The sequence below is a fragment of the Phyllobates terribilis genome, unplaced genomic scaffold (assembly GCF_046119375.1).
Source record: "Phyllobates terribilis strain yellow unplaced genomic scaffold, ASM4611937v1 Scaffold_2__4_contigs__length_985480577, whole genome shotgun sequence".
Classification (NCBI taxonomy): Eukaryota; Metazoa; Chordata; class Amphibia; order Anura; family Dendrobatidae; genus Phyllobates; species Phyllobates terribilis.
Window position 1 is genome coordinate 553,745,878 of NW_027362762.1, and position 288,358 is coordinate 554,034,235.

Below are 288,358 nucleotides of genomic sequence, written 5' to 3' on the forward strand. Positions count from 1 at the left end.
GAAGCATTTTTAAACTTCAAAAGAATTCCGGGAACAATGGAAGAGTTCCGAAGCATTTTTAAATGTCAGCAGAATTCCGAGAACAATGGAAGAGTTCCGAAGCATTTTTAAACATCAGCAGAATTCTGGGAACAATGGAAGAATTCCGAAGCATTTTTAAACTTTAGCGGAATTCCGAGAACAATGGATGAGTTCGGAAGCATTTTTAAACGTCAGCAGAATTCCGGGAACAATGGAACAGTTCCGAAGAATTTTTAAACGTCAGTGGAATTCCTTGAACAATGAAAGAGATCAGAAGCATTTTTAAACTTCAAAAGAATTCCGGGAACAATGGAAGAGTTCCGAAGCATTTTTAAATGTCAGCAGAATTCCGAGAACAATGGAAGAGTTCCGAAGCATTTTTAAACATCAGCAGAATTCTGGGAACAATGGAAGAGTTCCGAAGCATTTTTAAACTTCAAAAGAATTCCAGGAACAATGGAAGAGTTCCAAAGCATTTTTAAACTTCAGAAGAATTCCAGGAACAATGGAAGATTTCCGGAGCATTTTTAAACTTCGGCGGATTTCCGAGAACAATGGAAGTGTTCCGAAGTATTTTTAAACGCCAGCGGAATTCCGAGAACAGTGGAAGAGTTCCGAAGGATTATTAAATGTCAGCAGAATTCTGCGAACAATGGAAGAGTTCCGAAGCATTTTTAAACTTTAGCGGAATTCCGAGAACAATGGATGAGTTCCGAAGCATTTTTAAACATCAGCAGAATTCCGGGAACAATGGAAGAGTTCCGAAGCATTTTTAAACTTCAGAAGAATTCCAGGAACAATGGAAGAGTTCCAAAGCATTTTGAAACTTCAGAAGAATTCCAGGAACAATGGAAGAGTTCCGAAGCATTTTTAAACTTCAGCGGATTTCCGAGAACAATGGAAGTGTTCCGAAGTATTTTTAAACGCCAGCGGGATTCCGAGAACTATGGAAGAGTTCCGAAGCATTTTTAAACGTTTGCAGAATTCCGAGAACAATGGAAGAGTTCCGTAGCATTTTTAAACTTCAGAAGAATTCCAGGAACAATGAAAGAGTTCCGAAGCATTTTTAAACGTCAGCAGAATTCCTTGAACAATGAAAGAGTTCGGAAGCATTTTTAAACGTCAGCAGAATTCCGGGAACAATGGAACAGTTCCGAAGAATTTTTAAACGTCAGTGGAATTCCTTGAACAATGAAAGAGATCAGAAGCATTTTTAAACATCAGCAGAATTCTGGGAACAATGGAAGAGTTCCGAAGCATTTTTAAACTTCAGCGGAATTCCGAGAACAATGGATGAGTTTCGAAGCATTTTTAAACATCAGCAGAATTCCGGGAACAATGGAAGAGTTCCGAAGCATTTTTAAACTTCAGAAGAATTCCAGGAACAATGGAAGAGTTCCAAAGCATTTTTAAACTTCAGAAGAATTCCAGGAACAATGGAAGAGTTCCGAAGCATTTTTAAACTTCGGCGGATTTCCGAGAACAATGGAAGTGTTCCGAAGTATTTTTAAACTCCAGCGGGATTCCGAGAACAATGGAAGAGTTCCGAAGCATTTTTAAACGTCTGCAGAATTCCGAGAACAATGGAAGAATTCCGAAGCATTTTTAAACGTCAGCGGAATTCCAAGAACAATGGAAGAGTTCAGAAGAATTTTTAAATGTCTGCGAATTTCGAGAACCATGGAAGAGTTCTGAAGGATTTTTAAACATCAGCGGAATTCCGTGAACATTGGAAGAGTTCCGAAGCATTTTTAAACTTCAGTGGAATTCTGAGAACAATGGAAGAGTTATGTAGCATTTTTAAACTTCAGAAGAATTCCAGTAACAATGGAAGAGTTTCAAAGCAATTTTAAACTTCAGCAGAATTCCGAGAACAATGGAAGAGTTCTGAAGCATTTTTAAACATCAGCAGAATTTCCAGAATAATGGAAGAGTTCCGAAGCATTTTTAAACGTCTGCAGAATTCCGAGAACAATGGAAGAGTTCCGAAGGATTTTTAAATGTCAGCAGAATTCCCAGAACAATGGAGAGTTCCAAAAGATTTTTAAACGTCAGCGGAATTCCGAGAACAATGGAAGAGTTCAGAAGCATTTTTAAACTCCGGCGGATTTCCGAGAACAATGGAAGTGTTCAGAAGCATTTTTAAACGTCTGCAGAATTCCGAGAACAATGGAAGAGTTCCGTAGCATTTTTAAACTTCAGAAGAATTCCAGGAACAATGGAAGAGTTCCGAAGCATTTTCAAACGTCAGCAGAATTCCTTGAACAATGAAAGAGTTCGGAAGCATTTTTAAACGTCAGCAGTATTCCGGGAACAATGGAACAGTTCCGAAGAATTTTTAAACGTCAGTGGAATTCCTTGAACAATGAAAGAGATCAGAAGCATTTTTAAACTTCAAAAGAATTCCGGGAACAATGGAAGAGTTCCGAAGCATTTTTAAATGTCAGCAGAATTCCGAGAACAATGGAAGAGTACCGAAGCATTTTTAAAACATCAGCAGAATTCTGGGAACAATGGAAGAGTTCCGAAGCATTTTTAAAATTTAGCGGAATTCCGAGAACAAGGGATGAGTTCCGAAGCATTTTTAAACATCAGCAGAATTCCGGGAACAATGGAAGAGTTCTGAAGCATTTTTAAATGTCAGCAGAATTCCGAGAACAATGGAAGAGTTCCGAAGCATTTTTAAACATCAGCAGAATTCTGGGAACAATGGAAGAGTTCCGAAGCATTTTTAAACTTCAGCGGAATTCCGAGAACAATGGATGAGTTTCGAAGCATTTTTAAACATCAGCAGAATTCCGGGAACAATGGAAGAGTTCCGAAGCATTTTTAGACTTCAGAAGAATTCCAGGAACAATGGAAGAGTTCCAAAGCATTTTTAAACTTCAGAAGAATTCCAGGAACAATGGAAGAGTTCCGAAGCATTTTTAAACTTCGGCGGATTTCCGAGAACAATGGAAGTGCTCCGAAGTATTTTTAAACTCCAGCGGGATTCCGAGAACAATGGAAGAGTTCCGAAGCATTTTTAAACGTCTGCAGAATTCCGAGAACAATGGAAGAATTCCGAAGAATTTTTAAACGTCAGCGGAATTCCAAGAACAATGGAAGAGTTCCGAAAAATTTTTAAATGTCAGCGAATTTCGAGAACCATGGAAGAGTTCTGAAGGATTTTTAAACATCAGCGGAATTCCGTGAACATTGGAAGAGTTCCGAAGCATTTTTAAACTTCAGTGGAATTCTGAGAACAATGGAAGAGTTATGTAGCATTTTTAAACTTCAGAAGAATTCCAGTAACAATGGAAGAGTTTCAAAGCAATTTTAAACTTCAGCAGAATTCCGAGAACAATGGAAGAGTTCTGAAGCATTATTAAACATCAGCAGAATTTCAAGAATAATGGAAGAGTTCCGAAGCATTTTTACACGTCTGCAGAATTCCGAGAACAATGGAAGAGTTCCGAAGGATTTTTAAATGTCAGCAGAATTCCCAGAACAATGGAAGAGTTCCGAAGGATTTTTAAACGTCAGCGGAATTCTGAGAACAATGGAAGAGCTCAGAAGCATTTTTAAACTCCGGCGGATTTCCGAGAACAATGGAAGTGTTCAGAAGCATTTTTAAACTTCAGCGTAATTCTGAGAACAATGGAAGGGTTCAGAAGCATTTTTAAACTTCAGCAGAATTCCGAAAACAATGCAAGAGTTGCAATGCATTTTTAAACGTCAGCAGAATTCCGAGAAAGATGGAAGAGTTCCGAAGAATTTTTAAACGTCAGTGGAATTCCTTGAACAATGAAAGAGATCAGAAGCATTTTTAAACTTCAAAAGAATTCCGGGAACAATGGAAGAGTTCCGAAGCATTTTTAAATGTCAGCAGAATTCCGAGAACAATGGAAGAGTTCCAAAGGATTTTTAAACGTTTGCAGAATTCCGAGAACAATGGAAGAGTTCCGTAGCATTTTTAAACTTCAGAAGAATTCCAGGAACAATGGAAGAGTTCCGAAGCATTTTTAAACGTCAGCAGAATTCCTTGAACAATGAAAGAGTTCGGAAGCATTTTTAAACGTCAGCAGAATTCCGGGAACAATGGAACAGTTCCGAAGAATTTTTAAACGTCAGTGGAATTCTTTGAACAATGAAAGAGATCAGAAGCATTTTTAAACTTCAAAAGAATTCCGGGAACAATGGAAGAGTTCCGAAGCATTTTTAAATGTCAGCAGAATTCCGAGAACAATGGAAGAGTTCCGAAGCATTTTTAAACATCAGCAGAATTCTGGGAACAATGGAAGAGTTCCGAAGCATTTTTAAACTTCAGCGGAATTCCGAGAACAATGGATGAGTTTCGAAGCATTTTTAAACATCAGCAGAATTCCGGGAACAATGGAAGAGTTCCGAAGCATTTTTAAACTTCAGAAGAATTCCAGGAACAATGGAAGAGTTCCAAAGCATTTTTAAACTTCAGAAGAATTCCAGGAACAATGGAAGAGTTCCGAAGCATTTTTAAACTTCGGCGGATTTCCGAGAACAATGGAAGTGTTCAGAAGTATTTTTAAACTCCAGCGGGATTCTGAGAACAATGGAAGAGTTCCGAAGCATTTTTAAACGTCAGCAGAATTCCGGGAACAATGGAACAGTTCCAAAGAATTTTTAAACGTCAGTGGAATTCCTTGAACAATGAAAGATATCAGAAGCATTTTTAAACTTCAAAAGAATTCCGGGAACAATGGAAGAGCTCCGAAGCATTTTTAAACTTCAGCAGAATTCCCAGAACAATGGAAGAGTACCGAAGCATTTTAAAACGTCAGCAGAATTCCCAGAGCAATGGAAGAATTCCGAAGCATTGTTAAACTCCAGCGGAATTCCGAAAACAATGGAAGAGTTCCGAAGCATTTTTAAACTTCAGCGGAATTGCTAGAACAATGGAAGAGTTCCAAAGCATTTATAAACTTCTGCGGATTTCTGAGAACAATGGAAGAGTTCCAAAGCATTTTTAAACGTCAGCGGAATTCTGAGAGCAATGAAAGAGTTCCGAAGCATTTTTAAACTTCAGCGGATTTCGTAGCACAATGGAGAGTTCCGAAGCATTTTTAAACGTCAGCACAATTCCTTGAAAAATGAAAGAGTTCTGAAGCATTTTTAAACTTCAGTGGTATTCCGAGAACAATGAAAGAGTTCCGAAGCATTTTTAAACGTCAGCAGAATTTCTTGAACAATGAAAGAATTCCGTAGCATTTTTAAACTTCAGCAGAATTCCTTGAACAATGAGAGAGTTACGAAGCATTTTTAAACTTCAGTGGAATTCCGGGAACAACGGAAGAGTTCTGAAGCATTTTTAAACTTCAGAAGAATTCCGGGAACAATGGAGGAGTTCCGAAGCATTTTTAAACATCAGCAGAATTCTAAGAACAATGGAAGAGTTCTGAAGCATTTTTAAACTTCAGCGGAATTCCTAGAACAATGGAAGAGTTCCAAAGCATTTTTCAACTTCAACGGATTTACGAGAACAATGGAAGAGTTCCGAAGCATTTTTAAACGTCAGCAGATTTCCGAGAACAATGAAGGAGTTGAGAAGCATTATTAAACGTCAGCAGAATTCCTTGAACAATGAAAGAGTTCTGAAGCATTTTTAAGCTTCAGTGGAATTCCGGGAACAATGGAAGTGTTCCGAAGCATTTTTAAACTTCAGAAGAATTCCGGGAACAATGGAAGAGCAATGAAGCATTTTTAAACTTCAGCAGAATTCCCAGAGCAATGGAAGAATTCCGAAGTATTGTTAAACTTCAGCGGAATTCCGAAAACAATGGAAGAGTTCCGAAGCATTTTTAAACTTCAGCGGAATTGCTAGAACAATGGAAGAGTTCAAAAGCATTTTTAAACTTCTGCGGATTTCCGAGAACAATGGAAGAGTTCCGAAGTATTTTTAAACATCATCGGAATTCCGAGAACAATGAAAGAGTTCCGAAGCATTTTTAAATGTCAGCAGAATTCCCTGAACAATGAAAGAGTTCTGAAGCATTTTTAAACTTCAGTGGAATTCCGGGAACAATGGAAGAATTCCGAAGCATTTTTAAACTTCAGAAGAATTCTGGGAACAATGGAAGAGTTCCGAAGCATTTTTAAACTTCAGCAGAATTGGGAGAACAATGGAAGAATTCCGAAGCATTTTAAAACGTCAGCAGAATTCCCAGAGCGATGAAAGAGTCCCGAAGCATTTTTAAACTTCAGCAGAATTCCGGGAACAATGGAAGAGTTCCGAAGCATTTTTAAACTTCAGAAGAATTCCAGGAACAATGGAAGAGTTCCAAAGCATTTTTAAACTTCAGAAGAATTCCAGGAACAATGGAAGAGTTCCGAAGCATTTTTAAACTTCGGCGGATTTCCGAGAACAATGGAAGTGTTCCGAAGTATTTTTAAACTCCAGCGGGATTCCGAGAACAATGGAAGAGTTCCGAAGCATTTTTAAACGTCTGCAGAATTCCGAGAACAATGGAAGAATTCCGAAGCATTTTTAAACGTCAGCGGAATTCCAAGAGCAATGGAAGAGTTCCGAAGAATTTTTAAATGTCTGCGAATTTCGAGAACCATGGAAGAGTTCTGAAGGATTTTTAAACATCAGCGGAATTCCGTGAACATTGGAAGAGTTCCGAAGCATTTTTAAACTTCAGTGGAATTCTGAGAACAATGGAAGAGTTATGTAGCATTTTTAAACTTCAGAAGAATTCCAGTAACAATGGAAGAGTTTCAAAGCAATTTTAAACTTCAGCAGAATTCCGAGAACAATGGAAGAGTTCTGAAGCATTTTTAAACGTCTGCAGAATTCCGAGAACAATGGAAGAGTTCCGAAGGATTTTTAAATGTCAGCAGAATTCCCAGAACAATGGAGAGTTCCAAAAGATTTTTAAACGTCAGCGGAATTCCGAGAACAATGGAAGAGTACCGAAGCATTTTTAAACATCAGCAGAATTCTGGGAACAATGGAAGAGTTCCGAAGCATTTTTAAAATTTAGCGGAATTCCGAGAACAATGGATGAGTTCCGAAGCATTTTTAAACATCAGCAGAATTCTGGGAACAATGGAAGAGTTCCGAAGCATTTTTAAACTTCAGCGGAATTCTGAGAACAATGGATGAGTTTCGAAGCATTTTTAAAAATCAGCAGAATTCCGGGAACAATGGAAGAGTTCCGAAGCATTTTTAAACTTCAGAAGAATTCCAGGAACAATGGAAGAGTTCCAAAGCATTTTTAAACATCAGCAGAATTCTGGGAACAATGGAAGAGTTCCGAAGCATTTTTAAACTTCAGCGGAATTCCGAGAACAATGGATGAGTTTCGAAGCATTTTTAAACATCAGCAGAATTCCGGGAACAATGGAAGAGTTCCGAAGCATTTTTAAACTTCAGAAGAATTCCAGGAACAATGGAAGAGTTCCAAAGCATTTTTAAACTTCAGAAGAATTCCAGGAACAATGGAAGAGTTCCAAAGCATTTTTAAACATCAGCAGAATTCTGGGAACAATGGAAGAGTTCCGAAGCATTTTTAAACTTCAGAAGAATTCCAGGAACAATGGAAGAGTTCCAAAGCATTTTTAAACTTCAGAAGAATTCCAGGAACAATGGAAGAGTTCCGAAGCATTTTTAAACTTCAGCGGATTTCCGAGAACAATGGAAGTGCTCCGAAGTATTTTTAAACTCCAGCGGGATTCCGAGAACAATGGAAGAGTTCCGAAGCATTTTTAAACGTCTGCAGAATTCCGAGAACAATGGAAGAATTCCGAAGAATTTTTAAACGTCAGCGGAATTCCAAGAACAATGGAAGAGTTCCGAAGAATTTTTAAATGTCAGCGAATTTCGAGAACCATGGAAGAGTTCTGAAGGATTTTTAAATGTCAGCAGAATTCCAAGAACAATGGAAGAGTTCCAAAGGATTTTTAAACGTTTGCAGAATTCCGAGAACAATGGAAGAGTTCCGTAGCATTTTTAAACTTCAGAAGAATTCCAGGAACAATGGAAGAGTTCCGAAGCATTTTTAAACGTCAGCAGAATTCCTTGAACAATGAAAGAGTTCGGAAGCATTTTTAAACGTCAGCAGAATTCCGCGAACAATGGAACAGTTCCGAAGAATTTTTAAACGTCAGTGGAATTCCTTGAACAATGAAAGAGATCAGAAGCATTTTTAAACTTCAAAAGAATTCCGGGAACAATGGAAGAGTTCCGAAGCATTTTTAAATGTCAGCAGAATTCCGAGAACAATGGAAGAGTTCCGAAGCATTTTTAAACATCAGCAGAATTCTGGGAACAATGGAAGAGTTCCGAAGCATTTTTAAACTTCAGCGGAATTCCGAGAACAATGGATGAGTTTCGAAGCATTTTTAAACATCAGCAGAATTCCGGGAACAATGGAAGAGTTCCGAAGCATTTTTAAACTTCAGAAGAATTCCAGGAACAATGGAAGAGTTCCAAAGCATTTTTAAACTTCAGAAGAATTCCAGGAACAATGGAAGAGTTCCGAAGCATTTTTAAACTTCAGAAGAATTCCAGGAACAATGGAAGAGTTCCGAAGCATTTTTAAACTTCGGCGGATTTCCGAGAACAATGGAAGTGTTCAGAAGTATTTTTAAACTCCAGCGGGATTCCGAGAACAATGGAAGAATTCCGAAGCATTTTTAAACGTCAGCAGAATTCCGGGAACAATGGAACAGTTCCAAAGAATTTTTAAACGTCAGTGGAATTCCTTGAACAATGAAAGATATCAGAAGCATTTTTAAACTTCAAAAGAATTCCGGGAACAATGGAAGAGTTCTGAAGCATTTTTAAATGTCAGCAGAATTTCGAGAACAATGGAAGAGTTCCGAAGCATTTTTAAACATCAGCAGAATTCTGGGAACAATGGAAGAATTCCGAAGCATTTTTAAACTTTAGCGGAATTCCGAGAACAATGGATGAGTTCGGAAGCATTTTTAAACGTCAGCAGAATTCCGGGAACAATGGAACAGTTCCGAAGAATTTTTAAACGTAAGTGGAATTCCTTGAACAATGAAAGAGATCAGAAGCATTTTTAAACTTCAAAAGAATTCCGGGAACAATGGAAGAGTTCCGAAGCATTTTTAAATGTCAGCAGAATTCCGAGAACAATGGAAGAGTTCCGAAGCATTTTTAAACATCAGCAGAATTCTGGGAACAATGGAAGAGTTCCGAAGCATTTTTAAACTTCAGCGGAATTCCGAGAACAATGGATGAGTTTCGAAGCATTTTTAAACATCAGCAGAATTCCGGGAACAATGGAAGAGTTCCGAAGCATTTTTAAACTTCAGAAGAATTCCAGGAACAATGGAAGAGTTCCAAAGCATTTTTAAACTTCAGAAGAATTCCAGGAACAATGGAAGAGTTCCGAAGCATTTTTAAACTTCAGCGGATTTCCGAGAACAATGGAAGTGCTCCGAAGTATTTTTAAACTCCAGCGGGATTCCGAGAACAATGGAAGAGTTCCGAAGCATTTTTAAACGTCTGCAGAATTCCGAGAACAATGGAAGAATTCCGAAGAATTTTTAAACGTCAGCGGAATTCCAAGAACAATGGAAGAGTTCCGAAGAATTTTTAAATGTCAGCGAATTTCGAGAACCATGGAAGAGTTCTGAAGGATTTTTAAATGTCAGCAGAATTCCAAGAACAATGGAAGAGTTCCAAAGGATTTTTAAACGTTTGCAGAATTCCGAGAACAATGGAAGAGTTCCGTAGCATTTTTAAACTTCAGAAGAATTCCAGGAACAATGGAAGAGTTCCGAAGCATTTTTAAACGTCAGCAGAATTCCTTGAACAATGAAAGAGTTCGGAAGCATTTTTAAACGTCAGCAGAATTCCGCGAACAATGGAACAGTTCCGAAGAATTTTTAAACGTCAGTGGAATTCCTTGAACAATGAAAGAGATCAGAAGCATTTTTAAACTTCAAAAGAATTCCGGGAACAATGGAAGAGTTCCGAAGCATTTTTAAATGTCAGCAGAATTCCGAGAACAATGGAAGAGTTCCGAAGCATTTTTAAACATCAGCAGAATTCTGGGAACAATGGAAGAGTTCCGAAGCATTTTTAAACTTCAGCGGAATTCCGAGAACAATGGATGAGTTTCGAAGCATTTTTAAACATCAGCAGAATTCCGGGAACAATGGAAGAGTTCCGAAGCATTTTTAAACTTCAGAAGAATTCCAGGAACAATGGAAGAGTTCCAAAGCATTTTTAAACTTCAGAAGAATTCCAGGAACAATGGAAGAGTTCCGAAGCATTTTTAAACTTCAGAAGAATTCCAGGAACAATGGAAGAGTTCCGAAGCATTTTTAAACTTCGGCGGATTTCCGAGAACAATGGAAGTGTTCAGAAGTATTTTTAAACTCCAGCGGGATTCCGAGAACAATGGAAGAATTCCGAAGCATTTTTAAACGTCAGCAGAATTCCGGGAACAATGGAACAGTTCCAAAGAATTTTTAAACGTCAGTGGAATTCCTTGAACAATGAAAGATATCAGAAGCATTTTTAAACTTCAAAAGAATTCCGGGAACAATGGAAGAGTTCTGAAGCATTTTTAAATGTCAGCAGAATTTCGAGAACAATGGAAGAGTTCCGAAGCATTTTTAAACATCAGCAGAATTCTGGGAACAATGGAAGAATTCCGAAGCATTTTTAAACTTTAGCGGAATTCCGAGAACAATGGATGAGTTCGGAAGCATTTTTAAACGTCAGCAGAATTCCGGGAACAATGGAACAGTTCCGAAGAATTTTTAAACGTAAGTGGAATTCCTTGAACAATGAAAGAGATCAGAAGCATTTTTAAACTTCAAAAGAATTCCGGGAACAATGGAAGAGTTCCGAAGCATTTTTAAATGTCAGCAGAATTCCGAGAACAATGGAAGAGTTCCGAAGCATTTTTAAACATCAGCAGAATTCTGGGAACAATGGAAGAGTTCCGAAGCATTTTTAAACTTCAGCGGAATTCCGAGAACAATGGATGAGTTCCGAAGCATTTTTAAACATCAGCAGAATTCCGGGAACAATGGAAGAGTTCCGAAGCATTTTTAAACTTCAAAAGAATTCCAGGAACAATGGAAGAGTTCCAAAGCATTTTTAAACTTCAGAAGAATTCCAGGAACAATGGAAGATTTCCGGAGCATTTTTAAACTTCGGCGGATTTCCGAGAACAATGGAAGTGTTCCGAAGTATTTTTAAACGCCAGCGGAATTCCGAGAACAGTGGAAGAGTTCCGAAGGATTATTAAATGTCAGCAGAATTCTGGGAACAATGGAAGAGTTCCGAAGCATTTTTAAACTTTAGCGGAATTCCGAGAACAATGGATGAGTTCCGAAGCATTTTTAAACATCAGCAGAATTCCGGGAACAATGGAAGAGTTCCGAAGCATTTTTAAACTTCAGAAGAATTCCAGGAACAATGGAAGAGTTCCAAAGCATTTTTAAACTTCAGAAGAATTCCAGGAACAATGGAAGATTTCCGGAGCATTTTTAAACTTCGGCGGATTTCCGAGAACAATGGAAGTGCTCCGAAGTATTTTTAAACTCCAGCGGGATTCCGAGAACAATGGAAGAGTTCCGAAGCATTTTTAAACGTCTGCAGAATTCCGAGAACAATGGAAGAATTCCGAAGAATTTTTAAACGTCAGCGGAATTCCAAGAACAATGGAAGAGTTCCGAAGAATTTTTAAATGTCAGCGAATTTCGAGAACCATGGAAGAGTTCTGAAGGATTTTTAAACATCAGCGGAATTCCGTGAACATTGGAAGAGTTCCGAAGCATTTTTAAACTTCAGTGGAATTCTGAGAACAATGGAAGAGTTATGTAGCATTTTTAAACTTCAGAAGAATTCCAGTAACAATGGAAGAGTTTCAAAGCAATTTTAAACTTCAGCAGAATTCCGAGAACAATGGAAGAGTTCTGAAGCATTATTAAACATCAGCAGAATTTCAAGAATAATGGAAGAGTTCCGAAGCATTTTTAAACGTCTGCAGAATTCCGAGAACAATGGAAGAGTTCCGAAGGATTTTTAAATGTCAGCAGAATTCCCAGAACAATGGAAGAGTTCCGAAGGATTTTTAAACGTCAGCGGAATTCTGAGAACAATGGAAGAGCTCAGAAGCATTTTTAAACTCCGGCGGATTTCCGAGAACATTGGAAGTGTTCAGAAGCATTTTTAAACTTCAGCGTAATTCTGAGAACAATGGAAGGGTTCAGAAGCATTTTTAAACTTCAGCAGAATTCCGAAAACAATGCAAGAGTTGCAATGCATTTTTAAACGTCAGCAGAATTCCGAGAAAAATGGAAGAGTTCCGAAGAATTTTTAAACGTCAGTGGAATTCCTTGAACAATGAAAGAGATCAGAAGCATTTTTAAACTTCAAAAGAATTCCGGGAACAATGGAAGAGTTCCGAAGCATTTTTAAATGTCAGCAGAATTCCAAGAACAATGGAAGAGTTCCAAAGGATTTTTAAACGTTTGCAGAATTCCGAGAACAATGGAAGAGTTCCGTAGCATTTTTAAACTTCAGAAGAATTCCAGGAACAATGGAAGAGTTCCGAAGCATTTTTAAACGTCAGCAGAATTCCTTGAACAATGAAAGAGTTCGGAAGCATTTTTAAACGTCAGCAGAATTCCGGGAACAATGGAACAGTTCCGAAGAATTTTTAAACGTCAGTGGAATTCCTTGAACAATGAAAGAGATCAGAAGCATTTTTAAACTTCAAAAGAATTCCGGGAACAATGGAAGAGTTCCGAAGCATTTTTAAATGTCAGCAGAATTCCGAGAACAATGGAAGAGTTCCGAAGCATTTTTAAACATCAGCAGAATTCTGGGAACAATGGAAGAGTTCCGAAGCATTTTTAAACTTCAGCGGAATTCCGAGAACAATGGATGAGTTTCGAAGCATTTTTAAACATCAGCAGAATTCCGGGAACAATGGAAGAGTTCCGAAGCATTTTTAATCTTCAGAAGAATTCCAGGAACAATGGAAGAGTTCCAAAGCATTTTTAAACTTCAGAAGAATTCCAGGAACAATGGAAGAGTTCCGAAGCATTTTTAAACTTCAGAAGAATTCCAGGAACAATGGAAGAGTTCCGAAGCATTTTTAAACTTCGGCGGATTTCCGAGAACAATGGAAGTGTTCAGAAGTATTTTTAAACTCCAGCGGGATTCCGAGAACAATGGAAGAATTCCGAAGCATTTTTAAACGTCAGCAGAATTCCGGGAACAATGGAACAGTTCCAAAGAATTTTTAAACGTCAGTGGAATTCCTTGAACAATGAAAGATATCAGAAGCATTTTTAAACTTCAAAAGAATTCCGGGAACAATGGAAGAGTTCTGAAGCATTTTTAAATGTCAGCAGAATTTCGAGAACAATGGAAGAGTTCCGAAGCATTTTTAAACATCAGCAGAATTCTGGGAACAATGGAAGAATTCCGAAGCATTTTTAAACTTTAGCGGAATTCCGAGAACAATGGATGAGTTCGGAAGCATTTTTAAACGTCAGCAGAATTCCGGGAACAATGGAACAGTTCCGAAGAATTTTTAAACGTCAGTGGAATTCCTTGAACAATGAAAGAGATCAGAAGCATTTTTAAACTTCAAAAGAATTCCGGGAACAATGGAAGAGTTCCGAAGCATTTTTAAATGTCAGCAGAATTCCGAGAACAATGGAAGAGTTCCGAAGCATTTTTAAACATCAGCAGAATTCTGGGAACAATGGAAGAGTTCCGAAGCATTTTTAAACTTCAGCGGAATTCCGAGAACAATGGATGAGTTCCGAAGCATTTTTAAACATCAGCAAAATTCCGGGAACAATGGAAGAGTTCCGAAGCATTTTTAAACTTCAAAAGAATTCCAGGAACAATGGAAGAGTTCCAAAGCATTTTTAAACTTCAGAAGAATTCCAGGAACAATGGAAGATTTCCGGAGCATTTTTAAACTTCGGCGGATTTCCGAGAACAATGGAAGTGTTCCGAAGTATTTTTAAACGCCAGCGGAATTCCGAGAACAGTGGAAGAGTTCCGAAGGATTATTAAATGTCAGCAGAATTCTGGGAACAATGGAAGAGTTCCGAAGCATTTTTAAACTTCGGCGGATTTCCGAGAACAATGGAAGTGTTCAGAAGTATTTTTAAACTCCAGCGGGATTCCGAGAACAATGGAAGAATTCCGAAGCATTTTTAAACGTCAGCAGAATTCCGGGAACAATGGAACAGTTCCAAAGAATTTTTAAACGTCAGTGGAATTCCTTGAACAATGAAAGATATCAGAAGCATTTTTAAACTTCAAAAGAATTCCGGGAACAATGGAAGAGTTCTGAAGCATTTTTAAATGTCAGCAGAATTTCGAGAACAATGGAAGAGTTCCGAAGCATTTTTAAACATCAGCAGAATTCTGGGAACAATGGAAGAGTTCCGAAGCATTTTTAAACTTCAGCGGAATTCCGAGAACAATGGATGAGTTCCGAAGCATTTTTAAACATCAGCAGAATTCCGGGAACAATGGAAGAGTTCCGAAGCATTTTTAAACTTCAAAAGAATTCCAGGAACAATGGAAGAGTTCCAAAGCATTTTTAAACTTCAGAAGAATTCCAGGAACAATGGAAGATTTCCGGAGCATTTTTAAACTTCGGCGGATTTCCGAGAACAATGGAAGTGTTCCGAAGTATTTTTAAACGCCAGCGGAATTCCGAGAACAGTGGAAGAGTTCCGAAGGATTATTAAATGTCAGCAGAATTCTGGGAACAATGGAAGAGTTCCGAAGCATTTTTAAACTTTAGCGGAATTCCGAGAACAATGGATGAGTTCCGAAGCATTTTTAAACATCAGCAGAATTCCGGGAACAATGGAAGAGTTCCGAAGCATTTTTAAACTTCAGAAGAATTCCAGGAACAATGGAAGAGTTCCAAAGCATTTTTAAACTTCAGAAGAATTCCAGGAACAATGGAAGATTTCCGGAGCATTTTTAAACTTCGGCGGATTTCCGAGAACAATGGAAGTGCTCCGAAGTATTTTTAAACTCCAGCGGGATTCCGAGAACAATGGAAGAGTTCCGAAGCATTTTTAAACGTCTGCAGAATTCCGAGAACAATGGAAGAATTCCGAAGAATTTTTAAACGTCAGCGGAATTCCAAGAACAATGGAAGAGTTCCGAAGAATTTTTAAATGTCAGCGAATTTCGAGAACCATGGAAGAGTTCTGAAGGATTTTTAAACATCAGCGGAATTCCGTGAACATTGGAAGAGTTCCGAAGCATTTTTAAACTTCAGTGGAATTCTGAGAACAATGGAAGAGTTATGTAGCATTTTTAAACTTCAGAAGAATTCCAGTAACAATGGAAGAGTTTCAAAGCAATTTTAAACTTCAGCAGAATTCCGAGAACAATGGAAGAGTTCTGAAGCATTATTAAACATCAGCAGAATTTCAAGAATAATGGAAGAGTTCCGAAGCATTTTTAAACGTCTGCAGAATTCCGAGAACAATGGAAGAGTTCCGAAGGATTTTTAAATGTCAGCAGAATTCCCAGAACAATGGAAGAGTTCCGAAGGATTTTTAAACGTCAGCGGAATTCTGAGAACAATGGAAGAGCTCAGAAGCATTTTTAAACTCCGGCGGATTTCCGAGAACATTGGAAGTGTTCAGAAGCATTTTTAAACTTCAGCGTAATTCTGAGAACAATGGAAGGGTTCAGAAGCATTTTTAAACTTCAGCAGAATTCCGAAAACAATGCAAGAGTTGCAATGCATTTTTAAACGTCAGCAGAATTCCGAGAAAAATGGAAGAGTTCCGAAGAATTTTTAAACGTCAGTGGAATTCCTTGAACAATGAAAGAGATCAGAAGCATTTTTAAACTTCAAAAGAATTCCGGGAACAATGGAAGAGTTCCGAAGCATTTTTAAATGTCAGCAGAATTCCAAGAACAATGGAAGAGTTCCAAAGGATTTTTAAACGTTTGCAGAATTCCGAGAACAATGGAAGAGTTCCGTAGCATTTTTAAACTTCAGAAGAATTCCAGGAACAATGGAAGAGTTCCGAAGCATTTTTAAACGTCAGCAGAATTCCTTGAACAATGAAAGAGTTCGGAAGCATTTTTAAACGTCAGCAGAATTCCGGGAACAATGGAACAGTTCCGAAGAATTTTTAAACGTCAGTGGAATTCCTTGAACAATGAAAGAGATCAGAAGCATTTTTAAACTTCAAAAGAATTCCGGGAACAATGGAAGAGTTCCGAAGCATTTTTAAATGTCAGCAGAATTCCGAGAACAATGGAAGAGTTCCGAAGCATTTTTAAACATCAGCAGAATTCTGGGAACAATGGAAGAGTTCCGAAGCATTTTTAAACTTCAGCGGAATTCCGAGAACAATGGATGAGTTTCGAAGCATTTTTAAACATCAGCAGAATTCCGGGAACAATGGAAGAGTTCCGAAGCATTTTTAATCTTCAGAAGAATTCCAGGAACAATGGAAGAGTTCCAAAGCATTTTTAAACTTCAGAAGAATTCCAGGAACAATGGAAGAGTTCCGAAGCATTTTTAAACTTCAGAAGAATTCCAGGAACAATGGAAGAGTTCCGAAGCATTTTTAAACTTCGGCGGATTTCCGAGAACAATGGAAGTGTTCAGAAGTATTTTTAAACTCCAGCGGGATTCCGAGAACAATGGAAGAATTCCGAAGCATTTTTAAACGTCAGCAGAATTCCGGGAACAATGGAACAGTTCCAAAGAATTTTTAAACGTCAGTGGAATTCCTTGAACAATGAAAGATATCAGAAGCATTTTTAAACTTCAAAAGAATTCCGGGAACAATGGAAGAGTTCTGAAGCATTTTTAAATGTCAGCAGAATTTCGAGAACAATGGAAGAGTTCCGAAGCATTTTTAAACATCAGCAGAATTCTGGGAACAATGGAAGAATTCCGAAGCATTTTTAAACTTTAGCGGAATTCCGAGAACAATGGATGAGTTCGGAAGCATTTTTAAACGTCAGCAGAATTCCGGGAACAATGGAACAGTTCCGAAGAATTTTTAAACGTCAGTGGAATTCCTTGAACAATGAAAGAGATCAGAAGCATTTTTAAACTTCAAAAGAATTCCGGGAACAATGGAAGAGTTCCGAAGCATTTTTAAATGTCAGCAGAATTCCGAGAACAATGGAAGAGTTCCGAAGCATTTTTAAACATCAGCAGAATTCTGGGAACAATGGAAGAGTTCCGAAGCATTTTTAAACTTCAGCGGAATTCCGAGAACAATGGATGAGTTCCGAAGCATTTTTAAACATCAGCAAAATTCCGGGAACAATGGAAGAGTTCCGAAGCATTTTTAAACTTCAAAAGAATTCCAGGAACAATGGAAGAGTTCCAAAGCATTTTTAAACTTCAGAAGAATTCCAGGAACAATGGAAGATTTCCGGAGCATTTTTAAACTTCGGCGGATTTCCGAGAACAATGGAAGTGTTCCGAAGTATTTTTAAACGCCAGCGGAATTCCGAGAACAGTGGAAGAGTTCCGAAGGATTATTAAATGTCAGCAGAATTCTGGGAACAATGGAAGAGTTCCGAAGCATTTTTAAACTTCGGCGGATTTCCGAGAACAATGGAAGTGTTCAGAAGTATTTTTAAACTCCAGCGGGATTCCGAGAACAATGGAAGAATTCCGAAGCATTTTTAAACGTCAGCAGAATTCCGGGAACAATGGAACAGTTCCAAAGAATTTTTAAACGTCAGTGGAATTCCTTGAACAATGAAAGATATCAGAAGCATTTTTAAACTTCAAAAGAATTCCGGGAACAATGGAAGAGTTCTGAAGCATTTTTAAATGTCAGCAGAATTTCGAGAACAATGGAAGAGTTCCGAAGCATTTTTAAACATCAGAAGAATTCTGGGAACAATGGAAGAGTTCCGAAGCATTTTTAAACTTCAGCGGAATTCCGAGAACAATGGATGAGTTCCGAAGCATTTTTAAACATCAGCAGAATTCCGGGAACAATGGAAGAGTTCCGAAGCATTTTTAAACTTCAAAAGAATTCCAGGAACAATGGAAGAGTTCCAAAGCATTTTTAAACTTCAGAAGAATTCCAGGAACAATGGAAGATTTCCGGAGCATTTTTAAACTTCGGCGGATTTCCGAGAACAATGGAAGTGTTCCGAAGTATTTTTAAACGCCAGCGGAATTCCGAGAACAGTGGAAGAGTTCCGAAGGATTATTAAATGTCAGCAGAATTCTGGGAACAATGGAAGAGTTCCGAAGCATTTTTAAACTTTAGCGGAATTCCGAGAACAATGGATGAGTTCCGAAGCATTTTTAAACATCAGCAGAATTCCGGGAACAATGGAAGAGTTCCGAAGCATTTTTAAACTTCAGAGGAATTCCAGGAACAATGGAAGAGTTCCAAAGCATTTTTAAACTTCAGAAGAATTCCAGGAACAATGGAAGATTTCCGGAGCATTTTTAAACTTCGGCGGATTTCCGAGAACAATGGAAGTGCTCCGAAGTATTTTTAAACTCCAGCGGGATTCCGAGAACAATGGAAGAGTTCCGAAGCATTTTTAAACGTCTGCAGAATTCCGAGAACAATGGAAGAATTCCGAAGAATTTTTAAACGTCAGCGGAATTCCAAGAACAATGGAAGAGTTCCGAAGAATTTTTAAATGTCAGCGAATTTCGAGAACCATGGAAGAGTTCTGAAGGATTTTTAAACATCAGCGGAATTCCGTGAACATTGGAAGAGTTCCGAAGCATTTTTAAACTTCAGTGGAATTCTGAGAACAATGGAAGAGTTATGTAGCATTTTTAAACTTCAGAAGAATTCCAGTAACAATGGAAGAGTTTCAAAGCAATTTTAAACTTCAGCAGAATTCCGAGAACAATGGAAGAGTTCTGAAGCATTATTAAACATCAGCAGAATTTCAAGAATAATGGAAGAGTTCCGAAGCATTTTTAAACGTCTGCAGAATTCCGAGAACAATGGAAGAGTTCCGAAGGATTTTTAAATGTCAGCAGAATTCCCAGAACAATGGAAGAGTTCCGAAGGATTTTTAAACGTCAGCGGAATTCTGAGAACAATGGAAGAGCTCAGAAGCATTTTTAAACTCCGGCGGATTTCCGAGAACATTGGAAGTGTTCAGAAGCATTTTTAAACTTCAGCGTAATTCTGAGAACAATGGAAGGGTTCAGAAGCATTTTTAAACTTCAGCAGAATTCCGAAAACAATGCAAGAGTTGCAATGCATTTTTAAACGTCAGCAGAATTCCGAGAAAAATGGAAGAGTTCCGAAGAATTTTTAAACGTCAGTGAAATTCCTTGAACAATGAAAGAGATCAGAAGCATTTTTAAACTTCAAAAGAATTCCGGGAACAATGGAAGAGTTCCGAAGCATTTTTAAATGTCAGCAGAATTCCAAGAACAATGGAAGAGTTCCAAAGGATTTTTAAACGTTTGCAGAATTCCGAGAACAATGGAAGAGTTCCGTAGCATTTTTAAACTTCAGAAGAATTCCAGGAACAATGGAAGAGTTCCGAAGCATTTTTAAACGTCAGCAGAATTCCTTGAACAATGAAAGAGTTCGGAAGCATTTTTAAACGTCAGCAGAATTCCGGGAACAATGGAACAGTTCCGAAGAATTTTTAAACGTCAGTGGAATTCCTTGAACAATGAAAGAGATCAGAAGCATTTTTAAACTTCAAAAGAATTCCGGGAACAATGGAAGAGTTCCGAAGCATTTTTAAATGTCAGCAGAATTCCGAGAACAATGGAAGAGTTCCGAAGCATTTTTAAACTTCAGCGGAATTCCGAGAACAATGGATGAGTTTCGAAGCATTTTTAAACATCAGCAGAATTCCGGGAACAATGGAAGAGTTCCGAAGCATTTTTAATCTTCAGAAGAATTCCAGGAACAATGGAAGAGTTCCAAAGCATTTTTAAACTTCAGAAGAATTCCAGGAACAATGGAAGATTTCCGGAGCATTTTTAAACTTCGGCGGATTTCCGAGAACAATGGAAGTGCTCCGAAGTATTTTTAAACTCCAGCGGGATTCCGAGAACAATGGAAGAGTTCCGAAGCATTTTTAAACGTCTGCAGAATTCCGAGAACAATGGAAGAATTCCGAAGAATTTTTAAACGTCAGCGGAATTCCAAGAACAATGGAAGAGTTCCGAAGAATTTTTAAATGTCAGCGAATTTCGAGAACCATGGAAGAGTTCTGAAGGATTTTTAAACATCAGCGGAATTCCGTGAACATTGGAAGAGTTCCGAAGCATTTTTAAACTTCAGTGGAATTCTGAGAACAATGGAAGAGTTATGTAGCATTTTTAAACTTCAGAAGAATTCCAGTAACAATGGAAGAGTTTCAAAGCAATTTTAAACTTCAGCAGAATTCCGAGAACAATGGAAGAGTTCTGAAGCATTATTAAACATCAGCAGAATTTCAAGAATAATGGAAGAGTTCCGAAGCATTTTTAAACGTCTGCAGAATTCCGAGAACAATGGAAGAGTTCCGAAGGATTTTTAAATGTCAGCAGAATTCCCAGAACAATGGAAGAGTTCCGAAGGATTTTTAAACGTCAGCGGAATTCTGAGAACAATGGAAGAGCTCAGAAGCATTTTTAAACTCCGGCGGATTTCCGAGAACATTGGAAGTGTTCAGAAGCATTTTTAAACTTCAGCGTAATTCTGAGAACAATGGAAGGGTTCAGAAGCATTTTTAAACTTCAGCAGAATTCCGAAAACAATGCAAGAGTTGCAATGCATTTTTAAACGTCAGCAGAATTCCGAGAAAAATGGAAGAGTTCCGAAGAATTTTTAAACGTCAGTGGAATTCCTTGAACAATGAAAGAGATCAGAAGCATTTTTAAACTTCAAAAGAATTCCGGGAACAATGGAAGAGTTCCGAAGCATTTTTAAATGTCAGCAGAATTCCAAGAACAATGGAAGAGTTCCAAAGGATTTTTAAACGTTTGCAGAATTCCGAGAACAATGGAAGAGTTCCGTAGCATTTTTAAACTTCAGAAGAATTCCAGGAACAATGGAAGAGTTCCGAAGCATTTTTAAACGTCAGCAGAATTCCTTGAACAATGAAAGAGTTCGGAAGCATTTTTAAACGTCAGCAGAATTCCGGGAACAATGGAACAGTTCCGAAGAATTTTTAAACGTCAGTGGAATTCCTTGAACAATGAAAGAGATCAGAAGCATTTTTAAACTTCAAAAGAATTCCGGGAACAATGGAAGAGTTCCGAAGCATTTTTAAATGTCAGCAGAATTCCGAGAACAATGGAAGAGTTCCGAAGCATTTTTAAACATCAGCAGAATTCTGGGAACAATGGAAGAGTTCCGAAGCATTTTTAAACTTCAGCGGAATTCCGAGAACAATGGATGAGTTTCGAAGCATTTTTAAACATCAGCAGAATTCCGGGAACAATGGAAGAGTTCCGAAGCATTTTTAATCTTCAGAAGAATTCCAGGAACAATGGAAGAGTTCCAAAGCATTTTTAAACTTCAGAAGAATTCCAGGAACAATGGAAGAGTTCCGAAGCATTTTTAAACTTCAGAAGAATTCCAGGAACAATGGAAGAGTTCCGAAGCATTTTTAAACTTCGGCGGATTTCCGAGAACAATGGAAGTGTTCAGAAGTATTTTTAAACTCCAGCGGGATTCCGAGAACAATGGAAGAATTCCGAAGCATTTTTAAACGTCAGCAGAATTCCGGGAACAATGGAACAGTTCCAAAGAATTTTTAAACGTCAGTGGAATTCCTTGAACAATGAAAGATATCAGAAGCATTTTTAAACTTCAAAAGAATTCCGGGAACAATGGAAGAGTTCTGAAGCATTTTTAAATGTCAGCAGAATTTCGAGAACAATGGAAGAGTTCCGAAGCATTTTTAAACATCAGCAGAATTCTGGGAACAATGGAAGAATTCCGAAGCATTTTTAAACTTTAGCGGAATTCCGAGAACAATGGATGAGTTCGGAAGCATTTTTAAACGTCAGCAGAATTCCGGGAACAATGGAACAGTTCCGAAGAATTTTTAAACGTCAGTGGAATTCCTTGAACAATGAAAGAGATCAGAAGCATTTTTAAACTTCAAAAGAATTCCGGGAACAATGGAAGAGTTCCGAAGCATTTTTAAATGTCAGCAGAATTCCGAGAACAATGGAAGAGTTCCGAAGCATTTTTAAACATCAGCAGAATTCTGGGAACAATGGAAGAGTTCCGAAGCATTTTTAAACTTCAGCGGAATTCCGAGAACAATGGATGAGTTCCGAAGCATTTTTAAACATCAGCAAAATTCCGGGAACAATGGAAGAGTTCCGAAGCATTTTTAAACTTCAAAAGAATTCCAGGAACAATGGAAGAGTTCCAAAGCATTTTTAAACTTCAGAAGAATTCCAGGAACAATGGAAGATTTCCGGAGCATTTTTAAACTTCGGCGGATTTCCGAGAACAATGGAAGTGTTCCGAAGTATTTTTAAACGCCAGCGGAATTCCGAGAACAGTGGAAGAGTTCCGAAGGATTATTAAATGTCAGCAGAATTCTGGGAACAATGGAAGAGTTCCGAAGCATTTTTAAACTTCGGCGGATTTCCGAGAACAATGGAAGTGTTCAGAAGTATTTTTAAACTCCAGCGGGATTCCGAGAACAATGGAAGAATTCCGAAGCATTTTTAAACGTCAGCAGAATTCCGGGAACAATGGAACAGTTCCAAAGAATTTTTAAACGTCAGTGGAATTCCTTGAACAATGAAAGATATCAGAAGCATTTTTAAACTTCAAAAGAATTCCGGGAACAATGGAAGAGTTCTGAAGCATTTTTAAATGTCAGCAGAATTTCGAGAACAATGGAAGAGTTCCGAAGCATTTTTAAACATCAGCAGAATTCTGGGAACAATGGAAGAGTTCCGAAGCATTTTTAAACTTCAGCGGAATTCCGAGAACAATGGATGAGTTCCGAAGCATTTTTAAACATCAGCAGAATTCCGGGAACAATGGAAGAGTTCCGAAGCATTTTTAAACTTCAAAAGAATTCCAGGAACAATGGAAGAGTTCCAAAGCATTTTTAAACTTCAGAAGAATTCCAGGAACAATGGAAGATTTCCGGAGCATTTTTAAACTTCTGCGGATTTCCGAGAACAATGGAAGTGTTCCGAAGTATTTTTAAACGCCAGCGGAATTCCGAGAACAGTGGAAGAGTTCCGAAGGATTATTAAATGTCAGCAGAATTCTGGGAACAATGGAAGAGTTCCGAAGCATTTTTAAACTTTAGCGGAATTCCGAGAACAATGGATGAGTTCCGAAGCATTTTTAAACATCAGCAGAATTCCGGGAACAATGGAAGAGTTCCGAAGCATTTTTAAACTTCAGAGGAATTCCAGGAACAATGGAAGAGTTCCAAAGCATTTTTAAACTTCAGAAGAATTCCAGGAACAATGGAAGATTTCCGGAGCATTTTTAAACTTCGGCGGATTTCCGAGAACAATGGAAGTGCTCCGAAGTATTTTTAAACTCCAGCGGGATTCCGAGAACAATGGAAGAGTTCCGAAGCATTTTTAAACGTCTGCAGAATTCCGAGAACAATGGAAGAATTCCGAAGAATTTTTAAACGTCAGCGGAATTCCAAGAACAATGGAAGAGTTCCGAAGAATTTTTAAATGTCAGCGAATTTCGAGAACCATGGAAGAGTTCTGAAGGATTTTTAAACATCAGCGGAATTCCGTGAACATTGGAAGAGTTCCGAAGCATTTTTAAACTTCAGTGGAATTCTGAGAACAATGGAAGAGTTATGTAGCATTTTTAAACTTCAGAAGAATTCCAGTAACAATGGAAGAGTTTCAAAGCAATTTTAAACTTCAGCAGAATTCCGAGAACAATGGAAGAGTTCTGAAGCATTATTAAACATCAGCAGAATTTCAAGAATAATGGAAGAGTTCCGAAGCATTTTTAAACGTCTGCAGAATTCCGAGAACAATGGAAGAGTTCCGAAGGATTTTTAAATGTCAGCAGAATTCCCAGAACAATGGAAGAGTTCCGAAGGATTTTTAAACGTCAGCGGAATTCTGAGAACAATGGAAGAGCTCAGAAGCATTTTTAAACTCCGGCGGATTTCCGAGAACATTGGAAGTGTTCAGAAGCATTTTTAAACTTCAGCGTAATTCTGAGAACAATGGAAGGGTTCAGAAGCATTTTTAAACTTCAGCAGAATTCCGAAAACAATGCAAGAGTTGCAATGCATTTTTAAACGTCAGCAGAATTCCGAGAAAAATGGAAGAGTTCCGAAGAATTTTTAAACGTCAGTGAAATTCCTTGAACAATGAAAGAGATCAGAAGCATTTTTAAACTTCAAAAGAATTCCGGGAACAATGGAAGAGTTCCGAAGCATTTTTAAATGTCAGCAGAATTCCAAGAACAATGGAAGAGTTCCAAAGGATTTTTAAACGTTTGCAGAATTCCGAGAACAATGGAAGAGTTCCGTAGCATTTTTAAACTTCAGAAGAATTCCAGGAACAATGGAAGAGTTCCGAAGCATTTTTAAACGTCAGCAGAATTCCTTGAACAATGAAAGAGTTCGGAAGCATTTTTAAACGTCAGCAGAATTCCGGGAACAATGGAACAGTTCCGAAGAATTTTTAAACGTCAGTGGAATTCCTTGAACAATGAAAGAGATCAGAAGCATTTTTAAACTTCAAAAGAATTCCGGGAACAATGGAAGAGTTCCGAAGCATTTTTAAATGTCAGCAGAATTCCGAGAACAATGGAAGAGTTCCGAAGCATTTTTAAACTTCAGCGGAATTCCGAGAACAATGGATGAGTTTCGAAGCATTTTTAAACATCAGCAGAATTCCGGGAACAATGGAAGAGTTCCGAAGCATTTTTAATCTTCAGAAGAATTCCAGGAACAATGGAAGAGTTCCAAAGCATTTTTAAACTTCAGAAGAATTCCAGGAACAATGGAAGAGTTCCGAAGCATTTTTAAACTTCAGAAGAATTCCAGGAACAATGGAAGAGTTCCGAAGCATTTTTAAACTTCGGCGGATTTCCGAGAACAATGGAAGTGTTCAGAAGTATTTTTAAACTCCAGCGGGATTCCGAGAACAATGGAAGAATTCCGAAGCATTTTTAAACGTCAGCAGAATTCCGGGAACAATGGAACAGTTCCAAAGAATTTTTAAACGTCAGTGGAATTCCTTGAACAATGAAAGATATCAGAAGCATTTTTAAACTTCAAAAGAATTCCGGGAACAATGGAAGAGTTCTGAAGCATTTTTAAATGTCAGCAGAATTTCGAGAACAATGGAAGAGTTCCGAAGCATTTTTAAACATCAGCAGAATTCTGGGAACAATGGAAGAATTCCGAAGCATTTTTAAACATCAGCAGAATTCTGGGAACAATGGAAGAGTTCCGAAGCATTTTTAAACTTCAGCGGAATTCCGAGAACAATGGATGAGTTCCGAAGCATTTTTAAACATCAGCAGAATTCCGGGAACAATGGAAGAGTTCCGAAGCATTTTTAAACTTCAAAAGAATTCCAGGAACAATGGAAGAGTTCCAAAGCATTTTTAAACTTCAGAAGAATTCCAGGAACAATGGAAGATTTCCGGAGCATTTTTAAACTTCGGCGGATTTCCGAGAACAATGGAAGTGTTCCGAAGTATTTTTAAACGCCAGCGGAATTCCGAGAACAGTGGAAGAGTTCCGAAGGATTATTAAATGTCAGCAGAATTCTGGGAACAATGGAAGAGTTCCGAAGCATTTTTAAACTTTAGCGGAATTCCGAGAACAATGGATGAGTTCCGAAGCATTTTTAAACATCAGCAGAATTCCGGGAACAATGGAAGAGTTCCGAAGCATTTTTAAACTTCAGAAGAATTCCAGGAACAATGGAAGAGTTCCAAAGCATTTTTAAACTTCAGAAGAATTCCAGGAACAATGGAAGATTTCCGGAGCATTTTTAAACTTCGGCGGATTTCCGAGAACAATGGAAGTGCTCCGAAGTATTTTTAAACTCCAGCGGGATTCCGAGAACAATGGAAGAGTTCCGAAGCATTTTTAAACGTCTGCAGAATTCCGAGAACAATGGAAGAATTCCGAAGAATTTTTAAACGTCAGCGGAATTCCAAGAACAATGGAAGAGTTCCGAAGAATTTTTAAATGTCAGCGAATTTCGAGAACCATGGAAGAGTTCTGAAGGATTTTTAAACATCAGCGGAATTCCGTGAACATTGGAAGAGTTCCGAAGCATTTTTAAACTTCAGTGGAATTCTGAGAACAATGGAAGAGTTATGTAGCATTTTTAAACTTCAGAAGAATTCCAGTAACAATGGAAGAGTTTCAAAGCAATTTTAAACTTCAGCAGAATTCCGAGAACAATGGAAGAGTTCTGAAGCATTATTAAACATCAGCAGAATTTCAAGAATAATGGAAGAGTTCCGAAGCATTTTTAAACGTCTGCAGAATTCCGAGAACAATGGAAGAGTTCCGAAGGATTTTTAAATGTCAGCAGAATTCCCAGAACAATGGAAGAGTTCCGAAGGATTTTTAAACGTCAGCGGAATTCTGAGAACAATGGAAGAGCTCAGAAGCATTTTTAAACTCCGGCGGATTTCCGAGAACATTGGAAGTGTTCAGAAGCATTTTTAAACTTCAGCGTAATTCTGAGAACAATGGAAGGGTTCAGAAGCATTTTTAAACTTCAGCAGAATTCCGAAAACAATGCAAGAGTTGCAATGCATTTTTAAACGTCAGCAGAATTCCGAGAAAAATGGAAGAGTTCCGAAGAATTTTTAAACGTCAGTGGAATTCCTTGAACAATGAAAGAGATCAGAAGCATTTTTAAACTTCAAAAGAATTCCGGGAACAATGGAAGAGTTCCGAAGCATTTTTAAATGTCAGCAGAATTCCAAGAACAATGGAAGAGTTCCAAAGGATTTTTAAACGTTTGCAGAATTCCGAGAACAATGGAAGAGTTCCGTAGCATTTTTAAACTTCAGAAGAATTCCAGGAACAATGGAAGAGTTCCGAAGCATTTTTAAACGTCAGCAGAATTCCTTGAACAATGAAAGAGTTCGGAAGCATTTTTAAACGTCAGCAGAATTCCGGGAACAATGGAACAGTTCCGAAGAATTTTTAAACGTCAGTGGAATTCCTTGAACAATGAAAGAGATCAGAAGCATTTTTAAACTTCAAAAGAATTCCGGGAACAATGGAAGAGTTCCGAAGCATTTTTAAATGTCAGCAGAATTCCGAGAACAATGGAAGAGTTCCGAAGCATTTTTAAACATCAGCAGAATTCTGGGAACAATGGAAGAGTTCCGAAGCATTTTTAAACTTCAGCGGAATTCCGAGAACAATGGATGAGTTCCGAAGCATTTTTAAACATCAGCAGAATTCCGGGAACAATGGAAGAGTTCCGAAGCATTTTTAAACTTCAAAAGAATTCCAGGAACAATGGAAGAGTTCCAAAGCATTTTTAAACTTCAGAAGAATTCCAGGAACAATGGAAGATTTCCGGAGCATTTTTAAACTTCGGCGGATTTCCGAGAACAATGGAAGTGTTCCGAAGTATTTTTAAACGCCAGCGGAATTCCGAGAACAGTGGAAGAGTTCCGAAGGATTATTAAATGTCAGCAGAATTCTGGGAACAATGGAAGAGTTCCGAAGCATTTTTAAACTTTAGCGGAATTCCGAGAACAATGGATGAGTTCCGAAGCATTTTTAAACATCAGCAGAATTCCGGGAACAATGGAAGAGTTCCGAAGCATTTTTAAACTTCAGAGGAATTCCAGGAACAATGGAAGAGTTCCAAAGCATTTTTAAACTTCAGAAGAATTCCAGGAACAATGGAAGATTTCCGGAGCATTTTTAAACTTCGGCGGATTTCCGAGAACAATGGAAGTGCTCCGAAGTATTTTTAAACTCCAGCGGGATTCCGAGAACAATGGAAGAGTTCCGAAGCATTTTTAAACGTCTGCAGAATTCCGAGAACAATGGAAGAATTCCGAAGAATTTTTAAACGTCAGCGGAATTCCAAGAACAATGGAAGAGTTCCGAAGAATTTTTAAATGTCAGCGAATTTCGAGAACCATGGAAGAGTTCTGAAGGATTTTTAAACATCAGCGGAATTCCGTGAACATTGGAAGAGTTCCGAAGCATTTTTAAACTTCAGTGGAATTCTGAGAACAATGGAAGAGTTATGTAGCATTTTTAAACTTCAGAAGAATTCCAGTAACAATGGAAGAGTTTCAAAGCAATTTTAAACTTCAGCAGAATTCCGAGAACAATGGAAGAGTTCTGAAGCATTATTAAACATCAGCAGAATTTCAAGAATAATGGAAGAGTTCCGAAGCATTTTTAAACGTCTGCAGAATTCCGAGAACAATGGAAGAGTTCCGAAGGATTTTTAAATGTCAGCAGAATTCCCAGAACAATGGAAGAGTTCCGAAGGATTTTTAAACGTCAGCGGAATTCTGAGAACAATGGAAGAGCTCAGAAGCATTTTTAAACTCCGGCGGATTTCCGAGAACATTGGAAGTGTTCAGAAGCATTTTTAAACTTCAGCGTAATTCTGAGAACAATGGAAGGGTTCAGAAGCATTTTTAAACTTCAGCAGAATTCCGAAAACAATGCAAGAGTTGCAATGCATTTTTAAACGTCAGCAGAATTCCGAGAAAAATGGAAGAGTTCCGAAGAATTTTTAAACGTCAGTGGAATTCCTTGAACAATGAAAGAGATCAGAAGCATTTTTAAACTTCAAAAGAATTCCGGGAACAATGGAAGAGTTCCGAAGCATTTTTAAATGTCAGCAGAATTCCAAGAACAATGGAAGAGTTCCAAAGGATTTTTAAACGTTTGCAGAATTCCGAGAACAATGGAAGAGTTCCGTAGCATTTTTAAACTTCAGAAGAATTCCAGGAACAATGGAAGAGTTCCGAAGCATTTTTAAACGTCAGCAGAATTCCTTGAACAATGAAAGAGTTCGGAAGCATTTTTAAACGTCAGCAGAATTCCGGGAACAATGGAACAGTTCCGAAGAATTTTTAAACGTCAGTGGAATTCCTTGAACAATGAAAGAGATCAGAAGCATTTTTAAACTTCAAAAGAATTCCGGGAACAATGGAAGAGTTCCGAAGCATTTTTAAATGTCAGCAGAATTCCGAGAACAATGGAAGAGTTCCGAAGCATTTTTAAACATCAGCAGAATTCTGGGAACAATGGAAGAGTTCCGAAGCATTTTTAAACTTCAGCGGAATTCCGAGAACAATGGATGAGTTTCGAAGCATTTTTAAACATCAGCAGAATTCCGGGAACAATGGAAGAGTTCCGAAGCATTTTTAATCTTCAGAAGAATTCCAGGAACAATGGAAGAGTTCCAAAGCATTTTTAAACTTCAGAAGAATTCCAGGAACAATGGAAGAGTTCCGAAGCATTTTTAAACTTCAGAAGAATTCCAGGAACAATGGAAGAGTTCCGAAGCATTTTTAAACTTCGGCGGATTTCCGAGAACAATGGAAGTGTTCAGAAGTATTTTTAAACTCCAGCGGGATTCCGAGAACAATGGAAGAATTCCGAAGCATTTTTAAACGTCAGCAGAATTCCGGGAACAATGGAACAGTTCCAAAGAATTTTTAAACGTCAGTGGAATTCCTTGAACAATGAAAGATATCAGAAGCATTTTTAAACTTCAAAAGAATTCCGGGAACAATGGAAGAGTTCTGAAGCATTTTTAAATGTCAGCAGAATTTTGAGAACAATGGAAGAGTTCCGAAGCATTTTTAAACATCAGCAGAATTCTGGGAACAATGGAAGAATTCCGAAGCATTTTTAAACTTTAGCGGAATTCCGAGAACAATGGATGAGTTCGGAAGCATTTTTAAACGTCAGCAGAATTCCGGGAACAATGGAACAGTTCCGAAGAATTTTTAAACGTCAGTGGAATTCCTTGAACAATGAAAGAGATCAGAAGCATTTTTAAACTTCAAAAGAATTCCGGGAACAATGGAAGAGTTCCGAAGCATTTTTAAATGTCAGCAGAATTCCGAGAACAATGGAAGAGTTCCGAAGCATTTTTAAACATCAGCAGAATTCTGGGAACAATGGAAGAGTTCCGAAGCATTTTTAAACTTCAGCGGAATTCCGAGAACAATGGATGAGTTCCGAAGCATTTTTAAACATCAGCAGAATTCCGGGAACAATGGAAGAGTTCCGAAGCATTTTTAAACTTCAAAAGAATTCCAGGAACAATGGAAGAGTTCCAAAGCATTTTTAAACTTCAGAAGAATTCCAGGAACAATGGAAGATTTCCGGAGCATTTTTAAACTTCGGCGGATTTCCGAGAACAATGGAAGTGTTCCGAAGTATTTTTAAACGCCAGCGGAATTCCGAGAACAGTGGAAGTGTTCCGAAGTATTTTTAAACGCCAGCGGGATTCCGAGAACTATGGAAGAGTTCCGAAGCATTTTTAAACGTTTGCAGAATTCCGAGAACAATGGAAGAGTTCCGTAGCATTTTTAAACTTCAGAAGAATTCCAGGAACAATGAAAGAGTTCCGAAGCATTTTTAAACGTCAGCAGAATTCCTTGAACAATGAAAGAGTTCGGAAGCATTTTTAAACGTCAGCAGAATTCCGGGAACAATGGAACAGTTCCGAAGAATTTTTAAACGTCAGTGGAATTCCTTGAACAATGAAAGAGATCAGAAGCATTTTTAAACTTCAAAAGAATTCCGGGAACAATGGAAGAGTTCCGAAGCATTTTTAAATGTCAGCAGAATTCCGAGAACAATGGAAGAGTTCCGAAGCATTTTTAAACATCAGCAGAATTCTGGGAACAATGGAAGAGTTCCGAAGCATTTTTAAACTTCAGCGGAATTCCGAGAACAATGGATGAGTTCCAAAGCATTTTTAAACTTCAGAAGAATTCCAGGAACAATGGAAGAGTTCCGAAGCATTTTTAAACTTTGGCGGATTTCCGAGAACAATGGAAGAGTTCCGAAGCATTTTTAAACGTCTGCAGAATTCCGAGAACAATGGAAGAATTCCGAAGCATTTTTAAACGTCAGCGGAATTCCAAGAACAATGGAAGAGTTCCGAAGAATTTTTAAATGTCTGCGAATTTCGAGAACCATGGAAGAGTTCTGAAGGATTTTTAATCATCAGCGGAATTCCGTGAACATTGGAAGAGTTCCGAAGCATTTTTAAACTTCAGTGGAATTCTGAGAACAATGGAAGAGTTATGTAGCATTTTTAAACTTCAGAAGAATTCCAGGAACAATGGAAGAGTTCCAAAGCATTTTTAAACTTCAGAAGAATTCCAGGAACATTGGAATAGTTCCGAAGCATTTTTAAACTTCGGCGGATTTCCGATAACAATGGAAGTGTTCCGAAGTATTTTTAAACGCCAGCGTAATTCCGAGAACAGTGGAAGAGTTCTGAAGGATTATTAAATGTCAGCTGAATTCTGAGAACAATGGAAGAGTTCCGAAGCATTTTTAAACATCAGCGGAATTCCTTGAACAATGAAAGAGATCGGAAGCATTTTTAAACGTCAGCAGAATTTCGGGAACAATGGAAGAGTTCCGAAGCATTTTTAAACGTCTGCAGAATTCCGAGAACAATGGAAGAATTCCGAAGCATTTTTAAACGTCAGCGAAATTCCAAGAACAATGGAAGAGTTCCGAAGAATTTTTAAATGTCAGCGAATTTCGAGAACCATGGAAGAGTTCCGAAGGATTTTTAAACATCAGCGGAATTCCGTGAACATTTTAAGAGTTCCGAAGCATTTTTAAACTTCAGTGGAATTCTGAGAACAATGGAAGAGTTATGTAGCATTTTTAAACTTCAGAAGAATTCCAGTAACAATGGAAGAGTTTCAAAGCAATTTTAAACTTCAGCAGATTTCCGAGAACAATGGAAGAGTTCTGAAACATTTTTAAACATCAGCAGAATTTCCAGAATAATGGAAGAGTTCCGAAGCATTTTTAAACGTCTGCACAATTCCGAGAACAATGGAACAGTTCCGAAGGATTTTTAAATGTCAGCAGAATTCCCAGAACAATGGAAGAGTTCCGAAGGATTTTTAAACGTCAGCGGAATTCCGAGAAAAATGGAAGAGTTCAGAAGCATTTTTAAACTCCGGCGGATTTCCGAGAACAATGGAAGTGTTCAGAAGCATTTTTAAACTTCAGCGTAATTCTGAGAACAATGGAAGGGTTCAGAAGCATTTTTAAACTTCAGCAGAATTCCGAAAACAATGCAAGAGTTGCAATGCATTTTTAAACGTCAGCAGAATTCCGAGAAAAATGGAAGAGTTCCGAAGCATTTTTAAATGTCAGCAGAATTTCCAGAACAATGGAAGAGTTCCGAAGCATTTTTAAACTTCAGTGGAATTCTGAGAACAATGGAAGAGTTCCGTAGCATTTTTAAACTTCAGAAGAATTCCAGGAACAATGGAAGAGTTCCGAAGCATTTTCAAACGTCAGCAGAATTCCTTGAACAATGAAAGAGTTCGGAAGCATTTTTAAACGTCAGCAGTATTCCGGGAACAATGGAACAGTTCCGAAGAATTTTTAAACGTCAGTGGAATTCCTTGAACAATGAAAGAGATCAGAAGCATTTTTAAACTTCAAAAGAATTCCGGGAACAATGGAAGAGTTCCGAAACATTTTTAAATGTCAGCAGAATTCCGAGAACAATGGAAGAGTTCCGAAGCATTTTTAAACATCAGCAGAATTCTGGGAACAATGGAAGAGTTCCGAAGCATTTTTAAACTTTAGCGGAATTCCGAGAACAATGGATGAGTTCCGAAGCATTTTTAAACATCAGCAGAATTCCGGGAACAATGGAAGAGTTCCGAAGCATTTTTAAATGTCAGCGAATTTCGAGAACCATGGAAGAGTTCTGAAGGATTTTTAAACATCAGCGGAATTCCGTGAACATTGGAAGAGTTCCGAAGCATTTTTAAACTTCAGTGGAATTCTGAGAACAATGGAAGAGTTATGTAGCATTTTTAAACTTCAGAAGAATTCCAGTAACAATGGAAGAGTTTCAAAGCAATTTTAAACTTCAGCAGAATTCCGAGAACAATGGAAGAGTTCTGAAGCATTATTAAACATCAGCAGAATTTCAAGAATAATGGAAGAGTTCCGAAGCATTTTTAAACGTCTGCAGAATTCCGAGAACAATGGAAGAGTTCCGAAGGATTTTTAAATGTCAGCAGAATTCCCAGAACAATGGAAGAGTTCCGAAGGATTTTTAAACGTCAGCGGAATTCTGAGAACAATGGAAGAGCTCAGAAGCATTTTTAAACTCCGGCGGATTTCCGAGAACAATGGAAGTGTTCAGAAGCATTTTTAAACTTCAGCGTAATTCTGAGAACAATGGAAGGGTTCAGAAGCATTTTTAAACTTCAGCAGAATTCCGAAAACAATGCAAGAGTTGCAATGCATTTTTAAACGTCAGCAGAATTCCGAGAAAAATGGAAGAGTTCCGAAGAATTTTTAAACGTCAGTGGAATTCCTTGAACAATGAAAGAGATCAGAAGCATTTTTAAACTTCAAAAGAATTCCGGGAACAATGGAAGAGTTCCGAAGCATTTTTAAACTTCAGAAGAATTCCAGGAACAATGGAAGAGTTCCGAAGCATTTTTAAACGTCAGCAGAATTCCTTGAACAATGAAAGAGTTCGGAAGCATTTTTAAACGTCAGCAGAATTCCGGGAACAATGGAACAGTTCCGAAGAATTTTTAAACGTCAGTGGAATTCCTTGAACAATGAAAGAGATCAGAAGCATTTTTAAACTTCAGAAGAATTCCGGGAACAATGGAAGAGTTCCGAAGCATTTTTAAACTTCAGAAGAATTCCAGGAACAATGGAAGAGTTCCAAAGCATTTTTAAACTTCAGAAGAATTCCAGGAACAATGGAAGAGTTCCGAAGCATTTTTAAACTTCAGAAGAATTCCAGGAACAATGGAAGAGTTCCGAAGCATTTTTAAACTTCGGCGGATTTCCGAGAACAATGGAAGTGTTCAGAAGTATTTTTAAACTCCAGCGGGATTCCGAGAACAATGGAAGAGTTCCGAAGCATTTTTAAACGTCAGCAGAATTCCGGGAACAATGGAACAGTTCCAAAGAATTTTTAAACGTCAGTGGAATTCCTTGAACAATGAAAGATATCAGAAGCATTTTTAAACTTCAAAAGAATTCCGGGAACAATGGAAGAGTTCTGAAGCATTTTTAAATGTCAGCAGAATTTCGAGAACAATGGAAGAGTTCCGAAGCATTTTTAAACATCAGCAGAATTCTGGGAACAATGGAAGTGTTCCGAAGTATTTTTAAACGCCAGCGGAATTCCGAGAACAGTGGAAGACTTCCGAAGGATTATTAAATGTCAGCGGAATTCTGAGAACAATGGAAGAGTTCCAAAGCATTTTTAAACGTCAGCGGAATTCCTTGAACAATGAAAGAGATCGGAAGCATTTTTAAACGTCAGCAGAATTTCGGGAACAATGGAAGAGTTCCGAAGCAATTTTAAACGTCTGCAGAATTCCGAGAACAATGGAAGAATTCCGAAACATTTTTAAACGTCAGCGGAATTCCGAGAACAATGGAAGAGTTCCGAAGGATTTTTAAACATCAGCGGAATTCCGTGAACATTGGAAGAGTTCCGAAGCATTTTTAAACTTCAGTGGAATTCTGAGAACAATGGAAGAGTTATGTAGCATTTTTAAACATCAGCAGAATTTCCAGAATAATGGAAGAGTTCCGAAGCATTTTTAAACGTCTGCAGAATTCCGAGAACAATGGAAGAGTTCCGAAGAATTTTTAAACATCAGCAGAATTCCGAGAACAATGGAAGAGTTCCGAAGAATTTTTAAACATCAGCAGAATTCTGGGAACAAGGGAAGAGTTCCGAAGCATTTTTAAACTTCAGCGGAATTCCGAGAACAATGGTTGAGTTCCGAAGCATTTTTAAACATCAGCAGAATTCCGGGAACAATGGAAGAGTTCCAAAGCATTTTGAAACTTCAGAAGAATTCCAGGAACAATGGAAGAGTTCCGAAGCATTTTTAAACTTCAGCGGATTTCCGAGAACAATGGAAGTGTTCCGAAGTATTTTTAAACGCCAGCGGGATTCCGAGAACTATGGAAGAGTTCCGAAGCATTTTTAAACGTCAGCAGAATTCCTTGAACAATGAAAGAGTTCGGAAGCATTTTTAAACGTCAGCAGAATTCCGGGAACAATGGAACAGTTCCGAAGAATTTTTAAACGTCAGTGGAATTCCTTGAACAATGAAAGAGATCAGAAGCATTTTTAAACTTCAAAAGAATTCCGGGAACAATGGAAGAGTTCCGAAGCATTTTTAAATGTCAGCAGAATTCCGAGAACAATGGAAGAGTTCCGAAGCATTTTTAAACATCAGCAGAATTCTGGGAACAATGGAAGAGTTCCGAAGCATTTTTAAACATCAGCGGAATTCCTTGAACAATGAAAGAGATCGGAAGCATTTTTAAACGTCAGCAGAATTTCGGGAACAATGGAAGAGTTCCGAAGCATTTTTAAACGTCTGCAGAATTCCGAGAACAATGGAAGAATTCCGAAGCATTTTTAAACGTCAGCGGAATTCCGAGAACAATGGAAGAGTTCCGAAGAATTTTTAAATGTCAGCGAATTTCGAGAACCATGGAAGAGTTCCGAAGGATTTTTAAACATCAGCGGAATTCCGTGAACATTTTAAGAGTTCCGAAGCATTTTTAAACTTCAGTGGAATTCTGAGAACAATGGAAGAGTTATGTAGCATTTTTAAACTTCAGAAGAATTCCAGTAACAATGGAAGAGTTTCAAAGCAATTTTAAACTTCAGAAGAATTCCAGGAACAATGGAAGAGTTCCGAAGCATTTTTAAACTTCGGCGGATTTCCGATAACAATGGAAGTGTTCCGAAGTATTTTTAAACGCCAGCGTAATTCCGAGAACAGTGGAAGAGTTCTGAAGGTTTATTAAATGTCAGCTGAATTCTGAGAACAATGGAAGAGTTCCGAAGCATTTTTAAACATCAGCGGAATTCCTTGAACAATGAAAGAGATCGGAAGCATTTTTAAACGTCAGCAGAATTTCGGGAACAATGGAAGAGTTCCGAAGCATTTTTAAACGTCTGCAGAATTCCGAGAACAATGGAAGAATTCCGAAGCATTTTTAAACGTCAGCGGAATTCCGAGAACAATGGAAGAGTTCCGAAGAATTTTTAAATGTCAGCGAATTTCGAGAACCATGGAAGAGTTCCGAAGGATTTTTAAACATCAGCGGAATTCCGTGAACATTTTAAGAGTTCCGAAGCATTTTTAAACTTCAGTGGAATTCTGAGAACAATGGAAGAGTTATGTAGCATTTTTAAACTTCAGAAGAATTCCAGTAACAATGGAAGAGTTTCAAAGCAATTTTAAACTTCAGCAGAATTCCGAGAACAATGGAAGAGTTCTGAAACATTTTTAAACATCAGCAGAATTTCCAGAATAATGGAAGAGTTCCGAAGCATTTTTAAACGTCTGCACAATTCCGAGAACAATGGAACAGTTCCGAAGGATTTTTAAATGTCAGCAGAATTCCCAGAACAATGGAAGAGTTCCGAAGGATTTTTAAACGTCAGCGGAATTCCGAGAAAAATGGAAGAGTTCAGAAGCATTTTTAAACTCCGGCGGATTTCCGAGAACAATGGAAGTGTTCAGAAGCATTTTTAAACTTCAGCGTAATTCTGAGAACAATGGAAGGGTTCAGAAGCATTTTTAAACTTCAGCAGAATTCCGAAAACAATGCAAGAGTTGCAATGCATTTTTAAACGTCAGCAGAATTCCGAGAAAAATGGAAGAGTTCCGAAGCATTTTTAAATGTCAGCAGAATTTCCAGAACAATGGAAGAGTTCCGAAGCATTTTTAAACTTCAGTGGAATTCTGAGAACAATGGAAGAGTTCCGTAGCATTTTTAAACTTCAGAAGAATTCCAGGAACAATGGAAGAGTTCCGAAGCATTTTCAAACGTCAGCAGAATTCCTTGAACAATGAAAGAGTTCGGAAGCATTTTTAAACGTCAGCAGTATTCCGGGAACAATGGAACAGTTCCGAAGAATTTTTAAACGTCAGTGGAATTCCTTGAACAATGAAAGAGATCAGAAGCATTTTTAAACTTCAAAAGAATTCCGGGAACAATGGAAGAGTTCCGAAGCATTTTTAAATGTCAGCAGAATTCCGAGATCAATGGAAGAGTTCCGAAGCATTTTTAAACATCAGCAGAATTCTGGGAACAATGGAAGAGTTCCGAAGCATTTTTAAACTTTAGCGGAATTCCGAGAACAATGGATGAGTTCCGAAGCATTTTTAAACATCAGCAGAATTCCGGGAACAATGGAAGAGTTCCGAAGCATTTTTAAATGTCAGCGTATTTCGAGAACCATGGAAGAGTTCTGAAGGATTTTTAAACATCAGCGGAATTCCGTGAACATTGGAAGAGTTCCGAAGCATTTTTAAACTTCAGTGGAATTCTGAGAACAATGGAAGAGTTATGTAGCATTTTTAAACTTCAGAAGAATTCCAGTAACAATGGAAGAGTTTCAAAGCAATTTTAAACTTCAGCAGAATTCCGAGAACAATGGAAGAGTTCTGAAGCATTATTAAACATCAGCAGAATTTCAAGAATAATGGAAGAGTTCCGAAGCATTTTTAAACGTCTGCAGAATTCCGAGAACAATGGAAGAGTTCCGAAGGATTTTTAAATGTCAGCAGAATTCCCAGAACAATGGAAGAGTTCCGAAGGATTTTTAAACGTCAGCGGAATTCTGAGAACAATGGAAGAGCTCAGAAGCATTTTTAAACTCCGGCGGATTTCCGAGAACAATGGAAGTGTTCAGAAGCATTTTTAAACTTCAGCGTAATTCTGAGAACAATGGAAGGGTTCAGAAGCATTTTTAAACTTCAGCAGAATTCCGAAAACAATGCAAGAGTTGCAATGCATTTTTAAACGTAAGCAGAATTCCGAGAAAAATGGAAGAGTTCCGAAGAATTTTTAAACGTCAGTGGAATTCCTTGAACAATGAAAGAGATCAGAAGCATTTTTAAACTTCAAAAGAATTCCGGGAACAATGGAAGAGTTCCGAAGCATTTTTAAATGTCAGCAGAATTCCGAGAACAATGGAAGAGTTCCAAAGGATTTTTAAACGTTTGCAGAATTCCGAGAACAATGGAAGAGTTCCGTAGCATTTTTAAACTTCAGAAGAATTCCAGGAACAATGGAAGAGTTCCGAAGCATTTTTAAACGTCAGCAGAATTCCTTGAACAATGAAAGAGTTCGGAAGCATTTTTAAACGTCAGCAGAATTCCGGGAACAATGGAACAGTTCCGAAGAATTTTTAAACGTCAGTGGAATTCCTTGAACAATGAAAGAGATCAGAAGCATTTTTAAACTTCAAAAGAATTCCGGGAACAATGGAAGAGTTCCGAAGCATTTTTAAATGTCAGCAGAATTCCGAGAACAATGGAAGAGTTCCGAAGCATTTTTAAACATCAGCAGAATTCTGGGAACAATGGAAGAGTTCCGAAGCATTTTTAAACTTCAGCGGAATTCCGAGAACAATGGATGAGTTTCGAAGCATTTTTAAACATCAGCAGAATTCCGGGAACAATGGAAGAGTTCCGAAGCATTTTTAAACTTCAGAAGAATTCCAGGAACAATGGAAGAGTTCCAAAGCATTTTTAAACTTCAGAAGAATTCCAGGAACAATGGAAGAGTTCCGAAGCATTTTTAAACTTCAGAAGAATTCCAGGAACAATGGAAGAGTTCCGAAGCATTTTTAAACTTCGGCGGATTTCCGAGAACAATGGAAGTGTTCAGAAGTATTTTTAAACTCCAGCGGGATTCCGAGAACAATGGAAGAGTTCCGAAGGATTATTAAATGTCAGCGGAATTCTGAGAACAATGGAAGAGTTCCAAAGCATTTTTAAACGTCAGCGGAATTCCTTGAACAATGAAAGAGATCGGAAGCATTTTTAAACGTCAGCAGAATTTCGGGAACAATGGAAGAGTTCCGAAGCATTTTTAAACGTCTGCAGAATTCCGAGAACAATGGAAGAAATCCTAAACATTTTTAAACGTCAGCGGAATTCCGAGAACAATGGAAGAGTTCCGAAGAATTTTTAAATGTCAGCGAATTTCGAGAACCATGGAAGAGTTCCGAAGGATTTTTAAACATCAGCGGAATTCCGTGAACATTGGAAGAGTTCCGAAGCATTTTTAAACTTCAGTGGAATTCTGAGAACAATGGAAGAGTTATGTAGCATTTTTAAACATCAGCAGAATTTCCAGAATAATGGAAGAGTTCCGAAGCATTTTTAAACGTCTGCAGAATTCCGAGAACAATGGAAGAGTTCCGAAGAATTTTTAAACATCAGCAGAATTCCGAGAACAATGGAAGAGTTCCGAAGAATTTTTAAACATCAGCAGAATTCTGGGAACAAGGGAAGAGTTCCGAAGCATTTTTAAACTTCAGCGGAATTCCGAGAACAATGGTTGAGTTCCGAAGCATTTTTAAACATCAGCAGAATTCCGGGAACAATGGAAGAGTTCCAAAGCATTTTGAAACTTCAGAAGAATTCCAGGAACAATGGAAGAGTTCCGAAGCATTTTTAAACTTCAGCGGATTTCCGAGAACAATGGAAGTGTTCCGAAGTATTTTTAAACGCCAGCGGGATTCCGAGAACAATGGAAGAGTTCCGAAGCATTTTTAAACATTTGCAGAATTCCGAGAACAATGGAAGAGTTCCGTAGCATTTTTAAACTTCAGAAGAATTCCAGGAACAATGGAAGAGTTCCAAAGCATTTTGAAACTTCAGAAGAATTCCAGGAACAATGGAAGAGTTCCGAAGCATTTTTAAACTTCGGCGGAGTTCCGAGAACAATGGAAGTTTTCCGAAGTATTTTTAAACGCCAGCGGGATTCCGAGAACAATGGAAGAGTTCCGAAGAATTTTTAAACGTCAGCAGAATTCCGGGAACAATGGAACAGTTCCAAAGAATTTTTAAACGTCAGTGGAATTCCTTGAACAATGAAAGATATCAGAAGCATTTTTAAACTTCAAAAGAATTCCGGGAACAATGGAAGAGTTCTGAAGCATTTTTAAATGTCAGCAGAATTTCGAGAACAATGGAAGAGTTCCGAAGCATTTTTAAACATCAGCAGAATTCTGGGAACAATGGAAGTGTTCCGAAGTATTTTTAAACGCCAGCGGAATTCCGTGAACAGTGGAAGAGTTCCGAAGGATTATTAAATGTCAGCGGAATTCTGAGAACAATGGAAGAGTTCCAAAGCATTTTTAAACGTCAGCGGAATTCCTTGAACAATGAAAGAGATCGGAAGCATTTTTAAACGTCAGCAGAATTTCGGGAACAATGGAAGAGTTCCGAAGCATTTTTAAACGTCTGCAGAATTCCGAGAACAATGGAAGAATTCCGAAACATTTTTAAACGTCAGCGGAATTCCGAGAACAATGGAAGAGTTCCGAAGAATTTTTAAATGTCAGCGAATTTCGAGAACCATGGAAGAGTTCCGAAGGATTTTTAAACATCAGCGGAATTCCGTGAACATTGGAAGAGTTCCGAAGCATTTTTAAACTTCAGTGGAATTCTGAGAACAATGGAAGAGTTATGTAGCATTTTTAAACATCAGCAGAATTTCCAGAATAATGGAAGAGTTCCGAAGCATTTTTAAACGTCTGCAGAATTCCGAGAACAATGGAAGAGTTCCGAAGAATTTTTAAACATCAGCAGAATTCCGAGAACAATGGAAGAGTTCCGAAGAATTTTTAAACATCAGCAGAATTCTGGGAACAAGGGAAGAGTTCCGAAGCATTTTTAAACTTCAGCGGAATTCCGAGAACAATGGTTGAGTTCCGAAGCATTTTTAAACATCAGCAGAATTCCGGGAACAATGGAAGAGTTCCAAAGCATTTTGAAACTTCAGAAGAATTCCAGGAACAATGGAAGAGTTCCGAAGCATTTTTAAACTTCAGCGGATTTCCGAGAACAATGGAAGTGTTCCGAAGTATTTTTAAACTTCAGTGGAATTCTGAGAACAATGGAAGAGTTCCGTAGCATTTTTAAACTTCAGAAGAATTCCAGGAACAATGGAAGAGTTCCGAAGCATTTTCAAACGTCAGCAGAATTCCTTGAACAATGAAAGAGTTCGGAAGCATTTTTAAACGTCAGCAGTATTCCCGGAACAATGGAACAGTTCCGAAGAATTTTTAAACGTCAGTGGAATTCCTTGAACAATGAAAGAGATCAGAAGCATTTTTAAACTTCAAAAGAATTCCGGGAACAATGGAAGTGTTCCGAAGTATTTTTAAACTCCAGCGGGATTCCGAGAACAATGGAAGAGTTCCGAAGCATTTTTAAACGTCAGCAGAATTCCGGGAACAATGGAACAGTTCCAAAGAATTTTTAAACGTCAGTGGAATTCCTTGAACAATGAAAGATATCAGAAGCATTTTTAAACTTCAAAAGAATTCCGGGAACAATGGAAGAGTTCTGAAGCATTTTTAAATGTCAGCAGAATTTCGAGAACAATGGAAGAGTTCCGAAGCATTTTTAAACATCAGCAGAATTCTGGGAACAATGGAAGAATTCCGAAGCATTTTTAAACTTAAGCGGAATTCCGAGAACAATGGATGAGTTCGGAAGCATTTTTAAACGTCAGCAGAATTCCGGGAACAATGGAACAGTTCCGAAGAATTTTTAAACGTCAGTGGAATTCCTTGAACAATGAAAGAGATCAGAAGCATTTTTAAACTTCAAAAGAATTCCGGGAACAATGGAAGAGTTCCGAAGCATTTTTAAATGTCAGCAGAATTCCGAGAACAATGGAAGAGTTCCGAAGCATTTTTAAACATCAGTAGAATTCTGGGAACAATGGAAGAGTTCCGAAGCATTTTTAAACTTCAGCGGAATTCCGAGAACAATGGATGAGTTCCGAAGCATTTTTAAACATCAGCAGAATTCCGGGAACAATGGAAGAGTTCCGAAGCATTTTTAAACTTCAAAAGAATTCCAGGAACAATGGAAGAGTACCAAAGCATTTTTAAACTTCAGAAGAATTCCAGGAACAATGGAAGATTTCCGGAGCATTTTTAAACTTCGGCGGATTTCCGAGAACAATGGAAGTGTTCCGAAGTATTTTTAAACGCCAGCGGAATTCCGAGAACAGTGGAAGAGTTCCGAAGGATTATTAAATGTCAGCGGAATTCTGAGAACAATGGAAGAGTTCCAAAGCATTTTTAAACGTCAGCGGAATTCCTTGAACAATGAAAGAGATCGGAAGCATTTTTAAACGTCAGCAGAATTTCGGGAACAATGGAAGAGTTCCGAAGCATTTTTAAACGTCTGCAGAATTCCGAGAACAATGGAAGAATTCCGAAACATTTTTAAACGTCAGCGGAATTCCGAGAACAATGAAAGAGTTCCGAAGAATTTTTAAATGTCAGCGAATTTCGAGAACCATGGAAGAGTTCCGAAGGATTTTTAAACATCAGCGGAATTCCGTGAACATTGGAAGAGTTCCGAAGCATTTTTAAACTTCAGTGGAATTCTGAGAACAATGGAAGAGTTATGTAGCATTTTTAAACATCAGCAGAATTTCCAGAATAATGGAAGAGTTCCGAAGCATTTTTAAACGTCTGCAGAATTCCGAGAACAATGGAAGAGTTCCGAAGAATTTTTAAACATCAGCAGAATTCCGAGAACAATGGAAGAGTTCCGAAGAATTTTTAAACATCAGCAGAATTCTGGGAACAATGGAAGAGTTCCGTAGCATTTTTAAACTTCAGAAGAATTCCAGGAACAATGGAAGAGTTCCAAAGCATTTTGAAACTTCAGAAGAATTCCAGGAACAATGGAAGAGTTCCGAAGCATTTTTAAACTTCGGCGGAGTTCCGAGAACAATGGAAGTTTTCCGAAATATTTTTAAACGCCAGCGGGATTCCGAGAACAATGGAAGAGTTCCGAAGAATTTTTAAATGTCAGCGAATTTCGAGAACCATGGAAGAGTTCCGAAGGATTTTTAAACATCAGTGGAATTCCGTGAACATTTTAAGAGTTCCGAAGCATTTTTAAACTTCAGTGGAATTCTGAGAACAATGGAAGAGTTATGTAGCATTTTTAAACTTCAGAAGAATTCCAGTAACAATGGAAGAGTTTCAAAGCAATTTTAAACTTCAGCAGAATTCCGAGAACAATGGAAGAGTTCTGAAACATTTTTAAACGCCAGCGGGATTCCGAGAACTATGGAAGAGTTCCGAAGCATTTTTAAACGTCAGCAGAATTCCGGGAACAATGGAAGAGTTCCAAAGCATTTTGAAACTTCAGAAGAATTCCAGGAACAATGGAAGAGTTCCGAAGCATTTTTAAACTTCAGCGGATTTCCGAGAACAATGGAAGTGTTCCGAAGTATTTTTAAACGCCAGCGGGATTCCGAGAACTATGGAAGAGTTCCGAAGCATTTTTAAACGTCAGCAGAATTCCTTGAACAATGAAAGAGTTCGGAAGCATTTTTAAACGTCAGCAGAATTCCGGGAACAATGGAACAGTTCCGAAGAATTTTTAAACGTCAGTGGAATTCCTTGAACAATGAAAGAGATCAGAAGCATTTTTAAACTTCAAAAGAATTCCGGGAACAATGGAAGAGTTCCGAAGCATTTTTAAATGTCAGCAGAATTCCGAGAACAATGGAAGAGTTCCGAAGCATTTTTAAACATCAGCAGAATTCTGGGAACAATGGAAGAGTTCCGAAGCATTTTTAAACATCAGCGGAATTCCTTGAACAATGAAAGAGATCGGAAGCATTTTTAAACGTCAGCAGAATTTCGGGAACAATGGAAGAGTTCCGAAGCATTTTTAAACGTCTGCAGAATTCCGAGAACAATGGAAGAATTCCGAAGCATTTTTAAACGTCAGCGGAATTCCGAGAACAATGGAAGAGTTCCGAAGAATTTTTAAATGTCAGCGAATTTCGAGAACCATGGAAGAGTTCCGAAGGATTTTTAAACATCAGCGGAATTCCGTGAACATTTTAAGAGTTCCGAAGCATTTTTAAACTTCAGTGGAATTCTGAGAACAATGGAAGAGTTATGTAGCATTTTTAAACTTCAGAAGAATTCCAGTAACAATGGAAGAGTTTCAAAGCAATTTTAAACTTCAGAAGAATTCCAGGAACAATGGAAGAGTTCCGAAGCATTTTTAAACTTCGGCGGATTTCCGATAACAATGGAAGTGTTCCGAAGTATTTTTAAACGCCAGCGTAATTCCGAGAACAGTGGAAGAGTTCTGAAGGATTATTAAATGTCAGCTGAATTCTGAGAACAATGGAAGAGTTCCGAAGCATTTTTAAACATCAGCGGAATTCCTTGAACAATGAAAGAGATCGGAAGCATTTTTAAACGTCAGCAGAATTTCGGGAACAATGGAAGAGTTCCGAAGCATTTTTAAACGTCTGCAGAATTCCGAGAACAATGGAAGAATTCCGAAGCATTTTTAAACGTCAGCGGAATTCCGAGAACAATGGAAGAGTTCCGAAGAATTTTTAAATGTCAGCGAATTTCGAGAACCATGGAAGAGTTCCGAAGGATTTTTAAACATCAGCGGAATTCCGTGAACATTTTAAGAGTTCCGAAGCATTTTTAAACTTCAGTGGAATTCTGAGAACAATGGAAGAGTTATGTAGCATTTTTAAACTTCAGAAGAATTCCAGTAACAATGGAAGAGTTTCAAAGCAATTTTAAACTTCAGCAGAATTCCGAGAACAATGGAAGAGTTCTGAAACATTTTTAAACATCAGCAGAATTTCCAGAATAATGGAAGAGTTCCGAAGCATTTTTAAACGTCTGCACAATTCCGAGAACAATGGAACAGTTCCGAAGGATTTTTAAATGTCAGCAGAATTCCCAGAACAATGGAAGAGTTCCGAAGGATTTTTAAACGTCAGCGGAATTCCGAGAAAAATGGAAGAGTTCAGAAGCATTTTTAAACTCCGGCGGATTTCCGAGAACAATGGAAGTGTTCAGAAGCATTTTTAAACTTCAGCGTAATTCTGAGAACAATGGAAGGGTTCAGAAGCATTTTTAAACTTCAGCAGAATTCCGAAAACAATGCAAGAGTTGCAATGCATTTTTAAACGTCAGCAGAATTCCGAGAAAAATGGAAGAGTTCCGAAGCATTTTTAAATGTCAGCAGAATTTCCAGAACAATGGAAGAGTTCCGAAGCATTTTTAAACTTCAGTGGAATTCTGAGAACAATGGAAGAGTTCCGTAGCATTTTTAAACTTCAGAAGAATTCCAGGAACAATGGAAGAGTTCCGAAGCATTTTCAAACGTCAGCAGAATTCCTTGAACAATGAAAGAGTTCGGAAGCATTTTTAAACGTCAGCAGTATTCCGGGAACAATGGAACAGTTCCGAAGAATTTTTAAACGTCAGTGGAATTCCTTGAACAATGAAAGAGATCAGAAGCATTTTTAAACTTCAAAAGAATTCCGGGAACAATGGAAGAGTTCCGAAGCATTTTTAAATGTCAGCAGAATTCCGAGATCAATGGAAGAGTTCCGAAGCATTTTTAAACTTTAGCGGAATTCCGAGAACAATGGATGAGTTCCGAAGCATTTTTAAACATCAGCAGAATTCCGGGAACAATGGAAGAGTTCCGAAGCATTTTTAAATGTCAGCGTATTTCGAGAACCATGGAAGAGTTCTGAAGGATTTTTAAACATCAGCGGAATTCCGTGAACATTGGAAGAGTTCCGAAGCATTTTTAAACTTCAGTGGAATTCTGAGAACAATGGAAGAGTTATGTAGCATTTTTAAACTTCAGAAGAATTCCAGTAACAATGGAAGAGTTTCAAAGCAATTTTAAACTTCAGCAGAATTCCGAGAACAATGGAAGAGTTCTGAAGCATTATTAAACATCAGCAGAATTTCAAGAATAATGGAAGAGTTCCGAAGCATTTTTAAACGTCTGCAGAATTCCGAGAACAATGGAAGAGTTCCGAAGGATTTTTAAATGTCAGCAGAATTCCCAGAACAATGGAAGAGTTCCGAAGGATTTTTAAACGTCAGCGGAATTCTGAGAACAATGGAAGAGCTCAGAAGCATTTTTAAACTCCGGCGGATTTCCGAGAACAATGGAAGTGTTCAGAAGCATTTTTAAACTTCAGCGTAATTCTGAGAACAATGGAAGGGTTCAGAAGCATTTTTAAACTTCAGCAGAATTCCGAAAACAATGCAAGAGTTGCAATGCATTTTTAAACGTAAGCAGAATTCCGAGAAAAATGGAAGAGTTCCGAAGAATTTTTAAACGTCAGTGGAATTCCTTGAACAATGAAAGAGATCAGAAGCATTTTTAAACTTCAAAAGAATTCCGGGAACAATGGAAGAGTTCCGAAGCATTTTTAAATGTCAGCAGAATTCCGAGAACAATGGAAGAGTTCCAAAGGATTTTTAAACGTTTGCAGAATTCCGAGAACAATGGAAGAGTTCCGTAGCATTTTTAAACTTCAGAAGAATTCCAGGAACAATGGAAGAGTTCCGAAGCATTTTTAAACGTCAGCAGAATTCCTTGAACAATGAAAGAGTTCGGAAGCATTTTTAAACGTCAGCAGAATTCCGGGAACAATGGAACAGTTCCGAAGAATTTTTAAACGTCAGTGGAATTCCTTGAACAATGAAAGAGATCAGAAGCATTTTTAAACTTCAAAAGAATTCCGGGAACAATGGAAGAGTTCCGAAGCATTTTTAAATGTCAGCAGAATTCCGAGAACAATGGAAGAGTTCCGAAGCATTTTTAAACATCAGCAGAATTCTGGGAACAATGGAAGAGTTCCGAAGCATTTTTAAACTTCAGCGGAATTCCGAGAACAATGGATGAGTTTCGAAGCATTTTTAAACATCAGCAGAATTCCGGGAACAATGGAAGAGTTCCGAAGCATTTTTAAACTTCAGAAGAATTCCAGGAACAATGGAAGAGTTCCAAAGCATTTTTAAACTTCAGAAGAATTCCAGGAACAATGGAAGAGTTCCGAAGCATTTTTAAACTTCAGAAGAATTCCAGGAACAATGGAAGAGTTCCGAAGCATTTTTAAACTTCGGCGGATTTCCGAGAACAATGGAAGTGTTCAGAAGTATTTTTAAACTCCAGCGGGATTCCGAGAACAATGGAAGAGTTCCGAAGGATTATTAAATGTCAGCGGAATTCTGAGAACAATGGAAGAGTTCCAAAGCATTTTTAAACGTCAGCGGAATTCCTTGAACAATGAAAGAGATCGGAAGCATTTTTAAACGTCAGCAGAATTTCGGGAACAATGGAAGAGTTCCGAAGCATTTTTAAACGTCTGCAGAATTCCGAGAACAATGGAAGAAATCCTAAACATTTTTAAACGTCAGCGTAATTCCGAGAACAATGGAAGAGTTCCGAAGAATTTTTAAATGTCAGCGAATTTCGAGAACCATGGAAGAGTTCCGAAGGATTTTTAAACATCAGCGGAATTCCGTGAACATTGGAAGAGTTCCGAAGCATTTTTAAACTTCAGTGGAATTCTGAGAACAATGGAAGAGTTATGTAGCATTTTTAAACATCAGCAGAATTTCCAGAATAATGGAAGAGTTCCGAAGCATTTTTAAACGTCTGCAGAATTCCGAGAACAATGGAAGAGTTCCGAAGAATTTTTAAACATCAGCAGAATTCCGAGAACAATGGAAGAGTTCCGAAGAATTTTTAAACATCAGCAGAATTCTGGGAACAAGGGAAGAGTTCCGAAGCATTTTTAAACTTCAGCGGAATTCCGAGAACAATGGTTGAGTTCCGAAGCATTTTTAAACATCAGCAGAATTCCGGGAACAATGGAAGAGTTCCAAAGCATTTTGAAACTTCAGAAGAATTCCAGGAACAATGGAAGAGTTCCGAAGCATTTTTAAACTTCAGCGGATTTCCGAGAACAATGGAAGTGTTCCGAAGTATTTTTAAACGCCAGCGGGATTCCGAGAACAATGGAAGAGTTCCGAAGCATTTTTAAACATTTGCAGAATTCCGAGAACAATGGAAGAGTTCCGTAGCATTTTTAAACTTCAGAAGAATTCCAGGAACAATGGAAGAGTTCCAAAGCATTTTGAAACTTCAGAAGAATTCCAGGAACAATGGAAGAGTTCCGAAGCATTTTTAAACTTCGGCGGAGTTCCGAGAACAATGGAAGTTTTCCGAAGTATTTTTAAACGCCAGCGGGATTCCGAGAACAATGGAAGAGTTCCGAAGAATTTTTAAACGTCAGCAGAATTCCGGGAACAATGGAACAGTTCCAAAGAATTTTTAAACGTCAGTGGAATTCCTTGAACAATGAAAGATATCAGAAGCATTTTTAAACTTCAAAAGAATTCCGGGAACAATGGAAGAGTTCTGAAGCATTTTTAAATGTCAGCAGAATTTCGAGAACAATGGAAGAGTTCCGAAGCATTTTTAAACATCAGCAGAATTCTGGGAACAATGGAAGTGTTCCGAAGTATTTTTAAACGCCAGCGGAATTCCGTGAACAGTGGAAGAGTTCCGAAGGATTATTAAATGTCAGCGGAATTCTGAGAACAATGGAAGAGTTCCAAAGCATTTTTAAACGTCAGCGGAATTCCTTGAACAATGAAAGAGATCGGAAGCATTTTTAAACGTCAGCAGAATTTCGGGAACAATGGAAGAGTTCCGAAGCATTTTTAAACGTCTGCAGAATTCCGAGAACAATGGAAGAATTCCGAAACATTTTTAAACGTCAGCGGAATTCCGAGAACAATGGAAGAGTTCCGAAGAATTTTTAAATGTCAGCGAATTTCGAGAACCATGGAAGAGTTCCGAAGGATTTTTAAACATCAGCGGAATTCCGTGAACATTGGAAGAGTTCCGAAGCATTTTTAAACTTCAGTGGAATTCTGAGAACAATGGAAGAGTTATGTAGCATTTTTAAACATCAGCAGAATTTCCAGAATAATGGAAGAGTTCCGAAGCATTTTTAAACGTCTGCAGAATTCCGAGAACAATGGAAGAGTTCCGAAGAATTTTTAAACATCAGCAGAATTCCGAGAACAATGGAAGAGTTCCGAAGAATTTTTAAACATCAGCAGAATTCTGGGAACAAGGGAAGAGTTCCGAAGCATTTTTAAACTTCAGCGGAATTCCGAGAACAATGGTTGAGTTCCGAAGCATTTTTAAACATCAGCAGAATTCCGGGAACAATGGAAGAGTTCCAAAGCATTTTGAAACTTCAGAAGAATTCCAGGAACAATGGAAGAGTTCCGAAGCATTTTTAAACTTCAGCGGATTTCCGAGAACAATGGAAGTGTTCCGAAGTATTTTTAAACTTCAGTGGAATTCTGAGAACAATGGAAGAGTTCCGTAGCATTTTTAAACTTCAGAAGAATTCCAGGAACAATGGAAGAGTTCCGAAGCATTTTCAAACGTCAGCAGAATTCCTTGAACAATGAAAGAGTTCGGAAGCATTTTTAAACGTCAGCAGTATTCCCGGAACAATGGAACAGTTCCGAAGAATTTTTAAACGTCAGTGGAATTCCTTGAACAATGAAAGAGATCAGAAGCATTTTTAAACTTCAAAAGAATTCCGGGAACAATGGAAGTGTTCCGAAGTATTTTTAAACTCCAGCGGGATTCCGAGAACAATGGAAGAGTTCCGAAGCATTTTTAAACGTCAGCAGAATTCCGGGAACAATGGAACAGTTCCAAAGAATTTTTAAACGTCAGTGGAATTCCTTGAACAATGAAAGATATCAGAAGCATTTTTAAACTTCAAAAGAATTCCGGGAACAATGGAAGAGTTCTGAAGCATTTTTAAATGTCAGCAGAATTTCGAGAACAATGGAAGAGTTCCGAAGCATTTTTAAACATCAGCAGAATTCTGGGAACAATGGAAGAATTCCGAAGCATTTTTAAACTTTAGCGGAATTCCGAGAACAATGGATGAGTTCGGAAGCATTTTTAAACGTCAGCAGAATTCCGGGAACAATGGAACAGTTCCGAAGAATTTTTAAACGTCAGTGGAATTCCTTGAACAATGAAAGAGATCAGAAGCATTTTTAAACTTCAAAAGAATTCCGGGAACAATGGAAGAGTTCCGAAGCATTTTTAAATGTCAGCAGAATTCCGAGAACAATGGAAGAGTTCCGAAGCATTTTTAAACATCAGTAGAATTCTGGGAACAATGGAAGAGTTCCGAAGCATTTTTAAACTTCAGCGGAATTCCGAGAACAATGGATGAGTTCCGAAGCATTTTTAAACATCAGCAGAATTCCGGGAACAATGGAAGAGTTCCGAAGCATTTTTAAACTTCAAAAGAATTCCAGGAACAATGGAAGAGTACCAAAGCATTTTTAAACTTCAGAAGAATTCCAGGAACAATGGAAGATTTCCGGAGCATTTTTAAACTTCGGCGGATTTCCGAGAACAATGGAAGTGTTCCGAAGTATTTTTAAACGCCAGCGGAATTCCGAGAACAGTGGAAGAGTTCCGAAGGATTATTAAATGTCAGCGGAATTCTGAGAACAATGGAAGAGTTCCAAAGCATTTTTAAACGTCAGCGGAATTCCTTGAACAATGAAAGAGATCGGAAGCATTTTTAAACGTCAGCAGAATTTCGGGAACAATGGAAGAGTTCCGAAGCATTTTTAAACGTCTGCAGAATTCCGAGAACAATGGAAGAATTCCGAAACATTTTTAAACGTCAGCGGAATTCCGAGAACAATGAAAGAGTTCCGAAGAATTTTTAAATGTCAGCGAATTTCGAGAACCATGGAAGAGTTCCGAAGGATTTTTAAACATCAGCGGAATTCCGTGAACATTGGAAGAGTTCCGAAGCATTTTTAAACTTCAGTGGAATTCTGAGAACAATGGAAGAGTTATGTAGCATTTTTAAACATCAGCAGAATTTCCAGAATAATGGAAGAGTTCCGAAGCATTTTTAAACGTCTGCAGAATTCCGAGAACAATGGAAGAGTTCCGAAGAATTTTTAAACATCAGCAGAATTCCGAGAACAATGGAAGAGTTCCGAAGAATTTTTAAACATCAGCAGAATTCTGGGAACAATGGAAGAGTTCCGTAGCATTTTTAAACTTCAGAAGAATTCCAGGAACAATGGAAGAGTTCCAAAGCATTTTGAAACTTCAGAAGAATTCCAGGAACAATGGAAGAGTTCCGAAGCATTTTTAAACTTCGGCGGAGTTCCGAGAACAATGGAAGTTTTCCGAAATATTTTTAAACGCCAGCGGGATTCCGAGAACAATGGAAGAGTTCCGAAGAATTTTTAAATGTCAGCGAATTTCGAGAACCATGGAAGAGTTCCGAAGGATTTTTAAACATCAGTGGAATTCCGTGAACATTTTAAGAGTTCCGAAGCATTTTTAAACTTCAGTGGAATTCTGAGAACAATGGAAGAGTTATGTAGCATTTTTAAACTTCAGAAGAATTCCAGTAACAATGGAAGAGTTTCAAAGCAATTTTAAACTTCAGCAGAATTCCGAGAACAATGGAAGAGTTCTGAAACATTTTTAAACATCAGCAGAATTTCCAGAATAATGGAAGAGTTCCGAAGCATTTTTAAACGTCTGCAGAATTCCGAGAACAATGGAACAGTTCCGAAGGATTTTTAAATGTCAGCAGAATTCCCAGAACAATGGAAGAGTTCCGAAGGATTTTTAAACGTCAGCGGAATTCCGAGAACAATGGAAGAGTTCAGAAGCATTTTTAAACTCCGGCAGATTTCCGAGAACAATGGAAGTGTTCAGAAGCATTTTTAAACTTCAGCGTAATTCTGAGAACAATGGAAGGGTTCAGAAGCATTTTTAAACTTCAGCAGAATTCCGAAAACAATGCAAGAGTTGCAATGCATTTTTAAACGTCAGCAGAATTCCGAGAAAAATGGAAGAGTTCCGAAGCATTTTTAAACTTCAGTGGAATTCTGAGAACAATGGAAGAGTTCCGTAGCATTTTTAAACTTCAGAAGAATTCCAGGAACAATGGAAGAGTTCCGAAGCATTTTCAAACGTCAGCAGAATTCCTTGAACAATGAAAGAGTTCGGAAGCATTTTTAAACGTCAGCAGTATTCCCGGAACAATGGAACAGTTCCGAAGAATTTTTAAACGTCAGTGGAATTCCTTGAACAATGAAAGAGATCAGAAGCATTTTTAAACTTCAAAAGAATTCCGGGAACAATGGAAGAGTTCCGAAGCATTTTTAAATGTCAGCAGAATTCCGAGAACAATGGAAGAGTTCCGAAGCATTTTTAAACATCAGCAGAATTCTGGGAACAATGGAAGAGTTCCGAAGCATTTTTAAACTTTAGCGGAATTCCGAGAACAATGGATGAGTTCCGAAGCATTTTTAAACATCAGCAGAATTCCGGGAACAATGGAAGAGTTCCAAAGCATTTTGAAACTTCAGAAGAATTCCAGGAACAATGGAAGAGTTCCGAAGCATTTTTAAACTTCAGCGGATTTCCGAGAACAATGGAAGTGTTCCGAAGTATTTTTAAACGCCAGCGGGATTCCGAGAACTATGGAAGAGTTCCGAAGCATTTTTAAACGTTTGCAGAATTCCGAGAACAATGGAAGAGTTCCGTAGCATTTTTAAACTTCAGAAGAATTCCAGGAACAATGGAAGAGTTCCGAAGCATTTTTAAACGTCAGCAGAATTCCTTGAACAATGAAAGAGTTCGGAAGCATTTTTAAACGTCAGCAGAATTCCGGGAACAATGGAACAGTTCCGAAGAATTTTTAAACGTCAGTGGAATTCCTTGAACAATGAAAGAGATCAGAAGCATTTTTAAACTTCAAAAGAATTCCGGGAACAATGGAAGAGTTCCGAAGCATTTTTAAACTTCAGAAGAATTCCAGGAACAATGGAAGAGTTCCAAAGCATTTTTAAACTTCAGAAGAATTCCAGGAACAATGGAAGAGTTCCGAAGCATTTTTAAACTTCGGCGGATTTCCGAGAACAATGGAAGTGTTCCGAAGTATTTTTAAACTCCAGCGGGATTCCGAGAACAATGGAAGAGTTCCGAAGCATTTTTAAACGTCTGCAGAATTCCGAGAACAATGGAAGAATTCCGAAGCATTTTTAAACGTCAGCGGAATTCCAAGAACAATGGAAGAGTTCCGAAGAATTTTTAAATGTCTGCGAATTTCGAGAACCATGGAAGAGTTCTGAAGGATTTTTAAACATCAGCGGAATTCCGTGAACACTGGAAGAGTTCCGAAGCATTTTTAAACTTCAGTGGAATTCTGAGAACAATGGAAGAGTTATGTAGCATTTTTAAACTTCAGAAGAATTCCAGTAACAATGGAAGAGTTTCAAAGTAATTTTAAACTTCAGCAGAATTCCGAGAACAATGGAAGAGTTCTGAAGCATTTTTAAACATCAGCAGAATTTCCAGAATAATGGAAGAGTTCCGAAGCATTTTTAAACGTCTGCAGAATTCCGAGAACAATGGAAGAGTTCCGAAGGATTTTTAAATGTCAGCAGAATTCCCAGAACAATGGAGAGTTCCAAAAGATTTTTAAACGTCAGCGGAATTCCGAGAACAATGGAAGAGTTCAGAAGCATTTTTAAACTCCGGCGGATTTCCGAGAACAATGGAAGTGTTCAGAATCATTTTTAAACATCAGCAGAATTCTGGGAACAATGGAAGAGTTCCGAAGCATTTTTAAACTTTAGCGGAATTCCGAGAAAAATGGATGAGTTCGGAAGCATTTTTAAACGTCAGCAGAATTCCGGGAACAATGGAACAGTTCCGAAGAATTTTTAAACGTCAGTGGAATTCCTTGAACAATGAAAGAGATCAGAAGCATTTTTAAACTTCAAAAGAATTCCGGGAACAATGGAAGAGTTCCGAAGCATTTTTAAATGTCAGCGGAATTCCGAGAACAATGGTTGAGCTCCGAAGCATTTTTAAACATCAGCAGAATTCCGGGAACAAAGGAAGAGTTCCGAAGCATTTTTAAACTTCAGAAGAATTCCAGGAACAATGGAAGAGTTCCAAAGCATTTTGAAACTTCAGAAGAATTCCAGGAACAATGGAAGAGTTCCGAAGCATTTTTAAACTTCAGCGGATTTTCGAGAACAACGGAAGTGTTCCGAAGTATTTTTAAACGCCAGCGGGATTCCGAGAACAATGGAAGAGTTCCGAAGCATTTTTAAACATTTGCAGAATTCCGAGAACAATGGAAGAGTTCCGTAGCATTTTTAAACTTCAGAAGAATTCCAGGAACAATGGAAGAGTTCCAAAGCATTTTGAAACTTCAGAAGAATTCCAGGAACAATGGAAGAGTTCCGAAGCATTTTTAAACTTCGGCGGAGTTCCGAGAACAATGGAAGAGTTCCGAAGAATTTTTAAATGTCAGCGAATTTCGAGAACCATGGAAGAGTTCCGAAGGATTTTTAAACATCAGTGGAATTCCGTGAACATTTTAAGAGTTCCGAAGCATTTTTAAACTTCAGTGGAATTCTGAGAACAATGGAAGAGTTATGTAGCATTTTTAAACTTCAGAAGAATTCCAGTAACAATGGAAGAGTTTCAAAGCAATTTTAAACTTCAGCAGAATTCCGAGAACAATGGAAGAGTTCTGAAACATTTTTAAACATCAGCAGAATTTCCAGAATAATGGAAGAGTTCCGAAGCATTTTTAAACGTCTGCAGAATTCCGAGAACAATGGAACAGTTCCGAAGGATTTTTAAATGTCAGCAGAATTCCCAGAACAATGGAAGAGTTCCAAAGGATTTTTAAACGTCAGCGGAATTCCGAGAACAATGGAAGAGTTCAGAAGCATTTTTAAACTCCGGCGGATTTCCGAGAACAATGGAAGTGTTCAGAAGCATTTTTAAACTTCAGCGTAATTCTGAGAACAATGAAAGGGTTCAGAAGAATTTTTAAACTTCAGCAGAATTCCGAAAACAATGCAAGAGTTGCAATGCATTTTTAAACGTCAGCAGAATTCCGAGAAAAATGGAAGAGTTCCGAAGCATTTTTAAATGTCAGCAGAATTTCGAGAACAATGGAAGAGTTCCGAAGCATTTTTAAACTTCAGTGGAATTCTGAGAACAATGGAAGAGTTCCGTAGCATTTTTAAACTTCAGAAGAATTCCAGGAACAATGGAAGAGTTCCGAAGCATTTTCAAATGTCAGCAGAATTCCTTGAACAATGAAAGAGTTCGGAAGCATTTTTAAACGTCAGCAGTATTCCGGGAACAATGGAACAGTTCCGAAGAATTTTTAAACGTCAGTGGAATTCCTTGAACAATGAAAGAGATCAGAAGCATTTTTAAACTTCAAAAGAATTCCGGGAACAATGGAAGAGTTCCAAAGCATTTTTAAATGTCAGCAGAATTCCGAGAACAATGGAAGAGTTCCGAAGCATTTTTAAACATCAGCAGAATTCTGGGAACAATGGAAGAGTTCCGAAGCATTTTTAAACTTTAGCGGAATTCCGAGAACAATGGATGAGTTCCGAAGCATTTTTAAACATCAGCAGAATTCCGGGAACAATGGAAGAGTTCCGAAGCATTTTTAAACTTCAGAAGAATTCCAGGAACAATGGAAGAGTTCCGAAGCATTTTTAAACGTCAGCAGAATTCCTTGAACAATGAAAGAGTTCGGAAGCATTTTTAAACGTCAGCAGAATTCCGGGAACAATGGAACAGTTCCGAAGAATTTTTAAACGTCAGTGGAATTCCTTGAACAATGAAAGAGATCAGAAGCATTTTTAAACTTCAAAAGAATTCCGGGAACAATGGAAGAGTTCCGAAGCATTTTTAAATGTCAGCAGAATTCCGAGAACAATGGAAGAGTTCCGAAGCATTTTTAAACATCAGCAGAATTCTGGGAACAATGGAAGAGTTCCGAAGCATTTTTAAACTTCAGCGGAATTCCGAGAACAATGGATGAGTTTCGAAGCATTTTTAAACATCAGCAGAATTCCGGGAACAATGGAAGAGTTCCGAAGCATTTTTAAACTTCAGAAGAATTCCAGGAACAATGGAAGAGTTCCAAAGCATTTTTAAACTTCAGAAGAATTCCAGGAACAATGGAAGAGTTCCGAAGCATTTTTAAACTTCGGCGGATTTCCGAGAACAATGGAAGTGTTCCGAAGTATTTTTAAACTCCAGCGGGATTCCGAGAACAATGGAAGAGTTCCGAAGCATTTTTAAACGTCTGCAGAATTCCGAGAACAATGAAAGAATTCCGAAGCATTTTTAAACGTCAGCGGAATTCCAAGAACAATGGAAGAGTTCCGAAGAATTTTTAAATGTCTGCGAATTTCGAGAACCATGGAGGAGTTCTGAAGGATTTTTAAACATCAGCGGAATTCCGTGAACATTTAAAGAGTTCCGAAGCATTTTTAAACTTCAGTGGAATTCTGAGAACAATGGAAGAGTTATGTAGCATTTTTAAACTTCAGAAGAATTCCAGTAACAATGGAAGAGTTTCAAAGCAATTTTAAACTTCAGCAGAATTCCGAGAACAATGGAAGAGTTCTGAAGCATTTTTAAACATCAGCAGAATTTCCAGAATAATGGAAGAGTTCCGAAGCATTTTTAAACGTCTGCAGAATTCCGAGAACAATGGAAGAGTTCCGAAGGATTTTTAAATGTCAGCAGAATTCCCAGAACAATGGAGAGTTCCAAAAGATTTTTAAACGTCAGCGGAATTCCGAGAACAATGGAAGAGTTCAGAAGCATTTTTAAACTCCGGCGGATTTCCAAGAACAATGGAAGTGTTCAGAAGCATTTTTAAACTTCAGCGTAATTCTGAGAACAATGGAAGGGTTCAGAAGCATTTTTAAACTTCAGCAGAATTCCGAAAACAATGCAAGAGGTGCAATGCATTTTTAAACGTCAGCAGAATTCCGAGAAAACTGGAAGAGTTCCGAAGAATTTTTAAATGTCAGCGAATTTCAAGAACCATGGAAGAGTTCCGAAGGATTTTTAAACATCAGTGGAATTCCGTGAACATTTTAAGAGTTCCGAAGCATTTTTAAACTTCAGTGGAATTCTGAGAACAATGGAAGAGTTATGTAGCATTTTTAAACTTCAGAAGAATTCCAGTAACAATGGAAGAGTTTCAAAGCAATTTTAAACTTCAGCAGAATTCCGAGAACAATGGAAGAGTTCTGAAACATTTTTAAACATCAGCAGAATTTCCAGAATAATGGAAGAGTTCCGAAGCATTTTTAAACGTCTGCAGAATTCCGAGAACAATGGAACAGTTCCGAAGGATTTTTAAATGTCAGCAGAATTCCCAGAACAATGGAAGAGTTCCGAAGGATTTTTAAACGTCAGCGGAATTCCGAGAACAATGGAAGAGTTCAGAAGCATTTTTAAACTCCAGCGGATTTCCGAGAACAATGGAAGTGTTCAGAAGCATTTTTAAACTTCAGCGTAATTCTGAGAACAATGGAAGGGTTCAGAAGCATTTTTAAACCTCAGCAGAATTCCGAAAACAATGCAAGAGTTGCAATGCATTTTTAAACGTCAGCAGAATTCCGAGAAAAATGGAAGAGTTCCGAAGCATTTTTAAATGTCAGCAGAATTTCGAGAACAATGGAAGAGTTCCGAAGCATTTTTAAACTTCAGTGGAATTCTGAGAACAATGGAAGAGTTCCGTAGCATTTTTAAACTTCAGAAGAATTCCAGGAACAATGGAAGAGTTCCGAAGCATTTTCAAACGTCAGCAGAATTCCATGAACAATGAAAGAGTTCGGAAGCATTTTTAAACGTCAGCAGTATTCCGGGAACAATGGAACAGTTCCGAAGAATTTTTAAACGTCAGTGGAATTCCTTGAACAATGAAAGACATCAGAAGCATTTTTAAACTTCAAAAGAATTCCGGGAACAATGGAAGAGTTCCGAAGCATTTTTAAATGTCAGCAGAATTCCGAGAACAATGGAAGAGTTCCGAAGCATTTTTAAACATCAGCAGAATTCTGGGAACAATGGAAGAGTTCCGAAGCATTTTTAAACTTTAGCGGAATTCCGAGAACAATGGATGAGTTCCGAAGCATTTTTAAACATCAGCAGAATTCCGGGAACAATGGAAGAGTTCCGAAGCATTTTGAAACTTCAGAAGAATTCCAGGAACAATGGAAGAGTTCCTAAGCATTTTTAAACTTCAGCGGATTTCCGAGAACAATGGAAGTGTTCCGAAGTATTTTTAAACGCCAGCGGGATTCCGAGAACTAGGGAAGAGTTCCGAAGCATTTTTAAACGTTTGCAGAATTCCTAGAACAATGGAAGAGTTCCGTAGCATTTTTAAACTTCAGAAGAATTCCAGGAACAATGGAAGAGTTCCGAAGCATTTTTAAACGTCAGCAGAATTCCTTGAACAATGAAAGAATTCCGAAGCATTTTTAAACGTCAGCGGAATTCCAAGAACAATGGAAGAGTTCCGAAGAATTTTTAAATGTCTGCGAATTTCGAGAACCATGGAAGAGTTCTGAAGGATTTTTAAACATCAGCGGAATTCCGTGAACATTGGAAGAGTTCCGAAGCATTTTTAAACTTCAGTGGAATTCTGAGAACAATGGAAGAGATATGTAGCATTTTTAAACTTCAGAAGAATTCCAGTAACAATGGAAGAGTTTCAAAGCAATTTTAAACTTCAGCAGAATTCCGAGAACAATGGAAGAGTTCTGAAGCATTTTTAAACATCAGCAGAATTTCCAGAATAATGGAAGAGTTCCGAAGCATTTTTAAACGTCTGCAGAATTCCGAGAACAATGGAAGAGTTCCGAAGGATTTTTAAAAGTCAGCAGAATTCCCAGAACAATGGAGAGTTCCAAAAGATTTTTAAACGTCAGCGGAATTCCGAGAACAATGGAAGAGTTCAGAAGCATTTTTAAACTCCAGCGGATTTCCGAGAACAATGGAAGTGTTCAGAAGCATTTTTAAACTTCAGCGTAATTCTGAGAACAATGGAAGGGTTCAGAAGCATTTTTAAACTTCAGCAGAATTCCGAAAACAACGCAGGAGTTGCAATGCATTTTTAAACGTCAGCAGAATTCCGAGAAAAATGGAAGAGTTCCGAAGCATTTTTAAATGTCAGCAGAATTTCGAGAACAATGGAAGAGTTCCAAAGCATTTTAAAACTTCAGTGGAATTCTGAGAACAATGGAAGAGTTCCGTAGCATTTTTAAACTTCAGAAGAATTCCAGGAACAATGGAAGAGTTCCGAAGCATTTTCAAACGTCAGCAGAATTCCTTGAACAATGAAAGAGTTCGGAAGCATTTTTAAACGTCAGCAGTATTCCGGGAACAATGGAACAATTCCGAAGAATTTTTAAACGTCAGTGGAATTCCTTGAACAATGAAAGAGATGAGAAGCATTTTTAAACTTCAAAAGAATTCCGGGAACAATGGAAGAGTTCCGAAGCATTTTTAAATGTCAGCAGAATTCAGAGAACAATGGAAGAGTACCGAAGCATTTTTAAACATCAGCAGAATTCTGGGAACAATGGAAGAGTTCCGAAGCATTTTTAAAATTTAGCGGAATTCCGAGAACAATGGATGAGTTCCGAAGCATTTTTAAACATCAGCAGAATTCCGGGAACAATGGAAGAGCTCTGAAGCATTTTTAAATTTCAGCAGAATTCCGAGAACAATGGAAGAGTTCCGAAGCATTTTTAAACATCAGCAGAATTCTGGGAACAATGGAAGAGTTCCGAAGCATTTTTAAACTTCAGCGGAATTCCGAGAACAATGGATGAGTTTCGAAGCATTTTTAAACATCAGCAGAATTCCGGGAACAATGGAAGAGTTCCGAAGCATTTTTAAACTTCAGAAGAATTCCAGGAACAATGGAAGAGTTCCAAAGCATTTTTAAACTTCAGAAGAATTCCAGGAACAATGGAAGAGTTCCGAAGCATTTTTAAACTTCGGCGGATTTCCGAGAACAATGGAAGTGCTCCGAAGTATTTTTAAACTCCAGCGGGATTCCGAGAACAATGGAAGAGTTCCGAAGCATTTTTAAACGTCTGCAGAATTCCGAGAACAATGGAAGAATTCCGAAGAATTTTTAAACGTCAGCGGAATTCCAAGAACAATGGAAGAGTTCCGAAGGATTTTTAAATGTCAGCAGAATTCCCAGAACAATGGAAGTGTTCAGAAGCATTTTTAAACTTCAGCGTAATTCTGAGAACAATGGAAGGGTTCAGAAGCATTTTTAAACTTCAGCAGAATTCCGAAAACAATGCAAGAGTTGCAATGCATTTTTAATCGTCAGCAGAATTCCGAGAAAAATGGAAGAGTTCCGAAGAATTTTTAAACGTCAGTGGAATTCCTTGAACAATGAAAGAGATCAGAAGCATTTTTAAACTTCAAAAGAATTCCGGGAACAATGGAAGAGTTCCGAAGCATTTTTAAATGTCAGCAGAATTCCGAGAACAATGGAAGAGTTCCAAAGGATTTTTAAATGTTTGCAGAATTCCGAGAACAATGGAAGAGTTCCGTAGCATTTTTAAACTTCAGAAGAATTCCAGGAACAATGGAAGAGTTCCGAAGCATTTTTAAACGTCAGCAGAATTCCTTGAACAATGAAAGAGTTCGGAAGCATTTTTAAACGTCAGCAGAATTCCGGGAACAATGGAACAGTTCCGAAGAATTTTTAAACGTCAGTGGAATTCCTTGAACAATGAAAGAGATCAGAAGTATTTTTAAACTTCAAAAGAATTCCGGGAACAATGGAAGAGTTCCGAAGCATTTTTAAATGTCAGCAGAATTCCGAGAACAATGGAAGAGTTCCGAAGCATTTTTAAACATCAGCAGAATTCTGGGAACAATGGAAGAGTTCCGAAGCATTTTTAAACTTCAGCGGAATTCCGAGAACAATGGATGAGTTTCGAAGCATTTTTAAACATCAGCAGAATTCCGGGAACAATGGAAGAGTTCCGAAGCATTTTTAAACTTCAGAAGAATTCCAGGAACAATGGAAGAGTTCCAAAGCATTTTTAAACTTCAGAAGAATTCCAGGAACAATGGAAGAGTTCCGAAGCATTTTTAAACTTCAGAAGAATTCCAGGAACAATGGAAGAGTTCCGAAGCATTTTTAAACTTCGGCGGATTTCCGAGAACAATGGAAGTGTTCAGAAGTATTTTTAAACTCCAGCGGGATTCCGAGAACAATGGAAGAGTTCCGAAGCATTTTTAAACGTCAGCAGAATTCCGGGAACAATGGAACAGTTCCAAAGAATTTTTAAACGTCAGTGGAATTCCTTGAACAATGAAAGATATCAGAAGCATTTTTAAACTTCAAAAGAATTCCGGGAACAATGGAAGAGTTCCGAAGCATTTTTAAATGTCAGCAGAATTCCGAGAACAATGGAAGAGTTCCGAAGCATTTTTAAACATCAGCAGAATTCTGGGAACAATGGAAGAGTTCCGAAGCATTTTTAAACTTCAGCGGAATTCCGAGAACAATGGATGAGTTTCGAAGCATTTTTAAACATCAGCAGAATTCCGGGAACAATGGAAGAGTTCCGAAGCATTTTTAAACTTCAGAAGAATTCCAGGAACAATGGAAGAGTTCCAAAGCATTTTTAAACTTCAGAAGAATTCCAGGAACAATGGAAGAGTTCCGAAGCATTTTTAAACTTCAGAAGAATTCTAGGAACAATGGAAGAGTTCCGAAGCATTTTTAAACTTCGGCGGATTTCCGAGAACAATGGAAGTGTTCAGAAGTATTTTTAAACTCCAGCGGGATTCCGAGAACAATGGAAGAGTTCCGAAGCATTTTTAAACGTCAGCAGAATTCCGGGAACAATGGAACAGTTCCAAAGAATTTTTAAACGTCAGTGGAATTCCTTGAACAATGAAAGATATCAGAAGCATTTTTAAACTTCAAAAGAATTCCGGGAACAATGGAAGAGTTCCGAAGCATTTTTAAATGTCAGCAGAATTTCGAGAACAATGGAAGAGTTCAGAAGCATTTTTAAACATCAGCAGAATTCTGGGAACAATGGAAGAATTCCGCAGCATTTTTAAACTTTAGCGGAATTCTGAGAACAATGGATGAGTTCGGAAGCATTTTTAAACGTCAGCAGAATTCCGGGAACAATGGAACAGTTCCGAAGAATTTTTAAACGTCAGTGGAATTCCTTGAACAATGAAAGAGATCAGAAGCATTTTTAAACTTCAAAAGAATTCCGGGAACAATGATAGAGTTCCGAAGCATTTTTAAATGTCAGCAGAATTCCGGGAACAATGGAAGAGTTCCGAAGCATTTTTAAACTTCAGCGGAATTCCGAGAACAATGGTTGAGTTCCGAAGCATTTTTAAACATCAGCAGAATTCCGGGAACAATGGAAGAGTTCCGAAGCATTTTTAAACTTCAAAAGAATTCCAGGAACAATGGAAGAGTTCCAAAGCATTTTTAAACTTCAGAAGAATTCCAGGAACAATGGAAGAGTTCCGGAGCATTTTTAAACTTCGGCGGATTTCCGAGAACAATGGAAGTGTTCCGAAGTATTTTTAAACGCCAGCGGAATTCCGAGAACAGTGGAAGAGTTCCGAAGGATTATTAAATGTCAGCGGAATTCTGAGAACAATGGAAGAGTTCCAAAGCATTTTTAAACGTCAGCGGAATTCCTTGAACAATGAAAGAGATCGGAAGCATTTTTAAACGTCAGCAGAATTTCGGGACCAATGGAAGTTCCGAAGCATTTTTAAACGTCTGCAGAATTCCGAGAACAATGGAAGAATTCCGAAGCATTTTTAAACGTCAGCGGAATTCCGAGAACAATGGAAGAGTTCCGAAGAATTTTTAAATGTCAGCGAATTTCGAGAACCATGGAAGAGTTCCGAAGGATTTTTAAACATCAGCGGAATTCCGTGAACATTGGAAGAGTTCCGAAGCATTTTTAAACTTCAGTGGAATTCTGAGAACAATGGAAGAGTTATGTAGCATTTTTGAACATCAGCAGAATTTCCAGAATAATGGAAGAGTTCCGAAGCATTTTTAAACGTCTGCAGAATTCCGAGAACAATGGAAGATTTCCGAAGGATTTTTAAATGTCAGCAGAATTCCCAGAACAATGGAAGAGTTCCGAAGGATTTTTAAACGTCAGCGGAATTCCGAGAACAATGGAAGAGTTCAGAAGCATTTTTAAACTCCGGCGGATTTCCGAGAACAATGGAAGTGTTCAGAAGCATTTTTAAACTTCAGCGTAATTCTGAGAACAATGGAAGGGTTCAGAAGCATTTTTAAACTTCAGCAGAATTCCGAAAACAATGCAAGAGTTGCAATGCATTTTTAAACGTCAGCAGAATTCCGAGAAAACTGGAAGAGTTCCGAAGAATTTTTAAATGTCAGCAGAATTTCGAGAACAATGGAAGAGTTCCGAAGCATTTTTAAACATCAGCAGAATTCTGGGAACAATGGAAGAGTTCCGAAGCATTTTTAAACTTTAGCAGAATTCCGAGAAAAATCGATGAGTTCGGAAGCATTTTTAAACGTCAGCAGAATTCCGGGAACAATGGAACAGTTCCGAAGAATTTTTAAACGTCAGTGGAATTCCTTGAACAATGAAAGAGATCAGAAGCATTTTTAAACTTCAAAAGAATTCCGGGAACAATGGAAGAGTTCCGAAGCATTTTTAAATGTCAGCAGAATTCCGAGAACAATGGTTGAGTTCCGAAGCATTTTTAAACATCAGCAGAATTCCAGGAACAATGGAAGAGTTCCGAAGCATTTTTAAACTTCGGCGGAGTTCCGAGAACAATGGAAATTTTCCGAAGTATTTTTAAACGCCAGCGGGATTCCGAGAACAATGGAAGAGTTCCAAAGCATTTTTAAACGTCTGCAGAATTCCGAGAACAATGGAAGAATTCCGTAGCATTGTTAAACTTCAGAAGAATTCCAGGAACAATGGAAGAGTTCCAAAGCATTTTTAAACTTCAGAAGAATTCCAGGAACAATGGAAGAGTTCCGAAGCATTTTTAAACTTCGGCGTAATTCTGAGAACAATGGAAGGGTTCAGAAGCATTTTTAAACTTCAGCAGAATTCCGAAAACAATGCAAGAGTTGCAATGCATTTTTAAACGTCAGCAGAATTCCGAGAAAAATGGAAGAGTTCCGAAGCATTTTTAAATGTCAGCAGAATTTCGAGAACAATGGAAGAGTTCCAAAGCATTTTTAAACTTCAGTGGAATTCTGAGAACAATGGAAGAGTTCCGTAGCATTTTTAAACTTCAGAAGAATTCCAGGAACAATGGAAGAGTTCCGAAGCATTTTCAAACGTCAGCAGAATTCCTTGAACAATGAAAGAGTTCGGAAGCATTTTTAAACGTCAGCAGTATTCCGGGAACAATGGAACAGTTCCGAAGAATTTTTAAACGTCAGTGGAATTCCTTGAACAATGAAAGAGATCAGAAGCATTTTTAAACTTCAAAAGAATTCCGGGAACAATGGAAGAGTTCCGAAGCATTTTTAAATGTCAGCAGAATTCCTAGAACAATGGAAGAGTACCGAAGCATTTTTAAACATCAGCAGAATTCTGGGAACAATGGAAGAGTTCCGAAGCATTTTTAAACTTTAGCGGAATTCCGAGAACAATGGATGAGTTCCGAAGCATTTTTAAACATCAGCAGAATTCCGGGAACAATGGAAGAGTTCTGAAGCATTTTTAAATGTCAGCAGAATTCTGAGAACAATGGAAGAGTTCCGAAGCATTTGTAAACATCAGCAGAATTCTGGGAACAATGGAAGAGTTCCGAAGCATTTTTAAACTTCAGCGGAATTCCGAGAACAATGGATGAGTTTCGAAGCATTTTTAAACATCAGCAGAATTCCGGGAACAATGGAAGAGTTCCGAAGCATTTTTAAACTTCAGAAGAATTCCAGGAACAATGGAAGAGTTCCAAAGCATTTTTAAACTTCAACGAATTCCAGGAACAATGGAAGAGTTCCAAAGCATTTTGAAACTTCAGAAGAATTCCAGGAACAATGGAAGAGTTCCAAAGCATTTTTAAACTTCAGCGGATTTCCGAGAACAATGGAAGTGTTCCGAAGTATTTTTAAACGCCAGCGGGATTTCGAGAACAATGGAAGTGTTCCGAAGTATTTTTAAACGCCAGCGGGATTTCGAGAACAATGGAAGAGTTCCGAAGCATTTTTAAACTTCAGCGGAATTCCGAGAACAATGGATGAGTTTCGAAGCATTTTTAAACATCAGCAGAATTCTGGGAACAATGGAAGAGTTCCGAAGCATTTTTAAACTTCAGAAGAATTCCAGGAACAATGGAAGAGTTCCAAAGCATTTTTAAACTTCAGAAGAATTCCAGGAACAATGTAAGAGTTCCGAAGCATTTTTAAACTTCGGCGGATTTCCGAGACCAATGGAAGTGTTCCGAAGTATTTTTAAACTCCAGCGGGATTCCGAGAACAATGGAAGAGTTCCGAAGCATTTTTAAACGTCTGCAGAATTCCGAGAACAATGGAAGAATTCCGAAGCATTTTTGAACGTCAGCGGAATTCCAAGAACAATGGAAGAGTTCGGAAGAATTTTTAAATGTCAGCGAATTCCGAGAACAATGGAAGAGTTCCGAAGCATTTTTAAACATTTGCAGAATTCCGAGAACAATGGAAGAGTTCCGTAGCATTTTTAAACTTCAGAAGAATTCCAGGAACAATGGAAGAGTTCCAAAGCATTTTGAAACTTCAGAAGAATTCCAGGAACAATGGAAGAGTTCCGAAGCATTTTTAAACTTCGGCGGAGTTCCGAGAACAAAGGAAGTTTTCCGAAGTATTTTTAAACGCCAGCGGGATTCCGAGAACAATGGAAGAGTTCCGAAGCATTTTTAAACGTCTGCAGAATTCCGAGAACAATGGAAGAGTTCCGTAGCATTGTTAAACTTCAGAAGAATTCCAGGAACAATGGAAGAGTTCCGAAGCATTTTTAAACGTCAGCAGAATTCCTTGAACAATGAAAGAGTTCGGAAGCATTTTTAAACGTCAGCAGAATTCCGGGAACAATGGAACAGTTCCGAATAATTTTTAAACCTCAGTGGAATTCCTTGAACAATGAAAGAGATCAGAAGCATTTTTAAACTTCAAAAGAATTCCGGGAACAATCGAAGAGTTCCGAAGCATTTTTAAATGTCAGCAGAATTCCGAGAACAATGGAAGAGTTCCGAAGCATTTTTAAACTTCAGAAGAATTCCAGGAACAATGGAAGAATTCCAAAGCATTTTTTAACTTCAGAAGAATTCCAGGAACAATGGAAGAGTTCCGAAGAATTTTTAAACTTCGGCGGATTTCCGAGAACAATGGAAGAGTTCCGAAGCATTTTTAAACGTCAGCGGAATTCCGAGAACAATGGAAGAGTTCCGAAGCATTTTTAAACATCAGCAGAATTCTGGGAACAATGGAAGAGTTCCGAAGCATTTTTAAACTTCAGAAGAATTCCAGGAACAATGGAAGAGTTCCAAAGCATTTTGAAACTTCAGAAGAATTCCAGGAACAATGGAAGAGTTCCTAAGCATTTTTAAACTTCAGCGGATTTCCGAGAACAATGGAAGTGTTCCGAAGTATTTTTAAACGCCAGCGGGATTCCGAGAACTAGGGAAGAGTTCCGAAGCATTTTTAAACGTTTGCAGAATTCCGAGAACAATGGAAGAGTTCCGTAGCATTTTTAAACTTCAGAAGAATTCCAGGAACAATGGAAGAGTTCCGAAGCATTTTTAAACGTCAGCAGAATTCCTTGAACAATGAAAGAATTCCGAAGCATTTTTAAACGTCAGCGGAATTCCAAGAACAATGGAAGAGTTCGGAAGAATTTTTAAATGTCTGCGAATTTCGAGAACCATGGAAGAGTTCTGAAGGATTTTTAAACATCAGCGGAATTCCGTGAACATTGGAAGAGTTCCGAAGCATTTTTAAACTTCAGTGGAATTCTGAGAACAATGGAAGAGTTATGTAGCATTTTTAAACTTCAGAAGAATTCCAGTAACAATGGAAGAGTTTCAAAGCAATTTTAAACTTCAGCAGAATTCCGAGAACAATGGAAGAGTTCTGAAGCATTTTTAAACATCAGCAGAATTTCCAGAATAATGGAAGAGTTCCGAAGCATTTTTAAACGTCTGCAGAATTCCGAGAACAATGGAAGAGTTCCGAAGGATTTTTAAATGTCAGCAGAATTCCCAGAACAATGGAGAGTTCCAAAAGATTTTTAAACGTCAGCGGAATTCCGAGAACAATGGAAGAGTTCAGAAGCATTTTTAAACTCCGGCGGATTTCCGAGAACAATGAAAGTGTTCAGAAGCATTTTTAAACTTCAGCGTAATTCTGAGAACAATGGAAGGGTTCAGAAGCATTTTTAAACTTCAGCAGAATTCCGAAAACAACGCAGGAGTTGCAATGCATTTTTAAACGTCAGCAGAATTCCGAGAAAAATGGAAGAGTTCCGAAGCATTTTTAAATGTCAGCAGAATTTCGAGAACAATGGAAGAGTTCCAAAGCATTTTTAAACTTCAGTGGAATTCTGAGAACAATGGAAGAGTTCCGTAGCATTTTTAAACTTCAGAAGAATTCCAGGAACAATGGAAGAGTTCCGAAGCATTTTCAAACGTCAGCAGAATTCCTTGAACAATGAAAGAGTTCGGAAGCATTTTTAAACGTCAGCAGTATTCCGGGAACAATGGAACAGTTCCGAAGAATTTTTAAACGTCAGTGGAATTCCTTGAACAATGAAAGAGATGAGAAGCATTTTTAAACTTCAAAAGAATTCCGGGAACAATGGAAGAGTTCCGAAGCATTTTTAAATATCAGCAGAATTCCGAGAACAATGGAAGAGTACCGAAGCATTTTTAAACATCAGCAGAATTCTGGGAACAATGGAAGAGTTCCGAAGCATTTTTAAACTTCAGCGGAATTCCGAGAACAATGGATGAGTTTCGAAGCATTTTTAAACATCAGCAGAATTCCGGGAACAATGGAAGAGTTCCGAAGCATTTTTAAACTTCAGAAGAATTCCAGGAACAATGGAAGAGTTCCAAAGCATTTTTAAACTTCAGAAGAATTCCAGGAACAATGGAAGAGTTCCGAAGCATTTTTAAACTTCGGCGGATTTCCGAGAACAATGGAAGTGCTCCGAAGTATTTTTAAACTCCAGCGGGATTCCGAGAACAATGGAAGAGTTCCGAACCATTTTTAAACGTCTGCAGAATTCCGAGAACAATGGAAGAATTCCGAAGAATTTTTAAACGTCAGCGGAATTCCAAGAACAATGGAAGAGTTCCGAAGAATTTTTAAATGTCAGCGAATTTCGAGAACCATGGAAGAGTTCTGAAGGATTTTTAAACATCAGCGGAATTCCGTGAACATTGGAAGAGTTTCGAAGCATTTTTAAACTTCAGTGGAATTCTGAGAACAATGGAAGAGTTATGTAGCATTTTTAAACTTCAGAAGAATTACAGTAACAATGGAAGAGTTTCAAAGCAATTTTAAACTTCAGCAGAATTCCGAGAACAATGGAAGAGTTCTGAAGCATTATTAAACATCAGCAGAATTTCAAGAATAATGGAAGAGTTCCGAAGCATTTTTAAACGTCTGCAGAATTCCGAGAACAATGGAAGAGTTCCGAAGGATTTTTAAATGTCAGCAGAATTCCCAGAACAATGGAAGAGTTCCGAAGGATTTTTAAACGTCAGCGGAATTCTGAGAACAATGGAAGAATTCCGAAGCATTTTTAAACGTCAGCGGAATTCCGAGAACAATGGAAGAGTTCCGAAGAATTTTTAAATGTCAGCGAATTTCGAGAACCATGGAAGAGTTCCGAAGGATTTTTAAACATCAGCGGAATTCCGTGAACATTGGAAGAGTTCCGAAGCATTTTTAAACTTCAGTGGAATTCTGAGAACAATGGAAGAGTTATGTAGCATTTTTGAACATCAGCAGAATTTCCAGAATAATGGAAGAGTTCCGAAGCATTTTTAAACGTCTGCAGAATTCCGAGAACAATGGAAGATTTCCGAAGGATTTTTAAATGTCAGCAGAATTCCCAGAACAATGGAAGAGTTCCGAAGGATTTTTAAACGTCAGCGGAATTCCGAGAACAATGGAAGAGTTCAGAAGCATTTTTAAACTCCGGCGGATTTCCGAGAACAATGGAAGTGTTCAGAAGCATTTTTAAACTTCAGCGTAATTCTGAGAACAATGGAAGGGTTCAGAAGCATTTTTAAACTTCAGCAGAATTCCGAAAACAATGCAAGAGTTGCAATGCATTTTTAAACGTCAGCAGAATTCCGAGAAAACTGGAAGAGTTCCGAAGAATTTTTAAATGTCAGCAGAATTTCGAGAACAATGGAAGAGTTCCGAAGCATTTTTAAACATCAGCAGAATTCTGGGAACAATGGAAGAGTTCCGAAGCATTTTTAAACTTTAGCAGAATTCCGAGAAAAATCGATGAGTTCGGAAGCATTTTTAAACGTCAGCAGAATTCCGGGAACAATGGAACAGTTCCGAAGAATTTTTAAACGTCAGTGGAATTCCTTGAACAATGAAAGAGATCAGAAGCATTTTTAAACTTCAAAAGAATTCCGGGAACAATGGAAGAGTTCCGAAGCATTTTTAAATGTCAGCAGAATTCCGAGAACAATGGTTGAGTTCCGAAGCATTTTTAAACATCAGCAGAATTCCAGGAACAATGGAAGAGTTCCGAAGCATTTTTAAACTTCGGCGGAGTTCCGAGAACAATGGAAATTTTCCGAAGTATTTTTAAACGCCAGCGGGATTCCGAGAACAATGGAAGAGTTCCGAAGCATTTTTAAACGTCTGCAGAATTCCGAGAACAATGGAAGAATTCCGTAGCATTGTTAAACTTCAGAAGAATTCCAGGAACAATGGAAGAGTTCCAAAGCATTTTTAAACTTCAGAAGAATTCCAGGAACAATGGAAGAGTTCCGAAGCATTTTTAAACTTCGGCGTAATTCTGAGAACAATGGAAGGGTTCAGAAGCATTTTTAAACTTCAGCAGAATTCCGAAAACAATGCAAGAGTTGCAATGCATTTTTAAACGTCAGCAGAATTCCGAGAAAAATGGAAGAGTTCCGAAGCATTTTTAAATGTCAGCAGAATTTCGAGAACAATGGAAGAGTTCCAAAGCATTTTTAAACTTCAGTGGAATTCTGAGAACAATGGAAGAGTTCCGTAGCATTTTTAAACTTCAGAAGAATTCCAGGAACAATGGAAGAGTTCCGAAGCATTTTCAAACGTCAGCAGAATTCCTTGAACAATGAAAGAGTTCGGAAGCATTTTTAAACGTCAGCAGTATTCCGGGAACAATGGAACAGTTCCGAAGAATTTTTAAACGTCAGTGGAATTCCTTGAACAATGAAAGAGATCAGAAGCATTTTTAAACTTCAAAAGAATTCCGGGAACAATGGAAGAGTTCCGAAGCATTTTTAAATGTCAGCAGAATTCCGAGAACAATGGAAGAGTACCGAAGCATTTTTAAACATCAGCAGAATTCTGGGAACAATGGAAGAGTTCCGAAGCATTTTTAAACTTTAGCGGAATTCCGAGAACAATGGATGAGTTCCGAAGCATTTTTAAACATCAGCAGAATTCCGGGAACAATGGAAGAGTTCTGAAGCATTTTTAAATGTCAGCAGAATTCTGAGAACAATGGAAGAGTTCCGAAGCATTTGTAAACATCAGCAGAATTCTGGGAACAATGGAAGAGTTCCGAAGCATTTTTAAACTTCAGCGGAATTCCGAGAACAATGGATGAGTTTCGAAGCATTTTTAAACATCAGCAGAATTCCGGGAACAATGGAAGAGTTCCGAAGCATTTTTAAACTTCAGAAGAATTCCAGGAACAATGGAAGAGTTCCAAAGCATTTTTAAACTTCAACGAATTCCAGGAACAATGGAAGAGTTCCAAAGCATTTTGAAACTTCAGAAGAATTCCAGGAACAATGGAAGAGTTCCAAAGCATTTTTAAACTTCAGCGGATTTCCGAGAACAATGGAAGTGTTCCGAAGTATTTTTAAACGCCAGCGGGATTTCGAGAACAATGGAAGTGTTCCGAAGTATTTTTAAACGCCAGCGGGATTTCGAGAACAATGGAAGAGTTCCGAAGCATTTTTAAACTTCAGCGGAATTCCGAGAACAATGGATGAGTTTCGAAGCATTTTTAAACATCAGCAGAATTCTGGGAACAATGGAAGAGTTCCGAAGCATTTTTAAACTTCAGAAGAATTCCAGGAACAATGGAAGAGTTCCAAAGCATTTTTAAACTTCAGAAGAATTCCAGGAACAATGTAAGAGTTCCGAAGCATTTTTAAACTTCGGCGGATTTCCGAGACCAATGGAAGTGTTCCGAAGTATTTTTAAACTCCAGCGGGATTCCGAGAACAATGGAAGAGTTCCGAAGCATTTTTAAACGTCTGCAGAATTCCGAGAACAATGGAAGAATTCCGAAGCATTTTTGAACGTCAGCGGAATTCCAAGAACAATGGAAGAGTTCGGAAGAATTTTTAAATGTCAGCGAATTCCGAGAACAATGGAAGAGTTCCGAAGCATTTTTAAACATTTGCAGAATTCCGAGAACAATGGAAGAGTTCCGTAGCATTTTTAAACTTCAGAAGAATTCCAGGAACAATGGAAGAGTTCCAAAGCATTTTGAAACTTCAGAAGAATTCCAGGAACAATGGAAGAGTTCCGAAGCATTTTTAAACTTCGGCGGAGTTCCGAGAACAAAGGAAGTTTTCCGAAGTATTTTTAAACGCCAGCGGGATTCCGAGAACAATGGAAGAGTTCCGAAGCATTTTTAAACGTCTGCAGAATTCCGAGAACAATGGAAGAGTTCCGTAGCATTGTTAAACTTCAGAAGAATTCCAGGAACAATGGAAGAGTTCCGAAGCATTTTTAAACGTCAGCAGAATTCCTTGAACAATGAAAGAGTTCGGAAGCATTTTTAAACGTCAGCAGAATTCCGGGAACAATGGAACAGTTCCGAATAATTTTTAAACCTCAGTGGAATTCCTTGAACAATGAAAGAGATCAGAAGCATTTTTAAACTTCAAAAGAATTCCGGGAACAATCGAAGAGTTCCGAAGCATTTTTAAATGTCAGCAGAATTCCGAGAACAATGGAAGAGTTCCGAAGCATTTTTAAACTTCAGAAGAATTCCAGGAACAATGGAAGAATTCCAAAGCATTTTTTAACTTCAGAAGAATTCCAGGAACAATGGAAGAGTTCCGAAGAATTTTTAAACTTCGGCGGATTTCCGAGAACAATGGAAGAGTTCCGAAGCATTTTTAAACGTCAGCGGAATTCCGAGAACAATGGAAGAGTTCCGAAGCATTTTTAAACATCAGCAGAATTCTGGGAACAATGGAAGAGTTCCGAAGCATTTTTAAACTTCAGAAGAATTCCAGGAACAATGGAAGAGTTCCAAAGCATTTTGAAACTTCAGAAGAATTCCAGGAACAATGGAAGAGTTCCTAAGCATTTTTAAACTTCAGCGGATTTCCGAGAACAATGGAAGTGTTCCGAAGTATTTTTAAACGCCAGCGGGATTCCGAGAACTAGGGAAGAGTTCCGAAGCATTTTTAAACGTTTGCAGAATTCCGAGAACAATGGAAGAGTTCCGTAGCATTTTTAAACTTCAGAAGAATTCCAGGAACAATGGAAGAGTTCCGAAGCATTTTTAAACGTCAGCAGAATTCCTTGAACAATGAAAGAATTCCGAAGCATTTTTAAACGTCAGCGGAATTCCAAGAACAATGGAAGAGTTCCGAAGAATTTTTAAATGTCTGCGAATTTCGAGAACCATGGAAGAGTTCTGAAGGATTTTTAAACATCAGCGGAATTCCGTGAACATTGGAAGAGTTCCGAAGCATTTTTAAACTTCAGTGGAATTCTGAGAACAATGGAAGAGTTATGTAGCATTTTTAAACTTCAGAAGAATTCCAGTAACAATGGAAGAGTTTCAAAGCAATTTTAAACTTCAGCAGAATTCCGAGAACAATGGAAGAGTTCTGAAGCATTTTTAAACATCAGCAGAATTTCCAGAATAATGGAAGAGTTCCGAAGCATTTTTAAACGTCTGCAGAATTCCGAGAACAATGGAAGAGTTCCGAAGGATTTTTAAATGTCAGCAGAATTCCCAGAACAATGGAGAGTTCCAAAAGATTTTTAAACGTCAGCGGAATTCCGAGAACAATGGAAGAGTTCAGAAGCATTTTTAAACTCCGGCGGATTTCCGAGAACAATGAAAGTGTTCAGAAGCATTTTTAAACTTCAGCGTAATTCTGAGAACAATGGAAGGGTTCAGAAGCATTTTTAAACTTCAGCAGAATTCCGAAAACAACGCAGGAGTTGCAATGCATTTTTAAACGTCAGCAGAATTCCGAGAAAAATGGAAGAGTTCCGAAGCATTTTTAAATGTCAGCAGAATTTCGAGAACAATGGAAGAGTTCCAAAGCATTTTTAAACTTCAGTGGAATTCTGAGAACAATGGAAGAGTTCCGTAGCATTTTTAAACTTCAGAAGAATTCCAGGAACAATGGAAGAGTTCCGAAGCATTTTCAAACGTCAGCAGAATTCCTTGAACAATGAAAGAGTTCGGAAGCATTTTTAAACGTCAGCAGTATTCCGGGAACAATGGAACAGTTCCGAAGAATTTTTAAACGTCAGTGGAATTCCTTGAACAATGAAAGAGATGAGAAGCATTTTTAAACTTCAAAAGAATTCCGGGAACAATGGAAGAGTTCCGAAGCATTTTTAAATATCAGCAGAATTCCGAGAACAATGGAAGAGTACCGAAGCATTTTTAAACATCAGCAGAATTCTGGGAACAATGGAAGAGTTCCGAAGCATTTTTAAACTTCAGCGGAATTCCGAGAACAATGGATGAGTTTCGAAGCATTTTTAAACATCAGCAGAATTCCGGGAACAATGGAAGAGTTCCGAAGCATTTTTAAACTTCAGAAGAATTCCAGGAACAATGGAAGAGTTCCAAAGCATTTTTAAACTTCAGAAGAATTCCAGGAACAATGGAAGAGTTCCGAAGCATTTTTAAACTTCGGCGGATTTCCGAGAACAATGGAAGTGCTTCGAAGTATTTTTAAACTCCAGCGGGATTCCGAGAACAATGGAAGAGTTCCGAACCATTTTTAAACGTCTGCAGAATTCCGAGAACAATGGAAGAATTCCGAAGAATTTTTAAACGTCAGCGGAATTCCAAGAACAATGGAAGAGTTCCGAAGAATTTTTAAATGTCAGCGAATTTCGAGAACCATGGAAGAGTTCTGAAGGATTTTTAAACATCAGCGGAATTCCGTGAACATTGGAAGAGTTTCGAAGCATTTTTAAACTTCAGTGGAATTCTGAGAACAATGGAAGAGTTATGTAGCATTTTTAAACTTCAGAAGAATTACAGTAACAATGGAAGAGTTTCAAAGCAATTTTAAACTTCAGCAGAATTCCGAGAACAATGGAAGAGTTCTGAAGCATTATTAAACATCAGCAGAATTTCAAGAATAATGGAAGAGTTCCGAAGCATTTTTAAACGTCTGCAGAATTCCGAGAACAATGGAAGAGTTCCGAAGGATTTTTAAATGTCAGCAGAATTCCCAGAACAATGGAAGAGTTCCGAAGGATTTTTAAACGTCAGCGGAATTCTGAGAACAATGGAAGAGCTCAGAAGCATTTTTAAGCTCCGGCGGATTTCCGAGAACAATGGAAGGGTTCAGAAGCATTTTTAAACTTCAGCAGAATTCCGAAAACAATGCAAGAGTTGCCATGCATTTTTAATCGTCAGCAGAATTCCGAGAAAAATGGAAGAGTTCCGAAGAATTTTTAAACGTCAGTGGAATTCCTTGAACAATGAAAGAGATCAGAAGCATTTTTAAACTTCAAAAGAATTCCGGGAACAATGGAAGAGTTCCGAAGCATTTTTAAATGTCAGCAGAATTCCGAGAACAATGGAAGAGTTCCAAAGGATTTTTAAACGTTTGCAGAATTCCGAGAACAATGGAAGAGTTCCGTAGCATTTTTAAACTTCAGAAGAATTCCAGGAACAATGGAAGAGTTCCGAAGCATTTTTAAACGTCAGCAGAATTCCTTGAACAATGAAAGAGTTCGGAAGCATTTTTAAACGTCAGCAGAATTCCGGGAACAATGGAACAGTTCCGAAGAATTTTTAAACGTCAGTGAAATTCCTTGAACAATGAAAGAGATCAGAAGTATTTTTAAACTTCAAAAGAATTCCGGGAACAATGGAAGAGTTCCGAAGCATTTTTAAATGTCAGCAGAATTCCGAGAACAATGGAAGAGTTCCGAAGCATTTTTAAACATCAGCAGAATTCTGGGAACAATGGAAGAGTTCCGAAGCATTTTTAAACTTCAGCGGAATTCCGAGAACAATGGATGAGTTCCGAAGCATTTTTAAACATCAGCAGAATTCCGGGAACAATGGAAGAGTTCCGAAGCATTTTTAAACTTCAGAAGAATTCCAGGAACAATGGAAGAGTTCCAAAGCATTTTTAAACTTCAGAAGAATTCCAGGAACAATGGAAGAGTTCCGAAGCATTTTTAAACTTCAGAAGAATTCCAGGAACAATGGAAGAGTTCCGAAGCATTTTTAAACTTCGGCGGATTTCCGAGAACAATGGAAGTGTTCAGAAGTATTTTTAAACTCCAGCGGGATTCCGAGAACAATGGAAGAGTTCCGAAGCATTTTTAAACGTCAGCAGAATTCCGGGAACAATGGAACAGTTCCAAAGAATTTTTAAACGTCAGTGGAATTCCTTGAACAATGAAAGATATCAGAAGCATTTTTAAACTTCAAAAGAATTCCGGGAACAATGGAAGAGTTCCGAAGCATTTTTAAATGTCAGCAGAATTTCGAGAACAATGGAAGAGTTCTGAAGCATTTTTAAACATCAGCAGAATTCTGGGAACAATGGAAGAATTCCGCAGCATTTTTAAACTTTAGCGGAATTCTGAGAACAATGGATGAGTTCGGAAGCATTTTTAAACGTCAGCAGAATTCCGGGAACAATGGAACAGTTCCGAAGAATTTTTAAACGTCAGTGGAATTCCTTGAACAATGAAAGAGATCAGAAGCATTTTTAAACTTCAAAAGAATTCCGGGAACAATGGAAGAGTTCCGAAGCATTTTTAAATGTCAGCAGATTTCCGAGAACAATGGAAGAGTTCCGAAGCATTTTTAAACATCAGCAGAATTCTGGGAACAATGGAAGAGTTCCGAAGCATTTTTAAACTTCAGCGGAATTCCGAGAACAATGGTTGAGTTCCGAAGCATTTTTAAACATCAGCAGAATTCCGGGAACAATGGAAGAGTTCCGAAGCATTTTTAAACTTCAAAAGAATTCCAGGAACAATGGAAGAGTTCCAAAGCATTTTTAAACTTCAGAAGAATTCCAGGAACAATGGAAGAGTTCCGGAGCATTTTTAAACTTCGGCGGATTTCCGAGAACAATGGAAGTGTTCCGAAGTATTTTTAAACGCCAGCGGAATTCCGAGAACAGTGGAAGAGTTACGAAGGATTATTAAATGTCAGCGGAATTCTGAGAACAATGGAAGAGTTCCAAAGCATTTTTAAACGTCAGCGGAATTCCTTGAACAATGAAAGAGATCGGAAGCATTTTTAAACGTCAGCAGAATTTCGGGACCAATGGAAGTTCCGAAGCATTTTTAAACGTCTGCAGAATTCCGAGAACAATGGAAGAATTCCGAAGCATTTTTAAACGTCAGCGGAATTCCGAGAACAATGGAAGAGTTCCGAAGAATTTTTAAATGTCAGCGAATTTCGAGAACCATGGAAGAGTTCCGAAGGATTTTTAAACATCAGCGGAATTCCGTGAACATTGGAAGAGTTCCGAAGCATTTTTAAACTTCAGTGGAATTCTGAGAACAATGGAAGAGTTATGTAGCATTTTTGAACATCAGCAGAATTTCCAGAATAATGGAAGAGTTCCGAAGCATTTTTAAACGTCTGCAGAATTCCGAGAACAATGGAAGATTTCCGAAGGATTTTTAAATGTCAGCAGAATTCCCAGAACAATGGAAGAGTTCCGAAGCATTTTTAAACTTTAGCGGAATTCCGAGAAAAATGGATGAGTTCGGAAGCATTTTTAAACGTCAGCAGAATTCCGGGAACAATGGAACAGTTCCGAAGAATTTTTAAACGTCAGTGGAATTCCTTGAACAATGAAAGAGATCAGAAGCATTTTTAAACTTCAAAAGAATTCCGGGAACAATGGAAGAGTTCCGAAGCATTTTTAAATGTCAGCAGAATTCCGAGAACAATGGAAGAGTTCCGAAGAATTTTTAAACATCAGCAGAATTCTGGGAACAAGGGAAGAGTTCCGAAGCATTTTTAAACTTCAGCGGAATTCCGAGAACAATGGTTGAGTTCCGAAGCATTTTTAAACATCAGCAGAATTCCAGGAACAATGGAAGAGTTCCGAAGCATTTTTAAACTTTGGCGGAGTTCCGAGAACAATGGAAGTTTTCCGAAGTATTTTTAAACGCCAGCGGGATTCCGAGAACAATGGAAGAGTTCCGAAGCATTTTTAAACATCTGCAGAATTCCGAGAACAATGGAAGAATTCCGTAGCATTGTTAAACTTCAGAAGAATTCCAGGAACAATGGAAGAGTTCCAAAGCATTTTTAAACTTCAGAAGAATTCCCGGAACAATGGAAGAGTTCCGAAGCATTTTTAAACTTCGGCGTAATTCTGAGAACAATGGAAGGGTTCAGAAGCATTTTTAAACTTCAGCAGAATTCCGAAAACAATGCAAGAGTTGCAATGCATTTTTAAACGTCAGCAGAATTCCGAGAAAAATGGAAGAGTTCCGAAGCATTTTTAAATGTCAGCAGAATTTCGAGAACAATGGAAGAGTTCCAAAGCATTTTTAAACTTCAGTGGAATTCTGAGAACAATGGAAGAGTTCCGTAGCATTTTTAAACTTCAGAAGAATTCCAGGAACAATGGAAGAGTTCCGAAGCATTTTCAAACGTCAGCAGAATTCCTTGAACAATGAAAGAGTTCGGAAGCATTTTTAAACGTCAGCAGTATTCCGGGAACAATGGAACAGTTCCGAAGAATTTTTAAACGTCAGTGGAATTCCTTGAACAATGAAAGAGATCAGAAGCATTTTTAAACTTCAAAAGAATTCCGGGAACAATGGAAGAGTTCCGAAGCATTTTTAAATGTCAGCAGAATTCCGAGAACAATGGAAGAGTACCGAAGCATTTTTAAACATCAGCAGAATTCTGGGAACAATGGAAGAGTTCCGAAGCATTTTTAAACTTTAGCGGAATTCCGAGAACAATGGATGAGTTCCGAAGCATTTTTAAACATCAGCAGAATTCCGGGAACAATGGAAGAGTTCTGAAGCATTTTTAAATGTCAGCAGAATTCTGAGAAGAATGGAAGAGCTCCGAAGCATTTTTAAACATCAGCAGAATTCTGGGAACAATGGAAGAGTTCCGAAGCATTTTTAAACTTCAGCGGAATTCCGCGAACAATGGATGAGTTTCGAAGCATTTTTAAACATCAGCAGAATTCCGGGAACAATGGAAGAGTTCCGAAGCATTTTTAAACTTCAGAAGAATTCCAGGAACAATGGAAGAGTTCCAAAGCATTTTTAAACTTCAACGAATTCCAGGAACAATGGAAGAGTTCCAAAGCATTTTGAAACTTCAGAAGAATTCCAGGAACAATGGAAGAGTTCCGAAGCATTTTTAAACTTCAGCGGATTTCCGAGAACAATGGAAGTGTTCCGAAGTATTTTTAAACGCCAGCGGGATTTCGAGAACAATGGAAGTGTTCCAAAGTATTTTTAAACGCCAGCGGGATTTCGAGAACAATGGAAGAGTTCCGAAGCATTTTTAAACATCAGCAGAATTCCGGGAACAATGGAAGAGTTCCGAAGGATTTTTAAACTTCAGAAGAATTCCAGGAACAATGGAAGAGTTCCAAAGCATTTTTAAACTTCAGAAGAATTCCAGGAACAATGTAAGAGTTCCGAAGCATTTTTAAACTTCGGCGGATTTCCGAGAACAATTGAAGTGTTCCGAAGTATTTTTAAACTCCAGCGGGATTCCGAGAACAATGGAAGAGTTCCGAAGCATTTTTAAACGTCTGCAGAATTCCGAGAACAATGGAAGAATTCCGAAGCATTTTTAAACGTCAGCGGAATTCCAAGAACAATGGAAGAGTTCGGAAGAATTTTTAAATGTCAGCGAATTCCGAGAACAATGGAAGAGTTCCGTAGCATTTTTAAACTTCAGAAGAATTCCAGGAACAATGGAAGAGTTCCAAAGCATTTTGAAACTTCAGAAGAATTCCAGGAACAATGGAAGATTTCCGAAGCATTTTTAAACTTCGGCGGAGTTCCGAGAACAATGGAAGTTTTCCGAAGTATTTTTAAACGCCAGCGGGATTCTGAGAACAATGGAAGAGTTCCGAAGCATTTTTAAACGTCTGCAGAATTCCGAGAACAATGGAAGAGTTCCGTAGCATTGTTAAACTTCAGAAGAATTCCAGGAACAATGGAAGAGTTCCGAAGCATTTTTAAACGTCAGCAGAATTCCTTGAACAATGGAAGAGTTCCGAAGCATTTTTAAACGTCAGCAGAATTCCTTGAACAATGAAAGAGTTCGGAAGCATTTTTAAACGTCAGCAGAATTCCGGGAACAATGGAACAGTTCCGAATAATTTTTAAACGTCAGTGGAATTCCTTGAACAATGAAAGAGATCAGAAGCATTTTTAAACTTCAAAAGAATTCCGGGAACAATCGAAGAGTTCCGAAGCATTTTTAAACTTCAGCGGAAATCCGAGAACAATGGATGAGTTTCGAAGCATTTTTAAACATCAGCAGAATTCCGGGAACAATGGAAGAGTTCCGAAGCATTTTTAAACTTCAGAAGAATTCCAGGAACAATGGAAGAGTTCCAAAGCATTTTTAAACTTCAGAAGAATTCCAGGAACAATGGAAGAGTTCCGAAGCATTTTTAAATGTCAGCAGAATTCCGAGAACAATGGAAGAGTTCCGAAGCATTTTTAAACATCAGCAGAATTCTGGGAACAATGGAAGAGTTCCGAAGCATTTTTAAACTTCAGCGGAATTCCGAGAACAATGGTTGAGTTCCGAAGCATTTTTAAACATCAGCAGAATTCCGGGAACAATGGAAGAGTTCCGAAGCATTTTTAAACTTCAAAAGAATTCCAGGAACAATGGAAGAGTTCCAAAGCATTTTTAAACTTCAGAAGAATTCCAGGAACAATGGAAGAGTTCCGGAGCATTTTTAAACTTCGGCGGATTTCCGAGAACAATGGAAGTGTTCCGAAGTATTTTTAAACGCCAGCGGAATTCCGAGAACAGTGGAAGAGTTCCGAAGGATTATTAAATGTCAGCGGAATTCTGAGAACAATGGAAGAGTTCCAAAGCATTTTTAAACGTCAGCGGAATTCCTTGAACAATGAAAGAGATCGGAAGCATTTTTAAACGTCAGCAGAATTTCGGGACCAATGGAAGTTCCGAAGCATTTTTAAACGTCTGCAGAATTCCGAGAACAATGGAAGAATTCCGAAGCATTTTTAAACGTCAGCGGAATTCCGAGAACAATGGAAGAGTTCCGAAGAATTTTTAAATGTCAGCGAATTTCGAGAACCATGGAAGAGTTCCGAAGGATTTTTAAACATCAGCGGAATTCCGTGAACAATGGAAGAGTTCCGAAGCATTTTTAAACTTCAGCGGAATTCCGAGAACAATGGATGAGTTTCGAAGCATTTTTAAACATCAGCAGAATTCCGGGAACAATGGAAGAGTTCCGAAGCATTTTTAAACTTCAGAAGAATTCCAGGAACAATGGAAGAGTTCCAAAGCATTTTTAAACTTCAACGAATTCCAGGAACAATGGAAGAGTTCCAAAGCATTTTGAAACTTCAGAAGAATTCCAGGAACAAGGGAAGAGTTCCGAAGCATTTTTAAACTTCAGCGGATTTCCGAGAACAATGGAAGTGTTCCGAAGTATTTTTAATCGCCAGCGGGATTTCGAGAACAATGGAAGTGTTCCGAAGTATTTTTAAACGCCAGCGGGATTTCGAGAACAATGGAAGAGTTCCGAAGCATTTTTAAACGTCTGCAGAATTCCGAGAACAATGGAAGAATTCCGAAGCATTTTTAAACGTCAGCGGAATTCCAAGAACAATGGAAGAGTTCGGAAGAATTTTTAAATGTCAGCGAATTCCGAGAACAATGGAAGAGTTCCGAAGCATTTTTAAACATTTGCAGAATTCCGAGAACAATGGAAGAGTTCCGTAGCATTTTTAAACTTCAGAAGAATTCCAGGAACAATGGAAGAGTTCCAAAGCATTTTGAAACTTCAGAAGAATTCCAGGAACAATGGAAGAGTTCCGAAGCATTTTTAAACTTCGGCGGAGTTCCGAGAACAATGGAAGTTTTCCGAAGTATTTTTAAACTCCAGCGGGATTCCGAGAAAAATGGAAGAGTTCCGAAGCATTTTTAAACGTCTGCAGAATTCCGAGAACAATGGAAGAATTCCGAAGCATTTTTAAACGTCAGCGGAATTCCAAGAACAATGGAAGAGTTCGGAAGAATTTTTAAATGTCAGCGAATTCCGAGAACAATGGAAGAGTTCCGAAGCATTTTTAAACATTTGCAGAATTCCGAGAACAATGAAAGAGTTCGGAAGCATTTTTAAACGTCAGCAGAATTCCGGGAACAATGGAACAGTTCCGAATAATTTTTAAACGTCAGTGGAATTCCTTGAACAATGAAAGAGATCAGAAGCATTTTTAAACTTCAAAAGAATTCCGGGAACAATCGAAGAGTTCCGAAGCATTTTTAAATGTCAGCAGAATTCCGAGAACAATGGAAGAGTTCCGAAGCATTTTTAAACGTCAGTGGAATTCCTTGAACAATGAAAGAGATCAGAAGCATTTTTAAACTTCAAAAGAATTCCGGGAACAATCGAAGAGTTCCGAAGCATTTTTAAATGTCAGCAGAATTCCGAGAACAATGGAAGAGTTCCGAAGCATTTTTAAACATCAGCAGAATTCTGGGAACAATGGAAGAGTTCCGAAGCATTTTTAAACTTCAGCGGAATTCCGAGAACAATGGATGAGTTCCGAAGCATTTTTAAACATCAGCAGAATTCCGGGAACAATGGAAGAGTTCCGAAGCATTTTTAAACTTCAGAAGAATTCCAGGAACAATGGAAGAATTCCAAAGCATTTTTTAACTTCAGAAGAATTCCAGGAACAATGGAAGAGTTCCGAAGCATTTTTTAACTTCAGAAGAATTCCAGGAACAATGGAAGAGTTCCGAAGCATTTTTAAACTTCGGCGGATTTCCGAGAACAATGGAAGAGTTCCGAAGCATTTTTAAACGTCAGCGGAATTCCTTGAACAATGAAAGAGATCGGAAGCATTTTTAAACGTCAGCAGAATTTCGGGAACAATGGAAGAGTTTCGAAGCATTTTTAAACATCTGCAGAATTCCGAGAACAATGGAAGAATTCCGAAGCATTTTTAAACGTCAGCGGAATTCCGAGAACAATGGAAGAGTTCCGAAGAATTTTTAAATGTCAGCGAATTTCGAGAACCATGGAAGAGTTCCGAAGCATTTTTAAACGTCTGCAGAATTCCGAGAACAATGGAAGAGTTCCGAAGGATTTTTAAATGTCAGCAGAATTCCCAGAACAATGGAAGAGTTCCGAAGGATTTTTAAACGTCAGCGGAATTCCGAGAACAATGGAAGAGTTCCGAAGCATTTTTAAACTTCAGCGGAATTCCGAGAACAATGGATGAGTTTCGAAGCATTTTTAAACATCAGCAGAATTCCGGGAACAATGGAAGAGTTCCGAAGCATTTTTAAACTTCAGAAGAATTCCAGGAACAATGGAAGAGTTCCAAAGCATTTTTAAACTTCAGAAGAATTCCAGGAACAATGTAAGAGTTCCGAAGCATTTTTAAACTTCGGCGGATTTCCGAGAACAATGGAAGTGTTCCGAAGTATTTTTAAACTCCAGCGGGATTCCGAGAACAATGGAAGAGTTCCGAAGCATTTTTAAACGTCTGCAGAATTCCGAGAACAATGGAAGAATTCCGAAGCATTTTTAAATGTCAGCGGAATTCCAAGAACAATGGAAGAGTTCGGAAGAATTTTTAAATGTCAGCGAATTTCGAGAACCATGGAAGAGTTCTGAAGGATTTTTAAACGTCTGCAGAATTCCGAGAACAATGGAAGAGTTCCGAAGGATTTTTAAATGTCAGCAGAATTCCCAGAACAATGGAAGAGTTCCGAAGGATTTTTAAACGTCAGCGGAATTCCGAGAACAATGGAAGAGTTCCGAAGCATTTTTAAACTTCAGCGGAATTCCGAGAACAATGGATGAGTTTCGAAGCATTTTTAAACGTCAGCAGAATTTCGGGAACAATGGAAGAGTTTCGAAGCATTTTTAAACATCTGCAGAATTCCGAGAACAATGGAAGAATTCCGAAGCATTTTTAAACGTCAGCGGAATTCCGAGAACAATGGAAGAGTTCCGAAGAATTTTTAAATGTCAGCGAATTTCGAGAACCATGGAAGAGTTCCGAAGCATTTTTAAACGTCTGCAGAATTCCGAGAACAATGGAAGAGTTCCGAAGGATTTTTAAATGTCAGCAGAATTCCCAGAACAATGGAAGAGTTCCGAAGGATTTTTAAACGTCAGCGGAATTCCGAGAACAATGGAAGAGTTCCAAAGCATTTTTAAACTTCAGCGGAATTCCGAGAACAATGGATGAGTTTCGAAGCATTTTTAAACATCAGCAGAATTCCGGGAACAATGGAAGAGTTCCGAAGCATTTTTAAACTTCAGAAGAATTCCAGGAACAATGGAAGAGTTCCAAAGCATTTTTAAACTTCAGAAGAATTCCAGGAACAATGTAAGAGTTCCGAAGCATTTTTAAACTTCGGCGGATTTCCGAGAACAATGGAAGTGTTCCGAAGTATTTTTAAACTCCAGCGGGATTCCGAGAACAATGGAAGAGTTCCGAAGCATTTTTAAACGTCTGCAGAATTCCGAGAACAATGGAAGAATTCCGAAGCATTTTTAAATGTCAGCGGAATTCCAAGAACAATGGAAGAGTTCGGAAGAATTTTTAAATGTCAGCGAATTTCGAGAACCATGGAAGAGTTCTGAAGGATTTTTAAACATCAGCGGAATTCCGTGAACATTGGAAGAGTTCCGAAGCATTTTTAAACTTCAACGGAGTTCCGAGAACAATGGAAGTTTTCCGAAGTATTTTTAAACGCCAGCGGGATTCCGAGAACAATGGAAGAGTTCCGAAGCATTTTTAAACGTCTGCAGAATTCCGAGAACAATGAAAGAGTTCGGAAGCATTTTTAAACGTCAGCAGAATTCCGGGAACAATGGAACAGTTCCGAATAATTTTTAAACGTCAGTGGAATTCCTTGAACAATGAAAGAGATCAGAAGCATTTTTAAACTTCAAAAGAATTCCGAGAACAATGGAAGAGTCCCGAAGGATTTTTAAATGTCAGCAGAATTCCGAGAACAATGGAAGAGTTCCGAAGCATTTTTAAACATCAGCAGAATTCTGGGAACAATGGAAGAGTTCCGTAGCATTTTTAAACTTCAGAAGAATTCCAGGAACAATGGAAGAGTTCCAAAGCATTTTGAAACTTCAGAAGAATTCCAGGAACAATGGAAGAGTTCCGAAGCATTTTTAAACTTCGGCGGAGTTCCGAGAACAATGGAAGTTTTCCGAAGTATTTTTAAACGCCAGCGGGATTCCGAGAACAATGGAAGAGTTCCGAAGCATTTTTAAACGTCTGCAGAATTCCGAGAACAATGGAAGAGTTCCGTAGCATTGTTAAACTTCAGAAGAATTCCAGGAACAATGGAAGAGTTCCGAAGCATTTTTAAACGTCAGCAGAATTCCTTGAACAATGAAAGAGTTCGGAAGCATTTTTAAACGTCAGCAGAATTCCGGGAACAATGGAACAGTTCCGAATAATTTTTAAACGTCAGTGGAATTCCTTGAACAATGAAAGAGATCAGAAGCATTTTTAAACTTCAAAAGAATTCCGGGAACAATCGAAGAGTTCCGAAGCATTTTTAAATGTCAGCAGAATTCCGAGAACAATGGAAGAGTTCCGAAGCATTTTTAAACATCAGCAGAATTCTGGGAACAATGGAAGAGTTCCGAAGCATTTTTAAACTTCAGCGGAATTCCGAGAACAATGGATGAGTTCCGAAGCATTTTTAAACATCAGCAGAATTCTGGGAACAATGGAAGAGTTCCGAAGCATTTTTAAACTTCAGAAGAATTCCAGGAACAATGGAAGAATTCCAAAGCATTTTTTAACTTCAGAAGAATTCCAGGAACAATGGAAGAGTTCCGAAGCATTTTTTAACTTCAGAAGAATTCCAGGAACAATGGAAGAGTTCCGAAGCATTTTTAAACTTCGGCGGATTTCCGAGAACAATGGAAGAGTTCCGAAGCATTTTTAAACGTCAGCGGAATTCCTTGAACAATGAAAGAGATCGGAAGCATTTTTAAACGTCAGCAGAATTTCGGGAACAATGGAAGAGTTTCGAAGCATTTTTAAACATCTGCAGAATTCCGAGAACAATGGAAGAATTCCGAAGCATTTTTAAACGTCAGCGGAATTCCGAGAACAATGGAAGAGTTCCGAAGAATTTTTAAATGTCAGCGAATTTCGAGAACCATGGAAGAGTTCCGAAGCATTTTTAAACGTCTGCAGAATTCCGAGAACAATGGAAGAGTTCCGAAGGATTTTTAAATGTCAGCAGAATTCCCAGAACAATGGAAGAGTTCCGAAGGATTTTTAAACGTCAGCGGAATTCCGAGAACAATGGAAGAGTTCCGAAGCATTTTTAAACTTCAGCGGAATTCCGAGAACAATGGATGAGTTTCGAAGCATTTTTAAACATCAGCAGAATTCCGGGAACAATGGAAGAGTTCCGAAGCATTTTTAAACTTCAGAAGAATTCCAGGAACAATGGAAGAGTTCCAAAGCATTTTTAAACTTCAGAAGAATTCCAGGAACAATGTAAGAGTTCCGAAGCATTTTTAAACTTCGGCGGATTTCCGAGAACAATGGAAGTATTCCGAAGTATTTTTAAACTCCAGCGGGATTCCGAGAACAATGGAAGAGTTCCGAAGCATTTTTAAACGTCTGCAGAATTCCGAGAACAATGGAAGAATTCCGAAGCATTTTTAAATGTCAGCGGAATTCCAAGAACAATGGAAGAGTTCGGAAGAATTTTTAAATGTCAGCGAATTTCGAGAACCATGGAAGAGTTCTGAAGGATTTTTAAACATCAGCGGAATTCCGTGAACATTGGAAGAGTTCCGAAGCATTTTTAAACTTCAACGGAGTTCCGAGAACAATGGAAGTTTTCCGAAGTATTTTTAAACGCCAGCGGGATTCCGAGAACAATGGAAGAGTTCCGAAGCATTTTTAAACGTCTGCAGAATTCCGAGAACAATGAAAGAGTTCGGAAGCATTTTTAAACGTCAGCAGAATTCCGGGAACAATGGAACAGTTCCGAATAATTTTTAAACGTCAGTGGAATTCCTTGAACAATGAAAGAGATCAGAAGCATTTTTAAACTTCAAAAGAATTCCGGGAACAATGGAAGAGTTCCGAAGGATTTTTAAATGTCAGCAGAATTCCGAGAACAATGGAAGAGTTCCGAAGCATTTTTAAACATCAGCAGAATTCTGGGAACAATGGAAGAGTTCCGTAGCATTTTTAAACTTCAGAAGAATTCCAGGAACAATGGAAGAGTTCCAAAGCATTTTGAAACTTCAGAAGAATTCCAGGAACAATGGAAGAGTTCCGAAGCATTTTTAAACTTCGGCGGAGTTCCGAGAACAATGGAAGTTTTCCGAAGTATTTTTAAACGCCAGCGGGATTCCGAGAACAATGGAAGAGTTCCGAAGCATTTTTAAACGTCTGCAGAATTCCGAGAACAATGGAAGAGTTCCGTAGCATTGTTAAACTTCAGAAGAATTCCAGGAACAATGGAAGAGTTCCGAAGCATTTTTAAACGTCAGCAGAATTCCTTGAACAATGAAAGAGTTCGGAAGCATTTTTAAACGTCAGCAGAATTCCGGGAACAATGGAACAGTTCAGAATAATTTTTAAACGTCAGTGGAATTCCTTGAACAATGAAAGAGATCAGAAGCATTTTTAAACTTCAAAAGAATTCCGGGAACAATCGAAGAGTTCCGAAGCATTTTTAAATGTCAGCAGAATTCCGAGAACAATGGAAGAGTTCCGAAGCATTTTTAAACATCAGCAGAATTCTGGGAACAATGGAAGAGTTCCGAAGCATTTTTAAACTTCAGCGGAATTCCGAGAACAATGGATGAGTTCCGAAGCATTTTTAAACATCAGCAGAATTCCGGGAACAATGGAAGAGTTCCGAAGCATTTTTAAACTTCAGAAGAATTCCAGGAACAATGGAAGAATTCCAAAGCATTTTTTAACTTCAGAAGAATTCCAGGAACAATGGAAGAGTTCCGAAGCATTTTTAAACTTCGGCGCATTTCCGAGAACAATGGAAGAGTTCCGAAGCATTTTTAAACGTCAGCGGAATTCCTTGAACAATGAAAGAGATCGGAAGCATTTTTAAACGTCTGCAGAATTCCGAGAACAATGGAAGAGTTCCGAAGGATTTTTAAATGTCAGCAGAATTCCCAGAACAATGGAAGAGTTCCGAAGGATTTTTAAACGTCAGCGGAATTCCGAGAACAATGGAAGAGTTCCGAAGCATTTTTAAACTTCAGCGGAATTCCGAGAACAATGGATGAGTTTCGAAGCATTTTTAAACATCAGCAGAATTCCGGGAACAATGGAAGAGTTCCGAAGCATTTTTAAACTTCAGAAGAATTCCAGGAACAATGGAAGAGTTCCGAAGCATTTTTAAACTTCGGCGGATTTCCGAGAACAATGGAAGTGTTCCGAAGTATTTTTAAACTCCAGCGGGATTCCGAGAACAATGGAAGAGTTCCGAAGCATTTTTAAACGTCTGCAGAATTCCGAGAACAATGGAAGAATTCCGAAGCATTTTTAAACGTCAGCGGAATTCCAAGAACAATGGAAGAGTTCGGAAGAATTTTTAAATGTCAGCGAATTTCGAGAACCATGGAAGAGTTCTGAAGGATTTTTAAACATCAGCGGAATTCCGTGAACATTGGAAGAGTTCCGAAGCATTTTTAAACTTCAGAAGATTTCCAGGAACAATGGAAGAGTTCCAAAGCATTTTGAAACTTCAGAAGAATTCCAGGAACAATGGAAGAGTTCCGAAGCATTTTTAAACTTCAGCGGATTTCCGAGAACAATGGAAGTGTTCCGAAGTATTTTTAAAACGCCAGCGGGATTCCGAGAACAATGGAAGAGTTCCGAAGCATTTTTAAACATTTGCAGAATTCCGAGAACAATGGAAGAGTTCCGTAGCATTTTTAAACTTCAGAAGAATTCCAGGAACAATGGAAGAGCTCCAAAGCATTTTGAAACTTCAGAAGAATTCCAGGAACAATGGAAGAGTTCCGAAGCATTTTTAAACTTCAACGGAGTTCCGAGAACAATGGAAGTTTTCTGAAGTATTTTTAAATGCCAGCGGGATTCCGAGAACAATGGAAGAGTTCCGAAGCATTTTTAAACGTCTGCAGAATTCCGAGAACAATGAAAGAGTTCGGAAGCATTTTTAAACGTCAGCAGAATTCCGGGAACAATGGAACAGTTCCGAATAATTTTTAAACGTCAGTGGAATTCCTTGAACAATGAAAGAGATCAGAAGCATTTTTAAACTTCAAAAGAATTCCGGGAACAATGGAAGAGTTCCGAAGCATTTTTAAATGTCAGCAGAATTCCGAGAACAATGGAAGAGTTCCGAAGCATTTTTAAACATCAGCAGAATTCTGGGAACAATGGAAGAGTTCCGAAGCATTTTTAAACTTCAGCGGAATTCTGAGAACAATGGATGAGTTCCGAAGCATTTTTAAACATCAGCAGAATTCCGGGAACAATGGAAGAGTTCCGAAGCATTTTTAAACTTCAGAAGAATTCCAGGAACAATGGAAGAATTCCAAAGCATTTTTTAACTTCAGAAGAATTCCAGGAACAATGGAAGAGTTCCGAAGCATTTTTAAACTTCGGCGGATTTCCGAGAACAATGGAAGAGTTCCGAAGCATTTTTAAACGTCAGCGGAATTCCTTGAACAATGAAAGAGATCGGAAGCATTTTTAAACGTCAGCAGAATTTCGGGAACAATGGAAGAGTTTCGAAGCATTTTTAAACATCTGCAGAATTCCGAGAACAATGGAAGAATTCCGAAGCATTTTTAAACGTCAGCGGAATTCCGAGAACAATGGAAGAGTTCCGAAGAATTTTTAAATGTCAGCGAATTACGAGAACCATGGAAGAGTTCCGAAGGATTTTTAAACATCAGCAGAATTCCGTGAACATTGGAAGAGTTCTGAAGCATATTTAAACATCAGCAGAATTTCCAGAATAATGGAAGAGTTCCGAAGCATTTTTAAACGTCTGCAGAATTCCGAGAACAATGGAAGAGTTCCGAAGGATTTTTAAATGTCAGCAGAATTCCCAGAACAATGGAAGAGTTCCGAAGGATTTTTAAACGTCAGCGGAATTCCGAGAACAATGGAAGAGTTCAGAAGCATTTTTAAACTCTGGCGGATTTCCGAGAACAATGGAAGTGTTCAGAAGCATTTTTAAACTTCAGCGTAATTCTGAGAACAATGGAAGAGTTCCGAAGCATTTTTAAACGTTTGCAGAATTCCGAGAAAAATGGAAGAGTTCCGAAGCATTTTTAAATGTCAGCAGAATTTCGAGAACAATGGAAGAGTGCCGAAGCATTTTTAAACGTCAGCAGTATTCCGGGAACAATGGAACAGTTCCGAAGAATTTTTAAACGTCAGTGGAATTCCTTGAACAATGAAAGAGATCAGAAGCATTTTTAAACTTCAAAAGAATTCCGGGAACAATGGAAGAGTTCCGAAACATTTTTAAATGTCAGCAGAATTCCGAGAACAATGGAAGAGTTCCGAAGCATTTTTAAACATCAGCAGAATTCTGGGAACAATGGAAGAGTTCCGAAACATTTTTAAACTTTAGCGGATTTCCGAGAACAATGGATGAGTTCGGAAGCATTTTTAAACTTCAGAAGAATTCCAGGAACAATGGAAGAGTTCCAAAGCATTTTTAAACTTCAGAAGAATTCCAGGAACAATGGAAGAGTTCCGAAGCATTTTTAAACTTCGGCGGATTTCCAATAACAATGGAAGTGTTCCGAAGTATTTTTAAACCCCAGCGTAATTCCGAGAACAGTGGAAGAGTTCCGAAGGATTATTAAATGTCAGCTGAATTCTGAGAACAATGGAAGAGTTCCGAAGCATTTTTAAACGTCAGCGGAATTCCTTGAACAATGAAAGAGATCGGAAGCATTTTTAAACGTCAGCAGAATTTGGGGAACAATGGAAGAGTTCCGAAGCATTTTTAAACGTCTGCAGAATTCCGAGAACAATAGAAGAATTCCGAAGCATTTTTAAATGTCAGCGGAATTCCAAGAACAATGGAAGAGTTCGGAAGAATTTTTAAATGTCAGCGAATTTCGAGAACCATGGAAGAGTTCTGAAGGATTTTTAAACATCAGCGGAATTCCGTGAACATTGGAAGAGTTCCGAAGCATTTTTAAACTTCAACGGAGTTCCGAGAACAATGGAAGTTTTCCGAAGTATTTTTAAACGCCAGCGGGATTCCGAGAACAATGGAAGAGTTCCGAAGCATTTTTAAACGTCTGCAGAATTCCGAGAACAATGAAAGAGTTCGGAAGCATTTTTAAACGTCAGCAGAATTCCGGGAACAATGGAACAGTTCCGAATAATTTTTAAACGTCAGTGGAATTCCTTGAACAATGAAAGAGATCAGAAGCATTTTTAAACTTCAAAAGAATTCCGGGAACAATGGAAGAGTTCCGAAGGATTTTTAAATGTCAGCAGAATTCCGAGAACAATGGAAGAGTTCCGAAGCATTTTTAAACATCAGCAGAATTCTGGGAACAATGGAAGAGTTCCGTAGCATTTTTAAACTTCAGAAGAATTCCAGGAACAATGGAAGAGTTCCAAAGCATTTTGAAACTTCAGAAGAATTCCAGGAACAATGGAAGAGTTCCGAAGCATTTTTAAACTTCGGCGGAGTTCCGAGAACAATGGAAGTTTTCCGAAGTATTTTTAAACGCCAGCGGGATTCCGAGAACAATGGAAGAGTTCCGAAGCATTTTTAAACGTCTGCAGAATTCCGAGAACAATGGAAGAGTTCCGTAGCATTGTTAAACTTCAGAAGAATTCCAGGAACAATGGAAGAGTTCCGAAGCATTTTTAAACGTCAGCAGAATTCCTTGAACAATGAAAGAGTTCGGAAGCATTTTTAAACGTCAGCAGAATTCCGGGAACAATGGAACAGTTCAGAATAATTTTTAAACGTCAGTGGAATTCCTTGAACAATGAAAGAGATCAGAAGCATTTTTAAACTTCAAAAGAATTCCGGGAACAATCGAAGAGTTCCGAAGCATTTTTAAATGTCAGCAGAATTCCGAGAACAATGGAAGAGTTCCGAAGCATTTTTAAACATCAGCAGAATTCTGGGAACAATGGAAGAGTTCCGAAGCATTTTTAAACTTCAGCGGAATTCCGAGAACAATGGATGAGTTCCGAAGCATTTTTAAACATCAGCAGAATTCCGGGAACAATGGAAGAGTTCCGAAGCATTTTTAAACTTCAGAAGAATTCCAGGAACAATGGAAGAATTCCAAAGCATTTTTTAACTTCAGAAGAATTCCAGGAACAATGGAAGAGTTCCGAAGCATTTTTAAACTTCGGCGCATTTCCGAGAACAATGGAAGAGTTCCGAAGCATTTTTAAACGTCAGCGGAATTCCTTGAACAATGAAAGAGATCGGAAGCATTTTTAAACGTCTGCAGAATTCCGAGAACAATGGAAGAGTTCCGAAGGATTTTTAAATGTCAGCAGAATTCCCAGAACAATGGAAGAGTTCCGAAGGATTTTTAAACGTCAGCGGAATTCCGAGAACAATGGAAGAGTTCCGAAGCATTTTTAAACTTCAGCGGAATTCCGAGAACAATGGATGAGTTTCGAAGCATTTTTAAACATCAGCAGAATTCCGGGAACAATGGAAGAGTTCCGAAGCATTTTTAAACTTCAGAAGAATTCCAGGAACAATGGAAGAGTTCCAAAGCATTTTTAAACTTCAGAAGAATTCCAGGAACAATGTTAGAGTTCCGAAGCATTTTTAAACTTCGGCGGATTTCCGAGAACAATGGAAGTGTTCCGAAGTATTTTTAAACTCCAGCGGGATTCCGAGAACAATGGAAGAGTTCCGAAGCATTTTTAAACGTCTGCAGAATTCCGAGAACAATGGAAGAATTCCGAAGCATTTTTAAACGTCAGCGGAATTCCAAGAACAATGGAAGAGTTCGGAAGAATTTTTAAATGTCAGCGAATTTCGAGAACCATGGAAGAGTTCTGAAGGATTTTTAAACATCAGCGGAATTCCGTGAACATTGGAAGAGTTCCGAAGCATTTTTAAACTTCAGAAGATTTCCAGGAACAATGGAAGAGTTCCAAAGCATTTTGAAACTTCAGAAGAATTCCAGGAACAATGGAAGAGTTCCGAAGCATTTTTAAACTTCAGCGGATTTCCGAGAACAATGGAAGTGTTCCGAAGTATTTTTAAAACGCCAGCGGGATTCCGAGAACAATGGAAGAGTTCCGAAGCATTTTTAAACATTTGCAGAATTCCGAGAACAATGGAAGAGTTCCGTAGCATTTTTAAACTTCAGAAGAATTCCAGGAACAATGGAAGAGCTCCAAAGCATTTTGAAACTTCAGAAGAATTCCAGGAACAATGGAAGAGTTCCGAAGCATTTTTAAACTTCAACGGAGTTCCGAGAACAATGGAAGTTTTCTGAAGTATTTTTAAATGCCAGCGGGATTCCGAGAACATTGGAAGAGTTCCGAAGCATTTTTAAACGTCTGCAGAATTCCGAGAACAATGAAAGAGTTCGGAAGCATTTTTAAACGTCAGCAGAATTCCGGGAACAATGGAACAGTTCCGAATAATTTTTAAACGTCAGTGGAATTCCTTGAACAATGAAAGAGATCAGAAGCATTTTTAAACTTCAAAAGAATTCCGGGAACAATGGAAGAGTTCCGAAGCATTTTTAAATGTCAGCAGAATTCCGAGAACAATGGAAGAGTTCCGAAGCATTTTTAAACATCAGCAGAATTCTGGGAACAATGGAAGAGTTCCGAAGCATTTTTAAACTTCAGCGGAATTCTGAGAACAATGGATGAGTTCCGAAGCATTTTTAAACATCAGCAGAATTCCAGGAACAATGGAAGAATTCCAAAGCATTTTTTAACTTCAGAAGAATTCCAGGAACAATGGAAGAGTTCCGAAGCATTTTTAAACTTCGGCGGATTTCCGAGAACAATGGAAGAGTTCCGAAGCATTTTTAAACGTCAGCGGAATTCCTTGAACAATGAAAGAGATCGGAAGCATTTTTAAACGTCAGCAGAATTTCGGGAACAATGGAAGAGTTTCGAAGCATTTTTAAACATCTGCAGAATTCCGAGAACAATGGAAGAATTCCGAAGCATTTTTAAACGTCAGCGGAATTCCGAGAACAATGGAAGAGTTCCGAAGAATTTTTAAATGTCAGCGAATTACGAGAACCATGGAAGAGTTCCGAAGGATTTTTAAACATCAGCAGAATTCCGTGAACATTGGAAGAGTTCTGAAGCATATTTAAACATCAGCAGAATTTCCAGAATAATGGAAGAGTTCCGAAGCATTTTTAAACGTCTGCAGAATTCCGAGAACAATGGAAGAGTTCCGAAGGATTTTTAAATGTCAGCAGAATTCCCAGAACAATGGAAGAGTTCCGAAGGATTTTTAAACGTCAGCGGAATTCCGAGAACAATGGAAGAGTTCAGAAGCATTTTTAAACTCTGGCGGATTTCCGAGAACAATGGAAGTGTTCAGAAGCATTTTTAAACTTCAGCGTAATTCTGAGAACAATGGAAGAGTTCCGAAGCATTTTTAAACGTTTGCAGAATTCCGAGAAAAATGGAAGAGTTCCGAAGCATTTTTAAATGTCAGCAGAATTTCGAGAACAATGGAAGAGTGCCGAAGCATTTTTAAACGTCAGCAGTATTCCGGGAACAATGGAACAGTTCCGAAGAATTTTTAAACGTCAGTGGAATTCCTTGAACAATGAAAGAGATCAGAAGCATTTTTAAACTTCAAAAGAATTCCGGGAACAATGGAAGAGTTCCGAAACATTTTTAAATGTCAGCAGAATTCCGAGAACAATGGAAGAGTTCCGAAGCATTTTTAAACATCAGCAGAATTCTGGGAACAATGGAAGAGTTCCGAAACATTTTTAAACTTTAGCGGATTTCCGAGAACAATGGATGAGTTCGGAAGCATTTTTAAACTTCAGAAGAATTCCAGGAACAATGGAAGAGTTCCAAAGCATTTTTAAACTTCAGAAGAATTCCAGGAACAATGGAAGAGTTCCGAAGCATTTTTAAACTTCGGCGGATTTCCAATAACAATGGAAGTGTTCCGAAGTATTTTTAAACCCCAGCGTAATTCCGAGAACAGTGGAAGAGTTCCGAAGGATTATTAAATGTCAGCTGAATTCTGAGAACAATGGAAGAGTTCCGAAGCATTTTTAAACGTCAGCGGAATTCCTTGAACAATGAAAGAGATCGGAAGCATTTTTAAACGTCAGCAGAATTTGGGGAACAATGGAAGAGTTCCGAAGCATTTTTAAACGTCTGCAGAATTCCGAGAACAATGGAAGAATTCCGAAGCATTTTTAAACGTCAGCGGAATTCCGAGAACAATGGAAGAGTTCCGAAGAATTTTTAAATGTCAGCGAATTTCGAGAACCATGGAAGAGTTCCGAAGGATTTTTAAACATCAGCGGAATTCCGTGAACATTTTAAGAGTTCCGAAGCATTTTTAAACTTCAGTGGAATTCTGAGAACAATGGAAGAGTTATGTAGCATTTTTAAACTTCAGCAGAATTTCCAGAATAATGGAAGAGTTCCGAAGCATTTTTAAACGTCTGCAAAATTCCGAGAACAATGGAAGATTTCCGAAGGATTTTTAAATGTCAGCAGAATTCCCAGAACAATGGAAGAGTTCCGAAGGATTTTTAAACGTCAGCAGAATTTCGGGAACAATGGAAGAGTTTCGAAGCATTTTTAAACATCTGCAGAATTCCGAGAACAATGGAAGAATTCCGAAGCATTTTTAAACGTCAGCAGAATTTCGAGAACAATGGAAGAGTGCCGAAGCATTTTTAAACTTCAGTGGAATTCTGAGAACAATGGAAGAGTTCCGTAGCATTTTTAAACTTCAGAAGAATTCCAGGAACAATGGAAGAGTTCCGAAGCATTTTCAAACGTCAGCAGAATTCCTTGAACAATGAAAGAGTTCGGAAGCATTTTTAAACGTCAGCAGTATTCCGGGAACAATGGAACAGTTCCGAAGAATTTTTAAACGTCAGTGGAATTCCTTGAACAATGAAAGAGATCAGAAGCATTTTTAAACTTCAAAAGAATTCCGGGAACAATGGAAGAGTTCCGAAACATTTTTAAATGTCAGCAGAATTCCGAGAACAATGGAAGAGTTCCGAAGCATTTTTAAACATCAGCAGAATTCTGGGAACAATGGAAGAGTTCCGAAACATTTTTAAACTTTAGCGGAATTCCGAGAACAATGGATGAGTTCAGAAGCATTTTTAAACGTCAGCAGAATTCCGGGAACAATGGAACAGTTCCGAAGAATTTTTAAACGTCAGTGGAATTCCTTGAACAATGAAAGAGAACAGAAGCATTTTTAAACTTCAAAAGAATTCCGGGAACAAAGGAAGAGTTCCGAAGCATTTTTAAATGTCAGCAGAATTCCGAGAACAATGGAAGAGTTCCGAAGCATTTTTAAACATCAGCAGAATTCTGGGAACAATGGAAGAGTTCCGAAGCATTTTTAAACTTTAGCGGAATTCCGAGAACAATGGATCAGTTCCGAAGCATTTTCAAACATCAGCAGAATTCCGGGAACAATGGAAGAGTTCCGAAGCATTTTTAAACTTCAGAAGAATTCCAGGAACAATGGAAGAGTTCCAAAGGATTTTTAAACTTCAGAAGAATTCCAGGAACAATGGAAGAGTTCCGAAGCATTTTTAAACTTCGGCGGATTTCCAATAACAATGGAAGTGTTCCGAAGTATTTTTAAACGCCAGCGTAATTCCGAGAACAGTGGAAGAGTTCCGAAGGATTATTAAATGTCAGCTGAATTCTGAGAACAATGGAAGAGTTCCGAAGCATTTTTAAACGTCAGCGGAATTCCTTGAACAATGAAAGAGATCGGAAGCATTTTTAAACGTCAGCAGAATTTCGGGAACAATGGAAGAGTTCCGAAGCATTTTTAAACGTCTGCAGAATTCCGAGAACAATGGAAGAATTCCGAAGCATTTTTAAACGTCAGCGGAATTCCGAGAACAATGGAAGAGTTCCGAAGAATTTTTAAATGTCAGCGAATTTCGAGAACCATGGAAGAGTTCCGAAGGATTTTTAAACATCAGCGGAATTCCGTGAACATTTTAAGAGTTCCGAAGCATTTTTAAACTTCAGTGGAATTCTGAGAACAATGGAAGAGTTATGTAGCATTTTTAAACTTCAGCAGAATTTCCAGAATAATGGAAGAGTTCCGAAGCATTTTTAAACGTCTGCAGAATTCCGAGAACAATGGAAGATTTCCGAAGGATTTTTAAATGTCAGCAGAATTCCCAGAACAATGGAAGAGTTCCGAAGGATTTTTAAACGTCAGCGGAATTCCGAGAACAATGGAAGAGTTCAGAAGCATTTTTAAACTCCGGCGGATTTCCGAGAACAATGGAAGTGTTCAGAAGCATTTTTAAACTTCAGCGTAATTCTGAGAACAATGGAAGGGTTCAGAAGCATTTTTAAACTTCAGCAGAATTCCGAAAACAATGCAAGAGTTGCAATGCATTTTTAAACGTCAGCAGAATTCCGAGAAAACTGGAAGAGTTCCGAAGAATTTTTAAATGTCAGCAGAATTTCGAGAACAATGGAAGAGTTCCGAAGCATTTTTAAACATCAGCAGAATTCTGGGAACAATGGAAGAGTTCCGAAGCATTTTTAAACTTTAGCGGAATTCCGAGAAAAATGGATGAGTTCGGAAGCATTTTTAAACGTCAGCAGAATTCCGGGAACAATGGAACAGTTCCGAAGAATTTTTAAACGTCAGTGGAATTCCTTGAACAATGAAAGAGATCAGAAGCATTTTTAAACTTCAAAAGAATTCCGGGAACAATGGAAGAGTTCCGAAGCATTTTTAAATGTCAGCAGAATTCCGAGAACAATGGAAGAGTTCCGAAGAATTTTTAAACATCAGCAGAATTCTGGGAACAAGGGAAGAGTTCCGAAGCATTTTTAAACTTCAGCGGAATTCCGAGAACAATGGTTGAGTTCCGAAGCATTTTTAAACATCAGCAGAATTCCAGGAACAATGGAAGAGTTCCGAAGCATTTTTAAACTTTGGCGGAGTTCCGAGAACAATGGAAGTTTTCCGAAGTATTTTTAAACGCCAGCGGGATTCCGAGAACAATGGAAGAGTTCCGAAGCATTTTTAAACGTCTGCAGAATTCCGAGAACAATGGAAGAATTCCGTAGCATTGTTAAACTTCAGAAGAATTCCAGGAACAATGGAAGAGTTCCAAAGCATTTTTAAACTTCAGAAGAATTCCAGGAACAATGGAAGAGTTCCGAAGCATTTTTAAACTTCGGCGTAATTCTGAGAACAATGGAAGGGTTCAGAAGCATTTTTAAACTTCAGCAGAATTCCGAAAACAATGCAAGAGTTGCAATGCATTTTTAAACGTCAGCAGAATTCCGAGAAAAATGGAAGAGTTCCGAAGCATTTTTAAATGTCAGCAGAATTTCGAGAACAATGGAAGAGTTCCAAAGCATTTTTAAACTTCAGTGGAATTCTGAGAACAATGGAAGAGTTCCGTAGCATTTTTAAACTTCAGAAGAATTCCAGGAACAATGGAAGAGTTCCGAAGCATTTTCAAACGTCAGCAGAATTCCTTGAACAATGAAAGAGTTCGGAAGCATTTTTAAACGTCAGCAGTATTCCGGGAACAATGGAACAGTTCCGAAGAATTTTTAAACGTCAGTGGAATTCCTTGAACAATGAAAGAGATCAGAAGCATTTTTAAACTTCAAAAGAATTCCGGGAACAATGGAAGAGTTCCGAAGCATTTTTAAATGTCAGCAGAATTCCGAGAACAATGGAAGAGTACCGAAGCATTTTTAAACATCAGCAGAATTCTGGGAACAATGGAAGAGTTCCGAAGCATTTTTAAACTTTAGCGGAATTCCGAGAACAATGGATGAGTTCCGAAGCATTTTTAAACATCAGCAGAATTCCGGGAACAATGGAAGAATTCCGTAGCATTGTTAAACTTCAGAAGAATTCCAGGAACAATGGAAGAGTTCCAAAGCATTTTTAAACTTCAGAAGAATTCCAGGAACAATGGAAGAGTTCCGAAGCATTTTTAAACTTCGGCGTAATTCTGAGAACAATGGAAGGGTTCAGAAGCATTTTTAAACTTCAGCAGAATTCCGAAAACAATGCAAGAGTTGCAATGCATTTTTAAACGTCAGCAGAATTCCGAGAAAAATGGAAGAGTTCCGAAGCATTTTTAAATGTCAGCAGAATTTCGAGAACAATGGAAGAGTTCCAAAGCATTTTTAAACTTCAGTGGAATTCTGAGAACAATGGAAGAGTTCCGTAGCATTTTTAAACTTCAGAAGAATTCCAGGAACAATGGAAGAGTTCCGAAGCATTTTCAAACGTCAGCAGAATTCCTTGAACAATGAAAGAGTTCGGAAGCATTTTTAAACGTCAGCAGTATTCCGGGAACAATGGAACAGTTCCGAAGAATTTTTAAACGTCAGTGGAATTCCTTGAACAATGAAAGAGATCAGAAGCATTTTTAAACTTCAAAAGAATTCCGGGAACAATGGAAGAGTTCCGAAGCATTTTTAAATGTCAGCAGAATTCCGAGAACAATGGAAGAGTACCGAAGCATTTTTAAACATCAGCAGAATTCTGGGAACAATGGAAGAGTTCCGAAGCATTTTTAAACTTTAGCGGAATTCCGAGAACAATGGATGAGTTCCGAAGCATTTTTAAACATCAGCAGAATTCCGGGAACAATGGAAGAGTTCTGAAGCATTTTTAAATGTCAGCAGAATTCTGAGAACAATGGAAGAGTTCCGAAGCATTTTTAAACATCAGCAGAATTCTGGGAACAATGGAAGAGTTCCGAAGCATTTTTAAACTTCAGCGGATTTCCGAGAACAATGGAAGTGTTCCGAAGTATTTTTAAACGCCAGCGGGATTTCGAGAACAATGGAAGTGTTCCGAAGTATTTTTAAACGCCAGCGGGATTTCGAGAACAATGGAAGAGTTCCGAAGCATTTTTAAACTTCAGCGGAATTCCGAGAACAATGGATGAGTTTCGAAGCATTTTTAAACATCAGCAGAATTCCGGGAACAATGGAAGAGTTCCGAAGCATTTTTAAACTTCAGAAGAATTCCAGGAACAATGGAAGAGTTCCAAAGCATTTTTAAACTTCAGAAGAATTCCAGGAACAATGTAAGAGTTCCGAAGCATTTTTAAACTTCAGCGGATTTCCGAGAACAATGGAAGAATTCCGAAGCATTTTTAAACGTCTGCAGAATTCCGAGAACAATGGAAGAATTCCGAAGCATTTTTAAACGTCAGCGGAATTCCAAGAACAATGGAAGAGTTTGGAAGAATTTTTAAATGTCAGCGAATTCCGAGAACAATGGAAGAGTTCCGAAGCATTTTTAAACATTTGCAGAATTCCGAGAACAATGGAAGAGTTCCGTAGCATTTTTAAACTTCAGAAGAATTCCAGGAACAATGGAAGAGTTCCAAAGCATTTTGAAACTTCAGAATAATTCCAGGAACAATGGAAGAGTTCCGAAGCATTTTTAAACTTCGGCGGAGTTCCGAGAACAATGGAAGTTTTCCGAAGTATTTTTAAACGCCAGCGGGATTCCGAGAACAATGGAAGAGTTCCGAAGCATTTTTAAACGTCTGCAGAATTCCGAGAACAATGGAAGAGTTCCGTAGCATTGTTAAACTTCAGAAGAATTCCAGGAACAATGGAAGAGTTCCGAAGCATTTTTAAACGTCAGCAGAATTCCTTGAACAATGAAAGAGTTCGGAAGCATTTTTAAACGTCAGCAGAATTCCGGGAACAATGGAACAGTTCCGAATTATTTTTAAACGTCAGTGGAATTCCTTGAACAATGAAAGAGATCAGAAGCATTTTTAAACTTCAAAAGAATTCCGGGAACAATCGAAGAGTTCCGAAGCATTTTTAAATGTCAGCAGAATTCCGAGAACAATGGAAGAGTTCCGTAGCATTGTTAAACTTCAGAAGAATTCCAGGAACAATGGAAGAGTTCCGAAGCATTTTTAAACGTCAGCAGAATTCCTTGAACAATGAAAGAGTTCGGAAGCATTTTTAAACGTCAGCAGAATTCCGGGAACAATGGAACAGTTCCGAATAATTTTTAAACGTCAGTGGAATTCCTTGAACAATGAAAGAGATCAGAAGCATTTTTAAACTTCAAAAGAATTCCGGGAACAATCGAAGAGTTCCGAAGCATTTTTAAATGTCAGCAGAATTCCGAGAACAATGGAAGAGTTCCGAAGCATTTTTAAACATCAGCAGAATTCTGGGAACAATGGAAGAGTTCCGAAGCATTTTTAAACTTCAGCGGAATTCCGAGAACAATGGATGAGTTCCGAAGCATTTTTAAACATCAGCAGAATTCCGGGAACAATGGAAGAGTTCCGAAGCATTTTTAAACTTCAGAAGAATTCCAGGAACAATGGAAGAATTCCAAAGCATTTTTTAACTTCAGAAGAATTCCAGGAACAATGGAAGAGTTCCGAAGCATTTTTTAACTTCAGAAGAATTCCAGGAACAATGGAAGAGTTCCGAAGCATTTTTAAACTTCGGCGGATTTCCGAGAACAATGGAAGAGTTCCGAAGCATTTTTAAACGTCAGCGGAATTCCTTGAACAATGAAAGAGATCGGAAGCATTTTTAAACGTCAGCAGAATTTCGGGAACAATGGAAGAGTTTCGAAGCATTTTTAAACATCTGCAGATTTCCGAGAACAATGGAAGAATTCCGAAGCATTTTTAAACGTCAGCGGAATTCCGAGAACAATGGAAGAGTTCCGAAGAATTTTTAAATGTCAGCGAATTTCGAGAACCATGGAAGAGTTCCGAAGCATTTTTAAACGTCTGCAGAATTCCGAGAACAATGGAAGAGTTCCGAAGGATTTTTAAATGTCAGCAGAATTCCCAGAACAATGGAAGAGTTCCGAAGGATTTTTAAACGTCAGCGGAATTCCGAGAACAATGGAAGAGTTCCGAAGCATTTTTAAACTTCAGCGGAATTCCGAGAACAATGGATGAGTTTCGAAGCATTTTTAAACATCAGCAGAATTCCGGGAACAATGGAAGAGTTCCGAAGCATTTTTAAACTTCAGAAGAATTCCAGGAACAATGGAAGAGTTCCAAAGCATTTTTAAACTTCAGAAGAATTCCAGGAACAATGTAAGAGTTCTGAAGCATTTTTAAACTTCGGCGGATTTCCGAGAACAATGGAAGTGTTCCGAAGTATTTTTAAACTCCAGCGGGATTCCGAGAACAATGGAAGTGTTCCGAAGCATTTTTAAACTTCAGAAGAATTCCAGGAACAATGGAAGAGTTCCAAAGCATTTTGAAACTTCAGAAGAATTCCAGGAACAATGGAAGAGTTCCGAAGCATTTTTAAACTTCAGCGGATTTCCGAGAACAATGGAAGTGTTCCGAAGTATTTTTAAACGCCAGCGGGATTCCGAGAACAATGGAAGAGTTCCGAAGCATTTTTAAACATTTGCAGAATTCCGAGAACAATGGAAGAGTTCTGTAGCATTTTTAAACTTCAGAAGAATTCCAGGAACAATGGAACAGTTCCGAATAATTTTTAAACGTCAGTGGAATTCCTTGAACAATGAAAGAGATCAGAAGCATTTTTAAACTTCAAAAGAATTCCGGGAACAATGGAAGAGTTCCGAAGCATTTTTAAATGTCAGCAGAATTCCGAGAACAATGGAAGAGTTCCGAAGCATTTTTAAACATCAGCAGAATTCTGGGAACAATGGAAGAGTTCCGTAGCATTTTTAAACTTCAGAAGAATTCCAGGAACAATGGAAGAGTTCCAAAGCATTTTGAAACTTCAGAAGAATTCCAGGAACAATGGAAGAGTTCCGAAGCATTTTTAAACTTCGGCGGAGTTTCGAGAACAATGGAAGTTTTCCGAAGTATTTTTAAACGCCAGCGGGATTCCGAGAACAATGGAAGAGTTCCGAAGCATTTTTAAACGTCTGCAGAATTCCGAGAACAATGGAAGAGTTCCGTAGCATTGTTAAACTTCAGAAGAATTCCAGGAACAATGGAAGAGTTCCGAAGCATTTTTAAACGTCAGCAGAATTCCTTGAACAATGAAAGAGTTCGGAAGCATTTTTAAACGTCAGCAGAATTCCGGGAACAATGGAACAGTTCCGAATAATTTTTAAACGTCAGTGGAATTCCTTGAACAATGAAAGAGATCAGAATCATTTTTAAACTTCAAAAGAATTCCGGGAACAATCGAAGAGTTCCGAAGCATTTTTAAATGTCAGCAGAATTCCGAGAACAATGGAAGAGTTCCGAAGCATTTTTAAACATCAGCAGAATTCTGGGAACAATGGAAGAGTTCCGAAGCATTTTTAAACTTCAGCGGAATTCCGAGAACAATGGATGAGTTCCGAAGCATTTTTAAACATCAGCAGAATTCCGGGAACAATGGAAGAGTTCCGAAGCATTTTTAAACTTCAGAAGAATTCCCGGAACAATGGAAGAATTCCAAAGCATTTTTTAACTTCAGAAGAATTCCAGGAACAATGGAAGAGTTCCGAAGCATTTTTAAACTTCGGCGGATTTCCAATAACAATGGAAGTGTTCCGAAGTATTTTTAAACGCCAGCGTAATTCCGAGAACAGTGGAAGAGTTCCGAAGGATTATTAAATGTCAGCTGAATTCTGAGAACAATGGAAGAGTTCCGAAGCATTTTTAAACGTCAGCGGAATTCCTTGAACAATGAAAGAGATCGGAAGCATTTTTAAACGTCAGCAGAATTTCGGGAACAATGGAAGAGTTCCGAAGCATTTTTAAACGTCTGCAGAATTCCGAGAACAATGGAAGAATTCCGAAGCATTTTTAAACGTCAGCGGAATTCCGAGAACAATGGAAGAGTTCCGAAGAATTTTTAAATGTCAGCGAATTTCGAGAACCATGGAAGAGTTCCGAAGGATTTTTAAACATCAGCGGAATTCCGTGAACATTTTAAGAGTTCCGAAGCATTTTTAAACTTCAGTGGAATTCTGAGAACAATGGAAGAGTTATGTAGCATTTTTAAACTTCAGCAGAATTTCCAGAATAATGGAAGAGTTCCGAAGCATTTTTAAACGTCTGCAGAATTCCGAGAACAATGGAAGATTTCCGAAGGATTTTTAAATGTCAGCAGAATTCCCAGAACAATGGAAGAGTTCCGAAGGATTTTTAAACGTCAGCGGAATTCCGAGAACAATGGAAGAGTTCAGAAGCATTTTTAAACTCCGGCGGATTTCCGAGAACAATGGAAGTGTTCAGAAGCATTTTTAAACTTCAGCGTAATTCTGAGAACAATGGAAGGGTTCAGAAGCATTTTTAAACTTCAGCAGAATTCCGAAAACAATGCAAGAGTTGCAATGCATTTTTAAACGTCAGCAGAATTCCGAGAAAACTGGAAGAGTTCCGAAGAATTTTTAAATGTCAGCAGAATTTCGAGAACAATGGAAGAGTTCCGAAGCATTTTTAAACATCAGCAGAATTCTGGGAACAATGGAAGAGTTCCGAAGCATTTTTAAACTTTAGCGGAATTCCGAGAAAAATGGATGAGTTCGGAAGCATTTTTAAACGTCAGCAGAATTCCGGGAACAATGGAACAGTTCCGAAGAATTTTTAAACGTCAGTGGAATTCCTTGAACAATGAAAGAGATCAGAAGCATTTTTAAACTTCAAAAGAATTCCGGGAACAATGGAAGAGTTCCGAAGCATTTTTAAATGTCAGCAGAATTCCGAGAACAATGGAAGAGTTCCGAAGAATTTTTAAACATCAGCAGAATTCTGGGAACAAGGGAAGAGTTCCGAAGCATTTTTAAACTTCAGCGGAATTCCGAGAACAATGGTTGAGTTCCGAAGCATTTTTAAACATCAGCAGAATTCCAGGAACAATGGAAGAGTTCCGAAGCATTTTTAAACTTTGGCGGAGTTCCGAGAACAATGGAAGTTTTCCGAAGTATTTTTAAACGCCAGCGGGATTCCGAGAACAATGGAAGAGTTCCGAAGCATTTTTAAACGTCTGCAGAATTCCGAGAACAATGGAAGAATTCCGTAGCATTGTTAAACTTCAGAAGAATTCCAGGAACAATGGAAGAGTTCCAAAGCATTTTTAAACTTCAGAAGAATTCCAGGAACAATGGAAGAGTTCCGAAGCATTTTTAAACTTCGGCGTAATTCTGAGAACAATGGAAGGGTTCAGAAGCATTTTTAAACTTCAGCAGAATTCCGAAAACAATGCAAGAGTTGCAATGCATTTTTAAACGTCAGCAGAATTCCGAGAAAAATGGAAGAGTTCCGAAGCATTTTTAAATGTCAGCAGAATTTCGAGAACAATGGAAGAGTTCCAAAGCATTTTTAAACTTCAGTGGAATTCTGAGAACAATGGAAGAGTTCCGTAGCATTTTTAAACTTCAGAAGAATTCCAGGAACAATGGAAGAGTTCCGAAGCATTTTCAAACGTCAGCAGAATTCCTTGAACAATGAAAGAGTTCGGAAGCATTTTTAAACGTCAGCAGTATTCCGGGAACAATGGAACAGTTCCGAAGAATTTTTAAACGTCAGTGGAATTCCTTGAACAATGAAAGAGATCAGAAGCATTTTTAAACTTCAAAAGAATTCCGGGAACAATGGAAGAGTTCCGAAGCATTTTTAAATGTCAGCAGAATTCCGAGAACAATGGAAGAGTACCGAAGCATTTTTAAACATCAGCAGAATTCTGGGAACAATGGAAGAGTTCCGAAGCATTTTTAAACTTTAGCGGAATTCCGAGAACAATGGATGAGTTCCGAAGCATTTTTAAACATCAGCAGAATTCCGGGAACAATGGAAGAATTCCGTAGCATTGTTAAACTTCAGAAGAATTCCAGGAACAATGGAAGAGTTCCAAAGCATTTTTAAACTTCAGAAGAATTCCAGGAACAATGGAAGAGTTCCGAAGCATTTTTAAACTTCGGCGTAATTCTGAGAACAATGGAAGGGTTCAGAAGCATTTTTAAACTTCAGCAGAATTCCGAAAACAATGCAAGAGTTGCAATGCATTTTTAAACGTCAGCAGAATTCCGAGAAAAATGGAAGAGTTCCGAAGCATTTTTAAATGTCAGCAGAATTTCGAGAACAATGGAAGAGTTCCAAAGCATTTTTAAACTTCAGTGGAATTCTGAGAACAATGGAAGAGTTCCGTAGCATTTTTAAACTTCAGAAGAATTCCAGGAACAATGGAAGAGTTCCGAAGCATTTTCAAACGTCAGCAGAATTCCTTGAACAATGAAAGAGTTCGGAAGCATTTTTAAACGTCAGCAGTATTCCGGGAACAATGGAACAGTTCCGAAGAATTTTTAAACGTCAGTGGAATTCCTTGAACAATGAAAGAGATCAGAAGCATTTTTAAACTTCAAAAGAATTCCGGGAACAATGGAAGAGTTCCGAAGCATTTTTAAATGTCAGCAGAATTCCGAGAACAATGGAAGAGTACCGAAGCATTTTTAAACATCAGCAGAATTCTGGGAACAATGGAAGAGTTCCGAAGCATTTTTAAACTTTAGCGGAATTCCGAGAACAATGGATGAGTTCCGAAGCATTTTTAAACATCAGCAGAATTCCGGGAACAATGGAAGAGTTCTGAAGCATTTTTAAATGTCAGCAGAATTCTGAGAACAATGGAAGAGTTCCGAAGCATTTTTAAACATCAGCAGAATTCTGGGAACAATGGAAGAGTTCCGAAGCATTTTTAAACTTCAGCGGATTTCCGAGAACAATGGAAGTGTTCCGAAGTATTTTTAAACGCCAGCGGGATTTCGAGAACAATGGAAGTGTTCCGAAGTATTTTTAAACGCCAGCGGGATTTCGAGAACAATGGAAGAGTTCCGAAGCATTTTTAAACTTCAGCGGAATTCCGAGAACAATGGATGAGTTTCGAAGCATTTTTAAACATCAGCAGAATTCCGGGAACAATGGAAGAGTTCCGAAGCATTTTTAAACTTCAGAAGAATTCCAGGAACAATGGAAGAGTTCCAAAGCATTTTTAAACTTCAGAAGAATTCCAGGAACAATGTAAGAGTTCCGAAGCATTTTTAAACTTCAGCGGATTTCCGAGAACAATGGAAGAATTCCGAAGCATTTTTAAACGTCTGCAGAATTCCGAGAACAATGGAAGAATTCCGAAGCATTTTTAAACGTCAGCGGAATTCCAAGAACAATGGAAGAGTTTGGAAGAATTTTTAAATGTCAGCGAATTCCGAGAACAATGGAAGAGTTCCGAAGCATTTTTAAACATTTGCAGAATTCCGAGAACAATGGAAGAGTTCCGTAGCATTTTTAAACTTCAGAAGAATTCCAGGAACAATGGAAGAGTTCCAAAGCATTTTGAAACTTCAGAATAATTCCAGGAACAATGGAAGAGTTCCGAAGCATTTTTAAACTTCGGCGGAGTTCCGAGAACAATGGAAGTTTTCCGAAGTATTTTTAAACGCCAGCGGGATTCCGAGAACAATGGAAGAGTTCCGAAGCATTTTTAAACGTCTGCAGAATTCCGAGAACAATGGAAGAGTTCCGTAGCATTGTTAAACTTCAGAAGAATTCCAGGAACAATGGAAGAGTTCCGAAGCATTTTTAAACGTCAGCAGAATTCCTTGAACAATGAAAGAGTTCGGAAGCATTTTTAAACGTCAGCAGAATTCCGGGAACAATGGAACAGTTCCGAATTATTTTTAAACGTCAGTGGAATTCCTTGAACAATGAAAGAGATCAGAAGCATTTTTAAACTTCAAAAGAATTCCGGGAACAATCGAAGAGTTCCGAAGCATTTTTAAATGTCAGCAGAATTCCGAGAACAATGGAAGAGTTCCGTAGCATTGTTAAACTTCAGAAGAATTCCAGGAACAATGGAAGAGTTCCGAAGCATTTTTAAACGTCAGCAGAATTCCTTGAACAATGAAAGAGTTCGGAAGCATTTTTAAACGTCAGCAGAATTCCGGGAACAATGGAACAGTTCCGAATAATTTTTAAACGTCAGTGGAATTCCTTGAACAATGAAAGAGATCAGAAGCATTTTTAAACTTCAAAAGAATTCCGGGAACAATCGAAGAGTTCCGAAGCATTTTTAAATGTCAGCAGAATTCCGAGAACAATGGAAGAGTTCCGAAGCATTTTTAAACATCAGCAGAATTCTGGGAACAATGGAAGAGTTCCGAAGCATTTTTAAACTTCAGCGGAATTCCGAGAACAATGGATGAGTTCCGAAGCATTTTTAAACATCAGCAGAATTCCGGGAACAATGGAAGAGTTCCGAAGCATTTTTAAACTTCAGAAGAATTCCAGGAACAATGGAAGAATTCCAAAGCATTTTTTAACTTCAGAAGAATTCCAGGAACAATGGAAGAGTTCCGAAGCATTTTTTAACTTCAGAAGAATTCCAGGAACAATGGAAGAGTTCCGAAGCATTTTTAAACTTCGGCGGATTTCCGAGAACAATGGAAGAGTTCCGAAGCATTTTTAAACGTCAGCGGAATTCCTTGAACAATGAAAGAGATCGGAAGCATTTTTAAACGTCAGCAGAATTTCGGGAACAATGGAAGAGTTTCGAAGCATTTTTAAACATCTGCAGATTTCCGAGAACAATGGAAGAATTCCGAAGCATTTTTAAACGTCAGCGGAATTCCGAGAACAATGGAAGAGTTCCGAAGAATTTTTAAATGTCAGCGAATTTCGAGAACCATGGAAGAGTTCCGAAGCATTTTTAAACGTCTGCAGAATTCCGAGAACAATGGAAGAGTTCCGAAGGATTTTTAAATGTCAGCAGAATTCCCAGAACAATGGAAGAGTTCCGAAGGATTTTTAAACGTCAGCGGAATTCCGAGAACAATGGAAGAGTTCCGAAGCATTTTTAAACTTCAGCGGAATTCCGAGAACAATGGATGAGTTTCGAAGCATTTTTAAACATCAGCAGAATTCCGGGAACAATGGAAGAGTTCCGAAGCATTTTTAAACTTCAGAAGAATTCCAGGAACAATGGAAGAGTTCCAAAGCATTTTTAAACTTCAGAAGAATTCCAGGAACAATGTAAGAGTTCTGAAGCATTTTTAAACTTCGGCGGATTTCCGAGAACAATGGAAGTGTTCCGAAGTATTTTTAAACTCCAGCGGGATTCCGAGAACAATGGAAGTGTTCCGAAGCATTTTTAAACTTCAGAAGAATTCCAGGAACAATGGAAGAGTTCCAAAGCATTTTGAAACTTCAGAAGAATTCCAGGAACAATGGAAGAGTTCCGAAGCATTTTTAAACTTCAGCGGATTTCCGAGAACAATGGAAGTGTTCCGAAGTATTTTTAAACGCCAGCGGGATTCCGAGAACAATGGAAGAGTTCCGAAGCATTTTTAAACATTTGCAGAATTCCGAGAACAATGGAAGAGTTCTGTAGCATTTTTAAACTTCAGAAGAATTCCAGGAACAATGGAACAGTTCCGAATAATTTTTAAACGTCAGTGGAATTCCTTGAACAATGAAAGAGATCAGAAGCATTTTTAAACTTCAAAAGAATTCCGGGAACAATGGAAGAGTTCCGAAGCATTTTTAAATGTCAGCAGAATTCCGAGAACAATGGAAGAGTTCCGAAGCATTTTTAAACATCAGCAGAATTCTGGGAACAATGGAAGAGTTCCGTAGCATTTTTAAACTTCAGAAGAATTCCAGGAACAATGGAAGAGTTCCAAAGCATTTTGAAACTTCAGAAGAATTCCAGGAACAATGGAAGAGTTCCGAAGCATTTTTAAACTTCGGCGGAGTTTCGAGAACAATGGAAGTTTTCCGAAGTATTTTTAAACGCCAGCGGGATTCCGAGAACAATGGAAGAGTTCCGAAGCATTTTTAAACGTCTGCAGAATTCCGAGAACAATGGAAGAGTTCCGTAGCATTGTTAAACTTCAGAAGAATTCCAGGAACAATGGAAGAGTTCCGAAGCATTTTTAAACGTCAGCAGAATTCCTTGAACAATGAAAGAGTTCGGAAGCATTTTTAAACGTCAGCAGAATTCCGGGAACAATGGAACAGTTCCGAATAATTTTTAAACGTCAGTGGAATTCCTTGAACAATGAAAGAGATCAGAATCATTTTTAAACTTCAAAAGAATTCCGGGAACAATCGAAGAGTTCCGAAGCATTTTTAAATGTCAGCAGAATTCCGAGAACAATGGAAGAGTTCCGAAGCATTTTTAAACATCAGCAGAATTCTGGGAACAATGGAAGAGTTCCGAAGCATTTTTAAACTTCAGCGGAATTCCGAGAACAATGGATGAGTTCCGAAGCATTTTTAAACATCAGCAGAATTCCGGGAACAATGGAAGAGTTCCGAAGCATTTTTAAACTTCAGAAGAATTCCAGGAACAATGGAAGAATTCCAAAGCATTTTTTAACTTCAGAAGAATTCCAGGAACAATGGAAGAGTTCCGAAGCATTTTTAAACTTCGGCGGATTTCCGAGAACAATGGAAGAGTTCCGAAGCATTTTTAAACGTCAGCGGAATTCCTTGAACAATGGAAGAGTTCCGAAGGATTTTTAAATGTCAGCAGAATTCCCAGAACAATGGAAGAGTTCCGAAGGATTTTTAAACGTCAGCGGAATTCCGAGAACAATGGAAGAGTTCCGAAGCATTTTTAAACTTCAGAAGAATTCCAGGAACAATGGAAGAGTTCCAAAGCATTTTGAAACTTCAGAAGAATTCCAGGAACAATGGAAGAGTTCCGAAGCATTTTTAAACTTCAGCGGATTTCCGAGAACAATGGAAGTGTTCCGAAGTATTTTTAAAACGCCAGCGGGATTCCGAGAACAATGGAAGAGTTCCGAAGCATTTTTAAACATTTGCAGAATTCCGAGAACAATGGAAGAGTTCCGTAGCATTTTTAAACTTCAGAAGAATTCCAGGAACAATGGAAGAGTTCCAAAGCATTTTGAAACTTCAGAAGAATTCCAGGAACAATGGAAGAGTTCCGAAGCATTTTTAAACTTCAACGGAGTTCCGAGAACAATGGAAGTTTTCCGAAGTATTTTTAAACGCCAGCGGGATTCCGAGAACAATGGAAGAGTTCCGAAGCATTTTTAAACGTCTGCAGAATTCCGAGAACAATGAAAGAGTTCGGAAGCATTTTTAAACGTCAGCAGAATTCCGGGAACAATGGAACAGTTCCGAATAATTTTTAAACGTCAGTGGAATTCCTTGAACAATGAAAGAGATCAGAAGCATTTTTAAACTTCAAAAGAATTCCGGGAACAATGGAAGAGTTCCGAAGCATTTTTAAATGTCAGCAGAATTCCGAGAACAATGGAAGAGTTCCGAAGCATTTTTAAACATCAGCAGAATTCTGGGAACAATGGAAGAGTTCCGAAGCATTTTTAAACTTCAGCGGAATTCTGAGAACAATGGATGAGTTCCGAAGCATTTTTAAACATCAGCAGAATTCCGGGAACAATGGAAGAGTTCCGAAGCATTTTTAAACTTCAGAAGAATTCCAGGAACAATGGAAGAATTCCAAAGCATTTTTTAACTTCAGAAGAATTCCAGGAACAATGGAAGAGTTCCGAAGCATTTTTAAACTTCGGCGGATTTCCGAGAACAATGGAAGAGTTCCGAAGCATTTTTAAACGTCAGCGGAATTCCTTGAACAATGAAAGAGATCGGAAGCATTTTTAAACGTCAGCAGAATTTCGGGAACAATGGAAGAGTTTCGAAGCATTTTTAAACATCTGCAGAATTCCGAGAACAATGGAAGTTTTCCGAAGTATTTTTAAACGCCAGCGGGATTCCGAGAACAATGGAAGAGTTCCGAAGCATTTTTAAACGTCTGCAGAATTCCGAGAACAATGGAAGAGTTCCGTAGCATTGTTAAACTTCAGAAGAATTCCAGGAACAATGGAAGAGTTCCGAAGCATTTTTAAACGTCAGCAGAATTCCTTGAACAATGAAAGAGTTCGAAAGCATTTTTAAACGTCAGCAGAATTCCGGGAACAATGGAACAGTTCCGAATAATTTTTAAACGTCAGTGGAATTCCTTGAACAATGAAAGAGATCAGAAGCATTTTTAAACTTCAAAAGAATTCCGGGAACAATCGAAGAGTTCCGAAGCATTTTTAAATGTCAGCAGAATTCCGGGAACAATGGAAGAGTTCCGAAGCATTTTTAAACTTCAGAAGAATTCCAGGAACAATGGAAGAATTCCAAAGCATTTTTTAACTTCAGAAGAATTCCAGGAACAATGGAAGAGTTCCGAAGCATTTTTTAACTTCAGAAGAATTCCAGGAACAATGGAAGAGTTCCGAAGCATTTTTAAACTTCGGCGGATTTCCGAGAACAATGGAAGAGTTCCGAAGCATTTTTAAACGTCAGCGGAATTCCTTGAACAATGAAAGAGATCGGAAGCATTTTTAAACGTCAGCAGAATTTCGGGAACAATGGAAGAGTTTCGAAGCATTTTTAAAAATCTGCAGATTTCCGAGAACAATGGAAGAATTCCGAAGCATTTTTAAACGTCAGCGGAATTCCGAGAACAATGGAAGAGTTCCGAAGAATTTTTAAATGTCAGCGAATTTCGAGAACCATGGAAGAGTTCCGAAGCATTTTTAAACGTCTGCAGAATTCCGAGAACAATGGAAGAGTTCCGAAGGATTTTTAAATGTCAGCAGAATTCCCAGAACAATGGAAGAGTTCCGAAGGATTTTTAAACGTCAGCGGAATTCCGAGAACAATGGAAGAGTTCCGAAGCATTTTTAAACTTCAGCGGAATTCCGAGAACAATGGATGAGTTTCGAAGCATTTTTAAACATCAGCAGAATTCCGGGAACAATGGAAGAGTTCCGAAGCATTTTTAAACTTCAGAAGAATTCCAGGAACAATGGAAGAGTTCCAAAGCATTTTTAAACTTCAGAAGAATTCCAGGAACAATGTAAGAGTTCTGAAGCATTTTTAAACTTCGGCGGATTTCCGAGAACAATGGAAGTGTTCCGAAGTATTTTTAAACTCCAGCGGGATTCCGAGAACAATGGAAGAGTTCCGAAGCATTTTTAAACTTCAGAAGAATTCCAGGAACAATGGAAGAGTTCCAAAGCATTTTGAAACTTCAGAAGAATTCCAGGAACAATGGAAGAGTTCCGAAGCATTTTTAAACTTCAGCGGATTTCCGAGAACAATGGAAGTGTTCCGAAGTATTTTTAAACGCCAGCGGGATTCCGAGAACAATGGAAGAGTTCCGAAGCATTTTTAAACATTTGCAGAATTCCGAGAACAATGGAAGAGTTCTGTAGCATTTTTAAACTTCAGAAGAATTCCAGGAACAATGGAACAGTTCCGAATAATTTTTAAACGTCAGTGGAATTCCTTGAACAATGAAAGAGATCAGAAGCATTTTTAAACTTCAAAAGAATTCCGGGAACAATGGAAGAGTTCCGAAGCATTTTTAAATGTCAGCAGAATTCCGAGAACAATGGAAGAGTTCCGAAGCATTTTTAAACATCAGCAGAATTCTGGGAACAATGGAAGAGTTCCGTAGCATTTTTAAACTTCAGAAGAATTCCAGGAACAATGGAAGAGTTCCAAAGCATTTTGAAACTTCAGAAGAATTCCAGGAACAATGGAAGAGTTCCGAAGCATTTTTAAACTTCGGCGGAGTTTCGAGAACAATGGAAGTTTTCCGAAGTATTTTTAAACGCCAGCGGGATTCCGAGAACAATGGAAGAGTTCCGAAGCATTTTTAAACGTCTGCAGAATTCCGAGAACAATGGAAGAGTTCCGTAGCATTGTTAAACTTCAGAAGAATTCCAGGAACAATGGAAGAGTTCCGAAGCATTTTTAAACGTCAGCAGAATTCCTTGAACAATGAAAGAGTTCGGAAGCATTTTTAAACGTCAGCAGAATTCCGGGAACAATGGAACAGTTCCGAATAATTTTTAAACGTCAGTGGAATTCCTTGAACAATGAAAGAGATCAGAATCATTTTTAAACTTCAAAAGAATTCCGGGAACAATCGAAGAGTTCCGAAGCATTTTTAAATGTCAGCAGAATTCCGAGAACAATGGAAGAGTTCCGAAGCATTTTTAAACATCAGCAGAATTCTGGGAACAATGGAAGAGTTCCGAAGCATTTTTAAACTTCAGCGGAATTCCGAGAACAATGGATGAGTTCCGAAGCATTTTTAAACATCAGCAGAATTCCGGGAACAATGGAAGAGTTCCGAAGCATTTTTAAACTTCAGAAGAATTCCAGGAACAATGGAAGAATTCCAAAGCATTTTTTAACTTCAGAAGAATTCCAGGAACAATGGAAGAGTTCCGAAGCATTTTTAAACTTCGGCGGATTTCCGAGAACAATGGAAGAGTTCCGAAGCATTTTTAAACGTCAGCGGAATTCCTTGAACAATGGAAGAGTTCCGAAGGATTTTTAAATGTCAGCAGAATTCCCAGAACAATGGAAGAGTTCCGAAGGATTTTTAAACGTCAGCGGAATTCCGAGAACAATGGAAGAGTTCCGAAGCATTTTTAAACTTCAGAAGAATTCCAGGAACAATGGAAGAGTTCCAAAGCATTTTGAAACTTCAGAAGAATTCCAGGAACAATGGAAGAGTTCCGAAGCATTTTTAAACGTCAGCGGAATTCCTTGAACAATGGAAGAGTTCCGAAGGATTTTTAAATGTCAGCAGAATTCCCAGAACAATGGAAGAGTTCCGAAGGATTTTTAAACGTCAGCGGAATTCCGAGAACAATGGAAGAGTTCCGAAGCATTTTTAAACTTCAGAAGAATTCCAGGAACAATGGAAGAGTTCCAAAGCATTTTGAAACTTCAGAAGAATTCCAGGAACAATGGAAGAGTTCCGAAGCATTTTTAAACTTCAACGGAGTTCCGAGAACAATGGAAGTTTTCCGAAGTATTTTTAAACGCCAGCGGGATTCCGAGAACAATGGAAGAGTTCCGAAGCATTTTTAAACGTCTGCAGAATTCCGAGAACAATGAAAGAGTTCGGAAGCATTTTTAAACGTCAGCAGAATTCCGGGAACAATGGAACAGTTCCGAATAATTTTTAAACGTCAGTGGAATTCCTTGAACAATGAAAGAGATCAGAAGCATTTTTAAACTTCAAAAGAATTCCGGGAACAATGGAAGAGTTCCGAAGCATTTTTAAATGTCAGCAGAATTCCGAGAACAATGGAAGAGTTCCGAAGCATTTTTAAACATCAGCAGAATTCTGGGAACAATGGAAGAGTTCCGAAGCATTTTTAAACTTCAGCGGAATTCTGAGAACAATGGATGAGTTCCGAAGCATTTTTAAACATCAGCAGAATTCCGGGAACAATGGAAGAGTTCCGAAGCATTTTTAAACTTCAGAAGAATTCCAGGAACAATGGAAGAATTCCAAAGCATTTTTTAACTTCAGAAGAATTCCAGGAACAATGGAAGAGTTCCGAAGCATTTTTAAACTTCGGCGGATTTCCGAGAACAATGGAAGAGTTCCGAAGCATTTTTAAACGTCAGCGGAATTCCTTGAACAATGAAAGAGATCGGAAGCATTTTTAAACGTCAGCAGAATTTCGGGAACAATGGAAGAGTTTCGAAGCATTTTTAAACATCTGCAGAATTCCGAGAACAATGGAAGTTTTCCGAAGTATTTTTAAACGCCAGCGGGATTCCGAGAACAATGGAAGAGTTCCGAAGCATTTTTAAACGTCTGCAGAATTCCGAGAACAATGGAAGAGTTCCGTAGCATTGTTAAACTTCAGAAGAATTCCAGGAACAATGGAAGAGTTCCGAAGCATTTTTAAACGTCAGCAGAATTCCTTGAACAATGAAAGAGTTCGAAAGCATTTTTAAACGTCAGCAGAATTCCGGGAACAATGGAACAGTTCCGAATAATTTTTAAACGTCAGTGGAATTCCTTGAACAATGAAAGAGATCAGAAGCATTTTTAAACTTCAAAAGAATTCCGGGAACAATCGAAGAGTTCCGAAGCATTTTTAAATGTCAGCAGAATTCCGGGAACAATGGAAGAGTTCCGAAGCATTTTTAAACTTCAGAAGAATTCCAGGAACAATGGAAGAATTCCAAAGCATTTTTTAACTTCAGAAGAATTCCAGGAACAATGGAAGAGTTCCGAAGCATTTTTTAACTTCAGAAGAATTCCAGGAACAATGGAAGAGTTCCGAAGCATTTTTAAACTTCGGCGGATTTCCGAGAACAATGGAAGAGTTCCGAAGCATTTTTAAACGTCAGCGGAATTCCTTGAACAATGAAAGAGATCGGAAGCATTTTTAAACGTCAGCAGAATTTCGGGAACAATGGAAGAGTTTCGAAGCATTTTTAAACATCTGCAGATTTCCGAGAACAATGGAAGAATTCCGAAGCATTTTTAAACGTCAGCGGAATTCCTTGAACAATGAAAGAGATCGGAAGCATTTTTAAACGTCTGCAGAATTCCGAGAACAATGGAAGAGTTCCGTAGCATTGTTAAACTTCAGAAGAATTCCAGGAACAATGGAAGAGTTCCGAAGCATTTTTAAACGTCAGCAGAATTCCTTGAACAATGAAAGAGTTCGGAAGCATTTTTAAACGTCAGCAGAATTCCGGGAACAATGGAACAGTTCCGAATAATTTTTAAACGTCAGTGGAATTCCTTGAACAATGAAAGAGATCAGAATCATTTTTAAACTTCAAAAGAATTCCGGGAACAATCGAAGAGTTCCGAAGCATTTTTAAATGTCAGCAGAATTCCGAGAACAATGGAAGAGTTCCGAAGCATTTTTAAACATCAGCAGAATTCTGGGAACAATGGAAGAGTTCCGAAGCATTTTTAAACTTCAGCGGAATTCCGAGAACAATGGATGAGTTCCGAAGCATTTTTAAACATCAGCAGAATTCCGGGAACAATGGAAGAGTTCCGAAGCATTTTTAAACTTCAGAAGAATTCCAGGAACAATGGAAGAATTCCAAAGCATTTTTTAACTTCAGAAGAATTCCAGGAACAATGGAAGAGTTCCGAAGCATTTTTAAACTTCGGCGGATTTCCGAGAACAATGGAAGAGTTCCGAAGCATTTTTAAACGTCAGCGGAATTCCTTGAACAATGGAAGAGTTCCGAAGGATTTTTAAATGTCAGCAGAATTCCCAGAACAATGGAAGAGTTCCGAAGGATTTTTAAACGTCAGCGGAATTCCGAGAACAATGGAAGAGTTCCGAAGCATTTTTAAACTTCAGAAGAATTCCAGGAACAATGGAAGAGTTCCAAAGCATTTTGAAACTTCAGAAGAATTCCAGGAACAATGGAAGAGTTCCGAAGCATTTTTAAACGTCAGCGGAATTCCTTGAACAATGGAAGAGTTCCGAAGGATTTTTAAATGTCAGCAGAATTCCCAGAACAATGGAAGAGTTCCGAAGGATTTTTAAACGTCAGCGGAATTCCGAGAACAATGGAAGAGTTCCGAAGCATTTTTAAACTTCAGAAGAATTCCAGGAACAATGGAAGAGTTCCAAAGCATTTTGAAACTTCAGAAGAATTCCAGGAACAATGGAAGAGTTCCGAAGCATTTTTAAACTTCAACGGAGTTCCGAGAACAATGGAAGTTTTCCGAAGTATTTTTAAACGCCAGCGGGATTCCGAGAACAATGGAAGAGTTCCGAAGCATTTTTAAACGTCTGCAGAATTCCGAGAACAATGAAAGAGTTCGGAAGCATTTTTAAACGTCAGCAGAATTCCGGGAACAATGGAACAGTTCCGAATAATTTTTAAACGTCAGTGGAATTCCTTGAACAATGAAAGAGATCAGAAGCATTTTTAAACTTCAAAAGAATTCCGGGAACAATGGAAGAGTTCCGAAGCATTTTTAAATGTCAGCAGAATTCCGAGAACAATGGAAGAGTTCCGAAGCATTTTTAAACATCAGCAGAATTCTGGGAACAATGGAAGAGTTCCGAAGCATTTTTAAACTTCAGCGGAATTCTGAGAACAATGGATGAGTTCCGAAGCATTTTTAAACATCAGCAGAATTCCGGGAACAATGGAAGAGTTCCGAAGCATTTTTAAACTTCAGAAGAATTCCAGGAACAATGGAAGAATTCCAAAGCATTTTTTAACTTCAGAAGAATTCCAGGAACAATGGAAGAGTTCCGAAGCATTTTTAAACTTCGGCGGATTTCCGAGAACAATGGAAGAGTTCCGAAGCATTTTTAAACGTCAGCGGAATTCCTTGAACAATGAAAGAGATCGGAAGCATTTTTAAACGTCAGCAGAATTTCGGGAACAATGGAAGAGTTTCGAAGCATTTTTAAACATCTGCAGAATTCCGAGAACAATGGAAGTTTTCCGAAGTATTTTTAAACGCCAGCGGGATTCCGAGAACAATGGAAGAGTTCCGAAGCATTTTTAAACGTCTGCAGAATTCCGAGAACAATGGAAGAGTTCCGTAGCATTGTTAAACTTCAGAAGAATTCCAGGAACAATGGAAGAGTTCCGAAGCATTTTTAAACGTCAGCAGAATTCCTTGAACAATGAAAGAGTTCGAAAGCATTTTTAAACGTCAGCAGAATTCCGGGAACAATGGAACAGTTCCGAATAATTTTTAAACGTCAGTGGAATTCCTTGAACAATGAAAGAGATCAGAAGCATTTTTAAACTTCAAAAGAATTCCGGGAACAATCGAAGAGTTCCGAAGCATTTTTAAATGTCAGCAGAATTCCGGGAACAATGGAAGAGTTCCGAAGCATTTTTAAACTTCAGAAGAATTCCAGGAACAATGGAAGAATTCCAAAGCATTTTTTAACTTCAGAAGAATTCCAGGAACAATGGAAGAGTTCCGAAGCATTTTTTAACTTCAGAAGAATTCCAGGAACAATGGAAGAGTTCCGAAGCATTTTTAAACTTCGGCGGATTTCCGAGAACAATGGAAGAGTTCCGAAGCATTTTTAAACGTCAGCGGAATTCCTTGAACAATGAAAGAGATCGGAAGCATTTTTAAACGTCAGCAGAATTTCGGGAACAATGGAAGAGTTTCGAAGCATTTTTAAACATCTGCAGATTTCCGAGAACAATGGAAGAATTCCGAAGCATTTTTAAACGTCAGCGGAATTCCGAGAACAATGGAAGAGTTCCGAAGAATTTTTAAATGTCAGCGAATTTCGAGAACCATGGAAGAGTTCCGAAGCATTTTTAAACGTCTGCAGAATTCCGAGAACAATGGAAGAGTTCCGAAGGATTTTTAAACGTCAGCGGAATTCCGAGAACAATGGAAGAGTTCCGAAGCATTTTTAAACTTCAGCGGAATTCCGAGAACAATGGATGAGTTTCGAAGCATTTTTAAACATCAGCAGAATTCCGGGAACAATGGAAGAGTTCCGAAGCATTTTTAAACTTCAGAAGAATTCCAGGAACAATGGAAGAGTTCCAAAGCATTTTTAAACTTCAGAAGAATTCCAGGAACAATGTAAGAGTTCCGAAGCATTTTTAAACTTCGGCGGATTTCCGAGAACAATGGAAGTGTTCCGAAGTATTTTTAAACTCCAGCGGGATTCCGAGAACAATGGAAGAGTTCCGAAGCATTTTTAAACTTCAGAAGAATTCCAGGAACAATGGAAGAGTTCCAAAGCATTTTGAAACTTCAGAAGAATTCCAGGAACAATGGAAGAGTTCCGAAGCATTTTTAAACTTCAGCGGATTTCCGAGAACAATGGAAGTGTTCCGAAGTATTTTTAAATGCCAGCGGGATTCCGAGAACAATGGAAGAGTTCCGAAGCATTTTTAAACATTTGCAGAATTCCGAGAACAATGGAAGAGTTCCGTAGCATTTTTAAACTTCAGAAGAATTCCAGGAACAATGGAAGAGTTCCAAAGCATTTTGAAACTTCAGAAGAATTCCAGGAACAATGGAAGAGTTCCGAAGCATTTTTAAACTTCAACGGAGTTCCGAGAACAATGGAAGTTTTCCGAAGTATTTTTAAACGCCAGCGGGATTCCGAGAACAATGGAAGAGTTCCGAAGCATTTTTAAACGTCTGCAGAATTCCGAGAACAATGAAAGAGTTCGGAAGCATTTTTAAACGTCAGCAGAATTCCGGGAACAATGGAACAGTTCCGAATAATTTTTAAACGTCAGTGGAATTCCTTGAACAATGAAAGAGATCAGAAGCATTTTTAAACTTCAAAAGAATTCCGGGAACAATGGAAGAGTTCCGAAGCATTTTTAAATGTCAGCAGAATTCCGAGAACAATGGAAGAGTTCCGAAGCATTTTTAAACATCAGCAGAATTCTGGGAACAATGGAAGAGTTCCGTAGCATTTTTAAACTTCAGAAGAATTCCAGGAACAATGGAAGAGTTCCAAAGCATTTTGAAACTTCAGAAGAATTCCAGGAACAATGGAAGAGTTCCGAAGCATTTTTAAACTTCAGCGGAATTCCGAGAACAATGGATGAGTTTCGAAGCATTTTTAAACATCAGCAGAATTCCGGGAACAATGGAAGAGTTCCGAAGCATTTTTAAACTTCAGAAGAATTCCAGGAACAATGGAAGAGTTCCAAAGCATTTTTAAACTTCAGAAGAATTCCAGGAACAATGTAAGAGTTCCGAAGCATTTTTAAACTTCGGCGGATTTCCGAGAATAATGGAAGTGTTCCGAAGTATTTTTAAACTCCAGCGGGATTCCGAGAACAATGGAAGAGTTCCGAAGCATTTTTAAACGTCTGCAGAATTCCGAGAACAATGGAAGAATTCCGAAGCATTTTTAAACGTCAGCGGAATTCCAAGAACAATGGAAGAGTTCGGAAGAATTTTTAAATGTCAGCGAATTTCGAGAACCATGGAAGAGTTCTGAAGGATTTTTAAACATCAGCGGAATTCCGTGAACATTGGAAGAGTTCCGAAGCATTTTTAAACTTCAGAAGAATTCCAGGAACAATGGAAGAGTTCCAAAGCATTTTGAAACTTCAGAAGAATTCCAGGAACAATGGAAGAGTTCCGAAGCATTTTTAAACTTCAGCGGATTTCCGAGAACAATGGAAGTGTTCCGAAGTATTTTTAAAACGCCAGCGGGATTCCGAGAACAATGGAAGAGTTCCGAAGCATTTTTAAACATTTGCAGAATTCCGAGAACAATGGAAGAGTTCCGAAGGATTTTTAAACGTCAGCGGAATTCCGAGAACAATGGAAGAGTTCCGAAGCATTTTTAAACTTCAGCGGAATTCCGAGAACAATGGATGAGTTTCGAAGCATTTTTAAACATCAGCAGAATTCCGGGAACAATGGAAGAGTTCCGAAGCATTTTTAAACTTCAGAAGAATTCCAGGAACAATGGAAGAGTTCCAAAGCATTTTTAAACTTCAGAAGAATTCCAGGAACAATGTAAGAGTTCCGAAGCATTTTTAAACTTCGGCGGATTTCCGAGAACAATGGAAGTGTTCCGAAGTATTTTTAAACTCCAGCGGGATTCCGAGAACAATGGAAGAGTTCCGAAGCATTTTTAAACTTCAGAAGAATTCCAGGAACAATGGAAGAGTTCCAAAGCATTTTGAAACTTCAGAAGAATTCCAGGAACAATGGAAGAGTTCCGAAGCATTTTTAAACTTCAGCGGATTTCCGAGAACAATGGAAGTGTTCCGAAGTATTTTTAAACGCCAGCGGGATTCCGAGAACAATGGAAGAGTTCCGAAGCATTTTTAAACATTTGCAGAATTCCGAGAACAATGGAAGAGTTCCGTAGCATTTTTAAACTTCAGAAGAATTCCAGGAACAATGGAAGAGTTCCAAAGCATTTTGAAACTTCAGAAGAATTCCAGGAACAATGGAAGAGTTCCGAAGCATTTTTAAACTTCAACGGAGTTCCGAGAACAATGGAAGTTTTCCGAAGTATTTTTAAACGCCAGCGGGATTCCGAGAACAATGGAAGAGTTCCGAAGCATTTTTAAACGTCTGCAGAATTCCGAGAACAATGAAAGAGTTCGGAAGCATTTTTAAACGTCAGCAGAATTCCGGGAACAATGGAACAGTTCCGAATAATTTTTAAACGTCAGTGGAATTCCTTGAACAATGAAAGAGATCAGAAGCATTTTTAAACTTCAAAAGAATTCCGGGAACAATGGAAGAGTTCCGAAGCATTTTTAAATGTCAGCAGAATTCCGAGAACAATGGAAGAGTTCCGAAGCATTTTTAAACATCAGCAGAATTCTGGGAACAATGGAAGAGTTCCGAAGCATTTTTAAACTTCAGCGGAATTCTGAGAACAATGGATGAGTTCCGAAGCATTTTTAAACATCAGCAGAATTCCGGGAACAATGGAAGAGTTCCGAAGCATTTTTAAACTTCAGAAGAATTCCAGGAACAATGGAAGAATTCCAAAGCATTTTTTAACTTCAGAAGAATTCCAGGAACAATGGAAGAGTTCCGAAGCATTTTTAAACTTCGGCGGATTTCCGAGAACAATGGAAGAGTTCCGAAGCATTTTTAAACGTCAGCGGAATTCCTTGAACAATGAAAGAGATCGGAAGCATTTTTAAACGTCAGCAGAATTTCGGGAACAATGGAAGAGTTTCGAAGCATTTTTAAACATCTGCAGAATTCCGAGAACAATGGAAGTTTTCCGAAGTATTTTTAAACGCCAGCGGGATTCCGAGAACAATGGAAGAGTTCCGAAGCATTTTTAAACGTCTGCAGAATTCCGAGAACAATGGAAGAGTTCCGTAGCATTGTTAAACTTCAGAAGAATTCCAGGAACAATGGAAGAGTTCCGAAGCATTTTTAAACGTCAGCAGAATTCCTTGAACAATGAAAGAGTTCGGAAGCATTTTTAAACGTCAGCAGAATTCCGGGAACAATGGAACAGTTCCGAATAATTTTTAAACGTCAGTGGAATTCCTTGAACAATGAAAGAGATCAGAAGCATTTTTAAACTTCAAAAGAATTCCGGGAACAATCGAAGAGTTCCGAAGCATTTTTAAATGTCAGCAGAATTCCGAGAACAATGGAAGAGTTCCGAAGCATTTTTAAACTTCAGCGGAATTCCGAGAACAATGGATGAGTTCCGAAGCATTTTTAAACTTCAGAAGAATTCCAGGAACAATGGAAGAATTCCAAAGCATTTTTTAACTTCAGAAGAATTCCAGGAACAATGGAAGAGTTCCGAAGCATTTTTTAACTTCAGAAGAATTCCAGGAACAATGGAAGAGTTCCGAAGCATTTTTAAACTTCGGCGGATTTCCGAGAACAATGGAAGAGTTCCGAAGCATTTTTAAACGTCAGCGGAATTCCTTGAACAATGAAAGAGATCGGAAGCATTTTTAAACGTCAGCAGAATTTCGGGAACAATGGAAGAGTTTCGAAGCATTTTTAAACATCTGCAGATTTCCGAGAACAATGGAAGAATTCCGAAGCATTTTTAAACGTCAGCGGAATTCCGAGAACAATGGAAGAGTTCCGAAGAATTTTTAAATGTCAGCGAATTTCGAGAACCATGGAAGAGTTCCGAAGCATTTTTAAACGTCTGCAGAATTCCGAGAACAATGGAAGAGTTCCGAAGGATTTTTAAACGTCAGCGGAATTCCGAGAACAATGGAAGAGTTCCGAAGCATTTTTAAACTTCAGCGGAATTCCGAGAACAATGGATGAGTTTCGAAGCATTTTTAAACATCAGCAGAATTCCGGGAACAATGGAAGAGTTCCGAAGCATTTTTAAACTTCAGAAGAATTCCAGGAACAATGGAAGAGTTCCAAAGCATTTTTAAACTTCAGAAGAATTCCAGGAACAATGTAAGAGTTCCGAAGCATTTTTAAACTTCGGCGGATTTCCGAGAACAATGGAAGTGTTCCGAAGTATTTTTAAACTCCAGCGGGATTCCGAGAACAATGGAAGAGTTCCGAAGCATTTTTAAACTTCAGAAGAATTCCAGGAACAATGGAAGAGTTCCAAAGCATTTTGAAACTTCAGAAGAATTCCAGGAACAATGGAAGAGTTCCGAAGCATTTTTAAACTTCAGCGGATTTCCGAGAACAATGGAAGTGTTCCGAAGTATTTTTAAACGCCAGCGGGATTCCGAGAACAATGGAAGAGTTCCGAAGCATTTTTAAACATTTGCAGAATTCCGAGAACAATGGAAGAGTTCCGTAGCATTTTTAAACTTCAGAAGAATTCCAGGAACAATGGAAGAGTTCCAAAGCATTTTGAAACTTCAGAAGAATTCCAGGAACAATGGAAGAGTTCCGAAGCATTTTTAAACTTCAACGGAGTTCCGAGAACAATGGAAGTTTTCCGAAGTATTTTTAAACGCCAGCGGGATTCCGAGAACAATGGAAGAGTTCCGAAGCATTTTTAAACGTCTGCAGAATTCCGAGAACAATGAAAGAGTTCGGAAGCATTTTTAAACGTCAGCAGAATTCCGGGAACAATGGAACAGTTCCGAATAATTTTTAAACGTCAGTGGAATTCCTTGAACAATGAAAGAGATCAGAAGCATTTTTAAACTTCAAAAGAATTCCGGGAACAATGGAAGAGTTCCGAAGCATTTTTAAATGTCAGCAGAATTCCGAGAACAATGGAAGAGTTCCGAAGCATTTTTAAACATCAGCAGAATTCTGGGAACAATGGAAGAGTTCCGTAGCATTTTTAAACTTCAGAAGAATTCCAGGAACAATGGAAGAGTTCCAAAGCATTTTGAAACTTCAGAAGAATTCCAGGAACAATGGAAGAGTTCCGAAGCATTTTTAAACTTCGGCGGATTTCCGAGAATAATGGAAGTGTTCCGAAGTATTTTTAAACTCCAGCGGGATTCCGAGAACAATGGAAGAGTTCCGAAGCATTTTTAAACGTCTGCAGAATTCCGAGAACAATGGAAGAATTCCGAAGCATTTTTAAACGTCAGCGGAATTCCAAGAACAATGGAAGAGTTCGGAAGAATTTTTAAATGTCAGCGAATTTCGAGAACCATGGAAGAGTTCTGAAGGATTTTTAAACATCAGCGGAATTCCGTGAACATTGGAAGAGTTCCGAAGCATTTTTAAACTTCAGAAGAATTCCAGGAACAATGGAAGAGTTCCAAAGCATTTTGAAACTTCAGAAGAATTCCAGGAACAATGGAAGAGTTCCGAAGCATTTTTAAACTTCAGCGGATTTCCGAGAACAATGGAAGTGTTCCGAAGTATTTTTAAAACGCCAGCGGGATTCCGAGAACAATGGAAGAGTTCCGAAGCATTTTTAAACATTTGCAGAATTCCGAGAACAATGGAAGAGTTCCGTAGCATTTTTAAACTTCAGAAGAATTCCAGGAACAATGGAAGAGTTCCAAAGCATTTTGAAACTTCAGAAGAATTCCAGGAACAATGGAAGAGTTCCGAAGCATTTTTAAACTTCAACGGAGTTCCGAGAACAATGGAAGTTTTCCAAAGTATTTTTAAACGCCAGCGGGATTCCGAGAACAATGGAAGAGTTCCGAAGCATTTTTAAACGTCTGCAGAATTCCGAGAACAATGAAAGAGTTCGGAAGCATTTTTAAACGTCAGCAGAATTCCGGGAACAATGGAACAGTTCCGAATAATTTTTAAACGTCAGTGGAATTCCTTGAACAATGAAAGAGATCAGAAGCATTTTTAAACTTCAAAAGAATTCCGGGAACAATGGAAGAGTTCCGAAGCATTTTTAAATGTCAGCAGAATTCCGAGAAAAATGGAAGAGTTCCGAAGCATTTTTAAACATCAGCAGAATTCTGGGAACAATGGAAGAGTTCCGAAGCATTTTTAAACTTCAGCGGAATTCTGAGAACAATGGATGAGTTCCGAAGCATTTTTAAACATCAGCAGAATTCCGGGAACAATGGAAGAGTTCCGAAGCATTTTTAAACTTCAGAAGAATTCCAGGAACAATGGAAGAATTCCAAAGCATTTTTTAACTTCAGAAGAATTCCAGGAACAATGGAAGAGTTCCGAAGCATTTTTAAACTTCGGCGGATTTCCGAGAACAATGGAAGAGTTCCGAAGCATTTTTAAACGTCAGCGGAATTCCTTGAACAATGAAAGAGATCGGAAGCATTTTTAAACGTCAGCAGAATTTCGGGAACAATGGAAGAGTTTCGAAGCATTTTTAAACATCTGCAGAATTCCGAGAACAATGGAAGTTTTCCGAAGTATTTTTAAACGCCAGCGGGATTCCGAGAACAATGGAAGAGTTCCGAAGCATTTTTAAACGTCAGCAGAATTCCTTGAACAATGAAAGAGTTCGGAAGCATTTTTAAACGTCAGCAGAATTCCGGGAACAATGGAACAGTTCCGAATAATTTTTAAACGTCAGTGGAATTCCTTGAACAATGAAAGAGATCAGAAGCATTTTTAAACTTCAAAAGAATTCCGGGAACAATCGAAGAGTTCCGAAGCATTTTTAAATGTCAGCAGAATTCCGAGAACAATGGAAGAGTTCCGAAGCATTTTTAAACATCAGCAGAATTCTGGGAACAATGGAAGAGTTCCGAAGCATTTTTAAACTTCAGCGGAATTCCGAGAACAATGGATGAGTTCCGAAGCATTTTTAAACATCAGCAGAATTCCGGGAACAATGGAAGAGTTCCGAAGCATTTTTAAACTTCAGAAGAATTCCAGGAACAATGGAAGAATTCCAAAGCATTTTTTAACTTCAGAAGAATTCCAGGAACAATGGAAGAGTTCCGAAGCATTTTTTAACTTCAGAAGAATTCCAGGAACAATGGAAGAGTTCCGAAGCATTTTTAAACTTCGGCGGATTTCCGAGAACAATGGAAGAGTTCCGAAGCATTTTTAAACGTCAGCGGAATTCCTTGAACAATGAAAGAGATCGGAAGCATTTTTAAACGTCAGCAGAATTTCGGGAACAATGGAAGAGTTTCGAAGCATTTTTAAACATCTGCAGATTTCCGAGAACAATGGAAGAATTCCGAAGCATTTTTAAACGTCAGCGGAATTCCGAGAACAATGGAAGAGTTCCGAAGAATTTTTAAATGTCAGCGAATTTCGAGAACCATGGAAGAGTTCCGAAGCATTTTTAAACGTCTGCAGAATTCCGAGAACAATGGAAGAGTTCCGAAGGATTTTTAAACTTCAGCGGAATTCCGAGAACAATGGATGAGTTTCGAAGCATTTTTAAACATCAGCAGAATTCCGGGAACAATGGAAGAGTTCCGAAGCATTTTTAAACTTCAGAAGAATTCCAGGAACAATGGAAGAGTTCCAAAGCATTTTTAAACTTCAGAAGAATTCCAGGAACAATGTAAGAGTTCCGAAGCATTTTTAAACTTCGGCGGATTTCCGAGAACAATGGAAGTGTTCCGAAGTATTTTTAAACTCCAGCGGGATTCCGAGAACAATGGAAGAGTTCCGAAGCATTTTTAAACTTCAGAAGAATTCCAGGAACAATGGAAGAGTTCCGAAGCATTTTTAAATGTCAGCAGAATTCCGAGAACAATGGAAGAGTTCCGAAGCATTTTTAAACATCAGCAGAATTCTGGGAACAATGGAAGAGTTCCGTAGCATTTTTAAACTTCAGAAGAATTCCAGGAACAATGGAAGAGTTCCAAAGCATTTTGAAACTTCAGAAGAATTCCAGGAACAATGGAAGAGTTCCGAAGCATTTTTAAACTTCGGCGGAGTTCCGAGAACAATGGAAGTTTTCCGAAGTATTTTTAAACGCCAGCGGGATTCCGAGAACAATGGAAGAGTTCCGAAGCATTTTTAAACGTCTGCAGAATTCCGAGAACAATGGAAGAGTTCCGTAGCATTGTTAAACTTCAGAAGAATTCCAGGAACAATGGAAGAGTTCCGAAGCATTTTTAAACGTCAGCAGAATTCCTTGAACAATGAAAGAGTTCGGAAGCATTTTTAAACGTCAGCAGAATTCCGGGAACAATGGAACAGTTCCGAATAATTTTTAAACGTCAGTGGAATTCCTTGAACAATGAAAGAGATCAGAAGCATTTTTAAACTTCAAAAGAATTCCGGGAACAATCGAAGAGTTCCGAAACATTTTTAAATGTCAGCAGAATTCCGAGAACAATGGAAGAGTTCCGAAGCATTTTTAAACATCAGCAGAATTCTGGGAACAATGGAAGAGTTCCGAAGCATTTTTAAACTTCAGCGGAATTCCGAGAACAATGGATGAGTTCCGAAGCATTTTTAAACATCAGCAGAATTCCGGGAACAATGGAAGAGTTCCGAAGCATTTTTAAACTTCAGAAGAATTCCAGGAACAATGGAAGAATTCCAAAGCATTTTTTAACTTCAGAAGAATTCCAGGAACAATGGAAGAGTTCCGAAGCATTTTTAAACTTCGGCGGATTTCCGAGAACACTTGAAGAGTTCCGAAGCATTTTTAAACGTCAGCGGAATTCCTTGAACAATGGAAGAGTTCCGAAGGATTTTTAAATGTCAGCAGAATTCCCAGAACAATGGAAGAGTTCCGAAGGATTTTTAAACGTCAGCGGAATTCCGAGAACAATGGAAGAGTTCCGAAGCATTTTTAAACTTCAGCGGAATTCCGAGAACAATGGATGAGTTTCGAAGCATTTTTAAACATCAGCAGAATTCCGGGAACAATGGAAGAGTTCCGAAGCATTTTTAAACTTCAGAAGAATTCCAGGAACAATGGAAGAGTTCCAAAGCATTTTTAAACTTCAGAAGAATTCCAGGAACAATGTAAGAGTTCCGAAGCATTTTTAAACTTCGGCGGATTTCCGAGAATAATGGAAGTGTTCCGAAGTATTTTTAAACTCCAGCGGGATTCCGAGAACAATGGAAGAGTTCCGAAGCATTTTTAAACGTCTGCAGGATTCCGAGAACAATGGAAGAATTCCGAAGCATTTTTAAACGTCAGCGGAATTCCAAGAACAATGGAAGAGTTCGGAAGAATTTTTAAATGTCAGCGAATTTCGAGAACCATGGAAGAGTTCTGAAGGATTTTTAAACATCAGCGGAATTCCGTGAACATTGGAAGAGTTCCGAAGCATTTCTAAACTTCAGAAGAATTCCAGGAACAATGGAAGAGTTCCAAAGCATTTTGAAACTTCAGAAGAATTCCAGGAACAATGGAAGAGTTCCGAAGCATTTTTAAACTTCAGCGGATTTCCGAGAACAATGGAAGTGTTCCGAAGTATTTTTAAAACGCCAGCGGGATTCCGAGAACAATGGAAGAGTTCCGAAGCATTTTTAAACATTTGCAGAATTCCGAGAACAATGGAAGAGTTCCGTAGCATTTTTAAACTTCAGAAGAATTCCAGGAACAATGGAAGAGTTCCAAAGCATTTTGAAACTTCAGAAGAATTCCAGGAACAATGGAAGAGTTCCGAAGCATTTTTAAACTTCAACGGAGTTCCGAGAACAATGGAAGTTTTCCGAAGTATTTTTAAACGCCAGCGGGATTCCGAGAACAATGAAAGAGTTCGGAAGCATTTTTAAACGTCAGCAGAATTCCGGGAACAATGGAACAGTTCCGAATAATTTTTAAACGTCAGTGGAATTCCTTGAACAATGTAAGAGATCAGAAGCATTTTTAAACTTCAAAAGAATTCCGGGAACAATGGAAGAGTTCCGAAGCATTTTTAAATGTCAGCAGAATTCCGAGAACAATGGAAGAGTTCCGAAGCATTTTTAAACATCAGCAGAATTCTGGGAACAATGGAAGAGTTCCGAAGCATTTTTAAACTTCAGCGGAATTCTGAGAACAATGGATGAGTTCCGAAGCATTTTTAAACATCAGCAGAATTCCGGGAACAATGGAAGAGTTCCGAAGCATTTTTAAACTTCAGAAGAATTCCAGGAACAATGGAAGAATTCCAAAGCATTTTTTAACTTCAGAAGAATTCCAGGAACAATGGAAGAGTTCCGAAGCATTTTTAAACTTCGGCGGATTTCCGAGAACAATGGAAGAGTTCCGAAGCATTTTTAAACGTCAGCGGAATTCCTTGAACAATGAAAGAGATCGGAAGCATTTTTAAACGTCAGCAGAATTTCGGGAACAATGGAAGAGTTTCGAAGCATTTTTAAACATCTGCAGATTTCCGAGAACAATGGAAGAATTCCGAAGCATTTTTAAACGTCAGCGGAATTCCGAGAACAATGGAAGAGTTCCGAAGAATTTTTAAATGTCAGCGAATTTCGAGAACCATGGAAGAGTTCCGAAGCATTTTTAAACGTCTGCAGAATTCCGAGAACAATGGAAGAGTTCCGAAGGATTTTTAAACGTCAGCGGAATTCCGAGAACAATGGAAGAGTTCCGAAGCATTTTTAAACTTCAGCGGAATTCCGAGAACAATGGATGAGTTTCGAAGCATTTTTAAACATCAGCAGAATTCCGGGAACAATGGAAGAGTTCCGAAGCATTTTTAAACTTCAGAAGAATTCCAGGAACAATGGAAGAGTTCCAAAGCATTTTTAAACTTCAGAAGAATTCCAGGAACAATGTAAGAGTTCCGAAGCATTTTTAAACTTCGGCGGATTTCCGAGAACAATGGAAGTGTTCCGAAGTATTTTTAAACTCCAGCGGGATTCCGAGAACAATGGAAGAGTTCCGAAGCATTTTTAAACTTCAGAAGAATTCCAGGAACAATGGAAGAGTTCCAAAGCATTTTGAAACTTCAGAAGAATTCCAGGAACAATGGAAGAGTTCCGAAGCATTTTTAAACTTCAGCGGATTTCCGAGAACAATGGAAGTGTTCCGAAGTATTTTTAAACGCCAGCGGGATTCCGAGAACAATGGAAGAGTTCCGAAGCATTTTTAAACATTTGCAGAATTCCGAGAACAATGGAAGAGTTCCGTAGCATTTTTAAACTTCAGAAGAATTCCAGGAACAATGGAAGAGTTCCAAAGCATTTTGAAACTTCAGAAGAATTCCAGGAACAACGGAAGAGTTCCGAAGCATTTTTAAACTTCAACGGAGTTCCGAGAACAATGGAAGTTTTCCGAAGTATTTTTAAACGCCAGCGGGATTCCGAGAACAATGGAAGAGTTCCGAAGCATTTTTAAACGTCTGCAGAATTCCGAGAACAATGAAAGAGTTCGGAAGCATTTTTAAACGTCAGCAGAATTCCGGGAACAATGGAACAGTTCCGAATAATTTTTAAACGTCAGTGGAATTCCTTGAACAATGAAAGAGATCAGAAGCATTTTTAAACTTCAAAAGAATTCCGGGAACAATGGAAGAGTTCCGAAGCATTTTTAAATGTCAGCAGAATTCCGAGAACAATGGAAGAGTTCCGAAGCATTTTTAAACATCAGCAGAATTCTGGGAACAATGGAAGAGTTCCGTAGCATTTTTAAACTTCAGAAGAATTCCAGGAACAATGGAAGAGTTCCAAAGCATTTTGAAACTTCAGAAGAATTCCAGGAACAATGGAAGAGTTCCGAAGCATTTTTAAACTTCGGCGGAGTTCCGAGAACAATGGAAGTTTTCCGAAGTATTTTTAAACGCCAGCGGGATTCCGAGAACAATGGAAGAGTTCCGAAGCATTTTTAAACGTCTGCATTTTTCCGAGAACAATGGAAGAGTTCCGTAGCATTGTTAAACTTCAGAAGAATTCCAGGAACAATGGAAGAGTTCCGAAGCATTTTTAAACGTCAGCAGAATTCCTTGAACAATGAAAGAGTTCGGAAGCATTTTTAAACGTCAGCAGAATTCCGGGAACAATGGAACAGTTCCGAATAATTTTTAAACGTCAGTGGAATTCCTTGAACAATGAAAGAGATCAGAAGCATTTTTAAACTTCAAAAGAATTCCGGGAACAATCGAAGAGTTCCGAAGCATTTTTAAATGTCAGCAGAATTCCGAGAACAATGGAAGAGTTCCGAAGCATTTTTAAACATCAGCAGAATTCTGGGAACAATGGAAGAGTTCCGAAGCATTTTTAAACTTCAGCGGAATTCCGAGAACAATGGATGAGTTCCGAAGCATTTTTAAACATCAGCAGAATTCCGGGAACAATGGAAGAGTTCCGAAGCATTTTTAAACTTCAGAAGAATTCCAGGAACAATGGAAGAATTCCAAAGCATTTTTTAACTTCAGAAGAATTCCAGGAACAATGGAAGAGTTCCGAAGCATTTTTAAACTTCGGCGGATTTCCGAGAACAATGGAAGAGTTCCGAAGCATTTTTAAACGTCAGCGGAATTCCTTGAACAATGGAAGAGTTCCGAAGGATTTTTAAATGTCAGCAGAATTCCCAGAACAATGGAAGAGTTCCGAAGGATTTTTAAACGTCAGCGGAATTCCGAGAACAATGGAAGAGTTCCGAAGCATTTTTAAACTTCAGCGGAATTCCGAGAACAATGGATGAGTTTCGAAGCATTTTTAAACTTCAGAAGAATTCCAGGAACAATCGAAGAGTTCCAAAGCATTTTTAAACTTCAGAAGAATTCCAGGAACAATGTAAGAGTTCCGAAGCATTTTTAAACTTCGGCGGATTTCCGAGAATAATGGAAGTGTTCCGAAGTATTTTTAAACTCCAGCGGGATTCCGAGAACAATGGAAGAGTTCCGAAGCATTTTTAAACGTCTGCAGAATTCCGAGAACAATGGAAGAATTCCGAAGCATTTTTAAACGTCAGCGGAATTCCAAGAACAATGGAAGAGTTCGGAAGAATTTTTAAATGTCAGCGAATTTCGAGAACCATGGAAGAGTTCTGAAGGATTTTTAAACATCAGCGGAATTCCGTGAACATTGGAAGAGTTCCGAAGCATTTTTAAACTTCAGAAGAATTCCAGGAACAATGGAAGAGTTCCAAAGCATTTTGAAACTTCAGAAGAATTCCAGGAACAATGGAAGAGTTCCGAAGCATTTTTAAACTTCAGCGGATTTCCGAGAACAATGGAAGTGTTCCGAAGTATTTTTAAAACGCCAGCGGGATTCCGAGAACAATGGAAGAGTTCCGAAGCATTTTTAAACATTTGCAGAATTCCGAGAACAATGGAAGAGTTCCGTAGCATTTTTAAACTTCAGAAGAATTCCAGGAACAATGGAAGAGTTCCAAAGCATTTTGAAACTTCAGAAGAATTCCAGGAACAATGGAAGAGTTCCGAAGCATTTTTAAACTTCAACGGAGTTCCGAGAACAATGGAAGTTTTCCGAAGTATTTTTAAACGCCAGCGGGATTCCGAGAACAATGAAAGAGTTCGGAAGCATTTTTAAACGTCAGCAGAATTCCGGGAACAATGGAACAGTTCCGAATAATTTTTAAACGTCAGTGGAATTCCTTGAACAATGAAAGAGATCAGAAGCATTTTTAAACTTCAAAAGAATTCCGGGAACAATGGAAGAGTTCCGAAGCATTTTTAAATGTCAGCAGAATTCCGAGAACAATGGAAGAGTTCCGAAGCATTTTTAAACATCAGCAGAATTCTGGGAACAATGGAAGAGTTCCGAAGCATTTTTAAACTTCAGCGGAATTCTGAGAACAATGGATGAGTTCCGAAGCATTTTTAAACATCAGCAGAATTCCGGGAACAATGGAAGAGTTCCGAAGCATTTTTAAACTTCAGAAGAATTCCAGGAACAATGGAAGAATTCCAAAGCATTTTTTAACTTCAGAAGAATTCCAGGAACAATGGAAGAGTTCCGAAGCATTTTTAAACTTCGGCGGATTTCCGAGAACAATGGAAGAGTTCCGAAGCATTTTTAAACGTCAGCGGAATTCCTTGAACAATGAAAGAGATCGGAAGCATTTTTAAACGTCAGCAGAATTTCGGGAACAATGGAAGAGTTTCGAAGCATTTTTAAACATCTGCAGAATTCCGAGAACAATGGAAGAATTCCGAAGCATTTTTAAACGTCAGCGGAATTCCGAGAACAATGGAAGAGTTCCGAAGAATTTTTAAATGTCAGCGAATTTCGAGAACCATGGAAGAGTTCCGAAGCATTTTTAAACGTCTGCAGAATTCCGAGAACAATGGAAGAGTTCCGAAGGATTTTTAAATGTCAGCAGAATTCCCAGAACAATGGAAGAGTTCCGAATGATTTTTAAACGTCAGCGGAATTCCGAGAACAATGGAAGAGTTCCGAAGCATTTTTAAACTTCAGCGGAATTCCGAGAACAATGGATGAGTTTCGAAGCATTTTTAAACATCAGCAGAATTCCGGGAACAATGGAAGAGTTCCGAAGCATTTTTAAACTTCAGAAGAATTCCAGGAACAATGGAAGAGTTCCAAAGCATTTTTAAACTTCAGAAGAATTCCAGGAACAATGTAAGAGTTCCGAAGCATTTTTAAACTTCGGCGGATTTCCGAGAACAATGGAAGTGTTCCGAAGTATTTTTAAACTCCAGCGGGATTCCGAGAACAATGGAAGAGTTCCGAAGCATTTTTAAACTTCAGAAGAATTCCAGGAACAATGGAAGAGTTCCAAAGCATTTTGAAACTTCAGAAGAATTCCAGGAACAATGGAAGAGTTCCGAAACATTTTTAAACTTCAGCGGATTTCCGAGAACAATGGAAGTGTTCCGAAGTATTTTTAAACGCCAGCGGGATTCCGAGAACAATGGAAGAGTTCCGAAGCATTTTTAAACATTTGCAGAATTCCGAGAACAATGGAAGAGTTCCGTAGCATTTTTAAACTTCAGAAGAATTCCAGGAACAATGGAAGAGTTCCAAAGCATTTTGAAACTTCAGAAGAATTCCAGGAACAATGGAAGAGTTCCGAAGCATTTTTAAACTTCAACGGAGTTCCGAGAACAATGGAAGTTTTCCGAAGTATTTTTAAACGCCAGCGGGATTCCGAGAACAATGGAAGAGTTCCGAAGCATTTTTAAACGTCTGCAGAATTCCGAGAACAATGAAAGAGTTCGGAAGCATTTTTAAACGTCAGCAGAATTCCGGGAACAATAGAACAGTTCCGAATAATTTTTAAACGTCAGTGGAATTCCTTGAACAATGAAAGAGATCAGAAGCATTTTTAAACTTCAAAAGAATTCCGGGAACAATGGAAGAGTTCCGAAGCATTTTTAAATGTCAGCAGAATTCCGAGAACAATGGAAGAGTTCCGAAGCATTTTTAAACATCAGCAGAATTCTGGGAACAATGGAAGAGTTCCGTAGCATTTTTAAACTTCAGAAGAATTCCAGGAACAATGGAAGAGTTCCAAAGCATTTTGAAACTTCAGAAGAATTCCAGGAACAATGGAAGAGTTCCGAAGCATTTTTAAACTTCGGCGGAGTTCCGAGAACAATGGAAGTTTTCCGAAGTATTTTTAAACGCCAGCGGGATTCCGAGAACAATGGAAGAGTTCCGAAGCATTTTTAAACGTCTGCAGAATTCCGAGAACAATGGAAGAGTTCCGTAGCATTGTTAAACTTCAGAAGAATTCCAGGAACAATGGAAGAGTTCCGAAGCATTTTTAAACATCAGCAGAATTCCTTGAACAATGAAAGAGTTCGGAAGCATTTTTAAACGTCAGCAGAATTCCGGGAACAATGGAACAGTTCCGAATAATTTTTAAACGTCAGTGGAATTCCTTGAACAATGAAAGAGATCAGAAGCATTTTTAAACTTCAAAAGAATTCCGGGAACAATCGAAGAGTTCCGAAGCATTTTTAAATGTCAGCAGAATTCCGAGAACAATGGAAGAGTTCCGAAGCATTTTTAAACATCGCAGAATTCTGGGAACAATGGAAGAGTTCCGAAGCATTTTTAAACTTCAGCGGAATTCCGAGAACAATGGATGAGTTCCGAAGCATTTTTAAACATCAGCAGAATTCCGGGAACAATGGAAGAGTTCCGAAGCATTTTTAAACTTCAGAAGAATTCCAGGAACAATGGAAGAATTCCAAAGCATTTTTTAACTTCAGAAGAATTCCAGGAACAATGGAAGAGTTCCGAAGCATTTTTAAACTTCGGCGGATTTCCGAGAACAATGGAAGAGTTCCGAAGCATTTTTAAACGTCAGCGGAATTCCTTGAACAATGGAAGAGTTCTGAAGGATTTTTAAATGTCAGCAGAATTCCCAGAACAATGGAAGAGTTCCGAAGGATTTTTAAACGTCAGCGGAATTCCGAGAACAATGGAAGAGTTCCGAAGCATTTTTAAACTTCAGCGGAATTCCGAGAACAATGGATGAGTTTCGAAGCATTTTTAAACATCAGCAGAATTCCGGGAACAATGGAAGAGTTCCGAAGCATTTTTAAACTTCAGAAGAATTCCAGGAACAATGGAAGAGTTCCAAAGCATTTTTAAACTTCAGAAGAATTCCAGGAACAATGTAAGAGTTCCGAAGCATTTTTAAACTTCGGCGGATTTCCGAGAATAATGGAAGTGTTCCGAAGTATTTTTAAACTCCAGCGGGATTCCGAGAACAATGGAAGAGTTCCGAAGCATTTTTAAACTTCTGCAGAATTCCGAGAACAATGGAAGAATTCCGAAGCATTTTTAAACGTCAGCGGAATTCCAAGAACAATGGAAGAGTTCGGAAGAATTTTTAAATGTCAGCGAATTTCGAGAACCATGGAAGAGTTCTGAAGGATTTTTAAACATCAGCGGAATTCCGTGAACATTGGAAGAGTTCCGAAGCATTTTTAAACTTCAGAAGAATTCCAGGAACAATGGAAGAGTTCCAAAGCATTTTGAAACTTCAGAAGAATTCCAGGAACAATGGAAGAGTTCCGAAGCATTTTTAAACTTCAGCGGATTTCCGAGAACAATGGAAGTGTTCCGAAGTATTTTTAAAACGCCAGCGGGATTCCGAGAACAATGGAAGAGTTCCGAAGCATTTTTAAACATTTGCAGAATTCCGAGAACAATGGAAGAGTTCCGTAGCATTTTTAAACTTCAGAAGAATTCCAGGAACAATGGAAGAGTTCCAAAGCATTTTGAAACTTCAGAAGAATTCCAGGAACAATGGAAGAGTTCCAAAGCATTTTTAAACTTCAACGGAGCTCCGAGAACAATGGAAGTTTTCCGAAGTATTTTTAAACGCCAGCGGGATTCCGAGAACAATGGAAGAGTTCCGAAGCATTTTTAAACGTCTGCAGAATTCCGACAACAATGAAAGAGTTCGGAAGCATTTTTAAACGTCAGCAGAATTCCGGGAACAATGGAACAGTTCCGAATAATTTTTAAACGTCAGTGGAATTCCTTGAACAATGAAAGAGATCAGAAGCATTTTTAAACTTCAAAAGAATTCCGGGAACAATGGAAGAGTTCCGAAGCATTTTTAAATGTCAGCAGAATTCCGAGAACAATGGAAGAGTTCCGAAGCATTTTTAAACATCAGCAGAATTCTGGGAACAATGGAAGAGTTCCGAAGCATTTTTAAACTTCAGCGGAATTCTGAGAACAATGGATGAGTTCCGAAGCATTTTTAAACATCAGCAGAATTCTGGGAACAATGGAAGAGTTCCGAAGCATTTTTAAACTTCAGAAGAATTCCAGGAACAATGGAAGAATTCCAAAGCATTTTTTAACTTCAGAAGAATTCCAGGAACAATGGAAGAGTTCCGAAGCATTTTTAAACTTCGGCGGATTTCCGAGAACAATGGAAGAGTTCCGAAGCATTTTTAAACGTCAGCGGAATTCCTTGAACAATGAAAGAGATCGGAAGCATTTTTAAACGTCAGCAGAATTTCGGGAACAATGGAAGAGTTTCGAAGCATTTTTAAACATCTGCAGAATTCCGAGAACAATGGAAGTTTTCCGAAGTATTTTTAAACGCCAGCGGGATTCCGAGAACAATGGAAGAGTTCCGAAGCATTTTTAAACGTCTGCAGAATTCCGAGAACAATGGAAGAGTTCCGTAGCATTGTTAAACTTCAGAAGAATTCCAGGAACAATGGAAGAGTTCCGAAGCATTTTTAAACGTCAGCAGAATTCCTTGAACAATGAAAGAGTTCGGAAGCATTTTTAAACGTCAGCAGAATTCCGGGAACAATGGAACAGTTCCGAATAATTTTTAAACGTCAGTGGAATTCCTTGAACAATGAAAGAGATCAGAAGCATTTTTAAACTTCAAAAGAATTCCGGGAACAATCGAAGAGTTCCGAAGCATTTTTAAATGTCAGCAGAATTCCGAGAACAATGGAAGAGTTCCGAAGCATTTTTAAACATCAGCAGAATTCTAGGAACAATGGAAGAGTTCCGAAGCATTTTTAAACTTCAGCGGAATTCCGAGAACAATGGATGAGTTCCGAAGCATTTTTAAACATCAGCAGAATTCCGGGAACAATGGAAGAGTTCCGAAGCATTTTTAAACTTCAGAAGAATTCCAGGAACAATGGAAGAATTCCAAAGCATTTTTTAACTTCAGAAGAATTCCAGGAACAATGGAAGAGTTCCGAAGCATTTTTTAACTTCAGAAGAATTCCAGGAACAATGGAAGAGTTCCGAAGCATTTTTAAACTTCGGCGGATTTCCGAGAACAATGGAAGAGTTCCGAAGCATTTTTAAACGTCAGCGGAATTCCTTGAACAATGAAAGAGATCGGAAGCATTTTTAAACGTCAGCAGAATTTCGGGAACAATGGAAGAGTTTCGAAGCATTTTTAAACATCTGCAGATTTCCGAGAACAATGGAAGAATTCCGAAGCATTTTTAAACGTCAGCGGAATTCCGAGAACAATGGAAGAGTTCCGAAGAATTTTTAAATGTCAGCGAATTTCGAGAACCATGGAAGAGTTCCGAAGCATTTTTAAACGTCTGCAGAATTCCGAGAACAATGGAAGAGTTCCGAAGGATTTTTAAACGTCAGCGGAATTCCGAGAACAATGGAAGAGTTCCGAAGCATTTTTAAACGTCTGCAGAATTCCGAGAACAATGGAAGAGTTCCGTAGCATTGTTAAACTTCAGAAGAATTCCAGGAACAATGGAAGAGTTCCGAAGCATTTTTAAACGTCAGCAGAATTCCTTGAACAATGAAAGAGTTCGGAAGCATTTTTAAACGTCAGCAGAATTCCGGGAACAATGGAACAGTTCCGAATAATTTTTAAACGCCAGTGGAATTCCTTGAACAATGAAAGAGATCAGAAGCATTTTTAAACTTCAAAAGAATTCCGGGAACAATCGAAGAGTTCCGAAGCATTTTTAAATGTCAGCAGAATTCCGAGAACAATGGAAGAGTTCCGAAGCATTTTTAAACATCAGCAGAATTCTGGGAACAATGGAAGAGTTCCGAAGCATTTTTAAACTTCAGCGGAATTCCGAGAACAATGGATGAGTTCCGAAGCATTTTTAAACATCAGCAGAATTCCGGGAACAATGGAAGAGTTCCGAAGCATTTTTAAACTTCAGAAGAATTCCAGGAACAATGGAAGAATTCCAAAGCATTTTTTAACTTCAGAAGAATTCCAGGAACAATGGAAGAGTTCCGAAGCATTTTTTAACTTCAGAAGAATTCCAGGAACAATGGAAGAGTTCCGAAGCATTTTTAAACTTCGGCGGATTTCCGAGAACAATGGAAGAGTTCCGAAGCATTTTTAAACGTCAGCGGAATTCCTTGAACAATGAAAGAGATCGGAAGCATTTTTAAACGTCAGCAGAATTTCGGGAACAATGGAAGAGTTTCGAAGCATTTTTAAACATCTGCAGATTTCCGAGAACAATGGAAGAATTCCGAAGCATTTTTAAACGTCAGCGGAATTCCGAGAACAATGGAAGAGTTCCGAAGAATTTTTAAATGTCAGCGAATTTCGAGAACCATGGAAGAGTTCCGAAGCATTTTTAAACGTCTGCAGAATTCCGAGAACAATGGAAGAGTTCCGAAGGATTTTTAAACGTCAGCGGAATTCCGAGAACAATGGAAGAGTTCCGAAGCATTTTTAAACGTCTGCAGAATTCCGAGAACAATGGAAGAGTTCCGTAGCATTGTTAAACTTCAGAAGAATTCCAGGAACAATGGAAGAGTTCCGAAGCATTTTTAAACGTCAGCAGAATTCCTTGAACAATGAAAGAGTTCGGAAGCATTTTTAAACATCAGCAGAATTCCGGGAACAATGGAACAGTTCCGAATAATTTTTAAACGTCAGTGGAATTCCTTGAACAATGAAAGAGATCAGAAGCATTTTTAAACTTCAAAAGAATTCCGGGAACAATCGAAGAGTTCCGAAGCATTTTTAAATGTCAGCAGAATTCCGAGAACAATGGAAGAGTTCCGAAGCATTTTTAAACATCAGCAGAATTCTGGGAACAATGGAAGAGTTCCGAAGCATTTTTAAACTTCAGCGGAATTCCGAGAACAATGGATGAGTTCCGAAGCATTTTTAAACATCAGCAGAATTCCGGGAACAATGGAAGAGTTCCGAAGCATTTTTAAACTTCAGAAGAATTCCAGGAACAATGGAAGAGTTCCGAAGCATTTTTAAACTTCGGCGGATTTCCGAGAACAATGGAAGAGTTCCGAAGCATTTTTAAACGTCAGCGGAATTCCTTGAACAATGGAAGAGTTCCGAAGGATTTTTAAATGTCAGCAGAATTCCCAGAACAATGGAAGAGTTCCGAAGGATTTTTAAACGTCAGCGGAATTCCGAGAACAATGGAAGAGTTCCGAAGCATTTTTAAACTTCGGCGGATTTCCGAGAACAATGGAAGAGTTCCGAAGCATTTTTAAACGTCAGCGGAATTCCTTGAACAATGAAAGAGATCGGAAGCATTTTTAAACGTCAGCAGAATTTCGGGAACAATGGAAGAGTTTCGAAGCATTTTTAAACATCTGCAGAATTCCGAGAACAATGGAAGTTTTCCGAAGTATTTTTAAACGCCAGCGGGATTCCGAGAACAATGGAAGAGTTCCGAAGCATTTTTAAACGTCTGCAGAATTCCGAGAACAATGGAAGAGTTCCGTAGCATTGTTAAACTTCAGAAGAATTCCAGGAACAATGGAAGAGTTCCGAAGCATTTTTAAACGTCAGCAGAATTCCTTGAACAATGAAAGAGTTCGGAAGCATTTTTAAACGTCAGCAGAATTCCGGGAACAATGGAACAGTTCCGAATAATTTTTAAACGTCAGTGGAATTCCTTGAACAATGAAAGAGATCAGAAGCATTTTTAAACTTCAAAAGAATTCCGGGAACAATCGAAGAGTTCCGAAGCATTTTTAAATGTCAGCAGAATTCCGAGAACAATGGAAGAGTTCCGAAGCATTTTTAAACATCAGCAGAATTCTGGGAACAATGGAAGAGTTCCGAAGCATTTTTAAACTTCAGCGGAATTCCGAGAACAATGGATGAGTTCCGAAGCATTTTTAAACATCAGCAGAATTCCGGGAACAATGGAAGAGTTCCGAAGCATTTTTAAACTTCAGAAGAATTCCAGGAACAATGGAAGAATTCCAAAGCATTTTTTAACTTCAGAAGAATTCCAGGAACAATGGAAGAGTTCCGAAGCATTTTTTAACTTCAGAAGAATTCCAGGAACAATGGAAGAGTTCCGAAGCATTTTTAAACGTCGGCGGATTTCCGAGAACAATGGAAGAGTTCCGAAGCATTTTTAAACGTCAGCGGAATTCCTTGAACAATGAAAGAGATCGGAAGCATTTTTAAACGTCAGCAGAATTTCGGGAACAATGGAAGAGTTTCGAAGCATTTTTAAACATCTGCAGATTTCCGAGAACAATGGAAGAATTCCGAAGCATTTTTAAACGTCAGCGGAATTCCGAGAACAATGGAAGAGTTCCGAAGAATTTTTAAATGTCAGCGAATTTCGAGAACCATGGAAGAGTTCCGAAGCATTTTTAAACGTCTGCAGAATTCCGAGAACAATGGAAGAGTTCCGAAGGATTTTTAAACGTCAGCGGAATTCCGAGAACAATGGAAGAGTTCCGAAGCATTTTTAAACGTCTGCAGAAATCCGAGAACAATGGAAGAGTTCCGTAGCATTGTTAAACTTCAGAAGAATTCCAGGAACAATGGAAGAGTTCCGAAGCATTTTTAAACGTCAGCAGAATTCCTTGAACAATGAAAGAGTTCGGAAGCATTTTTAAACGTCAGCAGAATTCCGGGAACAATGGAACAGTTCCGAATAATTTTTAAACGTCAGTGGAATTCCTTGAACAATGAAAGAGATCAGAAGCATTTTTAAACTTCAAAAGAATTCCGGGAACAATCGAAGAGTTCCGAAGCATTTTTAAATGTCAGCAGAATTCCGAGAACAATGGAAGAGTTCCGAAGCATTTTTAAACATCAGCAGAATTCTGGGAACAATGGAAGAGTTCCGAAGCATTTTTAAACTTCAGCGGAATTCCGAGAACAATGGATGAGTTCCGAAGCATTTTTAAACATCAGCAGAATTCCGGGAACAATGGAAGAGTTCCGAAGCATTTTTAAACTTCAGAAGAATTCCAGGAACAATGGAAGAATTCCAAAGCATTTTTTAACTTCAGAAGAATTCCAGGAACAATGGAAGAGTTCCGAAGCATTTTTAAACTTCGGCGGATTTCCGAGAACAATGGAAGAGTTCCGAAGCATTTTTAAACGTCAGCGGAATTCCTTGAACAATGGAAGAGTTCCGAAGGATTTTTAAATGTCAGCAGAATTCCCAGAACAATGGAAGAGTTCCGAAGGATTTTTAATCGTCAGCGGAATTCCGAGAACAATGGAAGAGTTCCGAAGCATTTTTAAACTTCAGCGGAATTCCGAGAACAATGGATGAGTTTCGAAGCATTTTTAAACATCAGCAGAATTCCGGGAACAATGGAAGAGTTCCGAAGCATTTTTAAACTTCAGAAGAATTCCAGGAACAATGGAAGAGTTCCAAAGCATTTTTAAACTTCAGAAGAATTCCAGGAACAATGTAAGAGTTCCGAAGCATTTTTAAACTTCGGCGGATTTCCGAGAATAATGGAAGTGTTCCGAAGTATTTTTAAACTCCAGCGGGATTCCGAGAACAATGGAAGAGTTCCGAAGCATTTTTAAACGTCTGCAGAATTCCGAGAACAATGGAAGAATTCCGAAGCATTTTTAAACGTCAGCGGAATTCCAAGAACAATGGAAGAGTTCGGAAGAATTTTTAAATGTCAGCGAATTTCGAGAACCATGGAAGAGTTCTGAAGGATTTTTAAACATCAGCGGAATTCCGTGAACATTGGAAGAGTTCCGAAGCATTTTTAAACTTCAGAAGAATTCCAGGAACAATGGAAGAGTTCCAAAGCATTTTGAAACTTCAGAAGAATTCCAGGAACAATGGAAGAGTTCCGAAGCATTTTTAAACTTCAGCGGATTTCCGAGAACAATGGAAGTGTTCCGAAGTATTTTTAAAACGCCAGCGGGATTCCGAGAACAATGGAAGAGTTCCGAAGCATTTTTAAACATTTGCAGAATTCCGAGAACAATGGAAGAGTTCCGTAGCATTTTTAAACTTCAGAAGAATTCCAGGAACAATGGAAGAGTTCCAAAGCATTTTGAAACTTCAGAAGAATTCCAGGAACAATGGAAGAGTTCCGAAGCATTTTTAAACTTCAACGGAGTTCCGAGAACAATGGAAGTTTTCCGAAGTATTTTTAAACGCCAGCGGGATTCCGAGAACAATGGAAGAGTTCCGAAGCATTTTTAAACGTCTGCAGAATTCCGAGAACAATGAAAGAGTTCGGAAGCATTTTTAAACGTCAGCAGAATTCCGGGAACAATGGAACAGTTCCGAATAATTTTTAAACGTCAGTGGAATTCCTTGAACAATGAAAGAGATCAGAAGCATTTTTAAACTTCAAAAGAATTCCGGGAACAATGGAAGAGTTCCGAAGCATTTTTAAATGTCAGCAGAATTCCGAGAACAATGGAAGAGTTCCGAAGCATTTTTAAACATCAGCAGAATTCTGGGAACAATGGAAGAGTTCCGAAGCATTTTTAAACTTCAGCGGAATTCTGAGAACAATGGATGAGTTCCGAAGCATTTTTAAACATCAGCAGAATTCCGGGAACAATGGAAGAGTTCCGAAGCATTTTTAAACTTCAGAAGAATTCCAGGAACAATGGAAGAATTCCAAAGCATTTTTTAACTTCAGAAGAATTCCAGGAACAATGGAAGAGTTCCGAAGCATTTTTAAACTTCGGCGGATTTCCGAGAACAATGGAAGAGTTCCGAAGCATTTTTAAACGTCAGCGGAATTCCTTGAACAATGAAAGAGATCGGAAGCATTTTTAAACGTCAGCAGAATTTCGGGAACAATGGAAGAGTTTCGAAGCATTTTTAAACATCTGCAGAATTCCGAGAACAATGGAAGAATTCCGAAGCATTTTTAAACGTCAGCGGAATTCCGAGAACAATGGAAGAGTTCCGAAGAATTTTTAAATGTCAGCGAATTTCGAGAACCATGGAAGAGTTCCGAAGCATTTTTAAACGTCTGCAGAATTCCGAGAACAATGGAAGAGTTCCGAAGGATTTTTAAATGTCAGCAGAATTCCCAGAACAATGGAAGAGTTCCGAATGATTTTTAAACGTCAGCGGAATTCCGAGAACAATGGAAGAGTTCCGAAGCATTTTTAAACTTCAGCGGAATTCCGAGAACAATGGATGAGTTTCGAAGCATTTTTAAACATCAGCAGAATTCCGGGAACAATGGAAGAGTTCCGAAGCATTTTTAAACTTCAGAAGAATTCCAGGAACAATGGAAGAGTTCCAAAGCATTTTTAAACTTCAGAAGAATTCCAGGAACAATGTAAGAGTTCCGAAGCATTTTTAAACTTCGGCGGATTTCCGAGAACAATGGAAGAATTCCGAAGCATTTTTAAACGTCAGCGGAATTCCAAGAACAATGGAAGAGTTCGGAAGAATTTTTAAATGTCAGCGAATTTCGAGAACCATGGAAGAGTTCTGAAGGATTTTTAAACATCAGCGGAATTCCGTGAACATTGGAAGAGTTCCGAAGCATTTTTAAACTTCAGAAGAATTCCAGGAACAATGGAAGAGTTCCAAAGCATTTTGAAACTTCAGAAGAATTCCAGGAACAATGGAAGAGTTCCGAAGCATTTTTAAACTTCAGCGGATTTCCGAGAACAATGGAAGTGTTCCGAAGTATTTTTAAACGCCAGCGGGATTCCGAGAACAATGGAAGAGTTCCGAAGCATTTTTAAACATTTGCAGAATTCCGAGAACAATGGAAGAGTTCCGTAGCATTTTTAAACTTCAGAAGAATTCCAGGAACAATGGAAGAGTTCCGAAGCATTTTTAAACTTCAGCGGATTTCCGAGAACAATGGAAGTGTTCCGAAGTATTTTTAAACGCCAGCGGGATTCCGAGAACAATGGAAGAGTTCCGAAGCATTTTTAAACATTTGCAGAATTCCGAGAACAATGGAAGAGTTCCGTAGCATTTTTAAACTTCAGAAGAATTCCAGGAACAATGGAAGAGTTCCAAAGCATTTTGAAACTTCAGAAGAATTCCAGGAACAATGGAAGAGTTCCGAAGCATTTTTAAACGTCAGCGGAATTCCGAGAACAATGGAAGAGTTCCGAAGAATTTTTAAATGTCAGCGAATTACGAGAACCATGGAAGAGTTCCGAAGGATTTTTAAACATCAGCAGAATTCCGTGAACATTGGAAGAGTTCTGAAGCATATTTAAACATCAGCAGAATTTCCAGAATAATGGAAGAGTTCCGAAGCATTTTTAAACGTCTGCAGAATTCCGAGAACAATGGAAGAGTTCCGAAGGATTTTTAAATGTCAGCAGAATTCCCAGAACAATGGAAGAGTTCCGAAGGATTTTTAAACGTCAGCGGAATTCCGAGAACAATGGAAGTGTTCAGAAGCATTTTTAAACTTCAGCGTAATTCTGAGAACAATGGAAGAGTTCCGAAGCATTTTTAAACATTTGCAGAATTCCGAGAAAAATGGAAGAGTTCCGAAGCATTTTTAAATGTCAGCAGAAATTCGAGAACAATGGAAGAGTGCCGAAGCATTTTTAAACTTCAGTGGAATTCTGAGAACAATGGAAGAGTTCCGTAGCATTTTTAAACTTCAGAAGAATTCCAGGAACAATGGAAGAGTTCCGAAGCATTTTCAAACGTCAGCAGAATTCCTTGAACAATGAAAGAGTTCGGAAGCATTTTTAAACGTCAGCAGTATTCCGGGAACAATGGAACAGTTCCGAAGAATTTTTAAACGTCAGTGGAATTCCTTGAACAATGAAAGAGATCAGAAGCATTTTTAAACTTCAAAAGAATTCCGGGAACAATGGAAGAGTTCCGAAGCATTTTTAAATGTCAGCAGAATTCCGAGAACAATGGAAGAGTTCCGAAGCATTTTTAAACATCAGCAGAATTCTGGGAACAATGGAAGAGTTCCGAAACATTTTTAAACTTTAGCGGAATTCCGAGAACAATGGATGAGTTCGGAAGCATTTTTAAACGTCAGCAGAATTCCGGGAACAATGGAACAGTTCCGAAGAATTTTTAAACGTCAGTGGAATTCCTTGAACAATGAAAGAGAACAGAAGCATTTTTAAACTTCAAAAGAATTCCGGGAACAATGGAAGAGTTCCGAAGCATTTTTAAATGTCAGCAGAATTCCGAGAACAATGGAAGAGTTCCGAAGCATTTTTAAACATCAGCAGAATTCTGGGAACAATGGAAGAGTTCCGAAGCATTTTTAAACTTCAGCGGAATTCCGAGAACAATGGATCAGTTCCGAAGCATTTTTAAACATCAGCAGAATTCCGGGAACAATGGAAGAGTTCCGAAGCATTTTTAAACTTCAGAAGAATTCCAGGAACAATGGAAGAGTTCCAAAGCATTTTTAAACTTCAGAAGAATTCCAGGAACAATGGAAGAGTTCCGAAGCATTTTTAAACTTCGGCGGATTTCCAATAACAATGGAAGTGTTCCGAAGTATTTTTAAACGCCAGCGTAATTCCGAGAACAGTGGAAGAGTTCCGAAGGATTATTAAATGTCAGCTGAATTCTGAGAACAATGGAAGAGTTCCGAAGCATTTTTAAACGTCAGCGGAATTCCTTGAACAATGAAAGAGATCGGAAGCATTTTTAAACGTCAGCAGAATTTCGGGAACAATGGAAGAGTTCCGAAGCATTTTTAAACGTCTGCAGAATTCCGAGAACAATGGAAGAATTCCGAAGCATTTTTAAACGTCAGCGGAATTCCGAGAACAATGGAAGAGTTCCGAAGAATTTTTAAATGTCAGCGAATTTCGAGAACCATGGAAGAGTTCCGAAGGATTTTTAAACATCAGCGGAATTCCGTGAACATTTTAAGAGTTCCGAAGCATTTTTAAACTTCAGTGGAATTCTGAGAACAATGGAAGAGTTATGTAGCATTTCTAAACTTCAGAAGAATTCCAGTAACAATGGAAGAGTTTCAAAGCAATTTTAAACTTCAGCAGAATTCCGAGAACAATGGAAGAGTTCTGAAGCATTTTTAAACATCAGCAGAATTTCCAGAATAATGGAAGAGTTCCGAAGCATTTTTAAACGTCTGCAGAATTCCGAGAACAATGGAACAGTTCAGAAGCATTTTTAAACTCCGGCGGATTTCCGAGAACGATGGAAGTGTTCAGAAGCATTTTTAAACTTCAGCGTAATTCTGAGAACAATGGAAGGGTTCAGAAGCATTTTTAAACTTCAGCAGAATTCCGAAAACAATGCAAGAGTTGCAATCCATTTTTAAACGTCAGCAGAATTCCGAGAAAAATGGAAGAGTTCCGAAGCATTTTTAAATGTCAGCAGAATTTCGAGAACAATGGAAGAGTTCCGAAGCATTTTTAAACTTCAGTGGAATTCTGAGAACAATGGAAGAGTTCCGTAGCATTTTTAAACTTCAGAAGAATTCCAGGAACAATGGAGGAGTTCCGAAGCATTTTCAAATGTCAGCAGAATTCCTTGAACAATGAAAGAGTTCCGAAGCATTTTTAAACGTCAGCAGTATTCCGGGAACAATGGAACAGTTCCGAAGAATTTTTAAACGTCAGTGGAATTCCTTGAACAATGAAAGAGATCAGAAGCATTTTTAAACTTCAAAAGAATTCCGGGAACAATGGAAGAGTTCCGAAGCATTTTTAAATGTCAGCAGAATCCCGAGAACAATGGAAGAGTTCCGAAGCATTTTTAAACATCAGCAGAATTCTGGGAACAATGGAAGAGTTCCGAAGCATTTTTAAACTTCAGAAGAATTCCAGGAACAATGGAAGAGTTCCAAAGCATTTTGAAACTTCAGAAGAATTACAGGAACAATGGAAGAGTTCCGAAGCATTTTTAAACTTCAGCGGATTTCCGAGAACAATGGAAGAGTTCCGAAGCATTTTTAAACTTCAGCGGAATTCCGAGAACAATGGATGAGTTTCGAAGCATTTTTAAACATCAGCAGAATTCCGGGAACAATGGAAGAGTTCCGAAGCATTTTTAAACTTCAGAAGAATTCCAGGAACAATGGAAGAGTTCCAAAGCATTTTTAAACTTCAGAAGAATTCCAGGAACAATGGAAGAGTTCCTAAGCATTTTTAAACTTCGGCCGATTTCCGAGAACAATGGAAGTGTTCCGAAGTATTTTTAAACTCCAGCAGGATTCCGAGAACAATGGAAGAGTTCCGAAGCATTTTTAAACGTCTGCAGAATTCCGAGAACAATGTAAGAATTCCGAAGAATTTTTAAACGTCAGCGGAATTCCAAGAACAATGGAAGAGTTCCGAAGAATTTTTAAATGTCAGCGAATTTCGAGAACCATGGAAGAGTTCTGAAGGATTTTTAAACATCAGCGGAATTCCGTGAACATTGGAAGAGTTCCGAAGCATTTTTAAACTTCAGTGGAATTCTGAGAACAATGGAAGAGTTATGTAGCATTTTTAAACTTCAGAAGAATTCCAGTAACAATGGAAGAGTTTCAAAGCAATTTTAAACTTCAGCAGAATTCCGAGAACAATGGAAGAGTTCCGAAGGATTTTTAAATGTCAGCAGAATTCCCAGAACAATGGAGAGTTCCAAAGGATTTTTAAACGTCAGCGGAATTCCGAGAACAATGGAAGAGTTCAGAAGCATTTTTAAACTTCGGCGGATTTCCGAGAACAATGGAAGTGTTCAGAAGCATTTTTAAACTTCAGCGTAATTCTGAGAACAATGGAAGGGTTCAGAAGCATTTTTAAACTTCAGCAGAATTCCGAAAACAACGCAGGAGTTGCAATGCATTTTTAAACGTCAGCAGAATTCCGAGAAAAATGGAAGAGTTCCGAAGCATTTTTAAATGTCAGCAGAATTTCGAGAACAATGGAAGAGTTCCAAAGCATTTTTAAACTTCAGTGGAATTCTGAGAACAATGGAAGAGTTCCGTAGCATTTTTAAACTTCAGAAGAATTCCAGGAACAATGGAAGAGTTCCGAAGCATTTTCAAACGTCATCAGAATTCCTTGAACAATGAAAGAGTTCGGAAGCATTTTTAAACGTCAGCAGTATTCCGGGAACAATGGAACAGTTCCGAAGAATTTTTAAACGTCAGTGGAATTCCTTGAACAATGAAAGAGTTCCGAAGCATTTTTAAACTTCAGAAGAATTCCAGGAACAATGGAAGAGTTCCAAAGCATTTTTAAACTTCAGAAGAATTCCAGGAACAATGGAAGAGTTCCTAAGCATTTTTAAACTTCGGCGGATTTCCGAGAACAATGGAAGTGTTCCGAAGTATTTTTAAACTCCAGCGGGATTCCGAGAACAATGGAAGAGTTCCGAAGCATTTTTAAACGTCTGCAGAATTCCGAGAACAATGGAAGAATTCCGAAGCATTTTTAAACGTCAGCGGAATTCCAAGAACAATGGAAGAGTTCGGAAGAATTTTTAAATGTCAGCGAATTTCGAGAACCATGGAAGAGTTCTGAAGGATTTTTAAACATCAGCGGAATTCCGTCAACATTGGAAGAGTTCCGAAGCATTTTTAAACTTCAGAAGAATTCCAGGAACAATGGAAGAGTTCCAAAGCATTTTGAAACTTCAGAAGAATTCCAGGAACAATGGAAGAGTTCCGAAGCATTTTTAAACTTCAGCTGATTTCCGAGAACAATAGAAGTGTTCCGAAGTATTTTTAAACGCCAGCGGGATTCCGAGAACAATGGAAGAGTTCCGAAGCATTTTTAAACGTCAGCAGAATTACTTGAACAATGAAAGAGTTCGGAAGCATTTTTAAACGTCAGCAGAATTCCGGGAACAATGGAACAGTTCCGAATAATTTTTAAACGTCAGTGGAATTCCTTGAACAATGAAAGAGATCAGAAGCATTTTTAAACTTCAAAAGAATTCCGGGAACAATGGAAGAGTTCCGAAGCATTTTTAAATGTCAGCAGAATTCCGAGAACAATGGAAGAGTTCCGAAGCATTTTTAAACTTCAGCGGAATTCCGAGAACAATGGATGAGTTCCGAAGCATTTTTAAACATCAGCAGAATTCCGGGAACAATGGAAGAGTTCCGAAGCATTTTTAAACTTCAGAAGAATTCCAGGAACAATGGAAGAATTCCAAAGCATTTTTTAACTTCAGAAGAATTCCAGGAACAATGGAAGAGTTCCGAAGCATTTTTAAACTTCGGCGGATTTCCGAGAACAATGGAAGAGTCCCGAAGCATTTTTAAACGTCAGCGGAATTCCTTGAACAATGAAAGAGATCGGAAGCATTTTTAAACGTCAGCAGAATTTCGGGAACAATGGAAGAGTTTCGAAGCATTTTTAAACATCTGCAGAATTCCGAGAACAATGGAAGAATTCCGAAGCATTTTTAAACGTCAGCGGAATTCCGAGAACAATGGAAGAGTTCCGAAGAATTTTTAAATGTCAGCGAATTTCGAGAACCATGGAAGAGTTCCGAAGGATTTTTAAACATCAGCAGAATTCCGTGAACATTGGAAGAGTTCTGAAGCATATTTAAACATCAGCAGAATTTCCAGAATAATGGAAGAGTTCCGAAGCATTTTTAAACGTCTGCAGAATTCCGAGAACAATGGAAGAGTTCCGAAGGATTTTTAAATGTCAGCAGAATTCCCAGAACAATGGAAGAGTTCCGAAGGATTTTTAAACGTCAGCGGAATTCCGAGAACAATGGAAGAGTTCAGAAGCATTTTTAAACTCTGGCGGATTTCCGAGAACAATGGAAGTGTTCAGAAGCATTTTTAAACTTCAGCGTAATTCTGAGAACAATGGAAGAGTTCCGAAGCATTTTTAAACGTTTGCAGAATTCCGAGAAAAATGGAAGAGTTCCGAAGAATTTTTAAATGTCAGCAGAATTTCGAGAACAATGGAAGAGTGCCGAAGCATTTTTAAACTTCAGTGGAATTCTGAGAACAATGGAAGAGTTCCGTAGCATTTTTAAACTTCAGAAGAATTCCAGGAACAATGGAAGAGTTCCGAAGCATTTTCAAACGTCAGCAGAATTCCTTGAACAATGAAAGAGTTCGGAAGCATTTTTAAACGTCAGCAGTATTCCGGGAACAATGGAACAGTTCCGAAGAATTTTTAAACGTCAGTGGAATTCCTTGAACAATGAAAGAGATCAGAAGCATTTTTAAACTTCAAAAGAATTCCGGGAACAATGGAAGAGTTCCGAAGCATTTTTAAATGTCAGCAGAATTCCGAGAACAATGGAAGAGTTCCGAAGCATTTTTAAACTTCGGCGGATTTCCGAGAACAATGGAAGTGTTCCGAAGTATTTTTAAACTCCAGCGGGATTCCGAGAACAATGGAAGAGTTCCGAAGCATTTTTAAACGTCTGCAGAATTCCGAGAACAATGGAAGAATTCCGAAGCATTTTTAAATGTCAGCAGAATTCCGAGAACAATGGAAGAGTTCCGAAGCATTTTTAAACTTCAGCGGAATTCCGAGAACAATGGATGAGTTCCGAAGCATTTTTAAACATCAGCAGAATTCCGGGAACAATGGAAGAGTTCCGAAGCATTTTTAAACTTCAGAAGAATTCCAGGAACAATGGAAGAATTCCAAAGCATTTTTTAACTTCAGAAGAATTCCAGGAACAATGGAAGAGTTCCGAAGCATTTTTAAACTTCGGCGGATTTCCGAGAACAATGGAAGAGTCCCGAAGCATTTTTAAACGTCAGCGGAATTCCTTGAACAATGAAAGAGATCGGAAGCATTTTTAAACGTCAGCAGAATTTCGGGAACAATGGAAGAGTTTCGAAGCATTTTTAAACATCTGCAGAATTCCGAGAACAATGGAAGAATTCCGAAGCATTTTTAAACGTCAGCGGAATTCCGAGAACAATGGAAGAGTTCCGAAGAATTTTTAAATGTCAGCGAATTTCGAGAACCATGGAAGAGTTCCGAAGGATTTTTAAACATCAGCAGAATTCCGTGAACATTGGAAGAGTTCTGAAGCATATTTAAACATCAGCAGAATTTCCAGAATAATGGAAGAGTTCCGAAGCATTTTTAAACGTCTGCAGAATTCCGAGAACAATGGAAGAGTTCCGAAGGATTTTTAAATGTCAGCAGAATTCCCAGAACAATGGAAGAGTTCCGAAGGATTTTTAAACGTCAGCGGAATTCCGAGAACAATGGAAGAGTTCAGAAGCATTTTTAAACTCTGGCGGATTTCCGAGAACAATGGAAGTGTTCAGAAGCATTTTTAAACTTCAGCGTAATTCTGAGAACAATGGAAGAGTTCCGAAGCATTTTTAAACGTTTGCAGAATTCCGAGAAAAATGGAAGAGTTCCGAAGCATTTTTAAATGTCAGCAGAATTTCGAGAACAATGGAAGAGTGCCGAAGCATTTTTAAACTTCAGAAGAATTCCAGGAACAATGGAAGAGTTCCGAAGCATTTTTAAACTTCGGCGGATTTCCAATAACAATGGAAGTGTTCCGAAGTATTTTTAAACGCCAGCGTAATTCCGAGAACAGTGGAAGGGTTCCGAAGGATTATTAAATGTCAGCTGAATTCTGAGAACAATGGAAGAGTTCCGAAGCATTTTTAAACGTCAGCGGAATTCCTTGAACAATGAAAGAGATCGGAAGCATTTTTAAACGTCAGCAGAATTTCGGGAACAATGGAAGAGTTCCGAAGCATTTTTAAACGTCTGCAGAATTCCGAGAACAATGGAAGAATTCCGAAGCATTTTTAAACGTCAGCGGAATTCCGAGAACAATGGAAGAGTTCCGAAGAATTTTTAAATGTCAGCGAATTTCGAGAACCATGGAAGAGTTCCGAAGGATTTTTAAACATCAGCAGAATTCCGTGAACATTGGAAGAGTTCTGAAGCATATTTAAACATCAGCAGAATTTCCAGAATAATGGAAGAGTTCCGAAGCATTTTTAAACGTCTGCAGAATTCCGAGAACAATGGAAGAGTTCCGAAGGATTTTTAAATGTCAGCAGAATTCCCAGAACAATGGAAGAGTTCCGAAGGATTTTTAAACGTCAGCGGAATTCCGAGAACAATGGAAGAGTTCAGAAGCATTTTTAAACTCTGGCGGATTTCCGAGAACAATGGAAGTGTTCAGAAGCATTTTTAAACTTCAGCGTAATTCTGAGAACAATGGAAGAGTTCCGAAGCATTTTTAAACGTTTGCAGAATTCCGAGAAAAATGGAAGAGTTCCGAAGCATTTTTAAATGTCAGCAGAATTTCGAGAACAATGGAAGAGTGCCGAAGCATTTTTAAACTTCAGTGGAATTCTGAGAACAATGGAAGAGTTCCGTAGCATTTTTAAACTTCAGAAGAATTCCAGGAACAATGGAAGAGTTCCGAAGCATTTTCAAACGTCAGCAGAATTCCTTGAACAATGAAAGAGTTCGGAAGCATTTTTAAACGTCAGCAGTATTCCGGGAATAATGGAACAGTTCCGAAGAATTTTTAAACGTCAGTGGAATTCCTTGAACAATGAAAGAGATCAGAAGCATTTTTAAACTTCAAAAGAATTCCGGGAACAATGGAAGAGTTCCGAAGCATTTTTAAATGTCAGCAGAATTCCGAGAACAATGGAAGAGTTCCGAAGCATTTTTAAACTTCGGCGGATTTCCGAGAACAATGGAAGTGTTCCGAAGTATTTTTAAACTCCAGCGGGATTCCGAGAACAATGGAAGAGTTCCGAAGCATTTTTAAACGTCTGCAGAATTCCGAGAACAATGGAAGAATTCCGAAGCATTTTTAAATGTCAGCAGAATTCCGAGAACAATGGAAGAGTTCCGAAGCATTTTTAAACTTCAGCGGAATTCCGAGAACAATGGATGAGTTCCGAAGCATTTTTAAACATCAGCAGAATTCCGGGAACAATGGAAGAGTTCCGAAGCATTTTTAAACTTCAGAAGAATTCCAGGAACAATGGAAGAATTCCAAAGCATTTTTTAACTTCAGAAGAATTCCAGGAACAATGGAAGAGTTCCGAAGCATTTTTAAACTTCGGCGGATTTCCGAGAACAATGGAAGAGTCCCGAAGCATTTTTAAACGTCAGCGGAATTCCTTGAACAATGAAAGAGATCGGAAGCATTTTTAAACGTCAGCAGAATTTCGGGAACAATGGAAGAGTTTCGAAGCATTTTTAAACATCTGCAGAATTCCGAGAACAATGGAAGAATTCCGAAGCATTTTTAAACGTCAGCGGAATTCCGAGAACAATGGAAGAGTTCCGAAGAATTTTTAAATGTCAGCGAATTTCGAGAACCATGGAAGAGTTCCGAAGGATTTTTAAACATCAGCAGAATTCCGTGAACATTGGAAGAGTTCTGAAGCATATTTAAACATCAGCAGAATTTCCAGAATAATGGAAGAGTTCCGAAGCATTTTTAAACGTCTGCAGAATTCCGAGAACAATGGAAGAGTTCCGAAGGATTTTTAAATGTCAGCAGAATTCCCAGAACAATGGAAGAGTTCCGAAGGATTTTTAAACGTCAGCGGAATTCCGAGAACAATGGAAGAGTTCAGAAGCATTTTTAAACTCTGGCGGATTTCCGAGAACAATGGAAGTGTTCAGAAGCATTTTTAAACTTCAGCGTAATTCTGAGAACAATGGAAGAGTTCCGAAGCATTTTTAAACGTTTGCAGAATTCCGAGAAAAATGGAAGAGTTCCGAAGCATTTTTAAATGTCAGCAGAATTTCGAGAACAATGGAAGAGTGCCGAAGCATTTTTAAATGTCAGCAGAATTCCGAGAACAATGGAAGAGTTCCGAAGCATTTTTAAATGTCAGCAGAATTCCGAGAACAATGGAAGAGTTCCGAAGCATTTTTAAACATCAGCAGAATTCTGGGAACAATGGAAGAGTTCCGAAACATTTTTAAACTTTAGCGGAATTCCGAGAACAATGGATGAGTTCGGAAGCATTTTTAAACGTCAGCAGAATTCCGGGAACAATGGAACAGTTCCGAAGAATTTTTAAACGTCAGTGGAATTCCTTGAACAATGAAAGAGAACAGAAGCATTTTTAAACTTCAAAAGAATTCCGGGAACAATGGAAGAGTTCCGAAGCATTTTTAAATGTCAGCAGAATTCCGAGAACAATGGAAGAGTTCCGAAGCATTTTTAAACATCAGCAGAATTCTGGGAACAATGGAAGAGTTCCGAAGCATTTTTAAACTTCAGCGGAATTCCGAGAACAATGGATCAGTTCCGAAGCATTTTTAAACATCAGCAGAATTCCGGGAACAATGGAAGAGTTCCGAAGCATTTTTAAACTTCAGAAGAATTCCAGGAACAATGGAAGAGTTCCAAAGCATTTTTAAACTTCAGAAGAATTCCAGGAACAATGGAAGAGTTCCGAAGCATTTTTAAACTTCGGCGGATTTCCAATAACAATGGAAGTGTTCCGAAGTATTTTTAAACGCCAGCGTAATTCCGAGAACAGTGGAAGAGTTCCGAAGGATTATTAAATGTCAGCTGAATTCTGAGAACAATGGAAGAGTTCCGAAGCATTTTTAAACGTCAGCGGAATTCCTTGAACAATGAAAGAGATCGGAAGCATTTTTAAACGTCAGCAGAATTTCGGGAACAATGGAAGAGTTCCGAAGCATTTTTAAACGTCTGCAGAATTCCGAGAACAATGGAAGAATTCCGAAGCATTTTTAAACGTCAGCGGAATTCCGAGAACAATGGAAGAGTTCCGAAGAATTTTTAAATGTCAGCGAATTTCGAGAACCATGGAAGAGTTCCGAAGGATTTTTAAACATCAGCGGAATTCCGTGAACATTTTAAGAGTTCCGAAGCATTTTTAAACTTCAGTGGAATTCTGAGAACAATGGAAGAGTTATGTAGCATTTTTAAACTTCAGAAGAATTCCAGTAACAATGGAAGAGTTTCAAAGCAATTTTAAACTTCAGCAGAATTCCGAGAACAATGGAAGAGTTCTGAAGCATTTTTAAACATCAGCAGAATTTCCAGAATAATGGAAGAGTTCCGAAGCATTTTTAAACGTCTGCAGAATTCCGAGAACAATGGAACAGTTCAGAAGCATTTTTAAACTCCGGCGGATTTCCGAGAACGATGGAAGTGTTCAGAAGCATTTTTAAACTTCAGCGTAATTCTGAGAACAATGGAAGGGTTCAGAAGCATTTTTAAACTTCAGCAGAATTCCGAAAACAATGCAAGAGTTGCAATGCATTTTTAAACGTCAGCAGAATTCCGAGAAAAATGGAAGAGTTCCGAAGCATTTTTAAATGTCAGCAGAATTTCGAGAACAATGGAAGAGTTCCGAAGCATTTTTAAACTTCAGTGGAATTCTGAGAACAATGGAAGAGTTCCGTAGCATTTTTAAACTTCAGAAGAATTCCAGGAACAATGGAAGAGTTCCGAAGCATTTTCAAATGTCAGCAGAATTCCTTGAACAATGAAAGAGTTCCGAAGCATTTTTAAACGTCAGCAGTATTCCGGGAACAATGGAACAGTTCCGAAGAATTTTTAAACGTCAGTGGAATTCCTTGAACAATGAAAGAGATCAGAAGCATTTTTAAACTTCAAAAGAATTCCGGGAACAATGGAAGAGTTCCGAAGCATTTTTAAATGTCAGCAGAATCCCGAGAACAATGGAAGAGTTCCGAAGCATTTTTAAACATCAGCAGAATTCTGGGAACAATGGAAGAGTTCCGAAGCATTTTTAAACTTCAGAAGAATTCCAGGAACAATGGAAGAGTTCCAAAGCATTTTGAAACTTCAGAAGAATTACAGGAACAATGGAAGAGTTCCGAAGCATTTTTAAACTTCAGCGGATTTCCGAGAACAATGGAAGAGTTCCGAAGCATTTTTAAACTTCAGCGGAATTCCGAGAACAATGGATGAGTTTCGAAGCATTTTTAAACATCAGCAGAATTCCGGGAACAATGGAAGAGTTCCGAAGCATTTTTAAACTTCAGAAGAATTCCAGGAACAATGGAAGAGTTCCAAAGCATTTTTAAACTTCAGAAGAATTCCAGGAACAATGGAAGAGTTCCTAAGCATTTTTAAACTTCGGCCGATTTCCGAGAACAATGGAAGTGTTCCGAAGTATTTTTAAACTCCAGCAGGATTCCGAGAACAATGGAAGAGTTCCGAAGCATTTTTAAACGTCTGCAGAATTCCGAGAACAATGTAAGAATTCCGAAGAATTTTTAAACGTCAGCGGAATTCCAAGAACAATGGAAGAGTTCCGAAGAATTTTTAAATGTCAGCGAATTTTGAGAACCATGGAAGAGTTCTGAAGGATTTTTAAACATCAGCGGATTTCCGTGAACATTGGAAGAGTTCCGAAGCATTTTTAAACTTCAGTGGAATTCTGAGAACAATGGAAGAGTTATGTAGCATTTTTAAACTTCAGAAGAATTCCAGTAACAATGGAAGAGTTTCAAAGCAATTTTAAACTTCAGCAGAATTCCGAGAACAATGGAAGAGTTCTGAAGCATTTTTAAACATCAGCAGAATTTCCAGAATAATGGAAGAGTTCCGAAGCATTTTTAAACGTCTGCAGAATTCCGAGAACAATGGAAGAGTTCCGAAGGATTTTTAAATGTCAGCAGAATTCCCAGAACAATGGAGAGTTCCAAAGGATTTTTAAACGTCAGCGGAATTCCGAGAACAATGGAAGAGTTCAGAAGCATTTTTAAACTTCGGCGGATTTCCGAGAACAATGGAAGTGTTCAGAAGCATTTTTAAACTTCAGCGTAATTCTGAGAACAATGGAAGGGTTCAGAAGCATTTTTAAACTTCAGCAGAATTCCGAAAACAACGCAGGAGTTGCAATGCATTTTTAAACGTCAGCAGAATTCCGAGAAAAATGGAAGAGTTCCGAAGCATTTTTAAATGTCAGCAGAATTTCGAGAACAATGGAAGAGTTCCAAAGCATTTTTAAACTTCAGTGGAATTCTGAGAACAATGGAAGAGTTCCGTAGCATTTTTAAACTTCAGAAGAATTCCAGGAACAATGGAAGAGTTCCGAAGCATTTTCAAACGTCATCAGAATTCCTTGAACAATGAAAGAGTTCGGAAGCATTTTTAAACGTCAGCAGTATTCCGGGAACAATGGAACAGTTCCGAAGAATTTTTAAACGTCAGTGGAATTCCTTGAACAATGAAAGAGATCAGAAGCATTTTTAAACTTCAAAAGAATTCCGGGAACAATGGAAGAGTTCCGAAGCATTTTTAAACATCAGCAGAATTCCGGGAACAATGGAAGAGTTCCGAAGCATTTTTAAACTTCAGAAGAATTCCAGGAACAATGGAAGAGTTCCAAAGCATTTTTAAACTTCAACGAATTCCAGGAACAATGGAAGAGTTCCAAAGCACTTTGAAACTTCAGAAGAATTCCAGGAACAATGGAAGAGTTCCGAAGCATTTTTAAACTTCAGCGGATTTCCGAGAACAATGGAAGTGTTCCGAAGTATTTTTAAACGCCAGCGGGATTTCGAGAACAATGGAAGTGTTCCGAAGTATTTTTAAACGCCAGCGGGATTTCAAGAACAATGGAAGAGTTCCGAAGCATTTTTAAACTTCAGCGGAATTCCGAGAACAATGGATGAGTTTCGAAGCATTTTTAAACATCAGCAGAATTCCGGGAACAAAGGAAGAGTTCCGAAGCATTTTTAAACTTCAGAAGAATTCCAGGAACAATGGAAGAGTTCCAAAGCATTTTTAAACTTCAGAAAAATTCCAGGAACAATGTAAGAGTTCCGAAGCATTTTTAAACTTCGGCGGATTTCCGAGAACAATGGAAGTGTTCCGAAGTATTTTTAAACTCCAGCGGGATTCCGAGAACAATGGAAGAGTTCCGAAGCATTTTTAAACGTCTGCAGAATTCCGAGAACAATGGAAGAATTCCGAAGCATTTTTAAACGTCAGCGGAATTCCAAGAACAATGGAAGAGTTCGGAAGAATTTTTAAATGTCAGCGAATTTCGAGAACCATGGAAGAGTTCTGAAGGATTTTTAAACATCAGCGGAATTCCGTCAACATTGGAAGAGTTCCGAAGCATTTTTAAACTTCAGAAGAATTCCAGGAACAATGGAAGAGTTCCAAAGCATTTTGAAACTTCAGAAGAATTCCAGGAACAATGGAAGAGTTCCGAAGCATTTTTAAACTTCAGCTGATTTCCGAGAAAAATGGAAGTGTTCCGAAGTATTTTTAAACGCCAGCGGGATTCCGAGAACAATGGAAGAGTTCCGAAGCATTTTTAAACATTTGCAGAATTCCGAGAACAATGGAAGAGTTCCGTAGCATTTTTAAACTTCAGAAGAATTCCAGGAACAATGGAAGAGTTCCAAAGCAATTTGAAACTTCAGAAGAATTCCAGGAACAATGGAAGAGTTCCGAAGCATTTTTAAACTTCGGCGGAGTTCCGAGAACAATGGAAGTTTTCCGAAGTATTTTTAAACGCCAGCGGGATTCCGAGAACAATGGAAGAGTTCCGAAGCATTTTTAAACGTCTGCAGAATTCCGAGAACAATGGAAGAGTTCCGTAGCATTGTTAAACTTCAGAAGAATTCCAGGAACAATGGAAGAGTTCCGAAGCATTTTTAAATGTCAGCAGAATTCCGAGAACAATGGAAGAGTTCCGAAGCATTTTTAAACTTCAGCGGAATTCCGAGAACAATGGATGAGTTCCGAAGCATTTTTAAACATCAGCAGAATTCCGGGAACAATGGAAGAGTTCCGAAGCATTTTTAAACTTCAGAAGAATTCCAGGAACAATGGAAGAATTCCAAAGCATTTTTTAACTTCAGAAGAATTCCAGGAACAATGGAAGAGTTCCGAAGCATTTTTAAACTTCGGCGGATTTCCGAGAACAATGGAAGAGTCCCGAAGCATTTTTAAACGTCAGCGGAATTCCTTGAACAATGAAAGAGATCGGAAGCATTTTTAAACGTCAGCAGAATTTCGGGAACAATGGAAGAGTTTCGAAGCATTTTTAAACATCTGCAGAATTCCGAGAACAATGGAAGAATTCCGAAGCATTTTTAAACGTCAGCGGAATTCCGAGAACAATGGAAGAGTTCCGAAGAATTTTTAAATGTCAGCGAATTTCGAGAACCATGGAAGAGTTCCGAAGGATTTTTAAACATCAGCAGAATTCCGTGAACATTGGAAGAGTTCTGAAGCATATTTAAACATCAGCAGAATTTCCAGAATAATGGAAGAGTTCCGAAGCATTTTTAAACGTCTGCAGAATTCCGAGAACAATGGAAGAGTTCCGAAGGATTTTTAAATGTCAGCAGAATTCCCAGAACAATGGAAGAGTTCCGAAGGATTTTTAAACGTCAGCGGAATTCCGAGAACAATGGAAGAGTTCAGAAGCATTTTTAAACTCTGGCGGATTTCCGAGAACAATGGAAGTGTTCAGAAGCATTTTTAAACTTCAGCGTAATTCTGAGAACAATGGAAGAGTTCCGAAGCATTTTTAAACGTTTGCAGAATTCCGAGAAAAATGGAAGAGTTCCGAAGCATTTTTAAATGTCAGCAGAATTTCGAGAACAATGGAAGAGTGCCGAAGCATTTTTAAATGTCAGCAGAATTCCGAGAACAATGGAAGAGTTCCGAAGCATTTTTAAATGTCAGCAGAATTCCGAGAACAATGGAAGAGTTCCGAAGCATTTTTAAACATCAGCAGAATTCTGGGAACAATGGAAGAGTTCCGAAACATTTTTAAACTTTAGCGGAATTCCGAGAACAATGGATGAGTTCGGAAGCATTTTTAAACGTCAGCAGAATTCCGGGAACAATGGAACAGTTCCGAAGAATTTTTAAACGTCAGTGGAATTCCTTGAACAATGAAAGAGAACAGAAGCATTTTTAAACTTCAAAAGAATTCCGGGAACAATGGAAGAGTTCCGAAGCATTTTTAAATGTCAGCAGAATTCCGAGAACAATGGAAGAGTTCCGAAGCATTTTTAAACATCAGCAGAATTCTGGGAACAATGGAAGAGTTCCGAAGCATTTTTAAACTTCAGCGGAATTCCGAGAACAATGGATCAGTTCCGAAGCATTTTTAAACATCAGCAGAATTCCGGGAACAATGGAAGAGTTCCGAAGCATTTTTAAACTTCAGAAGAATTCCAGGAACAATGGAAGAGTTCCAAAGCATTTTTAAACTTCAGAAGAATTCCAGGAACAATGGAAGAGTTCCGAAGCATTTTTAAACTTCGGCGGATTTCCAATAACAATGGAAGTGTTCCGAAGTATTTTTAAACGCCAGCGTAATTCCGAGAACAGTGGAAGAGTTCCGAAGGATTATTAAATGTCAGCTGAATTCTGAGAACAATGGAAGAGTTCCGAAGCATTTTTAAACGTCAGCGGAATTCCTTGAACAATGAAAGAGATCGGAAGCATTTTTAAACGTCAGCAGAATTTCGGGAACAATGGAAGAGTTCCGAAGCATTTTTAAACGTCTGCAGAATTCCGAGAACAATGGAAGAATTCCGAAGCATTTTTAAACGTCAGCGGAATTCCGAGAACAATGGAAGAGTTCCGAAGAATTTTTAAATGTCAGCGAATTTCGAGAACCATGGAAGAGTTCCGAAGGATTTTTAAACATCAGCGGAATTCCGTGAACATTTTAAGAGTTCCGAAGCATTTTTAAACTTCAGTGGAATTCTGAGAACAATGGAAGAGTTATGTAGCATTTTTAAACTTCAGAAGAATTCCAGTAACAATGGAAGAGTTTCAAAGCAATTTTAAACTTCAGCAGAATTCCGAGAACAATGGAAGAGTTCTGAAGCATTTTTAAACATCAGCAGAATTTCCAGAATAATGGAAGAGTTCCGAAGCATTTTTAAACGTCTGCAGAATTCCGAGAACAATGGAACAGTTCAGAAGCATTTTTAAACTCCGGCGGATTTCCGAGAACGATGGAAGTGTTCAGAAGCATTTTTAAACTTCAGCGTAATTCTGAGAACAATGGAAGGGTTCAGAAGCATTTTTAAACTTCAGCAGAATTCCGAAAACAATGCAAGAGTTGCAATGCATTTTTAAACGTCAGCAGAATTCCGAGAAAAATGGAAGAGTTCCGAAGCATTTTTAAATGTCAGCAGAATTTCGAGAACAATGGAAGAGTTCCGAAGCATTTTTAAACTTCAGTGGAATTCTGAGAACAATGGAAGAGTTCCGTAGCATTTTTAAACTTCAGAAGAATTCCAGGAACAATGGAAGAGTTCCGAAGCATTTTCAAATGTCAGCAGAATTCCTTGAACAATGAAAGAGTTCCGAAGCATTTTTAAACGTCAGCAGTATTCCGGGAACAATGGAACAGTTCCGAAGAATTTTTAAACGTCAGTGGAATTCCTTGAACAATGAAAGAGATCAGAAGCATTTTTAAACTTCAAAAGAATTCCGGGAACAATGGAAGAGTTCCGAAGCATTTTTAAATGTCAGCAGAATCCCGAGAACAATGGAAGAGTTCCGAAGCATTTTTAAACATCAGCAGAATTCTGGGAACAATGGAAGAGTTCCGAAGCATTTTTAAACTTCAGAAGAATTCCAGGAACAATGGAAGAGTTCCAAAGCATTTTGAAACTTCAGAAGAATTACAGGAACAATGGAAGAGTTCCGAAGCATTTTTAAACTTCAGCGGATTTCCGAGAACAATGGAAGAGTTCCGAAGCATTTTTAAACTTCAGCGGAATTCCGAGAACAATGGATGAGTTTCGAAGCATTTTTAAACATCAGCAGAATTCCGGGAACAATGGAAGAGTTCCGAAGCATTTTTAAACTTCAGAAGAATTCCAGGAACAATGGAAGAGTTCCAAAGCATTTTTAAACTTCAGAAGAATTCCAGGAACAATGGAAGAGTTCCTAAGCATTTTTAAACTTCGGCCGATTTCCGAGAACAATGGAAGTGTTCCGAAGTATTTTTAAACTCCAGCAGGATTCCGAGAACAATGGAAGAGTTCCGAAGCATTTTTAAACGTCTGCAGAATTCCGAGAACAATGTAAGAATTCCGAAGAATTTTTAAACGTCAGCGGAATTCCAAGAACAATGGAAGAGTTCCGAAGAATTTTTAAATGTCAGCGAATTTTGAGAACCATGGAAGAGTTCTGAAGGATTTTTAAACATCAGCGGATTTCCGTGAACATTGGAAGAGTTCCGAAGCATTTTTAAACTTCAGTGGAATTCTGAGAACAATGGAAGAGTTATGTAGCATTTTTAAACTTCAGAAGAATTCCAGTAACAATGGAAGAGTTTCAAAGCAATTTTAAACTTCAGCAGAATTCCGAGAACAATGGAAGAGTTCTGAAGCATTTTTAAACATCAGCAGAATTTCCAGAATAATGGAAGAGTTCCGAAGCATTTTTAAACGTCTGCAGAATTCCGAGAACAATGGAAGAGTTCCGAAGGATTTTTAAATGTCAGCAGAATTCCCAGAACAATGGAGAGTTCCAAAGGATTTTTAAACGTCAGCGGAATTCCGAGAACAATGGAAGAGTTCAGAAGCATTTTTAAACTTCGGCGGATTTCCGAGAACAATGGAAGTGTTCAGAAGCATTTTTAAACTTCAGCGTAATTCTGAGAACAATGGAAGGGTTCAGAAGCATTTTTAAACTTCAGCAGAATTCCGAAAACAACGCAGGAGTTGCAATGCATTTTTAAACGTCAGCAGAATTCCGAGAAAAATGGAAGAGTTCCGAAGCATTTTTAAATGTCAGCAGAATTTCGAGAACAATGGAAGAGTTCCAAAGCATTTTTAAACTTCAGTGGAATTCTGAGAACAATGGAAGAGTTCCGTAGCATTTTTAAACTTCAGAAGAATTCCAGGAACAATGGAAGAGTTCCGAAGCATTTTCAAACGTCATCAGAATTCCTTGAACAATGAAAGAGTTCGGAAGCATTTTTAAACGTCAGCAGTATTCCGGGAACAATGGAACAGTTCCGAAGAATTTTTAAACGTCAGTGGAATTCCTTGAACAATGAAAGAGATCAGAAGCATTTTTAAACTTCAAAAGAATTCCGGGAACAATGGAAGAGTTCCGAAGCATTTTTAAACATCAGCAGAATTCCGGGAACAATGGAAGAGTTCCGAAGCATTTTTAAACTTCAGAAGAATTCCAGGAACAATGGAAGAGTTCCAAAGCATTTTTAAACTTCAACGAATTCCAGGAACAATGGAAGAGTTCCAAAGCACTTTGAAACTTCAGAAGAATTCCAGGAACAATGGAAGAGTTCCGAAGCATTTTTAAACTTCAGCGGATTTCCGAGAACAATGGAAGTGTTCCGAAGTATTTTTAAACGCCAGCGGGATTTCGAGAACAATGGAAGTGTTCCGAAGTATTTTTAAACGCCAGCGGGATTTCAAGAACAATGGAAGAGTTCCGAAGCATTTTTAAACTTCAGCGGAATTCCGAGAACAATGGATGAGTTTCGAAGCATTTTTAAACATCAGCAGAATTCCGGGAACAATGGAAGAGTTCCGAAGCATTTTTAAACTTCAGAAGAATTCCAGGAACAATGGAAGAGTTCCAAAGCATTTTTAAACTTCAGAAAAATTCCAGGAACAATGTAAGAGTTCCGAAGCATTTTTAAACTTCGGCGGATTTCCGAGAACAATGGAAGTGTTCCGAAGTATTTTTAAACTCCAGCGGGATTCCGAGAACAATGGAAGAGTTCCGAAGCATTTTTAAACGTCTGCAGAATTCCGAGAACAATGGAAGAATTCCGAAGCATTTTTAAACGTCAGCGGAATTCCAAGAACAATGGAAGAGTTCGGAAGAATTTTTAAATGTCAGCGAATTTCGAGAACCATGGAAGAGTTCTGAAGGATTTTTAAACATCAGCGGAATTCCGTCAACATTGGAAGAGTTCCGAAGCATTTTTAAACTTCAGAAGAATTCCAGGAACAATGGAAGAGTTCCAAAGCATTTTGAAACTTCAGAAGAATTCCAGGAACAATGGAAGAGTTCCGAAGCATTTTTAAACTTCAGCTGATTTCCGAGAAAAATGGAAGTGTTCCGAAGTATTTTTAAACGCCAGCGGGATTCCGAGAACAATGGAAGAGTTCCGAAGCATTTTTAAACATTTGCAGAATTCCGAGAACAATGGAAGAGTTCCGAAGCATTTTTAAACTTCAGCGGAATTCCGAGAACAATGGATGAGTTCCGAAGCATTTTTAAACATCAGCAGAATTCCGGGAACAATGGAAGAGTTCCGAAGCATTTTTAAACTTCAGAAGAATTCCAGGAACAATGGAAGAATTCCAAAGCATTTTTTAACTTCAGAAGAATTCCAGGAACAATGGAAGAGTTCCGAAGCATTTTTAAACTTCGGCGGATTTCCGAGAACAATGGAAGAGTCCCGAAGCATTTTTAAACGTCAGCGGAATTCCTTGAACAATGAAAGAGATCGGAAGCATTTTTAAACGTCAGCAGAATTTCGGGAACAATGGAAGAGTTTCGAAGGATTTTTAAACATCTGCAGAATTCCGAGAACAATGGAAGAATTCCGAAGCATTTTTAAACGTCAGCGGAATTCCGAGAACAATGGAAGAGTTCCGAAGAATTTTTAAATGTCAGCGAATTTCGAGAACCATGGAAGAGTTCCGAAGGATTTTTAGACATCAGCAGAATTCCGTGAACATTGGAAGAGTTCTGAAGCATATTTAAACATCAGCAGAATTTCCAGAATAATGGAAGAGTTCCGAAGCATTTTTAAATGTCTGCAGAATTCCGAGAACAATGGAAGAGTTCCGAAGGATTTTTAAATGTCAGCAGAATTCCCAGAACAATGGAAGAGTTCCGAAGGATTTTTAAACGTCAGCGGAATTCCGAGAACAATGGAAGAGTTCAGAAGCATTTTTAAACTCTGGCGGATTTCCGAGAACAATGGAAGTGTTCAGAAGCATTTTTAAACTTCAGCGTAATTCTGAGAACAATGGAAGAGTTCCGAAGCATTTTTAAACGTTTGCAGAATTCCGAGAAAAATGGAAGAGTTCCGAAGCATTTTTAAATGTCAGCAGAATTTCGAGAACAATGGAAGAGTGCCGAAGCATTTTTAAACTTCAGTGGAATTCTGAGAACAATGGAAGAGTTCCGTAGCATTTTTAAACTTCAGAAGAATTCCAGGAACAATGGAAGAGTTCCGAAGCATTTTCAAACGTCAGCAGAATTCCTTGAACAATGAAAGAGTTCGGAAGCATTTTTAAACGTCAGCAGTATTCCGGGAACAATGGAACAGTTCCGAAGAATTTTTAAACGTCAGTGGAATTCCTTGAACAATGAAAGAGATCAGAAGCATTTTTAAACTTCAAAAGAATTCCGGGAACAATGGAAGAGTTCCGAAGCATTTTTAAATGTCAGCAGAATTCCGAGAACAATGGAAGAGTTCCGAAGCATTTTTAAACATCAGCAGAATTCTGGGAACAATGGAAGAGTTCCGAAACATTTTTAAACTTTAGCGGAATTCCGAGAACAATGGATGAGTTCGGAAGCATTTTTAAACGTCAGCAGAATTCCGGGAACAATGGAACAGTTCCGAAGAATTTTTAAACGTCAGTGGAATTCCTTGAACAATGAAAGAGAACAGAAGCATTTTTAAACTTCAAAAGAATTCCGGGAACAATGGAAGAGTTCCGAAGCATTTTTAAATGTCAGCAGAATTCCGAGAACAATGGAAGAGTTCCGAAGCATTTTTAAACATCAGCAGAATTCTGGGAACAATGGAAGAGTTCCGAAGCATTTTTAAACTTCAGCGGAATTCCGAGAACAATGGATCAGTTCCGAAGCATTTTTAAACATCGGCGGATTTCCAATAACAATGGAAGTGTTCCGAAGTATTTTTAAACGCCAGCGTAATTCCGAGAACAGTGGAAGAGTTCCGAAGGATTATTAAATGTCAGCTGAATTCTGAGAACAATGGAAGAGTTCCGAAGCATTTTTAAACGTCAGCGGAATTCCTTGAACAATGAAAGAGATCGGAAGCATTTTTAAACGTCAGCAGAATTTCGGGAACAATGGAAGAGTTCCGAAGCATTTTTAAACGTCTGCAGAATTCCGAGAACAATGGAAGAATTCCGAAGCATTTTTAAACGTCAGCGGAATTCCGAGAACAATGGAAGAGTTCCGAAGAATTTTTAAATGTCAGCGAATTTCGAGAACCATGGAAGAGTTCCGAAGGATTTTTAAACATCAGCGGAATTCCGTGAACATTTTAAGAGTTCCGAAGCATTTTTAAACTTCAGTGGAATTCTGAGAACAATGGAAGAGTTATGTAGCATTTTTAAACTTCAGAAGAATTCCAGTAACAATGGAAGAGTTTCAAAGCAATTTTAAACTTCAGCAGAATTCCGAGAACAATGGAAGAGTTCTGAAGCATTTTTAAACATCAGCAGAATTTCCAGAATAATGGAAGAGTTCCGAAGCATTTTTAAACGTCTGCAGAATTCCGAGAACAATGGAACAGTTCAGAAGCATTTTTAAACTCCGGCGGATTTCCGAGAACGATGGAAGTGTTCAGAAGCATTTTTAAACTTCAGCGTAATTCTGAGAACAATGGAAGGGTTCAGAAGCATTTTTAAACTTCAGCAGAATTCCGAAAACAATGCAAGAGTTGCAATGCATTTTTAAACGTCAGCAGAATTCCGAGAAAAATGGAAGAGTTCCGAAGCATTTTTAAATGTCAGCAGAATTTCGAGAACAATGGAAGAGTTCCGAAGCATTTTTAAACTTCAGTGGAATTCTGAGAACAATGGAAGAGTTCCGTAGCATTTTTAAACTTCAGAAGAATTCCAGGAACAATGGAAGAGTTCCGAAGCATTTTCAAATGTCAGCAGAATTCCTTGAACAATGAAAGAGTTCCGAAGCATTTTTAAACGTCAGCAGTATTCCGGGAACAATGGAACAGTTCCGAAGAATTTTTAAACGTCAGTGGAATTCCTTGAACAATGAAAGAGATCAGAAGCATTTTTAAACTTCAAAAGAATTCCGGGAACAATGGAAGAGTTCCGAAGCATTTTTAAATGTCAGCAGAATCCCGAGAACAATGGAAGAGTTCCGAAGCATTTTTAAACATCAGCAGAATTCTGGGAACAATGGAAGAGTTCCAAAGCATTTTGAAACTTCAGAAGAATTACAGGAACAATGGAAGAGTTCCGAAGCATTTTTAAACTTCAGCGGATTTCCGAGAACAATGGATGAGTTTCGAAGCATTTTTAAACATCAGCAGAATTCCGGGAACAATGAAAGAGTTCCGAAGCATTTTTAAACTTCAGAAGAATTCCAGGAACAATGGAAGAGTTCCAAAGCATTTTTAAACTTCAGAAGAATTCCAGGAACAATGGAAGAGTTCCTAAGCATTTTTAAACTTCGGCCGATTTCCGAGAACAATGGAAGTGTTCCGAAGTATTTTTAAACTCCAGCAGGATTCCGAGAACAATGGAAGAGTTCCGAAGCATTTTTAAACGTCTGCAGAATTCCGAGAACAATGTAAGAATTCCGAAGAATTTTTAAACGTCAGCGGAATTCCAAGAACAATGGAAGAGTTCCGAAGAATTTTTAAATGTCAGCGAATTTCGAGAACCATGGAAGAGTTCTGAAGGATTTTTAAACATCAGCGGATTTCCGTGAACATTGGAAGAGTTCCGAAGCATTTTTAAACTTCAGTGGAATTCTGAGAACAATGGAAGAGTTATGTAGCATTTTTAAACTTCAGAAGAATTCCAGTAACAATGGAAGAGTTTCAAAGCAATTTTAAACTTCAGCAGAATTCCGAGAACAATGGAAGAGTTCTGAAGCATTTTTAAACATCAGCAGAATTTCCAGAATAATGGAAGAGTTCCGAAGCATTTTTAAACGTCTGCAGAATTCCGAGAACAATGGAAGAGTTCCGAAGGATTTTTAAATGTCAGCAGAATTCCCAGAACAATGGAGAGTTCCAAAGGATTTTTAAACGTCAGCGGAATTCCGAGAACAATGGAAGAGTTCAGAAGCATTTTTAAACTTCGGCGGATTTCCGAGAACAATGGAAGTGTTCAGAAGCATTTTTAAACTTCAGCGTAATTCTGAGAACAATGGAAGGGTTCAGAAGCATTTTTAAACTTCAGCAGAATTCCGAAAACAACGCAGGAGTTGCAATGCATTTTTAAACGTCAGCAGAATTCCGAGAAAAATGGAAGAGTTCCGAAGCATTTTTAAATGTCAGCAGAATTTCGAGAACAATGGAAGAGTTCCAAAGCATTTTTAAACTTCAGTGGAATTCTGAGAACAATGGAAGAGTTCCGTAGCATTTTTAAACTTCAGAAGAATTCCAGGAACAATGGAAGAGTTCCGAAGCATTTTCAAACGTCATCAGAATTCCTTGAACAATGAAAGAGTTCGGAAGCATTTTTAAACGTCAGCAGTATTCCGGGAACAATGGAACAGTTCCGAAGAATTTTTAAACGTCAGTGGAATTCCTTGAACAATGAAAGAGATCAGAAGCATTTTTAAACTTCAAAAGAATTCCGGGAACAATGGAAGAGTTCCGAAGCATTTTTAAACATCAGCAGAATTCCGGGAACAATGGAAGAGTTCCGAAGCATTTTTAAACTTCAGAAGAATTCCAGGAACAATGGAAGAGTTCCAAAGCATTTTTAAACTTCAACGAATTCCAGGAACAATGGAAGAGTTCCAAAGCACTTTGAAACTTCAGAAGAATTCCAGGAACAATGGAAGAGTTCCGAAGCATTTTTAAACTTCAGCGGATTTCCGAGAACAATGGAAGTGTTCCGAAGTATTTTTAAACGCCAGCGGGATTTCGAGAACAATGGAAGTGTTCCGAAGTATTTTTAAACGCCAGCGGGATTTCAAGAACAATGGAAGAGTTCCGAAGCATTTTTAAACTTCAGCGGAATTCCGAGAACAATGGATGAGTTTCGAAGCATTTTTAAACATCAGCAGAATTCCGGGAACAATGGAAGAGTTCCGAAGCATTTTTAAACTTCAGAAGAATTCCAGGAACAATGGAAGAGTTCCAAAGCATTTTTAAACTTCAGAAAAATTCCAGGAACAATGTAAGAGTTCCGAAGCATTTTTAAACTTCGGCGGATTTCCGAGAACAATGGAAGTGTTCCGAAGTATTTTTAAACTCCAGCGGGATTCCGAGAACAATGGAAGAGTTCCGAAGCATTTTTAAACGTCTGCAGAATTCCGAGAACAATGGAAGAGTTCCGTAGCATTGTTAAACTTCAGAAGAATTCCAGGAACAATGGAAGAGTTCCGAAGCATTTTTAAATGTCAGCAGAATTCCGAGAACAATGGAAGAGTTCCGAAGCATTTTTAAACTTCAGCGGAATTCCGAGAACAATGGATGAGTTCCGAAGCATTTTTAAACATCAGCAGAATTCCGGGAACAATGGAAGAGTTCCGAAGCATTTTTAAACTTCAGAAGAATTCCAGGAACAATGGAAGAATTCCAAAGCATTTTTTAACTTCAGAAGAATTCCAGGAACAATGGAAGAGTTCCGAAGCATTTTTAAACTTCGGCGGATTTCCGAGAACAATGGAAGAGTCCCGAAGCATTTTTAAACGTCAGCGGAATTCCTTGAACAATGAAAGAGATCGGAAGCATTTTTAAACGTCAGCAGAATTTCGGGAACAATGGAAGAGTTTCGAAGGATTTTTAAACATCTGCAGAATTCCGAGAACAATGGAAGAATTCCGAAGCATTTTTAAACGTCAGCGGAATTCCGAGAACAATGGAAGAGTTCCGAAGAATTTTTAAATGTCAGCGAATTTCGAGAACCATGGAAGAGTTCCGAAGGATTTTTAAACATCAGCAGAATTCCGTGAACATTGGAAGAGTTCTGAAGCATATTTAAACATCAGCAGAATTTCCAGAATAATGGAAGAGTTCCGAAGCATTTTTAAATGTCTGCAGAATTCCGAGAACAATGGAAGAGTTCCGAAGGATTTTTAAATGTCAGCAGAATTCCCAGAACAATGGAAGAGTTCCGAAGGATTTTTAAACGTCAGCGGAATTCCGAGAACAATGGAAGAGTTCAGAAGCATTTTTAAACTCTGGCGGATTTCCGAGAACAATGGAAGTGTTCAGAAGCATTTTTAAACTTCAGCGTAATTCTGAGAACAATGGAAGAGTTCCGAAGCATTTTTAAACGTTTGCAGAATTCCGAGAAAAATGGAAGAGTTCCGAAGCATTTTTAAATGTCAGCAGAATTTCGAGAACAATGGAAGAGTGCCGAAGCATTTTTAAACTTCAGTGGAATTCTGAGAACAATGGAAGAGTTCCGTAGCATTTTTAAACTTCAGAAGAATTCCAGGAACAATGGAAGAGTTCCGAAGCATTTTCAAACGTCAGCAGAATTCCTTGAACAATGAAAGAGTTCGGAAGCATTTTTAAACGTCAGCAGTATTCCGGGAACAATGGAACAGTTCCGAAGAATTTTTAAACGTCAGTGGAATTCCTTGAACAATGAAAGAGATCAGAAGCATTTTTAAACTTCAAAAGAATTCCGGGAACAATGGAAGAGTTCCGAAGCATTTTTAAATGTCAGCAGAATTCCGAGAACAATGGAAGAGTTCCGAAGCATTTTTAAACATCAGCAGAATTCTGGGAACAATGGAAGAGTTCCGAAGCATATTTAAACTTTAGCGGAATTCCGAGAACAATGGATGAGTTCGGAAGCATTTTTAAACGTCAGCAGAATTCCGGGAACAATGGAACAGTTCCGAAGAATTTTTAAACGTCAGTGGAATTCCTTGAACAATGAAAGAGATCAGAAGCATTTTTAAACTTCAAAAGAATTCCGGGAACAATGGAAGAGTTCCGAAGCATTTTTAAATGTCAGCAGAATTCCGAGAACAATGGAAGAGTTCCGAAGCATTTTTAAACATCAGCAGAATTCTGGGAACAATGGAAGAGTTCCGAAGCATTTTTAAACGTCAGCGGAATTCCGAGAACAATGGATCAGTTCCGAAGCATTTTTAAACATCAGCAGAATTCCGGGAACAATGGAAGAGTTCCGAAGCATTTTTAAACATCAGCAGAATTCTGGGAACAATGGAAGAGTTCCAAAGCATTTTTAAACTTTAGCGGAATTCCGAGAACAATGGATGAGTTCCGAAGCATTTTTAAACGTCAGCAGAATTCCGAGAAAAATGGAAGAGTTCCGAAGCATTTTTAAATGTCAGCAGAATTTCGAGAACAATGGAAGAGTTCCAAAGCATTTTTAAACTTCAGTGGAATTCTGAGAACAATGGAAGAGTTCCGTAGCATTTTTAAACTTCAGAAGAATTCCAGGAACAATGGAAGAGTTCCGAAGCATTTTCAAACGTCATCAGAATTCCTTGAACAATGAAAGAGTTCGGAAGCATTTTTAAACGTCAGCAGTATTCCGGGAACAATGGAACAGTTCCGAAGAATTTTTAAACGTCAGTGGAATTCCTTGAACATTGAAAGAGATCAGAAGCATTTTTAAACTTCAAAAGAATTCCGGGAACAATGGAAGAGTTCCAAAGCATTTTTAAACATCAGCAGAATTCCGAGAACAATGGAAGAGTACCGAAGCATTTTTAAACATCAGCAGAATTCTGGGAACAATGGAAGAGTTCCGAAGCATTTTTAAACTTTAGCGGAATTCCGAGAACAATGGATGAGTTCCGAAGCATTTTTAAACATCAGCAGAATTCCGGGAACAATGGAAGAGTTCTGAAGCATTTTTAAATGTCAGCAGAATTCTGAGAACAATGGAAGAGTTCCGAAGCATTTTTAAACTTCAGAAAAATTCCAGGAACAATGTAAGAGTTCCGAAGCATTTTTAAACTTCGGCGGATTTCCGAGAACAATGGAAGTGTTCCGAAGTATTTTTAAACTCCAGCGGGATTCCGAGAACAATGGAAGAGTTCCGAAGCATTTTTAAACGTCTGCAGAATTCCGAGAACAATGGAAGAATTCCGAAGCATTTTTAAACGTCAGCGGAATTCCAAGAACAATGGAAGAGTTCGGAAGAATTTTTAAATGTCAGTGAATTTCGAGAACCATGGAAGAGTTCTGAAGGATTTTTAAACATCAGCGGAATTCCGTCAACATTGGAAGAGTTCCGAAGCATTTTTAAACTTCAGAAGAATTCCAGGAACAATGGAAGAGTTCCAAAGCATTTTGAAACTTCAGAAGAATTCCAGGAACAATGGAAGAGTTCCGAAGCATTTTTAAACTTCAGCGGATTTCCGAGAACAATGGAAGTGTTCCGAAGTATTTTTAAACGCCAGCGGGATTCCGAGAACAATGGAAGAGTTCCGAAGCATTTTTAAACTTCAGAAGAATTCCAGGAACAATGGAAGAGTTCCGAAGCATTTTTAAACTTCGGCGGAGTTCCGAGAACAATGGAAGTTTTCCGAAGTATTTTTAAACGCCAGCGGGATTCCGAGAACAATGGAAGAGTTCCGAAGCATTTTTAAACGTCTGCAGAATTCCGAGAACAATGGAAGAGTTCCGTAGCATTGTTAAACTTCAGAAGAATTCCAGGAACAATGGAAGAGTTCCGAAGCATTTTTAAACGTCAGCAGAATTCCGGGAACAATGGAACAGTTCCGAATAATTTTTAAACGTCAGTGGAATTCCTTGAACAATGAAAGAGATCAGAAGCATTTTTAAACTTCAAAAGAATTCCGGGAACAATGGAAGAGTTCCGAAGCATTTTTAAATGTCAGCAGAATTCCGAGAACAATGGAAGAGTTCCGAAGCATTTTTAAACATCAGCAGAATTCTGGGAACAATGGAAGAGTTCCGAAGCATTTTTAAACTTCAGCGGAATTCCGAGAACAATGGATGAGTTCCGAAGCATTTTTTAACTTCAGAAGAATTCCAGGAACAATGGAAGAGTTCCAAAGCATTTTTTAACTTCAGAAGAATTCCAGGAACAATGGAAGAGTTCCGAAGCATTTTTAAACTTCGGCGGATTTCCGAGAACAATGGAAGAGTTCCGAAGCATTTTTAAACGTCAGCGGAATTCCTTGAACAATGAAAGAGATCGGAAGCATTTTTAAACGTCAGCAGAATTTCGGGAACAAAGGAAGAGTTTCGAAGCATTTTTAAACATCTGCAGAATTCCGAGAACAATGGAAGAATTCCGAAGCATTTTTAAACGTCAGCGGAATTCCGAGAACAATGGAAGAGTTCCGAAGAATTTTTAAATGTCAGCGAATTTCGAGAACCATGGAAGAGTTCCGAAGGATTTTTAAACATCAGCAGAATTCCGTGAACATTGGAAGAGTTCTGAAGCATATTTAAACATCAGCAGAATTTCCAGAATAATGGAAGAGTTCAGAAGCATTTTTAAACGTCTGCAGAATTCCGAGAACAATGGAAGAGTTCCGAAGGATTTTTAAATGTCAGCAGAATTCCCAGAACAATGGAAGAGTTCCGAAGGATTTTTAAACGTCAGCGGAATTCCGAGAACAATGGAAGAGTTCAGAAGCATTTTTAAACTCTGGCGGATTTCCGAGAACAATGGAAGTGTTCAGAAGCATTTTTAAACTTCAGCGTAATTCTGAGAACAATGGAAGAGTTCCGAAGCATTTTTAAACGTTTGCAGAATTCCGAGAAAAATGGAAGAGTTCCGAAGCATTTTTAAATGTCAGCAGAATTTCGAGAACAATGGAAGAGTGCCGAAGCATTTTTAAACGTCTGCAGAATTCCGAGAACAATGGAAGAATTCCGAAGCATTTTTAAACGTCAGCGGAATTCCGAGAACAATGGAAGAGTTCCGAAGAATTTTTAAATGTCAGCGAATTTCGAGAACCATGGAAGAGTTCCGAAGGATTTTTAAACATCAGCGGAATTCCGTGAACATTTTAAGAGTGCCGAAGCATTTTTAAACTTCAGTGGAATTCTGAGAACAATGGAAGAGTTCCGTAGCATTTTTAAACTTCAGAAGAATTCCAGGAACAATGGAAGAGTTCCGAAGCATTTTCAAACGTCAGCAGAATTCCTTGAACAATGAAAGAGTTCGGAAGCATTTTTAAACGTCAGCAGTATTCCGGGAACAATGGAACAGTTCCGAAGAATTTTTAAACGTCAGTGGAATTCCTTGAACAATGAAAGAGATCAGAAGCATTTTTAAACTTCAAAAGAATTCCGGGAACAATGGAAGAGTTCCGAAGCATTTTTAAATGTCAGCAGAATTCCGAGAACAATGGAAGAGTTCCGAAGCATTTTTAAACATCAGCAGAATTCTGGGAACAATGGAAGAGTTCCGAAGCATTTTTAAACTTCAGCGGAATTCCGAGAACAATGGATCAGTTCCGAAGCATTTTTAAACATCAGCAGAATTCCGGGAACAATGGAAGAGTTCCGAAGCATTTTTAAACTTCAGAAGAATTCCAGGAACAATGGAAGAGTTCCAAAGCATTTTTAAACTTCAGAAGAATTCCAGGAACAATGGAAGAGTTCCGAAGCATTTTTAAACTTCGGCGGATTTCCAATAACAATGGAAGTGTTCCGAAGTATTTTTAAACGCCAGCGTAATTCCGAGAACAGTGGAAGAGTTCCGAAGGATTATTAAATGTCAGCTGAATTCTGAGAACAATGGAAGAGTTCCGAAGCATTTTTAAACGTCAGCGGAATTCCTTGAACAATGAAAGAGATCGGAAGCATTTTTAAACGTCAGCAGAATTTCGGGAACAATGGAAGAGTTCCGAAGCATTTTTAAACGTCTGCAGAATTCCGAGAACAATGGAAGAATTCCGAAGCATTTTTAAACGTCAGCGGAATTCCGAGAACAATGGAAGAGTTCCGAAGAATTTTTAAATGTCAGCGAATTTCGAGAACCATGGAAGAGTTCCGAAGGATTTTTAAACATCAGCGGAATTCCGTGAACATTTTAAGAGTTCCGAAGCATTTTTAAACTTCAGTGGAATTCTGAGAACAATGGAAGAGTTATGTAGCATTTTTAAACTTCAGAAGAATTCCAGTAACAATGGAAGAGTTTCAAAGCAATTTTAAACTTCAGCAGAATTCCGAGAACAATGGAAGAGTTCTGAAGCATTTTTAAACATCAGCAGAATTTCCAGAATAATGGAAGAGTTCCGAAGCATTTTTAAACGTCTGCAGAATTCCGAGAACAATGGAACAGTTCAGAAGCATTTTTAAACTCCGGCGGATTTCCGAGAGCAATGGAAGTGTTCAGAAGCATTTTTAAACTTCAGCGTAATTCTGAGAACAATGGAAGGGTTAAGAAGCATTTTTAAACTTCAGCAGAATTCCGAAAACAATGCAAGAGTTGCAATGCATTTTTAAACGTCAGCAGAATTCCGAGAAAAATGGTAGAGTTCCGAAGCATTTTTAAATGTCAGCAGAATTTCGAGAACAATGGAAGAGTTCCGAAGCATTTTTAAACTTTAGCGGAATTCCGAGAACAATGGATGAGTTCCGAAGCATTTTTAAACATCAGCAGAATTCCGGGAACAATGGAAGAGTTCCGAAGCATTTTTAAACTTCAGAAGAATTCCAGGAACAATGGAAGAGTTCCAAAGCATTTTGAAACTTCAGAAGAATTCCAGGAACAATGGAAGAGTTCCGAAGCATTTTTAAACTTCAGCGGATTTCCGAGAACAATGGAAGAGTTCCGAAGCATTTTTAAACTTCAGCGGAATTCCGAGAACAATGGATGAGTTTCGAAGCATTTTTAAACATCAGCAGAATTCCGGGAACAATGGAAGAGTTCCGAAGCATTTTTAAACTTCAGAAGAATTCCAGGAACAATGGAAGAGTTCCAAAGCATTTTTAAACTTCAGAAGAATTCCAGGAACAATGGAAGAGTTCCGAAGCATTTTTAAACTTTGGCGGATTTCCGAGAACAATGGAAGTGTTCCGAAGTATTTTTAAACTCCAGCGGGATTCCGAGAACAATGGAAGAGTTCCGAAGCATTTTTAAACGTCTGCAGAATTCCGAGAACAATGTAATAATTCCGAAGCATTTTTAAACGTCAGCGGAATTCCAAGAACAATGGAAGAGTTCCGAAGAATTTTTAAATGTCAGCGAATTTCGAGAACCATGGAAGAGTTCTGAAGGATTTTTAAACATCAGCGGAATTCCGTGAACATTGGAAGAGTTCCGAAGCATTTTTAAACTTCAGTGGAATTCTGAGAACAATGGAAGAGTTATGTAGCATTTTTAAACTTCAGAAGAATTCCAGTAACAATGGAAGAGTTTCAAAGCAATTTTAAACTTCAGCAGAATTCCGAGAACAATGGAAGAGTTCTGAAGCATTTTTAAACATCAGCAGAATTTCCAGAATAATGGAAGAGTTCCGAAGCATTTTTAAACGTCTGCAGAATTCCGAGAACAATGGAAGAGTTCCGAAGGATTTTTAAATGTCAGCAGAATTCCCAGAACAATGGAGAGTTCCAAAGGATTTTTAAACGTCAGCGGAATTCCGAGAACAATGGAAGAGTTCAGAAGCATTTTTAAACTTCGGCGGATTTCCGAGAACAATGGAAGTGTTCAGAAGCATTTTTAAACTTCAGCGTAATTCTGAGAACAATGGAAGGGTACAGAAGCATTTTTAAACTTCAGCAGAATTCCGAAAACAACGCAGGAGTTGCAATGCATTTTTAAACGTCAGCAGAATTCCGAGAAAAATGGAAGAGTTCCGAAGCATTTTTAAATGTCAGCAGAATTTCGAGAACAATGGAAGAGTTCCAAAGCATTTTTAAACTTCAGTGGAATTCTGAGAACAATGGAAGAGTTCCGTAGCATTTTTAAACTTCAGAAGAATTCCAGGAACAATGGAAGAGTTCCGAAGCATTTTCAAACGTCAGCAGAATTCCTTGAACAATGAAAGAGTTCGCAAGCATTTTTAAACGTCAGCAGTATTCCGGGAACAATGGAACAGTTCCGAAGAATTTTTAAACGTCAGTGGAATTCCTTGAACAATGAAAGAGATCAGAAGCATTTTTAAACTTCAAAAGAATTCCGGGAACAATGGAAGAGTTCCGAAGCATTTTTAAATGTCAGCAGAATTCCGAGAACAATGGAAGAGTACCAAAGCATTTTTAAACATCAGCAGAATTCTGGGAACAATGGAAGAGTTCCGAAGCATTTTTAAACTTCAGCGGAATTCCGAGAACAATGGATGAGTTCCGAAGCATTTTTAAACATCAGCAGAATTCCGGGAACAATGGAAGAGTTCTGAAGCATTTTTAAATGTCAGCAGAATTCTGAGAACAATGGAAGAGTTCCGAAGCATTTTTAAACATCAGCAGAATTCTGGGAACAATGGAAGAGTTCCGAAGCATTTTTAAACTTCAGCGGAATTCCGAGAACAATGGATGAGTTTCGAAGCATTTTTAAACATCAGCAGAATTCCGGGAACAATGGAAGAGTTCCGAAGCATTTTTAAACTTCAGAAGAATTCCAGGAACAATGGAAGAGTTCCAAAGCATTTTGAAACTTCAGAAGAATTCCAGGAACAATGGAAGAGTTCCGAAGCATTTTTAAACTTCAGCGGATTTCCGAGAACAATGGAAGTGTTCCGAAGTATTTTTAAACGCCAGCGGGATTTCGAGAACAATGGAAGTGTTCCGAAGTATTTTTAAATGCCAGCGGGATTTCGAGAACAATGGAAGAGTTCCGAAGCATTTTTAAACTTCAGCGGAATTCCGAGAACAATGGATGAGTTTCGAAGCATTTTTAAACATCAGCAGAATTCCGGGAACAATGGAAGAGTTCCGAAGCATTTTTAAACTTCAGAAGAATTCCAGGAACAATGGAAGAGTTCCAAAGCATTTTTAAACTTCAACGAATTCCAGGAACAATGGAAGAGTTCCAAAGCACTTTGAAACTTCAGAAGAATTCCAGGAACAATGGAAGAGTTCCGAAGCATTTTTAAACTTCAGCGGATTTCCGAGAACAATGGAAGTGTTCCGAAGTATTTTTAAACGCCAGCGGGATTTCGAGAACAATGGAAGTGTTCCGAAGTATTTTTAAACGCCAGCGGGATTTCAAGAACAATGGAAGAGTTCCGAAGCATTTTTAAACTTCAGCGGAATTCCGAGAACAATGGATGAGTTTCGAAGCATTTTTAAACATCAGCAGAATTCCGGGAACAATGGAAGAGTTCCGAAGCATTTTTAAACTTCAGAAGAATTCCAGGAACAATGGAAGAGTTCCAAAGCATTTTTAAACTTCAGAAAAATTCCAGGAACAATGTAAGAGTTCCGAAGCATTTTTAAACTTCGGCGGATTTCCGAGAACAATGGAAGTGTTCCGAAGTATTTTTAAACTCCAGCGGGATTCCGAGAACAATGGAAGAGTTCCGAAGCATTTTTAAACGTCTGCAGAATTCCGAGAACAATGGAAGAATTCCGAAGCATTTTTAAACGTCAGCGGAATTCCAAGAACAATGGAAGAGTTCGGAAGAATTTTTAAATGTCAGCGAATTTCGAGAACCATGGAAGAGTTCTGAAGGATTTTTAAACATCAGCGGAATTCCGTCAACATTGGAAGAGTTCCGAAGCATTTTTAAACTTCAGAAGAATTCCAGGAACAATGGAAGAGTTCCAAAGCATTTTGAAACTTCAGAAGAATTCCAGGAACAATGGAAGAGTTCCGAAGCATTTTTAAACTTCAGCTGATTTCCGAGAAAAATGGAAGTGTTCCGAAGTATTTTTAAACGCCAGCGGGATTCCGAGAACAATGGAAGAGTTCCGAAGCATTTTTAAACATTTGCAGAATTCCGAGAACAATGGAAGAGTTCCGTAGCATTTTTAAACTTCAGAAGAATTCCAGGAACAATGGAAGAGTTCCAAAGCATTTTGAAACTTCAGAAGAATTCCAGGAACAATGGAAGAGTTCCGAAGCATTTTTAAACTTCGGCGGAGTTCCGAGAACAATGGAAGTTTTCCGAAGTATTTTTAAACGCCAGCGGGATTCCGAGAACAATGGAAGAGTTCCGAAGCATTTTTAAACGTCTGCAGAATTCCGAGAACAATGGAAGAGTTCCGTAGCATTGTTAAACTTCAGAAGAATTCCAGGAACAATGGAAGAGTTCCGAAGCATTTTTAAATGTCAGCAGAATTCCGAGAACAATGGAAGAGTTCCGAAGCATTTTTAAACTTCAGCGGAATTCCGAGAACAATGGATGAGTTCCGAAGCATTTTTAAACATCAGCAGAATTCCGGGAACAATGGAAGAGTTCCGAAGCATTTTTAAACTTCAGAAGAATTCCAGGAACAATGGAAGAATTCCAAAGCATTTTTTAACTTCAGAAGAATTCCAGGAACAATGGAAGAGTTCCGAAGCATTTTTAAACTTCGGCGGATTTCCGAGAACAATGGAAGAGTCCCGAAGCATTTTTAAACGTCAGCGGAATTCCTTGAACAATGAAAGAGATCGGAAGCATTTTTAAACGTCAGCAGAATTTCGGGAACAATGGAAGAGTTTCGAAGGATTTTTAAACATCTGCAGAATTCCGAGAACAATGGAAGAATTCCGAAGCATTTTTAAACGTCAGCGGAATTCCGAGAACAATGGAAGAGTTCCGAAGAATTTTTAAATGTCAGCGAATTTCGAGAACCATGGAAGAGTTCCGAAGGATTTTTAAACATCAGCAGAATTCCGTGAACATTGGAAGAGTTCTGAAGCATATTTAAACATCAGCAGAATTTCCAGAATAATGGAAGAGTTCCGAAGCATTTTTAAATGTCTGCAGAATTCCGAGAACAATGGAAGAGTTCCGAAGGATTTTTAAATGTCAGCAGAATTCCCAGAACAATGGAAGAGTTCCGAAGGATTTTTAAACGTCAGCGGAATTCCGAGAACAATGGAAGAGTTCAGAAGCATTTTTAAACTCTGGCGGATTTCCGAGAACAATGGAAGTGTTCAGAAGCATTTTTAAACTTCAGCGTAATTCTGAGAACAATGGAAGAGTTCCGAAGCATTTTTAAACGTTTGCAGAATTCCGAGAAAAATGGAAGAGTTCCGAAGCATTTTTAAATGTCAGCAGAATTTCGAGAACAATGGAAGAGTGCCGAAGCATTTTTAAACTTCAGTGGAATTCTGAGAACAATGGAAGAGTTCCGTAGCATTTTTAAACTTCAGAAGAATTCCAGGAACAATGGAAGAGTTCCGAAGCATTTTCAAACGTCAGCAGAATTCCTTGAACAATGAAAGAGTTCGGAAGCATTTTTAAACGTCAGCAGTATTCCGGGAACAATGGAACAGTTCCGAAGAATTTTTAAACGTCAGTGGAATTCCTTGAACATTGAAAGAGATCAGAAGCATTTTTAAACTTCAAAAGAATTCCGGGAACAATGGAAGAGTTCCAAAGCATTTTTAAACATCAGCAGAATTCCGAGAACAATGGAAGAGTACCGAAGCATTTTTAAACATCAGCAGAATTCTGGGAACAATGGAAGAGTTCCGAAGCATTTTTAAACTTTAGCGGAATTCCGAGAACAATGGATGAGTTCCGAAGCATTTTTAAACATCAGCAGAATTCCGGGAACAATGGAAGAGTTCTGAAGCATTTTTAAATGTCAGCAGAATTCTGAGAACAATGGAAGAGTTCCGAAGCATTTTTAAACTTCAGAAAAATTCCAGGAACAATGTAAGAGTTCCGAAGCATTTTTAAACTTCGGCGGATTTCCGAGAACAATGGAAGTGTTCCGAAGTATTTTTAAACTCCAGCGGGATTCCGAGAACAATGGAAGAGTTCCGAAGCATTTTTAAACGTCTGCAGAATTCCGAGAACAATGGAAGAATTCCGAAGCATTTTTAAACGTCAGCGGAATTCCAAGAACAATGGAAGAGTTCGGAAGAATTTTTAAATGTCAGCGAATTTCGAGAACCATGGAAGAGTTCCGAAGCATTTTTAAACGTCTGCAGAATTCCGAGAACAATGGAAGAGTTCCGAAGGATTTTTAAATGTCAGCAGAATTCCCAGAACAATGGAAGAGTTCCGAAGGATTTTTAAACTTCAGAAGAATTCCAGGAACAATGGAAGAGTTCCAAAGCATTTTGAAACTTCAGAAGAATTCCAGGAACAATGGAAGAGTTCCGAAGCATTTTTAAACTTCAGCGGATTTCCGAGAACAATGGAAGTGTTCCGAAGTATTTTTAAACGCCAGCGGGATTCCGAGAACAATGGAAGAGTTCCGAAGCATTTTTAAACTTCAGAAGAATTCCAGGAACAATGGAAGAGTTCCGAAGCATTTTTAAACTTCGGCGGAGTTCCGAGAACAATGGAAGTTTTCCGAAGTATTTTTAAACGCCAGCGGGATTCCGAGAACAATGGATCAGTTCCGAAGCATTTTTAAACGTCAGCAGAATTCCGGGAACAATGGAACAGTTCCGAAGAATTTTTAAACGTCAGTGGAATTCCTTGAACAATGAAAGAGATCAGAAGCATTTTTAAACTTCAAAAGAATTCCGGGAACAATGGAAGAGTTCCGAAGCATTTTTAAATGTCAGCAGAATTCCGAGAACAATGGAAGAGTTCCGAAGCATTTTTAAACATCAGCAGAATTCTGGGAACAATGGAAGAGTTCCGAAGCATTTTTAAACTTCAGCGGAATTCCGAGAACAATGGATCAGTTCCGAAGCATTTTTAAACATCAGCAGAATTCCGGGAACAATGGAAGAGTTCCGAAGCATTTTTAAACTTCAGAAGAATTCCAGGAACAATGGAAGAGTTCCAAAGCATTTTTAAACTTCAGAAGAATTCCAGGAACAATGGAAGAGTTCCGAAGCATTTTTAAACTTCGGCGGATTTCCAATAACAATGGAAGTGTTCCGAAGTATTTTTAAACGCCAGCGTAATTCCGAGAACAGTGGAAGAGTTCCGAAGGATTATTAAATGTCAGCTGAATTCTGAGAACAATGGAAGAGTTCCGAAGCATTTTTAAACGTCAGCGGAATTCCTTGAACAATGAAAGAGATCGGAAGCATTTTTAAACGTCAGCAGAATTTCGGGAACAATGGAAGAGTTCCGAAGCATTTTTAAACGTCTGCAGAATTCCGAGAACAATGGAAGAATTCCGAAGCATTTTTAAACGTCAGCGGAATTCCGAGAACAATGGAAGAGTTCCGAAGAATTTTTAAATGTCAGCGAATTTCGAGAACCATGGAAGAGTTCCGAAGGATTTTTAAACATCAGCGGAATTCCGTGAACATTTTAAGAGTTCCGAAGCATTTTTAAACTTCAGTGGAATTCTGAGAACAATGGAAGAGTTATGTAGCATTTTTAAACTTCAGAAGAATTCCGGGAACAATGGAAGAGTTTCAAAGCAATTTTAAACTTCAGCAGAATTCCGAGAACAATGGAAGAATTCTGAAGCATTTTTAAACATCAGCAGAATTTCCAGAATAATGGAAGAGTTCCGAAGCATTTTTAAACGTCTGCAGAATTCCGAGAACAATGGAACAGTTCAGAAGCATTTTTAAACTCCGGCGGATTTCCGAGAGCAATGGAAGTGTTCAGAAGCATTTTTAAACTTCAGCGTAATTCTGAGAACAATGGAAGGGTTAAGAAGCATTTTTAAACTTCAGCAGAATTCCGAAAACAATGCAAGAGTTGCAATGCATTTTTAAACGTCAGCAGAATTCCGAGAAAAATGGTAGAGTTCCGAAGCATTTTTAAATGTCAGCAGAATTTCGAGAACAATGGAAGAGTTCCGAAGCATTTTTAAACTTTAGCGGAATTCCGAGAACAATGGATGAGTTCCGAAGCATTTTTAAACATCAGCAGAATTCCGGGAACAATGGAAGAGTTCCGAAGCATTTTTAAACTTCAGAAGAATTCCAGGAACAATGGAAGAGTTCCAAAGCATTTTGAAACTTCAGAAGAATTCCAGGAACAATGGAAGAGTTCCGAAGCATTTTTAAACTTCAGCGGATTTCCGAGAACAATGGAAGAGTTCCGAAGCATTTTTAAACTTCAGCGGAATTCCGAGAACAATGGATGAGTTTCGAAGCATTTTTAAACATCAGCAGAATTCCGGGAACAATGGAAGAGTTCCGAAGCATTTTTAAACTTCAGAAGAATTCCAGGAACAATGGAAGAGTTCCAAAGCATTTTTAAACTTCAGAAGAATTCCAGGAACAATGGAAGAGTTCCGAAGCATTTTTAAACTTTGGCGGATTTCCGAGAACAATGGAAGTGTTCCGAAGTATTTTTAAACTCCAGCGGGATTCCGAGAACAATGGAAGAGTTCCGAAGCATTTTTAAACGTCTGCAGAATTCCGAGAACAATGTAAGAATTCCGAAGCATTTTTAAACGTCAGCGGAATTCCAAGAACAATGGAAGAGTTCCGAAGAATTTTTAAATGTCAGCGAATTTCGAGAACCATGGAAGAGTTCTGAAGGATTTTTAAACATCAGCGGAATTCCGTGAACATTGGAAGAGTTCCGAAGCATTTTTAAACTTCAGTGGAATTCTGAGAACAATGGAAGAGTTATGTAGCATTTTTAAACTTCAGAAGAATTCCAGTAACAATGGAAGAGTTTCAAAGCAATTTTAAACTTCAGCAGAATTCCGAGAACAATGGAAGAGTTCTGAAGCATTTTTAAACATCAGCAGAATTTCCAGAATAATGGAAGAGTTCCGAAGCATTTTTAAACGTCTGCAGAATTCCGAGAACAATGGAAGAGTTCCGAAGGATTTTTAAATGTCAGCAGAATTCCCAGAACAATGGAGAGTTCCAAAGGATTTTTAAACGTCAGCGGAATTCCGAGAACAATGGAAGAGTTCAGAAGCATTTTTAAACTTCGGCGGATTTCCGAGAACAATGGAAGTGTTCAGAAGCATTTTTAAACTTCAGCGTAATTCTGAGAACAATGGAAGGGTACAGAAGCATTTTTAAACTTCAGCAGAATTCCGAAAACAACGCAGGAGTTGCAATGCATTTTTAAACGTCAGCAGAATTCCGAGAAAAATGGAAGAGTTCTGAAGCATTTTTAAATGTCAGCAGAATTCTGAGAACAATGGAAGAGTTCCGAAGCATTTTTAAACATCAGCAGAATTCTGGGAACAATGGAAGAGTTCCGAAGCATTTTTAAACTTCAGCGGAATTCCGAGAACAATGGATGAGTTCCGAAGCATTTTTAAACTTCAGCGGAATTCCGAGAACAATGGATGAGTTTCGAAGCATTTTTAAACATCAGCAGAATTCCGGGAACAATGGAAGAGTTCCGAAGCATTTTTAAACTTCAGAAGAATTCCAGGAACAATGGAAGAGTTCCAAAGCATTTTGAAACTTCAGAAGAATTCCAGGAACAATGGAAGAGTTCCGAAGCATTTTTAAACTTCAGCGGATTTCCGAGAACAATGGAAGTGTTCCGAAGTATTTTTAAACGCCAGCGGGATTTCGAGAACAATGGAAGTGTTCCGAAGTATTTTTAAATGCCAGCGGGATTTCGAGAACAATGGAAGAGTTCCGAAGCATTTTTAAACTTCAGCGGAATTCCGAGAACAATGGATGAGTTTCGAAGCATTTTTAAACATCAGCAGAATTCCGGGAACAATGGAAGAGTTCCGAAGCATTTTTAAACTTCAGAAGAATTCCAGGAACAATGGAAGAGTTCCAAAGCATTTTTAAACTTCAGAAAAATTCCAGGAACAATGTAAGAGTTCCGAAGCATTTTTAAACTTCGGCGGATTTCCGAGAACAATGGAAGTGTTCCGAAGTATTTTTAAACTCCAGCGGGATTCCGAGAACAATGGAAGAGTTCCGAAGCATTTTTAAACGTCTGCAGAATTCCGAGAACAATGGAAGAATTCCGAAGCATTTTTAAACGTCAGCGGAATTCCAAGAACAATGGAAGAGTTCGGAAGAATTTTTAAATGTCAGCGAATTTCGAGAACCATGGAAGAGTTCTGAAGGATTTTTAAACATCAGCGGAATTCCGTCAACATTGGAAGAGTTCCGAAGCATTTTTAAACTTCAGAAGAATTCCAGGAACAATGGAAGAGTTCCGAAGCATTTTTAAACTTCAGCGGATTTCCGAGAACAATGGAAGTGTTCCGAAGTATTTTTAAACGCCAGCGGGATTCCGAGAACAATGGAAGAGTTCCGAAGCATTTTTAAACATTTGCAGAATTCCGAGAACAATGGAAGAGTTCCGTAGCATTTTTAAACTTCAGAAGAATTCCAGGAACAATGGAAGAGTTCCAAAGCATTTTGAAACTTCAGAAGAATTCCAGGAACAATGGAAGAGTTCCGAAGCATTTTTAAACTTCGGCGGAGTTCCGAGAACAATGGAAGTTTTCCGAAGTATTTTTAAACGCCAGCGGGATTCCGAGAACAATGGAAGAGTTCCGAAGCATTTTTAAACGTCTGCAGAATTCCGAGAACAATGGAAGAGTTCCGTAGCATTGTTAAACTTCAGAAGAATTCCAGGAACAATGGAAGAGTTCCGAAGCATTTTTAAACGTCAGCAGAATTCCTTGAACAATGAAAGAGATCAGAAGCATTTTTAAACTTCAAAAGAATTCCGGGAACAATGGAAGAGTTCCGAAGCATTTTTAAACATCAGCAGAATTCCGGGAACAATGGAAGAGTTCCGAAGCATTTTTAAACTTCAGAAGAATTCCAGGAACAATGGAAGAGTTCCAAAGCATTTTTAAACTTCAACGAATTCCAGGAACAATGGAAGAGTTCCAAAGCACTTTGAAACTTCAGAAGAATTCCAGGAACAATGGAAGAGTTCCGAAGCATTTTTAAACTTCAGCGGATTTCCGAGAACAATGGAAGTGTTCCGAAGTATTTTTAAACGCCAGCGGGATTTCGAGAACAATGGAAGTGTTCCGAAGTATTTTTAAACGCCAGCGGGATTTCAAGAACAATGGAAGAGTTCCGAAGCATTTTTAAACTTCAGCGGAATTCCGAGAACAATGGATGAGTTTCGAAGCATTTTTAAACATCAGCAGAATTCCGGGAACAATGGAAGAGTTCCGAAGCATTTTTAAACTTCAGAAGAATTCCAGGAACAATGGAAGAGTTCCAAAGCATTTTTAAACTTCAGAAAAATTCCAGGAACAATGTAAGAGTTTCGAAGCATTTTTAAACTTCGGCGGATTTCCGAGAACAATGGAAGTGTTCCGAAGTATTTTTAAACTCCAGCGGGATTCCGAGAACAATGGAAGAGTTCCGAAGCATTTTTAAACGTCTGCAGAATTCCGAGAACAATGGAAGAATTCCGAAGCATTTTTAAACGTCAGCGGAATTCCAAGAACAATGGAAGAGTTCGGAAGAATTTTTAAATGTCAGCGAATTTCGAGAACCATGGAAGAGTTCTGAAGGATTTTTAAACATCAGCGGAATTCCGTCAATATTGGAAGAGTTCCGAAGCATTTTTAAACTTCAGAAGAATTCCAGGAACAATGGAAGAGTTCCAAAGCATTTTGAAACTTCAGAAGAATTCCAGGAACAATGGAAGAGTTCCGAAGCATTTTTAAACTTCAGCTGATTTCCGAGAACAATGGAAGTGTTCCGAAGTATTTTTAAACGCCAGCGGGATTCCGAGAACAATGGAAGAGTTCCGAAGCATTTTTAAACATTTGCAGAATTCCGAGAACAATGGAAGAGTTCCGTAGCATTTTTAAACTTCAGAAGAATTCCAGGAACAATGGAAGAGTTCCAAAGCATTTTGAAACTTCAGAAGAATTCCAGGAACAATGGAAGAGTTCCGAAGCATTTTTAAACTTCGGCGGAGTTCCGAGAACAATGGAAGTTTTCCGAAGTATTTTTAAACGCCAGCGGGATTCCGAGAACAATGGAAGAGTTCCGAAGCATTTTTAAACGTCTGCAGAATTCCGAGAACAATGGAAGAGTTCCGTAGCATTGTTAAACTTCAGAAGAATTCCAGGAACAATGGAAGAGTTCCGAAGCATTTTTAAATGTCAGCAGAATTCCGAGAACAATGGAAGAGTTCCGAAGCATTTTTAAACTTCAGCGGAATTCCGAGAACAATGGATGAGTTCCGAAGCATTTTTAAACATCAGCAGAATTCCGGGAACAATGGAAGAGTTCCGAAGCATTTTTAAACTTCAGAAGAATTCCAGGAACAATGGAAGAATTCCAAAGCATTTTTTAACTTCAGAAGAATTCCAGGAACAATGGAAGAGTTCCGAAGCATTTTTAAACTTCGGCGGATTTCCGAGAACAATGGAAGAGTCCCGAAGCATTTTTAAATGTCAGCGGAATTCCTTGAACAATGAAAGAGATCGGAAGCATTTTTAAACGTCAGCAGAATTTCGGGAACAATGGAAGAGTTTCGAAGCATTTTTAAACATCTGCAGAATTCCGAGAACAATGGAAGAATTCCGAAGCATTTTTAAACGTCAGCGGAATTCCGAGAACAATGGAAGAGTTCCGAAGAATTTTTAAATGTCAGCGAATTTCGAGAACCATGGAAGAGTTCCGAAGGATTTTTAAACATCAGCAGAATTCCGTGAACATTGGAAGAGTTCTGAAGCATATTTAAACATCAGCAGAATTTCCAGAATAATGGAAGAGTTCCGAAGCATTTTTAAATGTCTGCAGAATTCCGAGAACAATGGAAGAGTTCCGAAGGATTTTTAAATGTCAGCAGAATTCCCAGAACAATGGAAGAGTTCCGAAGGATTTTTAAACGTCAGCGGAATTCCGAGAACAATGGAAGAGTTCAGAAGCATTTTTAAACTCTGGCGGATTTCCGAGAACAATGGAAGTGTTCAGAATCATTTTTAAACTTCAGCGTAATTCTGAGAACAATGGAAGAGTTCCGAAGCATTTTTAAACGTTTGCAGAATTCCGAGAAAAATGGAAGAGTTCCGAAGCATTTTTAAATGTCAGCAGAATTTCGAGAACAATGGAAGAGTGCCGAAGCATTTTTAAACTTCAGTGGAATTCTGAGAACAATGGAAGAGTTCCGTAGCATTTTTAAACTTCAGAAGAATTCCAGGAACAATGGAAGAGTTCCGAAGCATTTTCAAACGTCAGCAGAATTCCTTGAACAATGAAAGAGTTCGGAAGCATTTTTAAACGTCAGCAGTATTCCGGGAACAATGGAACAGTTCCGAAGAATTTTTAAACGTCAGTGGAATTCCTTGAACAATGAAAGAGATCAGAAGCATTTTTAAACTTCAAAAGAATTCCGGGAACAATGGAAGAGTTCCGAAGCATTTTTAAATGTCAGCAGAATTCCGAGAACAATGGAAGAGTTCCGAAGCATTTTTAAACATCAGCAGAATTCTGGGAACAATGGAAGAGTTCCGAAGCATATTTAAACTTTAGCGGAATTCCGAGAACAATGGATGAGTTCGGAAGCATTTTTAAACGTCAGCAGAATTCCGGGAACAATGGAACAGTTCCGAAGAATTTTTAAACGTCAGTGGAATTCCTTGAACAATGAAAGAGATCAGAAGCATTTTTAAACTTCAAAAGAATTCCGGGAACAATGGAAGAGTTCCGAAGCATTTTTAAATGTCAGCAGAATTCCGAGAACAATGGAAGAGTTCCGAAGCATTTTTAAACATCAGCAGAATTCTGGGAACAATGGAAGAGTTCCGAAGCATTTTTAAACGTCAGCGGAATTCCGAGAACAATGGATCAGTTCCGAAGCATTTTTAAACATCAGCAGAATTCCGGGAACAATGGAAGAGTTCCGAAGCATTTTTAAACATCAGCAGAATTCTGGGAACAATGGAAGAGTTCCAAAGCATTTTTAAACTTTAGCGGAATTCCGAGAACAATGGATGAGTTCCGAAGCATTTTTAAACGTCAGCAGAATTCCGAGAAAAATGGAAGAGTTCCGAAGCATTTTTAAATGTCAGCAGAATTTCGAGAACAATGGAAGAGTTCCAAAGCATTTTTAAACTTCAGTGGAATTCTGAGAACAATGGAAGAGTTCCGAAGCATTTTCAAACGTCATCAGAATTCCTTGAACAATGAAAGAGTTCGGAAGCATTTTTAAACGTCAGCAGTATTCCGGGAACAATGGAACAGTTCCGAAGAATTTTTAAACGTCAGTGGAATTCCTTGAACATTGAAAGAGATCAGAAGCATTTTTAAACTTCAAAAGAATTCCGGGAACAATGGAAGAGTTCCAAAGCATTTTTAAACATCAGCAGAATTCCGAGAACAATGGAAGAGTACCGAAGCATTTTTAAACATCAGCAGAATTCTGGGAACAATGGAAGAGTTCCGAAGCATTTTTAAACTTTAGCGGAATTCCGAGAACAATGGATGAGTTCCGAAGCATTTTTAAACATCAGCAGAATTCCGGGAACAATGGAAGAGTTCTGAAGCATTTTTAAATGTCAGCAGAATTCTGAGAACAATGGAAGAGTTCCGAAGCATTTTTAAACTTCAGAAAAATTCCAGGAACAATGTAAGAGTTCCGAAGCATTTTTAAACTTCGGCGGATTTCCGAGAACAATGGAAGTGTTCCGAAGTATTTTTAAACTCCAGCGGGATTCCGAGAACAATGGAAGAGTTCCGAAGCATTTTTAAACGTCTGCAGAATTCCGAGAACAATGGAAGAATTCCGAAGCATTTTTAAACGTCAGCGGAATTCCAAGAACAATGGAAGAGTTCGGAAGAATTTTTAAATGTCAGCGAATTTCGAGAACCATGGAAGAGTTCTGAAGGATTTTTAAACATCAGCGGAATTCCGTCAACATTTGAAGAGTTCCGAAGCATTTTTAAACTTCAGAAGAATTCCAGGAACAATGGAAGAGTTCCAAAGCATTTTGAAACTTCAGAAGAATTCCAGGAACAATGGAAGAGTTCCGAAGCATTTTTAAACTTCAGCGGATTTCCGAGAACAATGGAAGTGTTCCGAAGTATTTTTAAACGCCAGCGGGATTCCGAGAACAATGGAAGAGTTCCGAAGCATTTTTAAACTTCAGAAGAATTCCAGGAACAATGGAAGAGTTCCGAAGCATTTTTAAACTTCGGCGGAGTTCCGAGAACAATGGAAGTTTTCCGAAGTATTTTTAAACGCCAGCGGGATTCCGAGAACAATGGAAGAGTTCCGAAGCATTTTTAAACGTCTGCAGAATTCCGAGAACAATGGAAGAGTTCCGTAGCATTGTTAAACTTCAGAAGAATTCCAGGAACAATGGAAGAGTTCCGAAGCATTTTTAAACGTCAGCAGAATTCCGGGAACAATGGAACAGTTCCGAATAATTTTTAAACGTCAGTGGAATTCCTTGAACAATGAAAGAGATCAGAAGCATTTTTAAACTTCAAAAGAATTCCGGGAACAATGGAAGAGTTCCGAAGCATTTTTAAATGTCAGCAGAATTCCGAGAACAATGGAAGAGTTCCGAAGCATTTTTAAACATCAGCAGAATTCTGGGAACAATGGAAGAGTTCCGAAGCATTTTTAAACTTCAGCGGAATTCCGAGAACAATGGATGAGTTCCGAAGCATTTTTTAACTTCAGAAGAATTCCAGGAACAATGGAAGAGTTCCAAAGCATTTTTTAACTTCAGAAGAATTCCAGGAACAATGGAAGAGTTCCGAAGCATTTTTAAACTTCGGCGGATTTCCGAGAACAATGGAAGAGTTCCGAAGCATTTTTAAACGTCAGCGGAATTCCTTGAACAATGAAAGAGATCGGAAGCATTTTTAAACGTCAGCAGAATTTCGGGAACAAAGGAAGAGTTTCGAAGCATTTTTAAACATCTGCAGAATTCCGAGAACAATGGAAGAATTCCGAAGCATTTTTAAACGTCAGCGGAATTCCGAGAACAATGGAAGAGTTCCGAAGAATTTTTAAATGTCAGCGAATTTCGAGAACCATGGAAGAGTTCCGAAGGATTTTTAAACATCAGCAGAATTCCGTGAACATTGGAAGAGTTCTGAAGCATATTTAAACATCAGCAGAATTTCCAGAATAATGGAAGAGTTCCGAAGCATTTTTAAACGTCTGCAGAATTCCGAGAACAATGGAAGAGTTCCGAAGGATTTTTAAATGTCAGCAGAATTCCCAGAACAATGGAAGAGTTCCGAAGGATTTTTAAACGTCAGCGGAATTCCGAGAACAATGGAAGAGTTCAGAAGCATTTTTAAACTCTGGCGGATTTCCGAGAACAATGGAAGTGTTCAGAAGCATTTTTAAACTTCAGCGTAATTCTGAGAACAATGGAAGAGTTCCGAAGCATTTTTAAACGTTTGCAGAATTCCGAGAAAAATGGAAGAGTTCCGAAGCATTTTTAAATGTCAGCAGAATTTCGAGAACAATGGAAGAGTGCCGAAGCATTTTTAAACGTCTGCAGAATTCCGAAAACAATGGAAGAATTCCGAAGCATTTTTAAACGTCAGCGGAATTCCGAGAACAATGGAAGAGTTCCGAAGAATTTTTAAATGTCAGCGAATTTCGAGAACCATGGAAGAGTTCCGAAGGATTTTTAAACATCAGCGGAATTCCGTGAACATTTTAAGAGTGCCGAAGCATTTTTAAACTTCAGTGGAATTCTGAGAACAATGGAAGAGTTCCGTAGCATTTTTAAACTTCAGAAGAATTCCAGGAACAATGGAAGAGTTCCGAAGCATTTTCAAACGTCAGCAGAATTCCTTGAACAATGAAAGAGTTCGGAAGCATTTTTAAACGTCAGCAGTATTCCGGGAACAATGGAACAGTTCCGAAGAATTTTTAAACGTCAGTGGAATTCCTTGAACAATGAAAGAGATCAGAAGCATTTTTAAACTTCAAAAGAATTCCGGGAACAATGGAAGAGTTCCGAAGCATTTTTAAATGTCAGCAGAATTCCGAGAACAATGGAAGAGTTCCGAAGCATTTTTAAACATCAGCAGAATTCTGGGAACAATGGAAGAGTTCCGAAGCATTTTTAAACTTCAGCGGAATTCCGAGAACAATGGATCAGTTCCGAAGCATTTTTAAACATCAGCAGAATTCCGGGAACAATGGAAGAGTTCCGAAGCATTTTTAAACTTCAGAAGAATTCCAGGAACAATGGAAGAGTTCCAAAGCATTTTTAAACTTCAGAAGAATTCCAGGAACAATGGAAGAGTTCCGAAGCATTTTTAAACTTCGGCGGATTTCCAATAACAATGGAAGTGTTCCGAAGTATTTTTAAACGCCAGCGTAATTCCGAGAACAGTGGAAGAGTTCCGAAGGATTATTAAATGTCAGCTGAATTCTGAGAACAATGGAAGAGTTCCGAAGCATTTTTAAACGTCAGCGGAATTCCTTGAACAATGAAAGAGATCGGAAGCATTTTTAAACGTCAGCAGAATTTCGGGAACAATGGAAGAGTTCCGAAGCATTTTTAAACGTCTGCAGAATTCCGAGAACAATGGAAGAATTCCGAAGCATTTTTAAACGTCAGCGGAATTCCGAGAACAATGGAAGAGTTCCGAAGAATTTTTAAATGTCAGCGAATTTCGAGAACCATGGAAGAGTTCCGAAGGATTTTTAAACATCAGCGGAATTCCGTGAACATTTTAAGAGTTCCGAAGCATTTTTAAACTTCAGTGGAATTCTGAGAACAATGGAAGAGTTATGTAGCATTTTTAAACTTCAGAAGAATTCCAGTAACAATGGAAGAGTTTCAAAGCAATTTTAAACTTCAGCAGAATTCCGAGAACAATGGAAGAGTTCTGAAGCATTTTTAAACATCAGCAGAATTTCCAGAATAATGGAAGAGTTCCGAAGCATTTTTAAACGTCTGCAGAATTCCGAGAACAATGGAACAGTTCAGAAGCATTTTTAAACTCCGGCGGATTTCCGAGAGCAATGGAAGTGTTCAGAAGCATTTTTAAACTTCAGCGTAATTCTGAGAACAATGGAAGGGTTAAGAAGCATTTTTAAACTTCAGCAGAATTCCGAAAACAATGCAAGAGTTGCAATGCATTTTTAAACGTCAGCAGAATTCCGAGAAAAATGGTAGAGTTCCGAAGCATTTTTAAATGTCAGCAGAATTTCGAGAACAATGGAAGAGTTCCGAAGCATTTTTAAACTTTAGCGGAATTCCGAGAACAATGGATGAGTTCCGAAGCATTTTTAAACATCAGCAGAATTCCGGGAACAATGGAAGAGTTCCGAAGCATTTTTAAACTTCAGAAGAATTCCAGGAACAATGGAAGAGTTCCAAAGCATTTTGAAACTTCAGAAGAATTCCAGGAACAATGGAAGAGTTCCGAAGCATTTTTAAACTTCAGCGGATTTCCGAGAACAATGGAAGAGTTCCGAAGCATTTTTAAACTTCAGCGGAATTCCGAGAACAATGGATGAGTTTCGAAGCATTTTTAAACATCAGCAGAATTCCGGGAACAATGGAAGAGTTCCGAAGCATTTTTAAACTTCAGAAGAATTCCAGGAACAATGGAAGAGTTCCAAAGCATTTTTAAACTTCAGAAGAATTCCAGGAACAATGGAAGAGTTCCGAAGCATTTTTAAACTTTGGCGGATTTCCGAGAACAATGGAAGTGTTCCGAAGTATTTTTAAACTCCAGCGGGATTCCGAGAACAATGGAAGAGTTCCGAAGCATTTTTAAACGTCTGCAGAATTCCGAGAACAATGTAAGAATTCCGAAGCATTTTTAAACGTCAGCGGAATTCCAAGAACAATGGAAGAGTTCCGAAGAATTTTTAAATGTCAGCGAATTTCGAGAACCATGGAAGAGTTCTGAAGGATTTTTAAACATCAGCGGAATTCCGTGAACATTGGAAGAGTTCCGAAGCATTTTTAAACTTCAGTGGAATTCTGAGAACAATGGAAGAGTTATGTAGCATTTTTAAACTTCAGAAGAATTCCAGTAACAATGGAAGAGTTTCAAAGCAATTTTAAACTTCAGCAGAATTCCGAGAACAATGGAAGAGTTCTGAAGCATTTTTAAACATCAGCAGAATTTCCAGAATAATGGAAGAGTTCCGAAGCATTTTTAAACGTCTGCAGAATTCCGAGAACAATGGAAGAGTTCCGAAGGATTTTTAAATGTCAGCAGAATTCCCAGAACAATGGAGAGTTCCAAAGGATTTTTAAACGTCAGCGGAATTCCGAGAACAATGGAAGAGTTCAGAAGCATTTTTAAACTTCGGCGGATTTCTGAGAACAATGGAAGTGTTCAGAAGCATTTTTAAACTTCAGCGTAATTCTGAGAACAATGGAAGGGTACAGAAGCATTTTTAAACTTCAGCAGAATTCCGAAAACAACGCAGGAGTTGCAATGCATTTTTAAACGTCAGCAGAATTCCGAGAAAAATGGAAGAGTTCCGAAGCATTTTTAAATGTCAGCAGAATTTCGAGAACAATGGAAGAGTTCCAAAGCATTTTTAAACTTCAGTGGAATTCTGAGAACAATGGAAGAGTTCCGTAGCATTTTTAAACTTCAGAAGAATTCCAGGAACAATGGAAGAGTTCCGAAGCATTTTCAAACGTCAGCAGAATTCCTTGAACAATGAAAGAGTTCGCAAGCATTTTTAAACGTCAGCAGTATTCCGGGAACAATGGAACAGTTCCGAAGAATTTTTAAACGTCAGTGGAATTCCTTGAACAATGAAAGAGATCAGAAGCATTTTTAAACTTCAAAAGAATTCCGGGAACAATGGAAGAGTTCCGAAGCATTTTTAAATGTCAGCAGAATTCCGAGAACAATGGAAGAGTACCAAAGCATTTTTAAACATCAGCAGAATTCTGGGAACAATGGAAGAGTTCCGAAGCATTTTTAAACTTCAGCGGAATTCCGAGAACAATGGATGAGTTCCGAAGCATTTTTAAACATCAGCAGAATTCCGGGAACAATGGAAGAGTTCTGAAGCATTTTTAAATGTCAGCAGAATTCTGAGAACAATGGAAGAGTTCCGAAGCATTTTTAAACATCAGCAGAATTCTGGGAACAATGGAAGAGTTCCGAAGCATTTTTAAACTTCAGCGGAATTCCGAGAACAATGGATGAGTTTCGAAGCATTTTTAAACATCAGCAGAATTCCGGGAACAATGGAAGAGTTCCGAAGCATTTTTAAACTTCAGAAGAATTCCAGGAACAATGGAAGAGTTCCAAAGCATTTTGAAACTTCAGAAGAATTCCAGGAACAATGGAAGAGTTCCGAAGCATTTTTAAACTTCAGCGGATTTCCGAGAACAATGGAAGTGTTCCGAAGTATTTTTAAACGCCAGCGGGATTTCGAGAACAATGGAAGTGTTCCGAAGTATTTTTAAATGCCAGCGGGATTTCGAGAACAATGGAAGAGTTCCGAAGCATTTTTAAACTTCAGCGGAATTCCGAGAACAATGGATGAGTTTCGAAGCATTTTTAAACATCAGCAGAATTCCGGGAACAATGGAAGAGTTCCGAAGCATTTTTAAACTTCAGAAGAATTCCAGGAACAATGGAAGAGTTCCAAAGCATTTTTAAACTTCAGAAAAATTCCAGGAACAATGTAAGAGTTCCGAAGCATTTTTAAACTTCGGCGGATTTCCGAGAACAATGGAAGTGTTCCGAAGTATTTTTAAACTCCAGCGGGATTCCGAGAACAATGGAAGAGTTCCGAAGCATTTTTAAACGTCTGCAGAATTCCGAGAACAATGGAAGAATTCCGAAGCATTTTTAAACGTCAGCGGAATTCCAAGAACAATGGAAGAGTTCGGAAGAATTTTTAAATGTCAGCGAATTTCGAGAACCATGGAAGAGTTCTGAAGGATTTTTAAACATCAGCGGAATTCCGTCAACATTGGAAGAGTTCCGAAGCATTTTTAAACTTCAGAAGAATTCCAGGAACAATGGAAGAGTTCCAAAGCATTTTGAAACTTCAGAAGAATTCCAGGAACAATGGAAGAGTTCCGAAGCATTTTTAAACTTCAGCGGATTTCCGAGAACAATGGAAGTGTTCCGAAGTATTTTTAAACGCCAGCGGGATTCCAAGAACAATGGAAGAGTTCCGAAGCATTTTTAAACATTTGCAGAATTCCGAGAACAATGGAAGAGTTCCGTAGCATTTTTAAACTTCAGAAGAATTCCAGGAACAATGGAAGAGTTCCAAAGCATTTTGAAACTTCAGAAGAATTCCAGGAACAATGGAAGAGTTCCGAAGCATTTTTAAACTTCGGCGGAGTTCCGAGAACAATGGAAGTTTTCCGAAGTATTTTTAAACGCCAGCGGGATTCCGAGAACAATGGAAGAGTTCCGAAGCATTTTTAAACGTCTGCAGAATTCCGAGAACAATGGAAGAGTTCCGTAGCATTGTTAAACTTCAGAAGAATTCCAGGAACAATGGAAGAGTTCCGAAGCATTTTTAAACGTCAGCAGAATTCCTTGAACAATGAAAGAGTTCGGAAGCATTTTTAAACGTCAGCAGAATTCCGGGAACAATGGAACAGTTCCGAATAATTTTTAAACGTCAGTGGAATTCCTTGAACAATGAAAGAGATCAGAAGCATTGTTAAACTTCAGAAGAATTCCAGGAACAATGTAAGAGTTCCGAAGCATTTTTAAACTTCGGCGGATTTCCGAGAACAATGGAAGTGTTCCGAAGTATTTTTAAACTCCAGCGGGATTCCGAGAACAATGGAAGAGTTCCGAAGCATTTTTAAACGTCTGCAGAATTCCGAGAACAATGGAAGAATTCCGAAGCATTTTTAAACGTCAGCGGAATTCCAAGAACAATGGAAGAGTTCGGAAGAATTTTTAAATGTCAGCGAATTTCGAGAACCATGGAAGAGTTCTGAAGGATTTTTAAACATCAGCGGAATTCCGTCAACATTGGAAGAGTTCCGAAGCATTTTTAAACTTCAGAAGAATTCCAGGAACAATGGAAGAGTTCCAAAGCATTTTGAAACTTCAGAAGAATTCCAGGAACAATGGAAGAGTTCCGAAGCATTTTTAAACGTCAGCAGAATTCCGGGAACAATGGAACAGTTCCGAATAATTTTTAAACGTCAGTGGAATTCCTTGAACAATGAAAGAGATCAGAAGCATTTTTAAACTTCAAAAGAATTCCGGGAACAATGGAAGAGTTCCGAAGCATTTTTAAATGTCAGCAGAATTCCGAGAACAATGGAAGAGTTCCGAAGCATTTTTAAACTTCAGCGGAATTCCGAGAACAATGGATGAGTTCCGAAGCATTTTTAAACATCAGCAGAATTCCGGGAACAATGGAAGAGTTCCGAAGCATTTTTAAACTTCAGAAGAATTCCAGGAACAATGGAAGAATTCCAAAGCATTTTTTAACTTCAGAAGAATTCCAGGAACAATGGAAGAGTTCCGAAGCATTTTTAAACTTCGGCGGATTTCCGAGAACAATGGAAGAGTCCCGAAGCATTTTTAAACGTCAGCGGAATTCCTTGAACAATGAAAGAGATCGGAAGCATTTTTAAACGTCAGCAGAATTTCGGGAACAATGGAAGAGTTTCGAAGCATTTTTAAACATCTGCAGAATTCCGAGAACAATGGAAGAATTCCGAAGCATTTTTAAACGTCAGCGGAATTCCGAGAACAATGGAAGAGTTCCGAAGAATTTTTAAATGTCAGCGAATTTCGAGAACCATGGAAGAGTTCCGAAGGATTTTTAAACATCAGCAGAATTCCGTGAACATTGGAAGAGTTCTGAAGCATATTTAAACATCAGCAGAATTTCCAGAATAATGGAAGAGTTCCGAAGCATTTTTAAACGTCTGCAGAATTCCGAGAACAATGGAAGAGTTCCGAAGGATTTTTAAATGTCAGCAGAATTCCCAGAACAATGGAAGAGTTCCGAAGGATTTTTAAACGTCAGCGGAATTCCGAGAACAATGGAAGAGTTCAGAAGCATTTTTAAACTCTGGCGGATTTCCGAGAACAATGGAAGTGTTCAGAAGCATTTTTAAACTTCAGCGTAATTCTGAGAACAATGGAAGAGTTCCGAAGCATTTTTAAACGTTTGCAGAATTCCGAGAAAAATGGAAGAGTTCCGAAGCATTTTTAAATGTCAGCAGAATTTCGAGAACAATGGAAGAGTGCCGAAGCATTTTTAAACTTCAGTGGAATTCTGAGAACAATGGAAGAGTTCCGTAGCATTTTTAAACTTCAGAAGAATTCCAGGAACAATGGAAGAGTTCCGAAGCATTTTCAAACGTCAGCAGAATTCCTTGAACAATGAAAGAGTTCGGAAGCATTTTTAAACGTCAGCAGTATTCCGGGAACAATGGAACAGTTCCGAAGAATTTTTAAACGTCAGTGGAATTCCTTGAACAATGAAAGAGATCAGAAGCATTTTTAAACTTCAAAAGAATTCCGGGAACAATGGAAGAGTTCCGAAGCATTTTTAAATGTCAGCAGAATTCCGAGAACAATGGAAGAGTTCCGAAGCATTTTTAAACATCAGCAGAATTCTGGGAACAATGGAAGAGTTCCGAAGCATTTTTAAACTTTAGCGGAATTCCGAGAACAATGGATGAGTTCGGAAGCATTTTTAAACGTCAGCAGAATTCCGGGAACAATGGAACAGTTCCGAAGAATTTTTAAACGTCAGTGGAATTCCTTGAACAATGAAAGAGATCAGAAGCATTTTTAAACTTCAAAAGAATTCCGGGAACAATGGAACAGTTCCGAAGAATTTTTAAACGTCAGTGGAATTCCTTGAACAATGAAAGAGATCGGAAGCATTTTTAAACGTCAGCAGAATTTCGGGAACAATGGAAGAGTTTCGAAGCATTTTTAAACATCTGCAGAATTCCGAGAACAATGGAAGAATTCCGAAGCATTTTTAAACGTCAGCGGAATTCCGAGAACAATGGAAGAGTTCCGAAGAATTTTTAAATGTCAGCGAATTTCGAGAACCATGGAAGAGTTCCGAAGGATTTTTAAACATCAGCAGAATTCCGTGAACATTGGAAGAGTTCTGAAGCATATTTAAACATCAGCAGAATTTCCAGAATAATGGAAGAGTTCCGAAGCATTTTTAAACGTCTGCAGAATTCCGAGAACAATGGAAGAGTTCCGAAGGATTTTTAAATGTCAGCAGAATTCCCAGAACAATGGAAGAGTTCCGAAGGATTTTTAAACGTCAGCGGAATTCCGAGAACAATGGAAGAGTTCAGAAGCATTTTTAAACTCTGGCGGATTTCCGAGAACAATGGAAGTGTTCAGAAGCATTTTTAAACTTCAGCGTAATTCTGAGAACAATGGAAGAGTTCCGAAGCATTTTTAAACGTTTGCAGAATTCCGAGAAAAATGGAAGAGTTCCGAAGCATTTTTAAATGTCAGCAGAATTTCGAGAACAATGGAAGAGTGCCGAAGCATTTTTAAACTTCAGTGGAATTCTGAGAACAATGGAAGAGTTCCGTAGCATTTTTAAACTTCAGAAGAATTCCAGGAACAATGGAAGAGTTCCGAAGCATTTTTAAACGTCAGCAGAATTCCTTGAACAATGAAAGAGTTCGGAAGCATTTTTAAACGTCAGCAGAATTCCGGGAACAATGGAACAGTTCCGAATAATTTTTAAACGTCAGTGGAATTCCTTGAACAATGAAAGAGATCAGAAGCATTTTTAAACTTCAAAAGAATTCCGGGAACAATGGAAGAGTTCCGAAGCATTTTTAAATGTCAGCAGAATTCCGAGAACAATGGAAGAGTTCCGAAGCATTTTTAAACTTCAGCGGAATTCCGAGAACAATGGAAGAGTTCCGAAGCATTTTTAAACTTCAGAAGAATTCCAGGAACAATGGAAGAATTCCAAAGCATTTTTTAACTTCAGAAGAATTCCAGGAACAATGGAAGAGTTCCGAAGCATTTTTAAACTTCGGCGGATTTCCGAGAACAATGGAAGAGTCCCGAAGCATTTTTAAACGTCAGCGGAATTCCTTGAACAATGAAAGAGATCGGAAGCATTTTTAAACGTCAGCAGAATTTCGGGAACAATGGAAGAGTTTCGAAGCATTTTTAAACATCTGCAGAATTCCGAGAACAATGGAAGAATTCCGAAGCATTTTTAAACGTCAGCGGAATTCCGAGAACAATGGAAGAGTTCCGAAGAATTTTTAAATGTCAGCGAATTTCGAGAACCATGGAAGAGTTCCGAAGGATTTTTAAACATCAGCAGAATTCCGTGAACATTGGAAGAGTTCTGAAGCATATTTAAACATCAGCAGAATTTCCAGAATAATGGAAGAGTTCCGAAGCATTTTTAAACGTCTGCAGAATTCCGAGAACAATGGAAGAGTTCCGAAGGATTTTTAAATGTCAGCAGAATTCCCAGAACAATGGAAGAGTTCCGAAGGATTTTTAAACGTCAGCGGAATTCCGAGAACAATGGAAGAGTTCAGAAGCATTTTTAAACTCTGGCGGATTTCCGAGAACAATGGAAGTGTTCAGAAGCATTTTTAAACTTCAGCGTAATTCTGAGAACAATGGAAGAGTTCCGAAGCATTTTTAAACGTTTGCAGAATTCCGAGAAAAATGGAAGAGTTCCGAAGCATTTTTAAATGTCAGCAGAATTTCGAGAACAATGGAAGAGTGCCGAAGCATTTTTAAACTTCAGTGGAATTCTGAGAACAATGGAAGAGTTCCGTAGCATTTTTAAACTTCAGAAGAATTCCAGGAACAATGGAAGAGTTCCGAAGCATTTTCAAACGTCAGCAGAATTCCTTGAACAATGAAAGAGTTCGGAAGCATTTTTAAACGTCAGCAGTATTCCGGGAACAATGGAACAGTTCCGAAGAATTTTTAAACGTCAGTGGAATTCCTTGAACAATGAAAGAGATCAGAAGCATTTTTAAACTTCAAAAGAATTCCGGGAACAATGGAAGAGTTCCGAAGCATTTTTAAATGTCAGCAGAATTCCGAGAACAATGGAAGAGTTCCGAAGCATTTTTAAACATCAGCAGAATTCTGGGAACAATGGAAGAGTTCCGAAGCATTTTTAAACTTTAGCGGAATTCCGAGAACAATGGATGAGTTCGGAAGCATTTTTAAACGTCAGCAGAATTCCGGGAACAATGGAACAGTTCCGAAGAATTTTTAAACGTCAGTGGAATTCCTTGAACAATGAAAGAGATCAGAAGCATTTTTAAACTTCAAAAGAATTCCGGGAACAATGGAAGAGTTCCGAAGCATTTTTAAATGTCAGCAGAATTCCGAGAACAATGGAAGAGTTCCGAAGCATTTTTAAACATCAGCAGAATTCTGGGAACAATGGAAGAGTTCCGAAGCATTTTTAAACGTCAGTGGAATTCCGAGAACAATGGATCAGTTCCGAAGCATTTTTAAACATCAGCAGAATTCCGGGAACAATGGAAGAGTTCCGAAGCATTTTTAAACATCAGCAGAATTCTGGGAACAATGGAAGAGTTCCGAAGCATTTTTAAACTTTAGCGGAATTCCGAGAACAATGGATGAGTTCCGAAGCATTTTTAAACGTCAGCAGAATTCCGAGAAAAATGGAAGAGTTCCGAAGCATTTTTAAATGTCAGCAGAATTTCGAGAACAATGGAAGAGTTCCAAAGCATTTTTAAACTTCAGTGGAATTCTGAGAACAATGGAAGAGTTCCGTAGCATTTTTAAACTTCAGAAGAATTCCAGGAACAATGGAAGAGTTCCGAAGCATTTTCAAACGTCATCAGAATTCCTTGAACAATGAAAGAGTTCGGAAGCATTTTTAAACGTCAGCAGTATTCCGGGAACAATGGAACAGTTCCGAAGAATTTTTAAACGTCAGTGGAATTCCTTGAACATTGAAAGAGATCAGAAGCATTTTTAAACTTCAAAAGAATTCCGGGAACAATGGAAGAGTTCCAAAGCATTTTTAAATGTCAGCAGAATTCCGAGAACAATGGAAGAGTACCGAAGAATTTTTAAACGTCAGCAGAATTCTGAGAACAATGGAAGAGTTCCGAAGCATTTTTAAACTTCAGAAAAATTCCAGGAACAATGTAAGAGTTCCGAAGCATTTTTAAACTTCGGCGGATTTCCGAGAACAATGGAAGTGTTCCGAAGTATTTTTAAACTCCAGCGGGATTCCGAGAACAATGGAAGAGTTCCGAAGCATTTTTAAACGTCTGCAGAATTCCGAGAACAATGGAAGAATTCCGAAGCATTTTTAAACGTCAGCGGAATTCCAAGAACAATGGAAGAGTTCGGAAGAATTTTTAAATGTCAGCGAATTTCGAGAACCATGGAAGAGTTCTGAAGGATTTTTAAACATCAGCGGAATTCCGTCAACATTGGAAGAGTTCCGAAGCATTTTTAAACTTCAGAAGAATTCCAGGAACAATGGAAGAGTTCCAAAGCATTTTGAAACTTCAGAAGAATTCCAGGAACAATGGAAGAGTTCCGAAGCATTTTTAAACTTCAGCGGATTTCCGAGAACAATGGAAGTGTTCCGAAGTATTTTTAAACGCCAGCGGGATTCCGAGAACAATGGAAGAGTTCCGAAGCATTTTTAAACTTCAGAAGAATTCCAGGAACAATGGAAGAGTTCCGAAGCATTTTTAAACTTCGGCGGAGTTCCGAGAACAATGGAAGTTTTCCGAAGTATTTTTAAACGCCAGCGGGATTCCGAGAACAATGGAAGAGTTCCGAAGCATTTTTAAACGTCTGCAGAATTCCGAGAACAATGGAAGAGTTCCGTAGCATTGTTAAACTTCAGAAGAATTCCAGGAACAATGGAAGAGTTCCGAAGCATTTTTAAACGTCAGCAGAATTCCGGGAACAATGGAACAGTTCCGAATAATTTTTAAACGTCAGTGGAATTCCTTGAACAATGAAAGAGATCAGAAGCATTTTTAAACTTCAAAAGAATTCCGGGAACAATGGAAGAGTTCCGAAGCATTTTTAAATGTCAGCAGAATTCCGAGAACAATGGAAGAGTTCCGAAGCATTTTTAAACATCAGCAGAATTCTGGGAACAATGGAAGAGTTCCGAAGCATTTTTAAACGACAGCGGAATTCCGAGAACAATGGATCAGTTCCGAAGCATTTTTAAACATCAGCAGAATTCCGGGAACAATGGAAGAGTTCCGAAGCATTTTTAAACTTCAGAAGAATTCCAGGAACAATGGAAGAGTTCCAAAGCATTTTGAAACTTCAGAAGAATTCCAGGAACAATGGAAGAGTTCTGAAGCATTTTTAAACTTCGGCGGAGTTCCGAGAACAATGGAAGTTTTCCGAAGTATTTTTAAACGCCAGCGGGATTCCGAGAACAATGGAAGAGTTCCGAAGCATTTTTAAACGTCTGCAGAATTCCGAGAACAATGGAAGAGTTCCGTAGCATTGTTAAACTTCAGAAGAATTCCAGGAACAATGGAAGAGTTCCAAAGCATTTTGAAACTTCAGAAGAATTCCAGGAACAATGGAAGAGTTCTGAAGCATTTTTAAACTTCGGCGGAGTTCCGAGAACAATGGAAGTTTTCCGAAGTATTTTTAAACGCCAGCGGGATTCCGAGAACAATGGAAGAGTTCCGAAGCATTTTTAAACGTCTGCAGAATTCCGAGAACAATGGAAGAGTTCCGTAGCATTGTTAAACTTCAGAAGAATTCCAGGAACAATGGAAGAGTTCCGAAGCATTTTTAAACGTCAGCAGAATTCCTTGAACAATGAAAGAGTTCGGAAGCATTTTTAAACGTCAGCAGAATTCCGGGAACAATGGAACAGTTCCGAATAATTTTTAAACGTCAGTGGAATTCCTTGAACAATGAAAGAGATCAGAAGCATTTTTAAACTTCAAAAGAATTCCGGGAACAATGGAAGAGTTCCGAAGCATTTTTAAATGTCAGCAGAATTCCGAGAACAATGGAAGAGTTCCGAAGCATTTTTAAACTTCAGCGGAATTCCGAGAACAATGGATGAGTTCCGAAGCATTTTTAAACATCAGCAGAATTCCGGGAACAATGGAAGAGTTCCGAAGCATTTTTAAACTTCAGAAGAATTCCAGGAACAATGGAAGAATTCCAAAGCATTTTTTAACTTCAGAAGAATTCCAGGAACAATGGAAGAGTTCCGAAGCATTTTTAAACTTCGGCGGATTTCCGAGAACAATGGAAGAGTCCCGAAGCATTTTTAAACGTCAGCGGAATTCCTTGAACAATGAAAGAGATCGGAAGCATTTTTAAACGTCAGCAGAATTTCGGGAACAATGGAAGAGTTTCGAAGCATTTTTAAACATCTGCAGAATTCCGAGAACAATGGAAGAATTCCGAAGCATTTTTAAACGTCAGCGGAATTCCGAGAACAATGGAAGAGTTCCGAAGAATTTTTAAATGTCAGCGAATTTCGAGAACCATGGAAGAGTTCCGAAGGATTTTTAAACATCAGCAGAATTCCGTGAACATTGGAAGAGTTCTGAAGCATATTTAAACATCAGCAGAATTTCCAGAATAATGGAAGAGTTCCGAAGCATTTTTAAACGTCTGCAGAATTCCGAGAACAATGGAAGAGTTCCGAAGGATTTTTAAATGTCAGCAGAATTCCCAGAACAATGGAAGAGTTCCGAAGGATTTTTAAACGTCAGCGGAATTCCGAGAACAATGGAAGAGTTCAGAAGCATTTTTAAACTCTGGCGGATTTCCGAGAACAATGGAAGTGTTCAGAAGCATTTTTAAACTTCAGCGTAATTCTGAGAACAATGGAAGAGTTCCGAAGCATTTTTAAACGTTTGCAGAATTCCGAGAAAAATGGAAGAGTTCCGAAGCATTTTTAAATGTCAGCAGAATTTCGAGAACAATGGAAGAGTGCCGAAGCATTTTTAAACTTCAGTGGAATTCTGAGAACAATGGAAGAGTTCCGTAGCATTTTTAAACTTCAGAAGAATTCCAGGAACAATGGAAGAGTTCCGAAGCATTTTCAAACGTCAGCAGAATTCCTTGAACAATGAAAGAGTTCGGAAGCATTTTTAAACGTCAGCAGTATTCCGGGAACAATGGAACAGTTCCGAAGAATTTTTAAACGTCAGTGGAATTCCTTGAACAATGAAAGAGATCAGAAGCATTTTTAAACTTCAAAAGAATTCCGGGAACAATGGAAGAGTTCCGAAGCATTTTTAAATGTCAGCAGAATTCCGAGAACAATGGAAGAGTTCCGAAGCATTTTTAAACATCAGCAGAATTCTGGGAACAATGGAAGAGTTCCGAAGCATTTTTAAACTTTAGCGGAATTCCGAGAACAATGGATGAGTTCGGAAGCATTTTTAAACGTCAGCAGAATTCCGGGAACAATGGAACAGTTCCGAAGAATTTTTAAACGTCAGTGGAATTCCTTGAACAATGAAAGAGATCAGAAGCATTTTTAAACTTCAAAAGAATTCCGGGAACAATGGAAGAGTTCCGAAGCATTTTTAAATGTCAGCAGAATTCCGAGAACAATGGAAGAGTTCCGAAGCATTTTTAAACATCAGCAGAATTCCGGGAACAATGGAAGAGTTCCGAAGCATTTTTAAACATCTGCAGAATTCCGAGAACAATGGAAGAATTCCGAAGCATTTTTAAACGTCAGCGGAATTCCGAGAACAATGGAAGAGTTCCGAAGAATTTTTAAATGTCAGCGAATTTCGAGAACCATGGAAGAGTTCCGAAGGATTGTTAAACATCAGCAGAATTCCGTGAACATTGGAAGAGTTCTGAAGCATATTTAAACATCAGCAGAATTTCCAGAATAATGGAAGAGTTCCGAAGCATTTTTAAACGTCTGCAGAATTCCGAGAACAATGGAAGAGTTCCGAAGGATTTTTAAATGTCAGCAGAATTCCCAGAACAATGGAAGAGTTCCGAAGGATTTTTAAACGTCAGCGGAATTCCGAGAACAATGGAAGAGTTCAGAAGCATTTTTAAACTCTGGCGGATTTCCGAGAACAATGGAAGTGTTCAGAAGCATTTTTAAACTTCAGCGTAATTCTGAGAACAATGGAAGAGTTCCGAAGCATTTTTAAACGTTTGCAGAATTCCGAGAAAAATGGAAGAGTTCCGAAGCATTTTTAAATGTCAGCAGAATTTCGAGAACAATGGAAGAGTGCCGAAGCATTTTTAAACTTCAGTGGAATTCTGAGAACAATGGAAGAGTTCCGTAGCATTTTTAAACTTCAGAAGAATTCCAGGAACAATGGAAGAGTTCCGAAGCATTTTCAAACGTCAGCAGAATTCCTTGAACAATGAAAGAGTTCGGAAGCATTTTTAAACGTCAGCAGTATTCCGGGAACAATGGAACAGTTCCGAAGAATTTTTAAACGTCAGTGGAATTCCTTGAACAATGAAAGAGATCAGAAGCATTTTTAAACTTCAAAAGAATTCCGGGAACAATGGAAGAGTTCCGAAGCATTTTTAAATGTCAGCAGAATTCCGAGAACAATGGAAGAGTTCCGAAGCATTTTTAAACATCAGCAGAATTCTGGGAACAATGGAAGAGTTCCGAAGCATTTTTAAACTTTAGCGGAATTCCGAGAACAATGGATGAGTTCGGAAGCATTTTTAAACGTCAGCAGAATTCCGGGAACAATGGAACAGTTCCGAAGAATTTTTAAACGTCAGTGGAATTCCTTGAACAATGAAAGAGATCAGAAGCATTTTTAAACTTCAAAAGAATTCCGGGAACAATGGAAGAGTTCCGAAGCATTTTTAAATGTCAGCAGAATTCCGAGAACAATGGAAGAGTTCCGAAGCATTTTTAAACATCAGCAGAATTCTGGGAACAATGGAAGAGTTCCGAAGCATTTTTAAACGTCAGCGGAATTCCGAGAACAATGGATCAGTTCCGAAGCATTTTTAAACATCAGCAGAATTCCGGGAACAATGGAAGAGTTCCGAAGCATTTTTAAACATCAGCAGAATTCTGGGAACAATGGAAGAGTTCCGAAGCATTTTTAAACTTTAGCGGAATTCCGAGAACAATGGATGAGTTCCGAAGCATTTTTAAACGTCAGCAGAATTCCGAGAAAAATGGAAGAGTTCCGAAGCATTTTTAAATGTCAGCAGAATTTCGAGAACAATGGAAGAGTTCCAAAGCATTTTTAAACTTCAGTGGAATTCTGAGAACAATGGAAGAGTTCCGTAGCATTTTTAAACTTCAGAAGAATTCCAGGAACAATGGAAGAGTTCCGAAGCATTTTCAAACGTCATCAGAATTCCTTGAACAATGAAAGAGTTCGGAAGCATTTTTAAACGTCAGCAGTATTCCGGGAACAATGGAACAGTTCCGAAGAATTTTTAAACGTCAGTGGAATTCCTTGAACATTGAAAGAGATCAGAAGCATTTTTAAACTTCAAAAGAATTCCGGGAACAATGGAAGAGTTCCAAAGCATTTTTAAATGTCAGCAGAATTCCGAGAACAATGGAAGAGTACCGAAGCATTTTTAAACATCAGCAGAATTCTGGGAACAATGGAAGAGTTCCGAAGCATTTTTAAACTTTAGCGGAATTCCGAGAACAATGGATGAGTTCCGAAGCATTTTTAAACATCAGCAGAATTCCGGGAACAATGGAAGAGTTCCAAAGCATTTTTAAATGTCAGCAGAATTCCGAGAACAATGGAAGAGTACCGAAGCATTTTTAAACATCAGCAGAATTCTGGGAACAATGGAAGAGTTCCGAAGCATTTTTAAACATCAGCAGAATTCCGGGAACAATGGAAGAGTTCTGAAGCATTTTTAAATGTCAGCAGAATTCTGAGAACAATGGAAGAGTTCCGAAGCATTTTTAAACTTCAGAAAAATTCCAGGAACAATGTAAGAGTTCCGAAGCATTTTTAAACTTCGGCGGATTTCCGAGAACAATGGAAGTGTTCCGAAGTATTTTTAAACTCCAGCGGGATTCCGAGAACAATGGAAGAGTTCCGAAGCATTTTTAAACGTCTGCAGAATTCCGAGAACAATGGAAGAATTCCGAAGCATTTTTAAACGTCAGCGGAATTCCAAGAACAATGGAAGAGTTCGGAAGAATTTTTAAATGTCAGCGAATTTCGAGAACCATGGAAGAGTTCTGAAGGATTTTTAAACATCAGCGGAATTCCGTCAACATTGGAAGAGTTCCGAAGCATTTTTAAACTTCAGAAGAATTCCAGGAACAATGGAAGAGTTCCAAAGCATTTTGAAACTTCAGAAGAATTCCAGGAACAATGGAAGAGTTCCGAAGCATTTTTAAACTTCAGCGGATTTCCGAGAACAATGGAAGTGTTCCGAAGTATTTTTAAACGCCAGCGGGATTCCGAGAACAATGGAAGAGTTCCGAAGCATTTTTAAACTTCAGAAGAATTCCAGGAACAATGGAAGAGTTCCGAAGCATTTTTAAACTTCGGCGGAGTTCCGAGAACAATGGAAGTTTTCCGAAGTATTTTTAAACGCCAGCGGGATTCCGAGAACAATGGAAGAGTTCCGAAGCATTTTTAAACGTCTGCAGAATTCCGAGAACAATGGAAGAGTTCCGTAGCATTGTTAAACTTCAGAAGAATTCCAGGAACAATGGAAGAGTTCCGAAGCATTTTTAAACGTCAGCAGAATTCCGGGAACAATGGAACAGTTCCGAATAATTTTTAAACGTCAGTGGAATTCCTTGAACAATGAAAGAGATCAGAAGCATTTTTAAACTTCAAAAGAATTCCGGGAACAATGGAAGAGTTCCGAAGCATTTTTAAATGTCAGCAGAATTCCGAGAACAATGGAAGAGTTCCGAAGCATTTTTAAACATCAGCAGAATTCTGGGAACAATGGAAGAGTTCCGAAGCATTTTTAAACGACAGCGGAATTCCGAGAACAATGGATCAGTTCCGAAGCATTTTTAAACATCAGCGGAATTCCGGGAACAATGGAAGAGTTCCGAAGCATTTTTAAACATCAGCAGAATTCTGGGAACAATGGAAGAGTTCCGAAGCATTTTTAAACTTTAGCGGAATTCCGAGAACAATGGATGAGTTCCGAAGCATTTTTAAACGTCAGCAGAATTCCGAGAAAAATGGAAGAGTTCCGAAGCATTTTTAAACTTCAGAAGAATTCCAGGAACAATGGAAGAGTTCCAAAGCATTTTGAAACTTCAGAAGAATTCCAGGAACAATGGAAGAGTTCCGAAGCATTTTTAAACGTCTGCAGAATTCCGAGAACAATGGAAGAATTCCGAAGCATTTTTAAACGTCAGCGGAATTCCAAGAACAATGGAAGAGTTCGGAAGAATTTTTAAATGTCAGCGAATTTCGAGAACCATGGAAGAGTTCTGAAGGATTTTTAAACATCAGCGGAATTCCGTCAACATTGGAAGAGTTCCGAAGCATTTTTAAACTTCAGAAGAATTCCAGGAACAATGGAAGAGTTCCAAAGCATTTTGAAACTTCAGAAGAATTCCAGGAACAATGGAAGAGTTCCGAAGCATTTTTAAACTTCAGCGGATTTCCGAGAACAATGGAAGTGTTCCGAAGTATTTTTAAACGCCAGCGGGATTCCGAGAACAATGGAAGAGTTCCGAAGCATTTTTAAACTTCAGAAGAATTCCAGGAACAATGGAAGAGTTCCGAAGCATTTTTAAACTTCGGCGGAGTTCCGAGAACAATGGAAGTTTTCCGAAGTATTTTTAAACGCCAGCGGGATTCCGAGAACAATGGAAGAGTTCCGAAGCATTTTTAAACGTCTGCAGAATTCCGAGAACAATGGAAGAGTTCCGTAGCATTGTTAAACTTAAGAAGAATTCCAGGAACAATGGAAGAGTTCCGAAGCATTTTTAAACGTCAGCAGAATTCCGGGAACAATGGAACAGTTCCGAATAATTTTTAAACGTCAGTGGAATTCCTTGAACAATGAAAGAGATCAGAAGCATTTTTAAACTTCAAAAGAATTCCGGGAACAATGGAAGAGTTCCGAAGCATTTTTAAATGTCAGCAGAATTCCGAGAACAATGGAAGAGTTCCGAAGCATTTTTAAACATCAGCAGAATTCTGGGAACAATGGAAGAGTTCCGAAGCATTTTTAAACGACAGCGGAATTCCGAGAACAATGGATCAGTTCCGAAGCATTTTTAAACATCAGCAGAATTCCGGGAACAATGGAAGAGTTCCGAAGCATTTTTAAACATCAGCAGAATTCTGGGAACAATGGAAGAGTTCCGAAGCATTTTTAAACTTTAGCGGAATTCCGAGAACAATGGATGAGTTCCGAAGCATTTTTAAACGTCAGCAGAATTCCGAGAAAAATGGAAGAGTTCCGAAGCATTTTTAAACTTCAGAAGAATTCCAGGAACAATGGAAGAGTTCCAAAGCATTTTGAAACTTCAGAAGAATTCCAGGAACAATGGAAGAGTTCCGAAGCATTTTTAAACTTCGGCGGAGTTCCGAGAACAATGGAAGTTTTCCGAAGTATTTTTAAACGCCAGCGGGATTCCGAGAACAATGGAAGAGTTCCGAAGCATTTTTAAACGTCTGCAGAATTCCGAGAACAATGGAAGAGTTCCGTAGCATTGTTAAACTTCAGAAGAATTCCAGGAACAATGGAAGAGTTCCGAAGCATTTTTAAACGTCAGCAGAATTCCTTGAACAATGAAAGAGTTCGGAAGCATTTTTAAACGTCAGCAGAATTCCGGGAACAATGGAACAGTTCCGAATAATTTTTAAACGTCAGTGGAATTCCTTGAACAATGAAAGAGATCAGAAGCATTTTTAAACTTCAAAAGAATTCCGGGAACAATGGAAGAGTTCCGAAGCATTTTTAAATGTCAGCAGAATTCCGAGAACAATGGAAGAGTTCCGAAGCATTTTTAAACTTCAGCGGAATTCCGAGAACAATGGATGAGTTCCGAAGCATTTTTAAACATCAGCAGAATTCCGGGAACAATGGAAGAGTTCCGAAGCATTTTTAAACTTCAGAAGAATTCCAGGAACAATGGAAGAATTCCAAAGCATTTTTTAACTTCAGAAGAATTCCAGGAACAATGGATGAGTTCCGAAGCATTTTTAAACTTCGGCGGATTTCCGAGAACAATGGAAGAGTCCCGAAGCATTTTTAAACGTCAGCGGAATTCCTTGAACAATGAAAGAGATCGGAAGCATTTTTAAACGTCAGCAGAATTTCGGGAACAATGGAAGAGTTTCGAAGCATTTTTAAACATCTGCAGAATTCCGAGAACAATGGAAGAATTCCGAAGCATTTTTAAACGTCAGCGGAATTCCGAGAACAATGGAAGAGTTCCGAAGAATTTTTAAATGTCAGCGAATTTCGAGAACCATGGAAGAGTTCCGAAGGATTTTTAAACATCAGCAGAATTCCGTGAACATTGGAAGAGTTCTGAAGCATATTTAAACATCAGCAGAATTTCCAGAATAATGGAAGAGTTCCGAAGCATTTTTAAACGTCTGCAGAATTCCGAGAACAATGGAAGAGTTCCGAAGGATTTTTAAATGTCAGCAGAATTCCCAGAACAATGGAAGAGTTCCGAAGGATTTTTAGACGTCAGCGGAATTCCGAGAACAATGGAAGAGTTCAGAAGCATTTTTAAACTCTGGCGGATTTCCGAGAACAATGGAAGTGTTCAGAAGCATTTTTAAACTTCAGCGTAATTCTGAGAACAATGGAAGAGTTCCGAAGCATTTTTAAACGTTTGCAGAATTCCGAGAAAAATGGAAGAGTTCCGAAGCATTTTTAAATGTCAGCAGAATTTCGAGAACAATGGAAGAGTGCCGAAGCATTTTTAAACTTCAGTGGAATTCTGAGAACAATGGAAGAGTTCCGTAGCATTTTTAAACTTCAGAAGAATTCCAGGAACAATGGAAGAGTTCCGAAGCATTTTCAAACGTCAGCAGAATTCCTTGAACAATGAAAGAGTTCGGAAGCATTTTTAAACGTCAGCAGTATTCCGGGAACAATGGAACAGTTCCGAAGAATTTTTAAACGTCAGTGGAATTCCTTGAACAATGAAAGAGATCAGAAGCATTTTTAAACTTCAAAAGAATTCCGGGAACAATGGAAGAGTTCCGAAGCATTTTTAAATGTCAGCAGAATTCCGAGAACAATGGAAGAGTTCCGAAGCATTTTTAAACATCAGCAGAATTCTGGGAACAATGGAAGAGTTCCGAAGCATTTTTAAACTTTAGCGGAATTCCGAGAACAATGGATGAGTTCGGAAGCATTTTTAAACGTCAGCAGAATTCCGGGAACAATGGAACAGTTCCGAAGAATTTTTAAACGTCAGTGGAATTCCTTGAACAATGAAAGAGATCAGAAGCATTTTTAAACTTCAAAAGAATTCCGGGAACAATGGAAGAGTTCCGAAGCATTTTTAAATGTCAGCAGAATTCCGAGAACAATGGAAGAGTTCCGAAGCATTTTTAAACATCAGCAGAATTCTGGGAACAATGGAAGAGTTCCGAAGCATTTTTAAACGTCAGCGGAATTCCGAGAACAATGGATCAGTTCCGAAGCATTTTTAAACATCAGCAGAATTCCGGGAACAATGGAAGAGTTCCGAAGCATTTTTAAACATCTGCAGAATTCCGAGAACAATGGAAGAATTCCGAAGCATTTTTAAACGTCAGCGGAATTCCGAGAACAATGGAAGAGTTCCGAAGAATTTTTAAATGTCAGCGAATTTCGAGAACCATGGAAGAGTTCCGAAGGATTTTTAAACATCAGCAGAATTCCGTGAACATTGGAAGAGTTCTGAAGCATATTTAAACATCAGCAGAATTTCCAGAATAATGGAAGAGTTCCGAAGCATTTTTAAACGTCTGCAGAATTCCGAGAACAATGGAAGAGTTCCGAAGGATTTTTAAATGTCAGCAGAATTCCCAGAACAATGGAAGAGTTCCGAAGGATTTTTAAACGTCAGCGGAATTCCGAGAACAATGGAAGAGTTCAGAAGCATTTTTAAACTCTGGCGGATTTCCGAGAACAATGGAAGTGTTCAGAAGCATTTTTAAACTTCAGCGTAATTCTGAGAACAATGGAAGAGTTCCGAAGCATTTTTAAACGTTTGCAGAATTCCGAGAAAAATGGAAGAGTTCCGAAGCATTTTTAAATGTCAGCAGAATTTCGAGAACAATGGAAGAGTGCCGAAGCATTTTTAAACTTCAGTGGAATTCTGAGAACAATGGAAGAGTTCCGTAGCATTTTTATACTTCAGAAGAATTCCAGGAACAATGGAAGAGTTCCGAAGCATTTTCAAACGTCAGCAGAATTCCTTGAACAATGAAAGAGTTCGGAAGCATTTTTAAACGTCAGCAGTATTCCGGGAACAATGGAACAGTTCCGAAGAATTTTTAAACGTCAGTGGAATTCCTTGAACAATGAAAGAGATCAGAAGCATTTTTAAACTTCAAAAGAATTCCGGGAACAATGGAAGAGTTCCGAAGCATTTTTAAATGTCAGCAGAATTCCGAGAACAATGGAAGAGTTCCGAAGCATTTTTAAACATCAGCAGAATTCTGGGAACAATGGAAGAGTTCCGAAGCATTTTTAAACTTTAGCGGAATTCCGAGAACAATGGATGAGTTCGGAAGCATTTTTAAACGTCAGCAGAATTCCGGGAACAATTTAACAGTTCCGAAGAATTTTTAAACGTCAGTGGAATTCCTTGAACAATGAAAGAGATCAGAAGCATTTTTAAACTTCAAAAGAATTCCGGGAACAATGGAAGAGTTCCGAAGCATTTTTAAATGTCAGCAGAATTCCGAGAACAATGGAAGAGTTCCGAAGCATTTTTAAACATCAGCAGAATTCTGGGAACAATGGAAGAGTTCCGAAGCATTTTTAAACGTCAGCGGAATTCCGAGAACAATGGATCAGTTCCGAAGCATTTTTAAACATCAGCAGAATTCCGGGAACAATGGAAGAGTTCCGAAGCATTTTTAAACATCAGCAGAATTCTGGGAACAATGGAAGAGTTCCGAAGCATTTTTAAACTTTAGCGGAATTCCGAGAACAATGGATGAGTTCCGAAGCATTTTTAAACGTCAGCAGAATTCCGAGAAAAATGGAAGAGTTCCGAAGCATTTTTAAATGTCAGCAGAATTTCGAGAACAATGGAAGAGTTCCAAAGCATTTTTAAACTTCAGTGGAATTCTGAGAACAATGGAAGAGTTCCGTAGCATTTTTAAACTTCAGAAGAATTCCAGGAACAATGGAAGAGTTCCGAAGCATTTTCAAACGTCATCAGAATTCCTTGAACAATGAAAGAGTTCGGAAGCATTTTTAAACGTCAGCAGTATTCCGGGAACAATGGAACAGTTCCGAAGAATTTTTAAACGTCAGTGGAATTCCTTGAACATTGAAAGAGATCAGAAGCATTTTTAAACTTCAAAAGAATTCCGGGAACAATGGAAGAGTTCCAAAGCATTTTTAAATGTCAGCAGAATTCCGAGAACAATGGAAGAGTACCGAAGCATTTTTAAACATCAGCAGAATTCTGGGAACAATGGAAGAGTTCCGAAGCATTTTTAAACTTTAGCGGAATTCCGAGAACAATGGATGAGTTCCGAAGCATTTTTAAACATCAGCAGAATTCCGGGAACAATGGAAGAGTTCTGAAGCATTTTTAAATGTCAGCAGAATTCTGAGAACAATGGAAGAGTTCCGAAGCATTTTTAAACTTCAGAAAAATTCCAGGAACAATGTAAGAGTTCCGAAGCATTTTTAAACTTCGGCGGATTTCCGAGAACAATGGAAGTGTTCCGAAGTATTTTTAAACTCCAGCGGGATTCCGAGAACAATGGAAGAGTTCCGAAGCATTTTTAAACGTCTGCAGAATTCCGAGAACAATGGAAGAATTCCGAAGCATTTTTAAACGTCAGCGGAATTCCAAGAACAATGGAAGAGTTCGGAAGAATTTTTAAATGTCAGCGAATTTCGAGAACCATGGAAGAGTTCTGAAGGATTTTTAAACATCAGCGGAATTCCGTCAACATTGGAAGAGTTCCGAAGCATTTTTAAACTTCAGAAGAATTCCAGGAACAATGGAAGAGTTCCAAAGCATTTTGAAACTTCAGAAGAATTCCAGGAACAATGGAAGAGTTCCGAAGCATTTTTAAACTTCAGCGGATTTCCGAGAACAATGGAAGTGTTCCGAAGTATTTTTAAACGCCAGCGGGATTCCGAGAACAATGGAAGAGTTCCGAAGCATTTTTAAACTTCAGAAGAATTCCAGGAACAATGGAAGAGTTCCGAAGCATTTTTAAACTTCGGCGGAGTTCCGAGAACAATGGAAGTTTTCCGAAGTATTTTTAAACGCCAGCGGGATTCCGAGAACAATGGAAGAGTTCCGAAGCATTTTTAAACGTCTGCAGAATTCCGAGAACAATGGAAGAGTTCCGTAGCATTGTTAAACTTCAGAAGAATTCCAGGAACAATGGAAGAGTTCCGAAGCATTTTTAAACGTCAGCAGAATTCCGGGAACAATGGAACAGTTCCGAATAATTTTTAAACGTCAGTGGAATTCCTTGAACAATGAAAGAGATCAGAAGCATTTTTAAACTTCAAAAGAATTCCGGGAACAATGGAAGAGTTCCGAAGCATTTTTAAATGTCAGCAGAATTCCGAGAACAATGGAAGAGTTCCGAAGCATTTTTAAACATCAGCAGAATTCTGGGAACAATGGAAGAGTTCCGAAGCATTTTTAAACTTCAGCGGAATTCCGAGAACAATGGATGAGTTCCGAAGCATTTTTTAACTTCAGAAGAATTCCAGGAACAATGGAAGAGTTCCAAAGCATTTTTTAACTTCAGAAGAATTCCAGGAACAATGGAAGAGTTCCGAAGCATTTTTAAACTTCGGCGGATTTCCGAGAACAATGGAAGAGTTCCGAAGCATTTTTAAACGTCAGCGGAATTCCTTGAACAATGAAAGAGATCGGAAGCATTTTTAAACGTCAGCAGAATTTCGGGAACAAAGGAAGAGTTTCGAAGCATTTTTAAACATCTGCAGAATTCCGAGAACAATGGAAGAATTCCGAAGCATTTTTAAACGTCAGCGGAATTCCGAGAACAATGGAAGAGTTCCGAAGAATTTTTAAATGTCAGCGAATTTCGAGAACCATGGAAGAGTTCCGAAGGATTTTTAAACATCAGCAGAATTCCGTGAACATTGGAAGAGTTCTGAAGCATATTTAAACATCAGCAGAATTTCCAGAATAATGGAAGAGTTCCGAAGCATTTTTAAACGTCTGCAGAATTCCGAGAACAATGGAAGAGTTCCGAAGGATTTTTAAATGTCAGCAGAATTCCCAGAACAATGGAAGAGTTCCGAAGGATTTTTAAACGTCAGCGGAATTCCGAGAACAATGGAAGAGTTCAGAAGCATTTTTAAACTCTGGCGGATTTCCGAGAACAATGGAAGTGTTCAGAAGCATTTTTAAACTTCAGCGTAATTCTGAGAACAATGGAAGAGTTCCGAAGCATTTTTAAACGTTTGCAGAATTCCGAGAAAAATGGAAGAGTTCCGAAGCATTTTTAAACGTTTGCAGAATTCCGAGAAAAATGGAAGAGTTCCGAAGCATTTTTAAATGTCAGCAGAATTTCGAGAACAATGGAAGAGTGCCGAAGCATTTTTAAACTTCAGTGGAATTCTGAGAACAATGGAAGAGTTCCGTAGCATTTTTAAACTTCAGAAGAATTCCAGGAACAATGGAAGAGTTCCGAAGCATTTTCAAACGTCAGCAGAATTCCTTGAACAATGAAAGAGTTCGGAAGCATTTTTAAACGTCAGCAGTATTCCGGGAACAATGGAACAGTTCCGAAGAATTTTTAAACGTCAGTGGAATTCCTTGAACAATGAAAGAGATCAGAAGCATTTTTAAACTTCAAAAGAATTCCGGGAACAATGGAAGAGTTCCGAAGCATTTTTAAATGTCAGCAGAATTCCGAGAACAATGGAAGAGTTCCGAAGCATTTTTAAACATCAGCAGAATTCTGGGAACAATGGAAGAGTTCCGAAGCATTTTTAAACTTCAGCGGAATTCCGAGAACAATGGATCAGTTCCGAAGCATTTTTAAACATCAGCAGAATTCCGGGAACAATGGAAGAGTTCCGAAGCATTTTTAAACTTCAGAAGAATTCCAGGAACAATGGAAGAGTTCCAAAGCATTTTTAAACTTCAGAAGAATTCCAGGAACAATGGAAGAGTTCCGAAGCATTTTTAAACTTCGGCGGATTTCCAATAACAATGGAAGTGTTCCGAAGTATTTTTAAACGCCAGCGTAATTCCGAGAACAGTGGAAGAGTTCCGAAGGATTATTAAATGTCAGCTGAATTCTGAGAACAATGGAAGAGTTCCGAAGCATTTTTAAACGTCAGCGGAATTCCTTGAACAATGAAAGAGATCGGAAGCATTTTTAAACGTCAGCAGAATTTCGGGAACAATGGAAGAGTTCCGAAGCATTTTTAAACGTCTGCAGAATTCCGAGAACAATGGAAGAATTCCGAAGCATTTTTAAACGTCAGCGGAATTCCGAGAACAATGGAAGAGTTCCGAAGAATTTTTAAATGTCAGCGAATTTCGATAACCATGGAAGTGTTCCGAAGGATTTTTAAACATCAGCGGAATTCCGTGAACATTTTAAGAGTTCCGAAGCATTTTTAAACTTCAGTGGAATTCTGAGAACAATGGAAGAGTTATGTAGCATTTTTAAACTTCAGAAGAATTCCAGTAACAATGGAAGAGTTTCAAAGCAATTTTAAACTTCAGCAGAATTCCGAGAACAATGGAAGAGTTCTGAAGCATTTTTAAACATCAGCAGAATTTCCAGAATAATGGAAGAGTTCCGAAGCATTTTTAAACGTCTGCAGAATTCCGAGAACAATGGAACAGTTCAGAAGCATTTTTAAACTCCGGCGGATTTCCGAGAGCAATGGAAGTGTTCAGAAGCATTTTTAAACTTCAGCGTAATTCTGAGAACAATGGAAGGGTTAAGAAGCATTTTTAAACTTCAGCAGAATTCCGAAAACAATGCAAGAGTTGCAATGCATTTTTAAACGTCAGCAGAATTCCGAGAAAAATGGAAGAGTTCCGAAGCATTTTTAAATGTCAGCAGAATTTCGAGAACAATGGAAGAGTTCCGAAGCATTTTTAAACTTTAGCGGAATTCCGAGAACAATGGATGAGTTCCGAAGCATTTTTAAACATCAGCAGAATTCCGGGAACAATGGAAGAGTTCCGAAGCATTTTTAAACTTCAGAAGAATTCCAGGAACAATGGAAGAGTTCCAAAGCATTTTGAAACTTCAGAAGAATTCCAGGAACAATGGAAGAGTTCCGAAGCATTTTTAAACTTCAGCGGATTTCCGAGAACAATGGAAGAGTTCCGAAGCATTTTTAAACTTCAGCGGAATTCCGAGAACAATGGATGAGTTTCGAAGCATTTTTAAACATCAGCAGAATTCCGGGAACAATGGAAGAGTTCCGAAGCATTTTTAAACTTCAGAAGAATTCCAGGAACAATGGAAGAGTTCCAAAGCATTTTTAAACTTCAGAAGAATTCCAGGAACAATGGAAGAGTTCCGAAGCATTTTTAAACTTTGGCGGATTTCCGAGAACAATGGAAGTGTTCCGAAGTATTTTTAAACTCCAGCGGGATTCCGAGAACAATGGAAGAGTTCCGAAGAATTTTTAAATGTCAGCGAATTTCGAGAACCATGGAAGAGTTCTGAAGGATTTTTAAACATCAGCGGAATTCCGTGAACATTGGAAGAGTTCCGAAGCATTTTTAAACTTCAGTGGAATTCTGAGAACAATGGAAGAGTTATGTAGCATTTTTAAACTTCAGAAGAATTCCAGTAACAATGGAAGAGTTTCAAAGCAATTTTAAACTTCAGCAGAATTCCGAGAACAATGGAAGAGTTCTGAAGCATTTTTAAACATCAGCAGAATTTCCAGAATAATGGAAGAGTTCCGAAGCATTTTTAAACGTCTGCAGAATTCCGAGAACAATGGAAGAGTTCCGAAGGATTTTTAAATGTCAGCAGAATTCCCAGAACAATGGAGAGTTCCAAAGGATTTTTAAACGTCAGCGGAATTCCGAGAACAATGGAAGAGTTCAGAAGCATTTTTAAACTTCGGCGGATTTCCGAGAACAATGGAAGTGTTCAGAAGCATTTTTAAACTTCAGCGTAATTCTGAGAACAATGGAAGGGTACAGAAGCATTTTTAAACTTCAGCAGAATTCCGAAAACAACGCAGGAGTTGCAATGCATTTTTAAACGTCAGCAGAATTCCGAGAAAAATGGAAGAGTTCCGAAGCATTTTTAAATGTCAGCAGAATTTCGAGAACAATGGAAGAGTTCCAAAGCATTTTTAAACTTCAGTGGAATTCTGAGAACAATGGAAGAGTTCCGTAGCATTTTTAAACTTCAGAAGAATTCCAGGAACAATGGAAGAGTTCCGAAGCATTTTCAAACGTCAGCATAATTCCTTGAACAATGAAAGAGTTCGCAAGCATTTTTAAACGTCAGCAGTATTCCGGGAACAATGGAACAGTTCCGAAGAATTTTTAAACGTCAGTGGAATTCCTTGAACAATGAAAGAGATCAGAAGCATTTTTAAACTTCAAAAGAATTCCGGGAACAATGGAAGAGTTCCGAAGCATTTTTAAATGTCAGCAGAATTCCGAGAACAATGGAAGAGTACCGAAGCATTTTTAAACATCAGCAGAATTCTGGGAACAATGGAAGAGTTCCGAAGCATTTTTAAACTTCAGCGGAATTCCGAGAACAATGGATGAGTTCCGAAGCATTTTTAAACATCAGCAGAATTCCGGGAACAATGGAAGAGTTCTGAAGCATTTTTAAATGTCAGCAGAATTCTGAGAACAATGGAAGAGTTCCGAAGCATTTTTAAACATCAGCAGAATTCTGGGAACAATGGAAGAGTTCCGAAGCATTTTTAAACTTCAGCGGAATTCCGAGAACAATGGATGAGTTTCGAAGCATTTTTAAACATCAGCAGAATTCCGGGAACAATGGAAGAGTTCCGAAGCATTTTTAAACTTCAGAAGAATTCCAGGAACAATGGAAGAGTTCCAAAGCATTTTGAAACTTCAGAAGAATTCCAGGAACAATGGAAGAGTTCCGAAGCATTTTTAAACTTCAGCGGATTTCCGAGAACAATGGAAGTGTTCCGAAGTATTTTTAAACGCCAGCGGGATTTCGAGAACAATGGAAGTGTTCCGAAGTATTTTTAAATGCCAGCGGGATTTCGAGAACAATGGAAGAGTTCCGAAGCATTTTTAAACTTCAGCGGAATTCCGAGAACAATGGATGAGTTTCGAAGCATTTTTAAACATCAGCAGAATTCCGGGAACAATGGAAGAGTTCCGAAGCATTTTTAAACTTCAGAAGAATTCCAGGAACAATGGAAGAGTTCCAAAGCATTTTTAAACTTCAGAAAAATTCCAGGAACAATGTAAGAGTTCCGAAGCATTTTTAAACTTCGGCGGATTTCCGAGAACAATGGAAGTGTTCCGAAGTATTTTTAAACTCCAGCGGGATTCCGAGAACAATGGAAGAGTTCCGAAGCATTTTTAAACGTCTGCAGAATTCCGAGAACAATGGAAGAATTCCGAAGCATTTTTAAACGTCAGCGGAATTCCAAGAACAATGGAAGAGTTCGGAAGAATTTTTAAATGTCAGCGAATTTCGAGAACCATGGAAGAGTTCTGAAGGATTTTTAAACATCAGCGGAATTCCGTCAACATTGGAAGAGTTCCGAAGCATTTTTAAACTTCAGAAGAATTCCAGGAACAATGGAAGAGTTCCAAAGCATTTTGAAACTTCAGAAGAATTCCAGGAACAATGGAAGAGTTCCGAAGCATTTTTAAACTTCAGCGGATTTCCGAGAACAATGGATGTGTTCCGAAGTATTTTTAAACGCCAGCGGGATTCCGAGAACAATGGAAGAGTTCCTAAGCATTTTTAAACATTTGCAGAATTCCGAGAACAATGGAAGAGTTCCGTAGCATTTTTAAACTTCAGAAGAATTCCAGGAACAATGGAAGAGTTCCAAAGCATTTTGAAACTTCAGAAGAATTCCAGGAACAATGGAAGAGTTCCGAAGCATTTTTAAACTTCGGCGGAGTTCCGAGAACAATGGAAGTTTTCCGAAGTATTTTTAAACGCCAGCGGGATTCCGAGAACAATGGAAGAGTTCCGAAGCATTTTTAAACGTCTGCAGAATTCCGAGAACAATGGAAGAGTTCCGTAGCATTGTTAAACTTCAGAAGAATTCCAGGAACAATGGAAGAGTTCCGAAGCATTTTTAAACGTCAGCAGAATTCCTTGAACAATGAAAGAGTTCGGAAGCATTTTTAAACGTCAGCAGAATTCCGGGAAAAATGGAACAGTTCCGAATAATTTTTAAACGTCAGTGGAATTCCTTGAACAATGAAAGAGATCAGAAGCATTGTTAAACTTCAGAAGAATTCCAGGAACAATGGAAGAGTTCCGAAGCATTTTTAAACGTCAGCAGAATTCCTTGAACAATGAAAGAGTTCGGAAGCATTTTTAAACGTCAGCAGAATTCCGGGAACAATGGAACAGTTCCGAATAATTTTTAAACGTCAGTGGAATTCCTTGAACAATGAAAGAGATCAGAAGCATTTTTAAACTTCAAAAGAATTCCGGGAACAATGGAAGAGTTCCGAAGCATTTTTAAATGTCAGCAGAATTCCGAGAACAATGGAAGAGTTCCGAAGCATTTTTAAACATCAGCAGAATTCTGGGAACAATGGAAGAATTCCAAAGCATTTTTTAACTTCAGAAGAATTCCAGGAACAATGGAAGAGTTCCGAAGCATTTTTAAATGTCAGCAGAATTCCGAGAACAATGGAAGAGTTCCGAAGCATTTTTAAACTTCAGAAGAATTCCAGGAACAATGGAAGAATTCCAAAGCATTTTTTAACTTCAGAAGAATTCCAGGAACAATGGAAGAGTTCCGAAGCATTTTTAAACTTCGGCGGATTTCCGAGAACAATGGAAGAATTCCGAAGCATTTTTAAACGTCAGCGGAATTCCGAGAACAATGGAAGAGTTCCGAAGAATTTTTAAATGTCAGCGAATTTCGAGAACCATGGAAGAGTTCCGAAGGATTTTTAAACATCAGCAGAATTCCGTGAACATTGGAAGAGTTCTGAAGCATATTTAAACATCAGCAGAATTTCCAGAATAATGGAAGAGTTCCGAAGCATTTTTAAACGTCTGCAGAATTCCGAGAAAAATGGAAGAGTTCCAAAGGATTTTTAAATGTCAGCAGAATTCCCAGAACAATGGAAGAGTTCAGAAGCATTTTTAAACTCTGGCGGATTTCCGAGAACAATGGAAGTGTTCAGAAGCATTTTTAAACTTCAGCGTAATTTTGAGAACAATGGAAGAGTTCCGAAGCATTTTTAAACGTTTGCAGAATTCCGAGAAAAATGGAAGAGTTCCGAAGCATTTTTAAATGTCAGCAGAATTTCGAGAACAATGGAAGAGTGCCGAAGCATTTTTAAACTTCAGTGGAATTCTGAGAACAATGGAAGAGTTCCGTAGCATTTTTAAACTTCAGAAGAATTCCAGGAACAATGGAAGAGTTCCGAAGCATTTTCAAACGTCAGCAGAATTCCTTGAACAATGAAAGAGTTCGGAAGCATTTTTAAACGTCAGCAGTATTCCGGGAACAATGGAACAGTTCCGAAGAATTTTTAAACGTCAGTGGAATTCCTTGAACAATGAAAGAGATCAGAAGCATTTTTAAACTTCAAAAGAATTCCGGGAACAATGGAAGAGTTCAGAAGCAATTTTAAATGTCAGCAGAATTCCGAGAACAATGGAAGAGTTCCGAAGCATTTTTAAACATCAGCAGAATTCTGGGAACAATGGAAGAGTTCCGAAGCATTTTTAAACTTTAGCGGAATTCCGAGAACAATGGATGAGTTCGGAAGCATTTTTAAACGTCAGCAGAATTCCGGGAACAATGGAACAGTTCCGAAGAATTTTTAAACGTCAGTGGAATTCCTTGAACAATGAAAGAGATCAGAAGCATTTTTAAACTTCAAAAGAATTCCGGGAACAATGGAAGAGTTCCGAAGCATTTTTAAATGTCAGCAGAATTCCGAGAACAATGGAAGAGTTCCGAAGCATTTTTAAACATCAGCAGAATTCTGGGAACAATGGAAGAGTTCCGAAGCATTTTTAAACTTCAGCGGAATTCCGAGAACAATGGATCAGTTCCGAAGCATTTTTAAACATCAGCAGAATTCCGGGAACAATGGAAGAGTTCCGAAGCATTTTTAAACTTTAGCGGAATTCCGAGAACAATGGATGAGTTCCGAAGCATTTTTAAACATCAGCAGAATTCCGGGAACAATGGAAGAGTTCTGAAGCATTTTTAAATGTCAGCAGAATTCTGAGAACAATGGAAGAGTTCCGAAGCATTTTTAAACATCAGCAGAATTCTGGGAACAATGGAAGAGTTCCGAAGCATTTTTAAACTTCAGCGGATTTCCGAGAACAATGGAAGTGTTCCGAAGTATTTTTAAACGCCAGCGGGATTTCGAGAACAATGGAAGTGTTCCGAAGTATTTTTAAACGCCAGCGGGATTTCGAGAACAATGGAAGAGTTCCGAAGCATTTTTAAACTTCAGCGGAATTCCGAGAACAATGGATGAGTTTCGAAGCATTTTTAAACATCAGCAGAATTCCGGGAACAATGGAAGAGTTCCGAAGCATTTTTAAACTTCAGAAGAATTCCAGGAACAATGGAAGAGTTCCGAAGCATTTTTAAACTTCAGAAAAATTCCAGGAACAATGTAAGAGTTCCGAAGCATTTTTAAACGTCAGCGGATTTCCGAGAACAATGGAAGTGTTCCGAAGTATTTTTAAACTCCAGCGGGATTCCGAGAACAATGGAAGAGTTCTGAAGCATTTTTAAACGTCTGCAGAATTCCGAGAACAATGGAAGAATTCCGAAGCATTTTTAAACGTCAGCGGAATTCCAAGAACAATGGAAGAGTTCGGAAGAATTTTTAAATGTCAGCGAATTTCGAGAACCATGGAAGAGTTCTGAAGGATTTTTAAACATCAGCGGAATTCCGTCAACATTGGAAGAGTTCCGAAGCATTTTTAAACTTCAGAAGAATTCCAGGAACAATGGAAGAGTTCCAAAGCATTTTGAAACTTCAGAAGAATTCCAGGAACAATGGAAGAGTTCCGAAGCATTTTTAAACTTCAGCGGATTTCCGAGAACAATGGAAGTGTTCCGAAGTATTTTTAAACGCCAGCGGGATTCCGAGAACAATGGAAGAGTTCCGAAGCATTTTTAAACTTCAGAAGAATTCCAGGAACAATGGAAGAGTTCCGAAGCATTTTTAAACTTCGGCGGAGTTCCGAGAACAATGGAAGTTTTCCGAAGTATTTTTAAACGCCAGCGGGATTCCGAGAACAATGGAAGAGTTCCGAAGCATTTTTAAACGTCTGCAGAATTCCGAGAACAATGGAAGAGTTCCGTAGCATTGTTAAACTTCAGAAGAATTCCAGGAACAATGGAAGAGTTCCGAAGCATTTTTAAACGTCAGCAGAATTCCGGGAACAATGGAACAGTTCCGAATAATTTTTAAACGTCAGTGGAATTCCTTGAACAATGAAAGAGATCAGAAGCATTTTTAAACTTCAAAAGAATTCCGGGAACAATGGAAGAGTTCCGAAGCATTTTTAAACATCAGCAGAATTCTGGGAACAATGGAAGAGTTCCGAAGCATTTTTAAACTTCAGCGGAATTCCGAGAACAATGGATGAGTTCCGAAGCATTTTTTAACTTCAGAAGAATTCCAGGAACAATGGAAGAGTTCCAAAGCATTTTTTAACTTCAGAAGAATTCCAGGAACAATGGAAGAGTTCCGAAGCATTTTTAAACTTCGGCGGATTTCCGAGAACAATGGAAGAGTTCCGAAGCATTTTTAAACGTCAGCGGAATTCCTTGAACAATGAAAGAGATCGGAAGCATTTTTAAACGTCAGCAGAATTTCGGGAACAAAGGAAGAGTTTCGAAGCATTTTTAAACATCTGCAGAATTCCGAGAACAATGGAAGAATTCCGAAGCATTTTTAAACGTCAGCGGAATTCCGAGAACAATGGAAGAGTTCCGAAGAATTTTTAAATGTCAGCGAATTTCGAGAACCATGGAAGAGTTCCGAAGGATTTTTAAACATCAGCAGAATTCCGTGAACATTGGAAGAGTTCTGAAGCATATTTAAACATCAGCAGAATTTCCAGAATAATGGAAGAGTTCCGAAGCATTTTTAAACGTCTGCAGAATTCCGAGAACAATGGAAGAGTTCCGAAGGATTTTTAAATGTCAGCAGAATTCCCAGAACAATGGAAGAGTTCCGAAGGATTTTTAAACGTCAGCGGAATTCCGAGAACAATGGAAGAGTTCAGAAGCATTTTTAAACTCTGGCGGATTTCCGAGAACAATGGAAGTGTTCAGAAGCATTTTTAAACTTCAGCGTAATTCTGAGAACAATGGAAGAGTTCCGAAGCATTTTTAAACGTTTGCAGAATTCCGAGAAAAATGGAAGAGTTCCGAAGCATTTTTAAATGTCAGCAGAATTTCGAGAACAATGGAAGAGTGCCGAAGCATTTTTAAACTTCAGTGGAATTCTGAGAACAATGGAAGAGTTCCGTAGCATTTTTAAACTTCAGAAGAATTCCAGGAACAATGGAAGAGTTCCGAAGCATTTTCAAACGTCAGCAGAATTCCTTGAACAATGAAAGAGTTCGGAAGCATTTTTAAACGTCAGCAGTATTCCGGGAACAATGGAACAGTTCCGAAGAATTTTTAAACGTCAGTGGAATTCCTTGAACAATGAAAGAGATCAGAAGCATTTTTAAACTTCAAAAGAATTCCGGGAACAATGGAAGAGTTCCGAAGCATTTTTAAATGTCAGCAGAATTCCGAGAACAATGGAAGAGTTCCGAAGCATTTTTAAACATCAGCAGAATTCTGGGAACAATGGAAGAGTTCCGAAGCATTTTTAAACTTCAGCGGAATTCCGAGAACAATGGATCAGTTCCGAAGCATTTTTAAACATCAGCAGAATTCCGGGAACAATGGAAGAGTTCCGAAGCATTTTTAAACTTCAGAAGAATTCCAGGAACAATGGAAGAGTTCCAAAGCATTTTTAAACTTCAGAAGAATTCCAGGAACAATGGAAGAGTTCCGAAGCATTTTTAAACTTCGGCGGATTTCCAATAACAATGGAAGTGTTCCGAAGTATTTTTAAACGCCAGCGTAATTCCGAGAACAGTGGAAGAGTTCCGAAGGATTATTAAATGTCAGCTGAATTCTGAGAACAATGGAAGAGTTCCGAAGCATTTTTAAACGTCAGCGGAATTCCTTGAACAATGAAAGAGATCGGAAGCATTTTTAAACGTCAGCAGAATTTCGGGAACAATGGAAGAGTTCCGAAGCATTTTTAAACGTCTGCAGAATTCCGAGAACAATGGAAGAATTCCGAAGCATTTTTAAACGTCAGCGGAATTCCGAGAACGATGGAAGAGTTCCGAAGAATTTTTAAATGTCAGCGAATTTCGAGAACCATGGAAGAGTTCCGAAGGATTTTTAAACATCAGCGAAATTCCGTGAACATTTTAAGAATGCCGAAGCATTTTTAAACTTCAGTGGAATTCTGAGAACAATGGAAGAGTTCCAAAGCATTTTTTAACTTCAGAAGAATTCCAGGAACAATGGAAGAGTTCCGAAGCATTTTTAAACTTCGGCGGATTTCCGAGAACAATGGAAGAGTTCCGAAGCATTTTTAAACGTCAGCGGAATTCCTTGAACAATGAAAGAGATCGGAAGCATTTTTAAACGTCAGCAGAATTTCGGGAACAAAGGAAGAGTTTCGAAGCATTTTTAAACATCTGCAGAATTCCGAGAACAATGGAAGAATTCCGAAGCATTTTTAAACGTCAGCGGAATTCCGAGAACAATGGAAGAGTTCCGAAGAATTTTTAAATGTCAGCGAATTTCGAGAACCATGGAAGAGTTCCGAAGGATTTTTAAACATCAGCAGAATTCCGTGAACATTGGAAGAGTTCTGAAGCATATTTAAACATCAGCAGAATTTCCAGAATAATGGAAGAGTTCCGAAGCATTTTTAAACGTCTGCAGAATTCCGAGAACAATGGAAGAGTTCCGAAGGATTTTTAAATGTCAGCAGAATTCCCAGAACAATGGAAGAGTTCCGAAGGATTTTTAAACGTCAGCGGAATTCCGAGAACAATGGAAGAGTTCAGAAGCATTTTTAAACTCTGGCGGATTTCCGAGAACAATGGAAGTGTTCAGAAGCATTTTTAAACTTCAGCGTAATTCTGAGAACAATGGAAGAGTTCCGAAGCATTTTTAAACGTTTGCAGAATTCCGAGAAAAATGGAAGAGTTCCGAAGCATTTTTAAATGTCAGCAGAATTTCGAGAACAATGGAAGAGTGCCGAAGCATTTTTAAACTTCAGTGGAATTCTGAGAACAATGGAAGAGTTCCGTAGCATTTTTAAACTTCAGAAGAATTCCAGGAACAATGGAAGAGTTCCGAAGCATTTTCAAACGTCAGCAGAATTCCTTGAACAATGAAAGAGTTCGGAAGCATTTTTAAACGTCAGCAGTATTCCGGGAACAATGGAACAGTTCCGAAGAATTTTTAAACGTCAGTGGAATTCCTTGAACAATGAAAGAGATCAGAAGCATTTTTAAACTTCAAAAGAATTCCGGGAACAATGGAAGAGTTCCGAAGCATTTTTAAATGTCAGCAGAATTCCGAGAACAATGGAAGAGTTCCGAAGCATTTTTAAACATCAGCAGAATTCTGGGAACAATGGAAGAGTTCCGAAGCATTTTTAAACTTCAGCGGAATTCCGAGAACAATGGATCAGTTCCGAAGCATTTTTAAACATCAGCAGAATTCCGGGAACAATGGAAGAGTTCCGAAGCATTTTTAAACTTCAGAAGAATTCCAGGAACAATGGAAGAGTTCCAAAGCATTTTTAAACTTCAGAAGAATTCCAGGAACAATGGAAGAGTTCCGAAGCATTTTTAAACTTCGGCGGATTTCCAATAACAATGGAAGTGTTCCGAAGTATTTTTAAACGCCAGCGTAATTCCGAGAACAGTGGAAGAGTTCCGAAGGATTATTAAATGTCAGCTGAATTCTGAGAACAATGGAAGAGTTCCGAAGCATTTTTAAACGTCAGCGGAATTCCTTGAACAATGAAAGAGATCGGAAGCATTTTTAAACGTCAGCAGAATTTCGGGAACAATGGAAGAGTTCCGAAGCATTTTTAAACGTCTGCAGAATTCCGAGAACAATGGAAGAATTCCGAAGCATTTTTAAACGTCAGCGGAATTCCGAGAACGATGGAAGAGTTCCGAAGAATTTTTAAATGTCAGCGAATTTCGAGAACCATGGAAGAGTTCCGAATGATTTTTAAACATCAGCGAAATTCCGTGAACATTTTAAGAGTGCCGAAGCATTTTTAAACTTCAGTGGAATTCTGAGAACAATGGAAGAGTTCCGTAGCATTTTTAAACTTCAGCAGAATTCCCAGAACAATGGAAGAGTTCCGAAGCATTTTTAAACTCTGGCGGATTTCCGAGAACAATGGAAGTGTTCAGAAGCATTTTTAAACTTCAGCGTAATTTTGAGAACAATGGAAGAGTTCCGAAGCATTTTTAAACGTTTGCAGAATTCCGAGAAAAATGGAAGAGTTCCGAAGCATTTTTAAATGTCAGCAGAATTTCGAGAACAATGGAAGAGTGCCGAAGCATTTTTAAACTTCAGTGGAATTCTGAGAACAATGGAAGAGTTCCGTAGCATTTTTAAACTTCAGAAGAATTCCAGGAACAATGGAAGAGTTCCGAAGCATTTTCAAACGTCAGCAGAATTCCTTGAACAATGAAAGAGTTCGGAAGCATTTTTAAACGTCAGCAGTATTCCGGGAACAATGGAACAGTTCCGAAGAATTTTTAAACGTCAGTGGAATTCCTTGAACAATGAAAGAGATCAGAAGCATTTTTAAACTTCAAAAGAATTCCGGGAACAATGGAAGAGTTCAGAAGCAATTTTAAATGTCAGCAGAATTCCGAGAACAATGGAAGAGTTCCGAAGCATTTTTAAACATCAGCAGAATTCTGGGAACAATGGAAGAGTTCCGAAGCATTTTTAAACTTTAGCGGAATTCCGAGAACAATGGATGAGTTCGGAAGCATTTTTAAACGTCAGCAGAATTCCGGGAACAATGGAACAGTTCCGAAGAATTTTTAAACGTCAGTGGAATTCCTTGAACAATGAAAGAGATCAGAAGCATTTTTAAACTTCAAAAGAATTCCGGGAACAATGGAAGAGTTCCGAAGCATTTTTAAATGTCAGCAGAATTCCGAGAACAATGGAAGAGTTCCGAAGCATTTTTAAACATCAGCAGAATTCTGGGAACAATGGAAGAGTTCCGAAGCATTTTTAAACTTCAGCGGAATTCCGAGAACAATGGATCAGTTCCGAAGCATTTTTAAACATCAGCAGAATTCCGGGAACAATGGAAGAGTTCCGAAGCATTTTTAAACTTTAGCGGAATTCCGAGAACAATGGATGAGTTCCGAAGCATTTTTAAACATCAGCAGAATTCCGGGAACAATGGAAGAGTTCTGAAGCATTTTTAAATGTCAGCAGAATTCTGAGAACAATGGAAGAGTTCCGAAGCATTTTTAAACATCAGCAGAATTCTGGGAACAATGGAAGAGTTCCGAAGCATTTTTAAACTTCAGCGGATTTCCGAGAACAATGGAAGTGTTCCGAAGTATTTTTAAACGCCAGCGGGATTTCGAGAACAATGGAAGTGTTCCGAAGTATTTTTAAACGCCAGCGGGATTTCGAGAACAATGGAAGAGTTCCGAAGCATTTTTAAACTTCAGCGGAATTCCGAGAACAATGGATGAGTTTCGAAGCATTTTTAAACATCAGCAGAATTCCGGGAACAATGGAAGAGTTCCGAAGCATTTTTAAACTTCAGAAGAATTCCAGGAACAATGGAAGAGTTCCGAAGCATTTTTAAACTTCAGAAAAATTCCAGGAACAATGTAAGAGTTCCGAAGCATTTTTAAACGTCAGCGGATTTCCGAGAACAATGGAAGTGTTCCGAAGTATTTTTAAACTCCAGCGGGATTCCGAGAACAATGGAAGAGTTCCGAAGCATTTTTAAACGTCTGCAGAATTCCGAGAACAATGGAAGAATTCCGAAGCATTTTTAAACGTCAGCGGAATTCCAAGAACAATGGAAGAGTTCGGAAGAATTTTTAAATGTCAGCGAATTTCGAGAACCATGGAAGAGTTCTGAAGGATTTTTAAACATCAGCGGAATTCCGTCAACATTGGAAGAGTTCCGAAGCATTTTTAAACTTCAGAAGAATTCCAGGAACAATGGAAGAGTTCCAAAGCATTTTGAAACTTCAGAAGAATTCCAGGAACAATGGAAGAGTTCCGAAGCATTTTTAAACTTCAGCGGATTTCCGAGAACAATGGAAGTGTTCCGAAGTATTTTTAAACGCCAGCGGGATTCCGAGAACAATGGAAGAGTTCCGAAGCATTTTTAAACTTCAGAAGAATTCCAGGAACAATGGAAGAGTTCCGAAGCATTTTTAAACTTCGGCGGAGTTCCGAGAACAATGGAAGTTTTCCGAAGTATTTTTAAACGCCAGCGGGATTCCGAGAACAATGGAAGAGTTCCGAAGCATTTTTAAACGTCTGCAGAATTCCGAGAACAATGGAAGAGTTCCGTAGCATTGTTAAACTTCAGAAGAATTCCAGGAACAATGGAAGAGTTCCGAAGCATTTTTAAACGTCAGCAGAATTCCGGGAACAATGGAACAGTTCCGAATAATTTTTAAACGTCAGTGGAATTCCTTGAACAATGAAAGAGATCAGAAGCATTTTTAAACTTCAAAAGAATTCCGGGAACAATGGAAGAGTTCCGAAGCATTTTTAAACATCAGCAGAATTCTGGGAACAATGGAAGAGTTCCGAAGCATTTTTAAACTTCAGCGGAATTCCGAGAACAATGGATGAGTTCCGAAGCATTTTTTAACTTCAGAAGAATTCCAGGAACAATGGAAGAGTTCCAAAGCATTTTTTAACTTCAGAAGAATTCCAGGAACAATGGAAGAGTTCCGAAGCATTTTTAAACTTCGGCGGATTTCCGAGAACAATGGAAGAGTTCCGAAGCATTTTTAAACGTCAGCGGAATTCCTTGAACAATGAAAGAGATCGGAAGCATTTTTAAACGTCAGCAGAATTTCGGGAACAAAGGAAGAGTTTCGAAGCATTTTTAAACATCTGCAGAATTCCGAGAACAATGGAAGAATTCCGAAGCATTTTTAAACGTCAGCGGAATTCCGAGAACAATGGAAGAGTTCCGAAGAATTTTTAAATGTCAGCGAATTTCGAGAACCATGGAAGAGTTCCGAAGGATTTTTAAACATCAGCAGAATTCCGTGAACATTGGAAGAGTTCTGAAGCATATTTAAACATCAGCAGAATTTCCAGAATAATGGAAGAGTTCCGAAGCATTTTTAAACGTCTGCAGAATTCCGAGAACAATGGAAGAGTTCCGAAGGATTTTTAAATGTCAGCAGAATTCCCAGAACAATGGAAGAGTTCCGAAGGATTTTTAAACGTCAGCGGAATTCCGAGAACAATGGAAGAGTTCAGAAGCATTTTTAAACTCTGGCGGATTTCCGAGAACAATGGAAGTGTTCAGAAGCATTTTTAAACTTCAGCGTAATTCTGAGAACAATGGAAGAGTTCCGAAGCATTTTTAAACGTTTGCAGAATTCCGAGAAAAATGGAAGAGTTCCGAAGCATTTTTAAATGTCAGCAGAATTTCGAGAACAATGGAAGAGTGCCGAAGCATTTTTAAACTTCAGTGGAATTCTGAGAACAATGGAAGAGTTCCGTAGCATTTTTAAACTTCAGAAGAATTCCAGGAACAATGAAAGAGTTCCGAAGCATTTTCAAACGTCAGCAGAATTCCTTGAACAATGAAAGAGTTCGGAAGCATTTTTAAACGTCAGCAGTATTCCGGGAACAATGGAACAGTTCCGAAGAATTTTTAAACGTCAGTGGAATTCCTTGAACAATGAAAGAGATCAGAAGCATTTTTAAACTTCAAAAGAATTCCGGGAACAATGGAAGAGTTCCGAAGCATTTTTAAATGTCAGCAGAATTCCGAGAACAATGGAAGAGTTCCGAAGCATTTTTAAACATCAGCAGAATTCTGGGAACAATGGAAGAGTTCCGAAGCATTTTTAAACTTCAGCGGAATTCCGAGAACAATGGATCAGTTCCGAAGCATTTTTAAACATCAGCAGAATTCCGGGAACAATGGAAGAGTTCCGAAGCATTTTTAAACTTCAGAAGAATTCCAGGAACAATGGAAGAGTTCCAAAGCATTTTTAAACTTCAGAAGAATTCCAGGAACAATGGAAGAGTTCCGAAGCATTTTTAAACTTCGGCGGATTTCCAATAACAATGGAAGTGTTCCGAAGTATTTTTAAACGCCAGCGTAATTCCGAGAACAGTGGAAGAGTTCCGAAGGATTATTAAATGTCAGCTGAATTCTGAGAACAATGGAAGAGTTCCGAAGCATTTTTAAACGTCAGCGGAATTCCTTGAACAATGAAAGAGATCGGAAGCATTTTTAAACGTCAGCAGAATTTCGGGAACAATGGAAGAGTTCCGAAGCATTTTTAAACGTCTGCAGAATTCCGAGAACAATGGAAGAATTCCGAAGCATTTTTAAACGTCAGCGGAATTCCGAGAACGATGGAAGAGTTCCGAAGAATTTTTAAATGTCAGCGAATTTCGAGAACCATGGAAGAGTTCCGAAGGATTTTTAAACATCAGCGAAATTCCGTGAACATTTTAAGAATGCCGAAGCATTTTTAAACTTCAGTGGAATTCTGAGAACAATGGAAGAGTTCCAAAGCATTTTTTAACTTCAGAAGAATTCCAGGAACAATGGAAGAGTTCCGAAGCATTTTTAAACTTCGGCGGATTTCCGAGAACAATGGAAGAGTTCCGAAGCATTTTTAAACGTCAGCGGAATTCCTTGAACAATGAAAGAGATCGGAAGCATTTTTAAACGTCAGCAGAATTTCGGGAACAAAGGAAGAGTTTCGAAGCATTTTTAAACATCTGCAGAATTCCGAGAACAATGGAAGAATTCCGAAGCATTTTTAAACGTCAGCGGAATTCCGAGAACAATGGAAGAGTTCCGAAGAATTTTTAAATGTCAGCGAATTTCGAGAACCATGGAAGAGTTCCGAAGGATTTTTAAACATCAGCAGAATTCCGTGAACATTGGAAGAGTTCTGAAGCATATTTAAACATCAGCAGAATTTCCAGAATAATGGAAGAGTTCCGAAGCATTTTTAAACGTCTGCAGAATTCCGAGAACAATGGAAGAGTTCCGAAGGATTTTTAAATGTCAGCAGAATTCCCAGAACAATGGAAGAGTTCCGAAGGATTTTTAAACGTCAGCGGAATTCCGAGAACAATGGAAGAGTTCAGAAGCATTTTTAAACTCTGGCGGATTTCCGAGAACAATGGAAGTGTTCAGAAGCATTTTTAAACTTCAGCGTAATTCTGAGAACAATGGAAGAGTTCCGAAGCATTTTTAAACGTTTGCAGAATTCCGAGAAAAATGGAAGAGTTCCGAAGCATTTTTAAATGTCAGCAGAATTTCGAGAACAATGGAAGAGTGCCGAAGCATTTTTAAACTTCAGTGGAATTCTGAGAACAATGGAAGAGTTCCGTAGCATTTTTAAACTTCAGAAGAATTCCAGGAACAATGGAAGAGTTCCGAAGCATTTTCAAACGTCAGCAGAATTCCTTGAACAATGAAAGAGTTCGGAAGCATTTTTAAACGTCAGCAGTATTCCGGGAACAATGGAACAGTTCCGAAGAATTTTTAAACGTCAGTGGAATTCCTTGAACAATGAAAGAGATCAGAAGCATTTTTAAACTTCAAAAGAATTCCGGGAACAATGGAAGAGTTCCGAAGCATTTTTAAATGTCAGCAGAATTCCGAGAACAATGGAAGAGTTCCGAAGCATTTTTAAACATCAGCAGAATTCTGGGAACAATGGAAGAGTTCCGAAGCATTTTTAAACTTCAGCGGAATTCCGAGAACAATGGATCAGTTCCGAAGCATTTTTAAACATCAGCAGAATTCCGGGAACAATGGAAGAGTTCCGAAGCATTTTTAAACTTCAGAAGAATTCCAGGAACAATGGAAGAGTTCCAAAGCATTTTTAAACTTCAGAAGAATTCCAGGAACAATGGAAGAGTTCCGAAGCATTTTTAAACTTCGGCGGATTTCCAATAACAATGGAAGTGTGCCGAAGCATTTTTAAACTTCAGTGGAATTCTGAGAACAATGGAAGAGTTCCGTAGCATTTTTAAACTTCAGAAGAATTCCAGGAACAATGGAAGAGTTCCGAAGCATTTTCAAACGTCAGCAGAATTCCTTGAACAATGAAAGAGTTCGGAAGCATTTTTAAACGTCAGCAGTATTCCGGGAACAATGGAACAGTTCCGAAGAATTTTTAAACGTCAGTGGAATTCCTTGAACAATGAAAGAGATCAGAAGCATTTTTAAACTTCAAAAGAATTCCGGGAACAATGGAAGAGTTCCGAAGCATTTTTAAATGTCAGCAGAATTCCGAGAACAATGGAAGAGTTCCGAAGCATTTTTAAACATCAGCAGAATTCTGGGAACAATGGAAGAGTTCCGAAGCATTTTTAAACTTCAGCGGAATTCCGAGAACAATGGATCAGTTCCGAAGCATTTTTAAACATCAGCAGAATTCCGGGAACAATGGAAGAGTTCCGAAGCATTTTTAAACTTCAGAAGAATTCCAGGAACAATGGAAGAGTTCCAAAGCATTTTTAAACTTCAGAAGAATTCCAGGAACAATGGAAGAGTTCCGAAGCATTTTTAAACGTCAGCGGAATTCCTTGAACAATGAAAGAGATCGGAAGCATTTTTAAACGTCAGCAGAATTTCGGGAACAATGGAAGAGTTCCGAAGCATTTTTAAACGTCTGCAGAATTCCGAGAACAATGGAAGAATTCCGAAGCATTTTTAAACGTCAGCGGAATTCCGAGAACAATGGAAGAGTTCCGAAGAATTTTTAAATGTCAGCGAATTTCGATAACCATGGAAGTGTTCCGAAGGATTTTTAAACATCAGCGGAATTCCGTGAACATTTTAAGAGTTCCGAAGCATTTTTAAACTTCAGTGGAATTCTGAGAACAATGGAAGAGTTATGTAGCATTTTTAAACTTCAGAAGAATTCCAGTAACAATGGAAGAGTTTCAAAGCAATTTTAAACTTCAGCAGAATTCCGAGAACAATGGAAGAGTTCTGAAGCATTTTTAAACATCAGCAGAATTTCCAGAATAATGGAAGAGTTCCGAAGCATTTTTAAACGTCTGCAGAATTCCGAGAACAATGGAACAGTTCAGAAGCATTTTTAAACTCCGGCGGATTTCCGAGAGCAATGGAAGTGTTCAGAAGCATTTTTAAACTTCAGCGTAATTCTGAGAACAATGGAAGGGTTAAGAAGCATTTTTAAACTTCAGCAGAATTCCGAAAACAATGCAAGAGTTGCAATGCATTTTTAAACGTCAGCAGAATTCCGAGAAAAATGGAAGAGTTCCGAAGCATTTTTAAATGTCAGCAGAATTTCGAGAACAATGGAAGAGTTCCGAAGCATTTTTAAACTTTAGCGGAATTCCGAGAACAATGGATGAGTTCCGAAGCATTTTTAAACATCAGCAGAATTCCGGGAACAATGGAAGAGTTCCGAAGCATTTTTAAACTTCAGAAGAATTCCAGGAACAATGGAAGAGTTCCAAAGCATTTTGAAACTTCAGAAGAATTCCAGGAACAATGGAAGAGTTCCGAAGCATTTTTAAACTTCAGCGGATTTCCGAGAACAATGGAAGAGTTCCGAAGCATTTTTAAACTTCAGCGGAATTCCGAGAACAATGGATGAGTTTCGAAGCATTTTTAAACATCAGCAGAATTCCGGGAACAATGGAAGAGTTCCGAAGCATTTTTAAACTTCAGAAGAATTCCAGGAACAATGGAAGAGTTCCAAAGCATTTTTAAACTTCAGAAGAATTCCAGGAACAATGGAAGAGTTCCGAAGCATTTTTAAACTTTGGCGGATTTCCGAGAACAATGGAAGTGTTCCGAAGTATTTTTAAACTCCAGCGGGATTCCGAGAACAATGGAAGAGTTCCGAAGCATTTTTAAACGTCTGCAGAATTCCGAGAACAATGTAAGAATTCCGAAGCATTTTTAAACGTCAGCGGAATTCCAAGAACAATGGAAGAGTTCCGAAGAATTTTTAAATGTCAGCGAATTTCGAGAACCATGGAAGAGTTCTGAAGGATTTTTAAACATCAGCGGAATTCCGTGAACATTGGAAGAGTTCCGAAGCATTTTTAAACTTCAGTGGAATTCTGAGAACAATGGAAGAGTTATGTAGCATTTTTAAACTTCAGAAGAATTCCAGTAACAATGGAAGAGTTTCAAAGCAATTTTAAACTTCAGCAGAATTCCGAGAACAATGGAAGAGTTCTGAAGCATTTTTAAACATCAGCAGAATTTCCAGAATAATGGAAGAGTTCCGAAGCATTTTTAAACGTCTGCAGAATTCCGAGAACAATGGAAGAGTTCCGAAGGATTTTTAAATGTCAGCAGAATTCCCAGAACAATGGAGAGTTCCAAAGGATTTTTAAACGTCAGCGGAATTCCGAGAACAATGGAAGAGTTCAGAAGCATTTTTAAACTTCGGCGGATTTCCGAGAACAATGGAAGTGTTCAGAAGCATTTTTAAACTTCAGCGTAATTCTGAGAACAATGGAAGGGTACAGAAGCATTTTTAAACTTCAGCAGAATTCCGAAAACAACGCAGGAGTTGCAATGCATTTTTAAACGTCAGCAGAATTCCGAGAAAAATGGAAGAGTTCCGAAGCATTTTTAAATGTCAGCAGAATTTCGAGAACAATGGAAGAGTTCCAAAGCATTTTTAAACTTCAGTGGAATTCTGAGAACAATGGAAGAGTTCCGTAGCATTTTTAAACTTCAGAAGAATTCCAGGAACAATGGAAGAGTTCCGAAGCATTTTCAAACGTCAGCAGAATTCCTTGAACAATGAAAGAGTTCGCAAGCATTTTTAAACGTCAGCAGTATTCCGGGAACAATGGAACAGTTCCGAAGAATTTTTAAACGTCAGTGGAATTCCTTGAACAATGAAAGAGATCAGAAGCATTTTTAAACTTCAAAAGAATTCCGGGAACAATGGAAGAGTTCCGAAGCATTTTTAAATGTCAGCAGAATTCCGAGAACAATGGAAGAGTACCGAAGCATTTTTAAACATCAGCAGAATTCTGGGAACAATGGAAGAGTTCCGAAGCATTTTTAAACTTCAGCGGAATTCCGAGAACAATGGATGAGTTCCGAAGCATTTTTAAACATCAGCAGAATTCCGGGAACAATGGAAGAGTTCTGAAGCATTTTTAAATGTCAGCAGAATTCTGAGAACAATGGAAGAGTTCCGAAGCATTTTTAAACATCAGCAGAATTCTGGGAACAATGGAAGAGTTCCGAAGCATTTTTAAACTTCAGCGGAATTCCGAGAACAATGGATGAGTTTCGAAGCATTTTTAAACATCAGCAGAATTCCGGGAACAATGGAAGAGTTCCGAAGCATTTTTAAACTTCAGAAGAATTCCAGGAACAATGGAAGAGTTCCAAAGCATTTTGAAACTTCAGAAGAATTCCAGGAACAATGGAAGAGTTCCGAAGCATTTTTAAACTTCAGCGGATTTCCGAGAACAATGGAAGTGTTCCGAAGTATTTTTAAACGCCAGCGGGATTTCGAGAACAATGGAAGTGTTCCGAAGTATTTTTAAACTCCAGCGGGATTCCGAGAACAATGGAAGAGTTCCGAAGCATTTTTAAACGTCTGCAGAATTCCGAGAACAATGGAAGAATTCCGAAGCATTTTTAAACGTCAGCGGAATTCCAAGAACAATGGAAGAGTTCGGAAGAATTTTTAAATGTCAGCGAATTTCGAGAACCATGGAAGAGTTCTGAAGGATTTTTAAACATCAGCGGAATTCCGTCAACATTGGAAGAGTTCCGAAGCATTTTTAAACTTCAGAAGAATTCCAGGAACAATGGAAGAGTTCCAAAGCATTTTGAAACTTCAGAAGAATTCCAGGAACAATGGAAGAGTTCCGAAGCATTTTTAAACTTCAGCGGATTTGCGAGAACAATGGAAGTGTTCCGAAGTATTTTTAAACGCCAGCGGGATTCCGAGAACAATGGAAGAGTTCCGAAGCATTTTTAAACATTTGCAGAATTCCGAGAACAATGGAAGAGTTCCGTAGCATTTTTAAACTTCAGAAGAATTCCAGGAACAATGGAAGAGTTCCAAAGCATTTTGAAACTTCAGAAGAATTCCAGGAACAATGGAAGAGTTCCGAAGCATTTTTAAACTTCAGCGGAGTTCCGAGAACAATGGAAGTTTTCCGAAGTATTTTTAAACGCCAGCGGGATTCCGAGAACAATGGAAGAGTTCCGAAGCATTTTTAACGTCTGCAGAATTCCGAGAACAATGGAAGAGTTCCGTAGCATTGTTAAACTTCAGAAGAATTCCAGGAACAATGGAAGAGTTCCGAAGCATTTTTAAACGTCAGCAGAATTCCTTGAACAATGAAAGAGTTCGGAAGCATTTTTAAACGTCAGCAGAATTCCGGGAACAATGGAACAGTTCCGAATAATTTTTAAACGTCAGTGGAATTCCTTGAACAATGAAAGAGATCAGAAGCATTGTTAAACTTCAGAAGAATTCCAGGAACAATGGAAGAGTTCCGAAGCATTTTTAAACGTCAGCAGAATTCCTTGAACAATGAAAGAGTTCGGAAGCATTTTTAAACGTCAGCAGAATTCCGGGAACAATGGAACAGTTCCGAATAATTTTTAAACGTCAGTGGAATTCCTTGAACAATGAAAGAGATCAGAAGCATTTTTAAACTTCAAAAGAATTCCGGGAACAATGGAAGAGTTCCGAAGCATTTTTAAATGTCAGCAGAATTCCGAGAACAATGGAAGAGTTCCGAAGCATTTTTAAACTTCAGAAGAATTCCAGGAACAATGGAAGAATTCCAAAGCATTTTTTAACTTCAGAAGAATTCCAGGAACAATGGAAGAGTTCCGAAGCATTTTTAAACTTCGGCGGATTTCCGAGAACAATGGAAGAATTCCGAAGCATTTTTAAATGTCAGCGGAATTCCGAGAACAATGGAAGAGTTCCGAAGAATTTTTAAATGTCAGCGAATTTCGAGAACCATGGAAGAGTTCCGAAGGATTTTTAAACATCAGCAGAATTCCGTGAACATTGGAAGAGTTCTGAAGCATATTTAAACATCAGCAGAATTTCCAGAATAATGGAAGAGTTCAGAAGCATTTTTAAACGTCTGCAGAATTCCGAGAAAAATGGAAGAGTTCCGAAGGATTTTTAAATGTCAGCAGAATTCCCAGAACAATGGAAGAGTTCAGAAGCATTTTTAAACTCTGGCGGATTTCCGAGAACAATGGAAGTGTTCAGAAGCATTTTTAAACTTCAGCGTAATTTTGAGAACAATGGAAGAGTTCCGAAGCATTTTTAAACGTTTGCAGAATTCCGAGAAAAATGGAAGAGTTCCGAAGCATTTTTAAATGTCAGCAGAATTTCGAGAACAATGGAAGAGTGCCGAAGCATTTTTAAACTTCAGTGGAATTCTGAGAACAATGGAAGAGTTCCGTAGCATTTTTAAACTTCAGAAGAATTCCAGGAACAATGGAAGAGTTCCGAAGCATTTTCAAACGTCAGCAGAATTCCTTGAACAATGAAAGAGTTCGGAAGCATTTTTAAACGTCAGCAGTATTCCGGGAACAATGGAACAGTTCCGAATAATTTTTAAACGTCAGTGGAATTCCTTGAACAATGAAAGAGATCAGAAGCATTTTTAAACTTCAAAAGAATTCCGGGAACAATGGAAGAGTTCCGAAGCATTTTTAAATGTCAGCAGAATTCCGAGAACAATGGAAGAGTTCCGAAGCATTTTAAAACATCAGCAGAATTCTGGGAACAATGGAAGAGTTCCGAAGCATTTTTAAACTTTAGCGGAATTCCGAGAACAATGGATGAGTTCGGAAGCATTTTTAAACGTCAGCAGAATTCCGGGAACAATGGAACAGTTCCGAAGAATTTTTAAACGTCAGTGGAATTCCTTGAACAATGAAAGAGATCAGAAGCATTTTTAAACTTCAAAAGAATTCCGGGAACAATGGAAGAGTTCCGAAGCATTTTTAAATGTCAGCAGAATTCCGAGAACAATGGAAGAGTTCCGAAGCATTTTTAAACATCAGCAGAATTCTGGGAACAATGGAAGAGTTCCGAAGCATTTTTAAACTTCAGCGGAATTCCGAGAACAATGGATCAGTTCCGAAGCATTTTTAAACATCAGCAGAATTCCGGGAACAATGGAAGAGTTCCGAAGCATTTTTAAACTTTAGCGGAATTCCGAGAACAATGGATGAGTTCCGAAGCATTTTTAAACATCAGCAGAATTCCGGGAACAATGGAAGAGTTCTGAAGCATTTTTAAATGTCAGCAGAATTCTGAGAACAATGGAAGAGTTCCGAAGCATTTTTAAACATCAGCAGAATTCTGGGAACAATGGAAGAGTTCCGAAGCATTTTTAAACTTCAGCGGATTTCCGAGAACAATGGAAGTGTTCCGAAGTATTTTTAAACGCCAGCGGGATTTCGAGAACAATGGAAGTGTTCCGAAGTATTTTTAAACGCCAGCGGGATTTCGAGAACAATGGAAGAGTTCCGAAGCATTTTTAAACTTCAGCGGAATTCCGAGAACAATGGATGAGTTTCGAAGCATTTTTAAACATCAGCAGAATTCCGGGAACAATGGAAGAGTTCCGAAGCATTTTTAAACTTCAGAAGAATTCCAGGAACAATGGAAGAGTTCCGAAGCATTTTTAAACTTCAGAAAAATTCCAGGAACAATGTAAGAGTTCCGAAGCATTTTTAAACTTCGGCGGATTTCCGAGAACAATGGAAGTGTTCCGAAGTATTTTTAAACTCCAGCGGGATTCCGAGAACAATGGAAGAGTTCCGAAGCATTTTTAAACGTCTGCAGAATTCCGAGAACAATGGAAGAATTCCGAAGCATTTTTAAACGTCAGCGGAATTCCAAGAACAATGGAAGAGTTCGGAAGAATTTTTAAATGTCAGCGAATTTCGAGAACCATGGAAGAGTTCTGAAGGATTTTTAAACATCAGCGGAATTCCGTCAACATTGGAAGAGTTCCGAAGCATTTTTAAACTTCAGAAGAATTCCAGGAACAATGGAAGAGTTCCAAAGCATTTTGAAACTTCAGAAGAATTCCAGGAACAATGGAAGAGTTCCGAAGCATTTTTAAACTTCAGCGGATTTGCGAGAACAATGGAAGTGTTCCGAAGTATTTTTAAACGCCAGCGGGATTCCGAGAACAATGGAAGAGTTCCGAAGCATTTTTAAACATTTGCAGAATTCCGAGAACAATGGAAGAGTTCCGTAGCATTTTTAAACTTCAGAAGAATTCCAGGAACAATGGAAGAGTTCCAAAGCATTTTGAAACTTCAGAAGAATTCCAGGAACAATGGAAGAGTTCCGAAGCATTTTTAAACTTCAGCGGAGTTCCGAGAACAATGGAAGTTTTCCGAAGTATTTTTAAACGCCAGCGGGATTCCGAGAACAATGGAAGAGTTCCGAAGCATTTTTAACGTCTGCAGAATTCCGAGAACAATGGAAGAGTTCCGTAGCATTGTTAAACTTCAGAAGAATTCCAGGAACAATGGAAGAGTTCCGAAGCATTTTTAAACGTCAGCAGAATTCCTTGAACAATGAAAGAGTTCGGAAGCATTTTTAAACGTCAGCAGAATTCCGGGAACAATGGAACAGTTCCGAATAATTTTTAAACGTCAGTGGAATTCCTTGAACAATGAAAGAGATCAGAAGCATTGTTAAACTTCAGAAGAATTCCAGGAACAATGGAAGAGTTCCGAAGCATTTTTAAACGTCAGCAGAATTCCTTGAACAATGAAAGAGTTCGGAAGCATTTTTAAACGTCAGCAGAATTCCGGGAACAATGGAACAGTTCCGAATAATTTTTAAACGTCAGTGGAATTCCTTGAACAATGAAAGAGATCAGAAGCATTTTTAAACTTCAAAAGAATTCCGGGAACAATGGAAGAGTTCCGAAGCATTTTTAAATGTCAGCAGAATTCCGAGAACAATGGAAGAGTTCCGAAGCATTTTTAAACTTCAGAAGAATTCCAGGAACAATGGAAGAATTCCAAAGCATTTTTTAACTTCAGAAGAATTCCAGGAACAATGGAAGAGTTCCGAAGCATTTTTAAACTTCGGCGGATTTCCGAGAACAATGGAAGAATTCCGAAGCATTTTTAAACGTCAGCGGAATTCCGAGAACAATGGAAGAGTTCCGAAGAATTTTTAAATGTCAGCGAATTTCGAGAACCATGGAAGAGTTCCGAAGGATTTTTAAACATCAGCAGAATTCCGTGAACATTGGAAGAGTTCTGAAGCATATTTAAACATCAGCAGAATTTCCAGAATAATGGAAGAGTTCAGAAGCATTTTTAAACGTCTGCAGAATTCCGAGAAAAATGGAAGAGTTCCGAAGGATTTTTAAATGTCAGCAGAATTCCCAGAACAATGGAAGAGTTCAGAAGCATTTTTAAACTCTGGCGGATTTCCGAGAACAATGGAAGTGTTCAGAAGCATTTTTAAACTTCAGCGTAATTTTGAGAACAATGGAAGAGTTCCGAAGCATTTTTAAACGTTTGCAGAATTCCGAGAAAAATGGAAGAGTTCCGAAGCATTTTTAAATGTCAGCAGAATTTCGAGAACAATGGAAGAGTGCCGAAGCATTTTTAAACTTCAGTGGAATTCTGAGAACAATGGAAGAGTTCCGTAGCATTTTTAAACTTCAGAAGAATTCCAGGAACAATGGAAGAGTTCCGAAGCATTTTCAAACGTCAGCAGAATTCCTTGAACAATGAAAGAGTTCGGAAGCATTTTTAAACGTCAGCAGTATTCCGGGAACAATGGAACAGTTCCGAATAATTTTTAAACGTCAGTGGAATTCCTTGAACAATGAAAGAGATCAGAAGCATTTTTAAACTTCAAAAGAATTCCGGGAACAATGGAAGAGTTCCGAAGCATTTTTAAATGTCAGCAGAATTCCGAGAACAATGGAAGAGTTCCGAAGCATTTTAAAACATCAGCAGAATTCTGGGAACAATGGAAGAGTTCCGAAGCATTTTTAAACTTTAGCGGAATTCCGAGAACAATGGATGAGTTCGGAAGCATTTTTAAACGTCAGCAGAATTCCGGGAACAATGGAACAGTTCCGAAGAATTTTTAAACGTCAGTGGAATTCCTTGAACAATGAAAGAGATCAGAAGCATTTTTAAACTTCAAAAGAATTCCGGGAACAATGGAAGAGTTCCGAAGCATTTTTAAATGTCAGCAGAATTCCGAGAACAATGGAAGAGTTCCGAAGCATTTTTAAACATCAGCAGAATTCTGGGAACAATGGAAGAGTTCCGAAGCATTTTTAAACTTCAGCGGAATTCCGAGAACAATGGATCAGTTCCGAAGCATTTTTAAACATCAGCAGAATTCCGGGAACAATGGAAGAGTTCCGAAGCATTTTTAAACTTTAGCGGAATTCCGAGAACAATGGATGAGTTCCGAAGCATTTTTAAACATCAGCAGAATTCCGGGAACAATGGAAGAGTTCTGAAGCATTTTTAAATGTCAGCAGAATTCTGAGAACAATGGAAGAGTTCCGAAGCATTTTTAAACATCAGCAGAATTCTGGGAACAATGGAAGAGTTCCGAAGCATTTTTAAACTTCAGCGGATTTCCGAGAACAATGGAAGTGTTCCGAAGTATTTTTAAACGCCAGCGGGATTTCGAGAACAATGGAAGTGTTCCGAAGTATTTTTAAACGCCAGCGGGATTTCGAGAACAATGGAAGAGTTCCGAAGCATTTTTAAACTTCAGCGGAATTCCGAGAACAATGGATGAGTTTCGAAGCATTTTTAAACATCAGCAGAATTCCGGGAACAATGGAAGAGTTCCGAAGCATTTTTAAACTTCAGAAGAATTCCAGGAACAATGGAAGAGTTCCGAAGCATTTTTAAACTTCAGAAAAATTCCAGGAACAATGTAAGAGTTCCGAAGCATTTTTAAACTTCGGCGGATTTCCGAGAACAATGGAAGTGTTCCGAAGTATTTTTAAACTCCAGCGGGATTCCGAGAACAATGGAAGAGTTCCGAAGCATTTTTAAACGTCTGCAGAATTCCGAGAACAATGGAAGAATTCCGAAGCATTTTTAAACGTCAGCGGAATTCCAAGAACAATGGAAGAGTTCGGAAGAATTTTTAAATGTCAGCGAATTTCGAGAACCATGGAAGAGTTCTGAAGGATTTTTAAACATCAGCGGAATTCCGTCAACATTGGAAGAGTTCCGAAGCATTTTTAAACTTCAGAAGAATTCCAGGAACAATGGAAGAGTTCCAAAGCATTTTGAAACTTCAGAAGAATTCCAGGAACAATGGAAGAGTTCCGAAGCATTTTTAAACTTCAGCGGATTTCCGAGAACAATGGAAGTGTTCCGAAGTATTTTTAAACGCCAGCGGGATTCCGAGAACAATGGAAGAGTTCCGAAGCATTTTTAAACTTCAGAAGAATTCCAGGAACAATGGAAGAGTTCCGAAGCATTTTTAAACTTCGGCGGAGTTCCGAGAACAATGGAAGTTTTCCGAAGTATTTTTAAACGCCAGCGGGATTCCGAGAACAATGGAAGAGTTCCGAAGCATTTTTAAACGTCTGCAGAATTCCGAGAACAATGGAAGAGTTCCGTAGCATTGTTAAACTTCAGAAGAATTCCAGGAACAATGGAAGAGTTCCGAAGCATTTTTAAACGTCAGCAGAATTCCGGGAACAATGGAACAGTTCCGAATAATTTTTAAACGTCAGTGGAATTCCTTGAACAATGAAAGAGATCAGAAGCATTTTTAAACTTCAAAAGAATTCCGGGAACAATGGAAGAGTTCCGAAGCATTTTTAAATGTCAGCAGAATTCCGAGAACAATGGAAGAGTTCCGAAGCATTTTTAAACATCAGCAGAATTCTGGGAACAATGGAAGAGTTCCGAAGCATTTTTAAACTTCAGCGGAATTCCGAGAACAATGGATGAGTTCCGAAGCATTTTTTAACTTCAGAAGAATTCCAGGAACAATGGAAGAGTTCCAAAGCATTTTTTAACTTCAGAAGAATTCCAGGAACAATGGAAGAGTTCCGAAGCATTTTTAAACTTCGGCGGATTTCCGAGAACAATGGAAGAGTTCCGAAGCATTTTTAAACGTCAGCGGAATTCCTTGAACAATGAAAGAGATCGGAAGCATTTTTAAACGTCAGCAGAATTTCGGGAACAAAGGAAGAGTTTCGAAGCATTTTTAAACATCTGCAGAATTCCGAGAACAATGGAAGAATTCCGAAGCATTTTTAAACGTCAGCGGAATTCCGAGAACAATGGAAGAGTTCCGAAGAATTTTTAAATGTCAGCGAATTTCGAGAACCATGGAAGAGTTCCGAAGGATTTTTAAACATCAGCAGAATTCCGTGAACATTGGAAGAGTTCTGAAGCATATTTAAACATCAGCAGAATTTCCAGAATAATGGAAGAGTTCCGAAGCATTTTTAAACGTCTGCAGAATTCCGAGAACAATGGAAGAGTTCCGAAGGATTTTTAAATGTCAGCAGAATTCCCAGAACAATGGAAGAGTTCCGAAGGATTTTTAAACGTCAGCGGAATTCCGAGAACAATGGAAGAGTTCAGAAGCATTTTTAAACTCTTGCGGATTTCCGAGAACAATGGAAGTGTTCAGAAGCATTTTTAAACTTCAGCGTAATTCTGAGAACAATGGAAGAGTTCCGAAGCATTTTTAAACGTTTGCAGAATTCCGAGAAAAATGGAAGAGTTCCGAAGCATTTTTAAATGTCAGCAGAATTTCGAGAACAATGGAACAGTGCCGAAGCATTTTTAAACTTCAGTGGAATTCTGAGAACAATGGAAGAGTTCCGTAGCATTTTTAAACTTCAGAAGAATTCCAGGAACAATGGAAGAGTTCCGAAGCATTTTCAAACGTCAGCAGAATTCCTTGAACAATGAAAGAGTTCGGAAGCATTTTTAAACGTCAGCAGTATTCCGGGAACAATGGAACAGTTCCGAAGAATTTTTAAACGTCAGTGGAATTCCTTGAACAATGAAAGAGATCAGAAGCATTTTTAAACTTCAAAAGAATTCCGGGAACAATGGAAGAGTTCCGAAGCATTTTTAAATGTCAGCAGAATTCCGAGAACAATGGAAGAGTTCCGAAGCATTTTTAAACATCAGCAGAATTCTGGGAACAATGGAAGAGTTCCGAAGCATTTTTAAACTTCAGCGGAATTCCGAGAACAATGGATCAGTTCCGAAGCATTTTTAAACATCAGCAGAATTCCGGGAACAATGGAAGAGTTCCGAAGCATTTTTAAACTTCAGAAGAATTCCAGGAACAATGGAAGAGTTCCAAAGCATTTTTAAACTTCAGAAGAATTCCAGGAACAATGGAAGAGTTCCGAAGCATTTTTAAACTTCGGCGGATTTCCAATAACAATGGAAGTGTTCCGAAGTATTTTTAAACGCCAGCGTAATTCCGAGAACAGTGGAAGAGTTCCGAAGGATTATTAAATGTCAGCTGAATTCTGAGAACAATGGAAGAGTTCCGAAGCATTTTTAAACGTCAGCGGAATTCCTTGAACAATGAAAGAGATCGGAAGCATTTTTAAACGTCAGCGGAATTCCGAGAACAATGGAAGAGTTCAGAAGCATTTTTAAACTCTGGCGGATTTCCGAGAACAATGGAAGTGTTCAGAAGCATTTTTAAACTTCAGCGTAATTCTGAGAACAATGGAAGAGTTCCGAAGCATTTTTAAACGTTTGCAGAATTCCGAGTAAAATGGAAGAGTTCCGAAGCATTTTTAAATGTCAGCAGAATTTCGAGAACAATGGAAGAGTGCCGAAGCATTTTTAAACTTCAGTGGAATTCTGAGAACAATGGAAGAGTTCCGTAGCATTTTTAAACTTCAGAAGAATTCCAGGAACAATGGAAGAGTTCCGAAGCATTTTCAAACGTCAGCAGAATTCCTTGAACAATGAAAGAGTTCGGAAGCATTTTTAAACGTCAGCAGTATTCCGGGAACAATGGAACAGTTCCGAAGAATTTTTAAACGTCAGTGGAATTCCTTGAACAATGAAAGAGATCAGAAGCATTTTTAAACTTCAAAAGAATTCCGGGAACAATGGAAGAGTTCCGAAGCATTTTTAAATGTCAGCAGAATTCCGAGAACAATGGAAGAGTTCCGAAGCATTTTTAAACATCAGCAGAATTCTGGGAACAATGGAAGAGTTCCGAAGCATTTTTAAACTTCAGCGGAATTCCGAGAACAATGGATCAGTTCCGAAGCATTTTTAAACATCAGCAGAATTCCGGGAACAATGGAAGAGTTCCGAAGCATTTTTAAACTTCAGAAGAATTCCAGGAAAAATGGAAGAGTTCCAAAGCATTTTTAAACTTCAGAAGAATTCCAGGAACAATGGAAGAGTTCCGAAGCATTTTTAAACTTCGGCGGATTTCCAATAACAATGGAAGTGTTCCGAAGTATTTTTAAACGCCAGCGTAATTCCGAGAACAGTGGAAGAGTTCCGAAGGATTATTAAATGTCAGCTGAATTCTGAGAACAATGGAAGAGTTCCGAAGCATTTTTAAACGTCAGCGGAATTCCTTGAACAATGAAAGAGATCGGAAGCATTTTTAAACGTCAGCAGAATTTCGGGAACAATGGAAGAGTTCCGAAGCATTTTTAAACGTCTGCAGAATTCCGAGAACAATGGAAGAATTCCGAAGCATTTTTAAACGTCAGCGGAATTCCGAGAACAATGGAAGAGTTCCGAAGAATTTTTAAATGTCAGCGAATTTCGAGAACCATGGAAGAGTTCCGAAGGATTTTTAAACATCAGCGGAATTCCGTGAACATTTTAAGAGTTCCGAAGCATTTTTAAACTTCAGTGGAATTCTGAGAACAATGGAAGAGTTATGTAGCATTTTTAAACTTCAGAAGAATTCCAGTAACAATGGAAGAGTTTCAAAGCAATTTTAAACTTCAGCAGAATTCCGAGAACAATGGAAGAGTTCTGAAGCATTTTTAAACATCAGCAGAATTTCCAGAATAATGGAAGAGTTCCGAAGCATTTTTAAACGTCTGCAGAATTCCGAGAACAATGGAACAGTTCAGAAGCATTTTTAAACTCCGGCGGATTTCCGAGAGCAATGGAAGTGTTCAGAAGCATTTTTAAACTTCAGCGTTATTCTGAGAACAATGGAAGGGTTCAGAAGCATTTTTAAACTTCAGCAGAATTCCGAAAACAATGCAAGAGTTGCAATGCATTTTTAAACGTCAGCAGAATTCCGAGAAAAATGGAAGAGTTCCGAAGCATTTTTAAATGTCAGCAGAATTTCGAGAACAATGGAAGAGTTCCGAAGCATTTTTAAACTTTAGCGGAATTCCGAGAACAATGGATGAGTTCCGAAGCATTTTTAAACATCAGCAGAATTCCGGGAACAATGGAAGAGTTCCGAAGCATTTTTAAACTTCAGAAGAATTCCAGGAACAATGGAAGAGTTCCAAAGCATTTTGAAACTTCAGAAGAATTCCAGGAACAATGGAAGAGTTCCGAAGCATTTTTAAACTTCAGCGGATTTCCGAGAACAATGGAAGAGTTCAGAAGCATTTTTAAACTTCAGCGGAATTCCGAGAACAATGGATGAGTTTCGAAGCATTTTTAAACATCAGCAGAATTCCGGGAACAATGGAAGAGTTCCGAAGCATTTTTAAACTTCAGAAGAATTCCAGGAACAATGGAAGAGTTCCAAAGCATTTTTAAACTTCAGAAGAATTCCAGGAACAATGGAAGAGTTCCGAAGCATTTTTAAACTTTGGCGGATTTCCGAGAACAATGGAAGTGTTCCGAAGTATTTTTAAACTCCAGCGGGATTCCGAGAACAATGGAAGAGTTCCGAAGCATTTTTAAACGTCTGCAGAATTCCGAGAACAATGTAAGAATTACGAAGCATTTTTAAACGTCAGCGGAATTCCAAGAACAATGGAAGAGTTCCGAAGAATTTTTAAATGTCAGCGAATTTCGAGAACCATAGAAGAGTTCTGAAGGATTTTTAAACATCAGCGGAATTCCGTGAACATTGGAAGAGTTCCGAAGCATTTTTAAACTTCAGTGGAATTCTGAGAACAATGGAAGAGTTATGTAGCATTTTTAAACTTCAGAAGAATTCCAGTAACAATGGAAGAGTTTCAAAGCAATTTTAAACTTCAGCAGAATTCCGAGAACAATGGAAGAGTTCTGAAGCATTTTTAAACATCAGCAGAATTTCCAGAATAATGGAAGAGTTCCGAAGCATTTTTAAACGTCTGCAGAATTCCGAGAACAATGGAAGAGTTCCGAAGGATTTTTAAATGTCAGCAGAATTCCCAGAACAATGGAGAGTTCCAAAGGATTTTTAAACGTCAGCGGAATTCCGAGAACAATGGAAGAGTTCAGAAGCATTTTTAAACTTCGGCGGATTTCCGAGAACAATGGAAGTGTTCAGAAGCATTTTTAAACTTCAGCGTAATTCTGAGAACAATGGAAGGGTACAGAAGCATTTTTAAACTTCAGCAGAATTCCGAAAACAACGCAGGAGTTGCAATGCATTTTTAAACGTCAGCAGAATTCCGAGAAAAATGGAAGAGTTCCGAAGCATTTTTAAATGTCAGCAGAATTTCGAGAACAATGGAAGAGTTCCAAAGCATTTTTAAACTTCAGTGGAATTCTGAGAACAATGGAAGAGTTCCGTAGCATTTTTAAACTTCAGAAGAATTCCAGGAACAATGGAAGAGTTCCGAAGCATTTTCAAACGTCAGCAGAATTCCTTGAACAATGAAAGAGTTCGCAAGCATTTTTAAACGTCAGCAGTATTCCGGGAACAATGGAACAGTTCCGAAGAATTTTTAAATGTCAGCAGAATTCCGAGAACAATGGAAGAGTACCGAAGCATTTTTAAACATCAGCAGAATTCTGGGAACAATGGAAGAGTTCCGAAGCATTTTTAAACTTCAGCGGAATTCCGAGAACAATGGATGAGTTCCGAAGCATTTTTAAACATCAGCAGAATTCCGGGAACAATGGAAGAGTTCTGAAGCATTTTTAAATGTCAGCAGAATTCTGAGAACAATGGAAGAGTTCCGAAGCATTTTTAAACATCAGCAGAATTCTGGGAACAATGGAAGAGTTCCGAAGCATTTTTAAACTTCAGCGGAATTCCGAGAACAATGGATGAGTTTCGAAGCATTTTTAAACATCAGCAGAATTCCGGGAACAATGGAAGAGTTCCGAAACATTTTTAAACTTCAGAAGAATTCCAGGAACAATGGAAGAGTTCCAAAGCATTTTGAAACTTCAGAAGAATTCCAGGAACAATGGAAGAGTTCCGAAGCATTTTTAAACTTCAGCGGATTTCCGAGAACAATGGAAGTGTTCCGAAGTATTTTTAAACGCCAGCGGGATTTCGAGAACAATGGAAGTGTTCCGAAGTATTTTTAAATGCCAGCGGGATTTCGAGAACAATGGAAGAGTTCCGAAGCATTTTTAAACTTCAGCGGAATTCCGAGAACAATGGATGAGTTTCGAAGCATTTTTAAACATCAGCAGAATTCCGGGAACAATGGAAGAGTTCCGAAGCATTTTTAAACTTCAGAAGAATTCCAGGAACAATGGAAGAGTTCCAAAGCATTTTTAAACTTCAGAAAAATTCCAGGAACAATGTAAGAGTTCCGAAGCATTTTTAAACTTCGGCGGATTTCCGAGAACAATGGAAGTGTTCCGAAGTATTTTTAAACTCCAGCGGGATTCCGAGAACAATGGAAGAGTTCCGAAGCATTTTTAAACGTCTGCAGAATTCCGAGAACAATGGAAGAATTCCGAAGCATTTTTAAACGTCAGCGGAATTCCAAGAACAATGGAAGAGTTCGGAAGAATTTTTAAATGTCAGCGAATTTCGAGAACCATGGAAGAGTTCTGAAGGATTTTTAAACATCAGCGGAATTCCGTCAACATTGGAAGAGTTCCGAAGCATTTTTAAACTTCAGAAGAATTCCAGGAACAATGGAAGAGTTCCAAAGCATTTTGAAACTTCAGAAGAATTCCAGGAACAATGGAAGAGTTCCGAAGCATTTTTAAACTTCAGCGGATTTCCGAGAACAATGGAAGTGTTCCGAAGTATTTTTAAACGCCAGCGGGATTCCGAGAACAATGGAAGAGTTCCGAAGCATTTTTAAACATTTGCAGAATTCCGAGAACAATGGAAGAGTTCCGTAGCATTTTTAAACTTCAGAAGAATTCCAGGAACAATGGAAGAGTTCCAAAGCATTTTGAAACTTCAGAAGAATTCCAGGAACAATGGAAGAGTTCCGAAGCATTTTTAAACTTCGGCGGAGTTCCGAGAACAATGGAAGTTTTCCGAAGTATTTTTAAACGCCAGCGGGATTCCGAGAACAATGGAAGAGTTCCGAAGCATTTTTAAACGTCTGCAGAATTCCGAGAACAATGGAAGAGTTCCGTAGCATTGTTAAACTTCAGAAGAATTCCAGGAACAATGGAAGAGTTCCGAAGCATTTTTAAACGTCAGCAGAATTCCTTGAACAATGAAAGAGTTCGGAAGCATTTTTAAACGTCAGCAGAATTCCGGGAACAATGGAACAGTTCCGAATAATTTTTAAACGTCAGTGGAATTCCTTGAACAATGAAAGAGATCAGAAGCATTGTTAAACTTCAGAAGAATTCCAGGAACAATGGAAGAGTTCCGAAGCATTTTTAAACGTCAGCAGAATTCCTTGAACAATGAAAGAGTTCGGAAGCATTTTTAAACGTCAGCAGAATTCCGGGAACAATGGAACAGTTCCGAATAATTTTTAAACGTCAGTGGAATTCCTTGAACAATGAAAGAGATCAGAAGCATTTTTAAACTTCAAAAGAATTCCGGGAACAATGGAAGAGTTCCGAAGCATTTTTAAATGTCAGCAGAATTCCGAGAACAATGGAAGAGTTCCGAAGCATTTTTAAACTTCAGAAGAATTCCAGGAACAATGGAAGAATTCCAAAGCATTTTTTAACTTCAGAAGAATTCCAGGAACAATGGAAGAGTTCCGAAGCATTTTTAAACTTCGGCGGATTTCCGAGAACAATGGAAGAATTCCGAAGCATTTTTAAACGTCAGCGGAATTCCGAGAACAATGGAAGAGTTCCGAAGAATTTTTAAATGTCAGCGAATTTCGAGAACCATGGAAGAGTTCCGAAGGATTTTTAAACATCAGCAGAATTCCGTGAACATTGGAAGAGTTCTGAAGCATATTTAAACATCAGCAGAATTTCCAGAATAATGGAAGAGTTCCGAAGCATTTTTAAACGTCTGCAGAATTCCGAGAAAAATGGAAGAGTTCCGAAGGATTTTTAAATGTCAGCAGAATTCCCAGAACAATGGAAGAGTTCAGAAGCATTTTTAAACTCTGGCGGATTTCCGAGAACAATGGAAGTGTTCAGAAGCATTTTTAAACTTCAGCGTAATTTTGAGAACAATGGAAGAGTTCCGAAGCATTTTTAAACGTTTGCAGAATTCCGAGAAAAATGGAAGAGTTCCGAAGCATTTTTAAATGTCAGCAGAATTTCGAGAACAATGGAAGAGTGCCGAAGCATTTTTAAACTTCAGTGGAATTCTGAGAACAATGGAAGAGTTCCGTAGCATTTTTAAACTTCAGAAGAATTCCAGGAACAATGGAAGAGTTCCGAAGCATTTTCAAACGTCAGCAGAATTCCGAGAACAATGGAAGAGTTCCGAAGCATTTTTAAACATCAGCAGAATTCTGGGAACAATGGAAGAGTTCCGAAGCATTTTTAAACTTTAGCGGAATTCCGAGAACAATGGATGAGTTCGGAAGCATTTTTAAACGTCAGCAGAATTCCGGGAACAATGGAACAGTTCCGAAGAATTTTTAAACGTCAGTGGAATTCCTTGAACAATGAAAGAGATCAGAAGCATTTTTAAACTTCAAAAGAATTCCGGGAACAATGGAAGAGTTCCGAAGCATTTTTAAATGTCAGCAGAATTCCGAGAACAATGGAAGAGTTCCGAAGCATTTTTAAACATCAGCAGAATTCTGGGAACAATGGAAGAGTTCCGAAGCATTTTTAAACTTCAGCGGAATTCCGAGAACAATGGATCAGTTCCGTAGCATTTTTAAACATCAGCAGAATTCCGGGAACAATGGAAGAGTTCCGAAGCATTTTTAAACTTCAGAAGAATTCCAGGAACAATGGAAGAGTTCCAAAGCATTTTTAAACTTCAGAAGAATTCCAGGAACAATGGAAGAGTTCCAAAGCATTTTTAAACTTCGGCGGATTTCCAATAACAATGGAAGTGTTCCGAAGTATTTTTAAACGCCAGCGTAATTCCGAGAACAGTGGAAGAGTTCCGAAGGATTATTAAATGTCAGCTGAATTCTGAGAACAATGGAAGAGTTCCGAAGCATTTTTAAACGTCAGCGGAATTCCTTGAACAATGAAAGAGATCGGAAGCATTTTTAAACGTCAGCAGAATTTCGGGTACAATGGAAGAGTTCCGAAGCATTTTTAAACGTCTGCAGAATTCCGAGAACAATGGAAGAATTCCGAAGCATTTTTAAACGTCAGCGGAATTCCGAGAACAATGGAAGAGTTCCGAAGAATTTTTAAATGTCAGCGAATTTCGAGAACCATGGAAGAGTTCCGAAGGATTTTTAAACATCAGCGGAATTCCGTGAACATTTTAAGAGTTCCGAAGCATTTTTAAACTTCAGTGGAATTCTGAGAACAATGGAAGAGTTATGTAGCATTTTTAAACTTCAGAAGAATTCCAGGAACAATGGAAGAGTTCCGAAGCATTTTCAAATGTCAGCAGAATTCCTTGAACAATGAAAGAGTTCCGAAGCATTTTTAAACGTCAGCAGTATTCCGGGAACAATGGAACAGTTCCGAAGAATTTTTAAACGTCAGTGGAATTCCTTGAACAATGAAAGAGATCAGATGCATTTTTAAACTTCAAAAGAATTCCGGGAACAATGGAAGAGTTCCGAAGCATTTTTAAATGTCAGCAGAATCCCGAGAACAATGGAAGAGTTCCGAAGCATTTTTAAACTTCAGAAGAATTCCAGGAACAATGGAAGAATTCCAAAGCATTTTTTAACTTCAGAAGAATTCCAGGAACAATGGAAGAGTTCCGAAGCATTTTTAAACTTCGGCGGATTTCCGAGAACAATGGAAGAATTCCGAAGCATTTTTAAACGTCAGCGGAATTCCGAGAACAATGGAAGAGTTCCGAAGAATTTTTAAATGTCAGCGAATTTCGAGAACCATGGAAGAGTTCCGAAGGATTTTTAAACATCAGCAGAATTCCGTGAACATTGGAAGAGTTCTGAAGCATATTTAAACATCAGCAGAATTTCCAGAATAATGGAAGAGTTCCGAAGCATTTTTAAACGTCTGCAGAATTCCGAGAAAAATGGAAGAGTTCTGAAGGATTTTTAAATGTCAGCAGAATTCCCAGAACAATGGAAGAGTTCAGAAGCATTTTTAAACTCTGGCGGATTTCCGAGAACAATGGAAGTGTTCAGAAGCATTTTTAAACTTCAGCGTAATTTTGAGAACAATGGAAGAGTTCCGAAGCATTTTTAAACGTTTGCAGAATTCCGAGAAAAATGGAAGAGTTCCGAAGCATTTTTAAATGTCAGCAGAATTTCGAGAACAATGGAAGAGTGCCGAAGCATTTTTAAACTTCAGTGGAATTCTGAGAACAATGGAAGAGTTCCGTAGCATTTTTAAACTTCAGAAGAATTCCAGGAACAATGGAAGAGTTCCGAAGCATTTTCAAACGTCAGCAGAATTCCTTGAACAATGAAAGAGTTCGGAAGCATTTTTAAACGTCAGCAGTATTCCGGGAACAATGGAACAGTTCCGAAGAATTTTTAAACGTCAGTGGAATTCCTTGAACAATGAAAGAGATCAGAAGCATTTTTAAACTTCAAAAGAATTCCGGGAACAATGGAAGAGTTCCGAAGCATTTTTAAATGTCAGCAGAATTCCGAGAACAATGGAAGAGTTCCGAAGCATTTTTAAACATCAGCAGAATTCTGGGAACAATGGAAGAGTTCCGAAGCATTTTTAAACTTTAGCGGAATTCCGAGAACAATGGATGAGTTCGGAAGCATTTTTAAACGTCAGCAGAAATCCGGGAACAATGGAACAGTTCCGAAGAATTTTTAAACGTCAGTGGAATTCCTTGAACAATGAAAGAGATCAGAAGCATTTTTAAACTTCAAAAGAATTCCGGGAACAATGGAAGAGTTCCGAAGCATTTTTAAATGTCAGCAGAATTCCGAGAACAATGGAAGAGTTCCGAAGCATTTTTAAACATCAGCAGAATTCTGGGAACAATGGAAGAGTTCCGAAGCATTTTTAAACTTCAGCGGAATTCCGAGAACAATGGATCAGTTCCGAAGCATTTTTAAACATCAGCAGAATTCCGGGAACAATGGAAGAGTTCCGAAGCATTTTTAAACTTCAGAAGAATTCCAGGAACAATGGAAGAGTTCCAAAGCATTTTTAAACTTCAGAAGAATTCCAGGAACAATGGAAGAGTTCCAAAGCATTTTTAAACTTCAGCGGATTTCCGAGAACAATGGAAGAGTTCCGAAGCATTTTTAAACTTCAGCGGGATTCCGAGAACAATGGAAGAGTTCCGAAGCATTTTTAAACGTCTGCAGAATTCCGAGAACAATGTAAGAATTCCAAAGCATTTTTAAACGTCAGCGGAATTCCAAGAACAATGGAAGAGTTCCGAAGAATTTTTAAATGTCAGCGAATTTCGAGAACCATGGAAGAGTTCTGAAGGATTTTTAAACATCAGCGGAATTCCGTGAACATTGGAAGAGTTCCGAAGCATTTTTAAACTTCAGTGGAATTCTGAGAACAATGGAAGAGTTATGTAGCATTTTTAAACTTCAGAAGAATTCCAGTAACAATGGAAGAGTTTCAAAGCATTTTTAAACGTCTGCAGAATTCCGAGAACAATGGAAGAGTTCCGAAGGATTTTTAAATGTCAGCAGAATTCCCAGAACAATGGAGAGTTCCAAAGGATTTTTAAACGTCAGCGGAATTCCGAGAACAATGGAAGAGTTCAGAAGCATTTTTAAACTTCGGCGGATTTCCGAGAACAATGGAAGTGTTCAGAAGCATTTTTAAACTTCAGCGTAATTCTTAGAACAATGGAAGGGTTCAGAAGCATTTTTAAACTTCAGCAGAATTCCGAAAACAACGCAGGAGTTGCAATGCATTTTTAAACGTCAGCAGAATTCCGAGAAAAATGGAAGAGTTCCGAAGCATTTTTAAATGTCAGCAGAATTTCGAGAACAATGGAAGAGTTCCAAAGCATTTTTAAACTTCAGTGGAATTCTGAGAACAATGGAAGAGTTCCGTAGCATTTTTAAACTTCAGAAGAATTCCAGGAACAATGGAAGAGTTCCGAAGAATTTTCAAACGTCAGCAGAATTCCTTGAACAATGAAAGAGTTCGGAAGCATTTTTAAACGTCAGCAGTATTCCGGGAACAATGGAACAGTTCCGAAGAATTTTTAAACGTCAGTGGAATTCCTTGAACAATGAAAGAGATCAGAAGCATTTTTAAATGTCAGCAGAATTCCGAGAACAATGGAAGAGCACCGAAGCATTTTTAAACATCAGCAGAATTCTGGGAACAATGGAAGAGTTCCGAAGCATTTTTAAACTTCAGCGGAATTCCGAGAACAATGGATGAGTTCCGAAGCATTTTTAAACATCAGCAGAATTCCGGGAACAATGGAAGAGTTCTGAAGCATTTTTAAATGTCAGCAGAATTCTGAGAACAATGGAAGAGTTCCGAAGCATTTTTAAACATCAGCAGAATTCTGGGAACAATGGAAGAGTTCCGAAGCATTTTTGAACTTCAGCGGAATTCCGAGAACAATGGATGAGTTTCGAAGCATTTTTAAACATCAGCAGAATTCCGGGAACAATGGAAGAGTTCCGAAGCATTTTTAAACTTCAGAAGAATTCCAGGAACAATGGAAGAGTTCCAAAGCATTTTGAAACTTCAGAAGAATTCCAGGAACAATGGAAGAGTTCCGAAGCATTTTTAAACTTCAGCGGATTTCCGAGAACAATGGAAGTGTTCCGAAGTATTTTTAAACGCCAGCGGGATTTCGAGAACAATGGAAGTGTTCTGAAGTATTTTTAAACGCCAGCGGGATTTCGAGAACAATGGAAGAGTTCCGAAGCATTTTTAAACTTCAGCGGAATTCCGAGAACAATGGATGAGTTTCGAAGCATTTTTAAACATCAGCAGAATTCCGGGAACAATGGAAGAGTTCCAAAGCATTTTTAAACTTCAGAAGAATTCCAGGAACAATGGAAGAGTTCCAAAGCAATTTTAAACTTCAGAAAAATTCCAGGAACAATGTAAGAGTTCCGAAGCATTTTTAAACTTCGGCGGATTTCCGAGAACAATGGAAGTGTTCCGAAGTATTTTTAAACTCCAGCGGGATTCCGAGAACAATGGAAGAGTTCCGAAGCATTTTTAAACATCAGCAGAATTCTGGGAACAATGGAAGAGTTCCGAAGCATTTTTAAACTTCAGCGGAATTCCGAGAACAATGGATCAGTTCCGTAGCATTTTTAAACATCAGCAGAATTCCGGGAACAATGGAAGAGTTCCGAAGCATTTTTAAACTTCAGAAGAATTCCAGGAACAATGGAAGAGTTCCAAAGCATTTTTAAACTTCAGAAGAATTCCAGGAACAATGGAAGAGTTCCAAAGCATTTTTAAACTTCGGCGGATTTCCAATAACAATGGAAGTGTTCCGAAGTATTTTTAAACGCCAGCGTAATTCCGAGAACAGTGGAAGAGTTCCGAAGGATTATTAAATGTCAGCTGAATTCTGAGAACAATGGAAGAGTTCCGAAGCATTTTTAAACGTCAGCGGAATTCCTTGAACAATGAAAGAGATCGGAAGCATTTTTAAACGTCAGCAGAATTTCGGGTACAATGGAAGAGTTCCGAAGCATTTTTAAACGTCTGCAGAATTCCGAGAACAATGGAAGAATTCCGAAGCATTTTTAAACGTCAGCGGAATTCCGAGAACAATGGAAGAGTTCCGAAGAATTTTTAAATGTCAGCGAATTTCGAGAACCATGGAAGAGTTCCGAAGGATTTTTAAACATCAGCGGAATTCCGTGAACATTTTAAGAGTTCCGAAGCATTTTTAAACTTCAGTGGAATTCTGAGAACAATGGAAGAGTTATGTAGCATTTTTAAACTTCAGAAGAATTCCAGGAACAATGGAAGAGTTCCGAAGCATTTTCAAATGTCAGCAGAATTCCTTGAACAATGAAAGAGTTCCGAAGCATTTTTAAACGTCAGCAGTATTCCGGGAACAATGGAACAGTTCCGAAGAATTTTTAAACGTCAGTGGAATTCCTTGAACAATGAAAGAGATCAGATGCATTTTTAAACTTCAAAAGAATTCCGGGAACAATGGAAGAGTTCCGAAGCATTTTTAAATGTCAGCAGAATCCCGAGAACAATGGAAGAGTTCCGAAGCATTTTTAAACTTCAGAAGAATTCCAGGAACAATGGAAGAATTCCAAAGCATTTTTTAACTTCAGAAGAATTCCAGGAACAATGGAAGAGTTCCGAAGCATTTTTAAACTTCGGCGGATTTCCGAGAACAATGGAAGAATTCCGAAGCATTTTTAAACGTCAGCGGAATTCCGAGAACAATGGAAGAGTTCCGAAGAATTTTTAAATGTCAGCGAATTTCGAGAACCATGGAAGAGTTCCGAAGGATTTTTAAACATCAGCAGAATTCCGTGAACATTGGAAGAGTTCTGAAGCATATTTAAACATCAGCAGAATTTCCAGAATAATGGAAGAGTTCCGAAGCATTTTTAAACGTCTGCAGAATTCCGAGAAAAATGGAAGAGTTCTGAAGGATTTTTAAATGTCAGCAGAATTCCCAGAACAATGGAAGAGTTCAGAAGCATTTTTAAACTCTGGCGGATTTCCGAGAACAATGGAAGTGTTCAGAAGCATTTTTAAACTTCAGCGTAATTTTGAGAACAATGGAAGAGTTCCGAAGCATTTTTAAACGTTTGCAGAATTCCGAGAAAAATGGAAGAGTTCCGAAGCATTTTTAAATGTCAGCAGAATTTCGAGAACAATGGAAGAGTGCCGAAGCATTTTTAAACTTCAGTGGAATTCTGAGAACAATGGAAGAGTTCCGTAGCATTTTTAAACTTCAGAAGAATTCCAGGAACAATGGAAGAGTTCCGAAGCATTTTCAAACGTCAGCAGAATTCCTTGAACAATGAAAGAGTTCGGAAGCATTTTTAAACGTCAGCAGTATTCCGGGAACAATGGAACAGTTCCGAAGAATTTTTAAACGTCAGTGGAATTCCTTGAACAATGAAAGAGATCAGAAGCATTTTTAAACTTCAAAAGAATTCCGGGAACAATGGAAGAGTTCCGAAGCATTTTTAAATGTCAGCAGAATTCCGAGAACAATGGAAGAGTTCCGAAGCATTTTTAAACATCAGCAGAATTCTGGGAACAATGGAAGAGTTCCGAAGCATTTTTAAACTTTAGCGGAATTCCGAGAACAATGGATGAGTTCGGAAGCATTTTTAAACGTCAGCAGAATTCCGGGAACAATGGAACAGTTCCGAAGAATTTTTAAACGTCAGTGGAATTCCTTGAACAATGAAAGAGATCAGAAGCATTTTTAAACTTCAAAAGAATTCCGGGAACAATGGAAGAGTTCCGAAGCATTTTTAAATGTCAGCAGAATTCCGAGAACAATGGAAGAGTTCCGAAGCATTTTTAAACATCAGCAGAATTCTGGGAACAATGGAAGAGTTCCGAAGCATTTTTAAACTTCAGCGGAATTCCGAGAACAATGGATCAGTTCCGAAGCATTTTTAAACATCAGCAGAATTCCGGGAACAATGGAAGAGTTCCGAAGCATTTTTAAACTTCAGAAGAATTCCAGGAACAATGGAAGAGTTCCAAAGCATTTTTAAACTTCAGAAGAATTCCAGGAACAATGGAAGAGTTCCAAAGCATTTTTAAACTTCGGCGGATTTCCAATAACAATGGAAGTGTTCCGAAGTATTTTTAAACGCCAGCGTAATTCCGAGAACAGTGGAAGAGTTCCAAAGGATTATTAAATGTCAGCTGAATTCTGAGAACAATGGAAGAGTTCCGAAGCATTTTTAAACGTCAGCGGAATTCCTTGAACAATGAAAGAGATCGGAAGCATTTTTAAACGTCAGCAGAATTTCGGGTACAATGGAAGAGTTCCGAAGCATTTTTAAACGTCTGCAGAATTCCGAGAACAATGGAAGAATTCCGAAGCATTTTTAAACGTCAGCGGAATTCCGAGAACAATGGAAGAGTTCCGAAGAATTTTTAAATGTCAGCGAATTTCGAGAACCATGGAAGAGTTCCGAAGGATTTTTAAACATCAGCGGAATTCCGTGAACATTTTAAGAGTTCCGAAGCATTTTTAAACTTCAGTGGAATTCTGAGAACAATGGAAGAGTTATGTAGCATTTTTAAACTTCAGAAGAATTCCAGGAACAATGGAAGAGTTCCGAAGCATTTTCAAATGTCAGCAGAATTCCTTGAACAATGAAAGAGTTCCGAAGCATTTTTAAACGTCAGCAGTATTCCGGGAACAATGGAACAGTTCCGAAGAATTTTTAAACGTCAGTGGAATTCCTTGAACAATGAAAGAGATCAGATGCATTTTTAAACTTCAAAAGAATTCCGGGAACAATGGAAGAGTTCCGAAGCATTTTTAAATGTCAGCAGAATCCCGAGAACAATGGAAGAGTTCCCAAGCATTTTTAAACATCAGCAGAATTCTGGGAACAATGGAAGAGTTCCGAAGCATTTTTAAACTTTAGCGGAATTCCGAGAACAATGGATGAGTTCCGAAGCATTTTTAAACATCCGCAGAATTCCGGGAACAATGGAAGAGTTCCGAAGCATTTTTAAACTTCAGAAGAATTCCAGGAACAATGTAAGAGTTCCAAAGCAATTTTAAACTTCAGAAAAATTCCAGGAACAATGTAAGAGTTCCGAAGCATTTTTAAACTTCGGCGGATTTCCGAGAACAATGGAAGTGTTCCGAAGTATTTTTAAACTCCAGCGGGATTCCGAGAACAATGGAAGAGTTCCGAAGCATTTTTAAACATCAGCAGAATTCTGGGAACAATGGAAGAGTTCCGAAGCATTTTTAAACTTCAGCGGAATTCCGAGAACAATGGATCAGTTCCGTAGCATTTTTAAACATCAGCAGAATTCCGGGAACAATGGAAGAGTTCCGAAGCATTTTTAAACTTCAGAAGAATTCCAGGAACAATGGAAGAGTTCCAAAGCATTTTTAAACTTCAGAAGAATTCCAGGAACAATGGAAGAGTTCCAAAGCATTTTTAAACTTCGGCGGATTTCCAATAACAATGGAAGTGTTCCGAAGTATTTTTAAACGCCAGCGTAATTCCGAGAACAGTGGAAGAGTTCCGAAGGATTATTAAATGTCAGCTGAATTCTGAGAACAATGGAAGAGTTCCGAAGCATTTTTAAACGTCAGCGGAATTCCTTGAACAATGAAAGAGATCGGAAGCATTTTTAAACGTCAGCAGAATTTCGGGTACAATGGAAGAGTTCCGAAGCATTTTTAAACGTCTGCAGAATTCCGAGAACAATGGAAGAATTCCGAAGCATTTTTAAACGTCAGCGGAATTCCGAGAACAATGGAAGAGTTCCGAAGAATTTTTAAATGTCAGCGAATTTCGAGAACCATGGAAGAGTTCCGAAGGATTTTTAAACATCAGCGGAATTCCGTGAACATTTTAAGAGTTCCGAAGCATTTTTAAACTTCAGTGGAATTCTGAGAACAATGGAAGAGTTATGTAGCATTTTTAAACTTCAGAAGAATTCCAGGAACAATGGAAGAGTTCCGAAGCATTTTCAAATGTCAGCAGAATTCCTTGAACAATGAAAGAGTTCCGAAGCATTTTTAAACGTCAGCAGTATTCCGGGAACAATGGAACAGTTCCGAAGAATTTTTAAACGTCAGTGGAATTCCTTGAACAATGAAAGAGATCAGATGCATTTTTAAACTTCAAAAGAATTCCGGGAACAATGGAAGAGTTCCGAAGCATTTTTAAATGTCAGCAGAATCCCGAGAACAATGGAAGAGTTCCGAAGCATTTTTAAACTTCAGAAGAATTCCAGGAACAATGGAAGAATTCCAAAGCATTTTTTAACTTCAGAAGAATTCCAGGAACAATGGAAGAGTTCCGAAGCATTTTTAAACTTCTGCGGATTTCCGAGAACAATGGAAGAATTCCGAAGCATTTTTAAACGTCAGCGGAATTCCGAGAACAATGGAAGAGTTCCGAAGAATTTTTAAATGTCAGCGAATTTCGAGAACCATGGAAGAGTTCCGAAGGATTTTTAAACATCAGCAGAATTCCGTGAACATTGGAAGAGTTCTGAAGCATATTTAAACATCAGCAGAATTTCCAGAATAATGGAAGAGTTCCGAAGCATTTTTAAACGTCTGCAGAATTCCGAGAAAAATGGAAGAGTTCTGAAGGATTTTTAAATGTCAGCAGAATTCCCAGAACAATGGAAGAGTTCAGAAGCATTTTTAAACTCTGGCGGATTTCCGAGAACAATGGAAGTGTTCAGAAGCATTTTTAAACTTCAGCGTAATTTTGAGAACAATGGAAGAGTTCCGAAGCATTTTTAAACGTTTGCAGAATTCCGAGAAAAATGGAAGAGTTCCGAAGCATTTTTAAATGTCAGCAGAATTTCGAGAACAATGGAAGAGTGCCGAAGCATTTTTAAACTTCAGTGGAATTCTGAGAACAATGGAAGAGTTCCGTAGCATTTTTAAACTTCAGAAGAATTCCAGGAACAATGGAAGAGTTCCGAAGCATTTTCAAACGTCAGCAGAATTCCTTGAACAATGAAAGAGTTCGGAAGCATTTTTAAACGTCAGCAGTATTCCGGGAACAATGGAACAGTTCCGAAGAATTTTTAAACGTCAGTGGAATTCCTTGAACAATGAAAGAGATCAGAAGCATTTTTAAACTTCAAAAGAATTCCGGGAACAATGGAAGAGTTCCGAAGCATTTTTAAATGTCAGCAGAATTCCGAGAACAATGGAAGAGTTCCGAAGCATTTTTAAACATCAGCAGAATTCTGGGAACAATGGAAGAGTTCCGAAGCATTTTTAAACTTTAGCGGAATTCCGAGAACAATGGATGAGTTCGGAAGCATTTTTAAACGTCAGCAGAATTCCGGGAACAATGGAACAGTTCCGAAGAATTTTTAAACGTCAGTGGAATTCCTTGAACAATGAAAGAGATCAGAAGCATTTTTAAACTTCAAAAGAATTCCGGGAACAATGGAAGAGTTCCGAAGCATTTTTAAATGTCAGCAGAATTCCGAGAACAATGGAAGAGTTCCGAAGCATTTTTAAACATCAGCAGAATTCTGGGAACAATGGAAGAGTTCCGAAGCATTTTTAAACTTCAGCAGAATTCCGAGAACAATGGATCAGTTCCGAAGCATTTTTAAACATCAGCAGAATTCCGGGAACAATGGAAGAGTTCCGAAGCATTTTTAAACTTCAGAAGAATTCCAGGAACAATGGAAGAGTTCCAAAGCATTTTTAAACTTCAGAAGAATTCCAGGAACAATGGAAGAGTTCCAAAGCATTTTTAAACTTCGGCGGATTTCCAATAACAATGGAAGTGTTCCGAAGTATTTTTAAACGCCAGCGTAATTCCGAGAACAGTGGAAGAGTTCCGAAGGATTATTAAATGTCAGCTGAATTCTGAGAACAATGGAAGAGTTCCGAAGCATTTTTAAACGTCAGCGGAATTCCTTGAACAATGAAAGAGATCGGAAGCATTTTTAAACGTCAGCAGAATTTCGGGTACAATGGAAGAGTTCCGAAGCATTTTTAAACGTCTGCAGAATTCCGAGAACAATGGAAGAATTCCGAAGCATTTTTAAACGTCAGCGGAATTCCGAGAACAATGGAAGAGTTCCGAAGAATTTTTAAATGTCAGCGAATTTCGAGAACCATGGAAGAGTTCCGAAGGATTTTTAAACATCAGCGGAATTCCGTGAACATTTTAAGAGTTCCGAAGCATTTTTAAACTTCAGTGGAATTCTGAGAACAATGGAAGAGTTATGTAGCATTTTTAAACTTCAGAAGAATTCCAGGAACAATGGAAGAGTTCCGAAGCATTTTCAAATGTCAGCAGAATTCCTTGAACAATGAAAGAGTTCCGAAGCATTTTTAAACGTCAGCAGTATTCCGGGAACAATGGAACAGTTCCGAAGAATTTTTAAACGTCAGTGGAATTCCTTGAACAATGAAAGAGATCAGATGCATTTTTAAACTTCAAAAGAATTCCGGGAACAATGGAAGAGTTCCGAAGCATTTTTAAATGTCAGCAGAATCCCGAGAACAATGGAAGAGTTCCCAAGCATTTTTAAACATCAGCAGAATTCTGGGAACAATGGAAGAGTTCCGAAGCATTTTTAAACTTTAGCGGAATTCCGAGAACAATGGATGAGTTCCGAAGCATTTTTAAACATCAGCAGAATTCCGGGAACAATGGAAGAGTTCCGAAGCATTTTTAAACTTCAGAAGAATTCCAGGAACAATGGAAGAGTTCCAAAGCATTTTGAAACTTCAGAAGAATTCCAGGAACAATGGAAGAGTTCCGAAGCATTTTTAAACTTCAGCGGATTTCCGAGAACAATGGAAGAGTTCCAAAGCATTTTTAAACTTCAGCGGAATTCCGAGAACAATGGATGAGTTTCGAAGCATTTTTAAACATCAGCAGAATTCCGGGAACAATGGAAGAGTTCCGAAGCATTTTTAAACTTCAGAAGAATTCCAGGAACAATGGAAGAGTTCCAAAGCATTTTTAAACTTCAGAAGAATTCCAGGAACAATGGAAGAGTTCCGAAGCATTTTTAAACTTCGGCGGATTTCCGAGAACAATGGAAGTGTTCCGAAGTATTTTTAAACTCCAGCGGGATTCCGAGAACAATGGAAGAGTTCCGAAGCATTTTTAAACGTCTGCAGAATTCCGAGAACAATGTAAGAATTCCAAAGCATTTTTAAACGTCAGCGGAATTCCAAGAACAATGGAAGAGTTCCGAAGAATTTTTAAATGTCAGCGAATTTTGAGAACCATGGAAGAGTTCTGAAGGATTTTTAAACATCAACGGAATTCCGTGAACATTGGAAGAGTTCCGAAGCATTTTTAAACTTCAGTGGAATTCTGAGAACAATGGAAGAGTTATGTAGCATTTTTAAACTTCAGAAGAATTCCAGTAACAATGGAAGAGTTTCAAAGCATTTTTAAACGTCTGCAGAATTCCGAGAACAATGGAAGAGTTCCGAAGGATTTTTAAATGTCAGCAGAATTCCCAGAACAATGGAGAGTTCCAAAGGATTTTTAAACGTCAGCGGAATTCCGAGAACAATGGAAGAGTTCAGAAGCATTTTTAAACTTCGGCGGATTTCCGAGAACAATGGAAGTGTTCAGAAGCATTTTTAAACTTCAGCGTAATTCTGAGAACAATGGAAGGGTTCAGAAGCATTTTTAAACTTCAGCAGAATTCCGAAAACAACGCAGGAGTTGCAATGCATTTTTAAACGTCAGCAGAATTCCGAGAAAAATGGAAGAGTTCCGAAGCATTTTTAAATGTCAGCAGAATTTCGAGAACAATGGAAGAGTTCCAAAGCATTTTTAAACTTCAGTGGAATTCTGAGAACAATGGAAGAGTTCCGTAGCATTTTTAAACTTCAGAAGAATTCCAGGAACAATGGAAGAGTTCCGAAGCATTTTCAAACGTCAGCAGAATTCCTTGAACAATGAAAGAGTTCGGAAGCATTTTTAAACGTCAGCAGTATTCCGGGAACAATGGAACAGTTCCGAAGAATTTTTAAACGTCAGTGGAATTCCTTGAACAATGAAAGAGATCAGAAGCATTTTTAAACTTCAAAAGAATTCCGGGAACAATGGAAGAGTTCCGAAGCATTTTTAAATGTCAGCAGAATTCCGAGAACAATGGAAGAGCACCGAAGCATTTTTAAACATCAGCAGAATTCTGGGAACAATGGAAGAGTTCCGAAGCATTTTTAAACTTCAGCGGAATTCCGAGAACAATGGATGAGTTCCGAAGCATTTTTAAACATCAGCAGAATTCCGGGAACAATGGAAGAGTTCTGTAAGCATTTTTAAATGTCAGCAGAATTCTGAGAACAATGGAAGAGTTCCGAAGCATTTTTAAACATCAGCAGAATTCTGGGAACAATGGAAGAGTTCCGAAGCATTTTTGAACTTCAGCGGAATTCCGAGAACAATGGATGAGTTTCGAAGCATTTTTAAACATCAGCAGAATTCCGGGAACAATGGAAGAGTTCCGAAGCATTTTTAAACTTCAGAAGAATTCCAGGAACAATGGAAGAGTTCCAAAGCATTTTGAAACTTCAGAAGAATTCCAGGAACAATGGAAGAGTTCCGAAGCATTTTTAAACTTCAGCGGATTTCCGAGAACAATGGAAGTGTTCCGAAGTATTTTTAAACGCCAGCGGGATTTCGAGAACAATGGAAGTGTTCTGAAGTATTTTTAAACGCCAGCGGGATTTCGAGAACAATGGAAGAGTTCCGAAGCATTTTTAAACTTCAGCGGAATTCCGAGAACAATGGATGAGTTTCGAAGCATTTTTAAACATCAGCAGAATTCCGGGAACAATGGAAGAGTTCCGAAGCATTTTTAAACTTCAGAAGAATTCCAGGAACAATGGAAGAGTTCCAAAGCAATTTTAAACTTCAGAAAAATTCCAGGAACAATGTAAGAGTTCCGAAGCATTTTTAAACTTCGGCGGATTTCCGAGAACAATGGAAGTGTTCCGAAGTATTTTTAAACTCCAGCGGGATTCCGAGAACAATGGAAGAGTTCCGAAGCATTTTTAAACGTCTGCAGAATTCCGAGAACAATGGAAGAATTCCGAAGCATTTTTAAACTTCAGCGGAATTCCAAGAACAATGGAAGAGTTCGGAAGAATTTTTAAATGTCAGCGAATTTCGAGAACCATGGAAGAGTTCTGAAGGATTTTTAAACATCAGCGGAATTCCGTCAACATTGGAAGAGTTCCGAAGCATTTTTAAACTTCAGAAGAATTCCAGGAACAATGGAAGAGTTCCAAAGCATTTTGAAACTTCAGAAGAATTCCAGGAACAATGGAAGAGTTCCGAAGCATTTTTAAACTTCAGCGGATTTCCGAGAACAATGGAAGTGTTCCGAAGTATTTTTAAACGCCAGCGGGATTCCGAGAACAATGGAAGAGTTCCGAAGCATTTTTAAACATTTGCAGAATTCCGAGAACAATGGAAGAGTTCCGTAGCATTTTTAAACTTCAGAAGAATTCCAGGAACAATGGAAGAGTTCCAAAGCATTTTGAAACTTCAGAAGAATTCCAGGAACAATGGAAGAGTTCCGTAGCATTTTTAAACTTCGGCGGAGTTCCGAGAACAATGGAAGTTTTCCGAAGTATTTTTAAACGCCAGCGGGATTCCGAGAACAATGGAAGAGTTCCGAAGCATTTTTAAACGTCTGCAGAATTCCGAGAACAATGGAAGAGTTCCGTAGCATTGTTAAACTTCAGAAGAATTCCAGGAACAATGGAAGAGTTCCGAAGCATTTTTAAACGTCAGCAGAATTCCTTGAACAATGAAAGAGTTCGGAAGCATTTTTAAACGTCAGCAGAATTCCGGGAACAATGGAACAGTTCCGAATAATTTTTAAACGTCAGTGGAATTCCTTGAACAATGAAAGAGATCAGAAGCATTTTTAAACTTCAAAAGAATTCCGGGAACAATGGAAGAGTTCCGAAGCATTTTTAAATGTCAGCAGAATTCCGAGAACAATGGAAGAGTTCCGAAGCATTTTTAAACATCAGCAGAATTCTGGGAACAATGGAAGAGTTCCGAAGCATTTTTAAACTTCAGCGGAATTCCGAGAACAATGGATGAGTTCCGAAGCATTTTTAAACATCAGCAGAATTCCGGGAACAATGGAAGAGTTCCGAAGCATTTTTAAACTTCAGAAGAATTCCAGGAACAATGGAAGAATTCCAAAGCATTTTTTAACTTCAGAAGAATTCCAGGAACAATGGAAGAGTTCCGAAGCATTTTTAAACTTCGGCGGATTTCCGAGAACAATGGAAGAGTTCCGAAGCATTTTTAAACGTCAGCGGAATTCCTTGAACAATGAAAGAGATCGGAAGCATTTTTAAACGTCAGCAGAATTTCGGGAACAAAGGAAGAGTTTCGAAGCATTTTTAAACATCTGCAGAATTCCGAGAACAATGGAAGAATTCCGAAGCATTTTTAAACGTCAGCGGAATTCCGAGAACAATGGAAGAGTTCCGAAGAATTTTTAAATGTCAGCGAATTTCGAGAACCATGGAAGAGTTCCGAAGGATTTTTAAACATCAGCAGAATTCCGTGAACATTGGAAGAGTTCTGAAGCATATTTAAACATCAGCAGAATTTCCAGATTAATGGAAGAGTTCCGAAGCATTTTTAAACGTCTGCAGAATTCCGAGAACAATGGAAGAGTTCCGAAGGATTTTTAAATGTCAGCAGAATTCCCAGAACAATGGAAGAGTTCAGAAGCATTTTTAAACTCTGGCGGATTTCCGAGAACAATGGAAGTGTTCAGAAGCATTTTTAAACTTCAGCGTAATTCTGAGAACAATGGAAGAGTTCCGAAGCATTTTTAAACGTTTGCAGAATTCCGAGAAAAATGGAAGAGTTCCGAAGCATTTTTAAATGTCAGCAGAATTTCGAGAACAATGGAAGAGTGCCGAAGCATTTTTAAACTTCAGTGGAATTCTGAGAACAATGGAAGAGTTCCGTAGCATTTTTAAACTTCAGAAGAATTCCAGGAACAATGGAAGAGTTCCGAAGTATTTTCAAACGTCAGCAGAATTCCTTGAACAATGAAAGAGTTCGGAAGCATTTTTAAACGTCAGCAGTATTCCGGGAACAATGGAACAGTTCCGAAGAATTTTTAAACGTCAGTGGAATTCCTTGAACAATGAAAGAGATCAGAAGCATTTTTAAACTTCAAAAGAATTCCGGGAACAATGGAAGAGTTCCGAAGCATTTTTAAATGTCAGCAGAATTCTGGGAACAATGGAAGAGTTCCGAAGCATTTTTAAACTTTAGCGGAATTCCGAGAACAATGGATGAGTTCCGAAGCATTTTTAAACATCAGCAGAATTCCGGGAACAATGGAAGAGTTCCGAAGCATTTTTAAACTTCAGAAGAATTCCAGGAACAATGGAAGAGTTCCAAAGCATTTTGAAACTTCAGAAGAATTCCAGGAACAATGGAAGAGTTCCGAAGCATTTTTAAACTTCAGCGGATTTCCGAGAACAATGGAAGAGTTCCGAAGCATTTTTAAACTTCAGCGGAATTCCGAGAACAATGGATGAGTTTCGAAGCATTTTTAAACATCAGCAGAATTCCGGGAACAATGGAAGAGTTCCGAAGCATTTTTAAACTTCAGAAGAATTCCAGGAACAATGGAAGAGTTCCAAAGCATTTTTAAACTTCAGAAGAATTCCAGGAACAATGGAAGAGTTCCGAAGCATTTTTAAACTTCGGCGGATTTCCGAGAACAATGGAAGTGTTCCGAAGTATTTTTAAACTCCAGCGGGATTCCGAGAACAATGGAAGAGTTCCGAAGCATTTTTAAACGTCTGCAGAATTCCGAGAACAATGTAAGAATTCCAAAGCATTTTTAAACGTCAGCGGAATTCCAAGAACAATGGAAGAGTTCCGAAGAATTTTTAAATGTCAGCGAATTTTGAGAACCATGGAAGAGTTCTGAAGGATTTTTAAACATCAACGGAATTCCGTGAACATTGGAAGAGTTCCGAAGCATTTTTAAACTTCAGTGGAATTCTGAGAACAATGGAAGAGTTATGTAGCATTTTTAAACTTCAGAAGAATTCCAGTAACAATGGAAGAGTTTCAAAGCATTTTTAAACGTCTGCAGAATTCCGAGAACAATGGAAGAGTTCCGAAGGATTTTTAAATGTCAGCAGAATTCCCAGAACAATGGAGAGTTCCAAAGGATTTTTAAACGTCAGCGGAATTCCGAGAACAATGGAAGAGTTCAGAAGCATTTTTAAACTTCGGCGGATTTCCGAGAACAATGGAAGTGTTCAGAAGCATTTTTAAACTTCAGCGTAATTCTGAGAACAATGGAAGGGTTCAGAAGCATTTTTAAACTTCAGCAGAATTCCGAAAACAACGCAGGAGTTGCAATGCATTTTTAAACGTCAGCAGAATTCCGAGAAAAATGGAAGAGTTCCGAAGCATTTTTAAATGTCAGCAGAATTTCGAGAACAATGGAAGAGTTCCAAAGCATTTTTAAACTTCAGTGGAATTCTGAGAACAATGGAAGAGTTCCGTAGCATTTTTAAACTTCAGAAGAATTCCAGGAACAATGGAAGAGTTCCGAAGCATTTTCAAACGTCAGCAGAATTCCTTGAACAATGAAAGAGTTCGGAAGCATTTTTAAACGTCAGCAGTATTCCGGGAACAATGGAACAGTTCCGAAGAATTTTTAAACGTCAGTGGAATTCCTTGAACAATGAAAGAGATCAGAAGCATTTTTAAACTTCAAAAGAATTCCGGGAACAATGGAAGAGTTCCGAAGCATTTTTAAATGTCAGCAGAATTCCGAGAACAATGGAAGAGCACCGAAGCATTTTTAAACATCAGCAGAATTCTGGGAACAATGGAAGAGTTCCGAAGCATTTTTAAACTTCAGCGGAATTCCGAGAACAATGGATGAGTTCCGAAGCATTTTTAAACATCAGCAGAATTCCGGGAACAATGGAAGAGTTCTGTAAGCATTTTTAAATGTCAGCAGAATTCTGAGAACAATGGAAGAGTTCCGAAGCATTTTTAAACATCAGCAGAATTCTGGGAACAATGGAAGAGTTCCGAAGCATTTTTGAACTTCAGCGGAATTCCGAGAACAATGGATGAGTTTCGAAGCATTTTTAAACATCAGCAGAATTCCGGGAACAATGGAAGAGTTCCGAAGCATTTTTAAACTTCAGAAGAATTCCAGGAACAATGGAAGAGTTCCAAAGCATTTTGAAACTTCAGAAGAATTCCAGGAACAATGGAAGAGTTCCGAAGCATTTTTAAACTTCAGCGGATTTCCGAGAACAATGGAAGTGTTCCGAAGTATTTTTAAACGCCAGCGGGATTTCGAGAACAATGGAAGTGTTCTGAAGTATTTTTAAACGCCAGCGGGATTTCGAGAACAATGGAAGAGTTCCGAAGCATTTTTAAACTTCAGCGGAATTCCGAGAACAATGGATGAGTTTCGAAGCATTTTTAAACATCAGCAGAATTCCGGGAACAATGGAAGAGTTCCGAAGCATTTTTAAACTTCAGAAGAATTCCAGGAACAATGGAAGAGTTCCAAAGCAATTTTAAACTTCAGAAAAATTCCAGGAACAATGTAAGAGTTCCGAAGCATTTTTAAACTTCGGCGGATTTCCGAGAACAATGGAAGTGTTCCGAAGTATTTTTAAACTCCAGCGGGATTCCGAGAACAATGGAAGAGTTCCGAAGCATTTTTAAACGTCTGCAGAATTCCGAGAACAATGGAAGAATTCCGAAGCATTTTTAAACTTCAGCGGAATTCCAAGAACAATGGAAGAGTTCGGAAGAATTTTTAAATGTCAGCGAATTTCGAGAACCATGGAAGAGTTCTGAAGGATTTTTAAACATCAGCGGAATTCCGTCAACATTGGAAGAGTTCCGAAGCATTTTTAAACTTCAGAAGAATTCCAGGAACAATGGAAGAGTTCCAAAGCATTTTGAAACTTCAGAAGAATTCCAGGAACAATGGAAGAGTTCCGAAGCATTTTTAAACTTCAGCGGATTTCCGAGAACAATGGAAGTGTTCCGAAGTATTTTTAAACGCCAGCGGGATTCCGAGAACAATGGAAGAGTTCCGAAGCATTTTTAAACATTTGCAGAATTCCGAGAACAATGGAAGAGTTCCGTAGCATTTTTAAACTTCAGAAGAATTCCAGGAACAATGGAAGAGTTCCAAAGCATTTTGAAACTTCAGAAGAATTCCAGGAACAATGGAAGAGTTCCGTAGCATTTTTAAACTTCGGCGGAGTTCCGAGAACAATGGAAGTTTTCCGAAGTATTTTTAAACGCCAGCGGGATTCCGAGAACAATGGAACAGTTCCGAAGCATTTTTAAACGTCTGCAGAATTCCGAGAACAATGGAAGAGTTCCGTAGCATTGTTAAACTTCAGAAGAATTCCAGGAACAATGGAAGAGTTCCGAAGCATTTTTAAACGTCAGCAGAATTCCTTGAACAATGAAAGAGTTCGGAAGCATTTTTAAACGTCAGCAGAATTCCGGGAACAATGGAACAGTTCCGAATAATTTTTAAACGTCAGTGGAATTCCTTGAACAATGAAAGAGATCAGAAGCATTTTTAAACTTCAAAAGAATTCCGGGAACAATGGAAGAGTTCCGAAGCATTTTTAAATGTCAGCAGAATTCCGAGAACAATGGAAGAGTTCCGAAGCATTTTTAAACATCAGCAGAATTCTGGGAACAATGGAAGAGTTCCGAAGCATTTTTAAACTTCAGCGGAATTCCGAGAACAATGGATGAGTTCCGAAGCATTTTTAAACATCAGCAGAATTCCGGGAACAATGGAAGAGTTCCGAAGCATTTTTAAACTTCAGAAGAATTCCAGGAACAATGGAAGAATTCCAAAGCATTTTTTAACTTCAGAAGAATTCCAGGAACAATGGAAGAGTTCCGAAGCATTTTTAAACTTCGGCGGATTTCCGAGAACAATGGAAGAGTTCCGAAGCATTTTTAAACGTCAGCGGAATTCCTTGAACAATGAAAGAGATCGGAAGCATTTTTAAACGTCAGCAGAATTTCGGGAACAAAGGAAGAGTTTCGAAGCATTTTTAAACATCTGCAGAATTCCGAGAACAATGGAAGAATTCCGAAGCATTTTTAAACGTCAGCGGAATTCCGAGAACAATGGAAGAGTTCCGAAGAATTTTTAAATGTCAGCGAATTTCGAGAACCATGGAAGAGTTCCGAAGGATTTTTAAACATCAGCAGAATTCCGTGAACATTGGAAGAGTTCTGAAGCATGTTTAAACATCAGCAGAATTTCCAGATTAATGGAAGAGTTCCGAAGCATTTTTAAACGTCTGCAGAATTCCGAGAACAATGGAAGAGTTCCGAAGGATTTTTAAATGTCAGCAGAATTCCCAGAACAATGGAAGAGTTCAGAAGCATTTTTAAACTCTGGCGGATTTCCGAGAACAATGGAAGTGTTCAGAAGCATTTTTAAACTTCAGCGTAATTCTGAGAACAATGGAAGAGTTCCGAAGCATTTTTAAACGTTTGCAGAATTCCGAGAAAAATGGAAGAGTTCCGAAGCATTTTTAAATGTCAGCAGAATTTCGAGAACAATGGAAGAGTGCCGAAGCATTTTTAAACTTCAGTGGAATTCTGAGAACAATGGAAGAGTTCCGTAGCATTTTTAAACTTCAGAAGAATTCCAGGAACAATGGAAGAGTTCCGAAGTATTTTCAAACGTCAGCAGAATTCCTTGAACAATGAAAGAGTTCGGAAGCATTTTTAAACGTCAGCAGTATTCCGGGAACAATGGAACAGTTCCGAAGAATTTTTAAACGTCAGTGGAATTCCTTGAACAATGAAAGAGATCAGAAGCATTTTTAAACTTCAAAAGAATTCCGGGAACAATGGAAGAGTTCCGAAGCATTTTTAAATGTCAGCAGAATTCCGAGAACAATGGAAGAGTTCCGAAGCATTTTTAAACATCAGCAGAATTCTGGGAACAATGGAAGAGTTCCGAAGCATTTTTAAACTTTAGCGGAATTCCGAGAACAATGGATGAGTTCGGAAGCATTTTTAAACGTCAGCAGAATTCCGGGAACAATGGAACAGTTCCGAAGAATTTTTAAACGTCAGTGGAATTCCTTGAACAATGAAAGAGATCAGAAGCATTTTTAAACTTCAAAAGAATTCCGGGAACAATGGAAGAGTTCCGAAGCATTTTTAAATGTCAGCAGAATTCCGAGAACAATGGAAGAGTTCCGAAGCATTTTTAAACATCAGCAGAATTCTGGGAACAATGGAAGAGTTCCGAAGCATTTTTAAACTTCAGCGGAATTCCGAGAACAATGGATCAGTTCCGAAGCATTTTTAAACATCAGCAGAATTCCGGGAACAATGGAAGAGTTCCGAAGCATTTTTAAACTTCAGAAGAATTCCAGGAACAATGGAAGAGTTCCAAAGCATTTTTAAACTTCAGAAGAATTCCAGGAACAATGGAAGAGTTCCGAAGCATTTTTAAACTTCGGCGGATTTCCAATAACAATGGAAGTGTTCCGAAGTATTTTTAAACGCCAGCGTAATTCCGAGAACAGTGGAAGAGTTCCGAAGGATTATTAAATGTCAGCTGAATTCTGAGAACAATGGAAGAGTTCCGAAGCATTTTTAAACGTCAGCGGAATTCCTTGAACAATGAAAGAGATCGGAAGCATTTTTAAACGTCAGCAGAATTTCGGGTACAATGGAAGAGTTCCGAAGCATTTTTAAACGTCTGCAGAATTCCGAGAACAATGGAAGAATTCCGAAGCATTTTTAAACGTCAGCGGAATTCCGAGAACAATGGAAGAGTTCTGAAGCATTTTTAAACATCAGCAGAATTTCCAGAATAATGGAAGAGTTCCGAAGCATTTTTAAACGTCTGCAGAATTCCGAGAACAATGGAAGAGTTCCGAAGCATTTTTAAACGTCAGCGGAATTCCTTGAACAATGAAAGAGATCGGAAGCATTTTTAAACGTCAGCAGAATTTCGGGTACAATGGAAGAGTTCCGAAGCATTTTTAAACGTCTGCAGAATTCCGAGAACAATGGAAGAATTCCGAAGCATTTTTAAACGTCAGCGGAATTCCGAGAACAATGGAAGAGTTCCGAAGAATTTTTAAATGTCAGCGAATTTCGAGAACCATGGAAGAGTTCCGAAGGATTTTTAAACATCAGCGGAATTCCGTGAACATTGGAAGAGTTCCGAAGCATTTTTAAACTTCAGTGGAATTCTGAGAACAATGGAAGAGTTATGTAGCATTTTTAAACTTCAGAAGAATTCCAGTAACAATGGAAGAGTTTCAAAGCAATTTTAAACTTCAGCAGAATTCCGAGAACAATGGAAGAGTTCTGAAGCATTTTTAAACATCAGCAGAATTTCCAGAATAATGGAAGAGTTCCGAAGCATTTTTAAACGTCTGCAGAATTCCGAGAACAATGGAACAGTTCAGAAGCATTTTTAAACTCCGGCGGATTTCCGAGAACAATGGAAGTGTTCAGAAGCATTTTTAAACTTCAGCGTAATTCTGAGAACAATGGAAGGGTTCAGAAGCATTTTTAAACTTCAGCAGAATTCCGAAAACAATGCAAGAGTTGCAATGCATTTTTAAACGTCAGCAGAATTCCGAGAAAAATGGAAGAGTTCCGAAGCATTTTTAAATGTCAGCAGAATTTCGAGAACAATGGAAGAGTTCCGAAGCATTTTTAAACTTCAGTGGAATTCTGAGAACAATGGAAGAGTTCCGTAGCATTTTTAAACTTCAGAAGAATTCCAGGAACAATGGAAGAGTTCCGAAGCATTTTCAAATGTCAGCAGAATTCCTTGAACAATGAAAGAGTTCGGAAGCATTTTTAAACGTCAGCAGTATTCCGGGAACAATGGAACAGTTCCGAAGAATTTTTAAACGTCAGTGGAATTCCTTGAACAATGAAAGAGATCAGAAGCATTTTTAAACTTCAAAAGAATTCCGGGAACAATGGAAGAGTTCCGAAGCATTTTTAAATGTCAGCAGAATTCCGAGAACAATGGAAGAGCACCGAAGCATTTTTAAACATCAGCAGAATTCTGGGAACAATGGAAGAGTTCCGAAGCATTTTTAAACTTCAGCGGAATTCCGAGAACAATGGATGAGTTCCGAAGCATTTTTAAACATCAGCAGAATTCCGGGAACAATGGAAGAGTTCTGAAGCATTTTTAAATGTCAGCAGAATTCTGAGAACAATGGAAGAGTTCCGAAGCATTTTTAAACATCAGCAGAATTCTGGGAACAATGGAAGAGTTCCGAAGCATTTTTGAACTTCAGCGGAATTCCGAGAACAATGGATGAGTTTCGAAGCATTTTTAAACATCAGCAGAATTCCGGGAACAATGGAAGAGTTCCGAAGCATTTTTAAACTTCAGAAGAATTCCAGGAACAATGGAAGAGTTCCAAAGCATTTTGAAACTTCAGAAGAATTCCAGGAACAATGGAAGAGTTCCGAAGCATTTTTAAACTTCAGCGGATTTCCGAGAACAATGGAAGTGTTCCGAAGTATTTTTAAACGCCAGCGGGATTTCGAGAACAATGGAAGTGTTCTGAAGTATTTTTAAACGCCAGCGGGATTTCGAGAACAATGGAAGAGTTCCGAAGCATTTTTAAACTTCAGCGGAATTCCGAGAACAATGGATGAGTTTCGAAGCATTTTTAAACATCAGCAGAATTCCGGGAACAATGGAAGAGTTCCGAAGCATTTTTAAACTTCAGAAGAATTCCAGGAACAATGGAAGAGTTCCAAAGCAATTTTAAACTTCAGAAAAATTCCAGGAACAATGGAAGTGTTCCGAAGTATTTTTAAACTCCAGCGGGATTCCGAGAACAATGGAAGAGTTCCGAAGCATTTTTAAACGTCTGCAGAATTCCGAGAACAATGGAAGAATTCCGAAGCATTTTTAAACTTCAGCGGAATTCCAAGAACAATGGAAGAGTTCGGAAGAATTTTTAAATGTCAGCGAATTTCGAGAACCATGGAAGAGTTCTGAAGGATTTTTAAACATCAGCGGAATTCCGTCAACATTGGAAGAGTTCCGAAGCATTTTTAAACTTCAGAAGAATTCCAGGAACAATGGAAGAGTTCCAAAGCATTTTGAAACTTCAGAAGAATTCCAGGAACAATGGAAGAGTTCCGAAGCATTTTTAAACTTCAGCGGATTTCCGAGAACAATGGAAGTGTTCCGAAGTATTTTTAAACGCCAGCGGGATTCCGAGAACAATGGAAGAGTTCCGAAGCATTTTTAAACATTTGCAGAATTCCGAGAACAATGGAAGAGTTCCGTAGCATTTTTAAACTTCAGAAGAATTCCAGGAACAATGGAAGAGTTCCAAAGCATTTTGAAACTTCAGAAGAATTCCAGGAACAATGGAAGAGTTCCGAAGCATTTTTAAACTTCGGCGGAGTTCCGAGAACAATGGAAGTTTTCCGAAGTATTTTTAAACGCCAGCGGGATTCCGAGAACAATGGAAGAGTTCCGAAGCATTTTTAAACGTCTGCAGAATTCCGAGAACAATGGAAGAGTTCCGTAGCATTGTTAAACTTCAGAAGAATTCCAGGAACAATGGAAGAGTTCCGAAGCATTTTTAAACGTCAGCAGAATTCCTTGAACAATGAAAGAGTTCGGAAGCATTTTTAAACGTCAGCAGAATTCCGGGAACAATGGAACAGTTCCGAATAATTTTTAAACGTCAGTGGAATTCCTTGAACAATGAAAGAGATCAGAAGCATTTTTAAACTTCAAAAGAATTCCGGGAACAATGGAAGAGTTCCGAAGCATTTTTAAATGTCAGCAGAATTCCGAGAACAATGGAAGAGTTCCGAAGCATTTTTAAACATCAGCAGAATTCTGGGAACAATGGAAGAGTTCCGAAGCATTTTTAAACTTCAGCGGAATTCCGAGAACAATGGATGAGTTCCGAAGCATTTTTAAACATCAGCAGAATTCCGGGAACAATGGAAGAGTTCCGAAGCATTTTTAAACTTCAGAAGAATTCCAGGAACAATGGAAGAATTCCAAAGCATTTTTTAACTTCAGAAGAATTCCAGGAACAATGGAAGAGTTCCGAAGCATTTTTAAACTTCGGCGGATTTCCGAGAACAATGGAAGAGTTCCGAAGAATTTTTAAACGTCAGCGGAATTCCTTGAACAATGAAAGAGATCGGAAGCATTTTTAAACGTCAGCAGAATTTCGGGAACAAAGGAAGAGTTTCGAAGCATTTTTAAACATCTGCAGAATTCCGAGAACAATGGAAGAATTCCGAAGCATTTTTAAACGTCAGCGGAATTCCGAGAACAATGGAAGAGTTCCGAAGAATTTTTAAATGTCAGCGAATTTCGAGAACCATGGAAGAGTTCCGAAGGATTTTTAAACATCAGCAGAATTCCGTGAACATTGGAAGAGTTCTGAAGCATATTTAAACATCAGCAGAATTTCCAGATTAATGGAAGAGTTCCGAAGCATTTTTAAACGTCTGCAGAATTCCGAGAACAATGGAAGAGTTCCGAAGGATTTTTAAATGTCAGCAGAATTCCCAGAACAATGGAAGAGTTCAGAAGCATTTTTAAGCTCTGGCGGATTTCCGAGAACAATGGAAGTGTTCAGAAGCATTTTTAAACTTCAGCGTAATTCTGAGAACAATGGAAGAGTTCCGAAGCATTTTTAAACGTTTGCAGAATTCCGAGAAAAATGGAAGAGTTCCGAAGCATTTTTAAATGTCAGCAGAATTTCGAGAACAATGGAAGAGTGCCGAAGCATTTTTAAACTTCAGTGGAATTCTGAGAACAATGGAAGAGTTCCGTAGCATTTTTAAACTTCAGAAGAATTCCAGGAACAATGGAAGAGTTCCGAAGTATTTTCAAACGTCAGCAGAATTCCTTGAACAATGAAAGAGTTCGGAAGCATTTTTAAACGTCAGCAGTATTCCGGGAACAATGGAACAGTTCCGAAGAATTTTTAAACGTCAGTGGAATTCCTTGAACAATGAAAGAGATCAGAAGCATTTTTAAACTTCAAAAGAATTCCGGGAACAATGGAAGAGTTCCGAAGCATTTTTAAATGTCAGCAGAATTCCGAGAACAATGGAAGAGTTCCGAAGCATTTTTAAACATCAGCAGAATTCTGGGAACAATGGAAGAGTTCCGAAGCATTTTTAAACTTCAGCGGAATTCCGAGAACAATGGATCAGTTCCGAAGCATTTTTAAACATCAGCAGAATTCCGGGAACAATGGAAGAGTTCCGAAGCATTTTTAAACTTCAGAAGAATTCCAGGAACAATGGAAGAGTTCCAAAGCATTTTTAAACTTCAGAAGAATTCCAGGAACAATGGAAGAGTTCCGAAGCATTTTTAAACTTCGGCGGATTTCCAATAACAATGGAAGTGTTCCGAAGTATTTTTAAACGCCAGCGTAATTCCGAGAACAGTGGAAGAGTTCCGAAGGATTATTAAATGTCAGCTGAATTCTGAGAACAATGGAAGAGTTCCGAAGCATTTTTAAACGTCAGCGGAATTCCTTGAACAATGAAAGAGATCGGAAGCATTTTTAAACGTCAGCAGAATTTCGGGTACAATGGAAGAGTTCCGCAGCATTTTTAAACGTCTGCAGAATTCCGAGAACAATGGAAGAATTCCGAAGCATTTTTAAACGTCAGCGGAATTCCGAGAACAATGGAAGAGTTCTGAAGCATTTTTAAACATCAGCAGAATTTCCAGAATAATGGAAGAGTTCCGAAGCATTTTTAAACGTCTGCAGAATTCCGAGAACAATGGAACAGTTCAGAAGCATTTTTAAACTCCGGCGGATTTCCGAGAACAATGGAAGTGTTCAGAAGCATTTTTAAACTTCAGCGTAATTCTGAGAACAATGGAAGGGTTCAGAAGCATTTTTAAACTTCAGCAGAATTCCGAAAACAATGCAAGAGTTGCAATGCATTTTTAAACGTCAGCAGAATTCCGAGAAAAATGGAATAGTTCCGAAGCATTTTTAAATGTCAGCAGAATTTCGAGAACAATGGAAGAGTTCCGAAGCATTTTTAAACTTCAGTGGAATTCTGAGAACAATGGAAGAGTTCCGTAGCATTTTTAAACTTCAGAAGAATTCCAGGAACAATGGAAGAGTTCCGAAGCATTTTCAAATGTCAGCAGAATTCCTTGAACAATGAAAGAGTTCCGAAGCATTTTTAAACGTCAGCAGTATTCCGGGAACAATGGAACAGTTCCGAAGAATTTTTAAACGTCAGTGGAATTCCTTGAACAATGAAAGAGATCAGATGCATTTTTAAACTTCAAAAGAATTCCGGGAACAATGGAAGAGTTCCGAAGCATTTTTAAATGTCAGCAGAATTCCGAGAACAATGGAAGAGTTCCGAAGCATTTTTAAACATCAGCAGAATTCTGGGAACAATGGAAGAGTTCCGAAGCATTTTTAAACTTCAGCGGAATTCCGAGAACAATGGATCAGTTCCGAAGCATTTTTAAACATCAGCAGAATTCCGGGAACAATGGAAGAGTTCCGAAGCATTTTTAAACTTCAGAAGAATTCCAGGAACAATGGAAGAGTTCCAAAGCATTTTTAAACTTCAGAAGAATTCCAGGAACAATGGAAGAGTTCCGAAGCATTTTTAAACTTCGGCGGATTTCCAATAACAATGGAAGTGTTCCGAAGTATTTTTAAACGCCAGCGTAATTCCGAGAACAGTGGAAGAGTTCCGAAGGATTATTAAATGTCAGCTGAATTCTGAGAACAATGGAAGAGTTCCGAAGCATTTTTAAACGTCAGCGGAATTCCTTGAACAATGAAAGAGATCGCAAGCATTTTTAAACGACAGCAGAATTTCGGGTACAATGGAAGAGTTCCGAAGCATTTTTAAACGTCTGCAGAATTCCGAGAACAATGGAAGAATTCCGAAGCATTTTTAAACGTCAGCGGAATTCCGAGAACAATGGAAGAGTTCCGAAGAATTTTTAAATGTCAGCGAATTTCGAGAACCATGGAAGAGTTCCGAAGGATTTTTAAACATCAGCGGAATTCCGTGAACATTTTAAGAGTTCCGAAGCATTTTTAAACTTCAGTGGAATTCTGAGAACAATGGAAGAGTTATGTAGCATTTTTAAACTTCAGAAGAATTCCAGTAACAATGGAAGAGTTTCAAAGCAATTTTAAACTTCAGCAGAATTCCGAGAACAATGGAAGAGTTCTGAAGCATTTTTAAACATCAGCAGAATTTCCAGAATAATGGAAGAGTTCCGAAGCATTTTTAAACGTCTGCAGAATTCCGAGAACAATGGAACAGTTCAGAAGCATTTTTAAACTCCGGCGGATTTCCGAGAACAATGGAAGTGTTCAGAAGCATTTTTAAACTTCAGCGTAATTCTGAGAACAATGGAAGGGTTCAGAAGCATTTTTAAACTTCAGCAGAATTCCGAAAACAATGCAAGAGTTGCAATGCATTTTTAAACGTCAGCAGAATTCCGAGAAAAATGGAAGAGTTCCGAAGCATTTTTAAATGTCAGCAGAATTTCGAGAACAATGGAAGAGTTCCGAAGCATTTTTAAACTTCAGTGGAATTCTGAGAACAATGGAAGAGTTCCGTAGCATTTTTAAACTTCAGAAGAATTCCAGGAACAATGGAAGAGTTCCGAAGCATTTTCAAACGTCAGCAGAATTCCTTGAACAATGAAAGAGTTCGGAAGCATTTTTAAACGTCAGCAGTATTCCGGGAACAATGGAACAGTTCCGAAGAATTTTTAAACGTCAGTGGAATTCCTTGAACAATGAAAGAGATCAGAAGCATTTTTAAACTTCAAAAGAATTCCGGGAACAATGGAAGAGTTCCGAAGCATTTTTAAATGTCAGCAGAATTCCGAGAACAATGGAAGGGCACCGAAGCATTTTTAAACATCAGCAGAATTCTGGGAACAATGGAAGAGTTCCGAAGCATTTTTAAACTTCAGCGGAATTCCGAGAACAATGGATGAGTTCCGAAGCATTTTTAAACATCAGCAGAATTCCGGGAACAATGGAAGAGTTCTGAAGCATTTTTAAATGTCAGCAGAATTCTGAGAACAATGGAAGAGTTCCGAAGCATTTTTAAACATCAGCAGAATTCTGGGAACAATGGAAGAGTTCCGAAGCATTTTTGAACTTCAGCGGAATTCCGAGAACAATGGATGAGTTTCGAAGCATTTTTAAACATCAGCAGAATTCCGGGAACAATGGAAGAGTTCCGAAGCATTTTTAAACTTCAGAAGAATTCCAGGAAGAATGGAAGAGTTCCAAAGCATTTTGAAACTTCAGAAGAATTCCAGGAACAATGGAAGAGTTCCGAAGCATTTTTAAACTTCAGCGGATTTCCGAGAACAATGGAAGTGTTCCGAAGTATTTTTAAACGCCAGCGGGATTTCGAGAACAATGGAAGTGTTCTGAAGTATTTTTAAACGCCAGCGGGATTTCGAGAACAATGGAAGAGTTCCGAAGCATTTTTAAACTTCAGCGGAATTCCGAGAACAATGGATGAGTTTCGAAGCATTTTTAAACATCAGCAGAATTCCGGGAACAATGGAAGAGTTCCGAAGCATTTTTAAACTTCAGAAGAATTCCAGGAACAATGGAAGAGTTCCAAAGCAATTTTAAACTTCAGAAAAATTCCAGGAACAATGTAAGAGTTCCGAAGCATTTTTAAACTTCGGCGGATTTCCGAGAACAATGGAAGTGTTCCGAAGTATTTTTAAACTCCAGCGGGATTCCGAGAACAATGGAAGAGTTCCGAAGCATTTTTAAACGTCTGCAGAATTCCGAGAACAATGGAAGAATTCCGAAGCATTTTTAAACTTCAGCGGAATTCCAAGAACAATGGTAGAGTTCGGAAGAATTTTTAAATGTCAGCGAATTTCGAGAACCATGGAAGAGTTCTGAAGGATTTTTAAACATCAGCGGAATTCCGTCAACATTGGAAGAGTTCCGAAGCATTTTTAAACTTCAGAAGAATTCCAGGAACAATGGAAGAGTTCCAAAGCATTTTGAAACTTCAGAAGAATTCCAGGAACAATGGAAGAGTTCCGAAGCATTTTTAAACTTCAGCGGATTTCCGAGAACAATGGAAGTGTTCCGAAGTATTTTTAAACGCCAGCGGGATTCCGAGAACAATGGAAGAGTTCCGAAGCATTTTTAAACATTTGCAGAATTCCGAGAACAATGGAAGAGTTCCGTAGCATTGTTAAACTTCAGAAGAATTCCAGGAACAATGGAAGAGTTCCGAAGCATTTTTAAACGTCAGCAGAATTCCTTGAACAATGAAAGAGTTCGGAAGCATTTTTAAACGTCAGCAGAATTCCGGGAACAATGGAACAGTTCCGAATAATTTTTAAACGTCAGTGGAATTCCTTGAACAATGAAAGAGATCAGAAGTATTTTTAAACTTCAAAAGAATTCCGGGAACAATGGAAGAGTTCCGAAGCATTTTTAAATGTCAGCAGAATTCCGAGAACAATGGAAGAGTTCCGAAGCATTTTTAAACATCAGCAGAATTCTGGGAACAATGGAAGAGTTCCAAAGCATTTTTAAACTTCAGCGGAATTCCGAGAACAATGGATGAGTTCCGAAGCATTTTTAAACATCAGCAGAATTCCGGGAACAATGGAAGAGTTCCGAAGCATTTTTAAACTTCAGAAGAATTCCAGGAACAATGGAAGAATTCCAAAGCATTTTTTAACTTCAGAAGAATTCCAGGAACAATGGAAGAGTTCCGAAGCATTTTTAAACTTCGGCGGATTTCCGAGAACAATGGAAGAGTTCCGAAGCATTTTTAAACGTCAGCGGAATTCCTTGAACAATGAAAGAGATCGGAAGCATTTTTAAACGTCAGCAGAATTTCGGGAACAAAGGAAGAGTTTCGAAGCATTTTTAAACATCTGCAGAATTCCGAGAACAATGGAAGAATTCCGAAGCATTTTTAAACGTCAGCGGAATTCCGAGAACAATGGAAGAGTTCCGAAGAATTTTTAAATGTCAGCGAATTTCGAGAACCATGGAAGAGTTCCGAAGGATTTTTAAACATCAGCAGAATTCCGTGAACATTGGAAGAGTTCTGAAGCATATTTAAACATCAGCAGAATTTCCAGAATAATGGAAGAGTTCCGAAGCATTTTTAAACGTCTGCAGAATTCCGAGAACAATGGAAGAGTTCCGAAGGATTTTTAAATGTCAGCAGAATTCCCAGAACAATGGAAGAGTTCAGAAGCATTTTTAAACTCTGGCGGATTTCCGAGAACAATGGAAGTGTTCAGAAGCATTTTTAAACTTCAGCGTAATTCTGAGAACAATGGAAGAGTTCCGAAGCATTTTTAAACGTTTGCAGAATTCCGAGAAAAATGGAAGAGTTCCGAAGCATTTTTAAATGTCAGCAGAATTTCGAGAACAATGGAAGAGTGCCGAAGCATTTTTAAACTTCAGTGGAATTCTGAGAACAATGGAAGAGTTCCGTAGCATTTTTAAACTTCAGAAGAATTCCAGGAACAATGGAAGAGTTCCGAAGCATTTTCAAACGTCAGCAGAATTCCTTGAACAATGAAAGAGTTCGGAAGCATTTTTAAACGTCAGCAGTATTCCGGGAACAATGGAACAGTTCCGAAGAATTTTTAAACGTCAGTGGAATTCCTTGAACAATGAAAGAGATCAGAAGCATTTTTAAACTTCAAAAGAATTCCGGGAACAATGGAAGAGTTCCGAAGCATTTTTAAATGTCAGCAGAATTCCGAGAACAATGGAAGAGTTCCGAAGCATTTTTAAACATCAGCAGAATTCTGGGAACAATGGAAGAGTTCCGAAGCATTTTTAAACTTCAGCGGAATTCCGAGAACAATGGATCAGTTCCGAAGCATTTTTAAACATCAGCAGAATTCCGGGAACAATGGAAGAGTTCCGAAGCATTTTTAAACTTCAGAAGAATTCCAGGAACAATGGAAGAGTTCCAAAGCATTTTTAAACTTCAGAAGAATTCCAGGAACAATGGAAGAGTTCCGAAGCATTTTTAAACTTCGGCGGATTTCCAATAACAATGGAAGTGTTCCGAAGTATTTTTAAACGCCAGCGTAATTCCGAGAACAGTGGAAGAGTTCCGAAGGATTATTAAATGTCAGCTGAATTCTGAGAACAATGGAAGAGTTCCGAAGCATTTTTAAACGTCAGCGGAATTCCTTGAACAATGAAAGAGATCGGAAGCATTTTTAAACGTCAGCAGAATTTCGGGTACAATGGAAGAGTTCCGAAGCATTTTTAAACGTCTGCAGAATTCCGAGAACAATGGAAGAATTCCGAAGCATTTTTAAACGTCAGCGGAATTCCGAGAACAATGGAAGAGTTCTGAAGCATTTTTAAACATCAGCAGAATTTCCAGAATAATGGAAGAGTTCCGAAGCATTTTTAAACGTCTGCAGAATTCCGAGAACAATGGAACAGTTCAGAAGCATTTTTAAACTCCGGCGGATTTCCGAGAACAATGGAAGTGTTCAGAAGCATTTTTAAACTTCAGCGTAATTCTGAGAACAATGGAAGGGTTCAGAAGCATTTTTAAACTTCAGCAGAATTCCGAAAACAATGCAAGAGTTGCAATGCATTTTTAAACGTCAGCAGAATTCCGAGAAAAATGGAATAGTTCCGAAGCATTTTTAAATGTCAGCAGAATTTCGAGAACAATGGAAGAGTTCCGAAGCATTTTTAAACTTCAGTGGAATTCTGAGAACAATGGAAGAGTTCCGTAGCATTTTTAAACTTCAGAAGAATTCCAGGAACAATGGAAGAGTTCCGAAGCATTTTCAAATGTCAGCAGAATTCCTTGAACAATGAAAGAGTTCCGAAGCATTTTTAAACGTCAGCAGTATTCCGGGAACAATGGAACAGTTCCGAAGAATTTTTAAACGTCAGTGGAATTCCTTGAACAATGAAAGAGATCAGATGCATTTTTAAACTTCAAAAGAATTCCGGGAACAATGGAAGAGTTCCGAAGCATTTTTAAATGTCAGCAGAATTCCGAGAACAATGGAAGAGTTCCGAAGCATTTTTAAACATCAGCAGAATTCTGGGAACAATGGAAGAGTTCCGAAGCATTTTTAAACTTCAGCGGAATTCCGAGAACAATGGATCAGTTCCGAAGCATTTTTAAACATCAGCAGAATTCCGGGAACAATGGAAGAGTTCCGAAGCATTTTTAAACTTCAGAAGAATTCCAGGAACAATGGAAGAGTTCCAAAGCATTTTTAAACTTCAGAAGAATTCCAGGAACAATGGAAGAGTTCCGAAGCATTTTTAAACTTCGGCGGATTTCCAATAACAATGGAAGTGTTCCGAAGTATTTTTAAACGCCAGCGTAATTCCGAGAACAGTGGAAGAGTTCCGAAGGATTATTAAATGTCAGCTGAATTCTGAGAACAATGGAAGAGTTCCGAAGCATTTTTAAACGTCAGCGGAATTCCTTGAACAATGAAAGAGATCGCAAGCATTTTTAAACGACAGCAGAATTTCGGGTACAATGGAAGAGTTCCGAAGCATTTTTAAACGTCTGCAGAATTCCGAGAACAATGGAAGAATTCCGAAGCATTTTTAAACGTCAGCGGAATTCCGAGAACAATGGAAGAGTTCCGAAGAATTTTTAAATGTCAGCGAATTTCGAGAACCATGGAAGAGTTCCGAAGGATTTTTAAACATCAGCGGAATTCCGTGAACATTTTAAGAGTTCCGAAGCATTTTTAAACTTCAGTGGAATTCTGAGAACAATGGAAGAGTTATGTAGCATTTTTAAACTTCAGAAGAATTCCAGTAACAATGGAAGAGTTTCAAAGCAATTTTAAACTTCAGCAGAATTCCGAGAACAATGGAAGAGTTCTGAAG